The sequence below is a fragment of the Sorghum bicolor genome, chromosome 10 (assembly GCF_000003195.3).
Source record: "Sorghum bicolor cultivar BTx623 chromosome 10, Sorghum_bicolor_NCBIv3, whole genome shotgun sequence".
In the NCBI taxonomy this organism is placed as follows: domain Eukaryota; kingdom Viridiplantae; phylum Streptophyta; class Magnoliopsida; order Poales; family Poaceae; genus Sorghum; species Sorghum bicolor.
In genome coordinates, this window is record NC_012879.2 from 58818778 (window position 1) to 59096001 (window position 277224).

Here is a 277224-nt window from a genome sequence, read left to right on the forward strand (position 1 = left end):
ATCACCATCCACCGCAGCTGGCGCAAAGAAGTGTTCAACGACAAGATGCTGGTTGAGGCAGTGCTTAGTATCATTAAGACGCTAGAGATAAACTTTGATACATGGTCAAAGTCTTATGGAGATCCGACACAGTCATCTCTCCTCATGATGAACATACACTGGCACTTCTTCAAACACCTGAAGGGTACTAAGCTGGGTGAGCTGTTAGGCGATCCATGGCTCCGGGAGCATGAACAGTACAAGGATTACTACTCAACAATGTTTCTGAGGGAGAGCTGGGGAACACTTGCACCCCTGTTGAGCAGGGAGGGCATGATCATGTTCTCCAAGGGCCGTGCTACTGCAAGAGATTTAGTGAAACAGAGGCTCAAATCATTCAATGCTAGCTTTGATGAGATGTTTCAAAAGCAGTCTAAATGGGTGATATCGGATAGGGATTTGCAGCAGAAGACGTGCCACCTCGTGGTGCAGGCTGTAGTGCCTGTTTACAGGAGCTTCATGCAGAACTATGGGCCGCTTGTTGAGCAGGACGTTAGTGCGAGCAGGTATGTGAAGTACAGCGCCGACGATCTGGATAAGAAGCTCAACACACTCTTCCTGGCCAAGCCAGGCAGGCCAATGAGAGCTGGAAGTTTCCAAATCAAAAATTCAGATGACAAGATTACCAGCGCAATGACCGGACTGTATCGGAGTGCTTCTACTCTGAAGTAGCTTCAGTGGGAGTTTGGAAAGACTGAACGCACAATTTGTGCAATAAGCCAATAACTTGGTAGGCAAGGATGATTCGGGCCAGTAAGTCAAGATCCCCACTTATGTGGGGGTGTAATAATGGTCCCATGATTAGAAGAGCTGGAGCATATAAGAAGAACTGACATTGCGGGGGAGAAGATGACAGGAGTGTTTCCTCAGAGGGTCTCCTTCCTGTCGATCATCTTTTCACCTTCTATTGCATTCTTATCTGTAGCAAGTATACTCAATTCATTTTAGAAACTTGTGTGGGAGCAGAGGATGTGTAATCAGTTATCTGGTACATGTTAGTAGGTTGTATTATAGGAGGTGATAAGTTGTTTCATATGGTTATGGTATACTATGTTTTAGATCTTATGAACATGCAGTGAACTATATGGTATAACTGGTGGCGAATGGGAATTACAGCAGTTAATTATATGGAATAGTATACTGTTTTTTCCCTTTCCAAATTTCTATTGCCACACTGTTACATCTTTCTTCCTCCTTTATGGAATGGTTTACTTTTTGATCTGTTGTTTGACCTTTGATGTTGTGATGTACAGAAGCATGCAGCTGTATAGGAGTATAAGCTTACTACCCTTTCTACTCATGGATTGCTGACTATATGACACTGCCATTAAACTGATACTATCTACTGACAGAAAAAAATGGGATAAGCGAAATTCATACCTTTGGTGTCATTGATAATCATGTATTAATTTCTATATATGGTCTTGTGACACATATTCTTGCAAAAGGGGTTTTACCTTGAACTTGTGATCATGCTGTGCGCTGTGGTTTTAGATTGATATATTATATTATAAGTTCTGTTGATATGCAATATGTGCCTACTTGGTTAGTAAGTTAAGTTGTGATCAGATTAGAGGCTAAATAGAGAAAATAAAAAGGAACTTTAAACTTGCTACCTACATAGAACAAATATCACCATACCTTAGTATCTCTGATTATTTGGAATGATAATTCTTGTTTTCTTGCCAAGCAATAGGTTGCTGGTATGAATGCATTGCTTGATTCTGTATCAATGTCAATGTTACACTGATCCTAGAAATGCTGCCACAGATGCTTTACATTTTCCACCTTGTAGAAAGGAAATTGTTTGCACTTCGCAGAGCTGCATCAAAATCAAGCAGGCGTGGCGCTTTGTGAGTCCTGCCTCCTGCAGTCCTCATCCTCATCAACCATGCACCCAACCATCCAAGGTTGCCGCAGAATCCGTGGGCGCTTTGTGATTGTGAGTCCTGACTTCCTGTAGTCCTATGGCCGAGGTGGCATTTTCCTTGTGCCACATTTTTTTAGCAACATTTTCCTTGTGCCACATGGGCCTCACAGGGTGGCCTTTCTCTCTATTGGGCTGGGCCCGATTCTACGAGACCACGACAATGATAAGCCATGTTGGCCCACGAGAAAGACGAACAACAGTACAAGTAAAGAAAAAGTCCATTCTATCTGAGCTATGGTCGTAGTCTGATTTCCCTCATCGAATCTAAAATCAGACATCTTACCTTCTAAACTTCTAATACCATTTACTTCCCCACCATGGTTTATAGCGACTTTGAATGTGGGTTTAACCTCTTTTACAAAAAAACTGGTAAATACTTGATGAGGTTTTAAACCAGAGAATATATTCTCTAAGCTCTTAAAAATCCCCAAAAAATGACAAAAGATTTAGGTTGCTAACTGCTAAGCTAAAGTCTATATTTTTTGGGGGATTTTCAAGAGCTTAGAGAATATACATTAATGATGAGCTCTTAGTAGTATCAACTCTAAAAATGACAAAAGAAAACACCAACAAGATGTTTATGCAGTCAATTGTTTACCTAGTAGGGAAGAATCAGACCTTCGACCTCTTTACAAGCTAGGGAGTTGAAGCCTATGAGGATGTCGAATAACCTCATTTTAGCATGACCACAATTCTCCAAAATTCAAGAATTCCTGCATGTGTGTATGAAGGCCATTTGAGTGTGATAAAAACAAACCTAGAAGATATCTAGAGAGGCATCCTAATTAAAGCATGAGCTAGAGTCCTCCTTTTTGGTAATTGCATCACTTTCATGATCAAGAAAAAAGGAATATATAAACTCCAACAAAAAAACTCCAAGAACATGAACCATAAAGAGCACCTCTTTCTTCGACAACCTCCTCCAACTCTAGATATCTGATTCAAGTTAGGATTAGAAGGGTCTGGATTAGGGATAGTGTTGAGGAGAGAATATATGGCTATGGGATTTAATGGGGGATAATTTGGGTGTCAAAGAGACTGTCGGTAGCGAGTTCTATAGGTAGAATGATGGTGGAGGAGGATCTACCGTTGTTTTTACCGTCGAACGGAGGGGCAACGATGAAGGTGGAGGCGCGTCAATCTAGAAAGGGGTACGAACGAGGCGACAATGAAAGTGGGGAAGCGTCGATCTAGAACTGGGTATGATGGGGGTGAGGAAGAGGCCGGTCATGGCCAGATCTGGTGAGGAGAAGACCGACCACGCCCAGATCTTGTGAGGAGGAGGCTGGCCGCATCTAGATCCGGCAAGGAGGAGGTCAGTTGCGCACACATCTGGTGGGAAGGAGGTTAGTCGCGCACACATATGGCAAGAAGGAGGCTAGCCACACCCAGATCTAGTGGGAAGAAGGCTAGCCGTGCCCAGATCCGGCGAGGAGGAGGTTGACCGCGCACATATCCGGCAGGCCCTCCTCCGGCATGACTAGTGGCGCCCTGGCCCTGCTGCATATGTGACCAGACGCCCTGGCGACGGGGTGGCCGCAGTGAGGCCTCACACGTCCTATGGGCTCCCTTCTCCGACAACCAGCGTCTTGTGTCCTGCAGACCTGCTCTGACGAACGCGGTGGTGGCAGCACGCGGTGTGGCGCCATGGTCGAGGCAGTGGTAGGCTCGATTGGATTTGCTTGCATTGGCTTTTTGATTTGTCTAAATCATTTAACGGGGGATGGGTGGATCTGGTGGTATTCCTACCGTAGACGGAGGGGTGACGATGAAGGTGGGGGAGTGTCTATTTAGAAAGGGGTAGGGTCGGGGAGGAGAGGGAGGGGGAGCTAATTCCAGCAAGGTGGAGGTAGGTGGGGCTATCTCGGAATTGAGAGAGTAGAGGAAGTGGGGCAAGATGGGAGAGAGAGGAGGAAGGATATAAGATTTGGTAATAGTAGTGGTAGGGGCAGAGGTGTATAGTGTGGTGGTTATCCCTCGTTAGCATCATGGGGAGGGTGCTCTCAATGTAGTCGGCTCCTAAAAAATATGGGCTTATTTTATGGGTATATGGATGTTAAGGGTGGAAATAAAGTGCTAGAGAACTTCTAGCGATGACGAGATCTTGAAGTTTTACGAGACATCTCTATTCTATTCTAACAGAAAAAATTCTTATGGAAGGCCATTTAATTTTGTGTGGAGCCTAGTCCATCAATAATGATGGTGTGTACAACCTGCCAAAAAGAACAAAAAACATCATGTGGCAAGGCATATAAAAAGAGATGGAATAATAACTAGATGAACCATGAAATAGAAACAGTCTCAACATAGAGATGAAAACGTCACCATGGATCATAGCTCTAAGGACTCCGTGGCGTGACAAGATAAGAGGGCTTAATCTATGACAAATTGAACTCAAAAGTGGATGTAGTGTGTCAAGAACCCGTGATGCAATTTTCACAGGTGAGCACAAGGAAACTGTGGTTCAACAAAAGAGAGAGCTCAATCCATGACAAATCAGAAGTCAAGGATGGAAGTATGGTGTCAAGGATCTCACGGATTTATAGATCGTCTTAAAATGCTAGACTAGAATAATATAACACTAGTGGCAGATGCATAGAGTGCTCATTTCCTTGTTCATCAAATATTCACCTTATTTCCTCCCCCATTCTCTCTTGCCACAATGATGTTCATGCACGGTGTTACTATTCTATTCAATAAAGAGAAGGAAATACGTAATGGAAATCTCGGCATGTGGCGATGCACCATCATATATGACACAAAATTTTGACTTCAACAAAAATAAATAAAGAATCACACAAAGCACAAAAAAAAGAAGAACTCACATGAAGGTTGTAAGAAATTCTTAAGTGGATCAAGTAAAATAAATTGAAAGCCTCGTTGAACCTTAAACCTTGGAGCCAAAGGTGTCAATATTGAATCGAGAGATTGGGCAGGATTGACGATGATGGGCACCTGTTGTTCTTGATGAGGGAGAGGAGGTGGCAGCCTTGAGGTTGAGGGGAATTCGGCGCCGTCAGGACTCAGGATCGGTTGACGTGAGTCTCACAATTGTCTTGGGCCTCGCGGTTAGTAAGTAGTCCACGCCCTGTTAACTTGACTTGGGCTCCCCTCTTGACTTGGTCTAGGTAACAGAATAGGAGTTGGCCCATTATTATTCCAAACTGTTGGCCCGAGATCACTTTTTTTTTTTCAACACAATTCGTTCAATTTTTTTCTCTAGAGCTGCAAAGAAGTCTATTCTCAATTCGCAATCCATCTTATGCTTGTTTTTGTACAGTGTACTTCATTAATTAACTTGGGAAAAAAATCCTAGGATAACGCGAGGGATATATTATTCTCTACGTACTCTCTAGTAGCTAGCATATCCCAGCACAGACGTAGTACGTGACGGCGGCGCGTACGAGCGCTAGATACACAGCGTGGGTGCCCTCTTTCTCTCTGTTCTCTGTCGGCACGTACGCGCGCTTTCCTGCACGCATGCATCCACCTGGACCCGAAACCGCCGCTCTAGTATCGCTCCAAGCGGCGGCGAGTGGCGCCGCGCCGCCGACGCTGACGACAAGCGGCGCGGCGGCGGAAAGGTGGGGAGCATATATATGCATGCAGCATGGGAGCACTGCCCTACGACTACGAGCGAGAGAAGCTCACGCGGCGCGGCACCGAACTATCCGTGCAGTGTCCAGCTGGATGCATTGCATGCACGCATCCCAGTGTGTCTATCTAGTCTTGCATCTATCCAAAGTATCTTTCCATCTATCCATCTCTAATTGTGGTGCTAACTGCTAAGCTACATGCAGGCTGAAAGCTCCGTGTAGTGCACGTGTTACGTGTACACACCTTCTACTCTCTCTAGAAAAACAAAAGGTGAGGAGAATATGCGGCAGGGCTAAGGTTTTCAGAATTCAGACCGGCCATCAGGTTCTTTTTTTTCTTCAAGATCAAGATAAAGGAGAAAAAGAGAACAAGAACAAGAGGAAGAGGAGGACGGAAGAATTCAGACCGGCCGGGCCGGATAAAGAAGAGGATAACATGATCATCAGTCTATCTCCATCTGCATCTGCATCGGTCCTCCTCCCGGCCGGACCATCCACTTCTGTCGTCTGCATACAGAGAACCTCCATGTAGATAGATAGAGTACAGTACGTAGTTCCCGTGGATCCTTTCAGCCGAACAAGAGTGCGCGATGCAGCTAGCACTGTAATGCAACAGTAGATTCCTGTTCCAAAAAGGGTTGCGGCGCCGTCGCGCATCGGCATCGCATGTATGGCCCGACAGGACAGCTCCCTCCTCGCCAATTCCACATCATTTCCGCGTCCTTTTCATATACTCGGTTGCTTTGGATAAAGAAGAAGAAGCAGCAGCAGCAAAACTGTTGGTAGCTTTATTTGCCGTGGATCTTGGTTTATCACTTGTGTTATCAGCAGGTGGTGGCGTGATTGCAGAAGGCAGAAGGCAGAAGGTAGGGGGTGAGAAGATGGCGACGAGGTGACTGCGACTGCAGGGTATTCTACCTGCTGGAATGACCTTATCTGAATAGATGATGGGCTGACCTGATATCCTTCTTTTGACTTGTAATGCTTTGTCATATATATGAGGATCTTGGGATACATGATCTGTAATTAGAAGGTCGCTTTCTTGGATAATACATACATACACATACAGCAAAGTAGTTATGCAGTGCAAGAAACGGATGAGACAGACAGGGTTTGGTTAAACAACAAAGAGATGTCAGACCGAAGCGCGTTAAGTTTGAACGCGCAGTATATATATATACTTCAGTTCAGAATTCAGAGTCCTGAAAACTGCAAAGGCCACAGGGCAACTCTCCTATGCACTCTGGATTTTCTACTACTCTAAAAATACTAGTAGCTTGCAAGGCATGCAGCCTACATGGCTGGACTTTGTCACTGACTGACTTACCAAGAAGAAAAAGTCTTCACCCAGCAATTCTTTTACATGACTAAAGTGCAGGGAGTAGTCTATAATAAGCTCAAATCAACACTAATCTAATCTCTTCGCCGTCAGGATAAGGCCTTCTCGTTGATGGGATCTCATGAAAGATACGCAAGCGGTGCAAGAGAAAAGAGACCCGACTAGGATTATAGGTCGTAGGCGCATCTTACACAAAACTCTCGTCTTCTTACATACCAATATTCAATCTGGATTCTGGATCCTTCAATAGAAAAAGGAAAAAAAAAAGGAGACATTTAGTAGGATATACTCCGTAGGTGTTTGCAGGGGCGAGATGATCTTCCCTCGCAAAGTTCCAAGCTTCGTCCAACTCATGGTTCTTGGATGGACGCACACCCAGACAGTCAGTCAGAGACGTTAGCGATAACGTTTCAGGACGCCACGTACGTTCATATTAATTTTTCTGAAGTACAAGATGGTACGGGTAATACATACAGTACGTTGCTTAGTTGCTGCTTGGGAGCCTACTGACTGATGGACACATTTTTCTGCTAAAGAAAGATGAACTGGTCAAGTGATTAGCAAAGCCGAGTGATCAGCAACCGATTAAACTAAGCTACGATTGATGAATGAGACGATGACTCTGCAAATCACTTGATTTGTCTCCAGGATAGCATTTGAGGACACGCATGCATGTAGTCTGAACCACACAGAATTCAGGCTTCATCTACCAGAGGTTTACGTACACATTAACTTTTTTTTTTGACAACGAACAGCCGCCGTAAACATCCTACCTGGCAACACGTCGGCCGGCTAGCCGTGCCAGGGAAATCACTGAATATGGGCGTGTCACCTATCCACGAAGATTACGAAAACGACAGGAATAATTACCATCAGGGCAACTGGGCAAGCTGAGGTTGGATTCATGTGTCGGTAAAATCAGGGCGGACAATGAAGTTGGCTGGAAGATGAGGACACTCACTTGCAGTTGCAGATATACATCGTTACAGGAGGCACGAACAATTTGTGTTGATGAGCATAATTATCGCGAATGGCCAACATTCAGAAACAAGATAATTTCTTCTCTCCATACACATCTGTAAAGATGCATGTTGCTGACTTTTTCGAAAAGGAAGAGTGAGAATCAAATCAGGTTAAAGAAACGTATTACGTGATTACGTCTAGCTCATCTTGCCCTGATCAGAATCAAGCGTGACTTACTACCAAATCCGCATGAAATTCCCTGTCACCGAAAAGGAAGAAGCGTGGAAATTAGTGGTACGAGTAGAGACTAATGGAACACACCACAACGATCACAGGCAAGATGACAGTCACGCTATAATCTACTGTACATCAGAGCAAATTTCTTCTCTTCTTTTATTCATCAAGATATCTAGTGCAATTAATTTTTTTTTGACAAAACTAGAGGAGCTGAGACCCCTTCAGGGATTTATTGTATATAAAAAAAGGTTCAAAAGGAGTACAAAAGAAAGAAAGAAACAACAGAAAGAAGAAGAAGAATGTGCAATTAAAAATTAAAGCAAGATCTCCCATAGGGATATTTGTACATACATAAGAGGATCTGTAGATAACGATTCTGTTGGGAGCTGAAGTTTCACTACATACAGAGTTTATAGAAAAACATTTATTCTTTTTATATGTAAATTGTGCCAATAAAAACAGGGGAAGAGAATACTGGTTTATTTAAGAGTAGTACAAACAAAAATATTATTAATTATATACGTATGACCAAACAACGTACTACGCAGTCTCTATTATAGTTATAGCAGCAATTAATCTTGCGTCCGATAAGATGAGAGCATTATTGCGTGTACGTGATTATGATTGCCGTTGCATGCAGATAACACGATGAGGCTGATGATGCAGCAGGACCGCAGGGGGAGGGACCTCCGATCCGATCCGAGAAACAAATCCAAATAATAATCCTTAGCTAGGCTCGGCAAGGCAAAATTAATCCGCAAATGCAACTGCAATTTGCAACAAGAAATCGAAACGTGCCACTGCTGTGCGTGGTGTGCATGCGCGCGCGCGTTCCACGTCGTCCTGCTCCTGTCCGGTGCGGCCGTCGCCCTCGCGGCGCCCGCCACGTCTGACGTCTCCTCCGGCTCTCTTCTTGCCTCGCCTCGCTTCGTCTTGCTGCCTGCGACGCGAAGCTACCTACTCCTAGCTATCTATAAACACCCCCGCACCTCGCGCCTCATCTCCTTCCCCTCCTTCCCCCATCTCTCGTTCTCGCCATCGGCAGACACGGCGGCAGCAGCGTCTCTTCTCTCTCTCTCTGTCTATCTCGGGACAAGTTTGGGATATTTATATACAAATATTCGATCTTGCGTTGATCGGTGCGCGCGGTGGCCATGGCCGTCTGAGCCATTGATGAGAGCACCACCAGTACCGTTGGTTGCGGCGGCGGCGGCCGGACGCGATGTCCGTTGTGGCGGCCGTGGGGCCTGGCGCCGCCGCGGCGGCGGCGGCGGCGGCGGGGGCTTACGGGCACGGGCAGCCGCTGTGCGGTGGCGGCGGCGGCGGGGCGAGGAAGAGGAAGGACGTGGGCGTGGTCCAGGACCAGGAGGCGGGGTTGCGGGGTAGTCACGTCGGCGCCGCGGCGCCGCGGCGTGGCGCCGGGCTGTTCGTGCTGGAGACGGTGGAGGAGGAGGCGGAGGCGGAGAGGTTGTCGTCCATCGGCGCGGTGTCCGAGGACGAGGAAGAGGACGGGGAGGAGGTGAACAGCGGCGGGACGTCGTCGTCGACGACGAAGGGCGCCGCGCTCGCGTCCATGGACATGGACGCCCTCGACGACGCGCTCCCCATCAAGTAAGCACGCATCGCGTCGTCGTCGTCACCGATCGCGTTCGCGCGCGCACACACGCACGCATGCGCCTTCTTCTTCCTCCTCCGTCCACCGGTACGCGGTTCCATCGATCGAGATCGTACGTTCTGACGACACGGACGTGGTGTGCTGTGCAGGAGGGGCCTGTCCAACTTCTTCTCCGGCAAGTCGCGTTCGTTCGCGAACCTGCAGGACGCGGCGTCGGCGGTGACCAGCGCCCGGGACCTGGCCAAGCCGGAGAACCCGTTCAACAAGCGCCGGCGGGTGCTGCGGTGCTGCTCCATCCGGAGGGTCGCGTCCACCTCGCTCACCGAGCTGCCGCCCTTTTTCCTGCCGCCCACCACGGACCCCGGCAGCACCGGGGACGACGACGACGGCTGTGGCGCCGGCGGTCGTCGCCACAGTGGCTGATGAAGAACGGGCCGGACGCCGGGTATACAGTACAGACCAAGGAGGACTACTACTATATATACACTGCAAGCAGGACGGATGAAATATATGAAACGCGCGCGCCATGGATCCCTTGTCCTTTGTAGTAAATAGTTTGCATTGGGATCCATCGTCTCACCATTTCATCTTTCATCAGCATCAACCAAGCATGCATGATATACTATGGTAGGCGTTAATTTCTTCATTTAGCTAGCAATCAAACACTCCATCCATCATCGTAGATTGATGTGCATCGCATGCATTGACCTGAGTACCAGATCAAATACGCACTGTGATCCATGCATTCCCGGCCTAGCTAGCAGCTGCTCCTGGCTGGCCTCCTGCTGTGTGATGCCATTAGAAAGAGAGCTTGCTAGCTAGCGAGCTCAGGGGGCTCAGCCAACAACAAATTAATTAGAGGCAGCGAGCTAACCTTTTTTTTTTGAAGATCACAAGGCGTGCAGATGATGCACTAATTTATACATTGAGCAAGTTTCATCACACAATCTGTTCATTTATTTGATATACTCTTATGATAGGAGCATATATATATTCTACTAGTGCACTTTGGATATATATGCTCTGATGGCATGCATGGATTATGGAAAGTTTTATATACTCTACTCATCACTAGCTCTCGCCAACAAACCACACTTGGAAGCACCTTGCTGTATGCTGCGGTGCATGCAGTAGGTTGATCGATGATGCCTTTTGCCAAAGAGCAAAGATATCGATGAAGTGCATGCATGCAATTTGTACTTTAATGTCCTCCTTTTTGTTTACTTCTTTTTAAGAAACTCCTCCTTTTTAATTATTTTACTTATTAGTACTTACTTATCTGCTCTAGGCTATACTAACGGTTTCATTTACAACATTCTGTTCATTTGAGTTTATCTACTAAATTTATTGGCCATTTAATAATAATATTTCTTTTTTATAATAAATTAACTTTCACGATTTATCAGCTAAGTTAACATAGAAATAAACTAAAGCTGTAAATAAAATTTGTGTTTAATGTATACAAATACTAATCTTGTGCTGATAAAATAAATATAATAGTAATAACAAAATGCAATAATGCATGATTGTAGTACTACTACTCATGGATGCGTGCCAGCACGACCAAGATAAGGCTCCTCACTGCCTGTGCCTGGGCCCAGCTACTGCTAGCAGCGCTGACGTGTATCCTACGCCGAAAGCAAATCGTCGCCTGTCGCTGGCTCGCCCCGGCTGCCTCCTCGGTACAACCTGTGTTGCCTGCTGCCGCTGCTGCTCTAGGCTCTAGCTGCTGGAGGCCTGCTGCTCTAGGCTCTAGCTGCTGGAGGCCTGCTGCTCTGCCTAGCGCCTAGCATGGTGGTACTTAGGTCTACAGCCTAAGGTCTAGCAACATAATGGTTAATAGAAAAAAATCAGGTGTCTCGTACATGTTGTAATACTCCCATGTATTATGGCCTTGTTTAGTTCCCAGAAAATTTTGCAAAATTTTTTACATTCCCCGTCACATCGAATCTTTAGACATATGCATGAATTATTAAATATAGACAAAAATAAAAACTAATTGCACAGTTTAGTCGAAATTGACGAGACGAATCTTTTGAGTCTAGTTAGTTTATAATTGGATAATATTTGTCAAATACAAACAAAAGTGCTACAGTGTCGATTTCTCAAAATTTTTCCGAACTAAACAAGGCCTATGTAGGTGTTGGTTCTTATGCACTCTTACTCATGGACACACACCTATTAAGGCCTTGTTTAGTTTATGAGACAAAAAATTATTGTCCAATCATAAACTAATTAAGCTCAAAAGATTTATCTCGTAAATTACAGATAAAGTATATAATTAGTTTTTTATTTTATTTATATTCAATGTTTCATATGCCGTAAGATTCGATATGACAGAAAATTTTAAAATAAATCTCGCAAATTATAGACAAAGTATATAATTAGTTTTTTATTTTATTTATATTCAATGTTTCATATGCCGCAAGATTTGATATGACGGGAAATCTTAAAATAAATTAGATTTGAGAGTGAACTAAATAAGGCCCTAGATCTATTTTTTTATTTTGACACTATAGCACTTTTGTATTTAATAATTATTGTTCAACTATGGACTAACTAGGCTCAAAAGATTCATCTCGCAAATTATAGGTAACTGTGCACTTAGTTATTTTTTATCTATATTCAACGCTCCATGCATGTGTGTGAAGGGGAATCTTGAAAAAAATTTGGATTTTGGGATGAACTAAATAAGGCCTTACACTATCTTCAACAATCATCACCCAAAATACAAGACCTATTTGTCCTTTGGGTAGCGCTACAGGTAAAAGGTTCCATACCTATTTTTAATCTTCTCCAACAACAAGACCTAAAAGACAACACTCTCTGCAAATGGGTCTCGAGAAGAGAGGATACCTAAATTTGGGTTATGCCTCTCCTGATACCCAAAATGGGTCTTCTGTATGGGTACTCTGTTGGAGGCTATAGGTATTGTGTTGGAGACCCATTTTAGGTTTGGGTTCTCAAATGAGTCTCCCGTTGGAGACAGTCTTAGGCGTGGTTTAGATTCAAAGTTTTTAAATTTTAGTACTGTAGCACTTGGTTCAAAAAGTTTTGGACTAATTAGGCTCCAAAAATTCGTTTCACAAATTACAGACAAACTAGACAAGCTATATAATTAGTTATTCTTTTATCTATACAAATATTGTCTAATCATGGACTATTAGGCTCAAAAGATTCGTCTTATAAATTACAGACAAACTGTGCAAAATTATTATTTTAATCTATATTTAATGCTCTACATGTGTAACTTGTTCTTAAAGACTTTCTCTCTCCATACCCATAAAACAAGTCATTTTGGACAAGGTTTGAGTTAAATATTGGGAATATAAATTATAACTTTTAAGTCGTTGAGTTTGAAAATATGAAAACCATAGGAATAGATTTGTCTTGAAAAATATTTTTATACCACTTTTTGATAAATATTTTTTTATAAAAGTAACAAGTTAAAGGTAGACTTTGAAGACCGTGCCATTGTCTAAAACGACTTATTTTATAGGTATGAAGAGAGTATGTAATATTATATTTATATTTAATTATCACAGTTGCAATATAGTTCTTATATTATAGATAATCGAAGTTGATGTTTTAGTTTCGTATTTAAAGTTAGAGTTAACTATCTATCGTACGGGTTTTACCAGAGAAAGAGAGACAGGGACTGACGGACGGGCGTGCGATGTACTAGTGTGGTAGGATTAGGCCGGACTGGAGGAGGAAGCGGCCGTCTCCGTCTCCGCCCGGGTCACGTCGTCGAGGAGAGGTGGCCCCAGGCTGACGATGGACCACCACTGTCCCACCCACTGCGTCTGCATGTACGTCGCGTGTCGCGCTGCCCGATCTTATCCGCTTCGCCTGGGGCCCAGCCGTTTGCCACCGTATACCTGGGCCTCCGACCCACCCCCTGTCGCACTCGTCACTCGTGTGCCGGCCGGCGACGGCGATGGCGACTGGCCGATCGCTCGCCGCGGTATACTCCGCCAGAGCCTCCCGCACCGTGCCTTTCCGCGCCGGCGCACGGCCGGCCCGAGCCGTCGCCGCCGCCGCCGCGGCCGAGCACGTGCGGAGGCTCGTGGCGGAGTTCGACCCGGCGGTCCCGCTGGACTCCGCGATCACGCCGCCGAGCGGGTGGTACACCGACCCAGGCTTCCTCCAGCACGAGCTCGATCGTGTCTTCCACCGCGGATGGCAGGCTGTCGGTACGCTCGATTTCCCCCCGTCTCGATTTGAGCTGCGTTTGCACAATCCGTTTGCACGGAAGATGGGTCGTCTGTCAGGAGCTAGGAGTGACCTGTCAGTGAGTTTTGGAATCTTGGTAGGTGTGTTGATGGCCCATTCTCATCAGTGGATGGGAGTGAGAGCCTGAGAGGGTCGGATTTTGAACTCGATCCTTATGCTCCCATCGCTTTAGACACCATTTACTGAATTCCTGGTTTAGTACTGCAATGGCTGAGTAGGATTTGATTTTTATGATCGGTCCATAATTTATCATTGCATAATGTTTTGTCAGTAGATTGTTCACTACATGTTCACATGTTTCAGTTTCTGTCACCTTCCGTAGTTACTCTCTGAATGCTCATACCATGCCCCCTTTTAACTTTAATGATCTTTTCCAGGTCACATATGGCAAGTGAAGAACCCAAATGATTTCTTCACAGGAAGGTGCTTACATCTTGTTTTCATGCCTCAGTAGTTTCTATTAGTAGGAATTTTGCTATGCCTTCTGTTTTTTTTGAAGGTATAGAGATTTAGATCTAGTCATGTAGAATTTAAACTAAAAGTAAATAATGCTGAAAGAGTAGTTTTTCTAGGATATCATCGTAGTTGTTCAGTATTCGCTACTGGTAAACTGAATTTGTGTCTGAATAACTTGCGAAAAGTTTTCATGTATATGAATTGATGGCAGGATCTGCCACCCGGGAATTGTAGACTTGCAGTAGGAAGGGTTATTCATTCCTTTTCTTCTAGACACCACTTCTGCTAATACTTTTCATAGCCCAATATTTGGTTGTTGATAAATGGTCTGGGATATCAGTATGTTGGCTGGTGCGTAACACTAGATACTTCTTTTAAGGGCATAAATGCTCATGGTCCTTTCCTACATACATAACACATTAAAAAAAATTACAGTCTAGTTACCTAAAAAATGCTTGTAAATATGATAATTTATGTTGGAGACTGCTAACCTCAATCATCTAATAAGATGAAGCAACAGACTGGGAAATGTGGAATTTGTCATATGCCGGGATGCAGATGGAAAACTTCATGCTTTCCACAATGTGTGCCGACATCACGCGTCACTCCTTGCATGTGGAAGTGGTCAGAAGACTTGCTTCCAGTGCCCTTATCATGTGAGTTCCTGGATGAAAAACTTCTAGAGACGATGGTTCATCCTTTGGTTCTGTGCTTACATCATATAACTTTCTTCGTTGTCCTAAGATATCCATATTATTTTTTCCCTAGCTAGTTGTTTATATTTCAATCATCTTGTGTGAACCATGCAACTTTTTAGGGATGGACATATGGATTGGATGGCACTCTCCTGAAGGCTACAAGAATATCAGGAATAAGAAATTTCAATAAGAATGTATATCCCTAGTTTTTTCCTCAGCCTTTATGGTTAATTATCAACCCAACAACACTACCTAATGCTTCTCTTGGCAAACAGGATTTTGGTCTCATACCAATCAAGGTGGTTACTTGGGGACCTTTTGTGTTGGTCAGATTTGATGATGAGTCCACTGAAGATAATGTTTATGATGCAGTTGGAAATGAATGGTTGGGTAGTGCTTCAGATCTGTTGGGTACAAATGGAATTGACACTTCACTGCCGCATATTTGCAGGCGAGAATATATTATCAACTGTAACTGGAAGGTTCATTATTGATAAACTGTTCATGACTAATGATTTGTTCACGTGTCTCTCAGATGCAATGAGTTTCTCTTAAACATGTTGTAACTATTTATATTTCTTATGCAGGTCTTTTGTGACAATTACCTAGATGGTGGATATCATGTTCCATACGCACATGGGGCTCTTGCATCTGGTCTGCAGCTGCAATCCTATGAAACACTTGTATTGTCCGTAAATCCCTTTTCTGAAGGCATTTCATTGATAATATTCTTAAGTGACCTGTTGCAAATTGAGTAGCTTGACTCTGCTAATATTTAAATGAGTTGTTTGGATTTTTTGTCTACATTGTTGGATTGTGCTTTGTCAGAGGCACCCGTTTTTTCAGTTTGTCTTCCTTCTTCTATCCATGATCACAGTTCTAATCCTAGTACAGTAAAGTGCCATGCTATTTTTTCTCTTAGAGTTTCAGTTGCTGTTCTCTGTAAGGGTCGATAATTAAGTACCATCTATGAATTTCTTGCAGACATATGAAAGAGTTAGTGTTCAAAGATGTGAAAGTGCACCAGCAGAACCAGATGATTTTGATCGCTTAGGGACAAAAGCTCTCTATGCCTTTGTCTATCCAAACTTTATGATCAACAGGTAATCCACATTGAGAACCTATTATATTTACTTCTCTCACTTTATGTTATTTCTTAGTTGCTTACAAGATGCGTATAACCTCTGAATTTTCAGGTATGGTCCATGGATGGACACTAATCTAGCTGTCCCATTAGACTCAACCAGCTGCAAGGTGGTATTTGATTATTTTCTTGACAAGTCTCTTCTGGTAGAGTCCATTTTCTTAACCTTATTTACCAATTTATGATCCTGCAATGCATATCATGTGCGCTGCATATAATATCAATGTAACCATATGCTGTATTTTATTTTATTTTTTGAACGCAATATGCTGTATTTTATGAATATTGGGTGGTGACGTGGTGTGTCATGATAGTAGTTCAAATTGCCAAGACAAACATCTTTTTATTACAAATAAATCTTGCTTGTCCTTGATGAAATGAAACTGCTTTCTAAGAGCTTCATTCATTTTCATAGCAACTAGCAGCATCCTTTGACTCCGTGATTTAATAGGCTAGTTTTAAGTTGTTAACTAGTAAAAGTCAGTGTTTTGGTCAATTATTTGTCTACATAAACTTCATTACTTTGCCAGTGTATCCACATGGACTATCAAAGATTCCACCTAAAAATGTCTTCAGTTAATTTTACCATATTGAACTTGCAGGATGACGAGAGCTTTATCAAGAAAAGCCTAAAAGACAGTGAGCAAGTACAGGTAAGCAACCATAACACTAATGCTTGATAGTCCTATCGACATTTTCTTCTTCATATAGTGATATGCAGCTCTCCTGCATGTTCAAGAAAAAAGATAGTCCTATCAACATGGTTAACAACAATAGAAATATATACCTTGGTAGCAGTAGGCAATAGCATCATGCTTTTTTGAAAGGATGGCAAGAGCTTTGCTGCAACTTTTATTAGACGAATGAAAGAGAACAGAGAAAAATGGATAATTACAAAGCGACCCATTGACTCAACTATGAGGCAATAACATCATGTTCTCATATTGCTAATACTATGGTCCTACATATTTTTTTTTTAATGTAACATCCACCACACATGGATACATATCATGCAATGTGGGAAACAAACACAACCATGAAGTCGTTTCACATTGACATGCAGCAGCATGAGCAAGAGGTCTATGCGGTTGACATAGATGTGTTTGCAATAATCTTCACCAGTTGTACAGTGTGACGTTTCAATGTTGTTTTTATTAGGGAAAACATTTCAATGTTGTTGCTTGACATAATATGTTTCACCTGCAGATAGAAGACATTGCACTCTGTGAGGGGGTTCAGCGTGGCCTGGAATCGCCGGCTTACAGTGTTGGAAGATACGCTCCGTCTGTGGAGATGGCCATGCACCACTTCCACTGCCTCATACATGGTAACCTTAGTGGGTAGTTATTCTCATGGGCGCATCTTGCAAACTTGTACAGAACCAAACGCTCTTTTGTGCAGGACACTGCATGAACACTTCTCTTTATTGTAATCTTGTGATGTTTTTTGTGAAACCAACCACACCTCAATTACACAAAAACATGTTTGCTGGTTATTAAATTGAGTTCTCATAAATTTTCAGATGCATAAGATACTTTCTGAAATTGCTCTCTTCTGTGGACCCTGGCTTGGTGATTTTGCAATGACCTCAGTAACTAAAAATAAATTAGCATCAGGCCATGGTAATGGGTAGAAAAATATAACTGTTCATGGTAACTTGTACAAATTAACATGTCTGGTTGTAATAAAATGGAGATTATGTTTTACACCATCAGGTGCTGCTTGCTTATGTATGCACGCTGAAACATATGACCTGAAGAGGTTACCTTTCTGTGACCTGAAGAGGTTACCTTTCTGTGATCTTTAGTGTTTGTAGACTGCGGTTCTTACCGGACTTGCGTAGAAGAAGAAGCTATTGTCTGCTTTTACACTACTTCTGATTCTTCCAGTGCCAACTGATGGAATCATACAGGGAAATGCACTGAAGTGTTGATGTTTTACCATTCACCCGAATAGCAATTTGGTGATCTTCGTTGATCACCGAAAACGGTCTATGGGTTTGAGATGAGAACTCAGTTACAGGCCCATGAAAAAAAATGTGCTGCCTCTTTTTGCGATACTTCAGTCTCTGCTGTTTCTACCAGGAACACGTGAAAGTGTCACCACTTTGTGTTGTAACGAACTCAATTCGTTTCTTTTTATTAATACAAAGATACATAGCTCTCCTGCATATTCTCTAAAGAAAAAAAAACATGCGAAAGTGTCACTTGCAAAATGCCCATTCTGAAATTGTAGACTCACTCTTCTGCGACTTTTGAAGAGGATGTCTCAATGGCCTCGGTGACTTTAAATAGGATTAGCATTAGCATTAGCATCTAATTCCTCACTGCTGCACGCCATTTCAAGCCTGCATTTCAGGTATGTTTCTGGCACGCAGACCGGCTATTATCCCTGATTTTTTTTTTAAAAAAAATTATCCCTGAAGATCCATTAGAGTTGCAGGTCTCTGAATCGCATGATGGTTTTCAGGATTTCTACCTTGATCAGCCGCCCAGTAGCAGACATGTGGTCGTTGTTGGACATCAGAGAGGCACTTTGTTCACAAGAGCCTGAGGCACTCTCCAGCATCTATTGCTTAATTGTGTCTTTAGCAGGGAGACTTGGTTCAGGACCCTGAGAGCATTTGAGTTATAATCTCAAGACCGGCTTCCATCTTCAGAATCTTCCTGGCCAGACAGGTGGCTCTGAGTACTGTTCACACCAAAAACCAAAATGTTTTCAAGATTCCCCGTCACATCGAATCTTGTGGCACATGCATGAAGCACCAAATATAGACGAAAACAAAAAGTAATTAAACAGTTTGCCTGTAAATCGCGAGACGAATCTTTTAATCCTAATTAGTCCATGATTGAACAATATTTACCACAAACAAATGAAACTAAACAAGGCCTAAGAAAGACCATCCCCAAGCGTTGACGACGAATGTTTGATTCACTAGTCGTCCTAATCTCTTGAAAGATCTGGAAGGAGCGCAACGCTCGGGTAGCTGGCCAAAGATACTAAAGAGGAAGTAGGTCGTTGGTCGCAAGCCAAGTTGATCCTTTTGCCTCATATCATATATAGTGGCATTATTTTTTGAACACAATGGAAGGAGCTTTGTCTTTCAATTAAGATAGGAAAGATAGGAAAAGAGAGTTATATAGCGGTAGTTTTGAGTGTGGTTTGAACGCATTAGGAACGGTAGTCTTTTGAACGCAAATAGGAACGGTAGTTTAGAGTGTGGTTTGAGCCGTATGTGATGTGGCGGCTCAGATTTGTTCTTCTTTCCTTGTCTCCTCTCTCTTTGTTTTCTGTCTTCCTGCGTGCATGTCTTTTTTCTATTTATTTGTACTACACCTTTGTGGGTTGTTTCCTCTTCTCTTAATGAAACACGTGCATAGTACATTCTCCAAAAAAAAAGCATGACAGGATCCTAATTCAGGGGCAAACGAGCAAGTATCAAAATCCTGTACATTCAAGCTCAACTCCCAAAATTTCTAAAGCAACCCTTCCTACCCAAATGCTGGATCTGAGTACGGGCAATGGTAACTGGTAAGTAACAATCCACATATTTTTTGTACAACTTGAAGTGTTTAGGCATAGTAAAACGGAAATTATGCTTCAAATTTTCAGGCGAGGCCTGACTCAAGTTTGCTAAGCACGCTGTAATATGTGACCACCGAATGTTCTACTTATCAGGTGACTCTAGTGATGGACATCTTTCATAAAAACAGAGTATCCAAAGAAACACACGATTCATCCTCCATGTAGACAGACGGTGAATTCAGCCTCTGTAAATCTTCATTTACTGTGACTTCCACAATATCCTTGTGCAAAGTACAAAACAGAAACAATAGCTCATTCACTGCACCAAGATGACCTGCATCTACATATTGTTCCTTCTTCAAATGACGGGCATTGGCCTTTTTTGCAGACAACTTCCACTGAATCGTCAAGAACCAGATGAGCCACAGTTTATAGAGGCATACTTAATTGCACCAGGACCAAACTTCTTGGCAAGCCACGGCAGATAAAGCATGTTATTTACTGCAAAAAAAGATCAGCATTTATTAAGCTGTGTAAATAATACAAGTACTAAGGAGAAGAGACGAAACACAATCTCTAGAGCTACTAATAAGATTCGCAAATAGTTGCCTTTTGTATGATACTAGACATCTTCTCTTTTTCTAATTGATCTGTCTTGGTTTACATCTATTTTATTGCCTTATGACAACTATATGAGTTATTTCATATGGAACTTACCTGCTTGAGAATCAGAAGAGTCAAACTTATTGATGTTGGGTATGTGTTGAACAATGTGATTATCACTTCCCTGCAGTCTTATTATGAACTCATTTGACATATCTGTCAGAAACATCTCATGGAGTGTCCTGATGTACTTGATGCCCTCAGGTACAGCTTTTAGATTCCTTAAACCAGCAAGTAACAAAACATGTAGATTCATCATTGCTCCATCCTCTATCTCAATCCAATTCAGATGTTCCATGTCAGCTAATTGCAGAGATTTGAGATTGGGGAACCATCTAGTGCAAAACGTTAGCTGTTCCCCAGCATATGCTCCAGTGAGCAATAGATCAACAAGATTTGACATTTGAGAGAAAGAGCTGACAGGATCCTTCTTCAGACTAGACCAGTCCAATTTTAACTGCTTTAATTTCACAGAAAATATCAATGGGAGGACTCCTCCCTCCAACTTTCCTGACAGGTTGAACGTTGTCAAATTTGGCAATGGTTTTAGAGTTTTCAAGTTGAGAATCTCATTGACATCACATGTGGAAATAAATAGTCTATTCAGGTTAGGCATCTTTGTCAGCGAGTTCCATAGCTCTGCAATGTAGCTTTGCCGCACTTCCGCAATAGCCAAAGTTCTCATTAACTTCAAGTTTCCCAGCTGTGAAACAAAATCTTTATTGGCTGAAACAATCTGCAAAGCTTGGAGGTTCTTTAGATGACAAATGTTACCAGGAATTTTTGTAGCGCTGAGGCAGTTCAATGATCTTAGTAGAATATCATAGACTGCACACACCTGTAGCTGCCGTAAATTAGTTAGCATAGTTATTTCCAGTGGCAACTCCTCTACATAGGTGTCTCTGAGATCCAAAACTTGTAGGTTAACAAGTTTTCCAAATGATGCCGGAATCATCTTCACTTTTGTGTATGACAAATCTATATAACGCAAGTTATACAATTCTGTGACCACACCTGGCACTTGTTCAATATTGGCAAATCTTAGGCATAGGACCCTCAGTAGTCTGAAACGTGATAAAATATCATGTATCCAAGAACATGGTACTTCAGTGTCAAACAAAATGAATGAGCGGAGCTGTGAGCTACTTAAAGAATTCAAGGTCTGGGCACCTCTTTGGATGCATAGGCGGCGAGCTTCATGGGCAACTTGGGTTGTACTGGCACCACTATGTGCAATACTAAACTTCTCCTTTTTAGCAATGATTGAAGTTACCTCTCGCACAAGATCATGCATCAGAAATGTTCTAGCTCTTCCACATATTTTCCTTTCTGTGACCTGAAGAAGAGAGCGTTGAGTGAGCTCCATAAGATAACACTCAGCAACTTCCTCCATTGTTGTTCCGTCTCCTCTCTCTTCCACAAGACCTTCCGCTATCCATAGCTTGGAAATAAGTTTTCTTCTAATCTTGTAATCTTCAGGAAAGATGCTGCAATATAGGAAGCAGCTCCTAAGATAACTTGGTAGATCATTCAAGCTCAACTTCAAGACACTGGAAATCCAGTTGAGCTCTGGATTGTTGGCTAATTGCCAACTAAGTTGGTTGAAGAAAAATGCCCACTCCTGTTCCTTTAAGTCACGGTATGACAGAATACTGCCAATAGTTATAATGGCCAGTGGCAATCCTTGGCACTTTGCAACAATTTTATTTGCCCAATATCTTATATTTTCAGGACAAATGTTATCTTCTGAAGCATGAAACGCCTTTTTACAAAACAGTTCCCAAGATTCAGCATCTTTAAGGGTTTTAAGTTCAATGACATAGTTGTCAACTGCCAAAGACGACACATCTTTTCTCCTGGTTGTTATCAGCACTTTACTTCCACATCTGTTTCTGACAAATGCATAGTTCAAAAATAACCAAGCATCTTTGTCCCACACATCATCCAGGACAATGAAGTATTTTTTGTCCCGCAAATAGCTTTGTATTACCTCAACTAATCTCATGCGACACATGTTCATGAAACCACTTGGCATGCTTGCTCTCTCACCTATTATTAGCTGATTTATAAGTTCTCTTAGTAGTTCCTCCACTTGATAAGTCTGAGATACAATAACCCATGCGTGACAATCAAAAGATGTTATGATCTTTTGATTCTTGTAGACAGTGCTTGCGATAGCAGTTTTTCCTAAACCTCCCATACCAAGGATGGCAATTAGAGACCGGTCTTGTTTCTCCTCAAGTAGGCATTGTGTCAGTTTTCCAATTTCATCAACATTTCCTACTATCTCAGTGTTATCTATCAGGTAAGCAGAATCTGACAGACAAAACTGACTAGAGAGCCGAAAATTACTATTTCTATCTAGTTCACTGACTGAGAAACCATATCGACTCCTCATTTCTGATAGCCTCTGAATCCTTGCTTCTACTTGACTGATCTGGCTAGGGAACTTCTGCCATGCTGCAAAGTTCTTGATCTGGTGGAACTTTCTCTTGAAGAAGCTGCTTGTATCAACGGCTTGCACAGTAAGGTAAGCATACTCATCAATGATGTCTTCTACCTCATGGGCCACATCTCTAACTTGGTACAACCATGCATCAAATGCCTTGTCACTGACTCTCTGTGCACTAACTTGGTTAATAAAGGCCTGCAGAACTGAGAGTTCACCTTCAATTTGTTTCATGCTATGCTCAAAATCTGTCATGAGGGGTGCTGCTTCTACGACCTCTTTGGCAATCTTTTCTAGTGCTCCTTCTCCCAGGGAGAGAGCAACTTTTTTGAGAACAACGAAGAGGGCATCTGCCATATCTGCTCAACTTAACTGTCACCTTGTCAAATATATAATTGTAGTTCAACAAGATTTACACGCAGCTCTGTAACACCTGAAATGCAAAAACAGAATATTATTTATTTAAAAGTGAATAGGACTTGACTCAAAACATCGAATGGAATTTGTTCAAAATGGAAGTGATATCAGGTACTCGCTACTTTTTTCTTTCACATGGCATATTTTGTTTTGCTAGGACAAGTCTTTGACCAACTATTGCTCTAATAACAGTTTATTTGTATGACATAAAATATAATCATAAGCAAGTATTTACAAATAGGAAGACATCAATTTTGTGTCACAAAGATCATGCACTGCAGGAGTAATAGGTAGTCAAAGATTCTAACGAAATGATATAAGCCTGTAACCTCAAACAGAGGAAGCATGAAATGGCTGCACAATAATTAACTAGCAAGAAAGGTTCACGTACTCAAACTAACTACCGAATTGATAAGGGGACGAGGTTGGATTCCAATAACCAGGTATCCATGAGGACACTCATGGACCGAGCGCCCAGGATTTGGCCTTGTCCGGTGCCCTTAAGGTGTTCGACGGATTGCTCCAACAGCAGCGTGCAGTAAAAATTGGCTCTACTGTCTACTCTGCGGGTGAACAGAGCGAAAGGAACGAAGAGTCTAATCTCCACGGTTGGTGGCACCAGAGGATGGTAGAGGAGGAGGAAGAAAGCCTTCTGCCTACTTCAGGGAGCAGGTGAGGAGGAGCAAAGACGAAGAAGAAGCACACGAAGAATGCTCAGCACATGGACACCCATCCTGCTTACTAAACTTTGCTAGAGCCATCTAGGTTGTTAAAAAAAGTTGCAAGATCGAAATCAGAATTGGATTAACCCTTGACCTCAGTGTTTTTAAACCATGACATCAACTGTAGGTCCAAAAGATCAAGTGTTTTTTAAGTGGAGAGTAGGTTTCATCTTTTGATCTTTGACCGGGGCCGTACAGAACGAGGGCGCCCTTGCCGCACCCACACTTCCTCGAAATTTTGGTGGCTCTTGTTTCACAACTCACTAAATATTCAGTCCACGCTGCTTCCATTTGAAACATAGGAACGAATCAACTGCACACAATGTGTGCCTACACCAAATCCCATGTCCACAGTTTGTGCACACTGCTAGTGGCAAATCCTCTAGTCTAATAATGGAATTAGCATCTAATTCCACACTGCTGGTGAACTGGACGCATCTTCATGTATGTTTCCGGCACACGGGCCGGCTACAATCCCTGAAAATCAATTACAGTTGCAGGTCTCTTGAAGCATATGATGTTTTTCAGCCGCCCAGTAGTATGGCAAGATCATATCAAGGGGGCAGGGATCAAAACCGTTTACGACTAAGTTGAAGCTAAATTCTGAAAGATTCTAAAGCAAAGCTCCCTAGTTCCTAATCCTGAAAGTTCAGGCCACAAACAAGAAGGGATGACTCTGGTCTCTGGAGCTGAGTTCAGATTCACATTACATAACCTGTACAAATTGACTGTTTAGCTAAAAACGAAAGTTATGTTTCACCAAACTCAGGCATGGCCTACTCATGTGCACGCTCTAAACCTCTAATATTTAACCACTGAAATGTTGTACTTGTCTGATGACTCTTATGGAGGACATTTTTCACAAATACACTCTTCAACTAGAAAACACATGCTTCGTCCTCTACACAGGCAGATGGCGATTTCTGCCATTGTAGATCTTCATGGCAGCGGCTTACCATTTCAGTAGCTTCCATCGAAATCCTTGGAATAAGCACAGCAGAAATTAGCTCATTCAGTTACACCTAGATGAACTACATATTGCCCAATGACTAGCACTGAGCCAAAACTCGAACTATACGTATTTGGAAGACAACTCCCACTGAACTGTCAAGAGCCAGATGAGTCACATTTTGTAGAGGCATACTTAATTGCACCAGGGCCAAACTTCTTGGCAAGATATGGCAGATAAACGATGTTATTTACTGCAACATCAATAAAGCAGAATTTACCACACTGTGTAAATAATATACAAGTACTATGGTAAATAAGAAAGGAAGTCAAACAATATGTTCAGAGCTGCCTTACTGATGAGCTGTGCAAATATGCGCAGCTCTACTGCACGTTCAAGAAAAAAAAAACATGCAAATAGTTTCCATTTATATGACACCTTTTGTCCTATCTTTTCAAATTGATCTTTTCCAGCCTATATGTATGTTATTGGTATAACAACTTTGTTAGCTATTTCATCAAGTAATTTGCATAATAAGAATATGAGATTACCTGCTTGAGAATCAGAAGAGTCAAGATTATGGATGTTATGTATGTGCTGAACAATATGATTGTCACTTCCTTGCAGTCTTTCTATGAACCCACTTGACATATCTGTCAGAAGCATTTGGTCGAGTGTCCTAATGTACTTCATGCCCCAAGGTACAACCTTTAGATTCCTTAAACCAGCAAGTTCCAAAAGACATAGATTCTTCATTGTTCCATCCTTTATTTCAATACAATTAAGATGTTCCATGTCAGCTAAGTGCAGAGATTTGAGCTTGGGGAACCATCCTGTACAAAATGTTAGTTGTTCCCCAGCATATGCCCCGAAGAGCCACAGATTAACAAGATTTAACATGTGAGAGAATGAGCTAATAGGATCCTTTTTCAGACCAGACCAATCTAACTTTAACTGTATTAATTTCTCAGGAAAAATTTGTGGGAGCATGCCTCCCTCCAACTTTCCTGCCAGCCAGAAGAGATTCAGGTTTGGTAGTAGCTTTAGCGTGTTCAAGTTGAGGACCTCATTGATATCACACGTGGAAATATATAGTCGGCTAAGGTTCGGCATCTCTGTCAAGGAGTTCCATAACTCTTCAATGTAGCTTTGTTTCACTTCTAGCATACCCAAACTTCTCATCAGTGTCAAGTTCCTCAGCTCTGAAACCAAATTTATATTTACTGAAATGGTGTACAAAGCTTGCAGATTCTTGAGATGACAAATATTACCATAAAGTTTTGTAGCACAGAAGCAATTCAATGATCTTTCTTGAGGATCTTGGATTTTACAAACATGCAAATGCCGCAAATTAGTTAGCATCATTATTTCCAATGGCAGTTCCTCTACGCTGCTGAATTTGAGATCCAAAACTTGTAGGTTAACAAGTTTTCTGAAAGATGCCGGTATCTCCTTCACTTTTGTGTGTGAAATGTCCAGATAGCGCAAGTTGTATAATTCTGTAACCACGCCTGGCACTTGTTCAATATTAGCGAATCTTAGGCATAAGACCCTTAGCAGTCTGAAACGTGATACAATATCATATATCCAAGAAGGTTGGACTTCAGTGTCAAACAAAATAAAGGAGCGAAGTCGTGAAGTTGCTAAAGAACTCAACAGCTTGGCACCTCTTTGGATGCTTAAGCGGCGAGCTTCATGGACAACTTGGTTTGTAGTAGCATCGCCATAAGCAACACCAAACTTCTCCTGTTTAGCAATGGCCGAAGTTACCTCTCGCATAAGATCGTGCATCAGAAATGTTCTAGCCCTTCCAGATGTACTCCTTTCTGTGACCTGAAGAAGAGAGCGTTGACTGAGCTCCATAAGGTAACACTCAGCAAGTTCCTCCATTGTTGTTCCATCTCCTCTCTCTTCCACAAGGCCTTCTGCGATCCAAAGCTTGGAAATCTGTTTTCTTTTAATCTTATAATCTTCAGGATAGAGGCTACAGTATAGAAAGCAGCTCCTCAGATAACTTGGGAGATCACTCAAGCTCAAATTCAGGACACTGGAAATCCAATTGAGCTCCGGATTGTTAGCTAATTCCCAGCTAAGTTGATTGTAAAAGCATTTCCACACCTGTTCCTCTAATTCACGGTATGATAGAATGCTTCCAATGGTTACAATGGCCAATGGCAATCCTTGACACTTGGCAACAATTTCCTTTGCCCAAGATATAAGATTCTCTGGACATACATTCTCTTTTGATGCACGAAATGCCTTCTTACAAAATAGCTCCCAAGCTTCAGCATATTTAAGTGTTTTTAGTTCAATGACGTAGCTGCCAACTGCCAAAGAAGATACATCTTTTCGCCGGGTTGTTATCAGCACTTTACTTCCACAGTTGTTTCTGACAAGCGCATGGTTCAAAAATAACCAAGCATCCTTATCCCATATATCATCCAAGACAATCATATATTTTTTGTCCTGCAGATAGCTTTGTATCACCTCAACTAATCTCAAGCGATTCATTGTCATAAAACCATTTGCCATGATTGATCTCTGGTCTATTAGCTGATTTATGATTTCTCTGAGTAGTTCTTCAGCATGGTAAGTCTGAGATAGAGTAACCCAAGCATGGCAATCAAAAGTTCTTCTGATCATTTGATTCTTGTAGACACTGCTTGCAATAGTAGTTTTGCCTAAACCTCCCATGCCAAGGATGGCGACTAGAGTTCGATCTTGTTTCTCCTCAAGAAGCCACTGCGTCAATCTTGCAATTTCATCGACATTCCCCACTACCTCAGAGGTATCAGTCAGGTAAGCAGAATCTGACATAAAGAGCTGACTTGGTTGCTTCAAATTGTTACTCCTTTCTAGTTGACCTACCATGATACCATACCGATTCCTCATTTCTGATAGCCTCTGAATTCGAGCTTCTACTTGGCTGATTTGGGTTGGTAACTTCTGCCATGCTCCAATGTTCTTGATCTGATGGAACTTTCGCTTGAAGAAGCTGCTCGTATCTACAGCTTGTGCAGTAAGGTACGCATACTCATCGACGATGTCTTCCACCTCATGGACGACATCTCTAACCTGGTCCAACCAGGCACCAAATGCCTTGTCACCATCTCTGTGACTACTGTTCTGGCCAATAAAGGCATGCAAAATCGAAAGCTCGCCCTGGATTTGTTTCATGCTATGCTCAAAATCTGTCAGGATTGGTGCCACTTCGACCACCTCCGTGCCAATCCTCTCTAGGGCCCTTTCGCTCAGGGAAAGGGCAACTTTTCTGAGAACAACAAACAGGGCATCTGCCATATTTTCTCCGGTGCCTCAAATTATCACTTTTGTCAAAATCAGATACACATGTATTTCTGAGCAGTACTCTCACAGTTCTGCGATCATAGGAACATAAGTAAGTGGCAAGTTATTCAAAGCACATTTTTTTTGGTGCAAAATGAAACTTAAGAAGCGATTTATGCAGGAAGAGAAGTGTTGCTCAATCCGATTAGAAAGCAGGATGGAGTATAAAGCTAGGCAAGAGCGAGGAGCGAGTCCTGTAACCCTATCAACCATCCATGACAGACAGCCATGATTCCACTACCCAGAGGGTTTGCCCTGGCTGGCTGGCCCGATGCCCACAAGGTGTTCGGCGAATCGATCTTAAGAGCAGCGCGCAAGAAAATAAATGAAAAATCGTAGTTCTACTCCCACGGATCAGTAAGCGCAAGAAAGAAGCGCAGAGGAGGAGGAGCGGGAGCAAGGAGGCGTGCCTACCTCGGCGCCAGCGAGCAGACGATGGGATGTGGAAGACGAAGGAGAAGCCGGCGAAGACGTCAGCAAAGGACTGAAGAAGCAGAGGTGGCCGCCTCAGTCCTCCCCCGCGTTGTACTTCGTCAACGGGCAACGGCAGGAGGTCCAAAATGCCCCTCCCCACTCCCCACTGGCGCAAGGTCCGAGCACAGGCACTGGTGGTGTTTTTATTATTACTAGGAGGAGACGAGGAATCGAGGAAGCTAGACGAGGTGAGGATTGAAGGGGGAGCTCGGCATGGAGGCTGAGCTGCGTGGGTTGTCATTTCTGACCCATGTGTCAGTGACTCATATGATCCTATATGTCATTGACACATATAGGGTTGGCACATTTAAGAGTGGCAAATAAATAAAAAAATCCATCTCTGGATGAAGTAGTCAGTGGAAGAATGCAGGGTTCAACATACGTTTAATGGCAACCTATCATATGCAACTCAGTTTTTATCATTGTATTATTATTATTATTATTATTATTATTATTATTATTATTATTATTATTATTATTATTATTATTATTATTATTATTATTATTATTATTATTATTATTATTATTATTATTATTATTATTATTATTATTATTATTATTATTATTATTATTATTATTATTATTATTATTATTATTATTATTATTATTATTATTATTATTATTATTGTCTCAACCTTTGGTTATAAAATAGTATCTGCGCACCAACTCACAAGTCACAACACACCACGCCATAACACACTCATACCTCTAATGCGTAAACTAGCCTTGTTTAGTTCCGGAAAGATTTCGGATTTCGGCACTGTATCATTTTCGTTTTTATTTGACAAATATTATCTAATTATGGACTAACTAGGCTCAAAAGATTCATCTCGTGATTTACAGGCAAACTGTGCAATTAGTTTTTGTTTTCGTCTATATCTAATGCTTCATGCATGTGTTCCAAGATTCGATGTGACGGGGAATCTTGAAATTTTTTTTGTTTTTGAGGTAAACTAAACAAGGCCTAAACCTACAACTAAAGGAGTGTTTGGTTGAGGTTGTTAAAGTTTAATATGTACCTAGCATTTTTGTTTTATTTAGCAATTAGTGTCCAATCTTAGACTAATTAGGCTTAAAAAATTTGTCTCACAAATTACTAGCCATGTTTTTAGTTTCGTAAATAGTCTACATTTAGTACTTCATACATATGTCCAAACATTCGATGTGACAAACGTCAAACTTTAACATCCATAACCAAACATACCCTAAAGCTATAGTATGACTCAGAGGTATGACAAGCACCTGTAATTTATTACGTGGAAAACTCGGTGAAGAAACGTGTCGATTCGTGCCCGGCTGCTTGCACACAGCAAAAGCGAGCCACCGAGCTAGGGATCGAACCACCCGACTGATCGCACACTGCGAAAGCAAGCCAACCGAGCTTGCGCTCGTCCTCAGCACTAGTGGTGTTTTCAGTTCGGCACATGCAAGTGAATCGGTCATGTACTCATGTGGCCTTGTTCGTTTAAGCTACACAAATGCAGTCTGTTAACTTACACACGTTTGTTGTCAATTCTAAAATATTACAACAAAAGACATTTCACTAGTGAGGGCCGAAATCCATGAGTAACAAATGGCTAAAAAACGAATCTATTACAGACAAGATATATTAACCATCTTGTGACTTTTTGAACCAATACTTTGGTAAACTCACAATTTACATACATACAATCAGTACAAAGTACAAACTGTCCAAGTCTAGCGGTGGTACAATGAAAATTCCCCTACAGGCCATGCTATCATAAAATGTTCCAGGTTCCACGGAGCTCAGGAAGCCACTGCCACTCTCACATCTTAATCTGTGGCAGCCTGTTCAAGCATTTATTATTTTTGTGCTGGATATTTCAGCAAATACTCCCACCGTATAGGATTTAGATGTCGTTTTGAATAAGGTTTGGATCAAACATTGGAAATATAAATCATCAATAACTTTTAAATTATTGAGTTTGCAAATTTGAAAATTATATGAATAGATTTGTCTTGAAAAATACTTTCATAGAAGTATACATATATTATTTTTTCCTAAATATTTTTATAAAAATAAGAGGTTAAAGTTGTGTTTTGGAGATCGTGTTGCTGTCCTAAACGACATATAAATCCTATACGGTGGGAGTACAGAATTTGTCAACCAAAACTCATGCTTCAGCCTCCATGGAAACAGATGCCGAATATTTCCTGAATTCAACGTTGTTGATGGCTGCAAATTGTTTCAGTAGCTAGGTTAAAAAACCATATATGAGGCACAGTACAAACAATGAGCTCGTCTCAAGCTTCGGCACCAAGATGCATATTGCTCGGTTGGTTCATTAAAGAATTCTCACCGATTGTCAAATGCCAGATGAGCCCTGGTAAGTAGGGGCATACTTAGTTGCACCAGGGCCGAACTTCGTGGAGAGGTATGGCTCAAAGCAGAATTTATTTACTGCAATACCAACAAAAAAAATTATTCTGCTGTACAATATACAGGACCTTATGGTGAATAAGAAGAGACCGAACAAAATGCTTTATAGAGTAAACCAACAAGTTTTAGATACTATATATCTTGCTGCTAGTTAGTTTAACCTTTCCTAACATGAAATTTATTTTGAGAATGTCTCAACAACATTAGTTTTTTTGTCAAATAATTGGCATACCAAGAAAATGAAATTTACCTGCTTGAGAATTAGAGGATTCATAAACATGAATGTTGTGTATATGTTGAACAATGGGATTCTCGCATCCTTGCAGGCTTCCTAGAAACTCCTTTGACATATCTGTCAGATACAATGTGGTGGAGTGTCCTGATGTACATGATGCCACAGGGTCCAGCTTTTTTTTACCCAAAAGTACAGCAGGGGAAACCCCACTGTAGAGATTTTTATTAATTTTCAAAAAAGAGAAAAAAAAAGACTGTATACACAAAGAGGTACCAAACGAACAGCCACACAACCTATTCGCAAAAAAAAAAAAAAAAACACTAAGCCACACAGCCAGCAAGAGGGCAGGAGAACCTGCACTCCAGAGCAGCAGAAGGAACTAGGAGAGAGAGTCTAAACGGAGGAGAAAAGCATGTTGTTTTTCTTCACTAAGTCTAAAGGCTTGAAGTTTGGCTTCCTCGTAAAAAGAGGTTTTCCAAGAAATAAAGGAGGGGCGTCCTCTGTAGAAGATGAAGTTATTTCTCTGCATCCAAATATGCCAGGAGGCAATGATGAAGATCTCCATGAAGAATGAGTTTCAAAGCTGTTGCTTTGCTTGCATCATCGTTTGGAAAAAATCACTTGTAAGGTTCCAATAAATACCCAGAAATCTCCAGCAAGCCTGACTGAAAGAGCAGCTAAAGAACAAGTGGAAAGCTGTCTCTTCAACATTGTTTTTGCAATAGGACACAATTATAGTTGTTGCCTTAATTGTAGAACTTTGTTGATGCATAGTTGCTGCTTCTCCAAATACAATGCCAGGAATCTTTAGTATTTGGTTGCACTTGAAGTGTCTGAATGTAATCTTGAAGGGCTTAAAAAAATCAGCCCTCGAGTATTGGCTGCTTATTTAAGCAGTATTTTTTTTTTTTGAGGAACTTTAAGCAGCTATTTAAACCTATCTTTCTCGACAAGAGCAAATCATTGCAGTAGGCAGGATATATTGAAACCAGTACACGAGGCGCACCACATGCGCCAGCGCACACAATGATGACGAAGTGCATATTTCACTCTAGAAATAATTGTTCCTCAAAGAAATTACATATTTCCCACAGTAAGCTTACAATCAAGTGTCATGTGCCAGATGAGTCCCAGTATGTGGGGGCATGCTTGGCTGCACCAGGACCGTACTTCTTCACAAGCCATGGCACAAGATGGAGGTTATTTACTGCAATATCAAACTGAACAGTTTTACTTTGCTGTATAAATGATAGAAGGCATATTAACAGAATGTTTTGATCTGGCTCATCAATAAGCTTTTCAGACAGTTACTTTTATAGATACTACTTCTTGGTTACCTGTTTAAATTTGATCTTTCCTAGCCTAAGTTTATGACAATATCTTATGGCCACTAAACTACTTGTTTCATCAAGTAACTGGCAAAGAACATGAAAATTACCTGCTTGAGAATCAGAGGAGTAAAAAATATGAATGTTAGGTATATGTTGGACAATGTAATTGTCACTTCCTTGGAGTCTTTGTATGAATCCCTTCGACATATCTGTCAGAAACATTTGGTGGAGTGTCCTAAGGTACTGGATGCCCGCAGGTACTGCCATTACATTCCCTAGACCAACAAGTTCTAGATCATGTAGACCTATCATTGTCCCGTCCTCTATCTCAATCCAATCCAGATGTTCCATGTCACCTAATTCCAGACGAATAAGCTTAGGGAACCACCCTGCACAAAAGGTCAGTTGTTCCCCATCATATGCCCCATAGAGCCTCAAATCAACTAGGTTTAACATGTTAGAAAAGGAGATAATAGGATCCTTCTTAAGACCAGACCAGTCCACCTTTAACCATGCTAATTTCTCAAACTTGGAAAACATTGATGGAAGAACACCTGCATCCAACTTTCCAGCAAGCCAGAGAAACTTCAGATTGGGTAAGGGCTTGAGCATTTTCAAGTCAAGAATCTCATCCATATCAATTGCGAAAATAAGCAACCTGCTAAAGTTAGGCATCTTCGTCAGGGAGCTCCATAACTCTGCAATGTAGCTTTGACGCACTTTCATTATAGCCAAACTTCTCAACAGCATCAAGTTACCCAGTTGTGAAACTAAATCTTTACTGGCTGAAACAGTATGTAAAGCTTGCAGATTCTTCAGAAGGCAAATGTTACCAGGAATTTTTGTAGCACTAAAGCAATCCAATGATCTTTGTAGAAGATCATGCACTACGAACACCTGTAAATATCGTAAATTAGTTAACATAGTTATTTCCAGTGGCAACTCCTCCACGTATGTGAATCTGAGATCCAAAACTTGTAGGTTAACAAGTTTACCAAATGATGCTGGTATTATCTTCACTTTTGTGTATGAAAAATCAATATAGCGCAAGTTATACAATTCGGTGACCACGCCAGGCACTTGTTCAATATTTGCAAATCTTAGACATAGGACCCTCAGTAGTCTGAAACGTGATAAAATATCATCTATCCAAGAGCATGGTACTTCAGTGTCAAACAAAATAAATGAGCGGAGCCGTGAACTAGCTATAAAATTCAAGGTCTGGGCACCTCTTTGTATGCATAAGTGGCGGACTTCATGGGGAACTTGGGTTGTACTAGCATCGCCATATGCAATACCAAACTTCTCCCTTTTAGCAATAACAGAGGTTGCTTCTCGCACAAGATCATGCATAACAAATGTTCTAGGCCTTCCACATGCATTACTTTCTGTGACTCGAAGAAGACAACGCTGAGTGAGCTCCACAAGGTAATAATTGGCAACCTCCTCCATTGTTGTTCCATCGTCTCTATCTTCCACAAAACCTTCTGCAATCCAAAGCTTGGAAATCACGTTTCTTCTAATTTTGTAATCTTCAGGATAGAGACTGCAGTACAGGAAGCAGCTCCTCAGATAACATGGGAGATCATTCAAGCTCATATTCAGAACATTAGAAATCCAATTCAGTTCTGGATTGTTAGCTAATTGCCAGCTAAGTTGGCTGTAGAAAGATTCCCACCCCTGCTCCTCGAATTCACGATATGATAGAGTACTTCCAATGGTTACAATAGCCAGTGGCAATCCCTGACACCTGGCAACAATTTTCTCTGCAAAAAACCTAAGGTTTTCAGGACATTGGCTATCTTTTAATGCAACAAATGCCTTTTTACAGAAAAGCTCCCAGGATTCAGCATATTGAAGAGTTTTAAGTTCAATCCTATAGTGATCTACTGCCAAACAAGATACATCCTTTCTCCGAGTAGTTATCAGCACTTTGCTTCCACAGTTGTTTCTGACAAACGCATGGTTTAGAAATAACCATGCATCTTTATCCCATACATCATCCAAGACAATTAAATATTTTTTGTCTAGCAAATAGCTTTGTATTACCTCAACTAGCCTCATGTGGTTCATGGTCATGAAACCACTTGCCATGCTTGCTCTCTGATCAATTAGCTGATTTATGATTTCTCTTAGTAGTTCTTCAACTTGATAAGTCTGAGATACAGTAACCCATGCGTGACAGTTGAAAGTTCTTGTGATATTCTGATTCTTGTACACACTGCTTGCAATAGTAGTTTTTCCTAGACCTCCCATACCAAAGATGGCAATGAGAGTTCGCTCTTGTTTGTCCTCAAGTAACCATTGTGTCAATCTTCCAATTTCATCAACATACCCCACTATTTCAGAGCTATCAGTTAAGTAAGAAGAATCTGACATAAAGAGCTGATTGGGTTTCCTCAATTTGTTACTCCTGTCTATTTCACCTGCCAAGATGCCATATCGATTCCTAATTTCGCCTAGCCTCTGAATTCGAGCTTCTACTTGACTGATCTGGCTATGAAACTTCTGCCATGCTGCAAACTTTTTTATCTGACGGAACTTCCTCTTAAAGAAGCTGCCAGTATCCACGGCTTGAACCGCAAGGTAAGCATACTCATCAATGGTATCTTCTACCTCATGGGCAACATCTCTCACTTGGTCCAGCCAGGCATCGAATGCCTTATCACCGACCTTTGCCCCAGCCTGAGCAATAAAAGCCTGCAGAATCAATAGCTCGGCCTCGATTTGCTTCATGCTATGCTCATAATCTGTCGAAACTGGTGCTGCTTGAACCAGCTCTGTGCCAATCCTCTCTAGTGCCCGTTCTCCTAGGGAATCAGCAAGTTTCCTAAGAACTACAAATAGGGCATCTGCCATGTCTGAATTCCTTGTGATAATATAAATATATACCTGAACAAGATTCAAGTGCAGCTGTCATAATATGAAATTAATGAATGGCAGATTATCCAAAGCATCATATGGATTTGTTCCAAATAAAAGGAACATCAAATAGCTGAGACTTAAGAAAACAGTTGTGCTATGATCAGGTCAACAAGCAGAGATTTCAAGAATAAGGCTATGAACAGGGCTATATGTTAACACTTAAGACCAACCAGGGACCTCATTAAGAGTACAAGGTTTCATCCCCAGTGAATGAGCAACTTTCCTGAGGACAACAAGATATCTGCCATGTTTCTGAACAAGATTGGCAGGCAGGCCTGTAGTAATTTGAAGTAAATACATAGATTCGATTGGAGCATTGGACATACATGGCATGGATTTCCCAATTTACTAAAGATGTACTCAATCTATCCCAAATTATAAGACGTCTGACTTTTTTTGACACCAAGTTTGACCACTTGTCTTGTTCAAAAATTTTGTGCAAAATATCACTTCTTTTGTCGAGACTTGGTTTATTAATAAAAGTTCTTCAAAAATGACTTAAATTTGACTATGTTTGCATAAATTTTTTGAATAAGACGAGTGGTTAAACTTGGGTTAAAAAGTTAAACGTCTTATAATTTGGGATTAACATCAAATAGGATCAAACGGTTGTGAGATAAACTATATTACAAGGAAAGAGTTGCGCTGTCTGATTAATAAGAAAAGGCTGTAAAAACAATAAGGGGAAGAAAGAAAGAAAGAAATTGAGTTGGCGATGCCAACCAAGGAATCAAGAATATATGAGCACAGATTTTGATATTTGCGCAGAATGGGAAATTCCCCAAATAGTAATAGTAATGGAACGGGATTTGGTTCCCAGAACCCGGTATCCATGGGAAGATAGCCATGGATCAGCTACCCTACGCACGATTTGGATTTTGACTTAAGGTGTTTGATGAATCGCAAGTGACAGCAGCGTGCAAGAAATTAAAAAGCACCGTCCTGCTACGGATCGGCAGCAGTAGGGATAGGAATAGGATAACAGCAAGCGCAAGAAATACTCTAACTGTCTAATACTGTCTCCATGTCGTGAACTCGTGATGATTTAATCGAAGCCTGATGCAAGAAGTGAAGAAGGTCGATCCGCCTACCTTCGCCGCGAGCAAGACGGAGGAGTCGATGACTCGTCGCTGGTTGAGCCGCTGAGGTACTGGGCGTCCTGACTCCACGAGACAACCAAAGTCTGTGGCAGATTTTTCATTTCAAGAAGCCGTAAATGTCTTCCCTTCCCCAGAGCAAGATGACAAAAATGCCCATCTCTCTTGGGGATACTCAACTGCCCCAGACCACAAACGTCGTCGTCGGTCAATGTGGATTGCTGTGTCGATTCAACACGTCAAAATAAGTAGTCTGGTTCGCTAGGGTCTGGATTTGATCGAAGCAGAAAAGAACAGAAGTTTTTTTTTTCATTTAGATGCCCACTAACATCCCTATCCAAACGGCATCCAGATGGACCAGAAAGAAAAAAAAAAGCAAGAGTTGAACCGGGTCTATAAAGTGCACCAATCAAACAAATTAGGAACTGAATTGAACTAACCTTTTGGTCTTTGTTAATTGTTCAATACCTAGCACCAAGCAGCGTATTTTCTTTGTGATAGTCATAACTGATAAGCCAAGTGACAAATAGTAACTAGAAAACTAGAAACGACAAATTCCAACTCAATGTTTCCACTTATAGGTTTCAACAAACACAATTTTTAACCCTACAAACCTAGCGAGCTTCTCGGCTAGAAACCACCGCCACCTTACCCTAAATTGTCTCCGACGTATGATCTTCCATCATGTGGGCCCAATTGGATGAAGCGGATTTCGCCGAAAGTGGCTTCTTCTACTTCCCGTGACCTTTCCTCTCATCTTTCCTCTGGCTTCTCCGACTTGTCTAAATCTAGAAAACAAAATAAAAACCTAGTTGTTGCTTCTACTTCCGAACGATTCTCCTTCCCGATCCTGATGCCTTTCCTCCCGCGGACGTCGTATCCACCACGTCCGAGCCTCTCCCGGTTGCGCGTGGCATCTTCCTCGATGACGACTCATCTGACGGTACTGACCCCTTACTTTTAGCAGCTTGTACATACTATAAGTCTCATGTTTTTATTCTGTAATCATACCATGCACTATGAACACCTGTACCTAAAATAATGCTTATTCACCTCCTGTGCTATGTTGGTCTCTCAAGCCATTCTGCCACCTTCCGTTAGATTTCCAAAGTTTGACAGGCCTGACATGTGGACCCATCGATGACAATGTCCAAAATACCCTTCTGTCACAATCGTATCTTGTAGCTTCTTTGCCTCCGTTTGGTGGGGCCAAACTGTCGGTGCCCCGACACCTTCCTCCGCGAGAAAATCAGCAACGTGAGGGCTAGATGTCCTTGTTCGATGCCACACACCGAAACACCAGCTCTGCCACTACCTCAACACTCGCCATCATGGCGGCGCCCTCACCAAGCACCGGTGTGTCGACGACCTCCCTGAGCTCACCGACCTAGACCTTGGCCACCACCTAGTCCGCCAACGTCACGTCTCGCCGCTCCCTGCCCACGTCCATGTGCCCGAGCCCTTCTTCGTGAGACGTGAGCTGGAATGAGACGGCGGTGGAGGTGGTGCGAAACAACGAGAGCGTGCCGTTGGGGACGAAGTCGTAGACGAGGAAGAGTGCGTGTGGGTCAGCGCAGAAGCCTCGGAGGCGGACGAGCTAGGTGCGGGTGGCGGAGCATGGAGTCATGGTGATGATGAGCACCTCGTTGTAGAAGGACTTGGTGATGGTGGCAGAGGCAGTGGAGGTGGAGGTAGCTGGGGCAGTGGGAGAAGAGGCGGAGGTTGGCAAGGTGCTGCAGTGTCCTGAGATGCAGTCCATAGTGTGAGCTGCAGCTCCAATGGTGCGCGCGGGGATGAAGGCTTGCATTGGGGGAGGAGCGGATGGAGCCGGAGGGGGAGGTGACGGCAATCGTCGCCTCATCCCGGTGCGCAGCACCGAGCTTCGCGTCGCTGAGGCCTAGGACGGCGAGGACGAGCGTGCCAAGAGCTCCCTCAACGTTGAGGCGCTGGACGCCGGACCACCTCCAGACATGGGCCCAACGCGGCCAAGCACCGCTGGCTGCCAGAGCCGATCCCATCCCTGTCCAGCCGGAGCATCACCTCCCTTTCGCGCGTGCACAACCAGCCATGGCCGACAGGGCGAAGCTAGAGCAAATTAGAGAGGGGTGCCTTTCTCTTATAGTCGTAAAAATTGAATCTATAACCATGGTGAAAATTTGTTTTTAATAATGATTTTTCAAATTTTGATGGGTGCCTCGACACCCACAATCTTCAACGTAGCTCCGCCCCCGATGGTCGAAGGTCGAAGAAGGTCGCTTTGCAGTTTAGCCCTCCCCTTTCCATCTTATCAATTCACCGAGTCTTGTGAATCCTTGATAGCCCCACCAATCGAATTCAAATTGTAACCCACTGCACGCCGACCCCACTTTCATCTCCGCATGGCCCGCAACAAGCCAGTCAGCCACGTAGCCCAGGCTTGTAGCCGAAGCCTCACCAGGAGGAAATCGAAAACCCCTGCCGCATCCTCCTCCAACGGCTGTATTTCGCACGGCACCACTGACACGTGGGCCCCAACTCGCTTTCCGATAGTACAAAACAAAGGAAAGTCCCCCGAGAGGACCCCGAAGGGCCGATCCGAAACAACCCAAAGCTTCCTCCCGCTGCCCGCCGCACTCGCCGCGCCTGTCCCCGTAGGCGGCCGCCTCCACCGCCGCGCGCTGCTACCGGCTCCGCGCAAGCTTCCTCCCGCCGGCCGCCGCACTCGCCGCGCCTGTCCCAAGCGAGGCAAATCGTCGAACAAATGGAGGCCATGGCCGCGGAACCATCCTCCCCGGCGCCGGCTGCCGCTGGAAATCTCCCTACTCCGCCGTACCTCCACTGCCTAGCTCCATCTGATGAGGTAGCAACGCCGCCGCCGAAGCCGAAGCAATCAACCGCGGGGCCGGGGCTGAGGACCCCCTCGCCGGCGCCGTCGGTTCAGGTGTCCGCCGGGCACTCTCTGCACGACCTGCTGCTGCTGTCCCCGCCACCCCCGAGCTCTCGCCGCCACCGGTCGAGGACCCGTGGGGCCGCCGGGACGAGCGTGGACGAGAGCCTGGAGATTGTTGCGGTGGTGGGGACGCCCACGCCGCCAAGGCGGAGGCGGCGCGGGGCCGCGGAGCAGTGCGTGGCGCCCGCTCTGGCGTCCCCGAGGAACGCACGACGGGCGAGGCGGAGGCTGGAGAAGGACGTCGAGGCGGCGGAGGAGGACGCCGCCAGGAAGGCCCGCAGGAGGAAGTCCACAAGGGCTGCGCCCAAAGCTGCAGCGGCCGCGGACAAGGCAGCGGCGGTGCTGAACGACGACGATACAACCATGGCTTTGGTCCCGGCTTGTCCTGTTGCTACCTGCGGTGAGCAATGGTCTCTCGGCCTCTTCTATTTGCATACAGGATGGTCCTGCTGTCATGTCTATTGTTCTTACTAAATGTTCTCCTGCTGTTGATGGTTATTGTAGCCTTATAGTAGGATGTCTGCTTCAATTTTGCTAAGCGTTTCACCATGATTGTTCCTCTTTTGACACATAGGAACTGACTTCGTGGAACGATCTGAGTTGGAAGGTTTCTGGGAAAGGATCGTTGAGTTGGTGATGTGGAGGAACGTGGCTAAATCGGCACTCTGGTTCGGATCTGGATCTATGTTCTTCTCATGCTCATTTTCAAGAGACGTCACCTTCAGGCATGCGAATTTCGATATTCATTTACTTGAAAATTACTGATTTACATATGTTTCTTCGTTCTAATCTGGTACTTGGCTTTGGGTCATGATTTGCAGCCCAATCTCAGCTCTCTGTCACCTCGGCGTTATGATCTTAGGCTTGGCTTTCTTCAAGAATTCTGTTCCTCAGAGGTATCATTTGATCATATTTGGGTTTTTTTTTTGGGTCCATAATGGACGATTGAACCAGAGGTAATATGAGTTTGCAATTGGGCAGGCCGCAGGTGGAGAATAAGAGAAGCTTCCAGTTGACTGAAGAAGACGTGCTTCGTGCTTCTCAAGCTGTGCTTCCGATTGCAAATTCCATGATATCCATGGCACAAGTGATCTTCTCTGGTGAACCCTCAATGACTCTCAAAGTAAGCCTCAAATTTGGTTCATGATCTGGCAGTACTGCAAGAGACATTGCTTTCCTTAATAATTTTAGGAGCCTGTGTTTGCTGGAATTTCAGGTACTGCCTGTACTTTTGTTCGGTGCTAAATATGGGGGCCTTGTTACAGTGTGGAGGCTTGTAGCTGCAGGTATAATCGAATGCGCAAGGTACAAGCAGCAAGTCTTGGCATGACTGTTGTAATATAATGTTTTGTTTGCTGCAAACTGCAGGATTTTTCACCAGTTTTACAGTCCCAAAGCTATATAGCTGTTATTCAAGTCAAATTCATAGAAGAGGTGTGATTCACTTACCACTAGTGACACATTATTTGTTCTTTCTAGCAATCCTTCTCAGCATAAGACTGAATACTCTTTGTTCTGTTACCTCAGTTGAGATTTTGAGAGATCAGGCTCTAGAAGCATGGAAGTCTTGCCCACGCAAAAAACTTGTTGCAGCTATGGTAGTCACAATGTGCTGGAACATGTTTAGTGTGAAGACACGCGTCATGGCAGGTATCTCTAACTAATATGGCTGGCACGGTTGACATAATTTCTTCTGTTAATGTTATCAACCGATGCAGTTTCCAAGAAACATATCCTTTATTATTCACATGTTGTTAGGTGATACAATATTCAACTGTGCAATTATTGATTTATACCGTGTAAATCATGCAAAATATTAAAGTTTGCAACTTCGTAAGGCAAATGTGTGGGTATAAAAATGTTGATGCTTGAAATTGTGATAATTTGCCTGTTTCAAAAGGCATTTGAGCTACCCTTTAGTTATGATGATTAATGTTGATGGTCTATTTAGACCAGCTGCGTCAATATGTATACAACATTACAACAGTCCACTGTGGTTCGAAGTGGAAATAGGGAAGAAAGTGTCATTTCGGTATGTAGGAACCAGACTCGCAAATCAATTGTGATAAAAAAAATAAAGACTGATGACAGTAGGCCCTTGCCACTTCACTAGAACAGTTTGCTCAACATATGCACTGTGATGTCAAATTCAGCAGTCTGCCATTTTTTTTATTGTCAGTGTGTCATTTCAGAATTGCGCGATTGAAATGTTAATGATGTAGCACTGTTTATTATGGAAACACTATTGAACTTGACAACATGTGCAACTAAAATCTATTTCAATTCTTTGTGATTCCTAAATGATGTATGGTTTATTTTTTTAGTTGTTGCCATTCTGTTTTCCTGCACTCAAGGAAAAATAATCATTTGTAATATGCCCAGCAATTTAATGTATGCTTAGTTTGTTCTCTTTAGGGGTGTAAAAGGGTAACCTTTAGGAGAAGTAGTATAAATATTTTAGTTCAAATCAAACCTCTTTTAGTTCAAATATTTGTACTACTTCTTAATTTTTTTTGGAGAAGTAGTATAAATATTTGAACTAAAGAGGTTTAGAGGTGCACCTAATCATCACTCGTTTGCACCCCTAGTTCTCTTAATGATAAATTAACATGGACGTATATCTTTTGTGTCCAGCCTTTGTTTCACTTGTAATACTGCGCTACAATCAGAAGTACCACAAGGCGAACATAATGACAGAAGTTGGAAGTAGCCGAGATGAGCAAGGGCAGACAATGGAGATGGATGAGTAAAGTTTTCAGGATTATGCGGTCCCAAATGATGTAGGGTTCCCAGAGTGCAGCCAGCAGTGCTGCTGCTATTTCTGTGCAATAATATTCAGTTAGTTCCACGTCTAGTGGTCGTACTAGCTAAGATGTATTTTCTGCAAGCTGCATTGAGGGATCTTTCGTTGTTCCGACTTTATAAGCACTCGTGGAGAGGGGCCCATTGTATGCTGGTAAATAAAATGTAAAAGAGCTAGTCGTGTGCATTATAAATTTTGCATATCCCTATGAACTTGTGGCTGAATTTTAAAAACACCTCAAACTTGAATGCTAGAAAACCTACCCACCTTGGCTTTAAAAACCCAAGAAATACACTCACGTAAGGCCTTGTTTGGATCTATATGTATTCACCTCAATGTAAATGTGTTTAAGAGGATTGAAGTGGAACTTAAACTAATTTCCATTCCAATCTACTTCAACACATGTGGATTGATGTGGATCATATGCATCTAAGCAAGGCCTGAAATAGTTTACAGTGGCATGCGGGTTCCACAGGTCTTTGTTTTTTTAGTTATGCCATCTTTTATTGAATATTTGGGCTACTATATAATCTCAAATCAAAAAGAAAAATCCAACCAGAAAGTTTTAGACCTCTTTAAACACTACAAATTTCGTATAGAGTGTGTCTCCATATGAGGTTGTTTGAAAAATTGAAAAAAAATGAATTTTATAATTAGAGAATTCAAACGCTTTTTTTTAGAAAACCAGGAGGGGAAAACTCCTACTGAACTCATTTTATAGATACAAGTCTGTACAAAACTACAGCCTTGTTTAGTTCTGAAAAAAATTCGGATTTCGGAACCGTAGCATTTTCGTTTTTATTTGACAAATATTATCCAATCATAGACTAACTAGACTCAAAAGATTCATCTCGTGATTTACAGGCAAACTGTGCAATTAGTTTTTATTTTTGTTTATATCTAATGCTTCATGCATATGCTCCAAGATTTGATGTGACGGAAAATCTTGAAAAGTTTTTACTTTTCGGGATGAACTAAACAAGGCCTACAAAGAACTATACAACAAACTAAAAACAGAAAAGCCAGTCCCTAAGAAGAGATTTCTTAGGCCTTGTTTAGTTCACCCCAAAAATCAAAAACTTTTCAAGATTCCCCGTCACATAGAATCTTGCAGCACATGCATGGAGCACTAAATATAGACGAAAATAAAAACTAATTGCACAGTTTATCTGTAAATCGCGAGATGAATCTTTTAAGTCCTGGTTACTCCATGATTGGACATTTTTTGTCAAATAAAAACGAAAGTGCTACAGTACCGAAAACTAAAAAGTTTTCGAAACTAAACAATTAGTGGATCTACAAGGAGAATGCAAAGAGAGAGCTCCTCACAAAGACTAATCTTCCAACGCCCAAGAAAAGAAGACTTGCCATAAAAAATAATACTGTTTCTCATGGTCCAAATGCACCAGGCAGCCACAATGACGAGCTCTAGAAAAATCAGAGATCCAAAACAGGTTTAGCTAGAGCCAAAACGATCCAAAAGTGACACATTCTGAGGCCACTTTACATTCATCAAAGGCCAACAGCACTCCTGTACGGACATCCAAAGAATAAATGCTCCACCGTTTCTTCCACATTACCTTGACAAACAACACAGTTATAAGATGGCAAAGTGAAATGCTTTCTCTTCAGCAGGTTCCTTGTATTGATACTCTCCAGGAGGAGCCAAAAAAAAAAAAGAATTTATGCTTGCCCCTGCAACTGTTTTTCCAAAGCCAGGTAAATTGAACTTGCTTCGTCATGATACCCTGTATAGCTGAATAAGCTTGCTTGCAACTAAAAGTGGAACCCCACTGATATGTCCAGCCATCTGTACCATGACTAATGCCATGGATATTTAGGATCCTCCCAGCTAGCTCAGTTAACTGCATAGATGCTTCAGTTGATAATGGCAGGAGGAAATTATTTTCAATGTCCCTTGATAAGAATGTGGCCACTGAATTTTTTGTATCCTTGGCAAATGAAAAGAGCTGAGGAAATTCCAACTTGAGCAGCCCCATATCCCAAATATCTTCCCAGAAACTCACTGATGTACCGTCACCGAAACTACAAGAAACAAGTCCTCTGAAATCCACAGATAAGCTCATTACATCTCTCCACCAAAAAGATCCCACTGGCCTTTTAAAATGTGGAGGCACAGAAGAATTATAGAAGACCGACCAAGTTAGATTGTCTACCTTGTTCCGCAGATTTCAGAAGAAGAGCCTTATTCTGTTATCTCAAATCAATTTAAAATGCTGAGACCTTCCTCTTTGGTTCTACAAGCTTTTGTCCAGGCAACCAAGCTGATGCCCATTTATAAGTCAATGTACAATCTTTTTGCTTCCACATGTTTCGTTCTCCATGTCTGGGTGGTGGATTCTGCTCGAATAATTCATTATTGGCAGTAGGAAACCATTCAGTAGGAGGGCCAAAATCCATGAGTAGTGTATACTCAAAAGACACTCATCTAGAGTTTTGCACCAAGATGAACAAGTACATTTGATGATTTGCTCGCTGCTCAAGTGGTGGTTCTATAAATCAAAGGCATATTTACTGCTGAAACCTCCCGGTAATCTTCCAGGTTCCATATGATCCTCATTTTCTTGGGTCATACTTAGTTGCACCAGAGCCATACTTCTTGGCAAGATAAGGCCAAAATATGAAGTTATTTACTGAAATATCAACAAAGTAGTAGTCACAGTTCTGTACAAATTATAAATCTAAATATGAGTGCAGATTGCAATATCAGAAAACTTGTATTTACAATTCTGAAAAACACTAAAAAAATCTAAAGATGAGAACAGATCCATAAGAAAAAATAATAATCCACAAGGTATATTCCATCTGTAAAAATTCATTCAATACACGCAAACATAATTTGAACTACAAACTGGAAGGGACGTGGCATACCCAAAAAAGTACTAACTATGTTAACTTCATCCTCTAACAATAAATTAGTACACTTCATGTATGGACTCCTTTAGAAAACCATACTGTACACGGTAAGAGTTTGAATAGGAAAAATAAGGATGAACATTGCAAATACCTATTGGTAGATAAGGGAAGAGATGGGATAAATTGTTTGGATCTAATTCATTAATAAGCTTTGCAAATAGTTGCTTTTTTTAATACTAGTTCTTGCTTAGATTTTAAATTGATGATTCATAGTCTGTATTTGTTTTTAAATTATTAATTGGTTAAGAATGTGGAGATTACCTGCTTCAGAATCAGTGGAGTCAAAAATATGGATGTTAGGAACATGCTGAACAATGTGACTATCACTTCCTCGCAGGCTTTCAACCAACTCCTTTGGCATATCAGTCAGAAACATCTGACGGAGTGTTCTAATATACTTGATACCCTTAGGTACTACCCTCATATTCCTTAAACCAACAAGTTCCAGATGATGTAGACCCATCATTGTTCCATCCTCTATCTTAATTTGAGTCAGATGTTCCATATCAGCAATATGAAGAGTTTTGAGATTGGGGAACCATCCTGCACAAAAAGATAAATGTTCCCCATAATATGCCCCGAACAGCCACAGATCAACTAGAGTTAACATGTAAGAGAAGGAGCTTATAGGGTCCTTATTCAGACCAGACCAGTCCAATTTTAACCGTGTTAGCTTTTCAAACTTATTGAATATCAATGGGAGCATGCCTCCCATCATCTTTCCTGCCAGCCAGAAGAACTTAAGGTTAGGTAAGGGCCTCAGCATTCTCAAGTCAAGAATCTCATCCATATCAGACGCAAAAATAATCAGGACACTCAGGTTAGGCATTTTTGTCAGGGAGTTCCATAGCTCTGCAATGTAGCTTTGCCGCACACTCATTATAGTCAAGCTTCTCATAAGGGTCAACTTTCCTAGCTGTGAAACCAGATCATTATTAGCTGAAACCGTATGTAAAGATTGAAGATTCTTTAGACCACAAATATTGCCAGGAATTTTTGTAGCACTGAAGCAATTCAGTGATCTTTCTTGAAAATCACGAACTACAACAGCATGTAAATGACGTAAATTAGTTAGCATAGTTATTTCCAATGGCAACTCCTCCACATAGCTGAATCTGAGATCTAAAACTTGAAGGTGCACGAGTTTTCTGAATGATGCAGGTATCTGCTTGACTTTTGTGTACGAAATATCCAGATAACGCAAGTTATACAATTCTGTGACCATGCATGGCACTTGTTCAATATTGGTAAATCTTAAGCTTAAGACCCTCAGCAGTCTGAAATGTGATGAGACATCATATATCCAGGAAGATGGTACTAGACTGTCAAACAAAATGAATGACCGGAGATGTGAATTTCCTAAATAGTTTTGGGAATGTGCACTGTTTTGGATGCACAAGCGGCGGGCATTATGGGAAAGTTGGGTTGCACCAACATGGCCGTGTATAACCGCAAACTTTTCCTTTTCAGCAGTTATTGAGGTTACTTCCCGCACAAGATCATGCATAACAAATGTTCTTGGCCTTCCATTTGCATTCCTTTCTATGACCTGAAGAAGAGAACGGTGAGTTAGCTCTGCAAGGTAATGCTCAGCAACTTCCTCCATTGTTGTCCCATCCCCTCTCTCTTCCACAAAACCTTCCGCAATCCATAACTTGGCTATCTGTTTTCTTTTAATCCAGTGATCTTCAGGAAATAGGCTGCAGTATAGAAAGCAGCTCCTCAGATGACTTGGGAGATCATCCAAGCTCAGATTCAAGACAGTAGAGATCCAGCTTAGCTCTGAATTGTTAGCTAACTGCCAATTAAGTTGGTTGTAGAAAAATGCCCACTCCCATTCATCTAATGCATGGTATGATAGGATACTTCCGATGGCTATAATAGCCAATGGCAATCCTTGACACTTATCAGCAATTTTCTTTGCCAAAGATGTGAGATTCTTAGGACATATGTTGCCCTCCAATGCAAAAAACGCCTTTTTGCAGAATAGTTCCCATGATTCAGCATAGTTAAGAGTTTTAAGTTCAATTACACGATTGTGAACTGCCAAAGAAGACACATCTTTTCTCCGGGTTGTTATCAGCACTTTACTTCCGCAGTTGTTTTTGACAAATGCATAGTTCAGAAATGACCAAGCATCTTTCTCCCATACATCATCTAAGACAATGAAATATTTTTTGTCACGCAAATAGCTCTGTATTATCTCAACTAATTTCATGCGATTCATGGTCATGAAGCCACTTGCCAAACTTGATCTCTGCTCTGTTAACTGATTCATGATTTCTCTCAGAAGCTCTTCAACTTGGTAAGTCTGAGATACAGTAACCCACGCATGACAATCAAAATCTCTCCTGATCTTTTGGTTCTTGTAGACACTGCTTGCAACGGTAGTTTTACCTAGACCTCCCATACCGAAGATGGCTATTAGAGTTCGGTCTTGTTTCTCCTCAAGTAACCATTGTGTCAGTCTCCCAATTTCCTCGGCATGCCCTACTATTTCAGAGTCATCAGTTAAGTAAGCAGAATCTGACACAGAGAGTTGATTGGATTGCTGCAACTTGCTACTCCTGTCTTGCTCACCTACAGAAATCCCATAACGATTCCTCATTTCAGATAGCCTCTGAATCCGAGCTTCCACTTGACTGATCCGGACTGGTAACTTCTGCCATGCCGCAAAGTTCTTCACCTGATGGAACTTTCTCTTGAAGAAGCTGCTTGTATCCACGTCTTGCGCAGTAAGGTAAGCATACTCGTCAACGATATCTTCCACCTCATGGGAGACATCTCTAACCTGGTCCAACCATGCGTGAAATGCCTTGTCACCGGCTTTCTGCATTCGGACCTGCCCAATAAAGGCCTGCAGGATCAAGAGCTCACCCTCGATCTGTCTCATGCCATGCTCAAAATCTGTCAAGATCGGCGCTGCCTCAACCACATCCGTGCCAATCTTCACCAGTGCGCCTTCTCCCAGGGAAAGGGCAACTTTTCTGAGAACAACAAACAGCGCATCTGCCATATTTGACTTCTCCTTACTGCTGTATGGTATTATTTCTAAGCAAGATCAATTAACAGCCCTGCAACAGTTTGAAATTCGTAAACAGAAGATTAGATGAAACATCACATGGCTTTTTGCTCGAAACGGAAGTAAGATGAGATAAGATAACATGGAGTGGCTGTTAGATGGTAACTAACCAGAAAAACAGCCGCCGCGCTGTCCGATTAGCAAGAAGCGATTTCGGGTTTCAGTGTGCAAGGAAAAGAACGGGGTTCAATCGCTGAGACCAACAACCGAATTCATCGTGAGAACAACGACAGGGACGGTCATGGATCAACTGCCCCAGATTTGGCGTTGACCGATGCCCATAAGGTGTTCGACGAATTGCTCACTTGACAGACGGCAGCGTGCAAGAAGGCATAAGCTCCTGATGCTCCTACAAGCGCTAGAGAGGAAAGGGATAATCTATCTATCTGCCTCCATGGTTGGTACTTGGTAGCATTAGCATCGGGAGAATAGCTCGGGGGGTGGTTGGGGGAACGAGGGGGGATGGTTAGAGGAACGAGGAAAGAAAGCGTGCGTGCTTACTGCTTACCTCGTCAGCACTCAGCAGAGAGCCAAGGGAGGAGAAGCCGTCGAAAATGAGACCAAGGCAATAGGCAAGAAGGCCAAATACATGCACGTCCATGGGTGGTGCTACACACTTTGCTGATATAAATCACATGTTTCTTTTTCCATACTATTGATAAAGCAAATCATGCACGTCGATAGGTGCTACACACTTGGGGTAGTGGGGTGGGTGAAGGGGGGGTTCTGCACCCGGCCGGCCAGGCCTTAAGAGAAGTTCAGGCAACAAAACACAAGAAGCCTGTATCACATGAGAGAAGTTCAGGCAAAAAAACAAAGAACTTTAATATACAACCAACCAAACATACTCTTAGTTGTCATGGGAGAAATTCAGCCAAAAAAACAAAGAACTTTAATATACAACCAACCAAACATACTCTTAGTTGTCATGGCTTGTACAAACAGTGTTAAAAACATTTAGGACCTGTTCAGCAGAGCTCCAGGTCTAAATAACACCTAGATCTGCCATGGAGCAACTCTGTCGTAGACCCGATGTTCTACTAACCTATTTGGAGACCTCCAACACTAAGATGGAGTTATATGTAATTATAAATAATTATCTAGGGTCTAAAATAAAAAATACATGAACCTTCTCATCTCTCGCCGCGATGCGAGGACGGTGTGACCATGGTCGGATGACGGCGGCGAGGCTTAGGCACAGCCACTTAGTCATGACCAATACAACACTAGGACGTGGGCGCTCATCTGTGTGCTGATTTGACACGGAAAGAGAAAGAGAGTGGTAGTGGTGGGTAATTTTTTTTAACTCTACGGGTATCTGAGTTTGTTTACGAAGCACCCCTAAGATGCTTCACGAAAATCCTTGGATCTAAGACAGATCCATGGATCCGTGTGGATCTAAGAGTGTTTGGGTTGGAAAACTGGATCTGAAGTTGCTTTTTTTATCTAGAGTTGTTGCAGCTTTTCCAAACAGACCCTTATAGAATATGTTTGTTTCAGCTACTAAAAAGTATTTTTAGTGTCAGAAAGCAAAACGTTAATCATATGGATCGAACGGAAAACTGCTTTCGCTGCATATTTAAGCATCGATTTAAACCTGTCATTCTTGACACGAGAAAATCATTTCACAGGACTGAAACCGTATATGACGCACACAATACACACAGTGATGATGAACTGCATATTTCACTCTTGAAATAGTTGTTGCACAAAGAAATTACATGTTTCCTACTGCAAGCCGCCACTGAACTGTTATGTGCCAGATGAGCCCCAGTATGTAGGGGCATACTTAGCTGCACCAGGACCGTACTTCTTGGCAAGGAACGGCACAAGATGAAAGTTATTTACTGCAATATCCAACAAAATAGGATTACCCAACTGTATAAATAATAGAACACCTACTGAGAACAAGAAAGAGAATGTGTTGATCTGCTTTAAAATTGATCTTTCCTAGCCTAAATTTATGAAAATACCTTATGACAATTAAACTAGTTGTTTCATCAAGTAATTAGCACAGAACATGGAAATTACCTGCTTGAGAATCAGAGGAGTCAAAAATATGGATGTTAGGTATATGTTGGACAATGAAATTGTCAACTGATTCACTTTCTTCCAGTCTTTGTATGAATCCCTTTGACATATCTGTCAGAAACATTTGGTGGAGTGTCCTAAGGTACTTGATGCCTGTAGGTACTGCCTTTAGATTCCCTAAACCAACAAGTTCCAGATGATACAGACTTATCATTGTCCCGTCCTCGATCTCAATCCATTTCAGATGTTCCATGTCAACTAATTGCAGAGAATTGAGCTTAGGGAACCAACCTGCACAAAAAGTTAGCTGTTCCCCATGATATGTCCCATAGAGCCGCAAATCAACTAGGTTTAACATGTGAGAGAAGGAGATAATAGGATCCTTCTTCAGACCAGACCAGTCCATCTTTAAACACGCTAATTTCTCAAACTTAGAAAACATTGATGGAAGAACACCTGCATCCAACTTTCCAGCGAGCCAGAGGAACTTCAGATTGGGTAGGGGCTTGAGCATTTTCAAATCAAGAATCTCATCCATATCAAATGTGGAAATAAGCAACCTGCTCAAGTTAGGCATCTTTGTCAGAGCGCTCCACAACTCTGAAATGTAGCTTTGTCGTACTTTCATTATAGCCAAACTTCTCAACAGAGTCAAGTTTCCCAATTGTGAAACTAAATCTTTGCTGGCTGAGACAATATGTAAAGCTTGCAGATTCTTTAGACAGCAAATATTACCAGGAATTTTTGTACCACTAAAGCAATCCAATGATCTTTCTTGCAGATCATAGACTACAGACACATATAAATGTCGTAAATTAGTTAGCATAGTTATTTCCAATGGTAACTCCTCCACATAGCTGAATCTGAGATTTAAAACTTGTAGGTTCCTAAGTTTTCTGATTGATGCTGGTATCTTCTTCACTTTTGTGTGAGAAAAATCTAGATAACGCAAATTATACAGTTCTGTTACCATGCCTGGCACTTGTTCAATGTTGGCAAACCTTAAGCACAGGACCCTCAGCAGTCTGAAGTGTGATAAGACATCATGTATCCAAGAAGATGGCACTTCAGGGTCAAACAAAATAAATGAGCGGAGTCGGTGGCCTTTTAAAGAAAATAAGGACTGGGCACCTCTTTGAATGCTTAAGCGGCGAGCTTCACGGGAAACTTGATTTATACTAGCATTGTCATATGCAATACCGAAATTCTCCTTTTTAGCAATGATGGAGGTTACCTCTCGCACAAGATCATGCATAAGAAATGTTCTAGGCCTTCCACATGCATTGCTTTCTATGACTTGAAGAAGACAACGCTGAGTAAGCTCCGTAAGATAATAATTGGCAACATCCTCCATTGTTGTTCCATCGTCTCTATCTTCCACAAAACCTTCTGCAATCCAAAGCTTGGAAATCACGTTTCTTCTAATTTTGTAATCTTCAGGATAGAGACTGCAGTACAGGAAGCAGCTCCTCAGATAACTTGGGAGATCATTCAAGCTCATATTCAGAACATTAGAAATCCAATTCAGCTCTGGATTGTTAGCTAACTGCCAGCTAAGTTTGTTGTAGAAAAATGCCCACCGCTCCTCTTCCAATTCATGGTATGATAGAGTACTTCCAATGGTTACAATAGCCAGTGGCAATCCTTGACATTTATCAACAATTTTCTCTGCAAAAAACCTAAGGTTTTCCGGACATTGGTTATCTCTTGATGCACGAAACGCCTTTTTACAGAAAAGTTCCCAGGATTCAGCATATTGAAGAGTTTTAAGCTCAATGGCATAGTTATCAACAGCCAAAGAAGATATGTCCTTTCTCCTAGTAGTTATCAGCACTTTGCTTCCACAGTTGTTTCTGACAAATGCATAGTTCAGAAATAACCAAGCATCTTTATCCCACACATCATCCAAAACAATGAAATATTTTTTGTCTTGCAAATAGCTTTGTATTACCTCAACTAGTTTCATGCCGCTCATGCTCATGAAACCACTTGCCATGCTTGCTCTCTGATCTATTAGCTGATTTATGATTTCTCTTAGTAGTTCTTCAACATGATAAGTCTGAGATACAGTAACCCATGCGTGACAGTTAAAAGTTCTTGTGATCTTCTGATTCTTGTAGGCACTGCTTGCAATAGTAGTTTTTCCTAAACCTCCCATACCAAAGATCGCAATGACAATTCGATCTTGTCTGTCCTCGAGTAGCCATTGTGTCAATCTTCCAATTTCATCAACATTCCCCACTATTTCAGAGTTATCTGTTAAGTAAGAAGAATCCGACTTAAAGAGCTGATTGGGGCGTCTTACCTTGTTACTCCTGTCTATTTCACCTACTGAGATGCCGTACCGACTCCTGATTTCACCTAGCCTCTGAATTCGAGCTTCTACTTGACTGATCTGGCTAGCGAACCTCTGCCATGCTACTATGTTTTTTATCTGACGGAACTTCCTCTTAAAGAAGCTGCCAGTATCCACAGCTTGAGCAGCATGGTAAACATACTCATCCATAATGTCTTCTACCTCATGGGCAACACCTCTCACTTGGTCCAGCCAGGCATCGAATGCTTTGTCATCAACTTTCTGCGCCCCAACCTGACCAATAAAAGCCTGCAGAATCAAAAGCTCGGCCTCTATTTGTTTCATGCTATGTTCAAAATCTGTCAAAACTGGTGCAGCTTCAACCACCTCTGTGCCGATCCTCTCTAGTGCTCGTTCTCCTAGGGAAAGAGCAACTTTCCTGAGAACTACAAATAGGGTATCTGACATGTCTGAATTCACCTAATTTATACCTGAACAAGATTCACACAGAGCTCTGTCATAATTTGGAATTAGTAAATGGAATATTAGTCAGGTGAACATATCGATTTGTTCAAAATCAAAGGAACATCAAATCCAAATAGAATCAAACGGCCAAGATTTACCACAAAATAAGAACAGACGTATTTTCAGGTTAGCACGCAGAGAATCCAAAACATAAGGTAATGGACGAGGTTTATGTGCTGAGACCAATCAGGGAACTCATCAAGAGTATAAGATCCCCACAACCTATGTGGTTCTTCTCTAGTACCCCGAACAGCACATCTGTCATGTTTCCATTTGCTCAAAATGCACTTCCTCCAATCCCCAATATAAGTACATGCCTTCTCCCAAATACACCAAATATTAGTCAACTCCAGTGCACATTTTTGCTTCACTTTTCTCTGTCTACCCCTACTTAAACCCACACTAATCAATGTAATACACTTACAGGAGCAAGCATCGTCCTGCTATGGAAGTACGGATTGATAACAGTAGGGATATGATACAATAAGCGCAAGAAACACCCTACCACTGTCTCCAATGGCGATCGAACCCTAGCATGATGTAGTCATGTAGCAGGTAGGGGGAGCAGAGGAGCAAGAAGTGAACTTACCTCCGCCGCGATAAGACGACGGAGAGGGGAGTCGAGGAGATCGACGGCGAGTCTGAGGGCCTCGCTGGATGAGGTACTGAGCCTCCTGCCTCCTCGACGAGGCTCCGCGCCGGAGTTCATATGAAGTCTTCACCGTCCTCACCAAGCCGAGACCGCTGCACACCAGGGCTGGCACGTCAAGTCTCAGTCAACGGGGCTGCTCAGGTCACGAGGTCTTACCGTCTGACCTGTGCACAGCCCCTCCAGATTGACCGTGATAAAGCCACTGGAAAACTAGGGCCTTGTTTAGTTCTCATGAAAACCAAAAATTTTCAAGATTTCCCGTCACATCAAATCTTGTGACACATGCATGAAACATTAAATATAGACGAAAATAAAAACTAATTACACAGTTTAGCTGTAAATCACGAGACGAATCTTTTGATCCTAGTTGGTCCATAATTAGATAATATTTGTCACAAACAAACGAAATGCTACAGTACCAAAATTTTTTCACTTTTCGGAACTAAACAAGGCCTAGAGCAGAAATTTGTTGTTGAGTCAATGATACATAACGAGTCAATGATTTCGCTCATAGGTTTCAATATATACAAAAAAAACAAAAAGGAAATCCTTAAATGCACGATCTTCTAACTTTGCATAAGTTTCGTTCTCAACGCCTAGATATCTAAATATTACGCAAAAGACATTTCACCAGTAAGGGCCAAAATCTATGAGTAACACACACATTTTCTCAGTCCCAAAATAATTATCGTTCTCGCTTTCCAAGAAATAACTTTGATTAAATATATATTAAAAATATTAATATTTATATTACATAATTAGTATTATTGAAAAGATCTTTAAATCTAGTTTTTTTAATAAATTTATTTAGAGATACAAATATTATACGTATTTTCTACAAATCGAGTCAAACTTGTGACACGAAAACCAAAAACAACACTTAATTTAAGACAGAGGGAATACTACACAAAAGACACTCGTGTAGAGTTTTGGCAAGATGGACAAGATCATTTTGATGATCTGCAAAAGGCGCACTTGTAGGGTGATGTCATAGGTTAAACCCACTAAACGAGGGAGAGTTCTTCCTTGAGTCCTAGGACCGGTGTGTTTGCCACCACGGGTACTTTTCGTACATAAAACTCTTTTTTCTCTGTTTAATTGAGCAGCAGAGCTCCTGCCTTTACTTTTAATTTTGATGATTTACTCAATGCTCCGGTGGCTGTTTATTGTTGAAACCTCCCAGCAAAGTCCAGCTAGACGATAGGCGCATTCTAGGCGGTGACCCTCCACCTAACGCCTAGGCAGGAGTAATCGCGCCTAGGCGTTCTAGGCGTTTCCCTAGACGCCGTGAGGAACATGGGAGGGGAGAGGAAGTGGAGCAGGGGAGGAGCTACCGGCGGTGGAGGGGAGATGAGCAGGGGAGGAGTTGCCGGCGGGGTAGCAGCCGGTGGTGGAGCACGAGGACAGAGGAGGCGGCGGGGATTTCGCGTGATTTTCCACGGCCGAAGCCATCCACACACGTGCAAAAGGCCGCGTCGTCCGCCTCCGCGCCGCGCCATCAGCCTGCGGGGGCGAAATTTCATGGCTCGCCCAGCTCTGCGACCGCCTCGGCGCCGTGCAGCGCCCAGATGCCGCCTACCCCCCTAGGCGAGGCGGTTACCCCTCGCCCAGCGCCTAATCGCACCTAGGCGCCGCCTAGCGGAGCTATGCCTCCCAGTAATCTTGCACCAGAGCCATACTTCTTGGCAAGATGAGGGCAAAATATGAAGTTATTTACTGAAATGTCAACAAAGTAGCAGTTACAGAGAAGATAAATTTAAAGATGAGTGCAGATTGCAACATCAACAAACTTGTATTTAAAATTCAATAAAATAATAGAAAAAACTAAAGCACAAAAAACAGATCCATAAAAAAAATCCACCAGATATACTCCTTCAGTTAATTCATTCAACATACGCAGACAAATTTGGAACTACAAAGTGGAAGGGATCTGGCATGCCCAGAAAAGTACTATATGTTAAGTGCATTCCATTACATAACAACAAACGAGCACAGTTCATATACGACCCTTTCCCTTTTAAAAAGTCGGTACTCTGAGTTTGAATAGGAAGTAAGGATCAACATTGCAAATACCTATTGGTCGATAGGAAAAGAGAAGGGATAAATTGTTGGGATCGAGTTCATTGATAGGCTTTGCAAATAGTTGTTTTTTATATACTATTTCTTGCTTGGATTTTAAATTGAACATTATGTCTATTTTTGTTTTTAAAATATTAATTTGTATACTATGAATATGGAGATCGCCTGCTTCAAAATCAGAGGAATTAAAAATAGGGTTAATCGGATCTGTGCTATTATAAATTTTATCGTTTTTGAAGCACACCGTTATTAATCAAGAAATTATGTTATTGCCATTATAATTATAATTCTACATATGTTTGAGATACGCCATTATATACGTCTAGAGACGATTTGGACCCACTGCCGGAGGGTACCGTATATCCATATGGATTAGACTGCCATCTTCCTCTTCCCTCTCGCACTCATTGACACATAGAACCCACGCGTCAGCCTTCTTCTCCATAGCCTCCTTTCCTCTCTCTCTCTCTCTTCTCTATCTCTGGCGTTGAGTAAGCGAGTTCAAGTGTGGGGGGAGGGCAGCCGCGCTGAGCCACCCGCTCCATCACTAGGCAAACACGTGGGTGGGGCAGCCTGGCCGTGCCGCCGCCATACAAGCGAGCGACCGCGTCGAGCAAGCCGTGCCGCCGCCGGACGAGCGCATCACGTCACAAGTTTGCAGAGGACCACGGTTAAGATGGCCAAATTCTCGTCTTTGAAATACGCCATTGTGTACACCTCAAGATGTATGAAAATACGTTAGCCTTAAGACATGTGAAACTGGGCCCTCCTCGCCAACAGCTGCAGAGGACCAAGGTAAGAAGGCCAAATTCCCATATTTCCTATAAAATCATAACATCACAAGTTTCTTTTCATATTTTTTACGTGACAAAAACAAAATCATGCACGTCAATGAGTGCAACACACTTTGGCTACAGTATCACCGCTCAGGTCATAAGGTGTGGTCAGCAGTCAGCACATAGGCCAGGATAGAAAACTTTGCTAATACGTACAAGTTGCGAGTTGACAAGAGTTTGACCTTATTGCTCGTAAACTGTTCAACAGCCAGTACCAAGTCTTCGTTCTGACAAGAGTCATGGATTGCAGAAAAATGTTCAAGAGAAATTGCACATTGCAGAAGGTGGTGAAGTACATATCGCTCAGTACAACTACTACACCCAGGTTCCAAACAGAGGCCTATATTTATTCAGCTCGAATCAGCAATCGGAAATTAAAAAAATGTTTGTAAATGAATATTACAGCATTGTGTCAAAAAAAAGTTGGCTAACAACTGTAGTAACAGCAGTGCATTCACGGAGTATATGGTTCGACAGGAGCAAGAGCAAATATTGAAGTTCCAGCCATTCAAGTTACAACAAAATCTAACAGACTACAGGGTGACCCAAAAATTGGTTTACTTGTACGTAACCTTCCATCTCTGTCTTCATAAGAGAAGGCAACCCGATTCTCCAATGGGAGCACGGAGGAAACTTTACGAACCTACAAGCTTCTGTAGTCAAGGACAGTAACTTCCTCATCAGGGGCATCGAGGTCGTTATAACTGCAACCAAAGTCAGGTATGAGTCACATGCCATTACTAAAAATCTCACTAAAAAGTACAGTGCCATTTTTTAAGTTCGTAACAAAAGAAATAGTTAGCCTTGACAGCAACAAAATAGCGATATGAACATCAGAGCAAACAAACATGAGGAAAAAAGAGATTCTGGAGTTGGGGGTAAACCTTCTCAGACGACGAGGGTCATGGCGGAAATTTGGAGGCATAGCTATAATCGGTGCTGGGCCACCCATCATTGGTCCAAGCATTCCTGTGTTGCCATGTGGTGGGCCATTTGGTTCAAACGGAGGAGGTGGCCCTTGCTCTCTCAGCATATGCATCGCTATCTCTGGAGGTGCAGGAACAAATGGTCCCAAGGGACTGAAAACAATAGTGATCACAGTAGTTAGCACTTAGCAGTCCATAATTGCAATCAAAATATACTGAAATGCATGCCTTTTCACTTACCCAGCACCAGGTACTGGCATCAATATCGGTGGAGGGGGGAACTCAGCAACAAAAGGACCATTAGAGGACCGTCCACGGAAACCATCAAACATCTGATCATCAGGCCCATCACGGCTTGGAGACTGATCACCTCTACCATATCTGCCTCCATCTCTCTCAGATTTATCATGTTCTCTGTTACTGCCACGGTCAAATTTCAGACGATTGTCCATGCTAGGTCTCCGTCTTCCTCTGTCCTGAAAATAAGAAGTTGGATCATGTATTAAGATGTCGGCCCAATTCACACTTCAATAAGCATCAAATTTGGCAGCAGTCTCCTGTATTTGATACATTTTGTTAGCAGCACACCTACTAAACATACAAAATTATAATGATCCTAATTTGAATTCCCTGTGTTTTTAGCAGAAGATCCAAAAAAGGCAGACTGTTGACAGAACTCATTAATTGACTATTCAGCTACTTTATTTTGTGAGTCCCCGGGCTGCTAAAGGCTAAGCCATCCTTTACTCCTCACCCAAGCAAGTAAGCAGTCAGCCATTCATTCACAATCCACAACATGCACACGCATTAGCTACATCCCTAAGGACATAACATTTCGCCCTCAAAAATTGGCAATGTGCACTGGAGCTCTGGTCCAATGGGTCGGTATAACAAAAAGGCACAAACAATACAATGTTCATCACCAAAAGAAAATAAAAGAAAAAAAAAGCTCCTAACGTAAGTTGCATGAAAGCAAAATGGCACATAAAATGATTATATGTGAAGCAGAAAAATAGATTTTCAGAACGTCCCCCAGAGAAGAAGTGTGTCAACAATGACACAAACAACCTACTCTAATTGAAGTTTTGATCATTATGATCAGACACATATGATATGTCAGAATAATGCTATACTTGGTAGATTAGAAATTTTATTACAGCAAGAATGTGGGGTATTTTATTCTTACTGGTGCAGACTGTTGCATCACTGGGGTTCCACCTGGTGCATTAGGATCACTGTTTAAAAAATGAAAGGACTAGATAAGTATCACCTCCTAAACTTCAATGATAATGTTCTCTAGCTGTACATAGAGCATCACATATACATACTTCATGTAGTTTTGGAAATAAAGATCCTCTCGAACTTTTGATGTTGACTCCAATACAAGGTCTGGATGCTTGAGCCTCAAATGCTTGTGAACAAACTCAGGAGCATGAAAAAGTTTTGTACAGCCCTTGGCTCCACAGCCATATTTCCATCCATACTTTTCATCCCTGATTTTCCTGACAAGAGGTTCTAAAACTTCAGCAGCTGCTGCATCAATTTTGTCCTTGGCGGTAAGTATGACCAACGGGTCCTGACCATTCAGTCTTTCCTGCCAGAAAGTATCCAGCTTCTTCTCCCAATCAGCAGCACTGACATCAGATGTGCTAGAAGTCTTACTGTCTACTCTCACATGACGAAGGCCCTTGGCCTCATGCGACTCTGACGTGCCATAGTAATCAACGCCATGAATACGCCATAAATAGGTAAGAATAGTGTCTAGGAGCTCAACGCCTTCCAGGCCTTTGACAGTCGTTAAACCTCTGATTATAATTATAGGCCCCATAGATCCTATGTGCGATTTGTCTACATCTGACTTGTCATGATCACAACTTGACAGTACATTGCCCTCAATGGCCTTCTCAGCGTCAAGCTTACGTACGAGAGCTAGAGTTTGCTCTATGTCAGCTTGGACTCGACGTGATTCAGAACTAACTGGATGAGCCTTGGGGGCACCAGAAAGAGAATCAGTTGCTTTTGAGGAATCTTTGCCATGCTTTCTTCTCTTGTCATTGTCCATATCATCCTCAGAATTTCCATCACTACCACCAGGTTTACTTGCGGCACCCGCAGTTATTCCAGGGCCTCTGTTCAGCAGGATATCAAGATATAAACAGCTCATCCATAAAAAGGCATCATGACATAAGCAATGCGGAAATAAACTCACAGGTCCAGAGTTCCATTCTGCAAATCAAGAAAGAAATCCTTTGCTATAACCTTGCAACGTTCATTCCTCCTGCATAAACCGACAATAAATCGTTAAGATGAGCTGGAAGGATACCATTGAATGGATACGAACATATCATGTCCTAGATATTACAATGCCAAAGTCCACACAGAATGCAACTCCACCTTTCAATAACAGATAATAAGTTAGTTGGGTGGTACTTGTCTTTCAACCTGCAAGTGTAAGCAAACACAAAAGACAAATAAGTGAGTGGACCATATGTAACTCCTGCATACCTAAAGAGCACAATTAGTGTCTGAAATAAAATCTCTTGGAACGTACCAATCTTCATTCTTGTGGAGATCAAAATAAGCACGTTTCTGAGTAGTGATATACTCAGTTCTATATTCTTGGTATCTGGGTAACAAAGCACAAAAGTTGTTCAGAAACACGATGGGGCACATGTATTATATTTCTCAAAGTGTTCTTTTGTTATTGGCTTACCTGCGTTCAGCTTCACTTGGTGAAATATCATCCTCAAGAACTTGCATGAACTGTTTGTACGTCATCAAACCTTCCCTGGAAAGATTCATAACTAATAAGATCACAAAAACATGTTGCCACAAACTCAAATTATGTTCTAATACTTTTGTAATGTTAGAATGGATAGCTCCAGAAACTTAAACAAATAGGAAGATTACAGAAAAATGTGTGCTCATAAATATTCATAAAATGTATGGATAAGAATTTGGTATGCAACTGTAATCTTCAGTAAGAATCATTGATTTGTTTCATTTGGATTAGCTCAGACATCTCATCAAATGAATACCTCCTGGCCTCCCTGAGGGGTAAGCTGTAAGCCTGTCCAAACCCAAGAGTATCATAATAAGAAAGCTTTCATTTGTTTCAGTGTTGTTCACTTGTCAAGTTGGCATGCTTCCACTTGCAATGGAGTTCATATGAGGTCTTCAAACCAGAGTGTTTTTATGAGAACTTTGAGAGAGAATTGTTTAGAGTGATAAGGATCCCAATCAAAATTTACATGATTCTATAGGTCCCTAATTCCAACGGTAGACACTAAGTTTTATTGAACACAGGCACGCAATGGTATTCTGTATCTTATTTATTTACTTATTGTAGTGGAAAAGAATACTCCTTATTTTCCATTTGATGTTAAGAATTTCAAGGAGATGAGTAAAATGGCATCATCCCATTTTGCATATGATTCATTGGTGGATAAAATTAAAGATGAGTGAAATAGGGGGGAAATGGAATTACATAGGTGGCAGGATACAACAAATTTAATCATGGGGAGTAGTGATCTGTGATTTTCCTTTAAGTTAGCTCAAGCATGAACATACAAAACATTAAATAAGAAAGAGCAGAGTAAATCAACTCTCAACAGCATGCAAAATTGTTAGGCAGCCCATTTTTAAGAGAACAACGACCTGCAATGTTCCATGCTATACTAGGCAATAAGAATCATTCATGTCCCTCTTCTAAAGAGGTGTCATCAATTATTAGGAGCTTCATTGCAGTAATACAGGAACCAATATTGTTCAGAAGTATACATTCATGTCCCTCTTCTAAAGAGGTGTCATCAATTATTAGGAGCTTCACTGCAGTAATACAGGAACCAATATTGTTCAGAAGTATACATTTCTGAAGTGTTTTGAATTGTGAACCTAGTAATTGCCAATATAAATGTATGCATAATGAAATATGCTGGGGGAAAAAATGTGAATGGTCTCATATTACATCGTGAAGGCCGTGAAGGAAAAAACACTTGTGAGTTCCAAACGAAACCTCTGCCAATTGGTTGTTAACGGATAGAGAATGTTCTCATCAGATTCTCCATTTGACTGCATCCAAAACATATACGGCTTCTACTTTTGAGTATATAGCTGCATCTCAATATATACATACACTAGTGGTATACTGGAGGAAGCTATTTGTTGTAGTAGTACAAACTGCAAAGGGTGAAGGCTTGCTGGTGGTGGGTAATAAGAGTAGTTAGGTTATAAAGTAGACAGAAACTTTGGCCAGATAAACTATCCACATCCTTTGCTTCCAAACATCAAATATGGGGAATTTTCTGAGAAGATTCTCTATCCGTTAACAATGCATAGAGCATTTGACAGTATGAGGCTTGATTTGAATTCTCCACGAGCAGCGATGAGTTCTGATGACTCTTACACAGTGATAGCAACCAATACCCCACAAGGACAAAATTTAAGTGGCTCATAATGAGGAGTCAAAAAAACAAACAAAAAAATGTCTCTGAGTCATTAGTTACAGCATCAGTACCTTTGGGTGACCCCTGGACCATCATTGGCTGCCCCATACCCTGAATCAGGCCAATCTGGGTACAGAAGTTGCATGTCAAGTGATAGTCATCATAAATCATAAAGCAAATAACAAGAAGTCATTCGTCACAAGTTATTTGTCACAAGCCATGAAAGCTAAAAGCAGCCATTTTATATAGAAGCAGAGAACATATAACTACTTAAGTTGAGAAGGTTCATGTGATCAACATTGTACTGTAAAGTCACACCAAGAAGAAACAAACTAATAACTAGTACACAGAGATCTCCATCTTTTTCAATTTAAAAATTTATATTCACATTTGTTACACTAAATCTTCTATTACCACGATTATTAATATATTCCTACAACTGAACTTTGCATCAGGAGAATAGTCCTCACCTGGAGCACGGTTCAGATATCTGCCATGGTTCCTGTCATCTTCATACCCACCTCTGCCTCCACCTCTCTCATGGTCATAACCTCGCCTGAACAACCCACACGGTAAGCACACAGTACCCACCTGCAAACACTTGCCGCGCAAAGAAACTCCCCCGACGGACGATTGAGCCAGAGCCCCTCACCTCCTATCATCGTACCCGTAACGCGGCGGGCTCCTGCGGCCCCCGCGGCGGTCGTACCCGTCGTCCCTCCGCGACCGCTTGAACGGCGGCGACGGGGACCTCCTGGGCGGCGAGTGGCGTCGGCTGCCCCGGTACGGCGGAGGGCTGGGGCTGCTCCCGCCCCGCCCGCCGCCGCCTCCGCGGTGGTCCCGGTACCTCTGGGGCCGCGACGAGCCGAGCGGAGGCGGCGGCGGCGGCGGCGGGGAGCGGCTTCGCTTCCGGCTCGCCGCCGGGGGCCCGCCGGGCGGAGGCGGGGGTAGCTGCGGCGAGGGGTCCTCCGGGCTGTCCGGGGGAGGCGGCGGCGGTCGGCGCGCGCGCGGCGCGTCGGAGGCGGGGTCAAGCACGTCGGCCATTCGCGCGGTGGGGGCTAGGGTTTGGAGCCGAGTCCAGTCGAGCAGTTGGCCTGGGGACGGAAAGCAGGCGCAGAGGAAGGGTCTAGAAATCTGGCGTTAGGAACGATGGAGATTGACGGATGGACACGTGTACGGTTCTAGATCATTCGCTGTTTTAGGACAGCTTCCCTGTCTTTTGTCCTTGAACGAACCCGTCCCTATTAAAAAAATAAAAAATAAAAAAACAATACCGAGCCCGTCACAAGGAAATTTTGACGTGGAGAGGAGAGGGGATGTAGATAAAAATGTCTCTTATTTTGCAAAGCAGCTTAGTCACCATGTGACTCAGGGCTGTTTGGTCCCCTCGATAATAAAGTTTAATTAGTTAAACTTTAGTCAATTTAGTAACTAAATTTTTAAACACACTGACTAAAAATGAACTAAAATAGTTTAATTCCACTAGTCACTCAAGAGTAGCTAAAATAGTTTGTAGCTAGCTAAAATTCAGAAAAAAAAAACCCAAATAGGCCCTCAGATACAGAATACTAGCACTTTTTGTATATTTGAGTTTCAAAATATAAGATGTTTATCTTTTGTAGATACATAGTAAAATTAGTATATCGAAAAGACAAAACATATTATGATTTGGAATAGAAGAAGTGTAAAGGAGTATTATTGTACTCTTTTGTTCTAAATACATACTCTCTTCATATCTATAAAGAAAGTTGTTTTAGACAAGATTTGAGTCAAACATTGAGAATATAAAATCATGAATATTTTTTAAGTTGTCGAATTTGGAAATGTGAAAACTATATGAATAGTTTTGTCTTCAAAAATACTTTCATAAAAGTATACATATACCACATTTTGATAAATATTTTTATAAAAACAATGATTTAAAGTTAGGCTTCGGAGACCGTGTGGTTATCTTAAATATTTTTATAAAAACAATGATTCAAAGTTAGGCTTCGGAGACCGTGTGGTTATCCTAAATGACTTCTTTATGGGTATAGAGGGAGTATTTATCCTAGTACATCATAGTAACCAAGTGATCCCTATATTTTGGTATGAGAATCTTCGTCACTATGCTATTTTTGTTGGACTTAATTGGACTTGAGCTTGACTCAACATTATGTGGTTCATTAAATCAAAAAAGTTAAAGTACCTAATAAATATTAAGTGCAATAACTTTACCAATCTTTGCAGTCTTCTCGTGTCATAAGATAGAGAAAAAAATGGAAGGGCAGTCACCAGCCTAAGGGGATGTTGAACCGCCCTGTGCCAAGTCCACGAGTCTAGCTGGTCATGTGGTTGCCGGTACATCGCCTTATTCAGTGCCGCCACATTTTGCTGAGAAAGAAGGTGCTCTAGGATGCTGTCTGTGAAATATGTCATGCCGAAGATGAGTATCCTGACCACATAATCAATGGCTGCATACTGGGAAAACTGTTTTGGAAAAAAAATCAATATGAGCCATGTCTTTCAGACTACTTGCACACACTAACCCCACCAGATGGTGTTCCCAAGGAAGAGTTTTTTACGTTCATTGTCCTTTCATGTTCGCAGATGTGGAAGGCAATAAATGCAAGGATTTTCAGGAATGGAACGCACAATTTCACAAGTTTTTGGAGCCTACAAAGCTGCAGCATAACAATGGCGATACAAGTTTTCAAATAGGAAGAAGCACATCATTGATCAAATAGTGCCAAATTATTGAAATGGCTAGACATAGCCTAGTACTAACAAATTATGTTTTCTGTAACAAAACATCACCGAGTGATGATGTAAGCCTAGTCATATGTAAGACCGCTGTAAACTTTCGTTATCTGATGGACCATTTTAGGGCTGACACAAATAAAGAAAAATCGGGTGAGGAACGCCTCCCCCTCCCCCCCCTACGCGTTGACCTTCAAAAAAAAGTCATGATGTGACAAAGCTCTGTCTCATATGACTAGGCTATGACATAAGATTGACCACAATATGTGTATTAATGTCCAAAATCGAAAATAGAAACTCAACATCAGTAGAGATAAGCTGCAATGGGCAAGCATCGTGTAAGACCCACTAAACAATAAAAAGCAACAACTTTAGGCAGCTCTTCCTCTCTCTTGTGCAGCTCTTCCTCTCTCATGTATATGCACGTTGCCAGACTTAGCACCGAAACAGCGCATTCCCGGATGCCAACAAATTTTCTTCACACATCGCTACCCGCGGTATGTAAATCGATGCTCCAATATTCTCTTTCATATTTTCCGCATTGTAGAAAACATATGTTGTCGCCGGTCTAGGTAGCTTGACATCGGTGGTAGTTTGTCATTCCAAGTTGTAACCAGTGTTAAAAAACGATGAAAACTACTTCTACTTGAACTGAGTGATGTGATAAAGGGGCCCAAGATCAAGAGACACAAGAAATGGGATAGAAGCAACGGTCTAAAAACTTGTCATTCATAACAGTAAAAAAAAGTCGAAGTGAGGGGCAACGCGGTAAGAGAAAATGGAGCGAAGTGAGCGTGACATGAACCAAAGAAATTAATGTGCTTCAGTATTATATATATGTGGTTCCACTAAAAAAAGATAAGCATACCTTCCCTAGGATTTGAAAATTTTGATAGAAATCATAATGAACTGAACCTAATTCCTCCAGAATCTATTAGAACTATTCATTTGCACATTAAAATACCTAGGAAAACATAACCATGCAGCACATCGAATCAAAATTCTCAAAAACCAATTTTTTTTTCAAAATTCCCTGTCACATTGAATCTTGCGGCACATGCATGAAGCACTAAATATAGACGAAAATAAAAACTAATTGGACAGTCTACTTGTAAATCGCGAAATGAATCTTTTAAACCTAGTTACTCTATGATTGGACAATGTTTATCAAATAAAAACGAAAATGCTACGGTCCCAAATACCAAAAAGTTTTCGAAACTAAACAAGGCCTAACAAAACACCCCCAAACAGTCATAGCCTTGCATCTTTGAAGTGCCACAAAGTTGCCTTTGGTAAGGATATAGGTTATCTTCAAAACGTTTGAGATATGGATTCTCTCAACATATTTCATATGATGAATCAGAGTCGTTTCATGAGATTGTTTAGCTAATAAGCTAGATATAATTTTTTGATAATAATAATAGTAAGATATATTTTTTAAAAAAACCATATAAATAAAATATGTTTTAAAAACATTTTTTTAACCAAGAACAACTTAAAACTTAAATACAACTCATTTTAACTTATCGCAATAAAAAAATATTATACAACTAGAATATACAATTGTTATGTTAGTTTGTAAGTATGGCAAAGAAACGGAGACGATTTGTATGCTAAGCCAACCTTTTGCCGATTCGATGACACGGTACAAAAATGAGAATCATCCCAGACCGATTATAGCTGACAAAAACGAGACTCATCCAAGGCCGATTATAGTTGAAAGGTTTCGGTGGCTTAGCTGTTTGGCACGGAATCTTTGGTTTCAAGGCCAGAATCCAAAACGTTTCGGTGTGGCGAAAGATCCATAGGTACTGAGATATTGATAGGCGTTGCTGCACGGTTAAAACATCTGAGATCTATGTATAACTACATGCACGTACGGAACGAACTTCATCGGTTCTTAACGGTCACAACTCAAGACAAGAAACAAATTCGCTATAGCCGCAACGGCAGCAAACATGATTACACGGGATAAAACACTGTCGCAGCTCTTAAAACCTACAGAACGCAAGATAAATAAAAGGATTCCATATCTAAGCAGACTCCAACTCAAAGTTATAGTACAACAACTGACCGCCTACCGCAGAGATCACTCCGGGATGATGCTCGTGCCTTTGCCCCATCGCTGGATTAAACACCACTACTTGATGACTCGTGGCCATTGGTCATGGCAGCTGCAGCATTCTCTAGCTCAGAGCCAGGCGCAGACATGACATTTCCATTCTGCTGAAAAAAGTAGACAGCAATTAAGTTTCAACCAGTTAATTATTCAGAATACAAAGGCATACAGTTTATCGAAATAAACAAGGAAGACAGGAGAAAGTAATGGAAGCTGTGAAAGAGAAATTGGAAGAGGTTGATAAGATAATCCATCTTATACCGTCCCTAAAATACTATGATTTTCTCGAACCAAGAAAATTCCTTATTTGACATCCAAAAAATTTGTTTTCCACAATTTAGCATTCAAACTTCAAATCTTAGCTGGCACCGTTTGAAATTTTTGTCCCCAAACTGACACTACTGTGAGTTGAGGCACTTAACGGTGTTAGGTTGCACTGTGAGAGGACATTTTTGCGCTTCTAAGTGTTCCAGCTTTTTTTTTGGCAAATAGTTTTCTGAGCAATTGAACAGCGTGCATGACTGTTCAAGTGCTCAGGAAAAAAAAATCGAAAAAAAAGGAATACTTGGAGGGGCAAAAATTGTCCTCTCACAATGCAACTTAATACCGTTGAGTGCCTCTGCTCACAGTAGTGTCAGTTTGGGAACCAAAATTTCAAAGGGTGCCAGATAAGGAAGATTTAATGTTTGGGTGCTAAATTAGAACAGCAAGTTTTTTGGGTGTCAAATAAGGAATTTTCTCGAACCCTATCACTTTGTGCTAGTCTCAAGTGCAAGCAAAGATATAACAATTCACCAGAAGTAATGGAAAGAGATTAACAATAACTCTTGTTTAGTGGAGGAATAAAAATATTTTTTCAGTTTAAGTTTTAAGTCTAAGAGAGAAAAGGATAGATGGAAAAGGCATGCAACTACTGTACTTGACAATGTTAAAAAGATCTCAGATCCATTTGTTAGAATTGGATACCAAAACTAGGACAGAGATCATGTAAGGTGCATTGCTAGACAAATAATTAGATAAGGAATCAACTAATCTGAGCCAAAGATTTTTCACTTACAACTTATAGGATAAGTCTAAAGCAAACAGGATCCCCATGAAGCTTTAGGTAGAAACATATGCAAAGAACAGAGAAAAGAAAAACTTACACCACCATCTAGAAGTGGAGCTGATTGCATAACTTGAAGTGGTACAGGAGATTTTGATAGGTCCCTCAGGAGACCCTATAAAGACGTGAATAGACGATCAACCCTAGATTTACTTGCGGTTACATAATACTTCGTCAAAATTTACGTGAACAGACTAATAAAACAAACATAAGTTCCTTAGTCTTAAAGGAGTAGATGGGATAAAAACAATAAGGTTCCACATTGCAAGGTATTTTCTCTAATGCAATCATAATGAAAAACAGAAAAGATAAAACAGAAGCAGACAGAAGAAAGAGTGCAGCTCCACCAGAAGAGTGCATGAGTACAGATTACAGACTACAGTGGTACAATATAAACAAAGATAGATGTGTAGTGTTCTGTAAATTACAGGGTCAGCTAAATTCTGTGTATCGTGATTGTCATGTAAGCACCCAAGGCAAAGGACGAAGCAAGTTTTTTTTTTTGTGTGTGTGGAAGAAATCTAATACTAAGACAGTGGTTACATGTTATGTTGGGTCCATTTTATAGTTTACGAAAACAGCAACTGCCTTCCCAAGCATGTTGGGGCAATCTAAAAGGGAGGCCAATAGCCTGGGTCAAGGTTCTGGCACATGAATTTCTTATTCACACGTGCCTCTTGGTCCATTACATATTCTAAGATATAACTAAATAAGTTTAAAGTTTCAATGAGTACTAAAATCTAGAGTCATAATTGTACTACTAAGTGCTAAGCAATCGCAAATACCTTATTTGCCCACATGAGGCCGCAGGCATTGCATAGTGTTCTTGGTCCATCAGGTCCACGACGCATCATTGGCGTAGCTGTTGCATTAGTACCACAATGATGACATCTGAAAGAATTGGACGTCGGAACAATTCAGAAATGATATTTTTATTACTTCCAAAACATTTAAAAGGAACTCCAACACATGCAACATGAAAACGTAATATCAACAAAACAAGAACCTTTCGAAAGAAGCATGTGTCAATGCATGCTAGGTGCCAACAAATGTTTCTTTCTTTTAGCAAACTTGTTTGTAATGTTGCACAACAGTTTGAAGTTTGACTAACCAAATCATGCCTAAACCAGAATGAAGCTAATCTTAAACCATCCATAGTCTGTGCGGTAGAGGCCCATCTAACCACCAGAACCAGCAAACCTGGAGAATCATGACTGTTGTGCATGGTAATCTAGGAAGCAAAACAAAAAAGATTTGAACAGCTACTAACACCACAATATTTGATTGCTAAGATTTTAGAGGCATATCATGTGACTAACAAATGAACATTCTATGTGCTGCTAGATGAGAAGTATAGAGGTACTATCATACTATGGCGTCAACCAGCAAGATGTATAGTCACAGCAGAGTTTATGAATTTTTTATATTATATCTCAGATCTGTACGTCTTTCCGGTAATTGTTCCAGAGAACAAACAAAGATCTAAAGTTCATGGCATCTACAATGAAATAATAAGAAAATCTGCAATAGCATCTTTTAAGCATCTCAAAACATTGCTGCCTAAGTCAAACACCTTGAAACCACAAGCAAACTGGAAACACTTCTGTAACTTACTCGGCAGCAGATGGAGGTCGGCCTTCAACTAACGCCCAATTCGGGGAGCCATCTACAGCTGCCATTTCTGATGCTGCTATTTCATCAGGCTTTGGTTTTGAAGATGTAAACTGACCTCTATTCCGCTGCATCCTGCAAATATAATAACCTTCTATGAAGAGGACTGTATAGCAGGATTCAATTGCAATTTGCAACATCCAACATAACACATAACCTTAAATATATAGACCAAGAAACACCACAGCAATATCCACAACCATTGAAAGAGCATAAATGGACAAACCTGCTACGCAACCAAAAACTACTTGACAGACTGATTAAGAAATGATGAAAACTAGTTAATCAGCTGTATGATATACATGATAACTGGTGAAACTAAAACATACAACCACTCATGATTCGACCTAATGACTACCAAACAATATGCACTACTAAAAAATAATACATAAAAAACAGAACTGACAAAAAACCGATGTATTCCAATCAGAATAACTTGGAAAATGCCATGGAGTTAGGACGTGCATCTTCCCACTAGGGACTACTTACAGTTGAACAAATGTGCACAAGAGATGTACTCGGTTTCAAGGGGAATAGGATGTCATACAAAAGGACAAATCCTTTGTTTCCCTCACAATCATGTTTATCGAGTACCGACAAAACAAAATTAATGGCACTTCAGATAGTACTCATAGAGTACCCAGCCAAAGTTAAACAGCGATCACCAACCTAAGCGCAACTTCCTTCCGAACAGTGTACCGGATCTTCTTATCAAAGTTCCGCTCCTTCCGTTTTTCCCTAAATCTCATTAGTGACGCCACCCGATGTGGAAAATTCAACCTCTGCAAGGAGAAGAGCAAATACATGCATGTGAACCATCCATTCCAGCGGACATAACTCATAGGCATTATACATAAGATTCAACATCACTTTATCCTAACCTTACTATAAGGTGCAGAGGATGACGCTCCGCCCAGGCTGCTCAGCTCCCTCCCTCCAAGCAGCAAAAGCACGGCTTGGACCTACAGACAAAACCAACAACTCTCATCAGTCCAGCGAATTGCATTGACTACAGGCAGAGAGAAAACAAGTTCACATCTATATAAAGCAACCAGGAGAGGTACCTTATCAGGGGAGACGGAGTCGAACACATAGACCTCGCCCTGGAACGACAGGGTGAGCTGGTTGGTCGCCATGGGTGGCACGGTCCCAGGCACCATCGCCGAGTGCGGGTCCATCTGCGCGCCGGCGGCCGCAGCCGCCGCGGCAGCAGCATCCGCGTCCATGGGAACGTGCTCCCCACCGATGCCACCGTGCTGGCCTTCCTGCTCGTCCTCCTCCTCCTCCATCTCGTCTTCCTCCTCGTCCTCCTCTTCTTCCTCCCCAACCTCCTGCTCGTGCACCTGTGGTTCCACGGCGAAGCGGTTCAACGCCTCCGCCTCGGCGGCGGCCGCCACGAGGTGCTCCACCGACGGGCCAACGGCGGCGGGAGGCGGGGCGGCCATCCCGTCCGCCGGCTGCGGGTGCCGCTCGGGCCCCCGGCGCGGCTGGTACGGCTTGCTTCCGTCGTGGTGGGACATGGATGGGGGCGGTGAGGGATCGGATCGGATCGGACGATGGGGATGGGGGTGGAGGGTAACCCTAGCCCCTAGGATTGCGATCTGTTTTCGGTTTGGAGGGTGGAAATGGCTCCGCGGCCGAGAAAGACGATGTTGGAGGCGGCCGTGTGGGTCCGGGTTTTGTGGACAGATCGCAGCCGTCGGATCCACTAATTTTGCTGTACAGCGTCCCAATCCCTAGCAATAAATTAATTTTTGCACCCTCTTATATAAGACCAAGTAAAAGATAAAATACGTGTTTTTTCCTTATTTGCTAAGTGTTTTTTTTTTGCCAAGAGAGTTGCTATTTCTAATTTTGAGTCAGATTTATACTTTTTGAGGTATAAAATGTGCACCTACAGATATTCTATTTGAAATTCTAAAATACCTAGTCTTGTATTCCGTCAATTCCGCTAGCTAGAAAAAGCGAGCGGCGCCCGCTCGCCATCACGCTGTGTGCCGATATGTCCAGCAATAAGCCAATGAGCGTGCAGGCCTCAGGGTCATGCATGTGTGCGTGCGGTGGAGGAAGGTGGGGTCTGTGATGACGTGGCAGGTTATACAAAATAGAGAAGGGAAAATTATAAAGACTGTTGCATTGCACTACTTTTTTGAAGATTATTTTATTTTAGACAATGGCTAAATCATTAATTTTAGAATATAATTTTAGACAATCTCTTGGAGTTGCTCTAATTACTATGTATTCTGTTAGTTTTACTATGATCAGGTTTGGACTGACAATTATATATCATTATTATGCCATTTATGTGACGCAAAATCTAAGTACTATGCATTTATATTATACAAATGACAAGTCTAAACATCATTTTGTTTCAAAAGTAACAAATATACCTTGTAATTTTAAACTGGGGGTACAGCTATTGAAAAAAAAAAACAGCTCTTTATTTGACAGAAAATGGAAAGAACGCTAGACAGCTTGCAGTCAGAGAATAACCTTGCAGTCAGAGAATAACCTGATGTAATAATGGTTGGTAGACAAGGGAACAAATTGTCAGTTTCACAAGAACTTCTAAAATAATGCTCAGCAACCCTAATTAGGGAATTGACATATCAGTATTGTCATGTTGTCTGTTTTCGGATCTTAGCATACCCATATTGCCAAGAATAATTCAGCGAACCTACAAAACTGGACTGTACTTGTTTATAAATATTGAACATGGAACAGATGATACAGGCTGGAAGCTATCTTAGGTCTCTGGCCTTGACAGGTAAACATTGTGTTCTGAATCATCTGTTGTGAACAATTTATATTATATCATATAGTAACCCGAAAACATTGCTCCCAAGACAGGAGACCGATTGCCAGCTCCACAAGAACGTACAAAACAGTTCAGTGACCGGAACCAGGGTTAGCATATCAACATTGAACCAAATGTGAAATCTAAATTGGTCCATGGCAGATCATACTTCAATAATCAATCGACCTACAAAATGGAGGACTCTCGGCGACAAACATTATACACATGACATATACAGGAAGTAGTCTTAGGTTCCTGGTCTTCAGAAGTATACACTGTGATCAGAATCATCTGTGCTGTGTCTCCAGAGAACCTGTTCATCAATTTTGGAAAGCTTTTCATCATCTAGCAGCTTCCAAGTCTGGATTGATTCAACTTCCATCCACGATCTCTGCCCTTTCTTGAGCTCGCTGTAAATTATCCGAGCTCTCCTTGGCCAATGGGGTCTTCCATAGGCATGATAACCAAAGCCACCACCATAACAGAACCAAATCCCATTGAGGTTGCCACAAAAATCATTCAGATGGTCGTGACCAAGAAAGACAGCTTTTACATCTCCCATGGAGACAAGGGTCCCAAGGACACCAGAATTTACAGATGAGCATGCGACTCCCTCCTGATACTGACCCTTGAAGCCTGAGTACCAGAGTCCTCGGACCTCTGGGATTGGGATGTGGAAGAAGGCTAATGCAGGGGCATGTGTTTTTTTCTGTCAAACATAGATAAATTTCAGGTACTACACATAAGCACAAAACTACACGCCTTTGCCATTATTAAAAAAAAATAATCTTACATAACCTGTAATTTGTATCCAAACTGCCCACCTATGTCATTATGAAAATTAATCTAAAGTAACCCATAAATTTGCATTCAAGTTATCCACCTATGCCATTATTAAAAATAACCCAGAGTAACCCTTAAATCTATATCTAAATCATCTACATAACATTATTTGAAAAGAAAGTATTCCAAAGCACTCCTATATATGATTCTGAAATTGCCCACTTATGTCATTTTAACATAGAACATAGAACCTAAACCAAATCATATATGCATTATGTGTGTCATCACGACTACCAAGTATACATGTACAGATTTCCACAATGAACACATAGCACAAGGTAAGGTTTCAACTAAACACATGGAGGTGAGATGCAAAGAGGAAAAACTTGTGGATTGAAGAGCATATAGAGTAATTAGTAACTAAGGTTTACTACAATCGTATAAAGATTACAGACTATATATTCAAGGATTGTGTAATAAACAACTTCAGATGTTGTGATTTGGTTATCAATAATAGTCAGAAGTACCTGAAGTTCCAGTGAAGTAGCACGAAGCCAGGTGAGTTGAGATTCTTTGATCCATCCATATGTTTTAACTCCATTCACCACTTCACGATCACCGCTATCCAGGAAGTAAAGGTTAAGCAGGCTAGTATTGACCAACTCGGATCCAAATGACCCATGGATGCCAATGTGATAATTCCCAAACCCATGTACCAAAAAACCAGGTGGGTTTACTTGAGATACCGAGTAATCCATCAGAGACATGAAGGTCATCAGCTCCTCCCGCGTCATTGTTGACTCTTGGTCATGATTACCTAAAATGGCAGCCCATGGCACCTTGTATTCGATAGCAGGGCTGATTGCTCTGAGTAGTGATTCCGCTGCATCAGTTGCACTGCCCCCAAATATGTTGTCTCCTGATCCAATTAAACCAACGTGAGCATTAAAAGTAAACTGTAATGTTCCCTTTTGCTTATAAAGGAAGAAATGGGTAACAACTGTGTAGTATAGGAACTCAAAAGGGTAAGTCGTTCACTGCATTACAAAATAAGATGTTGCCAGATTTTACTAACAAACTTGGATGATAGAGTTTTACTAACAAACATGCTTAGGATGCACTATATATGGAGGAGTTTATTGCTAGTGACTATAGTCTAAAACTTCCCTACCTGGACAGATAATGGCAATAGCTGTTAGTTTTGAAAAGTCTTAAGCATGTGTCCACATTGATTTGTAAATGGATCTCCACCGCGTCACACAAAAGCAAGCAACAAACTGCTAGCTGAAAACTGGCAAACTGTATGCAAACATGCAATAAATAAGACTGCAACAGGAGTCAAGAGAGCACTGCATAAGATGAAACCATTGACAAACCCAGCTAACAAATTCCACTATACGGAGCATTCCCTTACTTAAATACCACTTAATCGTCCAGCTTTACAGGTAAAATTAACTATCTAAAAACAGTGGCAAGTATCTCAAAGCCACTATGCTCAGCAGGAGGTTTGCAGTTTGCACACAGCACATTACGAGCAAGGGACAGTTTCTCGCCTTGCCCGGCAAGGATACTAGTTTGGTAACGCAAAGAATTTTGCTTTGCCCAGGAGAACCAAATTTGGCACTCGTGCGCCGGCAAGGTTGGGCTGCCAGCGCTGGCGTCTCGCAGCCGAGCGCAAGGCTGCCGAAATCAAGCCCGGCGACGGCCAAATCGGGCTCCCCTGCTGGCCTGCTCACAGTCGAGCTCAGCGCGAGGCCAGCGACAGCCAAATCGAGTTTCCCCGGCCACGATACGCTCGGCGACGGTCGAGCTGCTGCAGCTCTATGTAGAAAGAGAGGAGAGAAGCGCACCTGTGAAGGCGATGAGGTCGGGCTTCTCGGCCTCGATGACCCGGCGCAGGAACCGCGTGGTGTTGAGGTCCGAACACAACGCGCCGCCGCCGTCGGGGCCCACGTCCCGGCAGCGCGTGGCGGCGCCGTTGCCGAAGTGCATGTCCGCCACCTAGCAGCAGCAGCGACAGAGAGCGAGATCAGCACTCATAAAGTCATAAGCTTCCGAGACGAACGCGCGGGGAGCGGACAGGAGGGCTGGGACGCTGGGCGAGCGAGCGAGCGGCACGCACCTGGAGGATCTTGAAGGCGCCGTCATGGCGGAAGCGGAGGGGGAGGGGCGCGGCCGCCTTGACGCGGGGCACCGCGGCGTCGGAGTCCGGGTCCAGCACGGCGGCGAGGCGGAGCAGCAGCAGCGCGAGGAGGCAGGGGAGCAGCAGGGAGACGAGAGCTGCCAGGTGGGACAAGGCCATCATCGGGCTCGGTCTCTCTCGGTCTCGCCGCCGGAGCGCAGCCGCAGCGCACCGGGGTTCTGAAGAGTCAAACGTACCAGCTCCAGCTCAGCTGCCTCCATGACGCTGCTCGCTACCGAACCGAACCCACCAGTATTACCCTTACCTAGGCCTTGTTTAGTTCACCCCAAAAAGCAAAAAGTTTTCAAGATTCCCCGTCACATCGAATCTTACGGCAAATGCATGAAGCATTAAATATAGACGAAAGCAAAAACTAATTACACAGTTTAACTGGAAATCACGAGACGAATCTTTTGATCTTAGTTAGTCCATAATTGAATAATATTTGTCACAAACAAACGAAAGTGCTACAGTACCGAAATCCGAAATCTTTTCGGAACTAAACAAGGCCTAGGGCTTTAGTTCACCCAAAAAGTAAAAAGTTTTGAAGATTCTCCGTTACATCGAATCTTGCGACACATGCATGAAACATTAAATATAGAATGAAAATAAAAACTAATTGCACAGTTTAGCTGTAAATCGTGAGACGAATCTTTTGATCCTAGTTAGTCCATAATTGAATAATATTTGTCACAAACAAACGAAAGTGCTACAGTACCGAAATCCGAAATCTTTTCGGAACTAAACAAGGCCCTAACCTGGCTATCCAAACCAACGCGTGCTACGGTTCGTGTTCGTTGCCGTTGCGACGCAGGTGCAGCTCACCCCGTTTGTCCGTTCGGGCTCAGGCTTCGTCAGGCTTGGATTGGTTTCTTCAGAGATCAGAGCACACAGCACAGCCAGCATGACAGCATCTCTCTCGTCCCCTGACGCAGCTTCAATGGCGCAACGGCTGCCATTGCCAGCCAGCCGCGCGTGCGACCAGGACATTGCCGTGAGCTCCCTGCTGTTTGCAAGTTGCAACGTCGAATCGGTGACATTTTGCTGCCACTTCATGTTAACAAAATATAGCGTCGTACTGTAAATGGGACTAGGCAGTGCCGCCGGCCAGCCAGCCATGGTGATGTCCTTGATGGTTGCTCTTGCATACAGCAGAGGCAACAACGACTAGGAAACAGATCCGTCCACACACACACACATAGAAAGCACTTTCGTCCACCAGCTGCTTTAAAAAATACCAACTTTTTTCCCGATTAAAATAGGTTCATGTCACAGTCCATATATCCGCGACTGTAACATGGCCGCAACGTTTACTGCTAAGTGGAATTCCAAGTCAGAAAAAATGCAAAAAAGAAGTCCATCCGTTGTAGTTGTAGGGATTGAGACATGGTTCTACCTCTTCTGTAGGTAACCAGCGACATAAAAAATGGTCTACCGTCAATCTAATGTTTACTACTAGTACTATGTTGCCTTGCCTTGTGACTTTGTGAGTCACAGATTGATGACCGGGGTCTAAAATAAGGCGCCGATGATCACGGGTTGGCGACCTCATGCTACCAGGTCTTGGCCGTCCACGTAAACAAAGGCATCATGGTTGAATTTTGTGGCCATGCATACGGTGCCTTGAGATTTGTCTAGCTAGACTCCATTTGAGTGCTGGTCCGCCGGTCGCACTCAAATACAACATACGTACTCCCTCATTACTTAAAAAAAATATAGTTGTTTTGTAAAAGACTCTGTCAAATATTGCGAATATAAACTATTAATAACTTTTAAGTTGTTTGGTTTAAAAACGTAAAAATTATATGAATAAATTTGTCTTAAAAAATATTTATATAAAACTATCCGTATATCACTTTTTAATAAATATTTTTTTTAAAAAAAAAAGATATTAAAATTATACTTTAGAACCGTGTCACTATCCATTTGTTTTTTAGTAGAGGAAGTATAGTGGACAGATCCAGTTTCTAAAAAAAACTTATCTTTTTTCAGTTGCTAGTGTTTTCACGCTTTTTTATTTAAGAAAAGACCGAGAAACGTTTATTTATGGATTATTTATCAGTTGCACATTGGGGCAGGCAAAATCACCTGAGATCTCAACTACCGTGGTGGCCATGGGAGATGATCACCGTACCAGAGGTCGATCACCATCACGGTGACCAAGCGTACGTCCCTTGGGCGTACGGCAGTCGGCACCGGCAGGCAGCATGAAACCAGGAGAGACCAGCAGGGGTCAAAAGCCCTTGCAAGCATGCCAGAGCAGAATGCCATCAGGCCACACGTACACCTGGAGGGTGTACGTGTCGTCGGAGACTCGGACGTCGTCTATATAGTACAGTATCTTTCTTCCTTCATTTCCCAGCCGAATTCTTGGAGACGGCCGGCCACAGCCAGTCAGCCACAGCCACAGCCCACAGTGGGTCTGAGCCGGTATGGACTTCACCAGGGAAGTCGTCGTCCCGGCGGCGCTGTCCGAGATCCTCGGCCGGATCTTCGCCTTCCTCTTCGACAGCATCCCCCGGCCCCCCTCGCCGGGCGCAAGGGAGCTGCACCGGCAGCGGCTGGAGCGGCTGCTGGGCAACATCGGCAGCATGGTCGAGGAGGCCGAGGGCCGCCACATCACCAACCAGCAGCTGCTCTCCCACCTCCAGGCGCTCACCGCGGGGATGTACCGCGGCCGCTTCGCGCTCGAGGTGACCGACCTCGACGACGCCACCCGGAACGCCGTCGACGACGACGACGACGCTACGACTGATCCCGCCGCCAGTAACGCGGGCAAGAGGTCGTTCGCGCTCTGCCCGTCGTTCGACAGGGCGAAGCGTTCTCGTGTGACGAGCCTGATCTTGGGCGGCAACAACAACGGCGGCGGTGGCACCGAGAGGCTGGCCGCCGCCGTCGAGGAGCTGGAAGCCCTGACGCGCGACTACATGCGCGAGTTCATCCTGCTGGTGCAAGGGTACCCGCGGAAGGTGCACCGGCCGGTGCGCACCACGCTGTACATGGACCGGTGCGTGTTCGGCCGGCACGTGGAGAAGGAGCGCGTGGTGGACTTCCTGCTGCAGCGCGCGCCCAGCCCCAGCGGGCGGGCGCCGTACCTGAGCGTGCTCGCCGTGGTGGGCGCCAAGAAGGTGGGCAAGACGACGCTGGTGAAGCACGCGTGCGACGACGAGCGGGTGCGCGGCCACTTCGCGCGCATCGAGTGGTTCGAGACGCCCGACGTGGTGCGCGCGGGCGGCCACCCCGGGCAGTACATGTGGGAGAGCGGCGGGCCGGAGTACCTCGCCGGCGTGCGCCGCATCCTCGCCGAGCCGCGGTTCGCGGCGTCGCCGTCGCCGTCGCTGCTCGTGTTCGAGGACGCGTGGCCCATGGACGAGTCGGCGTGGGCCGCGCTGGCGTCGTCCCCGACCCTGGCCCCGCTCGGCGACGGGAGCAAGCTCCTGCTCACGTGCCGCGACGCCGACCTCGCCCGGCTCGGCACGGCGGACCCCGTGGTGCTGCGCACGCTGCAGCAGGAGGAGTACTGGTACTACTTCAAGGCGTTCGCGTTCGGCGGCGCCGACCCGCGGGACCACCCGCGGGTGGCGGCGGTGGCGCGGGAGATCTCGGAGCACCTGGAGCGCACGTTCCTGGACGCGCGGGTGCTCGGCACGCTGCTCAGGGCCAACTTCGACGCCCGGTTCTGGCGGAAGGTGCTCGCCGCCATCGTCAGCTGCGAGCGCCGCCCCTTGCACGTCGGCGTGCTGCTCGAGCTCCTGCCCGTGCGCGGCAGGCTGCAGTCGTACGGCTACTGCCGGAGCCCGCCCAAGTTCACCGTGCAGGACGTGCTCAGCAGCGCGCGACCGAGTGGCTCAGGCTCGGGCTCGGAGGAAGGCTTCACCGTCCATCTCTGCAGGGAGACGCTGTACATGGATCACTGGTACAGCATCACCTTCAAGAACGATGATCGGGCGGCGCCGCCGCCGCCGCCCGTAGTGACGACCTAGTTTGACTATTGGGTGCGACGAGTTTGTACTAGCTAGCTTTTTCTCGTATTTTTGTGTGTGTCGGACACGGCGGTGGTTGTGTTTTGCGTTACATGCTTCTTAAACTTTTAAGTTGCCTTCATATTTTGACATTTGACTGTATCAAATTTGAGTTTAGGCAGCACTCACTACTGTCCAAAAATCAAGAAATCACTCTACAATTTTACTCCACATCTTCTCGCATCCACACCAGCTAAAAAGAAAAAAAGCAACATCTCAGTTGCAAAAGTACTCCCTCCGTATAGAATTTAAAAGTCATTTTAGACAAGGTTTTGATCAAACACTGGAAATGTATTAAGTTTGCAGATGTAGAAAATTATGAATACATTTGAAGAACACATCATGCAAAACTTGCCAGGAACAAATTTATTGTCAGACAATAATCCATCTGTGTGACAGCCTCAAGACCAGTTAACTAGCCAAATCTAGGGCATAAATATATTTCATAAAACATCAACACCAGTAATTGCTAGTAACCTGAAAACTTCGATGAATTGATCACGACGTTAAGACAAGGAATCAAGATGAGATGTGGAGGCATGACGACAGTCAAAAGCAACCACACAACAAGATATCACGTGAATATATATATATATATGACAAAGGAAGAAAGTACTCAGTCTCGGCAGCTCTCCGACGCGGAGCGGGAAACTGCACGGTGAGCTCATCAAGCAAGCCGTTCTCGGCTTGGCGTCGTTGTGCCGAACCATGGCGCGGCAACGTGCAAGAACAAGGCAGCTCAGGGAGGGGGACGCCTGCACCCGCTACTTCCACCTCCAAGCTTGCCAGCGCCGTCGCAAGAATTACCTCTCTTCGCCATCAACCATAATGGCCAGACGTTCACGGAACAAGAGGCAAGGCAAACATTGTCTATTCCTACTATAACGACATTAGGCAATGCTTTCCCTGTGCCCGCCACACTGATCTGACCCAGCTAGGCCTACCTCGGCTCAACCTTGAGGACTAGGCTGCTCCCTTCTCCGCATTGAGGTGTTGTTTAGTTCACCCAAAAAACTAAAATTTTTTCAAGATTTCCCGTCACATCGAATCTTGAGGCACATACATGAAGCATTAGACATAGACGAAAACAAAAACTAATTATACAGTTTGCCTGTAAATTACGAGATAAATCTTTTGAGCCTAGTTAGTCTATGATTAGATAATGTTTGTCAAATAAAAACAAAAAATGCTACAATACTAAAATTTAAAATCTTTTCAAAACTAAACAACGCCTGAAGTCGCCTCAGCGGTCAGAGAATATCCATCCAACGGCTGACGAACTATCCACATTCTTCTACAAAACCACGTGGGCGATCGTTGGACGCGACGTCATGGGCATGTTCCAGGCGCTTTGGGGCCTGAATTTCAGGAGCTTTAATCACCTTAATGGCCCAGTCATGGTGCTGCTCCACAAGACTCAATCACCGGCAGGGCTAAAAGACTATGGGCCCATAAGCCTAATACACTCGGTGGGAAAAGCTATTCTCAAGATCAACCAATCGCTGTCGAATTTGTCAGCATTCAGAAGTGTTTTTCTCTCATAATAAATCAGCGAACAGTACTTTCCGCCATAGCTTATCAATCAAGCAAACAGAGTATCGCCTAATGGGATCAACAGACACTCGTGTCCTCATTCCTGCTCGCCCCGATCTCGACGTTTTTTTTGTTAATTCCTTGTTCGCACTTCGCAAGATTCGAACCCTGCCGCGATGGTGAGTGCGTGGGGCGGGCGCGCGCATTTGAATTCTCCTCTGCGTGGGTGTAGGGTGTGTTGAAGCCTTGCATCAATTTTTTTCGTCGGCCATTAGATTTAGTCTTGATGTTATATTAGCTTTTGATTTTAATGGAGATGAATTTTATGTGTATTTTTCTTGGTACATAATAATTGCATACTTTCAACAGGAGATGTTTTTTCTGGGAGGGACCTAGTGTAATTTTGATTGGTCCACGGTGGATCGTGATGTCACGGGAACACGAGTATCATCAAGTCAAGGACCAAGAAGTATGGGCCGTGGGCCTAGCAATGAGAAGTTGAAACCAGCCTAATGAAGGGCCGCTTTCTAGAGAAATGGGCCAACCTGAGATGCCTAAGCGACGCCATCCAAAAAAAAAAAGAAAATCCAAACAAACCTGTAAAGATGATGGTACCCCTACTCTGTGACGATCCAACATGACCTTCAGAAGAGTTCAGATCAGTATATGTGACCAAGTCCTAAGAGCCTGCACGAAATGTAAGGATGTACTGGAAGCATGAAAAAAACAAAGAGGCCCCTGCTGCTCGGAGGCTTGGAGCCACTCGATCCATCATGGCATCATGCACGCATCCACGTTGGTAGATATCAGGAGCAAACTTGCAAGCATGGTAAAGGCAGCTCGATCAGCTCCAGGTCGGCGGCGAAGGGAAAATTTTCACCCTTTGTTTCCTTTGAACGAGAAAAAAAAGTGTGTGGTACGTACAGAGAAAAAAAGGAAACCCGTTGCTTACTGCAAATGCAAAGGGATCGACCGGATCTTAACGCAAGAAACGGCAGGCGGCAGGCGCCTGCTCTGCATGCTCATCGGATGATCATGATGACGACGTGACGATGGCGACCGACGGACGAAGATATCACATGCATGCACGCATGGCCCGGAGACGGAGAACCCCTGGTACGGTGAATCTGTGACGGGCAGCGCAGGCAAACCCTACCAGATTTCAGGGAATCCAAGTAGCAAAAGCGACAAGCCACCCCCTAACCGTAGGCGAACGTGCGTGCTCGTGGGCGGCGGCCGATGACGCACGCGCTTTTCCACGCGATGGCGACGACGCTTCCATTCAGGCCTCTGTTGTACTCCTAGTACCCTTCGTCCGTCCTACCCTCCTCCTCCTCCCCCCATGGATAAGTGGAGACGTACGATCGACGAGCCGTGCTTTCGTACTCCTCCCTAAAATGAGAAGGATCCGAGCAGCTGGCACGTGTGGATCGCGCGCGACGTACGGACGGAGCGAGCCGGCCGCCGGCCGATCGAGCAGGGGGTGGGGCGGACGGACGGGGGATCGAGCAGGGGATGCGTGCGTGCGTGCGAGTGATGATAATGTATGTAACCGCAGCGGAAAGCAGGCGGCTCACATGACATGCCCGATGATGATGCGGGAGCCTGCCTGGGGCAAGGGCAACAACAACAACAACAACGCACTCGCTCGCTTTTGCCTCTTGGGCGACGATTCCGCGAAGTGGAGTGGCTGCGTGCGTTCCCGAAAGTGAAAGGAAGCAGCCGTTGTTGTGCTTGTGCTATTGCCGTTCCGTGCAGCCGTGGGGACGGACGGCCGAGAGCGACGCCCGCCGACCGCCCCGCGCGCGCACCGGATGCCACTGCCGGTGCGGTGCTCGGCTCCGCTCCGTTTGCTCGCTGGCGAATAGCCGCCCCCGTGCCCGCGCGTGCGCTCGCCTCGGCTCTGCCGCCGTCTCCTCCCACTCCCCGTCTCCCTCCCCCCCACCCGCACCGCACCCCCGGGTCTCCGCAATAAAAATAGCAAAGCCACGACGCCACTGCTCTCGGGCCTCGTCTCTCTCGTGTCTCGCCCGCTAGCTCCCCCCACCCCGCCTGCCTGCCCCAACCTGCCCCCTCTCCGCTCCGCTCCCCGCGCGGCGCCAGATCTGCGGCGGCGGCCGGTTGGACGCCACGCCGCGCGTGCCGGTGCGTGTGGCGCGCTCAACTCCCCAGTCCCCGCGTTCGAATTCCCACCGCAGCTCACGCTCACGACCCCGTCCTTGTCTTGCGCGTGCAGTGAGGCGGATCCTGCCCGGCCGTGCCAGCCAGGTGATGAGAGCGTAGGCGGGCGGCGGACGAACGCGCGCGCCCCCTGGCCCCCCCTCCGAGGTACCTCCCACCTGCGCCGGTGTTCCTCTGCGTTGCGTGCGTTCGGTTCTCGGCCGATCCGCTCCTGCTCTCGACTCTGCATGCTGCCAAGAGCACGCGACGAGCGGTGGCGGACGGGTGGGGATCGGAGCTTCCACTCTCCTCCATTTTTTTTTCTCTTTCTTTCTTTCTGTCGTTCTTCCTGCTCCGCCTCCGCCCTCATCGGACGATCTTTAGCTCGGGGAGTCGCGTCCGGTTGTGCTGGAGTCCAATCGAGGCTGCCATGGGAATTGGCGCTCCAGCGACGTTGGGAATGGATCAGGGGCGCGTCTGCTGTGGTCAAATGCATGCTCCCTCCCACATGCACGATGCACCCTCGCCAAACAAAAACCGATTTAGACATAAGACAGATTGTTGCCTCTGTTTCCTCTAGTCTTCTAGAGAAATTGGGGGGTTAAAAATATGTTATCAAAATGAGACCTTGTCTTGGCCTAGGAAGTATGATTTTCAAAAAGTCCAACGAGTCAACTAAAAAAAAACACAGCAATAATTTTTCGTCCAAAATTATTCGTTGCATCAATTGCAAAGATCATAGTTCTTTTTTCTTTTGCGATGAGCAGAGGTCACACCAACAAAAATAAGAAATTTGCACTACTTCACTCGGTTAATCGGTTTGTAGGACCTGACTGGGTGTGCACTGTGTATAGTATTAGGAAAGTTACTGGAACTCGTCTTTTGGTTTCTTATCATTTTATTATCTCCCACTAAGTCACTGGCCTGTGCTCCTTTGCAGAAAATGGCGATGATGGTGGATCCCCCCAATGGCATGGCGAGTCAAGGAAAGCATTACTATACTATGTGGCAGACACTATTTGAGATCGACACCAAGTATGTGCCAATCAAGCCCATTGGAAGAGGAGCTTACGGGATCGTTTGCTCATCTGTTAACCGTGAGACTAATGAAAAAGTAGCAATAAAAAAGATAAACAACGTCTTTGACAACCGTGTGGATGCGCTGAGGACACTGAGGGAACTGAAACTTCTTCGGCACCTAAGGCATGAGAATGTTATTGCTCTCAAGGATATAATGATGCCAGCGCATAGAAGGAGCTTCAAGGACGTTTACTTGGTTTATGAGCTCATGGACACTGATCTGCATCAAATAATTAAGTCATCTCAACCACTTTCCAATGATCACTGCCAGTATTTCCTTTTTCAGGTAAGTTTTGCGAGGGTCCTGTTTTCAGATAGTTATGTCCTTGCTCTTGTTGCTTTATTGATGACTGCAGCATAAACAGAAACACAAAAATATTTTGCCACCTTAACATAGGACATTTGTCGTAAAAGGTAGCCACTAAGGTAACCCAATACTTGCACTTGTTTGTCTGCGCCTTATGCTCTATCTTGATGCCATGCTTACGAATTGATGGCATATCCTATTGAAATATGAGATGCTTGTCCTTGTGCAGATCAGAAAATAGGGTCGAGAATTTGCAGTCTTGTCATAAGCTATGCTAGCCATAAATGGTATACATAATCTGCCAGTGGTGTGCTTGGCTAGATACTGTTTAATTTAATTATTCTGTTTGGCTAGTTTACCAGAAGTACATATGTGGTGGTGCTGTATTGGTTTCGTTAGTCTGATTCGGGTCTGCAACAATTTAATGGATCAAACATCTTTTCCATCAATGTACTTTGGCTGATATGAGAAGGACAGGCACCTGACACATTGGCAGAGTCTCTCCGCTTGTGGCCTGGAGGTCCTGGGTTTGAACCAGCATTTTTGCAAAATTAAGCAAGGGTTAAGGTTGTCTAGAAATTTCCTTCTGATCCCACCTTCTGATGGAGCTTTTAGCACTAGGTATGCCCTTATCAGTTATCACTTTGGCTGATATGAGATTATTCTTGCTGAGTTCAACTCGTTGGGTTGGCATATCTGGATAGTGGATAAACCTAATATGGGCATGGGAATCTGTTCCATTCACCATTTTTCTTTCTGGTTAAGGTGGGAATGAGTCATGCTGGCTTTTCAGCACTATGATTTTATGGTCATTGGAAAGGTACCAAGATACTGAAATTGGTACCTCCCTAGTTATAATTGGTGCTTGGTGGCATCTCTTGGTACTTCTCCAAGGCGGATTCAAAAGCTCTTTCAACTCAGTCAGTAGTCATTTGGCTGGTTAGCTTTCCTGGTTCAGACAAAGGCACAAGTGGACCAATATCCATTCGAAGTGGAGCTTTTAGAACTTTTGACTTTTGAGATATCATAACCTGTTGCCTTGTTAATACATCAGCCATGCTCTAATTTCATACTGTCTTCCAGAGTTCTATTATTTCTTAGTAGCTTGTCTTATGCGAAAAACTGCACAACATTTATAATTCTGGACTGACAACTGAGTGTGGTTACATTTTCTGAAAATCTGAAGTGAACATCTATTACATTTCCAAAACATTAACTATCTCAGAAGTTTGGCCCAAATTAGACATGACAGCATTTGAAACTGCTGTCTTTCTTTCTCGAATACGATGGAGAGCTGAAGATCATTTCGTTAAGCAGGGAAAAGAACCAAGTAGGCAAGTACAACCCCAACACCACACACTAAAACAGCATTTGAAACTACCATCTGAAGCTGAGCTATTGGAAAATGATACTATATGGTCCTAACATGAGAGATCCTATGAGGAAATGTAGGCAGGCTTCAAACTTGGACCACAGATCTTAAGGGAGTGAAGATATGATTTCTTAGTAACCCAGAGACGTTATTATTTGGGGACAAGGATAAACTTGGACCACATATCACTAGAGGCTAGGAAATAATATTATTTAGTTGGTCTTGATTGGGATGTGCTTGACAGGTTCTTGTTTTTCCTCTGAAGTAGCATATTTGTTATTTGGAAAGTAAACCTTAGCATGGCAAGTGGAAGCTTATATTTTTCTTAGGAGTTGGAAACATCTCAATGTGGCAAATAGATTTGCACATGCTTATACCTCGAGCTACTTGATGTGAATTGTTTACGGAAAACTTCAATAGGTGAATTGTAACTTAGGCATCTGATAGTGGACCAAAAACTTAGTATTCACTGTGTTTCCAGTTTCTTTTATTTTGTTGCTGTCAGGTCTTGAGATTCCTTTTGCTGAAGTAGTATTTTTTGTGCCAGTCAGATAATATCTAAGCTGCCACTTTTCTTCTTGATTGTAGCTGCTCCGAGGCCTCAAGTACCTTCATTCAGCTGGAATACTCCATAGAGACCTAAAGCCAGGGAATCTCCTGGTTAATGCAAATTGTGATTTGAAGATATGTGATTTTGGGCTTGCCCGCACAAACAACACCAAAGGTCAGTTTATGACAGAATATGTTGTCACCCGCTGGTACAGGGCCCCTGAGCTGCTGCTATGCTGTGACAACTACGGTACCTCCATAGATGTCTGGTCAGTTGGCTGCATATTTGCAGAGCTACTTGGCCGCAAGCCGATTTTTCCAGGAACTGAGTGCCTCAATCAACTCAAGCTCATTGTCAATGTTCTTGGCACCATGAGCGAGGCTGACCTTGAGTTCATTGACAACCCAAAAGCCCGCAAGTATATCAAGTCTCTTCCATACACCCCAGGCATTCCCCTCACCAGCATGTACCCACAAGCACACCCTCTTGCCATCGATCTGTTGCAGAAGATGCTTGTCTTTGATCCCTCCAAAAGAATTAGTGTCACCGAGGCTCTAGAGCACCCGTACATGTCTCCGCTCTATGATCCAAGTGCAAACCCTCCTGCTCAGGTGCCAATTGATCTTGACATAGATGAAAATCTCGGCGTAGACATGATCCGGGAAATGATGTGGCAGGAGATGATCCACTACCATCCCGAGGTCCTCACAAGAATGACCATGTGACAGGCAGCGATGAACATGTGGCAGAGGTCTGCTGTACCAGGATTATAACATGTTCGCCTTTTTTATGAGCTTACTGTGATTACGGCAGAGAGTCAAGTTATCACTATATGTATCAGACTGTCAGGTGATCTCTTTTGTAAATATGCGCTCAATAAGATGTGTGGCAATCTCTTGTTTTTGTAGTACATGGACTACGTTGTTGTATGAGTATGTGAAGTGGAACTCGGTACTTAAGACTTGTAATTTTAGACCCTAATCTGTTGTATGGAAATCTCAAGGCCTTGATTCCATGTTTTGGTTTCTGAGATACGTGTCAATGCAATTTGCAGTTACATCTGTTTCCATTTACAATTTTTTTAGGGCTGTAGAATTGCATCATGGATATTGTTTGTCCCTCTCCAATCAATTTGCGCTAACAATGACGTGCTGTGAAAATGGGTGCTTCTGCAAAGTTGGTTTCAAGTTCTCAGATGCCATCACAAAACAGCTGATTGTACTGAAAAATGAAGTTCAATGACATTTGAAATCAGGTACATGCTATCGCTGCTTTCAGTTGAAACATTGAAATATTAAAACTCATAAACTAGTGGTGTCTCGTACTCAAGCGGAATTTCCATGGGCGACGGCGGTGGTGCAGGTGATACACATGATCAACGTTTATTGATGTACTGATGGTATGTATTGGCGGACCGAGCTGGTCGTTTGGACGCAGCAACCAATCGTCTCCAGTCCTGCTGGAGTTGTCTCAGAATGTGGATCCGTTGAAGCCAAAGTTGGATCTCTATAGCACAGATAAAGGTTAAGTGTTAGCTATACAGAATTAATCCTTATTAAGACATGTAAATGTCATGGTGAGCAATGGATGCTAGATCTTGAGGCAGTGCAAGCCGCGTAAGGCAAAGTAGTGTCATGGCTGAAGGCTGAAGCCATCAAACATAAAAGCACGCTAAACTGCAGGAAACTAAGCTCAGGAGAGCACTGGACGCTGGATCTTGAGTTCTTGACAGCCACACATGTCAGGTGAGCTGAGCTGAAGGCTGAGGCCTCGTTTAGTTGGCAAATTTTTTTGTTTTTGGGTACTGTAGCATTTCGTTTTTATTTGACAAATATTGTCCAATCACGGAGTAACTAAGCTCAAAATATTCATCTCACAAATTACAGTTAAAGGTAAACTGTGTAGTTAGTTTTTATTTTTTTATATATTTAATGCTCCATGCATGCGACCAAAGATTCGATGTGACGAGGAATTTTGAAATTTTTTGAGAACTAAACAAGGCCTGAAAAAGCCTGAAGCACATGGTAAGGTGGTTGTGGGTAGGAGTACCTGCACGTCATCGAATTTGATGTAGAATCTGGACCTGCTGACGGAGAGCTTGGTCTCGAGGACCTCAGCGACGGCGGCGCTCAGCTTCCCATTGACGCCGGGGCCGATGCCACCGATGGACACGAGCTCGCCGTACGCCGCCGGCTCTTCGCTGCCCGCGAACGACATCGGCACCGACCCGTTGATCGACACCATGACGTACTGCATTGCGGCACGGCGGGGAAAACGTCACATTCACCAGAATACCGAACCAAACTGCCCGTGGCGCTCCAGTCCAGCGACCAGGAGAAGAACTGGCGGCCGAGGCAATGCGCCGAACGGGTGGAGTGCGTGACGAGACGTACGGATTCGGGCTTGCCGATGATCCTGGCGACGGCCTTGGAGCAGTCCTTGAGGATGTCGGCGGCTACCACCGCGTCCACCGGCACGTTGGTGCGCAGGTTCAGCGTCGGCATCCTGCTGCCGCTGGCGCTGCCGCTGCGGTTCGCCTCGCTCCGCTCTGCGGTGGCTCGCTCGTGGATAGCGGAAAGGGCGAGCGGGTGGAGGAGGAGGAGGCCAGAGGATGGGGTGGTGGCCCATAGGATCCTTCGGGCGGGGTTACCGGGCCCTGCCGGGCCTGAGAATGGAGGTCGATGACGCAACGTCAGCCCATAACTCCATGGGCCCCCTAACCCAACTCATCATGCAGCCCGTAATCAGGCTCGATTCCTGAATCCCCATCACAGTACCATACCAGGCACAAAAGTTGCTCAAAATTCTCTCAAAAAAATGCTAAAAAAAAGGCACAAAAGAGAAGGAACATGCGCAGATTATATGCACCATTACGTTCTAGTATCACTCATTAAGATGATGAACAAAACTTGGCCATAATCCCTTGCACGACTAGTCAGCAAAAGAGCATGGACAGGCAGCGTTTGACATGAAGGGAAGACCCAGATTTCAGAGCAGTCTCTTCCATTCCATATGTTGTCTGAACTTGTTCAAAGCGCAACTACAGATCGACTTGGTCAGTTGGTTTTGTGATCTCTTTGCTTCATGTTACAAAATCTCTTGCTGCACATACAGCACAGTACTCTTACTAACTAAGGGTTTGTTTAGATGCACTCGCATATCTATCAATCCATGCATGTCGGAATGAATCCACATGGATTGAGGTTGATATAGGTACATAAATAAAATAATTAGAAAAATAAAAAAAAAAGAACTTAAGAAGTGTGCAATGCTGAGTTCATCGGCATCCTCCTCTAATTCACCATAATGGCAGAAGGCTGGTCTCTAAATTAAGGTTAATAATGAATTGCATACAGGCAAGTTTTATTTTTCAGGATAGTGAAATTCATAGCACAATTTCATGGGAAAACGTTTAGGGTTCAAAATGAACTTGAACGGGACAAATTCCGTACCGACTGATATCGTTTTATATTATTTCTGATCGTTATGGAATTTAGAAAATATAAAACTTGTCATTTTCAACTGGTTTCACAACTCTTTTCGTAGCTCCTGAGATTATGAATATCTGAAAGAGATTATGGACATTTGAAGCAATCGATATGTTTACCTCTGTATTTAGGCTTCTCTTGAACATATGAAACAATTTCTGGCATGCAATCCATATGAAACAAACCTTTTGTTCAAAAGGTTGGACCAAAGAAGAAAATGACACATGCACACCAAAAAGTTGCATCACTATGTTCAAAAGATCCACACTGAGTCACTAACATAGGAGGAATGAAAAAATATCCACATGAAACAAACCTTTTGTTCAAAAGGTTGGACCAAAGAAGAAAAGGACACATGCACACCAAAAAGTTGCATCACTATGTTCAAAATATCCACACTAACATAAGATGAATGAAACAAAAATGCCAGTGTACTAGTATTTTTTTACAACTTATTAGTGAACTTACAAATACATAAGTTAATGTTTTTGGAGGGTGAAGGCAACTATACAACAGGGCGTGGTAGTATGTTACATGCATGGTTTTACCTTGCCATTCTGTATCCCGAAAATCCATACATTCCGATGCCTGCAAAATGATGAGAGGTGCTAGGCAGATCCTTGAATTGAGAGAAACTGGAAAAGTTATTCTCTATCCTGATGGGTTCCACCCCTTTTGAAGGGCGAGGACCCAAAGTAGTTAGATCTACTATGGAGCCATAAGCCTTACACGCCTCCAGTACAGTGTCATATGACTTTGCAGGAAGCTGAAGACCTTGGCTGCAAGCCTTCATGTACATCTCATAAGCAAGTCTTGGTTTGCCATCTTGCACAAGAGCTTCAATTAACATCTGGTATGTAATTTCATTCGGCTCAATGCCCCGTATCTTCATCCTGTGAAACCACTCAAAGGCATTTCCACCTGAGTTACTCCTCACACATGCACTGATTATTGCGTTGAAGGTGACAACGGTTGGCTCGATCTGTTTCGACACCATGTCATGAAGAACAGCATCCACCATAGCATGGTTGCCCTTGCCGATGTAAATCGAAACCAATATCGTGTATGCGTAGAGGTTCGGTTTGATCCCAACTTTGCACATGTGTTCCCAGACCCTCAAGGCCTCATCATAAAGCTTGCCTTTCTCAAGTGCACTCAGCAATGCACCATAGGAAACCACATCTGGCTTCAACCCTTCATCTACCATCTTCTTGAAGATATCCACCGCTGCCGATGCTTCGGAAGCCCTTGAACATGAGAGGAGAACAGCATTCCACTCCTTGCTTCCAGGCTTCAATCCCTTCTCCTGCATCTTGTTGAGCAGCCTCACACCCCACCTCCAAATTCCCCTTCTCTTGGCAGCATCAAGAAGAATCTTGAAGTGTGACATGATCAGCTCATGAGACAGATTGTTCGGCTTCGGGCCTTTGTCCAACAAATCCTCATAGATCTCGAGAGCCGCCCACCATTTCTTCGCCTTGCCCATCAGCCAGATCAGGTGGTTGCAGACGGACAGGCTGATCTCGCCCCCATCACCACCCTCACGAATCCTCTGGTACAGCTCCTTGCCAATGGCGTAATGCTCCTCCCCCGTGCACGCCCAGACGAGCCGCTCGTAGTCGCTCCTCTCCGGACGAACACCTGCCTCATCCATGGCGAGGAGGACCTTCAGCACCTCGCCGACCGGATTCTTCCCCCCGACGAGCGACCGCCGCATCGACATGTAGCAAGCCCGGACGGTCAGCTTCTCGAACTTGACGAACTCCTGCTCCCAGTCACCACGGTTCCCCACCACCAGCTCCCCGTTCCTGTACCTGCCGCTGAGCATGGCGAAGAACTCGATGGCCGCGAACGCGTCACCCGCCTTCTTGTAGGCGCACATCACCGTGGAGTAGGTCGCGGCGGTGGGCACGAGCCCGCGCTCCTGCACGTCGGCGTACACCCTGAGGACGTCCTCGACCCTGCCCTGGTGCACGTAGATGGACATCAGCGTGTTGTAGGTGACGATGTTCGGGGACACCCCCTGCGCCTCCATGTCGTCGAGGACGGCCTGGATCCGGCCGAACTCGCCGCAGCTCTTGACGGCGCCGAGGAGGCAGTTGTACACGAACTGGTTCAGCACGGCTCCTCTCCGCTTGAGGTGCTCCACGACGGCGAACGCGGCGTCCGGGCGGTTGTCCTTGCCGAGCCCCCGGATGACGCACGTGTACACCTGGAGGGGCAGGAGGTGAGCCTCGCCGGCGGCGGCGGCGTTGTCGTGGTTCAAGAAGGCATTCACCACGGACTCCACGTCGTCGGCCGTTCTGGCGTCGCGCAGCGCCGCGCCGACCGCGGCGACGTCGATGCCCAGGCCTCGCCTCGCCCTGCCGCTGCCGCTGCCGCCGCCGGTGGCCGTGCCCCCAGCGCCGCCGGTCGCGAACTGCGAGGTTCTAGAACGGGACGCGTCACAACACTCCGAATTAAAAGTAAAGTAAAGGTTGTTTTTTTTGGTAGTGGTGCACGCGCGTACAGAATGCAAACGTGCGTACCTCGGCGGCGACCCAACGGGAGCGGCGGCGGAGTGGCAGGCGGAGGACGGAGGAGGCGCGCGCGAGGGCGGTGGTCCTCTGACGTCGAGGGTGTGGGAGGTGGCTGGCGGCGGCGGAGTGGAGGGCGGCGAGGGAGGGAGCCATGGCGGCGAGGCCGGGGCGCGAGCGTCCAGGTCCAGGCACTGGTGGCCTCTGAAAATGAAAGAGACGAAAGGCTATCTGTTTGTGGCGTTGATTGCTGAGGAGCTGCCACGGCCCACGACCACGAGCGAGACCAGCAACTTGTGGCTGCCGGCATCCGTCCCTCCGTGGCACTCTTGACTGCTTAAACAGCCTTAGTTCTATTTTTTTTATAGACACGATAATATTTTCGTTTGTATTTAATAAAATATTATCTAATTATAATATTACATACTAATTAGGTTTAAAAGAGTCGTCTCGCAAATTTCAGATAAATTATATAATTAATTATTTTTTAATTTAAATTTAATATTTCAGGCATGTGCCGCAAGATTCGATGCGATGGGAATCTGAAAAATTTTGTAAATTTTTTTAACTAAATAAGGCCTTGTTAAGAACGTGAGCATTCGAAGAAAAAAACTTAAAGCTGAGGTCTTTTGCGGAAAAAACAGACTTCATTCTAATTAAACATGAGGCCTGCCCCCACGCTGCTGCCTGCTACCAGCTGCTCGCTAGGGCCTCTTTGGAAGTCCATAACCCCGCCGCGATCTGTGAGTTTCCAAGGTGAGAAACCCGCCAGTCAATTTATCTCAGGGCAATTTCCTGCTATGTTTGGAAGACCACAGAGACACAAATATCAGCTTCATTCCCCAAGTTTTTCATGGGGCAGAAATCCGTGACATAGAAGGCCAAAAAGTGCTTCCCCGGACCTCTCGCGTGAGTCGCGATGATGCCTCGGCCATTGCTCTACACGGAGCCGCTGCCACTTTCTTCTCCGCAGACTGCAGGTTAGTTCGCTTCCTACCCAAAACTGTGATGTCATCGTCGTCCGATTTGCCGGCCAATGGGATGGCCGGACGTCGACCAACTCCTCCTCCATCTAACCTACCGCTGGCCCAGGCCACAGTAGGTTCTGTAAGGACCTCCGATGGCAAGAGTGGACCAGTCCGTTGGTCTACCTGCTACCTCTGAGAGATGAAGGGCATTGCAGCTCGCCACCGTCGCTGCTACCACGACACAAACATGAAGGCCATCGAGAACGACGAGGAGTGCTGGTAGAACCTCTTGTCTCTCTGCCGCAAGTCCGACTCTAGCCGCCGTGACCGTCACAACACTGACTAGTGAGCCCGTCGCGGCAGTCCCCCACAGGAGCTGCTCTCGTCGTCCTCCTCACATTCCATCTAGCAGGGTGGCAGCCAGCCCACTGAATCCCCCCTTCAGGCTCTGTCACGGTGGCCTCTCTCACCTTCACCGGCAACACCATCTCGCAAGTCCGCAACCGCATCGTGGACCGCCGAAGATGCTAACTTAAACAGCAAGGTCACCCATCATACTGTGATTCTGATATCTATTGAGGTGCTCATTTTAGAACTTGTACGAGACATATTGCTGAACTATGATGGGATTCATGTCTTTCCAATGGCTTCCTATAGATTTTCTTCTCCATTGTAGCCTAATGAGCTGAGCTATATAGTTTTTTAATGCAAAGCATCCTAATGCGGATGAGCTCCTTAAGTCCTGCTTGCCTGTCGAAGAACAACACCTGCATCTGAGTCCAGCGCCGTCGTGCCCTCCACATCGCGTCGCATGAGCACCTTCGCCACCTCTAGTTCCTTCTTTGCTCAGAGAGCATCTATTCTGGATTTTGTGCGATGGGATTACTAGGATATCAATTGGGATGTGTTGGCAAGATCACGACATCGGTAAGCCGCCGAGGTCGTTGTCTGTGGTCGCGTCCACGTCGGAAAAGTCACCAAGCCACCGCGTGTGCAGTGAGCCAATGACACTGTCCTCCGAGATGCCAATTACGTGTTCAACAAAATTCATCAAAGGAGGTAAATTTACCCATTTGAAGAAGAGGTGACCGTATTAAAACAAACTAGTCAACCAAACACGTTGTGAGCCTAGCTAGGCTAAGACCCTACACACAACCAAACAAACCCATGTTGACTTGCTAGAACAAGGTTTTACCTAACCAGGCTACAATCCTAGCCAGGCTACAACTAAGCCATGAACCAAACACATCCTAACTGTTTGATGCACAGCAAACACTCTATGACTAAAATGGTTGTGATTCATGTCCATTTAGTAGAAATATGAATATTACGCCAGTCAATGTGCATAGATGAAGTGAGGATTGCTAAGTATTCTGTCGGGTAAACTCTTTGAAGGACAATTTATGTGATTTTTTTATAGCTGCAGTTCACTTGGTCTGTAGTATTCTTAATGGGAATCATGAAGTATCGTCTGGAACTCTGGATGTCTGGTGCTGTTGAACTTGATCTGGTCGAGTATTTAGCCGACTTGATGGAGCTTTGATGAATCAGCACCATCAGGCATGTTGTGTAATGGTCTGCGTGATTTATCCTTGTCCTAGGAATGATGATGTATAGCATGCTGTCTAAACCAGGAGAAACTAATAATTTTGATTACACTGCTCAGAAAAGATTGCGCGCCCAAGTTGGCATGCCAGCAATTTAGTCATGACATATAGACCATGATTTTAGCATCTCGTGCTATGGTTTAGGTAGGCTTCTGTTTTAGCGAAGGATTGAATTTTTTGTCCTTTTATGCAGTTCCATAATTGTTCAATATCTCAGCGTGGCATTATGAATTTTGCTTGCTTCTTACAGATCTATAATAATTTCAACGATAACTCTGCCAAACTTTTCACTGAAAATATTCCAGGAGGGATATAAACCACATTGCATAATCACCGCAAATCTAAATGTTGGAGGTTCTCTAGATCAAAAAGCAAGCAACGGGAACACCGGAATATTGATTAATGGGCGAGAGATTACAAAATCTGAACTTCAAATGCTTAAGGTTTGTAACCATATATTCATATATTCTTCTTTTAGATAATGGAGAAAAATCTGGCTTCATCCCTCTACCTGTTCTTGACTTATATGTTGCTGTCTATATTTTTAGTAAAAAAATAAAAGGAAACATTTGATTTCAGTTGGCAGGAGTCCAATGTTCTGGGAAATCTCACCCTCATTTTTGGGTGAATGCTGATGGGACTTACCATGAGGAAGGCTAAAAAACTATTAAAGGAAAGATGTGGAATAAGGTAACCCTGAGATTCTTCTTGTGTAGATGGTGTTGTAATTTTTAGGATGGTAACTAACCAGCTTTGAATTTGTCTGCATTTCTCACCAACCTTTAGGCCAGTCTCAATGCATGTTTCATGAGAGTGTCATGCACATTAAATAGGTTGCCACATAAGCAAAATTGCTGACTTGGCAGGGTCATTAAATGAAGGAGTTTCATCAGATGAGAGAGGAGTTTCATCCCCATGAAACTCCTGTGGCTCGGTTACCTAGTTTATAGTCTTGGTAACTGTGTCATGAAACTATGCATTGAGACTGGCCTTAGTGAAGCTTCTTAGTCGTGTTCTTTCATTGCCAACACCCAACAAAGCAGCTAATCAATCTGGCGAAGATGCTGTTAATGTAGTAAATCGAGCCATCCCTGATTACCTGGAACAAAGAACAACCCAGTAACTGTAGTCTTTATTACAGTTGGTTGATATGTGTCAGCTATCTTGTTGCAGTGCAGTGGGTCAATTTGGGGATTTTGAGGACACAACTATGTTGGGTGAATCAAATAATGTGAGTGCCTTCTAATTCTGTTCATTGCATTTGCCTAAATCTGATGTGATCCACTCAGTATAAATGCTTAGGCCTTGTTTAGTTGTGAAAAGTTTTTTGTTTTTGACACTGTAGCACTTTCGTTTGTATTTGATAAATATTGTCCAACTATAAACTAACTAGGCTCAAAAAGATCCATCTCGTGAATTAAAGACAAACTGTACAATTATTTTTTGTTTTCGTCTATATCTAGTGTTCCATGCATGTGCCACAAGATTTAATGTGATGGAGAATCTTGAACTTTTTTTTTGAATTTTAAGGTGAACTAAACAAGACCATAGTTATATGACTCAATATTGATAGGTATACATAGAGCTTCATGACAGAAGTAGCAATTAAGTATCATTTAGAAATGCTATTGTACCTAAAAGTACATATATTTCTGGACTATCCCGTGACTTCTAAAGTTCTGATCCCGTGATTTCCCATGGTGTCGACATGGCGCATTATATGTCTAGTTCTTACAATTTGCTAAATGTTTTAGGTGCACGTACAATTTGCTAAATGTTTTAGGTGCACGTACTATTTGCTAAATGTTATTTGCAATGTTACTTTTTAAGCATATTTGTTATAGACAATATGATGATAACTCATTGAAAATTTCTGTCACGACTTTTAATATATCTCACTATTTACTTCCTTTTTTAAGAAACATAATCTTGTTTTTACCATAGCATTAGCACAAGCACCATTTGAGTAATGCAGCGGCTCAGTTGGACCTGTACCCGATCAGTACCTGGACCTGTACATGGACCTGGACTTGGATGAGCTTAGTAAGGCTGTTCATTTCTTATCAAAACCAAAGGAATTGAGGGGGTTTAAGGGGGATTTTGACTTGTAGAGAATTTAGTCCCCCTCAATCCCTCCCAATCCCTCTTAGTTTTGGGATCAAAGGAATAGGCTCTAAATGGTTAAACTATGGCGCAATGTACTGAAATGATATGATATTTATGGCCTTGAAGATGATAACGATTTGTTTGGTTATGAAACTAGTAGGATTGGGCTCTGTCAGTACGGGACCCACAAGGCATCTCACCAGCAGGACTAGCCCACGATTTCAGAAGGAAGCGTATTGAAGCGTGACTCCGACTCGGAGTAAAATAAGATTGACTTGATGGATTTGTATAGAAAGTACCTTACCAAACAGTGTCTATAAATCCGTCTAAGATAATAAGCAGCCTCTTAGCCGTCTCTATTAATATAAAAAGAGAACGAGAGCACCTCTTGTAAGAATGAACAATACAATACAATTAATACTCCTTCTAGGAGTGATTAATTAGGGGGTATTGCACTATACGTGAGAGAGTTCTGTGGTTGATGAGATGCAAAACCTGACATTTTGCATGGCACTATTCCCTGGCGCGCGTTTAGCAGTATTATTGGCGCGCTGGCAGTGTTTGTTTCCTTCGCTTGCTTGTTTATTTCATTTGAAATTTATTGGCGCTATTTTTTTTTCTATTGCGCGCGCGTGCTTTGCAGCACTGACGACGCTTGGAGTGCTTCGTCCAGTAGCGCAGCAGGTAAATGATCATCCATTTGATTGTTTCAATACAATAAAGATTCTAAGTGAGTAGGAAGGGAGGTGTGTGCTGTAGAGAGGACGATGGAATGCGCGGCGCGTGCTGCAGCCTTTACTCGCGATCGCGCAAGAGCTGGACGCTGACGAGTACCGAAGCATCGAGTTATTAATGCCGAGAGCGGAACGGACGTGAAGCTAAGGGCAAACTCGTCCGAATACAGCCACGCGAGCTTGGAACGTCCGGTTTTCTGATTTTGCGTTAGTAGCACAGGACGTCAAGTTTTTTTAATAGATGGAACGTATCACAAACATAACTTTCTAATGACATCACAAGAACACACATCAATAGCTAATCTATAACAGATTTAAACATAAATTGATGATGATACCTCTCATTTAAAGATAGTAGTTCATTAATTCAACGAAGACCCATCGAACAAGAAAAAGTGTCCAAATTAAAGACCAAAATCCAACATTCCAAGACCTCTCAGTCCCCTTTGGCTTCTCCGTAGCCACACCCACGCCCATGGCTAGCGCCCACCTCCCCACAAAATTCACATGTATCATAGATTTAGAGCAACATGCATACTACATGAGTGCTAGAGCAGCGAGCAGGTGTCACACAGACACAGCTCGGAGCTAGTCGGGCGAGGCGGTTGTAATGAGCAGCGAGTGCGCTAGCATGCTGCGGCCATGGAGGGATCGTCAATGAACTACGAACGGGAGGAGTCACGAGCAGGATTAGGGGTTTGGGGCCACTTTCACTTGGGCTGGCTAGGATTATTGGGCCTATTTTTCTTCCCTACTCAAATTTTTTGGTGCCTCGCTACTGTTCACATCGCGATGTGCTATCTGGTTTTGGAAAATTGAAAGTTGGCTATCCCTTAATTTTTAATGGCTAGCTTTCTGATTTTATAGAATAGCAAGGCTATTGTAGACCTCTTCTTTTTAAAATTTTTTTATATTTTATAAAATAGCTAAACAATAAAATTTAGCTACTAATTTTAGCCAAACACTCAGAGTTGCTATAATGGTGCTACTCTGGTGGTAGGTGGGGCAGCTGCCCCACCATGCCTAATGGAGAGCTCCGCCTATGGAGGGAGTACAACGCGCAAAGGCTAACGCCGACTAGACGTAAAGGTTGTTACTCGAGATTGAACTCGAGGGCGATAAATCAACTGTCCCTTACGTTAACCGTCGAGTTCTAGCATACGCCGAAACCTAAACAACTGTTCTAGCTACCCTCGAGACAGGCTATCGCTGGTTAAATATCGGCAGACTCACTCATCAACACACCTTCTCAGTTCTCACTGAGGCTACTTATTGTCTGCAACCTTATTTGCTGTGAGGTGCACGCTATACGACTTGAACAGGATGGAATACTGTCCGAAAGGATGGTGCACAAAGTCCCACCGCTCAGCATCAGGGAACCCAAAGGATGGTGATCAAATTAATGTCCCACCTCTAGCTCCAGTGCTTTGAAAGTATGTGCTCTCGATCGTTCTCTGGTAGAAGAACGAGGGCGCATGCCCTTAATTAAAGGGAAAAAAACTGCCTCTGAAGTCTGAAGAAACATCATGAGCCAGATTTGCTGCACGTCACCGCATGGAAAAAACTGTTGTCCTCCATGACACGGTATTCGGAGCTGTTACAGATCTCCCTCGACGCAAGGGCCGCGTCTCGCGCCGCCCGCTCAGCCGCAGCGGCCGCATCCAGTGCCGCGCGAGCTGCCTAATTGTTGAGACAGATGCAAAAATGGCGGTTCAAGCAATCACAACTGACAACTTTAATGATGCTGTGGCGGGTCTTTTGATAGCTACTAATTAAGATAAACACACTAGTGCCTTCTTTGTTTTATTAGTTTTGAGTGTTTGTTTAAAGGCCGAGATTGTAACCAAGCCACTCATGAGTTGACTGCGTTGGGTCATTTGTATGTTCAGTGAGAGGAGCAATTCACAAGCTCCATCCCTGACAGCGTATGTGTAATCGCACTAACGATTTGTTAGCTTGAGTACTGAGATTACAACCAGTTTTTTTTTAAAAGGACCATGGATGATTGAGGAAATCCAATCGGTCAAAATAAAACAATTTATCATTTTTACCTTTCAAGCCCTAATCTGTTGCAATCTCGATTGAAGGTGCTCAAGTTGGCATGCTAGCATAGAGCTACAGCAAACCTAGAGTGAGCTTGTACCGATAAGGTCTCTCATGGGCGAGTGTTCCTTGTGCCTTGTTTAGTTCCTCAACGAAAAAATTTCGTAATACTGTAGTATTTTCGTTTGTTTGTGGTAATTATTGTCTAATTATAGACTAACTAGGCTCAAAAGATTCGTCTCGTCAATTCTGACCAAACTGTACAATTAGTTTTTATTTTCGTCTATATCTAATACTCCATGCATGTATCAAAGATTCGATGTGATGGGAAATCTTGAAAAATTTTGGGTTTTTTGGTGGAAGTAAACAAGGCCCAGTCTACCCCGACGATTGCAATGTAAATGGCCTGACCGGCTTGTGCAGGGTGCTGCATAGAGTGCATTTGCATGTTAACACATGTCCTGTTAAGGTATTTGGCGCATGCACCTACGTGCCAATACACAAATTGGTGTTTAAGTAATTATGTTGCCTGCATCAATAAATTTTGCGAAACAGTTTGTTATCATGTCAAATCTTGAAGCTCGCCGCGTCGCCTCTGAGTAGAGTCCAGGGACATGATGTGCGTGACCAGCTTGTCAATGGCGATACACGACGACCCACCCTTCTCGATGCACTCCGCCGCCGCCTTCCCCAGCTCGCCGGCCCTGGCCCTCATCTCGGCGCCGTCCGTACCGGTCATGAGCCGGCGGATGGCCGCCTCGACGGTGTCCCTCTCGAGCTCGCCGCCGTCCTCGAAGCCCACCCGCCACACGTGCTCCACGTACCTCGCGTTCCCCGTCTGGTCGCCGAAGTAGGGGCGGCACAGCATCGGCACCCCCTCGCAGACGCTCTCCATCGTGGAGTTCCAGCCGTTGTGCGTCCAGAACCCGCCGACGGCGCGGTGCCGGAGCACCTCCTCCTGCGGCGCCCACGCCACCACCATGCCGCGTCCGCGCGTCGCGGCCTCGAACCCCTCCGGGAGCTGCTGCTCCTGGTGCTGGCTCTGGCCTCCCGCTCCGCGGACGAGGCCCGGCCGGACCACCCAGAGGAACGGCACGCCGCTGCCGGCGATGCCCCACGCCGTCTCCGCCAGGTCCCGCGGGGTCATGCAGGCCAGACTGCTACAGCACGGACTCCCGCGGCCGCGCGTCCAGCCACTCCAGGCACGCCCGGTCCTGCCGCAGCAGGCTGCTGTCGTCGCCGCCGCCGGCGGGGGAGAGCTTGTGGAGCGGGCCGACGTCGAACACCGGCACACCCGCGGCGAGGCTCCGCCGGATGCCCGCCAGCTCGTCGCGTTCCAGCGCGTCGAACGTGTTGAGGATGAGCCCCGACGAGGCTTCCACCGCCTCCACGGCGCGCGCCAGCAGCTCCCGTATCAGCTCGTGGCCGTGGCCGCCCTTGCCCAGCTGCATCAGGTCCCGCACCCGGTACGGCGGCAGCTCCGGCACCGGCATCATGTCGAGCTGCGAATCTGCATCGCATCGACGAAACAGACGCGAGCAATCTTAGCTTGTTGGTCGTCCAAGAACTCGGACGAAAATGAACGCATCCATCCATCATAGCAAAAACATCTAAGAACTAGCTAGAGAAAAATGACAGGAGATCGATCGACGACGTGCCTTGCACAGGGAGGTAGCCTCTGTCGCAGAGCATCGGGTAAGCGTAGGAGGCGGCGCTGCCGGTGCGCAGGGCGAGCGCGGGCACGCCCAGTCTCTTGGCCACCTGGAACACGGGCAGCAGGTGCGCGTCGGCGACGAGGCACGCGACGGCGCCGTCCCCGGAGTAGTCGTCTTCCTCCTCCAGGACGGCGGCGAGGCGGTCCCGGAAGTGGGGCTCGCACGCGGCGCCGAGCGCGACGATGCGCGCCACGACGTCCTCGATGGCGACGGGTGGTGTCCCCGTGCCGGGCGGAATGCCGTCGGGCACGGGCACGAAGCGGTACCGCGGGTGCCGGCGCGCCGGGTCCGGCGCGTTGAAGTGGGTGTGGAAGACGGTGATGGCGAACCCGCGGGCGTGGAGCACGCCGGCGAGCCGGAACATCGGGTTGATGTGGCCCTGGTACGGCAGCGGGAACAGTAGCACGTGGCGGCGGCGGTGTTGTTGTTGTGGTCCTGCTGGGTGGACGGCAGCGGCGGCGGCGGCACCGTTGGTGTTGCTCTTCGCGGCCATGGGTGGCGGCGGCGCCATGGCTGTGTACGGACTGCAACACTCTCAGTAACAGTCACAGTCTCACTCACCTGTTGTCGTTGTGTGTTCTGTCGGAAAGCGGTCCGTGGCACAGAAGTTGATCCTACGTGACGTGACGTGATACTCTTTTTTTTTTTGAAAAATGATATTTTAATAGACAAATTACAAAGATAACAGAAATCTATCAGCCCTACACTTACCCACCACCTAAATTTTGTACAGTCCACGTCACTCCAGCGGCTGATATTTTCAGCCCGAGCATTTTTTTTTCATCTCTGATTTTCACTCCATCTACTTCCGTGGTGGCAAAGAGTAGTGAGTAGAGAGTGACACGCGGGGAGGGAGAAGAGAGGGTCGTGCAAGACAGGAGGAGCAGTCCACCGGCAGCTCGATCGGGCTCACTGTCACTACACCGCGCTGTGGCTCTGTCCTGCATCGTTTCGTTAACTTAATATAAGGCTGTGAGCATGGTTTTTCTAACGATGTATAATATTTAGTGATGTAGGTTTAATGGGTAATGACATATGTATTTTGTATTGTAAACTAGATGTAGGATTAGTAGGGATTTTGCAAATTGATATTTTAATACCACTTATAGTAATGATGGTTTATAATAAGAAAATATAGTACTGAAATTGAAAAATGTAGTATTAAAAATTTAGTTAGCTAGAAATTTAGGTATCTAGCACGAGAGCTACATGAGGATAGTAACATAAACAAGTGAAAAAAAATATTATGTCGATGGCATTTACAGCGGAGATATGATTGGCAGCGCTTGTCAAGCTCCTCTCACTAGGGCCTTGTTTAGTTCACCCTGAAAACCAAAAAATTTTCAAGATTCCCCGTCACATCGAATCTTGTGGCATATGCATGAAACATTAAATATAGACGAAAACAAAAACCAATTACACAGTTTAGCTGTAAATCACGAGACGAATCTTTTGATCCTAGTTAGTCCATGATTGGATAATATTTGTCACAAACAAACAAAAGTGCTACAGTACCGAAAACTTTTCACTTTTCGGAACTAAACAAAGCCTAGTTGGCAGCACTTTTGGGAGAAGTCAATGGTATGGGGGATCTATACCAAACTCCATTCATTCCAAATTTTTAGGAACTGAGCGAGTAAAATTTAAGGTGGGGCCAGAGTTAGGGGGAAGGTTGAAGTGTAATGCTAGGTGATTGTATTATCTTAGAACACACCGGAAGTGAAACACCTAAATAATTTGTATTGCATTCACAAAAATAAGGACATGTTGTCATTTTGCTAGACTTCATTTTTTTTATTTGACATACCATACGATGATCATACTTCCCTAGCATCCATATATTCTCTTGCAATAGATCAGAACTGAATTTTTTATTCTTCAAACCATGCCACATAAGTAATCCAGTCAAAGGGCTCTTTACAAGGATTTTCTAAGCATATACTCTTAAAAAAAGATTATCTAAGCATATCTTGGTACACCGTACGCGTCGTGGTTGTTCTTGAGCCTTACTTCTTCGGGAATGTAACGTTTGGCTGATAAGTCATGGCAGAAAGTACCGTTGGTTGATTTGTTGTGAGAGCTGTCATAAGGTCAAAGGAACATGCTACTCTTGACTGGGCCTAATTTTCCTTCACGTCCAAATTATCCACGGTACAACGGCCCAATCTTCAGACTACAGGCCCATCAGCTTCAGCTCACACCCCTCCCTTCCAAAAGCTCCAGCTGGGCCTAGTGCCGCCGGGCTGCCGGAGGTTGGGAGACCTCGGAACTTCCGAGCAGGGGGAGGGGGTCTGGCCGGTGGCGACGTCACCTCAAGACACACTGCATCTTCTACTGGAAGGGGGATGATGGTTGAGATGCTTCCTCCAACTCCAACCGCGGCTGCCGAAGTGCTCTCCATCCTCCGCGGAGCTGACGCCGCCCGCCTCCTCCCCGCATCCGGCATCACCCCGACGCCCGAGCTGCTCCAGCACCTCCGCCCGGCGCTCCCGACCCTCCCGGACTCCGCGATCCCGGCACTCGCCCGCTGGGCCGGCGCCGCCACCGCCGTCTCCCTCCTCGCCTCCCGCCGCCTCTTCGCCGCCGCCTGGCGCTTCCTCCTGCTCCCGCCCGCCGCATCCTCCCCGCCGCCGCCGCCGCTCGCCGCGTTCGCGCCGCTCCTCCGCCGCTACGCCCGCCTCGGCCGCACCGACTCCGCGGCCCGCGCGTTCCGTTTCCTCCAACGCCACCCGGGCTGCTACGCCGTCGAAAGCGACGACGGTGCGCCAGCTGCCGAGGCGGCGGTCTCCCCGTTGATCCTGACCGTCGATGCGCTCTGCAAGGAGGGCCACCCTCGCGCCGCCGCGCGGCTCGTCGCGCAGGTCCGGCGCGAGGACGGCGGGTGGGCGCCCGACGTGCGGGTCTACAACATCCTGCTCAACGGGTGGTCCCGCGCGCGCCGTCTCGACAAGGTGGAGAAGCTCTGGGCGGCGATGCGCGATGAGGGCGTGCGGCCGACGGTGGTCACCTACGGGACCTTCATCGACGCGTACTGCGTCATGCGCAGGCCTGACCAGGCGATGACGCTCCTTGATCAGATGCGGGAGGAGGGGATCCAGGCCAATCTGCTGACCTGCAACCCCATCGTGTATGCCCTTGCACAGGCAGGCCGTTTCGGGGACGCACACAAGGTGCTCGAGAAATTTCCCCTCTACGGCGTGTCACCGAATATCTCGACATTCAACTCCCTTGTCTTCGGCTACTGCAAGCACGGAGACCTTGCTGGAGCTAGTGGAGTACTCAAGGCCATGCTGGGTCGGGGCATTTCGCCAACCGCAAGGACGTACAACTACTTTTTCATGGTCTTTTCCAGGAATCGTAGCATTGAGCTGGGAATGAATCTCTACGTGAAGATGGTCAGCAATGGCTATGCGCCAGACCAGTTCACTTACCACCTTCTGATCAAGATGTTGTGTGAGGCGAACCGGCTTGAATTAACGCTGCAAATGCTTCAGGAGATGAGAAATAATGGTTTTGAGCCAGATCAAGCAACCAGCACCATGCTGATACATTTGCTTTGTCGACGCCATCACTTTGAGGAGGCTTTTGCAGAGTTTGAGCAGATGTTTGAGAGAGGGATTGTGCCCCAGTATATCACTTACCGGATGCTTATGAAAGAGCTAAAGCGGCTTGGTTTAGTCAAATTAGTACAGAAGTTGGCAGATCTAATGCGTTCAGTTCCACATTCCACAAAGTTACCTGGCAGTTACAGGGATAAGGAAGGAGATGATGCTATAGAGAAGAAGAAATCAATATTACTGAAAGCCCAGGCCGTTTCAGATGTTTTGAAGGATTGTAAAGATCCCAAGAAACTGGAGAAGCTCAAAGATCCTGAAGAAACGGATGTCCAAGTTGCAGACAGGATTGTAGCCAACATTAGGAGAAGAGTATATGGAGATGTCTTAAGGATAGTGCCATCCGTTTCTTGAACATCGATTTGCATTGTGTATATATATCAATATTAATTGCATGACTATGGTTTTAGCAGTCGAATTATTCATCTCAAAATATGACCACCTATGCTATTCTTCTTACATGATATAGCAGTGAGTTTCAGATGTTCTGCTTTGCTTTCTCTGTCGCTGGAATCATCAATGATTCGGCGTCGCCCTCCCCTTCCTCATCCTGGCGGAGTTGGCAGTTACCATGGTTTGTTCTTAAGTTGGTTGATGACTCTCCTGTTGCAGAGGAGAAGGGGCTGGATCAACCAAATGTGAGCTTTGCAAGAACTCTTGCGTCACTGCAACACAGTGTGGAAACAATTTCTAGCACACTAATAATGCATGCTTAATTGCTTATGGATGGGCCCAGAGAGCAGCTTATGCTTCTGTCCAATTTGATCCTATTGTAATAGTAGTGTTGATTCTGATGATTGTTCAGACTGACAGAGCGTCGGCACTAGATGAGGCAGTTGAGTACTTGAAGTCCCTCCAAATGCAATTTCATGTCTGAAATGGCACTTCCCAGTTTATCTGCATATATGCAACATTGTATCCTTGTTGATTGATTTTGTAGCCTCAGCTTGGAAACTGATCTGTTACCTGTGCTTAGCTCACCAGCTCGTGCCTGCAATGACCATGGTGTTCGATTCAGCATGTATTGCCAACTGTGGCGCAGTTCCGATCAGATGCAAAGAGTACCACCCTTCATGAACAACCTGTTGCTAAATCAGATGCCTTGGATCTCATCTCCAGCTACCAATGCAATCAATGTAACAAATCAAGTTCAAAGCAATCACATAGCCTAGCTGAGGAATCGCTTTCTTCATCCTAATGATGCATTGACGATACCACCTCAGGTTATTGTCAGAATCCACGGCCTTCTTTGTATTCAGAACTTCACCAAGCTTAGCTCATGTCATTTGGCTATGGACTGCATTTGACACAATCACACAAGTGAACAAGATTTAGAAGTTGCTGCACTGTAGCTCCATCTTTGGGGCTGGGCCACCATTTTTCTCTGATGGAATTGGAGCATAATAACACCAGTCTAGTAAGATCTTTTATAGGTTGTGCAAAGTTTTTGCAACACAAATGGATTTGCATACGATCTTCAACATAATACACTATCACAGGTGCTTGCTTAATTGCATAGAATAAAATTAGTATTCACTATATTACTTAAAAATATTCTGAATTGGTTGCAAATATCTTTCTTTTCCTGCAAAGTACTTGAGCCTCTCTGTTCGTTCTCTTTCTTAACCAGCAGTTTTCATGTCATGCTAATATTTTCTCTCTCTTTAAGATCAAATCGACCAACAATAAGCATGAGCCATTCGGTGTTGGAAAATGAGGAACTATCTAAGTGTGCATGACCTCCACATTACATACTCTAGATGTATCTTTCAGTTGCCAAATAATTTTGACATTGGTTAGTGCATGTGTTGGCCAATCTTTGTCTTCAGAGAAATTAGGCTGCACATTGATTTAGATATACCGGTGAATTTCAATAGCTCCTATCCTTTTGAGATCTAGCTATGGTTCATGTTTTGTTTTTTTCCTTCGCAGACAAGCATGCCACTAGGTTCCTCTCTGTAGTATCATTTTTCTATGTGAAGACTTGTGTGTTCTGCAGAAAGAATTTCACTACAATACAATCTGTCTATGTCTCAATGGCTGATCATATTGTTTTATATCTATAGTTCTTTTATTCATCGTAATTACTTCTGCATCAAGGTTTTACCATATTAAGCAAACAATGGTTCATCGCATCACCTTCCATTTTTTGGGTAAGCTATTAGGTTCAGCTAACAATATTTGTTTTTATCAATCTATCCAATATTCTCAATGTCAATGATGTATTTGGCATTGTTTGGACCTGTTTTCACTAATAACTAATAAGGTTATGTTTTTTTCCCAATCACTTGTATATTTTGTACTCAATAAAGCTTTAAGTCTTTATGTCTTACCATTCGCTAACTGTATTTGTCACTGAAATTCCTATGTCCTGGCAGATTTCCAACATGGGATGCAAAACCCACATTTACTGGTACCAAGGTTGCAATGACCAAACTTGCAGGTACACATCATTTTCAATTGCAAGCTCTCACAATATGAGGTGGCTGTTTCCACTCTCTGGTCTATGTAAATTGTAAAGTACAATCCAAATTAGAATAAACCTAGAATTGTTGGAAATCAAGTTGTACTTTGCAAATTGTAACTTGCTCTTTGGAAAATTTCATTGACAAAGGAAAAGTAATAATCAATCCGAGTCACGAAGAGTTGAGGCATCACTAACATATTAGAATTCAAAACTGACCATTATCAGAGAGAGAAAAAAGGTTAGTTGGCTAAAGTTTTTGAAATACATAGGTGTAGAGAACCTCCGATTACTTGGTTGTACATCTGCTCTGATGGTTAGGATTGATTACATGGAAGAAAACACTATATTAGGGTATGCTGGAAGCAGAATTCAAAATTTTTATTGTGCTACGATGGCTAGCTCTAAGTGCAGTTTAGTAATTGCTCAGTTTTATCTGTACCATTAGAAATTATTTTAGTATGTCTGATTCAAGTTTGGCAAGATTGTTGTGTTCACTGCTGTACTGGGTGCTGATTATTAAATCAGTTGGTGTGTGGATGCATAAGCCATCACAAGTATTGTTTTTCTGCCTGATCTGAAAATATGTGGCCATATTCTGTATAATAGGTGAGTTTCAAACATTCTGCCTTGTTTTTTAATTTTAATAATTATAGGCTTCGTCTTCATTGATTAAGTTATTAACTCCACAGTGCTGTTTTCCTTTCTGTCCAAGTCCAATAAAACACTGCCCTCGTATGCTTGACAGAAATATATTTTATTAACTGTTCATGTGCTCCAAACATCTGAATTGGATACCATAACTTTTCTGTGCTTATTCCAGTTAGAAGCAGTGGTTGAGCGGCCCATATGACCAGGAATGCTTAGCAGTTAGCACCGTGGCGAGCCAAGCTAGGCTTCTTAATTTATTATGCAAACCCCAAATGCAAAACTGTTGGAGATGCTTAGATTTTGAACTCTGCCCATGTATTTGTAATCGGATCCTGCAGTCGTTCTAACTTTCTTTTTAATGTTTTTCTTCTCCTTTTCAACATTTTCCATCCTCTGCGCATAACAAGTGGAATACAACATTTCTGTGTGTAAACAAGCAGAGTATATCAGTACAACATCAGTTTTGGAAATATGTAAGATAGCTTGCTTTACATTGTTAATTTGAGATTTAAACACGGTCTTGGAACCAATAAAGCTCAGCCATAAAAAATTATGGAGGCATGTAACAACTCTATGCTAACGAGTCAAGTAGGGCCTGACCTAGGCGACCGTTGTGAAATAACTGAATGTGCAGTGTCCCGGCAGTTAGAGAAGAAATCAAATCAGTTGTATTACTAAAAGCCCAGGCCGTTTCAGACGTTTCTGAAGGAGTGTACAGATAAAAGAAACTGCACAAGCTCAAAAATCCTGAAGAAACTGATGCCATACTGTCGAAGTCACAGACACGATTGCAGCCGACAGTAAGAGAAGAGTATGTGGAGACGCCTCAAGGATAGTGCCATCAAGGGAGCTCCTAATTCTTCGTACACATGCCAATTTTTGTGCTTCAATAGCATCTAGCGATAATTTTGTTAGGTCAAACCAAGTTGGATATTCCTTCGCCAATTGGAAGTCACTTCAAGATGAAACCGCAAGCAGAGAATTTAGAGTCAAAGACTACAGAAGGTTGCCGTGGCAAGAAGATACCAGGAGAGGCAATTCATGGGCAAAGTACACGAGAAGCAATAATAAAGAGAGACACCGGAGTTAGACTATGATCTGCGTCGCTATTTCCAAATTCATACTCTCTTTGTAATAATCGCAACCCGTCTTGAAATATGTTATGTTTACAGACAGGAAAAAAAACTGACAAATGGCAACCAGCATGTGTTTCTTGCCTGTGGACAAGCCTTGGCCAAAAACAAAAGAACATTCTTTCTCAGTCAGAGCAGTTGGCACCACAAAAAAATATGCCATAAAATACACAGGAAAAAGAACAAAGAAAGAAAGAAATGCACTAATCAGGATTGACGAAGACAAAGATAATGTATCACTGGAGTGAAAGATAATGTATCATTGGAAGGCCATGTTATGTATTTCTGCAAAATGAAACACTGACAAATATAGGAATGAAAACATTACTTCTCTGTTGTCTGCTTTCTACATCACAACCAAGATGATGCATCACAGTTCCCTCTACCACCAACATCTGTTCGTTATTTTCTCAACTACAAAGATCCGAAACAAAAAGGGCCATTCCATATGAGCTCGTTACATCAAACTAAGAAGTTTTACGGCTGGCCACATTTGGTGACCGGTACCCAGCTTTGGTGGGCTTTCCCCAAGGAGAAACTGAAGGCCTGCCTCCTTTGGTACGCCCCTCGCCTCCACCATGGGGATGATCCACAGGATTCATCGCAACACCACGGACAACAGGGCGTCTGCCCAACCACCGGCTATGCCCTGCTTTCCTTAGCTTGCGTGTTCCATGGCTTGGATTGGAGACTATACCAATTGTAGCACGGCATTTTGAATCGACAATCTTCTCAGCACCTGAAGGAAGACGCAGAACACACTGTACACCTGGCTCCTGGACTACTTTAGCATATGTACCAGCTGCTCGTACCATCTTCCCACCCTGACCAGGACGACATTCAATGTCGTGCACCCATGTTCCAATTCGTGCATTGGCTAGTGGTATACAATTTCCAACCTTTGAGTTGAGATCAATTATATCAAACTGATTAGCTGAGGAATATGGTGAAGAGGATGTACTCTTAGAGGGTTTCGAGGAGTCATAGTTCATCACTGTACTGCCTGGCATGCATTGGTGACTGGCCAGTATATAAGATACCGGTACACAATCAGCCTTTCCCTTTGACCCTTTACTCATACCAATAGACTTTGCTGCCGAGCTACTGAAGCGGTTAGCCTGTGTCTGGAGCAAAGGTTTCTTCTTGAGATCATTCTGCCAAGAGAGAGCAGCTTGACGCTTCATCCTCTGTGTCCAAAGCGCATCATCTGCTGCCCATTTTTGAATTCCAGAAAGAGAGAATGTCTGTTTTTCTTCAATTCCTCTGACTTGAGCATAGAAAGTGGGCTTTGCACCAGCTAATGCTATCCTAGGCAAGCTGGCACCAGATTTAAGAGATGCAATATCTCCACTGCCCAAAGAAGAGTACAGCGCAGCAGCTTCCTTTTCCTTGTGCACTCTACCAGACAGCGGAGCAAGGGAAAACCGAGCAGAGACATCAGCAGTGGCAGATTCGAGGACCGGTGGCTTGGCGCTGGGCTCTTGCAGAGTCTTGGGGCGGCGGAAATGCACCCCTTGGACCCATCGCACCAGAGCAACGCTAGAGGAGCGATTCGGGTCGTACTCGATCCGCTCCACAATGCCCAGGGAAGAGGTGTCCCGCTTCACATCGACTTTCCTCTGCAGCCTCTTGGCCCCTCCGCCACGGTGGTAAGAGGTGATGCGCCCGGACGAGTTCCGCCCCGCCGTCTTGGATGAGCCCAGGGTCAGACGCTTCAGTGCTCCCACCTTCGCCTGGTCTCTCGCGAGCGAGAGCGCCGACTGACGTGCCATCTTGTTCACAGGGATGGAGATGGGATGGTTGTGGCAGGGAGGAGCGCAGACTCTCCAAAAATATGTGACAACCCTCTAGGCTCTGCAACATTCAAAAAATCAGATATGAATTACTGATGTGTTTAGATACCTACACTCCTACCTGTTATGACTAGCTCAATTCGGCAGAATGTACTCTTATATCAACAAAATCCATTTCCACTTGAACTACAGTTGCGCTGGAAACTCCCAAACATGAAAAAGGGCAATGCAAACAATCCCTAAAGTCACTAAAGCCAGAGCCACCGAGGAGTTTCCAGGCGACATCAGGCGAGCAAAACCTAAGCCCCCATTCCCGCCGCCCCCAAAAGCCCTAGCGGAGCCAGTGCCAGACCCAGGATGAACCGAGTACTTCCCATACCCGTCGGTCACCGGACTATCCCAACAACAACAACTAAAAAGAAAAAAAAACTTGGAACAAGGGCAGTGTAGTCCAAGAACTGCAGGTACGCGCACCCCGGCTTGGGAATCTGCTGTGCATCTGACCTGAAATCCCAATCTTCTCACACGATCTCGAGCTGTATCTGATGTGCCTACGGATTAGCTCCCGCGGATTCGTCGGGCCTACCCTACCCTACCCTAGCCTAGTGATGTACGTAAACGAGGAGGATCGAAGACGGAGGAGTGGAGTACTAACCAGGCAGCGTCGGAGACCCCAGGTGGCGTCTCTGTTCCTGTTGCGGTCCTGAGTGGAGAGGATCCGAGGAGCCTGTGGCGCGCGCAGCAGTGGGGAGGAGGAGGAGGAGGAGGAAGAGGAGGAGGTCAGTCGGCTCGCCGGCGGCGGCTGCGAGCGGTGTGTGGAGCGATGGAGGCCGGCACGGCGCGTGGGTGGGAGCGGTGGCGGCTCACGCAGTGGTGGGCGGTGGGGGTGGAGTCGGGCTTGATCGATGCCGTGATGGGCCTACGGATGGGCTTTCCACGGCAGCAAAGAGAAAGGCCCGCAACCGGATGGCATTATTCATTTCTGCCAGTGGCCGCATCACGGACGGGACGCGCGGGTGCGTCGTCAGCGTACGACAACTGGCCACTGGCCAGAAAAGAAAAGAAAACTGCTCGACCGGACCGGGGGGGAGCACGGCGTCAATTGCTTGCCGTCGTCGACGACGAGGGTTAGTCAGCGTTAGGCCTTGTTTAGGCCTTGTTTAGTTCCAAAAAATTTTGGGAAATCGACACTGTAGCACTTTCGTTTGTATTTGACAAATATTGTCCAATCATGGAGTAACTAGGCTCAAAAGATTCGTCTCGTCAATTCCGTCCAAACTGTGTAATTAGTTTTTATTTTCGTTTATGTTTAATACTCCATGCATGCGTCTAAAGATTCGATGTGACGGGGAATCCGAAAAATTTTGCAAATTTTTTTGAGAACTAAACAAGGCCTTAGTTCACACCAAAATACAAAAAGTTTTCAAAATTTCCTGTCATATCGAATCTTGCAGTACATGTATGAAGCATTAAATATAGACATCGCGAGACGAATCTTTTGAACCTAATTAATCTATGATTGGACAATATTTACCGCAAACAAACAAAAGTGTTACAATAACGAAATCTAAAATTTTTTCACATCTAAACAAGACCTTAGTGGGACTGGGAGGTGGACGAAGAGGACGGAGCCAAGTAGCCAACGAACCGCTGGCCTCCATTACTCTTCTTAGGCCTTGTTTAGTTTCCATCAAATTTTGTAAAATTTTTTAGATTTTCCGTCATATCGAATCATTAGACACATAGATTGAATATTAAATATAGATAAAAATAAAAACTAATTGCACAGTTTGGTTAGAATTGACGAGACGAATCTTTTGAGTCTAGTTAGTCTATGATTAGACAATATTTGTCAAATATAAACGAGAGTGCTACAGTGTCGATTTTCTAAAAAAATTTAGAACTAAACAAGGCCTTAGGCCTTGTTCACTTCGCGAAAATTTTTGGCTTTGGCTACTGTAACACTTTCGTTCGTATGTGACAATTATTGTCTAATTACGAACTAACTAAGTTCAAAAAATTCGTCTCACAAATTATAGACAAACATTGTAATTAGTTTTTGTTTTCATCTATATTTAATGCTTTATGTATATGTATAATGATTCGATATGACGATTAATCTTTAAAAATTTTGAAAACTAAACAAGGCCTTAATCTAATCTAATAGTACTAATCGGGAGGAAATCGCCGTCACGGGCAGAGACGAACTGAGGAAAACGAGTTCGGCAACGAAAGCGACGACTTTTTTTTTTGCTTAACAAACCACCTTCTTCTTCTTTTTTTTGCTATACGGTCATACTGAGTAGGCATGGGTTCTAGGAAGATCCAGCGTGATGCAGTATGCTGTACTGATGCAGTAATGGTGGACGGAGCAGAGTGTAGTAGTAGCAGACTACTAGCAGCAGCTATTCCACGAGACCAGTTGCTGACAGCAGCCTAGCTAGGGCCACCGTCAAAGCTAGAGTAGCATACCTGTCCCTCTCCCTCCCTTCCTCTCCGCGCGCGCGGGTGGGTCACACGTGAGTTGGACCGGTAGGGCGGAGTCACGCGCGCTGGGTCGTCGTCGTGCTCTGCTCACGGTCACGCACCCTCCCACACGTGTACCTCGAGCAGGACGTTTGCAGCCATGGCGAGCTCCTCCGCTCCCGTCAAGCCACGCACGAGTACTCGAGGAGGCACGCTCTACCTGCTGTCTCACCGGCGAGAGAAAACAATGCGATGCGGGAAAGTGGGATGGGAGGTACCGTACCATGCGGGGCCCACCCACCGGAAGGCCGATGAGTGAGGTGGATGACAGTGACAAGCTGAAAGCGCAGTTCGTCTCTTCCGCTGGGCGCTGGCCGCCGGGCGCGGCCCTGTTCTGTTCGCTCCTCCTCTGGGAAAAAAAAACGAACCTTTTCCGGGGTCCTCTTCCTCTCGCCCCTTCGCTAATGGTGTGTATTGGTGTACGTACAGCGGTAATAAAGTGCTAATACTAGAGGATTCCTCAATCAAGTCAAAGCCTCTTCCTCCCTCGTCATCTCTGACGAATCCAAGCGCTAGGATCTCGCTGCTTGCTTCCTCTCGGATCCGAAGGCGGGGGGGCGGCTCTGTTTCCTCCGCCCGATCGACCCTCCAGTTCCACTCCACTCCAACCACGCCTCCGCTGTCCGTCCCTGCTGGCCTCTGCTGCTGCCCCTCTTCTCCGTCCGGAACTGCCACGCACGACCTCGCCACCTCCCGAAGCTCGAACGCTCGTTTACTTTTGCCTCCAACCCGCCCTTGTTCCAGGTTGGTGCGGCGCTGGTGGCTGGTGCTGAGTGCTGACGCCGCCGCCGCTTTGATTAACAACAAGCCACCACACCTGCGGTTCCTTCTCCGCTTTGATTAATCCTTTGATTAATCGCCTCTTTTTCTTTCTCGGTGATCGCCTTTTCCCGAGATTGCATTTTTATTTGTCGGCGGCACCCGGCACCGCGCTTTGGCTCCGTCTCCGAGGCCGGCCGCCCGGCCCAGGCAGGCGGCAGGCGGCAGATGCAGCACAAGCTGGTGGTGGCGTTGTGAACAAGAAATTCCTCGGGTTCCACGCGCCTCCCGTCGCTTTGGCGTTTTGGCCCCTCTTTCCTTTTCTTCCTTTCCGCTGGTTTTCTGCTGGCAGGCGGCGGGGGGTTTTTGCGCTGGTTCGGGTTGGGTTTAGGACGGCACCGGCACAGCCGCACGGCACCACCTGATTTCCCTTCCCTTCCCCACCAAGCTCCCTCTTGCGCTTCCGCTTCCGCCTCCGCCCGTGACCTCCGAGATCGCGGGCTCCTTCCCGATTTGGTCCGCCCCGCCCAGCTGGGAAACGGAAATCTCTGATGGGTTTTGCAAGGAAAAAACTCGCGATTTGTGGGTGAGGTTTTCCGTTTCCTTCCATTGCTGGATCGACTTGACTGACTGACTGACTGACTGATCGATCGGCGGCGGCCGCCGCCATGGCGTCGTCGTGCATCCCGGCCGGCGGCATCCGGCTGCCGGACCTGGAGATGGTCAAGGCCGCGCCGCCTCCGGCGCCGCCCAGGCCGGCGCACTCCGCCGCGGCGTCCTCCACGCTCTCCGAGGCGTCGTCCAACGCGTCCGCGGCTTCCTCGTCGGCCACCTCGTCGTCGGTGGCGGCGTCGCTGTCGCTCAAGCGCCCCCGCACGCCAAGGAAGCGGCCCAGCCAGACGTACAACGAGGCGGCGGCGCTGCTCGCGTCCATGTACCCGTCCGTCTTCCCCGTCGCCAAAGGCTTTGGGGGCCTCGAGGCGCCGCCGCCGCCGCGCCTCCTCGGCCTCGCTTCCGCGCTCGCCGACGACCCGTCCTGCTCCGACCTCCTCCCGCCGTTCCCCGTCCCCGGCGGCCAGGCCGCCTTCCTCCTCCGCGACCTGCCGCCGCCGCCGCCGCCGCGGCCTCTGACGCCGCGGAGCCCCGCCGCCAGGGGCTGCCCTTCGCCGTCGGCCGTCAGCAGCGTCTTCAGCGAGTTCCGCGACCCGGCGCCGTCCCCTGCAACACCTGACGATGCTGCGGCGGCGCCTGACGAGCCCGGGGAGCTCGACTTCGACGATGACGACGGTTTCGACGCCGACTCTATTCTGTGCGGCGTCGACGAGGGCGCGGCCGAGGGCATCGATGGCATCATGGGGAAGCTCTCCATGGAAAACAACGTGACGTCCGTGTCAAGCGGCGACTCCAACCTGCCCAGATCCAAGATGATGCACCCTTGCCTCAGGAACCTTATGGTGCTCGGGCTCAGCTTCCGGCACGATCAGAGTATCATCAATCAAGCCCTCAAGCGGCATAGCGTCGATCCTGAATGGTGGATGTGCCCTGCCATACCTGTGAAAGACATTACACCGGTGCCGCCTTCAGTGGCAATGGCAAAAGTGACAGACAAGAAGAAGACTAAGAAGAAGTCACTCGGGACAATATATGAGGAGGGGACTCCTGAGTTTGCCAATGGAGACACTGGAGCTTTGGCACTGCCAGAGACAGGATTGGGGCTGAGCTTGAACACTGACGGGGTGCTCAAGGCATGGCGTGGCAGAGGCTCTGTGTTCGCTAATGGCAATGGGCCTGACTTGCCATTGTCCTCTGCTCATGTAGTAGTAAGTATCTCCAGCTTATTTAGATATAAAAGGTTTTCCATTCCTGTTAAAGATTTAAAATGGCTACAGTTCTTAGAACCCTGAATTGTACTTGTTATTAGTTCATATCATCTGATAAAGAGAATTTGTTTCATTTGAGTAGAAGCACAGAACACCTGTTGTTTTATTATATCAGCAGCAATCAGAAAATCTGGCCTGCATTACTTCATTTCTATCCCTTTATCCCTTTACATTTCTTGTCTGTGGCAAGTTTCTTCCAGAAGAAAATTTGTGTCTGAAATTCGCTGATATGACAAAGTACAATATGCTCTTTTTTTTACCTCTGTCAATACTTGACTTTACTGGCTGAATGGGCCAAGCAGAAGGAAATTCCAAATTGTGATTTTTCTTCGAGTTAAATCATTATAATAAACTTAGCCCTCATTATATCTTATTTGCAATTCTTGAGTTCAATTGAAGTAGAAGAAAATCTCTTACTTTGGTCTTATTGCTTTGTGAAAAAAAAATCAAACCGAATCATTCAAACCATTGTAATTCACAGGTTCACTACTTCATTCTAGGCCTCATAGAGTAGTACCTCAACCAGTGATATGAAATTGTGAAGTAAATGCTTATTTGCATATTTCTGGATTCTCAAGCTCATATGCAGAAACAGAAAACCATCTAAAGTATGATTAAAACAATAATGATCAGGAAAAGGAAAAACCAGAGTGAAGAAGTCCGTATCGCTTCTTTAGCATGAAAACCTAAGAAACACACCTTCGTGCTGAAAAATGCTCATCCAATAGCTAATTTTAAGATTTTTATGCATTATTTGTGGAAGTTTCCTTATTTAACAAGTAAACTTATGTGACTGAGCTTTCCTTACAGTTGCCAGTTATCCTAACCATTTTAATGGAACATAGATAGCCAGTACCACTTTTGCATCAAAAGACATGTAGGTACCCTAAGGCATGTATGCAAGCTCAGTTTCATTGTTGTTAGAGTGGTTGGGCTCAAATTGGTGGTACAAAAAGCTAGTGCAACGAACTCTAGCCAACTTGGCCTTTCTGCAAATGGCCCTATTTAGCAAAAAAATTGGAGCTGTTATGCTTTTGGGGAAAAAACATTAGTTCAGGATTTGTTGAGTTTCCTCATGTAGACATGTCAATGATCATTGCTCTGTGTTTTCGTAAAACTGTCTAATTGTACTGCAACTGGTATATGGCTTAAGCCTACCCCAACTTGCTGTTGTACATGCCTATATGGTATATGAACCTAATATTCTTCCATATAAATTTATTGATGTTAATAATTAATAATGTGCATCACATCAACATGCTGAAAGACCACATACAATACAACCCTGCAACCATTCCATTCATCCCTTATGTTCACTTTTACCTGAAGAAACATGCTTCTTACTGGCAAGTGTGGAATTTTCATCGCAGGTTAAACATGAAGACAGTGATCTCTTCCCAAAGAATGGTACCAGCGCTGTTATCAGGGAAGGCAACATTCTAAAGATGCAGCACAAGCAGAAGCCGTGCACTCCCCTCCCCTCTAATAAGCAGAGTCGGTACTACCGGCCTCGGGTCAAGGTAAGCACCATAACTAACTCTTGAGGTGATGTTTTCCGCAGCTGCAAAACCAGCATATATCTCATCTTTTGCAGAGTCTCAGAAGCTGTCTGTGTTTTCTCTTTCACAGGGGAGGTTTGTCAGCAAGGCTTATTTTCTCCAGCAACAGCAAGCATTAGAGAAGGAGAGCTAAAGAGGATGGATCTTGCTCCAAGGGGCATTTCTGGGGCTTTTCACTCTTGCTCTCTAGGAGAAGCAGCAGAGCTTCTCAATTTTCATTTCTGCAGCGTTATAGCGAGGCAGATGTAGAGATGCCTGTAGAGTGGCATGTAGTAAGTTGTAACCATGGGGATCTGATTGTGGTTTCCTTGCAACTTCTCCAGCTCCAGATGCTGTGATGTAAAGAAGGCCGTGAAGTGATATCCCAACCAGTTAATGGAACCGTGTTATTATCACTCTGTTTCTGCAATTATGTTGTTTGTTTGCCGGGCTAAATTTTTCCTGAGCTGTGATGTGAGTGAAGTCTGGAAAAAGTAATAAGAATTGTACCAGAAAACTGAGAAGAGTTGACCAGTACTCCTAAGTTTTTATATTGGTCTAATGATCCAAGATGTGGAGGGGTTGGTGAGTTTGAAAGCCCATGGCAACAAACCAGAGATCTGTTGCTGCATGTACAAGCTATTAGGAGCAGGTTGGAAGTTAAACACCAACCCAAAATCCTCAATTTGGTTGATGGTGACAGCAGCACCACTGCTGGTCCGGTTCATACTCAGGCTAGAGACTTTCGGTCAAATAAACTTTCTTAATACGGAGTACTTGAAAAGCAGCACTGTTGTTTTAATTGTCGTTAGTCTCAAAAGAAAAAAAAAATCACTTAATTCAGGCTCAAAAGATCGACATTTTTTATTTAATTTTTTTTGCAAGTTTAATCTTTTCTCTATGTACTTTGCACTTTACCTCTACGGTATCAGTTCAAGTATTGTATATTCTGCAATAATATACATTATTTTTTTTGGAGTAAGCACTATGATAATTAGGACATATTTATTTCCTCTTGCTAAATTTTAGTAAGTTAAATTTTAGTCACTTTAGTAATTAAATTTTTAAACACGCAGACTAACAAAAGCTAAAATAGTTTAGTTAATTAGTCTAGTTTAGTCAACTAGAGTAGATAAAATAGTTTTAGCTGACTAAAATTTAGTAAAAAAACCAAGCCTTAATTAAAATTATCCTAAAACTATAGATTTTATTGCCTTTCGTGTCCATAAGTACTCGTAGTGGTTTTGGAGAATCTATTGTTTTTCTAATTTTATGAAATTTGCAGTACTGTTTTTTCTATGCGGAGCTGGGACTTGGGAATAGTGACCATCGTGATCGCCTCCTCGTGGCTGCGGTGTGGTCGCCGGCGTGCGCGGTTGGTGGTGGTGGAGGAGTTGGAGACGGCGACGGCAGTGGCACACCCGCCGAGACGATGAGGAAGACGGCGGCAGAAAAGCGTACTACTCCGATTTGACCATTAAAAAAACTGATGAAGCGCGCTCCAGAGTCCAGACGAACCACGGCCCCAGAAAAAAAAGAGGCGCCTTTCCTTTTCCTTTCTCTCTTTCTTCCACCCACCCGGATCCTGCGCGCGCGCCGCCAGGCCCGCCGCGATGGCCGCACTCCGCCTCCCCGCCCAGCCGGCGGCGAGGTTGTCCCACCTTCCAACCCCAGTGTCCGCCTCCGCCGCCGCGCGTCGGGTCTCGCCCCCTCGCCATCTCGTGGTGCGGCGGGCCAAGGGGGAGGACACGCCGGAGCCGCCGGTGAGGACGCTGCTGATCGACAACTACGACAGCTACACCTACAACATCTTCCAGGAGCTGTCGGTCGTCAACGGCGGTGAGTATGAAAGCATCTCTCCCTTCTTCGTGCCTGCCGCTGCGTCGCCTGAGCGGCGGCGGCGTGCTCATTGCGCCTTCTCGGGCGGGCGGTCGAAACTGACGGAAGCTCGTCGCAGTGCCGCCGGTGGTCGTGCGCAACGACGAGTGGACGTGGAGGGACGTCTTCAACCGGGTGTACAAGGACCGGGCCTTCGACAACATCGTCATCTCGCCTGGCCCTGGATCTCCGGCTTGCCCCGCCGACATAGGTGTGTGTGTGCAACTGTGCAAACTTCGTCTTCAGCTTTTGGCCTCTTCTATTTCAACTTTACTTATGTGGTGCATGTTTTGTTTTCAGGTGTATGTCTACGCATACTTTTGGAGTGTGGAGATGTACCCATATTGGGTGTCTGCCTTGGACATCAGGTGATATTCATATCCACCTTTCTTTTTCAGTGTTGTCCTTGTGAATTTATTTTGGATCACAAAGAAATTGGCATGGATCACGTGGCTGTAGCTTTATCTGAAGTGGCCGTTTTGTTGTTGTTGTCTACTTGTCTTTGACCATTGCAGGCCCTGGGATTTGTACATGGTGCTAAGATTGTTCATGCTCCAGAAGCTATACACGGGCGACTCAGGCAAGGCCTTGAAAATTCATATTAATAAAATTCACTGAGCACTGCTGCTGAATTCTTGCTATTCTCACAGTTTATGCATGATTTAACACTACTCTTTGTTGTATCAGTGAAATTGAGCATGATGGATCCTACCTCTTTAATTGTGTCCCGTCAGGTAGAAATTCTGGCTTCAAGGTTAGTGTACTACTAGTATTACTAGTCCCATCCCTTGCCATTTGTGTTTCATTTCAGTCTTCATTTTCCGTGTGAACTGCTAAATGCCTTGAACTTGCTTGTGCCTATTTTCAGGTAGTGAGGTATCATTCACTTGTAATAGAATCTGGTTCTCTGCCTGATGATCTTTCATCTATAGCGTGGACTGCTTCTCGAAATTTGCTTTCTTACCTTGAAAGTGATCGAAGCAATGTTGGTACCTTCTTGGGATCATTGGACAACAACTTCATCACAAACCCTCTAGAGTACAATAACAATAGTGGGGAACTATCCAATATAGGACATGCTAGTGAGTCAGATGATGGCAGAGTTATCATGGGCATCAGGCACTCTAGCAGGCCTCATTTTGGAGTGCAGGTATCCTAATTTATCCTGCATGGTGATTTCTCTATGTTGCAGTAAGCTGTTCTTACACATGATTGCCCTTTAACCCAGTTTCACCCAGAGAGCGTTGCTACTCATCATGGAAGACAGATTTTCCGAAACTTTAAGAAGATGACAGGAGATTTTGGATTGTGCTCGTCATGGCTCCAGGAAAGAAAGGTTCACAGTATTGGTAAACTGGAAAAATCTCAAGTACTGTCTATGATGAAGTAGTTGACTCACTTTACCTTTACACGCCATTTTAGTAGAGACTCCTGTTGTTCTGCAGGTCAATTCTGCAAGACATCGTGATTCTATCCCTAAGGACTTGTTGCGTACTAAAAGAATGGAGCTTTCAGAGCCTGTTGGGTCTTGTGTACTTGGAAAGAGAGGCACTGGGAAAAAGTGTTTACGATTACGATGGAAGAAGATTGAAAATTTCCTCTGTCCCACAGTTGGCTCTGAAGACATATTTGCGGTGCTTTTTGGCCATCAAAGTGGTGAAGACACGTTTTGGTTGGATAGCTCATCAGTCGACCAGGTATGCAGTCAGCTTACTCTTAACTAATCACCAAAATCAAATGAAAAAAAAGGATACTATTTTCTCTTCTATTCATGATCTACATGAAAGCTGCAATCACTTTCTCGTTTAGTGATAAAGCTGGAAGTTTGCTGAAACTTATTTGGATTGCGACTTCTTTTCTTTCCTCATGGAGATAGTGTATTCACTTTTGTGTGTTACATGATCTTCTCTGTCTTTGTTGTGATCAATTTCTGCTTGCAGAATAGAGCACGTTTTTCATTCATGGGTGGCAAAGGTGGGTCCCTGTGGAAGCAAATGACATTCCACTTATCTGGTCAAAGGTAAGAAGGAATCATGCTTTAGTGCATTAAGCATTATGTCTGTCAGTGTGGTAGATACCTTCATGTTATTCTGCATTTCACAAATTCTTTTCTAGAGCCAATTGTGGAGGAACGCTTATTACCCAAGATGCTTATGGATATACTGCTAAAAACTTCATCAAAGAGGGCTTCTTGGAGTTCCTTAACAAGGTATTATGTTTAAAGATTATTGATGCTTCTGATAACTATTCTAATCTTATTAATTTTGTGTGATCATAACCTAGTTGCCATTTGCCAATATCTATGTCTTGTAGTCTCATAGTTTGAATAGTTTACTCAAGTAGAAATGACTTCGTGTTCATTAATACGTACAAGGAGCCCAACTGTTTTGGTATTTTTTTTAATGTACAAGAGCCCCACTGTTTTGTTTAGATTAAATAATTAAATGGGGTATACAGGGTTTAACATAGATCACCTACCACTATTGGAACTTTCTCAGCTCCTACAGTAGAGAGGAACAAAATAATTGTGTTACTAGGTTATGTAGTCAATTGGTAGCAAGCCAGGGTTTTTGACTGGTTTTAGCCATGTCAAAAAACAAAATGTGCTGGTCTGAGGTATCTCAGCATGAAGTATTTGTGATTACTGACATACTATTTGTATTATGCATGTAAACACAATCATCCATACCTTAGGTTTATGAGTAAAGTGTAATATGCAGTAGATTGCCACGCATTTGTCTAGGTTTTGATTCTCACTGTTTCACACTTTGCAGGAGATCGAGTCCATTCAATACAACGAGAAGGATTATGAAGGGCTGCCCTTTGAATTCCATGGTGGCTTCGTTGGATATCTGGGGTATGTTAATTTCTTGTCATGAATTGACATTTTTTTAACTTAAATTATACACTTGTGGCAGTAAATTAGATATTATGCATCAATTTTGCCTGCACTTGATTAGTTTCCTGCTACAAACAGATCTTCCATGCTACAGACAATTGTTTTCAATCTTTGACTTCACCATTCCTGTAATTGTCTTGTGTGGGAGCCTTCTGTACATCTTTTAATTCTCTTTGTATTATCTATTTCTTTTGGATTTCTTTAAGATGCTTTTGAACATCTTTAGTTTTCATTGGGTACCAGGTATGGTCTTAAAGTGGAGTGTGATGCATCATCCAACAATGCCAAATCAAGTACTCCTGATGCATGCTTCGTCTTTGCTGATAACACTGTGGTGGTTGATCACAGTAATGGTGATGTGTATATTTTGTCACTGCATGATGAATTTTATTCTAGTAATGGAGATGGGATATGCAAAAATTCAACACATACTTCATGGTTAGTTGAGACTGAGAAGAAGCTTCTCAGGTTGGGTGGTATGCCCCCAGGATCACCAATTAATGGGAAGGCATATGCTAGATCATCCAGTGTGCATAAGCAGAGTTTTGTTGTCGAGAAATCAAAGGATCAGTATATTAGAGAGGTTCAGAGTTGCTTGGACTATATCAGGGATGGAGAAAGCTATGAGTTGTGCTTAACTACTCAGATGAAGAGAAGAGTAGACTATATAAATGCGCTCCAACTCTACCTTAAACTGAGAAAACAAAATCCAGCGCCTTATGCAGCCTGGCTTAACTTCTCCTCAGAAAACTTGAGCATATGTTGCTCTTCTCCAGAAAGGTTTCTACGACTAGACCGAGGCGGAGTTCTAGAAGCAAAACCAATCAAAGGTACTATAGCACGTGGCAGAACACCAGAGGAAGATGAATGCTTACGTTTGCAGTTGAAATACAGGCAAGTACACTATATTGTTTTCTAGATATATCTTGGCTCTCCCACTCTTTATTCAGGAAATATTGAGCTTGGGATGCTGTTTCTTTGCTTTCCCTGATTTATTTTATTTGCTATTCTAAGTATTTTAAATTAAATTTCTTCACAAATGGTCTTATGGAAGAAGTTGGTAAAAATAACTGGATATGTTTATTAAGGAATTAAAAAAATTATTGACATTGATGTTTAAGATTGGTTCAATAGTCTGTTGAAGCAATATTGACTGCTGAACTAATTCAGTTTTCGGTTGACAGATCTATGATAGAAAATTGCATGGTTGTATAACATTTACAGTAAGCACAAGAGACCGAGTTTTTTGTTGTGTATCATTGGAGGTTACTACAGTCACAGCTATTTCTTGTCAAATGCTAACCCTGTAGGATTATGGATTTGTTTATCACAGTGCTCATGCTACTACTATATTTTTCTTTTTTTTTTGCATGTGCTCGACTTCAACAGTGAAAAGGATCAGGCTGAGAACTTGATGATTGTTGATCTCCTAAGAAATGATCTTGGAAAGGTTTGTGAACCAGGGAGTGTGCATGTCCCTTGTCTCATGGATGTAGAATCATATAAAACTGTCCACACCATGGTGAGTACCGTCCGTGGAACAAAGAAGTCAAATCTAAGCCCTGTTGATTGTGTGAAAGCAGCCTTTCCAGGTGGTTCAATGACTGGGGCCCCGAAAGTTAGATCAATGGAGATCCTTGATTCACTTGAAACTAGTCCAAGAGGTGTGTACTCAGGATCCATTGGGTTCTTTTCGTATAACCACACATTCGATCTGAACATTGTGATTCGAACGGTTGTCCTGCATGATGGAGAAGCCTCGGTAGGGGCAGGTGGGGCGATCGTAGCACTGTCAAACCCAGAAGCAGAATACAACGAAATGTTGCTTAAAGCAAAAGCACCAACAAAGGTGGTTGAGGATTTCATTCAAACAGTTTACAGCTCAGATCGATCAGATTCGATGCAGACAACCTTAAGCTAGATCAGATAGGCAAAGGCTCATTGTTTATTGAAACACAGAAGGCATTACAATGGACTTCAGCAAACAACCATGTATATGAGATTTGATCTGAGTGATTGGTGCATGCTAATGAACATTGGCAGTGGGGTGAGGGCATATCTTGGCAAACACATGAACATTCAAAATTCCAATCCCTTTGCCAAAAGGAAATAAAAGAGATGTGAAGAGGATGTTGAAGTCAGTCGGATTCATGGTGTTGGCATATACAGTTTGGTGACATGGTGTCATCTATACACTAATGAAGCTACAAAAGGAAACCATACCAGCTTACGTATACAGCAGTCTGTGTGTGGCATAAGTTACCCCTGAAGAATGCACACATGTTTTTTTTTTCCATGATGCATTTCCCCTTTCCCGGGAGTTGCATTCTGTAACTAAATCTACGAAAACAACAGTTTGTGTGTGGCAGAAGTGAAAGAAATTGATACAGTTGTGTTGTACGGTTGTACCAATTATTCCTGAAATATTCTTTGACGTTATAAGTGTATCCTTGTTGAGGGCGAATTTCACGTTTCATCCGCCATTCCCTGAGTGCAGCTTTAAAGCTTCTCAGACCCCATTGTACTGAATATTCTGTAGACAGGGGGTTTCTGTTATTAAGGATTCCGAGCTGTGGCTCAAATCTGTTTGTTGTCGTTGCTTCTGAGAGTGACGTCCATGGAGTCCTGAGATGCATTTCTTTTGTTTAGTTTTGCATGTCTTTTTGGATTTATTGCTAGTGAACCAAAAAATGTTTTCATTGCCAGAGGCGGCACTCGGTTGGCTTATTAGAGTGAGCAGATGACCTGAGCAAAGCAAACAACTGTACCCCATTTGGGGCTTGCTGAGCGGCGGTGGCAACCAGCGAAGACCACGTCAAAAAGATGGCGTCTTGCAGCCGCGGCCAGTCGCCGGCCGGCAGGGACCCCGTCCTTCTGTTCTGATTGATTCGGTTGCATGGTTGATGGTATCTGATTGATTAGGGGTGCATCGTTAACGGAACAGCCGCGCACGTCGCGCCATTTCTGAGTTCGTAGTTGGAATTTTAAAAAGGAGGATCTGGCCACGCGCGGGCCACAACCTTCGTCGACGGCGACGACTTAGCGCGCGCGTGAGCCGTGAGGCACCCAGCAGGGAGAGACGCGAGCGAGAAGAGGCAGACGGCCGCCGCGCCGCGCGTCGTCGCCGGCGCCACCAATGGGCACGGTGTCGGTGCGGAAGCGGTGGCGGAAGGCGTGCGGCGCCATCAAGGACTCCGCCACCGTGGGGATCGCCAAGGTGAACAGCGGCGGCGGCGGCCGCGAGCGCAAGGACCTCGACGTCGCCGTGGTCAAGGCCACCACCCACGTCGAGCGGCCGCCCAAGGAGCGCCACGTCGCCGGTGAGACTGACTACTCGTCTCTTTCCTCTCTCGTGAATCGTGATCGACCTCTCCGGTGAAATCTCTAACCAAACTGGTCGGATTCTCCCGCTGTCGCTGCAGCGATCTTCGCCGCCACGTCCGCCTCCCGCCCGCTCACCGACGTCTCCTACTGCGTCCACGCGCTCGCCAGGCGCCTCTCCAAGACGCACAACTGGGTGGTACGCCGTACGCCCATTGCCAGCCATGGCTTCTTCCCTGATCGATCTGTGAGTCTGTGACTGTGAGCCGGAGGAGACACGCCTGCCTCTGACGCATGCTTATGGAAACCGAGCAGGTCGCTCTGAAGACGCTGATCGTGGTCCACAGGACGCTGCGCGAAGGCGACGCGGCGTTCAGGGAGGAGCTGCTCGGCTACCGGCGCCACGGCCACGCCCTGCGGATGTCCAACTTCAAGGACGATTCCAGCCCACTAGGTTACATCGCAATTGCCTATCCATTCCAAACTGAATGCAATTGACCTGAACCTGACTCTCGTCTGCACTGTCTCTTGCAGCATGGGACTGCTCTGCGTGGGTGCGCACGTACGCGCTGTATCTCGAGGAGCGGCTCGAGTGCTTCAGAGTCCTCAGATACGACATCGAGTCGGAGCGACTGAGACCTGCAGAGGGAGACCCCAAGGTTTGTGACTTTGTGCAGTTGCAACTGGTTTGAGTTTCAGTGACACAGTTTCTTCTTTCTTTACTACTGGCATGGCATCCGCTTGACTTTCAGGGGCAGAGCAGAACAAGGACCTTAGGCCAGGACGATCTCTTGGAGCAGCTTCCTGCGCTGCAGCAGCTGCTCTTCCGGCTTGTCGGCTGTCAGGTAGACGACCACACACAGCTACCTTCTCCTCCTTTGTCAAGTACTGATCGTGACTACTAAACTAGACTAATCTTGCAATGCATTGGTGATTATTGCAGCCTGAAGGGGCAGCTTTTGGAAACTACCTCATACAGTATGCTTTGGCTCTGGTATGTATGTGTAACCTTAGTGCTGATTAGCATTGTCTAGCTAGCATCACTGGTCGAGATGACAACGAATGATGAACTGATCAGGTGTTGAAGGAAAGCTTCAAGATCTATTGTGCACTCAATGACGGGATCATTAACCTTGTGGATTTGGTACTTCAACGAACTTCCTTCCTCTCCTATGAGATGGCAGTTTACATCTTGGTTTTTGTGATGGTGTTGATTCTGATGTTTTTGCAGTTCTTTGACATGACAAAACTTGATGCTGTCAAAGCTCTGGACATCTATAGAAGGACAGGGAATCTGGTGTGTATAACTGCAGCATGGCTTGATAGTATCATCAAGTGGAATTTTACAGGGTCTATATGAAATAATGTTCATCTGAATAACAGGCGAAGTCTCTTTCAGACTTCTACGAGCTCTGCAGAAGTCTGGAACTAGCCAGACACTTCCAGTTTCCGATTCTGAGAGAGGTCCTCCACCGTTCATCTATTACAGTTACAGTTCTTATTACAGTAGGAAGTTCTGATGCCAAACACTTGCTGTTTTCTGAATTATCTTCAGCCACCACCATCATTTCTTGGAACAATGGAGGAGTACGTCAGAGAAGCCCCTAGAACTGCACCTCTTCCAAATGAGACCATAGTGAGTTTAACTCATTTTATTTTCCTTCGTGTCATTCAGCTAATCTAAACTATATACATATTCAGTGAGCCTGTTTTCTGCCTTCAAACTCTAAAACTACTCCTGTATCAACAGGAGTACCAGCAGCTAGATTTCGTAATTCGTTACCAGGAAGAACAAACCCCTGAACTGAAGTTCCAGGCGTTTGAAGAACCTGTTGCAGAGGAAGCTCCTCCTGAGCATGAAGAACCTGCTCAGTTTGCAGATGATGACAGCGACGATGAGCCTGAAACTCTGACGACTGCCGATTTGCTGGTAACTCTTGCTAGTGTGAATAGTACTTCAGCAACTACTATTTATCTGCAAAATAACAATAACAATAATGGTGACCATATCCGTTGGGTGGGTGATAATCAGGGCCTGAATGAAGTAAACCCTGCTGCTGCTGCACTTGAAGAGAGCAACGCACTGGCTCTTGCCATAGTACCACCAGGCAAGCTTCGAGCAGCCGAGCTAGCTAACCCTCCACCAGTTTCCGCTCCTGATTGCTGTCTCATGAATTCAACAGCCAATTAGCTTGACATCAAATTCACACAAAATTGTATTCATCTCCGATGTATGTGCAGGTGGTTCCAACAACACGTCTGCTATCGGCTTCGGTGAGATAACAGGATCGTCAGGCTGGGAGCTAGCTCTGGTCACAGCACAGACCAGCAGCAGCAGCAGCAGCAGCCAGCTGGCAGAGAGCAAGCTGGTAAAGAACATTGCAGCAGCATCCCCTCTCTTCTTTCTTGCCAGCATCCCAATCCTCTGAGCATCCACTGCCTCCCTTCTCCGCATTCACATCGGTGCCTCTTTGTAATCTTGTAGGCTGGGGGATTCGACAGGCTGTTGCTGGATAGCTTGTACGAGGACGCCGCAAGGAGGCAGCAGGCAACCATAGATGCCGCCGCCTATGGAAATGGGCACGCTTTTGATCGGCAGAACGATCCGTTCGCCATGTCCAACGGCGTCGCGCCGCCGACTGGCGTGCAGATGTCCATGATGGCGCAGCAGCAGCAAGTCATGTTTGGGATGCCGCAGCAGTTTGAGCCTCAGTATGGCGCCGCTGCCTCTCAGTTGAACCCTTTCGGCGACGCCTACTCTGTTGCACTGGCATCCCAGGGGCAGGGTGGCACTCTCCATGCAAGTGTCGGCAGCTTGATCTGATGATTTGAATTAATCCAGTTCAGTTTGCATTGATGTCTCTACGTCTCCTCGCAGCAGGTGATCTTTTTTTTAGATAATACATAGCTGATGAACTGTATGCTGATTAGAGTTGTATTTTTTTAGATAAAGGATATTTTATATCCGGCTTCATCTATCGACTGATAGAATCAGACCAATTATTACAAAGTTTAGTCCACCGGCCAACATGCCGCTAAAAAATATCGAACTTAAAATAAAAACAATTGGAATAGAACTGACTAAGAAGAGACAATAGATCTAGTTGACATCCATCCATTGGAATGGAAGAAGTTCAAAGCTGACATCTCAAGATACCGTCGCGTTGAAATCAGCTCATTCCGTAGATCCTCACACCACTGCAATTATGCCCACCGTCGAAACCAATGAGTTCCCCTAAAAAGAACCTGCAAAAAAGATTTTGGTCTACTTTTATCAAAAATCACCTCGTTTCTTGTTAGAACGAACCTCTGCAATTTCAAAGAACTGGATCTGTATGTACTGTACCAGTTTATAGAATAAATCCATATAAAAACAGGGAATTACCATCGGAAGGAAATAGATAGCCTGAAGTGGCTTGGTGCCGCCTATAGAAACGGGCACGCGTCTGTTCAAGCAGAACGAAGATCCGTTCGCCATGTCCAACGGTTTGATGATGGCGCGGCAGCAGCAGCTGGAAGCCATGTGTGGGATGCCGCGACAGTTTCAGCCTCAGTATGGCGACAGTTAACTCACAGAGATATCGACTGCTGAAAGACTCTCAGTGGATAAAATGGATATGGAAATTAATGTTGGTTGAAATGGATGTAAGATGTAACCACTAAATTTAGCAGAAACAACCCCATCAGATACAAAAATAATCAGGCTGTCATGGCAACAGACCATATACACGACGTGGCACTGGGAGGCCGACACCTGGACATATGTATAAAGTATTAAATATAAATAAAGAAATAACTAATTGCAAAGTTTGTGTGTATTTTACGAGATGAATTTTTAAGTCTAATTAGTCTACGGTTAGATACTAATTGTTATAGTTATAAATGTGCTTTTTAAGTACATAAAAAACTTTTCTTTTGAACTAAACAAAGCCTTACTGTGGAAAATCTGAAGGATCAAATACAGAAAGAAGACAAATCAAAAGAGGCGGCTAAGGTTCAGGTTCCGTTGTGTTTAGCTGGATGATCCATGTAACCAGAACCTTTCGTTATGGGCTGGGCCGTCCATGGGCCATCGCTCTTTGCCGGGCCATGCCCAAACTGGACCTGGAAGTGTCCTTTTTTGCCGTTTCAATCACATCAGGCTGTAGTTCAAATCGCGTGCACTGTGCAAGTGCAACACCCAAAAGCCGCAGGCGCTCCAGTACGCATGCAGAGCAGAGCAGCACTGCTGCTGGTCGCCGGAGAAGCCGCGACCGCACGAGCCGCCCAGACTGAGCAGCATGTACTCCACTCGTAATTGTGCGCGGTAGCCGGCCGCCGGCCGTTTGGATGTCGGTCCGGGCGTCCGGCCGATCAAAAAAACCGAGGCACTTTTTTTTTTCATTTTATTTAATAATTAGTATCTAATAAAAAATTAATTAAATTTAAAAGATTCGCCTCGTAGTGCAATTTGGATAGAAACTAAGGCCCTGTTTAGTATCAATTTTTTTTTGCAAAATAAACACTATATTATTTTTATTTGTATTTGACAAATATTGTCTAATCATATACTAACTAGGATAAAAAAAAATCGTCTCTCAAATTATAGACAAACTGTATAATTAATTACTATTTTTATTTATATTTAACGACTCATACGTACATCGTAAGATTCGATATAACAGAGAATTTAAATTTTTTTTTTTACATTCTTTTTTGAAAACAAAGCCCAAAGTCTACCTGACACACGCAACGTCTCTCCGTACTCCCGCATCTCTCGTGACCTGAAATCAGAGCTGATCACGGCAGGCAGGGCATCCTGCTGCTCACGTGCGACGTGCCCCCCTCGTTCTCTCCATCACCGTGGGCAACTGCCAGGGTGTGAGCTGGAGTGGAGCCTCGTCGGCGGCGCGGCGCGGCGCGGCACTGCCCGGCGGGAGCGGAGCTGCGGTTGAACGGAGGGCCCATCCGACCGACACGACACTTGTCCCGAGCCAGACAGCCAGCGGGGCCCAGCGGCCCCCAGAAACCGAGGCGCAGGCGCCGCTCCTCCGCCCCCGTCTCCTGGACGCGGACCATGGGTGCTGGAGAGCCCGCTCCACGCTGGGGCCCCACGGCCCCGGCTGCCCCTGCCTGCGTGGGCCCGGTCAGTCAGTCACGCGCGCACACGAGGAGAGCACCCCGAGCGACCTGGTGCTACCGAAGAAGACCGGGTCCATGAGCCAAAATCCACTGACAGGTGGGACTTCTCCTAGCTAATCCACCAAGGCCCGGGTGCACGCATCCCGAACCGGTAATTGCTCTCCGCGTGCCCAACTGTCCTCCCCCATGCGGCCATGCCCGGAGGACGCGTCGCCGTCGGTTTTTATATTATTAAAAAAAATCCCTCCGTACGCCGCATAACTGTCCCACTGACACCTCGGGCCAGCCTATCTACGTGGCAACTGCAGGAGCAGCGAGTGGGGCCAAAAGCAAAAATAAATAAAGGATTTGAGATGCTTGGCTTGGCTTGCCTTGCCTCTCCCTCCATTAAAGACAAGGGAGGCAGCCAAAAGGCGACGCACCATTAGCCAAGGCCAGCAACAGCGCAAGCACGCAGCTTTGCCTCCCTTCCCTTCCCTTCCACTCCCCGCCTCCACTCCTCACTCACTGCGCGCGGCCACTCCACTGCATGCCCCGCCTCCCCAAACCCTAGTAACTCCCAACCCTCCGAGCGGAGCGATACCCTGGTCTGTGGTCTCGCCAGTGCCGCGCTGCACCCGGGCATGCCGCCGCCATTGGGTGGCGCGGTCGAGGCCCACTGATCCGTCCGCCGGGGAGCCGCCGCCGCCGCCGCTGTTCCTCCCTCGGTGTCCACTGGGGAGGAGTGGAGATCCCGCCGGAAGCGGAGGGAGGAACCACCTCTGCTGTCGCAAGTGAGTGATCTTCGTCTGCTTTGGCTGCATTGATTACCGCACGAGTATTTCCTTGTCGGAGACAAGAGAAAAAAAGAAGAAGAAAGATTCCGTTTTGTTCTTGCCCTTCGGTAACAGGTCAATGGAAATGCTTCTTTCTCTTTATTCCTCCAACTACTAAAAGCGGCAACATTTTACTACTACCTCAGTACCTCATCATCATGTAAAGATCAATCTCTTCTCATGACGGGGGGAAAACGCGATGCATCCAAGGCGGTAGCCGTTCTCTCGTCATTTAATTTGCGCCATTTAATATCACTGTCCACCCTGATTTAAGAGGTTCCGTAAATGCGCTTCCCCACCACTCCATGGGGAGCCCCGGGAGGTGGGCATGCTCTGGCACCGCGGGCACGTACTGGCTGGACCAGTGTGGTGCCGCACCTTTGATATGACTGTGTGGTTTATACTGAAGGCAGCACCGCGCGCGGCAGTCAGTGCTGAATGGCCTGGGGGGTGTCACAAAGTTTTTGACTGACTGCAGATGGGTGTTTTTGTCTGTGCTGAATACTTGCGTGACCTCATGCTTTCGCGCTCTCATTATTTGGAAGGTTCTGCGGTGCTGACATTGGTGAAAGATGAGGATCAAGCTTGCCTGTTTGCTTCTCATCTTTGTGCAAGTGCAACGAGTGGTCCTTGGAACGCATGATGTGTACATTGTCACCATGGAAGGGGATCCGGTTGTGAGCTACCGAGGCGGCGTTGATGGATTTCCAGCAACTGCTGTGGATTTGGACGAGGAAATGGATGTTACCAGGTAACTATCTACTCTTGCAGCAGATGCTTTGTTTTCTTTGCCATGGCTCTCAAGCCTGAAAGAATGTTGGACTTATTGTTGTTGCTGTTGAATTTCGATTCTGAAGCTTTGTTGCTGTTTGAACTAGCCTGCTGTTATTTTTCCTATAGGATCCTCGATGTCAAACCTGAAAGTTCCTGAAAGTTCCTGATTATATTTTGTATTGCAGTCTGCTTTTGCTTAGGAGTAATGTTCCAAACACCATAGTTTTGTCTTCATTCCAAGTTTACTGATTTGCAGTGAGGCTGTCACATCGTACGCCCTCCACCTCCGAGGGCACCATGATAAGCTCCTAGACTCGCTTTTAGTAGAAGGAACTTACGAGAAGCTTTATAGCTACCACCATCTTATCAATGGCTTCGCAGTTCACATGTCGTCCCTGCAGGTATTTGGCGTACCAATTTTGCTTAGAGGCACATGTCATTTTCTCCATTTCAGTTCTTGGTTGTTATCTTGTTTGAACCTTGTTGTTTTGCTGTGCCAGGCTGAGTTCTTGAGGAAAGCCCCAGGAGTTAAGCATGTTGAGAGAGACATGAAGGTACAGAAATTGACTACACACACGCCTCAGTTTCTAGGATTGCCAACTGGGGTGTGGCCAACAGGAGGTGGACTTGATAGAGCTGGTGAAGATGTTGTGATCGGTTTCGTGGATTCTGGAATTTACCCTGAACATCCAAGCTTCGCTGCGCACAAGACTGATCCTTATGGGCCTATTCCTCATTATAAAGGGAAATGTGAGATGGATCCAGTAACACAAAGAAGTTTCTGTAATGGGAAGATAGTTGGAGCCCAGCATTTTGCAAAAGCTGCAATGGCTGCTGGCGCGTTCAATCCCGATGTTGAATTTGCATCTCCATTAGATGGTGATGGTCATGGAAGGTTATGATCCTAACGATTCTTTTATCTTTTATGTTTGTTGCTCTGATTGGTCACTAGGATAACCAAATATGAAAGTTCAAAATATTTCTGCTTGCAACATCCAAAACTGTCCTGTTGATATCATGGTGCCTGGCCTGCAAAATTATTCTGCCTGTTTCTTTTGTTTTCTGGGAAAATGACAAGATTTATCGATGCATGTGTGGTCTTTTCCTTCAACAGTCACACAGCTGCAATTGCTGCTGGAAACAATGGGATTCCGGTGCGAATGCATGGTCATGAATTTGGCAAAGCAAGTGGTATGGCCCCACGTGCTAGGTAAGCTATGATTTCTTCAGCTTTTTCTGAAGGGACATGCATTTTTGGGTGAATGTTATAGCCGCACTCATGTACAATCAATGTCTACTTTGTGAGTTTGAGAAAGTCATTTTTCTTTTGCTTACTTGCCAATGTCTCACTTCTTTAGTTTTTGCTTGTTAGGGTAGCTGTCTACAAGGTTCTTTACAGGCTTTTTGGTGGTTACGTAGCTGATGTTGTGGCAGCTATTGATCAGGTATGATATGTGAATGATATATCTTTGGATGCTGTGATATGTTAAAAAGAGAATTTATAACATAGCTATTTGAGATGCATGTGTTGTAGATGTGTTTGCTGAGTGCTGTTGGCTGCCTTTCTACAATAACATTGCCTAAAAGCACTCGTCAATATCTGTTGAAAGTTTACTGGTAGAAAATAACATAAAAGGCATGGTTGTTTAAACAAGAAAATCAAATTTGTAGTTCATGTAGCTTCCAATTTACGTCTTTACGACCAGAGCCTCAACCTTCCTTTCTTCTAAACAGTTGTGGGAATTAGTATCTTTTATTTCCGCTAGATTTGGGTATAACCGTATAATAATCATTGCACATAGAACAAACATGAAGTTGAATGCAACTTCATTTTCTAGCTAGTTTTTTTGAAGCATCCAATGTGTGGGAATATAATGCAATAATGCATGAATGTCTGTTTGCAGGCTGTTCAGGATGGTGTAGACATTCTCAACCTTTCTGTTGGACCCAATAGCCCACCAACAGCTACAAGGACTACTTTCTTGAACCCTTTTGACGCTGCACTTCTTTCTGCTGTGAAAGCTGGGGTATTTGTTGCCCAAGCTGCAGGAAATGGTGGACCATTTCCAAAAACACTGGTGTCTTTCAGCCCATGGATAACCACTGTTGCTGCTGGAGTTGATGACCGCAGATACAAGAATCATTTAACACTAGGAAATGGAAAACTTATTTCTGGGCTTGGAGTATCACGTAAGTCCTTTTCTACATACTCCCTCCGTCCCATTGAAAGTGTCGTTTTTTACTTCTTGTTTGACCGTTTCTCTCATTCAATTTTATTATGCAAATAATAAAATAAATAAATCATTATTAAAGTATCTCTAATGATAAAATAAGTCATAACAAAAATAAATAATATTTATACAAAATTTTTGAATAAGATGAACAATCAAACAAGAAGTTTAAAAGTAAAAAAACGACACTTTTAATGGGACGGAGGGAGTACACATCAGCAATGTCAATACTGTGTGCAGCGTATTGAATTATGCTTTGTAGAATTGTGCAAAACGAACTAATGAAATACAGCAAACTTCTATGCAGAGCCCCTAGTTCTATTATTTCACCCCAACAGGTTAACCAATTTTTTTTGGCACATAGGGCATACCAAACAGAGGTAAAAATAACATGACAGTATATACTGAAATTGAACTAGAAGGTCGAGTTGTATTGAGTGAATATGTGGATAAACTTCATGTTACTACATCCTAACTTTTATTTCAATGTGATGATGCTTAGCTTGGACAACCATTTTATGTTTTTCTTCCTATGTAGTTCCATTCAGACACTTTACTAGAGTCCTTTTGAGTATTTAACTGTCATCTGATAGTACTTTAAAGGTCATATGAGATATTTGAGCAGTCCTGGTATTCTATCAAAGTATCAATAACTCCTATGTTCCTGCCTGTGGTTATTGACAATTTTCTCATACAATACAGCTGCAACACATGGGAATATGTCATTCAGCCTGATTTCTGCAGCTGATGCTTTACTGGGTTCATCTTCAACCAAGTACAGTGCATTAGACTGTCAGAGGCCAGAACTATTGAATAAGAGGAAAGTTCAGGGGAAAATTCTTTTGTGTGGCTATTCATTCAATTACATTTCTGGGACAGCTTCAATAAAGAAAGTGTCTCAGACGGCCAGGAATCTCGGGGCAGCTGGCTTTATTGTTGCTGTGGAGAATAGTTACCCAGGAACAAAATTTGACCCTGTACCAGTCAGCATCCCTGGAATTCTCATCACAGATGTCAGCAAAACAGAGGTATTATACTTCTAGCAGAGCCTTATTGCATATTTGCTCATTATTGCCACACATAGACAACATAAGACATAGAAACATGGGGAAAATAAGGCTATATTCATGAAGAGATCAACAAATATACAATTTAATTCTCGAAATGACATGAATTGGCTGCAAAAACAATACACAAAGAGGTGCAACTACTAGAATAGCAGCATGAATTCTATATGGCTGCTGCTACTGCTATTATAGGATGACAGGGCAGAAAGCTAAAGTACATATGCATGTTTGGTCCTTGTATGGAATTTTCTATTATATTATAGTTAGATGGTTCTCGCGTTGAAACCATGAACTAGTCTATCAATCTCCTTTTCATATTATTACTATTACTAATATCCCTTACTTTTCATATCTTCTTTTCTGCTGTTTTACCGAGATGACATTAACTTTGGTTCTGTAGGATCTTATAGACTACTACAATTCTTCCACCATAAGAGATTGGGCTGGAAGGGCTACAGCCTTTAAAGCAACCGCAGGTATTGCAGATGGTTTGGCACCAACACTATACAATTCAGCTCCTCAGGTTGCGCTGTTCTCTTCTCGAGGACCTGATGTTAAAGATTTTAGTTTTCAAGACGCTGATGTTCTTAAACCAGACATACTTGCACCTGGCAATCTTATATGGGCTGCATGGGCACCTAATGGAACAGATGAATCAAATTATGCTGGTAAGCTTTGTATGTAGATCTCTTTTCTTCAAGGAAGCACCCATGATTATCATCAGTATTTTAGTCTTGCGCTTTTGACTTCCTTGTGCATGTCTTGTGGATTAGTGATTCGTGAGATATTTTTCTGTGCTTGAACCAACTCAAAATTGATGTGGTAATGTTTCTCAGGTGAAGGATTTGCAATGATTTCTGGAACTAGCATGGCTGCACCGCATATTGCTGGCATTGCAGCACTGATAAAACAGAAGAACCCAAAATGGAGCCCCTCAGCAATAAAATCTGCCCTGATGACAACGGCCAATACACTGGACAAAGGGAGCCATCCTCTTAGAGCGCAGCAGTACACTGCATCAGAAATGATGACACTCTCACGGGCCACACCATTTGATTGTGGTAGTGGCGCAGTTAACCCAAAAGCTGCCCTTGATCCTGGTCTTGTTCTAGATGCAAGTAAGCTCAATTACTGTCAATTTTTTTGTGAGATAACTGGTCAAAGTTATTGAAATGTCAGTCTCTGGTTGAAGTTATTCAGATGGCAGTGTAACAACCCTTGTCTAATTTTGCTTTATTCATGCTTGCAGCCCATGAAGACTACATCACATTTTTGTGCTCGATCCCTGACGTCAATCAGAGCGAAGTATCAAACATAGCGGGTTCAGCTTGCAACTCCAACTCCAAGGGACAACGCCCTTTTGACCTCAACATCCCCTCAATTGCCATCTCTCAGCTTCGAGGCACGGTGACAGTGAAGCGGACCGTCACAAGCGTGTCTGACGAAACTGAGACCTACACCATGATGACAAGAATGCCGCCAGAGGTTGCCCTGGAGGTGACGCCTCCGGCGGTGACCGTGCTCCCTGGAGCATCAAGAGAGATAACTGTGACCCTGACAGCTAGGTCTGTTACGGGCACCTACAGTTTCGGTGAGATTGCCATGAAAGGTGACCGTGGTCACCTCGTCAGAATCCCAGTGGTAGCTATGGGATTCAAGTAGATAGAAGATGCTGTGACAGGCGCTAGAGAGTAGAGAATAGGAGAGCGAGTTGTGGCTCTGAAATCCGAGGCCTTGAGCTGCAGAGGAATGCTGTAATTTTTTCATAGCCTGTAGAGAATAAGAGTTAGCACAGTGCTGTACCTGTACGTGTTATGCATGCCCTCCAGGTTGTAAAATATATATTTGGGTGTTTAAGCCTATGTGACATGATGACCAGAGTCCAGAGAGGGCATCCCTCCTCTAATGCATGGAAATTTGAATCTCATCTGGATTATTTCTGTGTGTTCCATTCAGAGTTTTTCTTACATTAGGCTGGAACCTTAACCATAAAACTCCCCAAATCTAAGCAACGAAAATAAAATGTGTGAAATTTATTTTCAAGATGGCACAAATTCTGGGATGTGGGGAGGATGCAATAACCCTTTTTTTTAGGGGAGGATGCAAAAAAGAAAAAACTCTATTTTTCCTCTCCCAAATTTCACGAAAGTCTGCTTTTCCTTCCTCAATTTCAAAACCAGGCAAACCACCTCTCTCAACTTTTCAAACCGTGCATTTTACCTCTCTAAAGCGGTTTTGCTATAGTGACGGTGATTTTGTCTTTTTTAATTATTCCGACTAAAATCTTTGAAAAATCATAGTAAATCACAGAAAAATCATAAAATAGAAATCTAATTTTTTGAACTCCACATAAGTAGATCTACATAATGAACATATAATATAGTATGCTTTAGTACAAAGTTTTTTTATAAAGGTTTTGTCTTTTTCTTTTTTATTTATTTCGACTAAATATTTGAAAAATCATAGTAAATTACAGAAAAATCATAAAATATAAAATCTAATTTTGTAGCCTCCACATGAGCATATCTACACAGTAAATATGTAATATGGTATGCTTTAGTATAATTTTTTTATTGTAGCTTTTGATCTACGTTTTTCTGTAATTAATTGAAATAATTCATAGCTGCAACTTCTATAATTATTTTGTCAGACTAAAGCAAACGTATATTATATGTTCATTGTGTATATATACTCATGTGGAGTCTAAGAAAATTAGATTTTCTACTTTATGATTTTTCTATGATTTACTATGATTTTTCAAAGATTTAGCCAAATAAATAAAAAAAGAAAAGGTCAAAACCTTTATAGCAAAAACTTTGTACTAAAGCATGTCATATCATATGTTTACTATGTAAAATCTACTTACGTGGAGTCTAAAAAAATTGGATTTTCTATTTTATGATTTTTTGTGATTCACTATAATTTTTTAAAAATTGAGCCAAAATAATTTTTTTTAAAAAAAAGACAAAACCATCGTTACTATAGCAAAACCACCAATCACGGTAGCAAAACCGCCTTCGAAACTGTTCTAGGAAGGTAAAATAGACGGGCTGAAAAGTTAAGGGAGGTGATTCGTATGGTTTTAGAGTTGAGGGAGGAAAAACGAACATTCGTAAAAGTTAGAGGAGGAAAAATAGACTTTTTCCATGCAAAAATGATGTAAACAATGAACAACCACAGAATATCTGATGGCAAAAAAAAACGACAGAATATCAGCAAGCCCATTTGAAACTAGTAACAGGGCCCGTTAAACGGCCTTCAACTCTGGACCCACGTTCTCGTTGCGAATTTGAGCCCATCGCGAACTCCTTGAGCTCCTAGCTTCCTAAAGTCGTTCGCGTCGGATCGCCCGCTGCTTCCTAAAGCCGCTGCGCGCTGCGCCGCGACGCCGCCATGACCCATGAGCGCCACCGTGTTGCGCACCGGCGGTGCCATCCTCCACGCTCTCTCCACTGCCTCCGCCGCCCACCTACACGCTCACGCCCTGAAGCTGGGCGTGCTACCCTCCTGTCTCCACCTCTGCTCGGCCTTGCTCAAGTGCTATGCTGCTTCCGGCCGCATCGCCGCCGCGCGCCAGTTATTCGACGAAATACCTCTGCGGGACGTCCCGCTATGGAACGCCCTGGTATCGGCCTACGCGCGCTCCGGCCACCCGCGCAACGCGCTGGCCGCTGCGTCCGCCATGGCGCGCGACGTCGCGGGGTGCCGGCCGAACAACGTCTCCGTCACCAGCCTCCTGTCCGTGTGCACGCAGCTGAGGAGCTCGGTGCTCGGGAGGGAGCTCCACGGGTATGCGATCAGGAACGTCCCCGTTCTTGACCTTCCCGTGCTCAATGCGCTGGTGAACATGTACGGCAAGTGCGGCTGGCTGAGAGACGCGAGGATGGTGTTCACCGGCATGGGGGTTGGCATGAGGAGTGCTGTCTCTTGGACGTCAATGATCAATGCTTGCTGCCAGAATGGACACCCAGCTGAGGCATTGGAAGTGTTTGAGGAGATGAGGATTGCTCGTGTCAAGGTCGATGAGGTCACCCTGCTGGCCGTCATCTCAGCATGCACAAAGCTGGACTGCACGCCGGGTTTAGGAGACTGGGTGGAGGAGTGTGCAGTCGAGAATGGGTTCTTGCAGAACACCCATGTCGCCAATGCGCTCATACACATGCATGGTAAGATGGGGAGGGTGAAGAGGTCGTGTGAGATATTTGACTCGATGGGTGCTGTGAAGACAGTGGTTTCATGGACGGCCATGATACAAGCACTGGCTATGAATGGGCATGGGGTGGCTGCCCTTGTCCGGTTCACGCAGATGCTCAGAGAAGGGTTCCTGCCTGACGAGGTTATCTTCTTGTGCGTGATCAATGCCTGTGGCCACTCAAGGCTTGTGAGCGAGGGGCACCGACTGTTCAAGTCCATGATCGAAGAGTACCACATCACACCATGGATGGAGCACTATGGTAGCATGGTGGACCTGCTGTGCAGAGCTGGGTGGTTGGACGAGGCATTTGAGTTTGTCCTGGCCATGCCTGTTACGCCCGATCCTGTAATATGGCGTGTTTTGGCTGGTGCTTGTCGGGACCATGGGAATGCCAGTTTAGCCAGGAGGGTGATGGATCATGTGATTGGCATGGAGCCTGACCATGAAGGGAATTACGTCCTGGCGTCAAACTTGTGTGCTGCAGATGAGGATTGGAGACGTGTTGTAGATGTTAGGTTGGACATGGGAGTGAGGAAAGGGACTTCAAGGGCTGCTGCTGCTGCCGTGTCTTCTGTTGAAGTCAATGGTGAATAAGACGCAGAAAAGCTTGTCTTCTTTTACACATCACCGGTAACTTTTCCATCCTCGCTACTTCGAGATGCACACAGCCACGCTACAATGAATCTGCTCACCTTCCTACCACATCAGGCCTGTGTATTTATGTGTTTATATTTGTACCTGTCTAGAAAAACCTGGCAAGAGAACCGAGTTGCATGCCTCGATTCTTTTGCAAAAAAATACGGTAAATGCAGTTTGGTCAGGAAAATTGATGTCTCGGGTTTCAGAAAATCATTATAGGACATCCATGCAGTCTTTTGCAAGTATTTTGTCCTAGCATCTTAGTTAACTCTTTCCATTCAGTTAACTGTCAGCGTATGTGCCGTGTGAACACTTCTTCAAACAAAAGGTTCCATTTATATATATATATATATATATATATATATATATATATCTCATACAGCTGGTCAGTATTTGGTGATCTAACTGATGCTTGTGTTATCTTAACCTAATGTTGGACGGAACTGCAATTCGACAGTTGTTATATGTGGACTTCTTATGTGACCGCTAGTTACATGTACCCATTTTTCTAGCACACAAATTAAAAATTGGTATCAGTTACTGTTTTCATGGCATTGTTGATGCAAATCACTCCCAGATAAAATGGTGTGAATATGCAAGAAAAATGGGGACGCCATCTGGTATGCCTGTCAGTTGAAAAAGTTGTTGCTTCTAGTTCCATTTATGAAAAAAAAGTAAAATTGAATCTTGGATTCTGTTCTCTGAGAAGATGTTTGGAGACGTTGAGTGCTGGCAGAAGTGGCTCTATCAGCGATTCAGCGAGGTGTCAAAGCAATGTGCCAGCTCAAAACAGTTATGAAAGTATCATACATATTTGTACTGTTTGGATTTCTTAGCGATGAACATGCGTGCATTGACATGTTGATGTTATTGTGCAGTGCTAGCATCATGGTTTAAGTACAAGCAAATGAGTATTCGTTTGTACATACGTGGACTTTTATCTGCTAATACTGGTTACGTGACCTCATTCTCCTTGCTCACAAGTGAAGAATTCCCACGAGTTCAGTATTGTTTTTGTATGTATGTGGACTTCATCTGTAAATACTGGTTACATACATGATACATGGCCTCATTTTTCCTTGCAGAAAAATTAAGAATTGCTACAAGTTGGTTAGGTGATGCAAATCCCTTTCCCATAAGGCCGTAACATGAAAAGGAGTCAAAACACTCCATCATCACCACTTGCCTGAAAAGTCCTAAAATTCGTTTTTGTTTAACCTTGTGTCCAATTTGTTGACTGACATGTTAAACCAGACGCGGACACGCGGTAGTAAACCCCAAAGTCAAAAGATTTGGCGTCCAAAGCCAGAGAATGTTTAGCATTGGGCCCAGCGAGATTTAGGCCTTGTTTACTTCCAAAAAAATTTTGCAAAATAGGAATAGTAGCATTTTCGTTTGTATTTGACAAATATTATCTAATTATGGACTAACTAGGCTCAAAAGATTCGTCTCGTCAATTCCGACCAAACCGTGCAATTAGTTTTAATTTTCATCTATATTTAATACTCCATGCATACGTCTAAAGATTCGATGTGACGGGGAATCTGAAAAATTTTTCAGGAACTAAACAAGGCCTAATTTATTTATTTATTTGGAAAACTGACATGGTGCTGGGTAAAGAACTGGTGGCACTGACAAAGTGATGCAGCGGGTCCAAATGGCAGATGGATGTTTTGCCCACAGATCATTTGCCCAAAACTAGGCTAAAAGTGCTAGACAAAAGTATTCACTCATACCGAAAAAGAATGCAATGCAATTATTTCTATTTGAAGACTTAAAAATATTTATTAAACTAAATTTATATAAAAAAACTAACATTTATGATATAAAATAAGTATCATAAGATTAACCTTTGAATATATTTTCATAGTAAATCTATCCAGAGATGTTATTTTCTATCAACTTAGTATTTTTTTTTAAATGACCTTATTCAAATGACACTGGTGCCGTATGATTAAAGAAGAAGATTATCACCCAGTAGTAGGCCACTAGTTAGCCTTGTTCAGTTCACCCAAAAACCTAAAAATTTTTCAAGATTCTCTGTCACATCAAATCTTACGGCACATGCATGAAGCATTAAATATAGATAAAAATAAAAGCTAATTACACAGTTTGTCTGTAAACCCGAGATGAATCTTTTGAGTCTAGTTATTCCATGATTAGGCAATATTTGTCAAATAAAAACGAAAGTGCTACAGTACTCCAAACCAAAAGTTTTTGTGAACTAAACAAGGCCAATCTTAATGTATACAAGTTGTTGCAGGTGTTTGAATTGGTACGAGCAACCGGTGGACTACCGAGTCTGATGGTGCTAGGCAAAAAGGCCGGACGCAACTGAAATCTGACAATGATGCAGCATGGTCCAAATGGCAATGAATGCTCTGTCAAGCTTGACAAAGACCTGTAGTAAGTATTCCTCTGTCCTAAAATGCAATTACCTGATCAATTCCGGCCTTGTTTAGTTCACTCTAAAAACCAAAAGTTTTCAAGATTCCCATCACATCGAATTTTGTAGCACATGTATGAAAACTGATTACATAGTTTACCCGTAAATCGCGAGATGAATCTTTTGATCCTAGTTAGTCTATGATTGGAAAATATTTGCCACAAACAAACAAAAGTGCTACAGTAGCGAAATCCAAAAAATTTTGACATCTAAACAAGGCCCAAGTGTAAAAATTAAATTAGGCTAAATTTATTAAAAAAAGTGCTAAACATTTATGATAAAGAATAAATATCATTAGATTAACCTCATCATATATTTTTATAGTAAATCTACTTGAAGATATAAATGATGATATTATTTTCTATTAACTTAATCATTTTTTTAAAAAAAAAACTTTGGCCCTGTTCCTTTAGCTAAAATTGGCTTATGCTGACACTTATGCTAATTTATTATGAGAAAAAAATCACTATTTATTTGATAGAAAATACCGCTAAAGTGGTGCTAAAGAATAGACGAGCCTAGAATTACATTTATTTTCTTTTAAGACGGAAGAGTATAAAGTGTTAATTGGCACTGGTGCCGTATAATTAAAGAAGAAGATTACCACCTACTACCAGGCCACTAATAATGTACACAAGTTGGTGGTGGTGTTTGAAAGATTCAAAGGTTGGCTAGGTTCAAGTCTGCAACTGCAACCGGCCGGTGGCCAAATCAAAGGTTAACCCTTGTTTAGATCCATTTTTTTTATTTAAATACTGTAGCACTTTCGTTTATATTTAATAATTATTATCTAACTATAAACTAACTAGGCTTAAAAAGTTATCTCACAAATTATAGACAAACTACGTAATTAGTTATTTTTTAATCAATACATTTAATGCACCTAGAATCTAAAAACTTTTTAAGATTTCTCATCACATCAAAAACTTGTGACACATGTACAGAACATTAAATATAGATAAAAAATAACTAATTATACAGTTTATTTATAAATTATGAGACAATATTTTTAAACTTAATTAGTTTATAATTAGAAAATAATTATAAGATACAAACAAAAGTTGTACGGTACTTAAAAAAAACTATTCGAAACCAGTAGTACAGGAGTACGTAGAGGACAGGAGAGAGATGTGCCTGCAGCCTTGCACTGAAAGAGAGGCGCTACCCACCTGTGGGCGGGCAGGGGAAGGAAACAGCGGCGGCCGCTGATGCCGCAGGCTGCAGCTAGCTGACGGAGCTGACTGAAAGAGACCATTAACCATCCGACCTGCATCGGATGATGATTTGGCGCTCAGGCCTTGTTTAGTTCACCCCAAAAACTAAAAACTTTTCAAGATTCCCTATCTCATCAAATTTTGCGGCACATGCATGAGACACTAAATATAGATGAAAATAAAAACTAAATACACAGTTTAACTGTAAATGACAAGATGAATCTTTTAAACCTAGTTACTCCGTAATTGGACAATGTTTGTCACAAACAAACGAAAGTGCTACAGTTCCGAAAACCAAAAAATTTTCGAAACTAAACAAGGCCTCACTATCTTTTTCTCAAGCCAAATATATACTCCTACTGCTCTCTTATTTTCTTTCATTACATGTTGCATTAGTTTTGTTCTAGTCAACATTTGAACTTTACCATCAGTCTCAACAAAATCTACGTAGTTTTACAACATACAAATCATAAAATTATGGAAGTTTTCAAATACCAAATAAAAAACATAAATATTGTGGTGTTATCTTATATGTATTTCAAAAAAAAATATTAAAAACTATTTTATTTATAATAGAGATACGTAGCAGTCACCGACGCGGGGTGGCCCTAGGAATCTTGGCGTGCCGGTCGCTGCTTTCACACCGCCCCGTCGTTCGTGTGCCGTATCCGTCAGGGAGAAGAGACCAACTACAGAGAATGCTGACCGGGACGGGACCATAGGATACTGCAAGCACAAGCATGGTAAAATAACTATATGGTCAGTGCAATTCATAAAAACTTTATTAAAATCTTACTTCAAAGTTTTTTTAAAAAAATTAAACTATGTACAACAATAGTACATCTATAAATGTACATTGTCATAAAATTTGAGATTCAAACTTATTTTGCACAAATTTATATGAAAATAACAAATTTCATTTAGAATTTTGTCCTCTAGTGCATATGCAAATAAGTTTTGTTATTTTCATATGATTTTTTTCAAAATGAGTTTGAATCTTAAAATTTGTGACAATGCATATCTTTAGATGCACTATTGTTGTGCATATTTTCAAAACATTTGAAAACTCTTAATTATAGTTTTGCAAAGAGTTTTCATGATTGCACCGAAGATATAATTTGCTTTTGTCGTTGTATATATATACGTACTTGCTTTGGTGTATATAGATACTTTAAGAACTCTTTGCTAGTTGACCAACTCTCACATGCTAAAATAAACAGCTAGCTATATACATTAGGCCTTGTTCAGTTCGCAAAAAACTCCAAAATTTTTCAAGATTCCTCGTCACATCAAATCTTGCGGCACATGCATGGAGCATTAAATATAGTGAAAAAAACTAATTACACAGTTTGTCTGTAAACCGCGAGATAAATCTTTTGAGTCTAGTTACTCCATGATTCGACAATATTTGTCAAATAGAAACGAAAGTGCTACAGTACTCCAAACCAAAAGTTTTCGCGAACTAAACAAGGCGTTAGACGAGGACGCAGAAGCTAAGATATTAATATAAATTTTTTTAGGGAAAACTACGGAGAGCGGAGTTTAGTTAACACTAGTTTTAAATTTTTTACTCTTCACCGGGTCCTACTTCTAGACTAGGGCTTTGTTTACTTCCACCTCAAAACTCAAAAATTTTTAAGATTATCCATCACATCGAATCTTTACACGTATACATAGAGTATTAAACATAGATAAAAATAAAAACTAATTGAACAGTTTGGTCGGAATTTAACAGACGAATCTTTTGAGTCTAGTTAGTCCATAGTTGAACAATAATTACCATAAACAAACGAAAGTACTACAGTATCGTGAAATTTTTTCTTTCAGACACTAAACACAACGAGATAACGAAAACGAGAGCCGTTTGGTAGGCGTGTCCAACGAGGTTTGGATGGCCCAATGCAAATGTGTCAATTTGTAGTGTATATGTACCTGTACGTATTTTGGTTGAGGTAGCATGAGTCTTGCCCGCGGAGACGTGGACGCACTTGCGCAGTGCCTGTACGAAACAGATGAACAACAAACAGAGGAAAAACAGCGATGAGATTGAGGTCAGGCCGCGTCTGGATTTGTTGGTTTGCTTGCATGTCGTTGCAACCTGCTGCGTACTTCTATGAAAATGACAGCTAACATATACGTACATGTAAAAATATCAAGGACGCATGTATGCTCTCTCCGAATAAAAAGAGGAAGAATACAATTTTATATTTAAAAATAAGCCAATTTTTTTTCTTTTGTTTGACTAGGTTTTATAAAAAAACAGTATGTTCTGAAACAGATTTTTATATGAAAATATGTGTCACGGGTTAATCTTATTATATGAAACAGTATTAGTATGTTTATATAGAATGTACTCAAAAATAAAAAAAATAGATAATGGAACAAAGTTGTAGCCTCTATCATCCGGAAATAGCACACAACTGAGATTTATACTCAAATTGAAAATTTTGTTTACTAAAAAGCAAAACTGTCGGTCGCCCAAGAAAACAAAAAATGTATTTAGGCCTTGTTTAGTTCCAAAAAATTCTGCAAAATCGACACTGTAGCATTTTCGTTTGTATTTGACAAATATTGTCCAATCATGGACTAATTAGACTCAAAAGATTCGTCTCGTCAATTTCGACCAAACTGTGTAATTAGTTTTTATTTTCGTCTATATTTAGTACTCCATGCATGCGTCTAAAGATTCGATGTGATGAAGAATCTGAAAAATTTTGCAAAATTTTCTGGGAACTAAACAAGGCCTTATTTATTTTGACGGAGCTCTCAGCTGGGCAGAAATGTCAACAAATCTGGGTTCCATTTGGCCCACCGCGAGTTGAAGTGAAGCAGAGTAGCGGACACAGACTTTGAGTGCGCGTGACGGATGGAGACATGGCGGTCAGACGTTAGAGGTAGGTGCCACCGCCGAGTCATCAGTGTAAATCCACTCGCTGGCTGGCCGGCCTGGAGCTGGAAGAAATCAAGAAACCATGGGCCTTGTCTACTTCAAAAAAGTTTGCAAAATAAAAATAATAGTACTTTTATTTATATTTGATAAATATTATCTAATCATAAACTAACTAGGCTTAAAAAATTTGTCTCACAAATTACATATAAATTGTGTAAATAGTTATTATTTATTATCTAATCATAGAATAAGTAAGCTTAAAAAATTCATTTTATAAATTATAGGTAAACTATACAAATAATTATTATTTTTATTTATATTTAATGTTACATGTGCCAAAGGCCTTGTTTAGTTTCTTAAAAATTTTGCAAAATTTTTCAGATTCCCCGTCACATCGAATCTTTAGACGTACGCATGGAGTATTAATTATAAATGAAAATAAAAACTAATTGCATAGTTTGGTCGGAATTGACGATACGAATCTTTTAAACCTAGTTAGTCTATAATTAGACAATATTTGCCAAATACAAACGAAAATGCTACTATTCTTATTTTGCAAAAAAATTTGGAAGTAAACAAGGCCTTTGCAAATTTTTTGGAACTATAAACAACAAGCCCAAAGCCCCGTGCCCGCCACCAGCATCCACCGGAGCGGAAAGTGGAGTGCATCCTCCGTCCGTGGACCGGATGGTCCCAGTCGCGAGTCCTCGTCATCTCGACGCAAGAGCAAAGACCTGCCGACTCTGTGCTGCATGCTCGACCACGATCATCAGTCTCTGACGACAGATCAGATAAACTACAAGCGAGCGATGCAGAGAGGAGATCGAGCGTATGACAATACAATACAATACGACCGCTGAATCTAATACCACTAGCAACAAGAACTACACTCATCATCACATCATCATTCATAGGCAAATACAATTTGGCACTGTGCTATGGATCTTTACAATTCTTCTACTACAAACATGATGAAACAAAACCAGAGCCATCTGTATACACTGCTGTAGTATGTAGAAGGGAGAGAGATTAATTAAAGAGACAGAGAGGAAATCAGAAAAAGAGAGAGCAAATCTAGCTAAAGGAGGGAAAAGGGGGACTGAGAGGGATGTGACGGCCGGCATCAGGCCTCGCTGCGGCTGGACGCGCTGCGCATGGAGGAGCGGCCGATGGACTCGTCGATTCGGTCGAGTCGGGGCCTCCACGGCGCCGCCCGCCCGGCCTGATCCTTCTCCTTGGACGCCGCAGGCACAGCCACAGCCACAGGATGGTGTTGGCGACTGCCTCCGCCGCCGGCGGCGGCGGCGTCGAAGAGCGCGTCGAGCGGGCTGGGCTTGGGCGCGGCGGTGGCGCAGCCCTTGCGCGCGAGCGCGGTGAGGCGGTTCATGAGGCAGGCGAGGTCGACGGCGGAGGACTCGGCCTGGAACACCGACTGCGGGAGCAGGAAGTAGACGGTGCCCGGCTGCAGCGCGTCGTCGGGCCGGAACGGCCCGCGCCCTGGCTGCAGAAGGTGCGCCGCCGAGCACAGCACGTACCCCTTGCTGCCGTTGCTGTCGCCGTTGCCGTCGGCGGCGGGGTCGGAGGAGAGGCAGCCCGTGACGGTCGCCACGGTCACCACGCCGGGACCCTCGAAGTCCTCCACGTACCCGTTGGTGTGGATGACCCGTACCCCGGAACACGGCCGTAGCGCGCCCGCTGAGCCCGCCGACGAGAAGGCGCACCCCATCCTGCGGACTCGACTCCGGAGACGACCGATCGATCGGGGGTGGTGGCCGGTGCTCTGTCTGATGGAGGCTGGAGCTGGAGCTTGACAGTGGACGGAGCGGAGACGAGGCGAGGACGGCAAGGCGGAGGCGGAGGAGAGGACGGGGCCGGGGTGGGGTGGGGGTGCTTTTTATTGATTTCCGCGGGTAGTTGATGGTTGAAGGACTTGAAGCGTTGAATGCTTCGGACGGAGCCGTCGGCCGTCCAGGTCTCCGACGCTGCTGACGAGTGGGCCCATGGTGGGTTAACCCCCCGATGATGGCGTGCCGTGTGGAGTGAGATATATATATATATAGATGGGTATAGATAGGAACAGGAAAGGATAAAAGGGGTGGATGATTAGGCGTGTGCCCACTCGCCGCCTTCGGCTAATCAGATTTCTCGATTGAATTTATTTATCGAATCTGGTAATCATTTTATTCGCAACAAAAAAAGAATCTAGTAATCATTTAGTAATATTTTTATAATAATTAGCGAATAGTATTGTCAGCTATAATTTTTTAATAAGCAAACAGATTTATTATTATAAAATCTACATTACATTACATAAAAAAGGTACCGAAGGGGTTAATCTTAATCTTTATCCGATCGTTGACTTGGCGGATGGATTAGAGATTACTATTTTTTTATACAAAATTAAAGTAGGAGTACAAAGCGTGCGAAACCGGATAATGATGCCTTCGGTTCGTAGCAAATGGAGTGAGTGGATAAGAGTCCTCCTCTCTAGAAAAAAATAATATATCTATTCAACACCTATATATAATGTTAAAATAAGTAGGAATATATTTAGATTTATTATGAGGTATATTCTCACACTATTGTACGTTTGTTTTGTTATAGATACATATAGGCTATTGTTTTCTTTAATATACATAAGGTCAACCATTATAAGTTTGGCTAAGGACCACAGTAGAATTATATTTTCTTTTGAAAACGGATCTCTATGGTAGACTGGATTTCCACAGCGGTAAGTTCAGGTGCCTTGAATGGCATTTTTGGTGGCGAGGGGCCGGCCTTCATTTGATAGAATTGTTGAATTGAAAAGTTGCGTTTCCAAAGCCCAAATGGAGGAGGTCTACATCAAATCCGTATGTCACGAAAATGGGTCTCGCCTTTGCTCTCTCTTTTTTTAATTCTACAAATATATAAGAGTATTGTGTATCATTATATTAAAAAAAGAAGCTTTATATATGTTACAACAGTGCTGTTGCCGCGGCCGCTGAGTTTCTCGGATAGGCTACGTCTTGCAGCCCTAGGCACGCTTACATGATCCATAAGTAAACTATTTGTAGTTTAAAATATATTTTTATGCTTGTATATCTTGTATTTTAGGATGTAGATAGTAGCATCGAGGATGATGCTTCACACAACTAATATACCCTTCCCGCCGTGGTCAACCAGGCAAGGTTCAAGTTTTAAGGATGATGATTTTCTAACTAACGTACATGTCCAAGAGAAAGAACTGATGATATACAAGATGCTTGTATGTACAATACAAATGTACGGATCCATTTATTGCTCAAGGCTGAACACTAAACACCAGTTGAGGAAAACACAACAGTACAACAAATATAGAATAATAAACTATTAGGGTCTTGTTTAGTTTAAACTTAAAAACCAAAAACTTTTGAAGCATTAAGTATAGTTGAAAACAAAAACTAATTACACAGTTGCTTATAAAATCGTGAGATGAATCTTTTGAGAGTCTAGTTAGTTTATAATTGGACAATAATTACCAAATAAAAATGAAAGTGTCACAGTACTCAAAACAAAAAAAAAAATTGGAAACGACACAACGCCTAGTTTGGAATGAGTGAGATTTGCGACATATATACGCACCAAACTGCAGCGGTGAAATCAAAGCAAAGCAACCAGGGCCCTGTTAAAACTGAAACGGTGAAATCAAAGCAACGTCCAAGGGGCTTCAAGTTACAAGTAGATATTGCCAAGCACATAAAATAAAACTGCGAAAATATACAGTAATAAATAAAAATCTCTGTTAACTGCAGCGTGTATTTTTTAGGGTGTGGTGGGGCCGGTGTGCTTGACACCGGAGTTAGGGCGTGATGCTTTTGCTCTTAGTAGTAAAAAAACAAAAAAATAGTAGTAATACGTAGTACCACCATCCGTCAAATACCCAAGAAAGAATTGACAATACGAGGTGTATTCAGAGGTGACATAAGGTCAATTCATTGCTGAAGGTGGACACCAAACACCATTTGAGGAAACAAAACTGTGTCATGACTCGTGATTTGTGGAGGATGCCGCTGCCCGCTGCTCACGTTCCGTTCCGTCCGGCTCACACACTAGTGCAACAACAGTGACAAGAGAGGCAGAGGAACCTAATTAAAGGTATACCAGTACATAATCCTATGTACTAACTATGTGATCGTACTATTTTTTATTAATTAACGTCACCCCTGGCTGACTGTGGACTATTATGGAAACATATAATCTTGAGGACGAGAGTACTAATTACCAAACAACGTAAAAATCTTTGCATGGCTATGCTTCAAAAGACAGGCTCGGCAGCAGGACCATCTTGGAGGCCGGAAAAACATTCTGCGCAACAACAATTGTCAACGATGCAACGTTGCTGCTGAAGACCGCCGACATTTCTTTACCCTACGATCAATTGCTTCAAAATTCAGAGATAGGAATGGATTGGTGAAAAAGCAAATCATTCAAATAATCATGCCATGGCTAAGACTTGGAGTCACTTCGGGGATTGAAATTGCCACCTAGAGTGAAGGTTTTTTTTTTTTTGAGAATAGCTCACAACTTAATTCCAAAACAGAGAAGAAGGTCCGGCCCGTTCTCAGCGAAAAATGAGTGATTAATGGCTAATGACTAGAGTGGTAAGTTTCAAGGGGCTAGGCCAGCTAGCTATGACTATTGTTTGTAATGGTCTTAGAGCAAGGCTAATAATAAAACTGGCAGGCCAGCTATAAAGATATTTATAGCTTTCTCTCAGTCTATCCATATAGTAGTTATCTCTTTATTATTAATATATGGCTTACTTGTTTCTCTCACAAAGTTTATCGATTCTTGTGGTTAAATTGGTTATAAGCTTATAACTCGTTTCTCTTGTCTCTCCTTTCCTGTCTTCTCCACTTCAGCGCTTACAACCTGCTATTATACTTGCTATATATTATACGTGTTTGAGATCAAAACTACACTGGAAGCGCTGGCTTGTAACGTTGCCTTAAGCATTTGTTCATGCGTAATGTGCGCAGATTTTTACTGCGTTGCTTTAGCCCACCTACCACGCTCCCCGCAGCAGTTACACGTGCCTCAGTGAGACGGGGACTACAGCGGCCGGCCCGGCGCACGCTTTCACTCGCCTTTTCCGTCATGTTGGCATCGCGATGCCACCGTAGCGTCAGCATACCATCATCCTTCAGCAGCCGACATATATACATTTCAGCTACACAAGGGTCAAAAACAATTGAACACCACCACATCACTTCAGATCCGGTAAAATATGGCAAAACCTGGCGCTTCAGATCGTGACTCACTCAACCAAGTTACTACTTGGGACCTCGCTCCTCAAAACTAATCTTTGAGTTGAGACCTACTGAAAACTCAACCTTAAGCATTGAGACCTACTCAAAACCCAACTTTAAAACCTTTCCTAGACCTGAGCAAAACTTTCTCTAATTTGAGACCTACTCAATCAAAAACTCTTGACTTTGAGTATACTTGTATAGACATTTATTTAAATATCTAGGCAATGAACTCTTTCATCAGAGCTTAAGACGCCGCCGCTGCCGGCTTCTGCTTCTTGGGCATTCTGTAGCCACCGATGACGCAGGCGTGGTCGCGCTCGAAGGGCTCCAGGGTCACCTGCTCGGCCGGCTTGAACTGCTCTGCCTTGAGCTTCTCCACTTCGCTGGCAAACACAGCCTCCGCAGCCATTGTGCAGTCGATGCAGTTAGCCTGAGTGAACAAACACTAATTCGTCAGGGCCATCGATTGCGGCTTCAAACTAATGCTTTGTATGTATCTAAGGCATCTGGTGCTTTGTTTCCAGCTTTCTGTTTTGGTTGAAAAAAGTTCATTGTGATGTGGTAACAAGTAGTCGTAATAATAATACCTTGATCGAGATCACAAAGTGGCCGCCACTCTTCAGGAAATGAGGCGTTGAGGGCTAAGATCCTAGCCTGCATTGAGGATGGAGAGTCCAATAGGAAAGTTTAACAGGCTGCTTGTAAGTCACATTCACAACCTACACAGGGCATCATCGTACTGTATACTGCAACTATACAATGAGGCGTTGAGGGCTTAAGATCCTAGCCTGCAACTATGCAGGCAGGACGAACTAATTAGCAACAGTTCAAAAAACAAACATTATAGTGCAAAATTTGTGTGATTGATCAAAAAGTACAGTAGTACCAACAGTACAGCATTGGAAACACACAGATATGGTAAAAAAAAACTCCCAGTCAAAGTTATGATCTAAGCACTCGTAACTATCTTTCAGTATCAGACACGCGTCAAATTAAACTACTACTGGTAAATCAAAGCATCAAAGGACCCACTGTAGATATTTTTATGTGCAAAAATTGGCAAACGAAGGAAGCCTTGGTTAATTTTATTCCGAGCCTTACGCAACACATCCCCTCACAAAAATGGAATGATGCAGACAGCAGACCAGATAGAACTGAACAATCAATAAGTCTAGAGAACGTAAAGAAAATAAATCTTGTAAATGTTGTTGCCACCCAGCATGTACCAATTACTTCCTTCATTCCAAATTATAGGTCATTTCAAAAATCTTGGTGAATCAAAGCATTTTCAAGTTTGACCAAAATTATAGAGACATACTAAAATTTGTAACATAAAATGGGTATACTATGAAAATATAATTAAGGAAGAATCTAATGATACTTAGTTGGCATCATAATTGTTATTATATTATCACATATAAATTTGGTCAAACTTTAGATGCTTTGACTCTCCAAGATTCTTGAAATGATTCATAATTTGGGATGGAGGGAGTAGTTAGGTTAAAGCATTGGAGTAAGAATTAAAAGGTTGCATCCCCGCTAATTTGATTATAAAATGCATAAAGCAAAACAGAAACTGCAAAATATTGGCATTAATCGGGCATAAGGCCATAAGCACATTCAAAACCTAACACAGAGCATCATCGTACTGTATATGACTGTACAATACGGACTCATTTACTGTGCGAGCTGGACAAATATTATACCAACAGTTGAAAAAGGCAAACATTATCGTCTGCAATTTGTGTGATTGGACCATCTGTCCCACTTTGGGTCAGGCTTGTAATTAAAATAAAGCATGCAATAGTATAGTACAACATTGAAAACACACATACCATAAAAAAACTTCAGTCAAAGTTATGATGTAAGCAATCACAGCTGTTTTAGGTACCAGACACGCATCAAATTAATTAAACCACAACTGGTAAATCAAAGCATCAAAGGTCCAACACTCCAACCTGTAGATATTTTTATGTAGAAATTGCCAAACAAAGCTTTATGCTATGCATTCACTCACAAGTAAACGACATTATAGAAATGGATTGATGCAGACAGCAGACTAAATAGAACTAAAACTGAAGAGTCTACAAGAAGGTAAAGAAAAATAATCTTGTAAATGTCGTTGCCATACAGCATGTACCAATTAGATAGGCTTAAAAAAACATGGGGTACATTGAAGTAAGAGTTAAAACGTGGCATCCCCTCCAATATGATGATAAAATGCAGAGGGCAAAAAGAAAACTTGAAAACATTTGCATTAATCGGGCATTAGGCCATAAGCGCATCAGAAGCTCGGATTTCTATCATCCATTGTGATGTACTAAAGGGGAATCCGAGTGTGTTCATCATCTGCTGAGGCCCAATATCGCCACAGAAAGACATCAAACATAGGCACATAGCACATAGGCCAGCACCAACATTGCATACTAGTGCAACAATCAGAGATTTCAGATCTTATTCATTATTCATAAAGCAAGTAATAATAATTAAGAAAAGCACTGATAATTACAAAGAATTAGTGAGATGAGTATACCTGGTCTGGCTGAGCAACATCAGAAAAGATGACATCAACCATGCCAACCAACATCCGGTACCTTGCCGGGTGCCTGGCATCCTCAATAATGGGAATGACATTTGTCCTCTTCTTGGCCATATTGACAAGGTCCCTTCCACTCCTGTGAGAGAACTCAACAGCATAGACCAACCCTTCCTGCAAAGTACCAAAATTCATTTATAACAACAGTAAATGAAGCCACTGATCAATATCTGAAACATAGGTGACAGAGTGATCCCTCACCGGTCCAACAATATCAGACACATGAGACACAGTTGTTCCTGAGGCAGCACCAAGGTAAAGCACACGCTGGCCAGGAGCCTAAATTGTAAACATATTAGGACAGCAACAGGAAAGCCTTTTTTTTCTTACTGAAAGGGCAAGATAATAGATAACTAACTAATGTGTGTTCAGACTGAGTAATTAAACAGGCTTACAATCCAGATGTTGTCAACACCGCCAAGCACAGCAGCAGCCAGCTTGGATCGGAAGGGGTTCCACACCCTGTACTCTACCTTTGTCCCATCCTCTTTCTGAAAAATGCATGCCAAAAACAACAAAAGATGACCATACATGATGGGACAGCTGGTGCTAGATTGCTAGAACAATGCTAGTGAAATAAACCTTCAGTTTTGACTTTTGAAATATACATATATGGATCTATAAAACACCATTGTTGACAAAGAGGTAAACTAATTTAACCACCTTTATTAGATTCCACCCACATTTGCACAAGAAATTTGTGAAAAAAAAAATAGAGAGATGACACAACTGCATAAGCAACAACTAGAATGAAGCACGGCCACTGCAAGGACGGACCTGGACGGAGACGCGCTTCTCGCCGTAGACGGACTCGCCGGGGTTCATGTTCCTGGTGCAGAGCGCGTCCTCCTTGGCCCTAGCGACGAAGACGCCCTTGTGCTTGTGCGGATCCACCACCACATTGCTCCCGCCCCTCATGCCGCCGCCGCCCCTACGGCTGCCGGCTGGCGCCCTGCCACGAGGCGGCCTACACATGACGCCATTGCCCCCTGCTCTCCGCGGGCCGTCAAACACTCAAACCTCCGTCCGCCGCTGTCTCCGCCATCGCCTCTCCCCCATGCCCTCCGGCCGCGGCCTCTGCCTGATCCTCTCCTCCCGCCGGACCCTACGGGAAGCGAAACATTAGGTCACAGTTTGTTGCACCGATCGAGCAATATCCCAATTGAGCGGTAACCGTTAATGGCTTTGGCTGCTCGCTTGCCTCGTAGCGGTGGCCTCATGGTGGTGACGTGACGTGAGTCGTCGACGATCACCTCGTACCCGCCGCCGCCGCCGCGGCAAGACAGAGAGAGGGTTTAAAGTTTTTTTTTGAAAACTTTTTACCCTTTTTCTTGGACGAGGGTTTAGGGTTTTCGCCATATTCTAGGGTTAATTGGTATATATACACAAATAAAAATAAACAAGCATGCTGAACAAAAATAACGCCAGCATAATTTTCATTCCAAATGTCGCTCTGGGGCTCTGGCTCTGGGCCATAAGCCCATGCCTGCGCTTGTGGGCCCTTTCTCCGGCGATTTCCCTCGCGTTAAATTTCCGGCCAATTTCAACATCCATATAAAAAAACAGCTGAAGCTATTATTAATTATTACTACATACTTTTAAATTAATCACAATTCAGCAGCAGCATCAACAACAACAGAAGTTCATACATTTCATTCACACCAACCTAGCCAATGTTTACACCAGCAAAAACTTGCCGTTGCTGGCAAATAACCTAACTCAGCCATCATCAGCAATCTACTAGAGCGTGACACGAGTGCGGCAGCAGGTGGCGTGATCTGAATTCTGGTCTGAGAGAATTGAGTGCTCTGCGTAACTGTGTTCCTGCCTCCTTCAGCTTCAGCTACTGGATTCCATCAGCAAGTAGACGGCCCTACACTACTCACCTGTTACAATGGTGGCGCTGTTGCTGATGCAACAGCGCTCAAGAGGGGGAAAGAAAATGAGAGCTGGCGCCTCTGATCCACTGCTCAGATGATGGTGAAGTTCGAGAATATGTTCATCAGGTTGTCAAGTGCCTCAGGGTAGAACTTGCGCGCGAACAGGTAGCAGGGCCGCTTCATGCCATTCCACATGCACGGCCTCCTCTGTGCTACATGCTGCGCAAGGACGACAATGGCACGTTAGAGCTTCCAGGGAACAAGGAATACCTCATTCGTTTAGGCTGGCAGTGATTGGGAATAGGCCAAGCAAAGCGAAGGACAGAATTACTCTTACCTTTGCATTGCTGCTTACGTGGACGCTCTCGTCAATGGACTGCGGGCATTTGTGAAATCGTTAGATAAATGCCAAAGGTAATGAATTGTTTGCCCCTGAAGGCTCGAAGCTTACCGAGATGTTCTTGAGCAACTCGAAGCTTGTATCCACAGCCCTATAGACTTTAGGATGCCATTTCCCTTCAGACCAATCTACATGCGTCACTGACCAATTTGCAATTCCCGTTGGATCAACCATCTGCAGCCACAAATACAGATGCAATACTGTTCAGTAGTTTTTCTCAATAAAATGTCGTTGGCTGGTCAAAGAGAACAAAAGGCCGTCATCTACAAGCTTCTGAACACTTACATTAAAGAGAGTTGGCAAGTAGTGCTCGTCTGAATAGCAGTTATGCCATTCATTTCCTGGCTGTAAAGTTGCAATCACAACATCAGCAACAACATAAATATCAGGAAAAGGGGGACAATTTATGGCATGTACTACTCCTGTGCACCCTAAATAGCAGTATGTGTTATGGTTTGATATTATCTAGGCAGAAAGATACAGATTAACAAACACAATTGTTTTCGTCTTTTTCCCCAGAAATCCTCTACCTATTGTCTGAGCATATTCGAAAGTCTGCTTGTTACACATGAAAAATAACTTGACAGTGCTTTTAATAAGACAATGTATCTTAGAAAGTCTTCTTTTTTTTTGGTGTGGGGAGCAAGGGACCACCTTACAGTAACGCTTGAACTTCCCATAGTAAAGGGTGTCAGCGAGAATAAGAATTGCGTGCTGCCGTTTTACTGTAAACCACTGTAAGAGAAGAACACACAAGAGCATTCGAGTTAAATATGAGAAGCCATAACAGCTGTTATAAGTAATAGATTTTGGATTGAGTTTGGAAGATAGAGGATTATTGGAAGAGAGAAAAAAAGTCACTGTACAAAAAAAATGAAGCAACAACCATAAAGTTCCGCTTTCTAGGGCGATCAGTCATATGAAACTATCACCTGTGCACCCTTTCTCCAATCTTTCTTCACAAATTCAGGTAGCATATGGTCAGAATATCTACCTGCTCCATGTGGACCAGGATCATCAAAACTGAGAAAAAGATAATTTGTCATGTCAATAGCAAAATTCTTATTCAAAAAACATAATTTCAAGGAAAGCATATCTTAAATCAAATATCTTTTCAACTCTGATTACGGGAAAAGTCAATGTGTTGCTTTTATGTAAGTATGTTCAGTTGTTCACTTACCAGTCAACAAAACTGACGTTTGTCTCCATGAGATAACTGTATATATAATCAAAGTTATGAAGTGGCACACAGCTGCAATTAGAATGGAGTGTTAGGATACAGGCCTATCACTGAAATTTAGATGGGAACAGAACAAATGAAAATGATTAACCTCTCAGAAAGCAAGACAAAATGCTGGTTTTCAGGATCTTGTAGAGCATGAGCCAAGAGCCTCTTTTCAGCATCAACCATAGAAATCGTGCCCCAGATCACCTGGCAAGGAAATTGAAAAATTAGATCCTACAACAACTATAACTAAAACTTTGACATCAAAATAATCTTGGACACAACTGCTGTAGGCAAGTACTACTGGCCATGATAGGTACAGGTGATGTTTCAACAACATTAATAAATCCTGGGTCATACTCTACAAAATACATCCATCCATTTAAAAAATGGAGTTCTACAATCATTAGAGATAGCACTCTGAGAGAAAACATAACATTTTTTTTTCAAAATCAATATGTATTATATTGAAAGTTAGCAAACATTTTCTGCATAAATCAATGAGGACAGTACAGGTTTAAGCCAATTCTAGTTAGATACCTTTTCACTTCGAATATCCCTGCCAGCGAATATTGGACTTGAATGAATTGGTCTATCTCTTGATGCATGCACGTATATGGTGTATCTGTCTTCATGACCCTGAAAGTACACCCAAGTGTTTAGACTTGGTACTCATACACACCCAGCTCCCAGCTACACAGCTACTGGTACCCTAAAAATTGAGTTTGTTTACATAGCAGCTAAACAATTTATTCTACTAATAGGAGAGAATATTAGTGTTACACGCTGAGAGCCTGAGACACAATCATTTATCAATTCTGCTAAGACTCCTTTACTACCTAGACATGTATTCACTGCAATTAGCAAATACTGCAAAAATCGTACCATGAAGAATTTTTCCCATAGCTTCTCAAATGGCAACGAACTGGGTGTCAAGAACATGAAAGCAATTTTTGGATTCTTTGACTGCACTGGCCGTGCCCGAATGATGTCTCTCATGATAGCACGAGCAGCAATCTCATCATCAGTGTATACCCTAGCAGGTTCTGGAGGCGGCCGAGAATTGCAGGCTTCTGATGGTACCAGATAACAGGCTGTGTAATGCCGTGGAGTATAAAGATAGGCTCCAAGGGCTACTGCACAAACAAAAGCGACCAAGACAATGATCCAGAGAGGCCTTCTAGATGAAGCCCTACTGCGTGGTGCCATGATGTATCTCTACAAACAGGAAAGCAGGGCCTAGCAAGCTACAGCCATGCAATCATCCATAAGCACTCCTCTGATAGAACTGATCAAACTCCAAAACCTGTACAACATAGGGAAAAGGAAAATTTTGGTTTAATGCCTTCAGGCTTTCAGCCAAAAGTACTAATTTCTGTGTCTTGAACAACAATCCATATTGTATAACTAGAAGACATGTATATATAGAAGATGAAACCATTTAAAAAACACAACAGTTCAGAAACTGCTTGATATTGCACTAGATTTGAATCAAAAGTTTAAAACTATATGTGTGAACTAAAGAACAGATTATTGGAACATATACTAAATAAAATAAATACTGATGAAGTGCTTATAGATAAAAAAAAATTTGGGGGAAAACTATATATATATACTTGTTAACCCAAAATGAAAAACAGATATACATTTTCATCAAACCAATGCTCTAGTTTACAAGTAGGAGATTCTAGAAGTTGTTCTATGCTACAAAATAAAGCAGGACAGTTGACGTTTCCACATGGAACTTGCCAGTTTGTATCCACAAATGAACTTCAAGTTATCTATATATCCTATAAAGACAAACCCCACTAAGCTAATTCTCTTGCACCTCCTTGCGCCTCATCATCATCCACTTCTTCTGCTGCTGCATGCAATTAAGTGCCCACTCACAAATGGTTTCAATAGTGGATGCAGCTACCTACACATGACTATGTATGCATACTGCTAGCAATTATTCTCTCACGTGATCTCCTCTCTTCCTCTTTTGAAACTGACTACTAAAACTATATATAGATGACTTAATAAACTACAGTGAGGTCATATTTACATACCCGCAGCAACGCGCGGGGAATCCTCCTAGTTAGGGGTAATCACAAGCTCTCTGAGCATTTATCCTGCCTTAGCTCTTTTTTTCGGATCCTTGTTGCTTGTTGGTTCGTATGGCCTGTACCGATTTTAAGCTAAATTCTCTTCACTGTCTATTTTCAAGTACTTACATAGTTACATGTCCACACGGCCACTCTCAATTTTTCAACAGCACATCACAAAAACCCTCCCTAAACCTCGCCAACCAATTGTCAGGGAACGAGCTCCAAAATGGCATGGCCGCAACTTGGCTTGAGGCACTGAAAACCCTAGGCAAGATTCTAGATGGATTCTCGACTCGATAACAAGGAGACCACGCAGCACAAAAACCCACAGGTAACCGAGCAAGAAAATTTCGAACCTGAACGCTCGCAGACGGGAGAGAAAGGTCCCCAAGGACAAGGCGAGCTCCAACCTCCAACAGAGGCAAGGCAAAGCTCGAGTCGCTTACCCGAGAGAGGAGCGGTCGATCCGAGTCAGTCCGGATAGATGGAGCTCCACTGACGACTCCACGCCGCACCAATCCAGTCCAGCACCAGGGAGCCAGCAGCTGGCAGTGCAGAGGAGCGGGGAGGCGAGGTCGACGGCGACGAACGAACCACCGGCAGCTCGCGGCGGCCGCGGAGGACGACAGGAAAGCAAGAGCACGCGCGCGATTCGTCCGGATTACGGTGGAGTTGGGGGAGATCTAGACGGTGTGGAGGAGGGGGGCAAAGTACGGAAGAATCTTGGGAGCAAGCAAGACTGAGGTGGAAAGGTTGGCTGGAGAACACACAGCACAGGCACACTGAGGTTTTTGCATCTTGGGCACTTGAACACTCCATAATATGCTCTGATTTGTTAATTATGTTCGGTGCAGTATGGATGTTCCCGAGTTTTTTTTTCAGTGTCTGGGTGCTTTTTGAAAAAAAAAATGATTCTGTATAATTTTTGTTGGAGCGTGATCAAAACTATCACTTTTTTTTTATAAATATAACCTATTAATTACAAACCCGTTAAAGTGACAGTTAAAGCATAAATTTTAAAACACACTCAAACATATATGGATCTGACAAATCTGTCAACTGATAATTAGCGAAAGTCTTTTTTATTCCAAAAAAGCTTTTGTATTTTTAAATTTATATTTATGTCTGAAATATACTGCAACGGAAACGCCTCCGATCCAAACTAAAGTAGTATAGTAGCCTAGTAGGTGGGTTCCTCATAAAAACTCGTAGATAAATTTTGCATCATATTTGTTGGGTTGAGATGTCGGACTATGTGTGACGGCACGTATGAGCTTGGAAAAAGACGTCCGTTTTTTTTGTTATGTATGGTTAGGTGTTTATTTAAATCTAAGATGTAAAGTTTTAGAATGTCATAGTGGCTATCATCTTGAGGTGTTATATGAGAGTGTTTGGATAGTGATAATAAAATAAATTATAAAAGTCTTTAGTATTTCGTGAGACGAATTTATTTGGCTTAATTAATCCATCATTAGCGCGTATTTACTGTAGCTTTCACACTATCAAATTATAGACTGATTAGGTTTAAAAGATTCGTCTTATAAAATAATTGTAGTATGTATAATTAGTTATTTTTTAGCCTATATATATTTAATATTTATGTATATGTCCAAACATCTAGTATGATAGGAAGTAAATTTTAGGGGAGAAACTAAACAAGGAGTGATAAGTCCATTAGTTGCATGGTTGTCCCAGCGGACAAGGACATTTCAATATAGTACTGTACTTAGTTGCCTGTCGCTAGCATGATAGCATCCAAGTAGATCTGACTTTCCACGTAAATGACTCTGACGATGGAAATGCAGAATTGGATTTCTGTAGTGTTGCGCAAAACCCTAGAAAATCCCAGACCCTTTTGTAAAACACAGGAAAGGTTCCTACGTCCATTGATTTTTTTTTTAACATACTCCCTCCATTCTGGTTTGTTAGGCATATTAACAAAATCTCAGATACCAAGGAGAGTAATAAACACATACGTTAATACATGCAGCACAGAGTACGGTGATTACAGGGATTAAATGCATAAAGCTACCATGCAGCCGGAGAAGCTGAACCGATCCATCTTCCTCGAGCGCGCGTGTATAGCCGGAGTAGTTTCGTATTTTTTTCCGAATCGCGCGGCAAGAGTGGCGCATTTTTTTTGGCGCTGTGGCAAAACATGCGAGCCATCCCTTTTAAAGAAGAGTGCAATACGTACAAATAGCACCACCGCACGTCTCTTGGAGTCGCCTGCATGCAAATGCTTCGTATTCTCACTCAGCGCCATGAAAGTCTATTTACTGCACGAGTATTTCAAAGTATTGACGCCTAACATAGTAGACTAACTCCAAAACGTAAGAACGCCTAAAAAACCAGAATGGAGGGAGTACGTCCATTGATTTCACCGGAAATAAAACACAACCATGTTTCGCGGAAGACCCAGGCAGTTAGGGGAAAGAACGGCACTGCACTACTCACGACCATTGGATCAGCCTAATAATTAAGGACCTATGGTTGGCATGACATGTTTTCTCCCGTGAAAGATGGTATTAAAAAATGGCGTGTAAACTCTTGACGTTAGAATTCCCATGAAAGACGTATTTCCCACGAAAGATGGCATGACAGTATTCTTATTTCTATATATTTCAAACATCTGCTCCCTCCGTCTCTTTTTATCTGTTGTTCTGGGTTCCATAAAAACAAACGTACTCAACTTTAACTAAATTTATAAAAAATTTAGAAATATCTATGATACATGATTAATATCATAATAGATCATTGAATCTATTTGTATAATAAATTTATTTGAAGATACAAACGTTACTAAAATTTTCTACAAATTTAATAGACTTAAGAAAGTTTGACCAACATGTAAACCATAGCGACAAATATTTAGTGACCGAGGTAGTATTTTTGTAACTCCTTTATGTTTTCGTTTCCTCCATTTTACTAATACATCCATACCCTATCCATAACTTATTCATATATTGTTTCTCATTCCCCCTTTTTTATCCTATTTCTCTGTTTTCATTTTCTCTATTCCAAACAAGCCCCCTTTCATATCCTAAGGGCCCTTTTAGAAGAACCTAACTTTTAAGGCCCTTTTAGAACACAGTAATTTCTTAGCCACAATCACATAAGTCAATTTATTTGAAAAGAGAAACGTTGGAAATAGAAAAACAAAATATCTCATTTAAAAAAGGGGCTAAATGGATAGTTTCTGAATATTAGTGTTGGCCCTGGCCGGCACCAGTTATATTCTTCGTTTGTGACAGTCTCCATTGCAGCACCAATACTCAAGAGTTGTCACACAGAAGTTGCAAACAGAGAAGCAGTGCAGGAAAACCAAGCAGAGCCCTCCCTTTCAGACCCCTGCTTGGTCAAAATCCTACTTTTTTTTTTCTTTAGCAAATCTATATAGTAAGTATATATAGTAACTAGAATATACTAGATCAAACACCCTGCACCGCCGATCTTAGTCTATCTTACGCCGGCGAGTCATGCTCATATGTGCACACCCTTCTTCCCCGGTGGAATTCCCACCATACTAGGCTACTACTCTACCACGATCTCAGGCAGCTTCAGCATGGTGTGGCTGTGGCCGCAGCAGCTGCTCCTCGTCACCGTCGCCGTCGTCTTGGGGCACTTCACGTAGCTCCTGCAGCACGGGCTGGTCTCCTTGGCACACGCAGCCTGCGAGCTCGAGCAGGTGTCTCCACCTTTGACGCTGCAGCAGTTCTTGCTCGCAGCGCAGTCAGTGGGAGCAGGAACACCGCAGTCTTTCGCCTTCCCGCAGTGCTCCCCCTTGTGTTCTTCGCTGTGGTGGTGGCCTTCATCTTTGGGAAGGGCAGCAATTGAAATCGTGACCTCTTCAACTGGCTCAGCTGGAGTCTTGTCCTTGTCATGAGGCTCATGGCAGCAGTGGTGGCTGTGGTCATGGCAGTCCTTTTCTGGCTCCTCAATCTCCCCATGGTCATGCTTGTGCTGTCCATGCTCATGGTCATGGCAGTGGTGTGTTTCCGCAGTGTGCACAGTTTGCTGCTCAGCATGGCACTGATGCTCGCAAGCATGCTCAACAGTAGAGTGTTCATGGCAGCCAAGCTCACCTGTAGCATGTGAGTGGCTGTCCCCTTCGCAGTGCCTATGTTCATGTCCATGGTCATGGCCATGGCCATGGCAAGCACCTTCACTGTCAGCACGCGGAGTCTTGGGTTCTTTGCAGTGGCTGTGCTCATGGCCATGGCAATCCTGCTTGCCGGTGTGTTCATGGCTATGGCCATGGTCACGATCATGGCAACCATGGCCCTCCACAAGCAGCAACTGGTTGCCTGCCTCCTTGCAGTGGTTATGGGTGTTTCCATGGTCATGGCAAACATGCTTTTCCGTGACCACATGGCTGCTGGGCTCTTTGCAGTGGTTATGGCTGTGGCCGTGATCATGACAAGCGTGCTTTTCTGTAGGGTGCTGGCTGCTCGGCTCTTTGCAGTGGGTGTGGGCATGGCCATGATCATGACAACCATGTTTACCAGCAGACGACTCTTTGGAACAGCCTGTCGACTTGCACGGTCCATCTGAGCAGTGGCGGGAAACACAGTGCTTCTTTGCGTGTGACCCATGCTGTGAAGAGGCACAACATTTCTTCGCCTTCCGACCGCCCTTTGATCTCAATAGCAACATGCTGTACATGATCACCAGCATGCATGTGCCAACATCTGCGAGGACGGCTGCCCAGATAAGCGGATGTCCAGAGAGTGCAAGTCCAACGATTGCAAGCTTGGTGATCACCGAGAAGATGATGTTCACGATGATAGTCCGGTGAGTCCTCCGTGCCAGCTGGATAGCCTTTGGGATCCTGCGGATGTCGTTCGACATCAAAGTTATGTGGCTCGTCTCCATTGCAACAGCGGAACCAGATACACCCATCGAGACTCCAACGTCAGCCTTGGCCAGAGCTGGGGCATCATTCATGCCATCACCAATCATCAGAGTAGGGCCATGTTTTGCCTTGAGTTCATCAACAATTCTCACTTTGTCCTCTGGAAGAAGTTCAGGGTGAACCTCATCAAGTATGTTCCCAAGCTGCCAGAAGACAGAAGCATTAACATTATAAGTTGCTATATTGTATAGAAATGGTAAAAGTGCACAATAGCAACAGTGCCATGTCTTTTTTACCTGGTTCTGTGCATATGAAGCTGCTGCAGAACTATCCCCAGTAAGCATCACTGACTTGATGCCCAGTGACCTCAGCTCCCTGATGGCCTCAGCTGATCCAGTTCGGCAGGAATCCGAGAGGGTAAATACTCCGATCAATTGCCCTTTGCAGGCAACATATCCGATGGTAACTCCTTTCATATCTTTCATGTCAGGAACTAGAGCAAAGAAAGGGGCATGGAGTTATTCAAAGGTTAAATATGAAAGTGGCAGTATTTACTACAAAAAAAAAGTTCAATAGAAACTGTGCTTTGTTTTATTACAAGAAACTGTGCTTTGTTTTATTACACAATCAAGACACAGAAATCCTTATTTTTAGTTAAAAATAAGTAATGCAACGATGAAGTATGTTCCAGTCAGACAACAATATGGGTGAAGGACAAATAGACATTTTTCGAGTTGATAATTGTTAATTAATATCCCTGAAACAAAAAACTTGCTATGTGCTGTGGAACAGTGGAAGTGGCTTCATGCATGGTATATTAGTATCACTACTTCACTAAGTCTATTAACTTATTTAACACAAAATCTATTAACTTTTTTCGGAATACCGAGTTCATGTGTTAACCAACCTGTTTCACATGAAGCCCTTGACAGAATTCTTTTGTTCCCAATATATACACCTTCCCCGTCGATTTCACCATAAATCCCCTCTCCAGGGTAGATTTGGAACTCAGTAACATTATCAGATTTTGGTTCGACTGACTTTGACAGGGCATAGTCAACTAGCACAGATGCCATTGGGTGGCTTGATCTGCTTTCAATGCTTGATACCCTGCAATAGCCATGGAATTGAGTTTATATATATATATATATTGAAAACTGTAGCAGGAGCTCTGCCTTTCAATTAAGATAGGGGAGAAAAAAGTTTATGTACAAGCAGGTAGAGGGAATGAATTGAGTTAAGGCCTTGTTTAGTTCTTGAAGGAAAAAATTTTGTGACACTGTAGCACTTTTATTTGTTTGTGGTAATTATTGTCCAATTATGGACTAACTAGGCTCAAAAGATTGTCTCGTCAATTCCGACCAAACTGTGCAATTAGTTTTTATTTTTATCTATATTTAATACTCCATACATGCGTCTAAAGATTCGATGCGACGGGGAATCTTGAAAATTTTTGGGTTTTTGGGTGGAAGTAAACAAGGCTTATATACAAAAGGACACAACACTCACCAGTAAAGAAGTTGTTGCATTGGGATACGTTCGCCAACTGCCTGGAATTCCTCAACACAGAACTCTCCTCTAGTGATTGTACCCGTTTTATCAAAAGCAGCAATTTTGATCCTTGCCAAGGTTTCAAGGACATCCCCTCCTTTGATAAGGAGCCCTGTCCTCGCAGCCGTCAGAAGAGCACAGAAGGTAGCAACCGGCGTCGACAGCACTAAAGCACATGGGCAAGCACTCACTAGAAGGACCAGGGCCAATTGGAACCAGTGTTTGAGGTGGTGTGCTCTGATCGCCACAGGAATCACTGCTACCCCCGCAGCCATGACAACAACAGCTGCAGGTACAAGCCAAGATAACATAAGAAAAAAAAGATCTTGTATAACTTATTTTTTTCTCCTAGTAACTATTTGCAGTAATAAGCATCTAGAAAGGCAAAACTATAGCAAGAGTAGTCTCTTATATATGGCTTACCGGGCGTATAGTACTTGGCACATGTATCAATCAGCCTCTGAGTTTTGGACCTACTGTTTTGTGCTTCTTCAACTAGCCTTGCCATTTTAGCCACTGCGGAGTTGTCAGCCATTGCAGTGGTCCTGACAGCAATATAGCCTGCGACAGCACCAATACAGAACCACCACAAGATCAGTAGCTTATTCTAGCCACTTAATACATGTCAGTTCAAGCTGCAATTCAATACTATGTATTACCATCTATGTTGAGCGTGCCGGCCCAGACCTGGGAGTCTGGCTGCTTCGCAACTGGGAAGGACTCCCCAGTTAGGGTACTTTCATCAACCTCACTCCGTCCATCCACAACCACACCATCAATTGGAACGACTTCCCCAGCTTTGACAGCTATTACTGTATTCACCTTGACATCCTGAGCTGAAACCACTTCCCCAGTCTCTGCTAGAACAGCCTTCTGTGGTGTCATGCTCATCAGTGATGACATCCCAGCAGTCGCCTACATGTCAAACAATCGTTTAATTAGATCTTCTGAGAGAAAATGCAAATATTGCCTCACATATTTTACAAACGTATGAGCATATATGCATGCAACTACTATCTGCTTTTCTTACAACTTTTTTTTTGTGAAAACATATTTCTTACGACATGTTGCTTTTGGTTGTTGGTTATAAGCTTTCCTAATCTGCTTTACATATGTATGAGTGTATGTGCATGTTTGAGTCCACTACATATAAAGTTTTTTTGTCTTGACTTAGAGTTTTCAGGTGGGCATCAACACCATGCTCTCATCAGCATCTTAAAATGGTGGTACAATCAGCAATGTGGACCTGACTCTGGTCCAAGCCATGCCCCAATGGCAGACCGAGATCTGTTCATCAGTCCATCAGTGGGGATAGTGCGCATCCAATCAGCGTACTGCATCAGTATGAACATGCACTCACAAACGTGACTGGCCAAGAAGAATTAGATCCTCAGAGATCTTGCATCTACCATTATTATTTCTTATATGCAAAATAAACTGCTGACAGGAGATGGAAAAACCTTGTGGCTTGCCCTGGTCTCAAGCCATTCAGCTGTAGTGAACAGGAAAACAATGAACCCAGCCTCAGAGTAGTCCTTCAGAGCTATCGCCCCAGAAACTGCAAATAGATCAAATAAGACATTAAAGCTCTACAATTTAGCATTCCATCCATCTACCAAAAAACGAGGCATTCATGTGATGGCAGAACCTAAAAAACAAGTGTCATAAATACAATAACAAGGAACAGTTTCTATGTGATGGCAAGATAGCATGGACCATCCTAGGTAAGAGGGTAGTTCCAGCAAGGAAATATGGTGGTGACTATACATACAGACCGCAAGCTGTTGTGGCGATTCCTTTGATACGTGTCATATGCATATATCGGGATAGAGCGATATCAATACCACAAACAAAACCGATCCAGAACGTTCGATTCAAACGGTATGTGGCTTCATCCTAAAGGAATACAATTCCCTGTTAAGGTCACATCAAATCACCACACTGAAGAAAAGCATACACTCTGTTCATGTAGCATATACATTAGCACCACATCACAATATCCCTTTAGTGCAGTGGAGAGCTTGGAGGTCCCTCCAGAACCTTACGAAGAGAGAAAAAAAAGGTTAAGTGAGACAAACTTTTTTGGGTGCCGGATCGGTTCGGCTCTACCTCCCACTATGGAGCCACCATATTGGTCCAGGGAAAAACAACTTGCATGGCCCCTCTTCTTTTGCACAACCCCATCCCTCACATGGACAGATATGTTAAGTGCAGAATTATTAGCCCCAAAGTGCGGGTATCTGTCGGGGTTTACATTACATTCATGAGCAACGGATGATTATGACATGATGAAAATGAGTTATTTATTATAACTACTAGGCTCAGCGCCGTTATATGATGCAATCATGCAACTGAAGAATAACTCTCGGTGTAAAATGAAGAGCAATTCAAGCAGAGGGCAAAACATCCCTGTCAATCTGTGATGAAGGCATGAAGCAGAGGGAAGGGAGGGGAGGGGAGGGGGGTTGTTTACCTGCAATCAGCATGAGTATGTTGACATCGAGGGTGAGCCTCCGGGCAGCTGCAAAGCTCCTCAGAACGATCGGCGGCAGGCCGGCCGCCGCCGCCACCAGCGCAAACCATTTCAGGGGAGGCCAGAAGTGCTCGAAGAGCGAGACGACCAGGAAAACCCCGCAGAAAAGAACGTAGGGACTCGGCCATTTGTTGGCTACCTTCTCCTCGGAGCCACTGCCGTAGGCTCGAACAGACGCCTCCAGCCTCGCCTGGTTCAACGCCTTGACTGAAAAAGGGAAAAAAAAAGAAGCAAAAGGTCAACCAAGGTTCAGAAATTGGCAGGCACTGTTGTAAAATAAATAAATAATAAATAAATAAATAAAAATAAAATAGGCCGCAACTCCATATATAGAACATGCAGTTGTTATTTAGTGCATCTGAGAGATGGTGTGTTAATTTTTCTTTTAAATAAATGTAATAAATATTAGGGACGATGGGGTAAATTCAGAGTGAAATTTCCACACGAGCAGCGCGTGGTGCAGAGACCAGGGTCTTGGCGATTTCAACTCTCGGTTTCGCTTGAGACCGAGAGAGACTTTTCTTTTCTTCACGGCGGCCGCGGCCTTTGACATCAGGTGGGCAATCTGTTGCCACTTGCGCTATCGCATCCCCGTGACAACAACCACCGATATCTGTACGATCTCTGCATACTCATGTCTCAAATTCACCACCGACATTTTTTTTTCATGTTTGTTTTCGTACCGACGATGCAGGGCTCCAATTCGTCAACACTCTGATGATTATTGATGATGAAGAACTACTGTACTAGACTGCTCGCAGCCACTGCATGGTACGAACAAAATCGTGCATGGAGCAAGCAGTAGCAGCCATGTTATGATTGCTGCTACGGTCACGTCAAAGATTGCCGCACCCCCACCAAAAAAACCAAAAAAAAAAAACTAGTGGTCCCTGGGATGGATGAATCAAATGAAACTGATGAATCGAAGCAGAGAAATTGCAGCAGATTCGTCGTCCAAAAGAAGAAGGGGAAAAAAAGACGAGCTTTGCGTGTTGCATAATTGCTTTGCAAAGAAACGAACTTTGCGTGATCCCTCCCTGCATTGCCAAACATATTCCCCGGGTGCGTAAGCATGAACAAAGAGTCCGATCCGATCCTTTATTTTATTTTATTTTATTAGGAGAAGTGGGGGGAAAGAAACGCGCAAGATTGCGTGTCGGGATTGGCGGCGGCGGCGGGCCGGCGGCGTGCATGATTGATTGATTTAATGACGTCGTATCTGCAGGTGGAGTCGGGTGGACGGCGTCGGACTCCGGTCAGGGAATAGTAGTCCAAGTCCGGTCGCGGTCCCGTCTGGTCTCGCCTCGTCTCCGGCCGGTCATCTCGAGCGGGAAGCTTGGCGATGAATGGACGGACGGTCGGCGGTGGGAGAAGACGACAAAAGAATAGTATAGTAAATAAAAGGGAAAGGGCACGCGTACCGATTTGTGCTGGCGACGTGGCGGCGGCGTCGTGGAGGACGATGACGGTGCGGGAGGGGACGATGACGGTGACGGTGTGGACGCCGGGCAGCGGGCGCAGCAGCTTCTCGACGAGGGGTACCTCGGAGGGGCAGCAGATCCCCAGCACGTCGAAGTAGCTCTTCTGCAGGGTCCCCGCCGGCACGGCGGCGTCCCCCATGGCTAGGTGCGTACTCGATCCGCTGTCCCTCCGGCCGGCTGCTGTGCCTCTCAGGTGCGGCCAAACCTGCAGGCGGCACGAGGAGGAGAAAGCCGAGTGGTGTGAGCGGATGCCAGTGGGGCGGGGCGGGCAATCTTGGCGTGCGCGGCCGTGCCGGGGGTTTTCTTTCTTTCGGTGCGCGTGCCGGATTGTATGGATAAAGAAAGAAGAAAGGCCGGCGGCGATCGACTTACTTACCCCACCCCCGCAGGCGGCGGCCGGCGATCGAGTCCGAGACGGATCGGGGCGGCGGCGGTGGTGGTGTTGGTGTTGGTGGCGACTGGCGAGGCGGTTGCGTTGGGCGTTGGCTGAGTGCGCGTCTGAGCGAGCGAGCACCCACCACCACCCCTGGCAGTGGCAGAGCCGCAGAGGCCAGAGGGGAAAGGAGGGAGCGGGAGGTGGACGGGAGGAGGGGTGTGGGCCGGTATTTATGGACCTGACCGACTGACGCTGGGCCGCGCCCGCGCGCGCTCCGTCACGGTGACTGGTGCACGACTAGTGGGTGCCGACGCGCGAGGCAAGTACAGCACAGTCGGTGCAGTGCAACAGCGCGGCACGCATCGCACCGCCCGGAAAAGCCGCCGGGCCGGGGGCGGTTGCTTTGCCGGGGGCGCGAGACGTGTGAGACGACGACCGACGAGGCGATGGTACGGTTGCGGGCGCATGCGTTGCGGAAGGCCGGCCGGGAGAGACGGACGCGTGTCGCCGGCCGGCGTGCGTGCGTGCATTGGCATGCATGGCAGGCGACGCGCGCGGCCGGAGCATCGATCGATCCATCTGTTACAAAGTAGTATCTTCTTTCCTATCTGAACCTGATCTACATATATATATCTTTATTATTACTGAACGACGCGCCGGGCGGCGTACGTGCCGTGCCGTGGCGTGCCAGTCGTAGCCCAAAAAAGGGCTGCAGATGGAAGGAAAAAGATAGATAGAGGAGGGAGTAGTCCGGACGGAGAGATATGACTCGTCCATGCATCCGTCGGCGTCGTCATCATCGACAGGACCAATGGTGCGTCGTCGTTGGTCCCGTCACGCTGCTGGCTTCTTCTTCTTCTTTCTCTCCGTCGACCCATATCGTCGTGTGCCCGCTCTCCGGCCGGTCTGGTCGTCCGATACGCGCCTTGTTATTACAGGTGTCAAGCGTGCACGCGCGCGATCGATAGTAGATCGATGCACCTACGACGTACATGCCGCCAGCGCAGTTACGTACGTACACTCTCGCGCGCCTTCACATGCACCACGTACGTACACGTAACACGTTACGTACGTACGTACACTGCACGCGCCACCACTGTAGGTACATTATACTCTCATACATATGCATGTTGCATGGTGATGGTTGACTATATATATATATATATATATATATATATATATATATATATATATATATATATATATATATATATATATATATATATATATATATATATATATATATATATATATATATATATATATATATATATATATATATATATAAGTGCTATTCTACACCCTAGGTGTAGAATACTATTCTACACCGAACTGTTATACTGAGCAAAATTCAGTATCGTTCAGTATTCATATTTCAGTATTGTTCAGTATATCATGATCCTGGGTGTTGGACGGGATGATACTGAAGATTCTCTAGTATTGCTCAGTATTTTTTTACTCAGTTTTGACTTACGGTGTAGAATAATATTCTACACCTAAGATGTAGAATAGCGCTTATATATATATATATATATATATATATATATATATATGCGTTTTATTTACAGAGTAACTACTCCGAGTCTTTATTATACGCATCCGAGGGTCGAGCCATCTTGCAGACGTAGCTAACGGGTGGCGTCGGGGGGTGCGGCCCATTACCGAACTAACGGGTTCGAAGCACGAGTATGAGGATCGCTGGCATGTATCCAACAAGATCTACGCGATGTATACAGGATGTACGCGAATATAATTATTATTTAATAAATGATTAGGGGAGCTCCTAGCCGGATAAGTATTAGAAAAAAACGTTCAATTGTTCACAAACGTTCTTTTCTGCAAAGTATGAACGCATACTTTAATAAGAAAATTGACTATACTCGAGTATGAACATATACTTTAATAAGAAAAATTGAGTATACTTTAATAGAGTATGGACCTTAGCAGCCAAGTTCCCGGAACATAGGGTACGTGGTACGGGAACGTGGTACGCGGTACGACATTCTCATAAACTATGGAACGTAGGGGGTATATAGCTTCGTCTCGTTCCTTTAAGTTGCGGAACGCGTTCCACTTTCTAAAGGAACGTGTTTGTGACGTAGTGGTTGGCTCAGGTAGTTTTACGTGTTGCTTTGAACCAAATGAGTTCGATTCCTAGCGTGATATAATTTACTATTGTATTTTTGTTTCATTTAGGGCTGTCCAACTCCAACCTTAAGGCTCATTGCAGGTCTAGGCAATGAGTCAATCACCATCTAGATTTTTCACCGACCGCTCACGGACGGGCACGGCGCAGTATGCACACACACCACGAAGTTCCATAGTCGCTTGGGACTGACGTTCCTATGATTGCTCTTATATATGATTCATGTTCCACCGCATTTGGGAACGATGTTCCATGATGTTCCCGTTCCACGTTTCGGGACGAAGTTCCCGGAACGGGGAACGTGCCCATGTTCCCGTACCCCCGCTGCTAAGCTCCAACCTTAAGGCTCATTGCAGGTCTAGGCCAATGAGTCAATCACCATCTAGATTTTTCACCGACCGCTCACGGACGGGCACGGCGCAGTATGCACACACACCACGAAGTTCCATAGTCGCTTGGGACTGACGTTCCTATGATTGCTCTTATATATGATTCGTGTTCCACCGCATTTGGGAACGATGTTCCATGATGTTCCCGTTCCACGTTTCGGGACGAAGTTCCCGGAACGGGGAACGTGCCCATGTTCCCGTACCCCGACTGCTAAGGTATGGACGCATACTTGTATTTCGAGTATGTCCATATACTCAGAGGATTACTTTAGTGTTTATCTTATAGAGTATGTATTTTCACCGATATTTTTTCGAGGATAAACATTGGTACATTTGTGGGAAACTTTTTTTGGTAGAGTAAAAAAAGTTCCCCACAAACGTACCAATTTTTGTCTCGAAAAAAATATTAATAAAAATACATACTCTATAAGATAAATACTAAAGTAATTCTCTGAGTATATAGACATACTCGAAATACAAGTATGCGTCCATACTCTATTAAAGTATACTCAATTTTTCTTATTAAATAGTATGCGTTCATACTCGAGTATACTCAATTTTTTTATTAAAGTATGCGTTCATACTTTACTTGCAGAAAAGAACGTCTGTGAACAATTGAACGTCTGGCTAGGCGCTCCCCTAATCATTTATTAAATAATAATAATAATAATCGTGTACATCCTGTACACATGCATGTGCCGGCTAGTTCGCGTAGATCTTGGATACATGCGAGCGATCCGCATACTCGTGCTTCAAACCCGTTAGCTCGGAAATGGGCCGCACGCCCCGACGCCACCCGTTAGCTATGTCTGCGGGATGCGAGAGGGAAGAATTCACGCGTGTAGCTACGTCGGAGTAGATACTCGTGCGTGTAGAAAGGAATTTCTATATATATATATATATATATATAATTCTGCGGTGTGGATTGCCAATTGATCATGCATGGGCCATGGTCATCTTCCGTTACGGGGTTTGCATTGGCCGGGCAGCTTGAGCCTTCGCGATATCCGGCCACGTGTACAGTGCCCACTGCCCAGGCTACATTTGTGAGCCATGCACACATCGAACGCTGCCCTAACGCTCCGTCGGTCGCTTGCCCCATACTCCCGACCGGTCCCACCCGGCCCGCGCCCAGCGTTTCCGATTGCATTGCAACATTTAGGTCTTGTTTATGCAAAATGTTTTTGGATTTTGACACTGTTGCATTTTGTTTTTATTTGACAAATATTGTTCAATTATAGAGTAACTAGGTTTGAAAGATTCGTCTTGTGATTTACTGGTAAACTGTGCAATTAGTTATTCTTTTTATCTATATTTAATACTCCATGCATGTGCCACGAGATTTGATGTGACGAGGAATTTTGTAAAGTTTTAGGTTTTTAGGTGTATCTAAACAAGGCCTTAGTCCCTCACTCCGCTTTTTAAGTGTCATATCTATACCTATATGGCTATATCATATATCAATATATATACTCTTAACAGTCTCTTGTAATCCTAAATTCGACTAACCATATATTCCATCTCGATATATACGAACAACTCCCGGCCCTCAGCAATCCACTATGACATATATTTAATTATTATCATTAGTATGTCTCACCATCCACTACCATTAATTTATAATATCTATATCTATATAATCTGTATCTATATATGTCTTCTAATCCTAATACTCCAGTACTAGCTAGTCATTTTATCTCGTCATGCAAACGCTCCACCTCAACAATCCACTATCTCATGCATTTAATTGTTGTCATTAGTATGCAACGCCATCCACTACCATTAATTCATAATAGTTTTTTCTTTCATATAAATAATTTAATATTATTTTAGTTTAATTTATGTATCCATAATTCTTGCAGCAAACCGTGTGTGGGTATGCTTTTAGTATCAATTTATTGAGACGTCGAACGTACTCAGCTCAATTTAACCAAGTGTATATAGAAGAGATTACTACTCTTTTTATTCAAATTAGAGATGCTTTGACTCTTTTATAAATAATTATTTTTTACTATATATCTAGATATAGTGTATATAAAAAAAACTATATATCTAAAAAAATTCAAAATGTCTTATAATCTAGAATATATGGTGGATAATATTTATGGTGCATAATAAGTATTACTAGATTAATCATTGAATGTATTTTTATAATATATTTATTTAGATATATACAAAATTCTAGTTTGAACTAATTATTAATGTTTTTAAGTTTGACTAATACAAAATTCAAGACGGTGTACTTGAAAAGAGAAGGGACGATGGGGGAAAATGTAAGTAGGCTGGTAGTTTAAACTAGGCTCATGAGGCCCCCCGTTTACAACAAAGGATGTACCAAACACATAAATAGGATCGAAAAGACCATGCAAATGATCAAAGTAAAGTTTATGAAAAGATGGTGACTTTGGAAGCAATGTAGTGGAAAAAAAATAGGAAACAAAACAACCAGAGCTCACATATTTAGTTTTCACAGGAATTCCTTTAGAACGGCTAAACCCATATAAACTTCAAAGGAATAGTTCAGAATCATTCCTCAGTCTTTTTATGAAGGGAAGAGAGTATATTATATTGAAACTCAGCACAGTCTCTAAATTACACATGAAAAGAAATGAAATAAATAAGGCACAATATTATATATAAATTCATCCAACATCTTCTTCCCTTGTGGCTTTCCTCGATGAAGTCGAACAATGAAGTCAGTACATCCTTTGTCCTCTGGAGCTTTAGGCCAGAGGAGGCCAATGCGTGCGCATGGCCGCATGGAGCTCTTACATTAAATCAGGCAATAATAATTTTAGCCATGACTTTTTAGACCAGCGAAGACCGAGCGTTATAGCGGGCCTTTTCTGTTTTTATTGATGCAGGCGGACACTATTACCGTCTCTATAATTTTTCATTAACACAGGAAAAATGACGGAGGCAAACACTAAACTCGCTTCTAGAAATGATTTTGGCCACATGTAAAGTTCTATTATGTGCTAGTGTATCTTCTACAAGAAGCTGTTTTATCAAATATTTTATTAAAACAACTTCAGTTTTACTAGCGAAGCTGTTTTAAAGAACCGAAGAAAACTATTTCATGAATGAAGTGAGTTGTACCAAACATGCCCCAACAACTAGTTGAGCTAGGATAAAGTAAAGTTAGTCAATTTTTAGTTTATCTGTTTAGATATACTAGGAATAATAAACTTTGTGCAGCTAAAGTTTATTAGTCATGTGATGCAAATACTTCTCCATTCAAAAATAAATACACATCTTATTATACTTCAAGGAGTCGGCGATACTAAATTTGACAAAATATATACAAAGAAGTATTAAGTTTTATGATACAAAATACATTTCTATATTTTTTTATTGTAAACTTAATTAGATATGCAAATGTTAACACCATTTTTTTATAAATTTAGTTAAACTTGGGATGAGTGGAATGGTGTGGACTTATTTTGGGACTAATGAAGTAGATCTTTAGCTAGTACTCTCTCCATATAGGGTTTAGGAGTTGTTTAGGACAGCAACATGGTATCCAAAACACAACTTTGATCTCTTATTTTTATAAAGATATTTAGAAAAAAATAATATATGTATACTTGAAAATATTTTTTAAGACAAATCTATTTATATAAATTTTATATTTGTAAACTTAACAATTTAAAAGTTACTGATGATTTATATTCTTAATGTTTTACCTAAACCTTATCAAAACGAGTTCGTTATACGGAGGGAGTAGGTCCAAAAGCATCCATTATGATACAATAATGGCAAGCAAGGTTGAAAAACATAAAAGAGACATAAATAGACGATGCAAAAAAAAAAGGTTGATCTCACATGAAGGTATCTCCTGTCCATCAAATAAAGAATATTAATAATGGGATTCAAAATTATTTAAATGGCTTTGTGTAAATGAATATCCAACATCAGGTGTATGTCGTGATGAACTAATCATGAGGGATAAAACTAAATGAAGAACCTCTTCTGTTTCGCTGCTCGTAAAGCTAGGCTTTTAGCGTTGTCGCCACCGCTAAGCAACTCCAACACTATCCTAAACTTCACTTGGCAAATCTTGGATTTTGCCAAGTGTAAAGCTCAAATGTCAAGTGAAAAAAAAGAGGCTTCTCCAACAGTTAGCTATTTTTTTGGCAAATTTAGACTATCTTGTGATTCCTGAAAAATCAGAGGGACTTTTATGCAAAAGTTGCAATCTATTTAAGGCATGCGTGCATGCTGAATGTGTGGGTCCCACCGCGTAGGCAGGATGCCAAGCGCTCCTAAATTTGAGCCAGTTGGCCCTCTTTTTGCCAAGCATCCTATTTTGCCAAGTGCATATAGGGTAGTGTTGGAGGAGCTTTTTCCATGTTTTGCCAAAAATTAGTATTTGCCAAGTGCATATAGGGTAGTGTTGGAGTTACTATACCTCTCACACACAACCACAATGCAGAAACAGCTGCCGCTGCTGGCTTCATAAGCAAGGGCCGTGATTGTGCATTACAAGGACTCGATGGTTGGCATATATAATTATATATATACCTCTCATCGCACAACCACAGTGTAGAAACAGCAAACGCTGCTGGCTTAACAAGCAAGGGATTGTGCATTACTAGGGAAATGTTTGTCGTCCAAACAAAACAGTATGAAGATGATGATGCATAATATATGTCACGCCGGCCACCACGCAGGAGATGGCTGCATCGATCTTTTATAAACCAGACTCTCCGTCACATCGAATCTTGCGACACATACATGAAGTATTAAATAAATATAGACAAAAACAAAAATTAATTATACAGTTTGTCTGTAAATCGCACGACGAATCTTTTGACCCTAGTTAATCTATGATTGGATAATATTTGCCACAAACAAACGAAAATGTTACAGTAGTAAAATCTAAAAAAAATTCCACATCTAAACAAGACCTAAGTCGAAAATCAGACAATCAAAATGCTGTTATATATTATTCGCCCTACGCCAATCGATCTGCATGCCTTTTATTTCATCCGTCGGAATTGCGGGTACGCACGTTGTCACTAGCGATCTGATGGGTGGATCGGAGACAGCATTGTGCGAGTCATGTCTGCATGCATAATGCAGTGTGTACTAAATGCACGCCACCTCCTGATGTTTTAATTAGTTGCTGGATGAAAAGTTTTTAGGTTTGATAATTATTATCTAATCATGGATCAATTAGGTTTAAAAGATTCAATGTGATGGAAAATCTTAAAAAGTTTTGTTTATCTATATTTAGGCTTCGTTTAGTTCACCCCGAAATCTAAAAACTTTTCAAGATTATCTGTTACATAGAATATTGCGGCATATGTATTAAGGATTGTTTACTTCCCCAAATATTTTGCAAAATGTTTCAGATTCTCAGTCACATCGAATCTTGCGGCACATGCATTGAACATTACATATATATAAAAAAAGATAACTAATTACACAGTTTGCATGTAATTTGCGAGACACATCTTTTGAGCTTAGTTAGCCTATGATTGGACAATATTTGTCAAATACAAATAAAAGTGCTATTGTTCACATTTTGGTAAATTTTTTTGCAAGCAAACAAGGCCTAAGGATGTGATGAGAAATCTAGAAAAGTTTTTTTTTCTATATTATTTAGGCCTGGGTTTAGTTCACCTCAAAATCTAAAAACTTTTCAAGATTTCCCGTCACATTGAATCTTGCGGCATATGTATTAAGTATTAAATATAGATAAAAATAACTAATTATATTGCAAGATGAATCTTTTGAGCCTACATTTTGCAAATCAATTGGCCTACGAGTATTGTACTTCATGGATATGTGGGTAAATTGTGTATAATATTCCATGCAGTGTTGCAGGTACGGGTATAAGACGTTACCCATGGATAGAGGTGGGATATGTCACTTGTCGCCTTGTCTGGAAAGCAATAGCTAAAAGTATTATTCACTGATTTATTATTAGAGAAAAATATTGTTGACTAACATAAAAAATATGGCTTAATAAGATAAATGAACAGATGTTAAGCGACATATATACATTGCTCACAGGTACAAAATGTTATTACTCACAGGTGCAGGTAGTCACGGTTATCATACTCAGACGACAGATACTACACACTTATTAAGGGTACAAAATGTTATTACTCGATTAATTAGACAATCGGTCGTGATGGGAATATTTTTACCCCCAACAACATCTTAGCTGACCCATTGCTGCTAGTACCAAATTAAACAACGCTACTACATTATTTTTTTGAGAGAACAACGCTCCTACATTATTGATGGACTGATATGATCCACGTGGACCCACAAGAAAGCTACGCTAGTACACGGAAGAAAATCAGTTAATCACACGTTATGATCCACCGTCCATGATTCTCCTTCTTCACAACTGATAAATTAATGAGTGAACAGCAAACTAACTGAATCAGGTAGTAGCGTGCCGTGCCATGGCGGTTAACCAAAGACGATGGCGACCATATATGCATGTTTGTTATCATTAATTAATTTGCATGCATGCCCGGCCGGTTCAGCAAAGACGTAAGACAGGCCTTGTTTAGTTCGCAAAAATTTTCAAGATTTCCCGTCACATCGAATTTTTGGACGCATGCATGGAGTATTAAATATAGACGAAAATAAAAACTAACTGCACAGTTTATCTGTAATTTGTGAGATGAATCTTTTGAGCCTAGTTACTTCGTGATTCTTTTGAGCCTAGTGTACAACGTGGGAGTCGCAGTGTTTGAGCCATCGTGTCGACCACGACAGCTGGGACATCGTCGACTCGTCATCGATCGATCGTGCAGTGTCAGCGACGACAAAGCCGACAAGGATATCGATCATGGATGATCGAGTAGACGACACGTCCGATCCAGTGGCCGGCCATGCATGCAGCAGCAGCCTCAGCCAGAGTGACGAATCCGGGGCCGCAGCTAGCTCCGGCCCGATTCCCAAATAATAATGGTGCGCACGTACGTGGAGAGCAACAGCTTATGATCTACAGTACTACCGTATATTAGGCCTTGTTTACTTTAAAAAAATTTACAAAATATGAACAGTATCATTTCCATTTATATTTGATAAATATTGTCCAATTATAGACTAATTAGATTTAAAAGATTCGTCTCGCAAATGTAATTAGTTATTTCTTTTATTTATATTTAGTGCTCTATGCGCGTGTCTTAAAATTCGATATAATAGGAAATATGAAAAGGTTTGTAAAATATTTTGGGAACTAAACAAGGCTTTAGCTCTCACGTCACGTCCTGTCCAAACTTTATTAGCTTCTTTGAGATCGAGAGAATCGATTTTTTTCAAAGATGAAAGAAAGGTCGATCATGCCGATGAAGCAAGCTAGCAGCCTGATGGACGGACGATGAGATGGAAATAAAGGTGTAAATACAAATTGTACAACTACTTCATTGGCTTTTAATTTTATTGGCCTTCGATCTGTTAGCTGGAAGCTGACCCGGGAGAAGAAATTGGTCATTCACAAATTAAAGATGGAACGTACTGTCATCAAGTTAAGTGTTCGACAAAGTATATATGCTAGCTAGGCATTGGCCTTACGTTTAATACTCCTTATCAAATCATAATATAACGACGATTGAATACGTAGCTCCAACCGATGCACATACGTAAATGCAGGTTCATTTGCACACACGGCGTTTACGTCGTCGTCGAAATTAAAGTACCAGAGGAGATCGATGGAGATGGAGATGCCGATCGATAAGGCGTTCTTTTTCTGACACCCACGCAATAGTAGTGCACGTCGCAAGGAGATCGACGTGCATGTGCATGGTCGTCATCGCGTGCTCGTGCGTGTCGGACTTGGTCAAACAACGACCACTCCTTGTCCTACTAGCAGCAGGTACTAGGTCGTCGTTTAATTTGTCGTCAAGAACACTCTCACTATTACATACTACTAGTCTCTAAATAAATCAGCTTCTGTAATCATCCTAAATAATTCTTTTCAATTTGATCAATTTTACCCAAGCAATAACACTTTAGGTTTTATTTAACTATGGTCTTGTTTAGTTCTCTTGCGAAAAGTTTTCGGGCTATTGTAGCATTTTCATTTATATGTGACAATTATTGTTCAATCATAGACTAACTAGACTCAAAAGATTCGTCTCGCAAATTACAGGTAAACTATACAATTAGTTATTTATTTTATATATATTTAATGCTCCATGTATATGCCGCAAGGTCTATATCAGTCTTTTCTCAAGCAACTTTTTTTAGAAAAAAAACTGTTTTTGAACAAATTTAGGGAGAGTATATCTCTCCATTTTTTTCTTGAGGCCAGTGTCATGTGTCGTCAGTGGCGGACCCAACACTAGGGCTATGACTCTAGTCCTTAGCTCCTAATTTCAGTGAATAAACTATCATTTTTTTATAACCAAGCACAATTAGCACTGATGTTTAATGCAATTGGCCTTAGTCTTTTGCCAATCCTGAGTCCGCCCCTGTTGCCGCCCTTAGTTAACTACGTTTTATTGAATCATACATATATGGATAACCCTTGATCTAGATACTAAAAGCAAGATTAATAATATAGTCGGCTGCCAGCTCTATGAATTTTTGCAGTTTACCTCAGCTCACCCGTATAGTAGTTTTATATTCACTATTAAGCACCTTGCTCACTATTAAAATATGGCCTCTTCTCTCTCCTTTCCACTCTTTCACTTCACCATTCAACCTGTTTGCAGCTCCATATTATATTTGCTCTAAGTTATTAGATTACTGGTTAGAAATGAACAACACTAATAATAAAATATTAAAAGACAAGAATCATGTTATTAATTATTACTATTTCCCAGCCCCCAGATAAATGCAAATTCTCGATTTGCCCTCTGAAGCAAACCATTCATTTAACTTTGATCAAATTTGTAAAAAAAAAGTGTAGCAACATTTGTAACTCTTGTAACACCCAAAATTTTGATTTCAACTAATAGGAATTAATGTGAAGTAATTAAGTATTTTTTGTGAGCATTTAACGTAGTAAATAAATAAATTTTGTTGAAAATAAAAAAAAATTATCATAAGTTTAGAAACATGGCTGTGCATTCATGCTGGATGCATAATAATTTTTGTGCTGATTTTATTTTATTTTATTTACTTTATGCTCAAAAGCTCTTTTAGAAAATGCTTTGAAAAGAAATAGAATAAAGAAAAGAAAAAAAAGGAAGAACTTGATATTTTCTTCTACACTATATCCTATTCATCTTCACCTTGTTGCTTATGTTAAAGACTTGTTCTCATCCCCACTCCTTGTTTTGAATATGCTTTTAGAACTTTTCTTGCCACCTTCTAATGTCATTGAAATAGGAGTTATAGGATCTTTACCCGTAATAGGAAGAGAACGTTAGTACCGCAAGTTGAGTCAATGCTTGAAGTGTGAATCTTTGATGCTTGGTTTGGTTTGTTATTATGCTTATGCTTGATTTGGATCTTTGTAATGATTGTAATGATCTTGTGGACTTTCTCTACAATTTCATTTAGTTTATAGGCCTAAGATATAAGGATTAATGAATTAAATAGTTGGGTTTGGGTAAAATTCTGTTTCTGTCCTTTGCTGTTTTCTGGAGCAATCTGCAAAGAATCTGGTACATCTCAATATCTGATCGTGCAAAGTTTACCAAATTTTTCTGAGAACAACTAGACTTCAAGATCTTTCTCAGACCACAAGAATCACCCAAATAGATGTTATGGTTTGAAAGTTACAAAAATCACAAGATGATACAGATGTGCTGTCAAGAATCTGGACCAGTTTTGGTTGCTTGATGTGTAAGATAAATATAACTATAGAATTTGGAAAAGTGTTCTATAGAAACATTGTAGACCATTTTATAATCTTTCCAACAGTATAAGCTGGGCCTTATTTGGATAAGTAGAACCTGAGATATGATATTTTCAATTGGATGTTTCTGTTCTGTTTTAAAATCTGGACAGATCTGGCATTTCCTATTTTCAGCCAAGTTAAAGACAGAATCTGGGAAAACATGTTATACGAAAGTTGCAGAGAATTTCCTAAGATTTTGAAAAATGTAAGGATCATCACCAGATGTGTTAAATAGCTCGAGATATGATTTCTGGAAGTTATTGCACCTTTGCTGAGACATTTTCAGGATGGATATTAAGTTTGGTTGTTTTACCTAAGCTTAAAGACAGAATCTAAGGAGGTCTTCTACAGGAAAGTTGTGGTGAATTTCATAAGTTTTCTAACGGTATAAGTTACAACTCTATTGGATTAATAGAATAAGAGTTATACCTATTTTACTACGCTGGTGTTTTCATATCACAAGAAAATTTCAGGAATCTTGTTGGTTCTCTTGCCCAAAAGTTTTTTTGGATGTCAGATGTTTTAAATGCTAGTTAACTTGTCTGGAAGACATGCAAGCTACCTTTCTTGGTCCCCTAGTTGACTTTTCCTAAGGGGGGTAGCCTAATTAAAGAACTACAAGGAGAAGAAGTGGTTAATGACTGGAACATCGATAAGGACATCAAGTGTTTGGTTTGTTCAATATATCATCCCACTTAGAGAATATTAGTAGAGATATATGTCATTGATGATACTCATGGATTAAGAGTTGTGTACGAAGACCAGATGACACCAAAGGTTACGAAGTTATATGTACAGTATGAGAGTGAAACAACTTAACCGTGATAAAGGTACCGATAATTGGAACTTAGTGATGAAAGTAACCTTGGATCAAGAGACTCGGTACAACGAATGTAAAAGACTATGATGTGTAGCGTCCAAAAAGGATAGGAGAACTAGTCCGTAGTGTTCCCCAATAAATCTCATTTTAAGGGGGTAGTACCCTGATATCACAGGATGGTGCATTTTGATGTGATAATTGTCTTCTGAGATATTCTATGGTTACGATCAACAATTTATGTGGAGTTACTGACATTGGTCACTTGACGACAGGGAGTATAGTGTCCCATGGATTAGGAGCATAATATGACACCTCCCATGGATATGTGGGAAGATTATGATCGTCTTGCTTTTGAAGGAAGATGTTATGTGTAATAGATATTCTACGGAAAATTTTGTTCATGAGATATGACTATAAGACATAAGTGTTTACTTTGGAGTGCAAGTTGTGAAGTTGAAAGAGTTTTCAAGATCATTATCCTGTGTTCTCTCAGAGGATCTGTGTCTCTCTCGAATCTCGAGGACGAGATTCTTTTAAGGGGGGTAGAGTTTGTAACACCCAAAATTTTGATTTCAACTAATAGGAATTAATGTGAAGTAATTAAGTATTTTTTGTGAGCATTTAACGTAGTAAATAAATAAATTTTGTTGAAAATAAAAAAAATTATCATAAGTTTAGAAACATGGCTGTGCATTCATGCTGGATGCATAATAATTTTTGTGCTGATTTTATTTTATTTTATTTTATTTACTTTATGCTCAAAAGCTCTTTTAGAAAATGCTTTGAAAAGAAAAAGAATAAAGAAAAGAAAAAAAAGGAAGAACTCACCTCAGAACCACCCAAGACGCCACCTTGGCCCAGCTGCGCACCGACCCTCCCCTCCCTCTCCTTCTTTGACCGACAATCAGGCCCCACATGTCAGCGCGCCTTCCTTCTACCTCCGGTCGTCTTCGAACGGGACTCAGCCAGAAACTCCACGCCGAAACGGATTCGATCCCGGGATTCGCGATTCCTTGCCAAACGTGAAAAACTGACCCGTATTTAACCCCAGCATCACCCCGCGCGTTGTTTTCCACCCTCGCCGCGGAAACCAAGCCCTAGACGCCAGCCCACGCGCGGTTTTGGATCTTCCCGAAAGCTAAATCCGCCACCGCACGCCGCGCGCCTCTCTCGCTACTCCTCGGCCCCAGCAAAACACTCCAGCGAGTCCGTGGTGAGCTCCTTGTTCCGATGGTGTTTTCCTTTCGCGAAACGGTGCTCGGAATCGAGAAGCCCGTCGTCGCCGGCGAGCTCGCTTTCTGCTATTTACAAAATTGCCACTGATTTTGTTTTGCTCATAAAATATTCATTATAACTCCGTTTTTGTCCATTCAAATTTCGTTAGATTCGTATTTCCGAGCTCTACAAGTTAGAATTATTAGTTTACTGTTTTGAAACTTTTTATTTCTGCAGTAGCATTCAATTAATTATTTCTCTATAGGAAATCTTGGAAAATTCATATCTTCACCGTTTTAATTCCGATTTTCGTGAACTTTACGTTTCTGTGATCGTAGCGCTGCGTAGAATATTTTGATAAACTTTTATCTTTGTTTTACCACTGCTTGGTGTAATGTTCTAATTATATCTTGTTTGCTTCGTGTATGATTGTCTACATTGGATTGCGTGTTGTTGATTGATGATTGGGATTAGACGGTGAGCCGTACGTTGGTGATCAAGACCAAGCTTTTGAAGACCAGCAGGCTCAGGAGAGCTTTGAGCAAGGCAAGTATAACTTGGGATCATCCTTGATACCTATACACAATTAATACAATATTTATCATATGCATGTGTCCACCTTGATGACCTTAGCAAAATCATAGATGATTGTTATCCTGAATTCCTTGTTACCTATTTGGATATGCATTTGGTAGTTCTTGCTAGTGCTTGATTAATAATCCATGATCTTGTAACATGAATGTTTGGATATACAATAAACAATAAAATAAGCTTTCTATCAACTTGAATATAAAGGGTGGAAAGAACTCTGGCTTTGCTGGATTGATCTTGACCCTCCATAAGGACTTATCCCTTGGCAAAAGCTAGGACAACTCGTACAACCATGAGGGCTATATGGCTCTGGTTTTAGCTCAGTATGAGGACCTTTTTCTAGCTTGTTAGCGGTTACCTTAAATGGCGTAAGAATGGCTAGACACGTTGGGTATAGTGTGGCCTCTGTCCATGTGTATAGGCTGCGAGTTATGTGCCATGGAAGGGGGGGCTCTATATCTGCCTGCCGAGTGAATCTAATGGCCCTAACTTGTTAGACGAAACCTTTGAAAGGCTTCATAGTGATCCCTGCCGACCTCCCTTGGAAGGGGTTAAGAGACTTGCAACCTCGGGCGAAAGAGTAAATCACGACTCATGGGTAAAGATGTACAACCTCTGCAGAGTGTTAAATCTGGTATACTAGCCGTGCCCACGGATACGGGCGGCCCGGAAAACTGACGGAATAGAAGGACACTGATGAACGTGAATAGTGATAATAATTGATGGTTTATTATGTTGTTTATATATGTTATTCTTAATTCTTGTATACATTGATCATGTGGTTATGGGATTATTTATGCTACCTTGATATTTGCTATCCAATGATTAAGCATGTTATCCACTATTAAAAGCTAAATGCAGTCAAACCAGTGTCAGCTATTTGAGCCTCATGAACCCCTGGTTATACTTGTTGAGTACGATATGTGCTCACTCTTGCAATTTCCCAACACCCCAGGTTATGCAAAAGAAGATGACTGGAATGAGGATTACCGTTATGAGTACTAGGTTTGGAGTCAACCAGTCAACAGTGTCCCTGTGTGGAGCTTCCGTCGAGAGCGTTGTTTACTTTATGCTATCATTTATGTATGAGACTATGTGATATATTATGTTCCGCTATGTAATAAACACTGCAATGGTACATTTGAGATTTGTCTACTTATGTGTGCGACTATTCCTGGGGCACATATGAGTCTTTTATGCATCCTATTTTGTCCTTAAAATATGGGTGTGATAACTCTAAATATATATACTACAGAATATATTCTATGATTAATCTAATTATAGTTATTTTAAATATTATAAATAGTGATAGTCTTTTTTCATAAATTCAGCTAGATTTAACGTTATTCCACCTAGGACTATTCTAGACTTGTATTCTTTTGGGATGGATGAAGTGTTGGCGACTCATTTCAAAACAAAGATAGTTAATCTCCATGAGACAGAAAAACATAAATCCGGAAAAAATATAGAAATAGAAACATCTAGATTTTTTTTGGCAAACTCTCCACATGAAAAAAAATCACCTAAGTGGATAACTTGGATGCAATCTTTCATCTCAGGTGAAAATCTGGTGATTAATGTTAACAGTGATGGGTATATTTTTAAATAAAAAAAGGCCTTTGACAAGGAGATCTCCATTATTTTTTCGGTTAACGCTTAACATTATGGCTGATATGTTAGACGCATTAATTAACAAAGCCAAAGCGGATTGTGGGGGTGGTGCCACATCTGGTAGAGGGTGGCTCTCCATTCTACATTATGTGGATTGTACAATTTTTTCATGGATCATGACTTGGAAAAGACATGCAACATGAAGTTGTTGCTTTATGCTTTCGAACATTTTCACGTCTAAAGATCAACTTTCATAATAGTTTTTTTTTTGCTTTGGTGAAGCTCGGGGCCGGTGTACAAACACAATATACTAAACTCTTTGGCTGCAAATTGGGTGATCTACCACTAAAATATCGAGGAATCCCTATACATTACAGAATGTTATGAAATAGAGATTGGATAAATGTTGAGGAACCGTTTGAGAAACGGTTAGCAGCTGGAAAGGAAATCACCTCTCCATAGGTGGCAGCTCACATTGAGTACTCAATCCTATGTTGTTTTTCTCCATTCCTATAGGAGGCAAAGTGATGGACATAAAAGAAACTATTGACTCAAAAAAAGGAACATTTTATACCGTGCTAGAGACTAATTAATTAAGGTGGTCTAGGAATACGTACAGGACTTGAAAACTAAATATGATGCTTTCCTTAGTAAATGACTTTTTAAACTACTCGCGGCAAACGGGATTTGGCAACAGCTGATTCGAAATAAAATACATAGGAACTAATAAAGTCTCTTGCGCAAATTGAGAAGAAATCTGGGAGCTCATACTTTTGGGCTAGTCTTATAAATAGAAAGAAAGAAACAGCTATGGTCAAGGAAGTTTTACTCGGACACACATGAGTGGCGATCTAATCTTCGGATCGATAGTCATTAGAGTGTTGATATCTGTCGAGATCGAAAGTGGTATCAAGGTGGTTGGCATATGTTGATTTACTAAAATACTTCCTCAACAAAAAAAAAAACTTGCTCACACATCGCCTCATTCCATAAAACTCCTGTGAAACCACCATCGATCAAGCAAAACCAGCAGTGTCGTCGTTGCCTGATGAAATGATGGACAGAGACTACTCACCACTATCTATATCATGACTAATAACTAACTAATCCAATTGCATACCACTGATATATATGTGTCAGCGGGCACGTATCTTTAGTTGTTATATTCATATATCATCTCTAACAGAGAGTAACTAATTAACTCAATCACATCCCGCTTCTCAGACTTGTGGTCAATGCAAAAAATTATATCATGACTTAGCCGGTTGCTGATGATCCATGAATAATCATCAAAAGGAGAAGAGAGAGCAGATCGAATTCAGCTACACAATTTGAGCTGGCCGGAGCATAAAGGCTCGCCGGTGGTGGAAGTCTGACAAGCATGGACAGAGATGTGCAGACAAGAGCTAGTGAGTGGGGTGCGTGTTGGAATGAATTTGAATAGCTTTACTAGCATGTAGCATAGTCGTCTTGCATCATAGGCCAGCTATAGCTCAATCAGCAACCGACAATCCCCACTGTTAAATTGTTGGAGAAAGGCCATATGCATGGCCCATATAAACGTATAGGAACTCCACCACCTATGATCAGAAATCAAAGCTTCCAATAAATATGCTACAGATTGAGTGACAAAATCGCAGCGTCGTAACCACGTACTACTCTATGAGTTTTTGGAATATAGCTAGATATCTATGCTGTCTGAACAAGTCATTTTTCTGTTTGGTTAGATGGATTAAAGTACATGAGATGAGAATACTTAACTAATTATATTTATATTATTTAATAACAACTTGTTATACATGAATAAAGAGAAATATAAACTAACACTAATTTTGTCAAGACAATCGCTAGTTATAGATAAAATATCTCAATTAGCACCACTATTATCCTAATTGGCATACAAAAGATGTACTAATTAATAGATTAACACTTATCATAAGCAATCATGTAACATATTAACAATCCTTAAATATTTACTAATGATAAAGATTAAAAAACATAGATGAGCTCTACAGACAGCTTTTTTGGTGGCAGTGGTATCTAGCATCTGAGCGAATATTCCCCAATCAAGGGCATCCATGTCTAACTCGCTCACGAACCAAACGTTATTTATCCATGGACCGCCATATCTTCTAGCTGTGTAGAGATATCCATCAAACCAAACGTGCAGTATACGTTTACATTCTCCTCATCTAGCTTGCAATTCCAGAACAATCTAAGGCCTTTGTTAGTTCCACCCAAAATTCAAATTTTTTTTAAAGATTTTCTATCATATTAAATCTTACGGCGCATGCATTGAACATTAATATATTAAAAAATAAATTATTGCACATTTTATCTGTAATTTACGAGACGAATCTTTGAGTCTACTTAGTCCATATTTAGACAATAATTACCAAATAGAAACGAAAATGCTACAGTAACAAAATCTAAAAAAAAACTAAACAAGACCTAAACTAGCTGTCCATTGAAAACGTGTTTGGAATTGAAGTGGACAAATCAGCTCGCTCGGGCTAGCAAGCTAGCAAGCTTTCCCTCGCCTACGTCAGCCAATAAGTTATGATATGTCACTCGATCAGTAGTGACATATCTATAGACGGCCACTTCACTTGCAACCAAATTTGCAAGATCAAAAACAGGTCGATAAGTTGTCCACTCAAACATTACATAGGAATGCACACACACGACAATTGATAAGTCGGTCGGTGTAGCTTTTTTTCATGGAACGAAAGATCGATAATCCTTCTAACCACTGCCACTTGTGCAAGCAAGCAGGTGACGTCGTTTCTGCTTTATTTCATGCGCGATTTCAGCACTCTTTGGGCAAGATCAGATCAAATATGATTACTAAATAAACTTTGACATGCATGTCATTGAGAAAGGTGTCTACACATATTTATGTAGGGATGATAGCATTGTTAAAAGAATGCGTTCAAAAAAAAAATTTTGCGTTCAAAAATAGCATTGTTAAAAGAAGGAACAAAAGGACTGGACGACGGTGATTCCCTAGCTAGTTGTATATCGATCAAACACCACCACCGCATGCTAGCTTGTACGCGTGTTTGGTATGAACACGAGGGCACGGATTTTCCACAATATTTCTATGTGTTTCATATGGTTTCATACGTGCAGGGCTACATCATGGATCATCGATCGATAATGTAAACGTAGATGTAGTAGTAGCAAAAGGTATATATATATATATATATATATATATATATATATATATATATATATATATATATATATATATATATATATATATATATATATATCATGCAGGCTGGGGATAACGTAAGTTGACTATGGGGCGAAAAAGACAAAACAAAGCTTCTCTGTTATTGTTGCATATCAAAACAAACTAAGATCCCAGCTTGGTACGTATATAGGTTCCTGCTTCAACTAAACGACTGTCAAGAGCACAGCGCGGAAAGGAAATTTAGAAGGAGGAATGACCATCGAGGGCGTACGTTCACACCCTTCACCTAATTAACTGACGATGCACGGTTAGGTTTGATTGTACGTGTTTGTAGAAAATATTAATAATTTAATTTTGTATCTCTAAATAAGTTTATGATGAAAAATATATACACGACCCACGATTCATCTAATAATATTAACTATATATGCACCATAAATATTAATATTCTCTTATATATCTAGTCAAATGGTCTTCTTTTTTTTGTCTCACAAAATTTGTTGGAGTTTGTGTATAGGCTACTTGCAAACTTATATAGCCCACCTCTCTTCTATTTTTTATCTCAACATGAAGTTTACTCGTAGCCTGTTATTATACCTGGTCTAACGTCGTCGTCACTGTCAAGTTTCAACGTAGTAGAAGCAACTGATAATACATACATCAGCTGCCGGCCAGTGCAAATGGAAAAACAAAGCGCAGTAGTATTCAGAGCCGTTATTGTCAGTTTCAACTTAGTATAGAAGCAACTGCTGCCAATGCAAATGGAAAACAAACCGCATATAGTATTCAGAACCGTTATTGCACCATCTTTGGTATATAATAAACAAAAAGATGCAAACGTACAGGCGCGGCGTGATGAGAAGAGAGCACGCAACAAGCAGATGAGACATCTGAATGAGACTACAATAATACAATAACGTTGTAGCTAGCACTACTGACTGCATGCTTAAGGTCTGACGAGCGAGCGAGCTAGAGATTCATTCTCTCATCAACATACTCTCTCTCAGCCGTTCAATTCTGTGCCCTGATTTATTGTACTACTATACTTCAGCAGTATTTTTCAGTGAATAAATAGTATTTTTCTCTTGCGTATAAGCTAGTAGGTACGTAGATGCATGGCGGACTTTTTTTCAACAATAGATGGGGTTGAAGATAAGATATGCTGAACAGAAGACAAGGTGACGCAAGGGCCTTTTTTTCCCCAGCAGCAACAAGCAGTACTACGACTGAACAAGCAGGAGTGTACGCGTTGCGCCAAAAGATTGGGCGACGTATTAGGGGCTTGTTTAGTTCAAAAAAATTTGCAAAATTTTTTAGATTCTCCATCACATCGAATCTTTAGACGCATGCATTGAGTATTAAATATAGATAAAAATTAAAACTAATTGCACAGTTTGGTCGGAATTGACGAGACGAATCTTTTGAGCCTAGTTAGTCAATGATTAGATAATATTTGTCAAATACAAACGAAAGTGCTACAGTATCGATTTTCTAAAAATTTTTGGAACTAAACAAGGCCTAGGCCTTGTTTAGTTTCAAACTTTTTTTTAGTTTTAGGTACTATAATATTTTTGTTTTTATTTGGTATTCTATTATAGACTAACTAAGTTTAAAGATTCATCTTGTGATTTAGAGACAAACTATATAATTAGTTTTTATTTTTATTTTTATTTAATACTCTATGCATGTGCCGCAAGATTCGATATGATAGAGAATTTTGAAAAGTTTTTTGATTTTTGAATTTGAATGAAATAAACAAGGGCCTTGTTTAGTTCACTCTGAAAACCAAAAAGTTTTCAAGATTCCCCGTCACATCGAATCTTGTGGCACATGCATGAAACATTAAATATAGACGAAAACAAAAACTAATTACACAGTTTAGCTGTAAATCACAAGACAAATCTTTTCATCCTAGTTAGTCCATGATTGAATAATATTTGTCACAAACAAACGAAAGTGCTACCGTACCGAAAACTTTTCATTTTTCTGAACTAAACAAGACCAAGGCCTAAAGATATACTGTAGTACACAGAAGAAGAGCAGAAACGTCGTCTGAAAATGATCGACACGGACTGTACGTACATACGTTGCGCATGCAGAACCGGCCGGCTGGGATCTTACGTGGGCGGTGGAGCTAGCTAGACTGCTAGAGAAGATTCCGTTCAGCTTGGGCCTTGTTTAATTCCAAAAAAATTTGCAAAATTTTTCAGATTCTCCGTCACATCGAATCTTTAGACACATGCATGAAGTACTAAATATAGATAAAAATAAAAACTAATTGCACAGTTTAGTCGAAATTGATGAGACAAATCTTTTGAGTCTAGTTAGTCCATGATTGGACAATATTTGTCAAATACAAACGAAAAAGCTACAGTGTCAATTTTGTAAAATATTTTCGAACTAAACAAGGCCCACGTGTTTGCCCTATGTCAAGTCTCCTTTTGAAAATGATTAATGAAGGCTCGATCGGATCGATGTACACATCGCCATCATCATGGACCAGATGGAGATCATCAGATCCAGACTAAGGCCTTGTTTAGTTTCGGTAGCACTTTCGTTTTTATTTAATAAATATTGTCTAATTATAGAGTAACTAAATTTAAAAGATTTATCTCACGATTTACAGGTAAACTGTGTAATTAGTTTTTATTTTTGTCTAAATTTAGTGCTCTATATATGTGTCGTAAGATTTGATATGACGAAAAATCTTGAAAAGTTTTTAGTTTTCAGGATGAACTAAACAAAGCCTAAAGAGAAGAGATATTTGTTTGGTTGAAGTTGTTAAAGTTTAACAGACATTATAGTATTTTTGTTTTATTTAATAATTAGTGTTCAATTATGAACTAATTAAACTCAAAAAAATTATCTTATAAATATTTTGTAACTATATTTTTTAATTTTGTAAATAATTTATATCTATATTCTATATATATGTCCAAATATTTGATACGATAAATGATACATTTTAACATAGCTAACCAAACGGCCGTGGTGAGCAGGGAGGGCGAGCCGGCGAGAGACAGACACAGACCGTGCCGTACGCACCGATATAATGCGATGCCCTGCATGCATGCCACGGTTTCTAGTGTGTGTCTATATATATATATATATATATATATATATATATATATATATATATACACGAAACTGATGCGCGCGTCAAAGTCTATACAGTTTTTTTATTGATTATTTTATTTTATATATATCATGCATGGCTTCCCCCGCTAGCTACTACTGTACGTACTACTGCATTGTGCAACTCGCTGGCTAGTCTGGTGTCGTCGTTCGTCCCTGTCTGTTCTGTCTTGTCGATCTCTTGCGTGTTGCCAAATGCCAACAACACAACCACGCCTGCCTCTCTGGTCTCTGCTAGGAAGGAGAGAGAGAGACATACCAAAAAAAACAAGAAGAAGCCCATGTGTGTCGCACGCACGGCCCAACAATGCCTGCTAGGCTGTATGTCAGTGTGTGCTACAGACCACCATTGGATCCGCGGCCCAGCCTTGCACTCTCTTTTTTTTTTCTTTTTCTTCTTCTGTCGCTAATCTTTCCCGAATACTTAATTGCAAAAATTTCAGTCTGCCCAAACTTTCTGTCCGTTCTCCCTCTTTCCGCTCGCAATACGAGTCCGTCCGTAATTGGCCTTGTGAAAGACGAAAAAAAGAATCTTTAAGAATAAGGAAAGCCTGGAGCCCTGGAGCACGACGAATCCGGTTGCCGACTTGCCGCATGCTGGGAAGATGCGGCCACCCGCCACCCGCCGCCCACCGGGAAGCTGCAGCAGGGAAGCCGCAGGACCGCACGCCGGATCCAGTTGCGAAAATTTCAGTCCCTATAGAATTCTTTAGAAGGGAAAAACAAAATGGCCAAATATAAAAACTCAGAATCGAAAAAGAACTATAAATAAATAAATTGATTAGAAACACACAACAAATTGTGTGGACTATAGCAGGAAAGATTTAGATTCGATTCCTCAGAGATCCCAGCATAAAAAGATTTCAGAAACAGAACGCACGATCCATTGAAGCAAGCAAAAAAAAGATTCCTTGGTCCTTACCAGATGGAGATGGAGAAGAAACCGATCCAAACCCCAGACGGATCCCCTCGCCGCGTCGATCCACTCCCATGGAGGAGGCGAAGACCAAAGACGAAAGGACGAGACGAAGACGCCTGCGAGAGAGGAATCGCTTCGATTGTTGGTGGCCAGGCGTTGTGTTCCGCTCTAGCGGAAGGAGCGGAAGCACCCTCGGCCAGGGAGGCTGTTCGAGGGGAGGGGGCGAGCGAGCTGAGGAGGGGAGGATAGAGCGCGCGTTCTTTCTCGCTGCTGCGACGCCGTGGGGGAGGGGATAGGGGTTGATAGGGCGGTCGAAGAGGACTTCGTTGGGTACAGGCGTAGCAGGCCGAGTCCTGCGGTGGGCTAGCGAAGGGGGCGCCGAGGTCACCTTGCCTTTGAATCCAAGCGCGTGGAGTGGGGAAGGAAGTGGAGCGGATGCCGGTACAGCTCCTGTCGCCGACGAGGCTTCTACCAAGGTACGTTTAAATAAAGCAAATCTGCTCCTCCGCAGATCGGTCTCCCCCTCCTCCTCTTCCATCTCGCCATCCCCTCGCCAACCCCTAGATCTGTGCTCGGCCTCTCCCTTCTCCTCTTCCACCTCGCCTTCCCCGCGCAACCCCCCGATCTGTGCTTCTCCGACCCGTCCCACTTCCGCTTTCTCCTCTTCTATGCAGCCATCGCACACGCAGATCCAGACAGCTCTTCTTGTGGTGTTGATGCGTCGACGTCGCCTCCACCGGGGTCCAGACTTGGAGCTCCATCTTCTTCCCCAAGCGACGACATCAACCTCATTCTTCGGTCGCCTGGTGCAAGCTTCATCACCGGCTCCGTCGCCCCACCCTCAACCGACGCTTAGCGCGGCCTTCCACCTGGGTGTATGCGTCTTCGACGCCTCTACGGCCCTCCACCGGCGAATCCGTCGTCGTCAACGCCTTCGTTGTAGCTGCCGTGCTTATCCGGTCTTTGGACCCAGATGTAATTTGGTCTTTCTTGGAGGACCTTTCTGTAATATGGCTGCTTAATATATAATATATGCAGTTGTCAAAAAAAAAATCCATACGCGTGCAGTTGGGAGGAGCGGATGCCGTTTGTGTTGGAGCAAGAGGCCAAGAGGCGACGGGATATATGCAGTATAAAGATGTGGAGCAGGAGGTGCCACGTACGTATTTTCTCCTCTTGATTTTCCTGAGTTAATCTCCTCTTGCTTCGGCTTATGAATCTCTCCTCTTGATTCAACTTAGAAGTAACGATTTCTTATTCTTTCTATATGGTGTCATTACGTGTGGCGTGTTTAATTTTAGCAACAAACTAATAGTCCATGCCTATAATTCCGAAAAATTTTCCCGTTCAATTTTCTCTATTATGAAACCGTCCGTTGTTCCGTGGAAGTTTTCTCTACGTATCCTTTTCTGATTATTGTACCAACATATGTATATTAAGAAATTAAAAGTTTGATATGTTTACAAGTAAATATTTCTAATTGGAGAAAATATATCAAAAAATATTTTAAATTTGGTATTGGATTAAGAGGACAATATCATATTATTGTCAACATTAACTTATATTGTAGATGCAGTACTCATCTTAAAATAAACTATAACTTTAAAATTTGTGCAACATAAATAGATATATATCATTTCAATCACTACTTTTCATAAACATTTGATGATTTTTTTTCCGTTGCAACGCACGGACATGTTTACTAGTAATTATAATTATTACTGCTATAAAATATAGAGAGCGAGCCCGTAGCATGCATTTTTTTCAATGTATCGTCATGAGTGACTGCACTGGCGGAGCCACCGCCCGGCCACCCTGGGCGGCCGGCCGGGCTCCTGGCCAAAATGCAAAAAAAAAATCTTCTTTATATTTATATAAAATTCTGTGATTTTATAGTTAAATATTTTTGCTTAATGAAAATTGACCGAGCTCCTGAAATCTTCTGGCTTGGCCACTGAGTGACTGGTAGTGTACGTTAGGTCAGATGAGCCATCGATCGTGTCGACCCTCATGTCAGCTGGGACATCGTCACTCGTCGTCGTCGTCGTGGTGCAGTGTCAGCAACAGCCGGCCGACGACAGTATATATACAACAGTGCAAGCGGCCCAACAGTGAGCCTAAACGACACGTCCGGGGGCGGCCATATGTAACTTTTTTTTGCAGCTTAAAACAACACAGTGATACAGTGCAAGCGGATCGAGACGAAACTACCGCTGGTAATGCTGCAAATAATTAAGCTGCTATCGTTATGAGTTAGGCCCTGTTTTTGGTTGGCGCTAGTAAAATTTAACTCCAATTATATTGAATATTTAGACATATGCATAGAATACTAAATATATAGACTATTAACGGAATTAAAAACATAGATGCTTTCCTTCCATCTATCGACGCAGGCTAACGCCTTCCCGATCCCATTCCTACTCCCACCCCCTCGAGAAGCCTCGTCCTGTTCAGCAAAAAATTGTTCTCCTTCAACGAAAGATCGCTTCCATCCGGTGTTTACGGGTGAGTCTACGCCAACATCAACTTCTTCGGTCAGGTCTCATCGGTTTTGGATGTGTTCTCCTTCTTTGGCTTCACGTCGTTCTTTGGTGCGCGACGCGATTCGTGGATCCGGCGGTCGACTCTCATGTCTTCTGCAACGATAGTTGCTCCCCTCCCATTTAGTACCAATCATATTATAGTTTTTTAGCCTTTCTACCAATTCCCAAACTTGGTGTGGATGAAGTTGTTTAGTTCTTCTTGCATTGTATTTACCCAATCAACATTAATAAAAAGCATCTCTATCTTGGTTGGCTCAAATGGTGATACAAATGAATAATGCTCATAAAATAAAGTCAACCTTGATCTAGTTTGCACACCACTTTTAATGTTACCAGCTATTTGATCCAAAGGATGATCTCTTGCAATATCGATTGATTGAAGTATTTGGACTTGATCATTGCGTGATTTACTTGAGATGAACTAGTCACTTGTTGATTTTGCACTTTTGTTTAACTTGCTCTTTGTCACGAGTACCACTTGTACTAGCTTCATTTGCATTGACTTGCACAATTGGAGTGGATAGCACTTGATCTTTGTCATCTTAAACATCAACAACCTCTCTGGTTGAATATAACTAATGTCCATATTCTTCATTACATTAATCAATTGAGTGCCTCTCATATCATCTAGATTAACGTTATCATGTTGAGAGCCCTTGGTTTCAATAAACACAACATCATGCTCTTCTTCAACTGTGATATCTCTCAAATTCCATACTCTATATGTTTTGCTTGTAGTGAACTAAGTAAGAAACCTTCATCATATTTCTTTTCAAATTTCTGAACATCTTTTCATCACATTGCTTGTAGTGTTTTTTTTTGCATGTCTTATGTTGTTTTTTCTCTTCTTTTTATATGCGTAAAAAATGCAATATTTTGTGTCTTTAAATCCCGAACTCTCTCCTAATAAATATTCTCACTACTAAATTGTTATGTAATTTTGATTAAAATTTGAACTTATTTTTATTAGAATCTGGATGAGCCAATAGCCCCCTGAACGGTCTAACTATCAAACTGTAAATTAAAATCTTAAGCTGGTCTAATCTAGTCTAAATAAATATCTCAACACACGAGCATTCGTATAAACAGGGGGAAAACCCAATAACCTCACTGGTCATTTTTCATTTAACCGTGTGATATTTTTGTCAAATACATGTGTGCCGAGAAAAGAATATCATCATATTTTATTTTAATCTATTTTTCGTTTGTTGTAACGTAGGGATATTTTTATTATTTTCTCCATTTCAAATTATAAGTAATTCTAAAAATATTAAAGAATCAAACCACCTCAAATTTGACTAAATTAATATCATAAGATAATAACATTTATAATAAAAGCTAAGTATCATTAGGTTTTTCATTAATTATTTTTTCATAATATATTTATTTAATGTTAGAAATCTTTGTAGCATGACTTAAGTATAATTTGGGATGGAGAGGGTATTATCTATAATTATTTTTTCTTTTTTTCTTCTTTCACTTAGGCCTTGTTTAGTTCACCCTAAAAACTAAAAACTTTTAAGAGTCATTGTTATATCGAATCTTGTGATACATGTATTAAGCATTAAATCCTACTACTAAATTGTGAAAATTTCGGTCTGTCCATGCCGTCGGTACCGGACCGCAGTCGGCCAGGCGTCTGTACGAATCGTACACGAGTCGGCTCAGGCGTCCTTATTCAATAGCTTCAAACGTCAAGTTTTTCTAAGGTTCCCAATGTAAAATCTCTTTTATACATTACAGATATTTAGAATAAAGAAATTATAGAGGCTTAGATGCAAAGTGTTTATCCTATTAGTTTATTTTTCTTTTATTATTTAAATCAATTAATAAATATATAGTAATTCATAGAAAAATCTAAAAATTACAAAACAAATTTTGTTCAGCTCCACATATGTAGATCCATGCAGTAAACAAAGGATATCACAAATTTTATTATATTTTCTTTGCTGGAGATGTTTGCCTATGCTTTTTAGTGTAAAATTGATCAGCTGGAAATTTAAATCATAGAAAAATCTAAAAATTACAAAACAAATTTTGTTCAGCTTCATATATGTAGATCCATGCACTAAACAAAAAATATCACAAATTGTAGTATATTTATTTTATACTGAAGATGCATGTCTATGTTTTTAATGTAAAATTAAAATTGTAGTTATCTTACTCCAATTATTATAAAAATTTTATAGTAGTATATTTAATGTGATGCTTGATTTGTGGTAAAAGCTTTGGCACCATTCGTGCATATCCTACTAATCTACTAATTTATCTAAAGGTTTATCCTATTAGTTTACTTTTCTTTTATTATTTAAATCGATTGATAAATACATAGTAATACATAGAAAAATCTAAAATTACAAAAAAAAAATTGTTCAGCTCCACATATGTAGATCTATGCAGTAAACAAAAAATATCATAAAATTTATTATATTTCCTTTGTTGGAGATGTTGGTATATACTTTATAGTGTAAAATTGATCAGCTGAAAATTGATAAATAAATCATAAAAAAATCTAAAAATTACAAAATATTTTTTTTTCATTTCCATATATGTAGATCCATGCACTAAACAAAAATATATCATAAATTTTAGTATATTTATTTTTTGTTGAAGATGCTTGCCTATGCTTAGTGTAAAATTGAAATTGTAGTTATCTTGCTCCAATTATTATGAAAATTTTATGGTAGTCTATTTAATGTGATGCTTGATTTGTGATAAAAGTTTTAGCACCATTTCTGCATATCTCACTATTTTACTAATTTATCTAAATGTATGCTTGAGGATGCTTACACTACCTTTGCACGATGTGTTGTTATGTTATATGAACACTTGATAAGCCCATATATTCATAATTACATACGTTTAACTGATATATCATATTTCATAGGTATTCTAACCTAAATAAAAAAAAGCTACCAACAAACTTATCATATTTTAATATAATACTAAGGTATATTAAGAGGTAATATTAGAGTAAGATAAGGTTTGACTAATCATCACTTCTCATATTATTATTATTAAATAAATATGTCTCCAAGCTATATATTATTGTAAATACTAACTATCTAATACCACAGATGTCATGGTTATCAATAAAATAAATTACGGACTTTAATGTTATAAAAAAGATAAATATAAATAGATATGTAACATTATATCATCATTTTCTATGATCATTTAATGTTTTTCTCCCGTTGCAACGCACGGACATATTTACTAGTATAAATAAAAACAAAAACTAATTATACAGTTTGCCAAATCGCGAGATGAATCTTTTAAACCTGATTCATGATTAGACAATACTTATCAAATAAAAATAAAAGTATTCTTATGCCGAAAATCAAAAAACAAGGCCTTATTTTATTCTTTCCCTTCGCCCGTCGCTCTGGGGAGACCGGCCGGGTATCCCGCGGCGCACCACGAACTCTTCTTTCTTCGCCGTCGCCCCACCGCTACCGCTCGGACTACCACCACCGCTCCACACCTCCCGTCGCGCCGCCGAGCGACGGCGGCATCCGCCTCCTCCGGTCCGTCCCGCCACCCGCGCCGTCTCGCCTCTGCCCTGCCTCCCTCCGTCGTTCCTGGCCGCCGGGCTTCTTCTCCGTCGTCGGCGACGCGCGTGAGAAGGAAGGAGGAGCCGCAGCACGTGGATCCAGGGCAGCGGCGTCCGTCCCGCGTGAGAAGAGAGAAGGAACCGGTGAGATCTACTTTTTCAGCTCCTCCATCTCTCGCAGCTCTCTCTCTCAGCGCTTTTTGCGGAGATTCGTCGGTAGCGAGTTAGCGACGGCGTCAGCGGATCCCCCTCCCGCCTCTCGCCAGTCGCCTCGCCAAGGCTGGAGCCAGCAGCCTCTGCTCCACCAAGGGGGTCGCCCCGCTTCGGGAGCGCTTATGCCCCAAAGCGAAGCGTTACCTGTCCACTTAGCGCTTTAGCGCGCTGAATTGTGCGCTTAGTTCCACTTTTTGGAACCCTGGGAGGGTGGGTTAACTGTGAGTCTTTCTTAGCTACAGTTTTGTTTTGGGATCTCTTGAATGTGTAGTAAATTTGCAGAGAGCAATAATTTAAATCTAGCATTACAAGGTACTTAAAGATTAAGCAATCACTGTCCACACTAACGCAAAATCTGAAGGCACCTGAATCAAAACTACATTAACTGAGATCGCCAGTGTATAACACAAATGTTTCCTGAATAAAATTACTTGCAGTAAATTCTGCAAACTACAGACCACCTGTAAAATGCATTTTGTTTAGCTGAATTAGAAGAGCACAACGTTACTCATCAGAAACCAGAAACTATGACCAGTCACCTAGCCGAACTTCATGGCAAAACTCACAAATTTGTATAGAAAAGAAGTTGGTCTTGTTTTGCAAATATTAATTTATCTAAGGCCTAAAACAAACTTGAATCCAACAGATCTAAAAGCCAAGCATTCAGTCAATTTTGCAAACCCATCAGTGATTGACTTGCCTAGACACTTTATCATCCTTGCCTTTACTTAAAGATGCTAGCTTGCCTGTTTTGTATGTAACCGTTTGTTCCTCTGTGTGTGTGTGCGCGTGCGCTAGTGCTACATAACACTTTTAGAGTTATACTGCTATATTTGCTTTGAGGCTTTTGTTCCAGCTGAGATAATTCCTCCTATTCTTTGTTCTGGATTGGATCTCCTGTCTTAGTGTTGCATTCACTTGCTAAACCAACCAAATTGCTCACTACACCCAAAAGGGGAGAAAAAGGAAATATGCATTGGAAAATGCCTAGATAACCAGGTGCCCAGGTTGTGCAGGTGTCATGGTTTGTTGGGCCACCTTGATAACTTTGGGTAAATTAGGGCGTGTCAGATCTGTTGCCAGCTGCTCGCCTTGCCCAGGTTTGGTAGTCACTCGCCTTGCCTGTTTGCCTGTCAAACTTGCCTGCCTGATTGCCTGGGCAAGCAAATCCTTGCCAATGTAGGTGAGCCAAATTTTCTCTCCTGCGTGGGCACGGTTTGCTCATGTGCTCTCATGGCCAGCCGAGCTGTCGCTGAAGTGACCACTCCACTGCTGTTGCTAGATCATGGTTTTGCTGTCGCTGAATTGACTACCATCACTGGACCGAGGTTCACCAGCACGGCAGCACTGAATCGATCTCTGCTGCCATCAGATTGAGGTTCCCAGGCACTGAATTGACCCACACTGCTGCTGAATCGAGCTCTGCCGTTGTTGGGTCAAGCTACGGTTTGTGGCAAGGTGAGCGGTGGCAAGGGAAGAAAACACCTTTGGAAGATTGCCTGCTTTTCCTAGCAAAGAGAGATGAGGCGAGGAGGCTAGGCTAAGCGAGCAGTAGCAAAGGATCCAAACACCTTTAGTTGCTAGATGAAATTCATCAACCTGTGAGTAAATACAGGGTACTGTTTGTATATGTAAATAATTAGCGGTGAATTTGTTCTGCTACTCAATGATTCACTGTCATTCTTGTTTTTGTTCCCCAAGATTCGTTCTTGGTTTACATGCTTCAAGAGGTATTTCTAGGGGTGTTTGGATGGGAACCACGGTTTGCCACGCTATACCTGCTGCAAGCCACACCACCATAGGGTGCCATTTGTTTCATTGCCAAACATTTACATGCCAAAGAAAGTTTGTTAGCACCGGTATTCTTTAGACCAAATCAATAACGAGCAATTTGTCTGGCAAACCTCATGTGTGATGCCATGCGTGAAAAGCATAGCAATGCCCCGCTTTCACTGCTCACCGTTCTGAGTAAAAATGCGGTGTACTTATGGTGTGAAGGATGAATTATTGTAGACACATCTGCATGAACCAATGAATCACCATTGTTGACTTCACACTTGGTCAGCAGTGGACTGCGCTTCCGCCTTCTGAAGCCACGACCTCTTCATGTTGCTTGAGTGAGCCATCACCTTGCCCTGGCCTCTGCAGCAAGCCAGCGCTCCCAAATTGGCTGCTTCATTCCCTCACCCATGTACCCATGTAGGATACCATCTGGTACAGATGGAAATAGTCTGGGCCTCTAGGACCATCTTGGGAGCTCATGGGAGATAAGAATTGGAGTGGATACTTGAAAAGGGAGGCAGTGAGGCACTAGAAGTGACCAGCAATGACTAAACTGCATAAACCAGCGAAGGTAAGGAATTGAAGCAAGATGAGAAAAAAGCGACGGTTGGAATTGTTAAAGTGGGAAATTGAATGTTAAGATACGGATGACTAAGCCTTATTGAGGATAATAATGGGAATTGAAATCAACAATTAAAGGAGCAGAAACGATTACAAATAAAATACAAATTGATTATGCAATTGCCTCATCATAAATATCAGTAATGGTTATTGACTGTTTATGAAAAATACAAGTTCCTGCTAACATATATAACATGGATATAACACCAATTGATAAAGGGAGGTGATTGTATTGAAGCTTGGCTTGAAACCAAGCAGTTGCCACATGTTTTTGCTGAACTTTTGGCAAGTTTTGCGGCTTCAATTAAAACAATAGCCTTACTAAATTTGCCACAACTTAGGCTAGTCATGGCAACCAATGAACCAACCAAGCACCCTTGCCACACGCCTAAGCTTAACCTTAGTTGTGAAAAGATCTGTCTGCCAGCCAAATAGGCACAGTTAGTCAATTAGCACAAAATAAACTACTCCCTCCATTCCAAATTGTAAGTCATTCCAAGAATCTTGGAGAGTCAAAGCATTTTCATGTTTGACCAAAATTATAGAGAAAAATACTAAGATTTGTAACGTAAAGTGAATATACTATGAAAATATAATTAAGGAAGAATCTAATGATACTTAGTTAGTATCATAATAATAATTATTTTATCATATAAATTTGGTCAAACTTAGAAAAGTTTGACTCTCCAAGATTCTTGGAATGACTTACAATTTGGGATGGAGGGAGTACATAATAGAGATGCAAATGTGGAATCGCTTTGCCAACAGGGATTTTTTTTCTACTCACTGAAAAATGCAAGTTCTGCACGCTGATCTTTGATATCTGATTGTGTTTTTTCTCTTTTTCGGAGCAGAAAGATGATTAATCTTTTCAAAATAAAGGGTCAAAAGAAAGAAGAGGCAGCAAGTGCTGCTGGAAAGGCCCCGGTTAAGAAACAGTCTGCTGGGGAGCTCCGTCTTCATAAAGGTTTGTTGAATTATAGGTGAATTCTTTCTTGTATCAATCTGCTCTTTGTTTTCCATACACAATCTTTATTTATATAATCCAAAACAACTGAAAAGATGCTCTTATCTGTTTCATAAAATAGCGAACTGTTTGACACTGCTTGTTCCAATATGTAAGGTCCCACATATGCCAATAAACCAAGGTAGCGTTTAATGAGCTCAGTGCTTACTACTAGGGGTAGACATTTATGACTTCCTTTACTCTTGCCCTAATATGGGCTGATATATTACATATGCCTTTTAGATGTTTTAAAAAATATCAGTTTATCCTACCCTCTCCTTTTAACTTCGATCTTCCCACCTCTCACACTCTCTTCTTTCCCATACTTACCTTGGTCCAAATCTCACTGCTCACATTCTGTCCCCAATGAGTTACCCTAGGTGGCTGGAGCAGCCGCACCACAAGATGGTTCATGAGTGGACCCCCTCAGTGAGTACATAAGGAGCCACTGCCCATTACCGATGGCAGATACTTAGTTGGTTCATATCTTTTTCCTTTCAGATATTTTTCACATATTCCTTTTCTCTCCTGTATTCGTTCCACTGTTTTGAAGGCCAATTTTGATTTTGCCCCTGATTTTTAAAAACCAAAGGCCGAATTTGCCTCTATTCTGGTAAGAGGACTTAACAATGTTGATTCAGCTATAGACTGACTAGTTTGCCCATGCAGATTTTCCTGTGCTTTGAGTACTTTGTGTTTTCCCCCTGTTTTGGGAGGAGCATGAGGCCATGTGCACCTGCAGCCTGGCCCACGTGCCACCCACGGTGCCATTGATTTATGCCGTCTCTAGGATTTTTCTATCTAACAGTAGCTTCAATCCAAAAAGGTGGCTGCAAAATCAGAATTGATAAAAGAGAAGCAAAAAAACACCATCGAACCCCTAAATAGGGGCCAAATCACCTATTCACCTGACCTTTGTCCCTTTAATTTTTTTAATGTTGTCAAGTATCATGTTTGAAGGACTTACATCTAAAGCACGTCCTTTCAGTGTTTTCTTTATTTGTCCACGTTGTGTTTCTATGTTTGAAGGTATTGCTTCTTTTCACATGGTTGCACTTGATTTCCATGGATTGCATTCGGTAAGTTGCATCTTCTAGGTTCCCAATGATTGCATTGTTATGTGGGTTGCATTTATTTTCATGGGTTGATTCGCATGCAAATGGGAGAGCTATATGTTGCATTTCAGCTAGCTCCACTAACGGAAATATGGTTGCATTGTCAGTGGTGGTGTTTCTTTTTTTTTTTTTCATTTGAGGGTGTTATTTTTTCCATGATGTAACTTGCTTACTGTGCAGATTGTATTGTGTTCTCCAACCTTCCTGGTGATGCCATTTAATGAGCAGAGTTACCCACTAAAACCTCTGTTAACTCTTGTGTGAAATTGGTTCCACTCATGTAAACATAATAATATGCTCTGAATACAATTGTTTGATGAACTGGACATGCATTTGAATTTACCAGAAGTAATCATTGTGGGCACTGTCTGATTTGTATCTGTTTTCCGTATATAAATGGTAACTGTTTCTTTATGTGCACCAGACCAGTTCCTTATCTAATATTTCTGAATTCTAATAGAATAAGCTGAGATCCTAATTTAAGCTATTGGGGCATATGATGCTTTAATCCATAAACAAGATGCCAGCTTGCAACTTATTGATGTATCTGACTGATATTTGGGTTCTCTGATGGTCTTGAATGTGTGATGAATTATTTATGTGGTTAATTCTTTTTAAACCTTGCAGATATTAGTGAGCTCAACCTGCCGAAGACCACATCAATTTCTTTTCCCAATGGCAAGGATGATCTTATGAATTTTGAGATCATCATCCGACCTGATGAAGGATACTACATGTAAGTGCCACTCTTGAGGGTAGTTGCTATGTTGCATGAAGCATAATTAAGGGAGCCTTTTCCACCTGCAATAGTATGTATGTTGTGGCTGTAGTGAGAGGTTATCAATTTAGTGTACCCAAAAATAGTTTAGAAGTCATTGCTATCATCAGATGCCGGCTTTGTGAATTTTCTGAGCCTTCTCCAATTTAATATACTGTCTTTTCCTAGGGGAGGCACTTTTGTTTTCACCTTTCAAGTGTCCCCATCTTATCCTCATGATCCTCCAAAGGTCAAATGCAAGACCAAGGTATAAGACAGTATCCTTTACATCTATGGTTCTTTCTCATTATCCACTAAATTACATTTTCTCTAAAGCGATTAAATACTTTGATGTTATATAAACATGCATTCAGGTGTACCATCCAAATATTGATTTGGAAGGCAATGTCTGTCTGAACATTCTGCGCGAAGATTGGAAGCCTGTTCTCAACATCAACACTGTTATTTATGGCCTGAATCTTCTTTTTACGGTATTTCAGCTATCTTGATTCCCCAATTATTATTGAAATAATACATTTAGAAGTTGGGAAGACAAAATAGTAGTGTTTGCAATTGTGCGTGCATTGTTGTCATCCTATTACTACATTTCATGGACTATGCTGTTCGAGAGTTGCTGTTTTAAAAAGTATAATCACTATTGTGCTCGCAATGATGTTATCTTCGAAACAGATACCTATCTGAGCAAGACTTTAGTAGTTCATTGGTTCTGTTACTAGTAAAACTGAATTTAATCCTTAAATATTATCATGAAAGATGAGTTGAAGGGTGCTTCTAACTATGTTAATGAATATTTTTGCTATTTAGGTCTTGATTGAATAACATAGTATACTGTATTAAGAAACCATGAAATTGGTAAGCTGAAGTTTTAGAACCCATAGACGTGCAAAACCTTGGTTTAGAAAAAAAAAGGTATAGAGTGGAGTTTTTTAAACTCCAAATAGGCTACAGATTTAGCTATACTATGGTTTTCAAAAGTGCAAAGTTTGTTGCATCCCATGTTTTATTATCATTGACCAGTCTACTGTTTTGTCCACGTGTATAAGCAAAACTATTTGGAACTTGTATTCGTGACAGTTAAAATTGTAAGTTTGGTTCAGAACCTTAGTTTTCGAGAACAGCATATTTAATACTATGGTTTGGTTGGAAAAGCATCTCAAGACAATCAACCTTATCTAATGTTTATCGTTGTTTGCGGGTTATCTAATGTTTACATTGTTATTACTTGCAGCAACCAAACGACGAGGATCCTTTGAACCATGAAGCTGCAGTTGTCCTTCGTGACAACCCAAAGATGTTTGAGGCAAATGTGAAAAGAGCCATGGCTGGAGGCTACGTAGGCCAACACTATTTCCAAAGATGTGCTTGACTTGATGTGATGGCTTCAAAACGATTTCAGTGGCGCCTTATGCCATCGGGCCCCTGTATCAGCACCAGGGCGCCCAGCTTTGCTGGATTTGTGTGGTTTTAGTGCGCGGAAAAGTGCTTCTGGAAGCAAAGTCCAAATAGTTCATGGTGTGATACTGTGACGTATCTGTTTGCCCGTCTTTGTGATGTGTTTAAAACCGGTAAAGTAAATTTGGTGATATGGTAGTGGCACATATGACAAGCAAATGCTTCTCAAAACTGTATCACTCGATAAATCCTAAACGGGGAATGGGAAGTGGATTATATAAAGAAGAATTGCTTCTTTTCCAGACGAACAAAACGATTGATGAGGTGGTATCTTTGATTTTTGTACTCTGCGGTCTTTATTGTCTGATCTTCCAGGTCGACATTGACATGTACGGAGCATGTCTAATTCTCTAGCTTTTCGGATGTCATTATTCATTTTTTTCCGCTACATTTAACTGACCACATGCCTCTTGCAACTGATCTGCTCCAGTAGCAAGTTTTTCCTGGCTACTGCAGGTGAGCCAAATCAGCTCGCTCGGGCTAGCTAGCAATAAGCTTTTCGTTGCTCATGCCAGGAAATATAGGACGTGCTTGGTTGTGGACAAGCGCGCTACGTGCCAGGCTAGGAGAGCCAATTTGGCTCACCTCAATCCGCAAGGGAAAATGTTGCCTGCACGGAATTCTAGCTTACACAGCCAAATACCTTGCCAACTTCAGTTTCTAGCTTGACTGGGTTATACAGTGCTACGACTAGGTTATGCAGTGGCAAAGAATCCAAGCATACCCTAAAGGCGAGACAAACCTGTCCAGGGAAGCAAGCATTCAGATATGAGCGATCTATGATCTATCAACTGCCAATTTCTTTTTTTTCTTTTTTCTGATATGCTGTAAGACATAATCTGCTGCCTCCTCTCTCTCTTCTTCCACAAAGGACAGTAGTTGGATCAGCTCATGGCTGTCCAAGTCTTAGGTCCTGTAGAGTATATGGCAATAGGCCATACTATGTACTAGTAGAGGTACACCAGCAGTATGGTTGGTACTAGAGTAGTTGTTGGCTGATTTCAGCCTTGTACCTTAGGAGTATGTAGTAGGTAGTTTTGTACCTTAGAAGGTACATGTATTGGTGTATATAAACCAGCCCAATGCAATGGAAGAAGGTAGTTCAATTGCCACTCATTCAGTCCCTGTTTCAGTCTGAAACCGTGAGTGCTGTGTGTGTGCTGTGGGAGCTCAGGGCTCTTCTTCTACCTTGGAGCAGGGGAGAGGGAGAGGGGAGGAGAGCAGGTGCTGCTCACCTCGGTGCAGGGTCTCTGTGCCAACAATTGGTATCGGAGTCGTACAAGCCGTAGCTAGGTCCACTGACCAGCAATGGCGGAGAGTGCGGGCCGGAATGGTGGCAGGGAAGGTGGTGAGCGACAGCTCCAGCCGGCGCCACCGCAGGTGGAGGTGCGCGTGGTGAAGGAGTTCGGTGGCAGCGGCTCCTGGCCCATGCTCACTCGCACCAACTACGGTGAATGGGCGACGCAGATGAAGTGGAAGCTTCGCGCGCGCAAGTGGTGGCGGGCGATTGAAGAGGATGACCGCACCGAGGACGCCCAGGTGGGAGTCATGGAGGCGCTCATGGCCTCGACGCCGGCGGAGTACCATGAGGCGCTGGGCGCAAAGGACACTGCGAAGCAGGCCTGGGAGATGCTGGAGTCCCTGCGCATTGGCTCGGATCGAGCTAAGAGGGCAAGGATTCAGCAGCTGCGCAGGGAGCTGAACGACATCAAGTTCAAGCCCGGGGAGTCGGTGGAGGACTTCACTCTTCGCCTCCAGTCCCTGGCCACCCACCTGGCCACCTACGGCAAGAAGGTGGACGACGAGGACCTCGTCACCAAGTTGCTGTGCACCGTGCCGGCAAGATACTCGCAGCTCGCCATGTCCATCGAGACCATGCTGGACATCTCCACGCTGTCTCTGGAGGACGTGGCCGGGCGGCTGCGGGTAGCAGAAAGCCGCACCACGCCGGCGCCGGAGAAGGAGAAGCCCAAGCTCCTGCTGACCGAGGAGGAGTGGTCAGCACGCATGAAGGAGAAGAGGCGGTCCGGGGAAGGCTCCAGCCGTGGTGGCGGCGATCGCGGCGGCGGCAAGCAGCAGAACAAGGGGCCGGCGGACAAGAGGAAGGGCAAGAAGAAGTTCTCCGACCCAAACGCCTGTCGCAAGTGCGGCAAGGTTGGGCACCGGGCGCGGGAGTGCCCAGAGCGCAAGGAGAAGAAGGATGAGGCGCACCTGGCTCAGGACGACAGTGACGGTGATCACGCACTCCTGATGGGTGTATACTGCGCAGGGGCGTGCGGTGAGGCAGAGCTGGAGGTGGTGGAGCAGAGGAGTGCCCCGCCGGTCATCCATCAGCTCGAGGAGCCCCGCGTGCAGGGGCAGGCTCATCTGGGAGTCGCCGGGGAAGAGTCGGAGCAGCGGTGGTACCTGGACTCCGGCGCCAGCAACCACATGACTGGTCTTCGGGCGGCCTTCTCCGAGCTGGACGAAGGACACACAGGGAGTGTCAAGTTCGGCGACGGCTCGCGGGTTCAGATTCGTGGGCGCGGCACGGTGCTGTTCCGGTGCAAGGACAGCGAACACCGCGCGCTCACGGACGTGTACTTCATCCCGGAGCTACGTTCGAGCATCATCAGCCTTGGGCAGATGGACGAGCATGGAGCGGAGGTCATCATCCGCAACGGCGTGCTCAGGATCAAGGACCAGGATGGCCGACTCCTGGCGAAGGTACAGAGAACGCGTAATCGTCTCTATCTCCTTGATCTGAAGGTTGAGCAGCCAGTGTGTCTGGCGGCGGCGTGCGCGGAGGAGCCCTGGTTGTGGCATGGCCGGCTCGGCCACCTCAACTTTGACGCACTGGGGCGGCTCGGGAAGATGGTGACCGGCATGCCAAGCATCAAGCACGCCGGGGAGCTATGTGATAGCTGCCTCGCCGGGAAGCAGAGGAGGATAGCGTTCCCCAAGGCGGCCAAGTATCGCGCGGCGGAACGGCTCGAGCTGGTTCACGGGGACCTTTGCGGGCCCATTACGCCGGCGACGCACGGAGGCCGGCGCTACTTCCTGCTGCTCGTGGACGACAGCAGCAGGTACATGTGGCTCCGGTTGCTGTCAAGCAAGGACGAGGCAGCGGACGCCATCAAGGCCGTCAAGGAAGGCGCAGAGGCGGAGTCTGGGAGGAAGCTTCGGGTGCTGCGTACCGATCGCGGCGGCGAGTTCACGGCGGTGCAGTTCGCCGAGTATTGCGCAGGCGAGGGAGTTGAACGCCATCTTACTGTGCCATACTCGCCGCAACAGAACGGTGTGGTGGAGCGGCGGAATCAAACGATTGTGGGCATGGCCCGATCGATGATGAAGGCCAAGAGCATGCCGCCAGAGTTCTGGGGGGAGGCAGTCACCACGGCCGTGTTCATCCTGAACCGGTCACCAACGAAGGCGCTGAAGGGAGTGACACCGTACGAGGCATGGCATGGGCGCAAGCCTAATGTCTCGTACCTGAAGACGTTCGGCTGCATCGGGCACGTCAAGAAGGTGAAGCCTGGACTGGCTAAACTCGATGACAGGAGCGTCAAGGCGGTGTTTCTCGGCTATGAGTCGGGGACGAAGGCTTACCGGCTCTATGACCCGGTTCGGGGTAAGGTGCTGGTATCCAGGGACGTCGTCTTCGACGAAGCTGCAGCCTGGAGATGGGAGGAGGCCGAGGCCGGAGGTGGACGAGGCGACGGAGGGATCCGGGACTCTTTCACCGTGAAGCACCTGGTGATCCATGGCCACGGCGAGACAGCAAGGCAGCCGGTGACCGGGGAAGCGCCCAACGGGGCGGCAAGCGCTGAGCCGCCAGCTGCGGTCGAAGCAGAGGAGCCTCCTAGCCTGGGCGGGGCTGGGAGCGTGGGCGTGCCAGGATCGATGGGGGATGAATCCCCTGTCTCGCCTGCGCAGAGGACGCCGACGACGGCCACGGTTGAGTATGCCTCGCCGCCGTCCGATGTCTCTGAGTTCGTGGACGCCTTCCACGAAGGGGAGGAGGTACGGTTCCGCAGGATCGACAACGTCATCGGGGAAGCAGAGGTGCCGGGCCTGGCGGCTCGTGGGCTCGGCAGCGACGCTCTGCTCCTCATGAGTGCGGAGGAGCCAACCACGTTTGCCGTTGCGGAGCGCGACGCGGCGTGGCGCAAGGTGATGCTAGAAGAGATGGAGGCCATCGAGCAGAATGGGACCTGGGACTTGGTCGATCCGCCGGCAGGCTGTCGGCCGATCAGGCTCAAGTGGGTCTTCAAAGTGAAGCGGGACGAGCGCGGCGCAGTGGTGAAACACAAGGCGCGACTCGTGGCCCGTGGATTCGTGCAACGCGAGGGGATTGATTTTGAAGAAGTGTTCGCCCCTGTCGCGCGCATGGAGTCTGTGCGGCTGTTGCTCACGCTCTCCGGGGCCAAGGACTGGCAAGTTCACCATCTGGACGTGAAGTCGGCGTTCCTCAACGGGGACCTGGCTGAGACCGTCTACGTCAAGCAAGCGCCGGGGTTCATCGTCAAGGGAGCGGAGCGGAAGGTTCTGCGCCTGCGGAAGGCCCTCTACGGGCTGCGTCAGGCGCCACGAGCCTGGAACGCCAAGCTCGACGCCACCATGGCGGAGCTCGGGTTTCAGCGGTGCGCCACGGAGCACGCCCTGTACACCCGCCAACGGGGGAAGGAGCATCTCATCGTCGGGGTGTACGTGGACGATCTCATCGTCACCGGAGCGCGCGCAGCAGACATCGTCAAGTTCAAGGAACAGATGGCGGCGCGCTTTCGGATGAGTGACCTGGGTCCTCTGTCCTACTACCTCGGCATCGAGGTGAAGCAAGGAGAGGACACCATCAAGCTTGGACAGCGGGCTTATGCACTGAAGCTGATCGAGCGAGCAGGGATGGCAGGCAGCAAGGCGGTGGCCACGCCCATGGAGGAGCGCATCAAGCTTTCGAAGCAGAGCACCGCGGCGAGGGTGGATGCCACACTCTACCGGAGTGTCGTCGGTGGTTTGCGCTGGCTGACTCACACACGGCCGGACATCGCCTTTGCGGTGGGTTATGTGAGCCGTTTCATGGAGGATCCACGGGAGGATCATTGGGCGGCGGTCAAACGACTACTGCGCTATGTTCAAGGCACGGCGGAGTGGGGACTTGTCTTCCCCAAGCGCGGCGGGCTTCAGCTGAGGGTGTTCAGTGAAGCACCGCCCGAGACCAAGGAAGGTGCGCCGGGACTCACGGTCTTCAGCGATGCGGATATGGCAGGAGATGTTGACGGGCGGCGGAGCACTTCCGGCGTACTCGTCTTCCTCGGCGGTGCGCCAATCGCCTGGCAATCGTTGAAGCAGAAGATGGTGGCCTTGTCCACATGTGAGGCGGAGTACGTGGCGGCAGCCACGGCGGCGTGCCAGGTGGTCTGGATGAGACGGCTGCTGACAGAGCTCACCGGAGTTCAAGCGCAGCCGCCGGCACTCAAGGTGGACAACCAGCCAGCCATTGCGCTGGCCAAAAACCCAGTCCTCCACGACAGGAGCAAGCACATCGACGTGAAGTTTCACTTCCTTCGTGACTGCGTCGAGGAAGGACAGGTGGTCATCGAGTTCGTCGACACCAAGCGACAGCTTGCTGACATTCTCATCAAGTCACTCGGGCGCCTCAGGTTCATGGAGCTTCGAGGCATGATTGGCACGGCTGAGGTCAAATGAGGGCAGCAAAAATTAGGGGAAGATTTGTAAGACATAATCTGCTGCCCCCTCTCTCTCTTCTTCCTGTCCAGGACAAAGGACAGTAGTTGGATCAGCTCATGGCTGTCCAAGTCTTAGGTCCTGTAGAGTATATGGCAATAGGCCATACTATGTACTAGTAGAGGTACACCAGCAGTATGGTTGGTACTAGAGTAGTTGTTGGCTGATTTCAGCCTTATACCTTAGGAGTATGTAGTAGATAGTTTTGTACCTTAGAAGGTACATGTATTGGTGTATATAAACCAGCCCAATGCAATGGAAGAAGGTAGTTCAATTGCCACTCATTCAGTCTCTGTTTCAGTCTGAAACCGTGAGTGCTGTGTGTGTGCTGTGGGAGCTCAGGGCTCTTCTTCTACCTTGGAGCAGGGGAGAGGGAGAGGGGAGGAGAGCAGGTGCTGCTCACCTCGGCCAACATATGCCACTCGATCAGTAGTGACATACTATCTATAGACGACCGCTTCACTTGCAAAGCAAATTTGCAACATCAAATTAAAAGCGGCTCGATAAGTTGTCCACTCAAACATTACATAGGAATGCACACGTACACGACAATTGATAAGTCGGTCGGTCGTCCTAAATGAACTTTGGCATGCATGCATGTAGCTGAGAAAGGTGTCTACATATTATATATTGGTCGGGAATAAACATAACAGCATTGTTAAAAGAAGGAACAAAAGGACTGGACGATGATTCCACCACTGTGCGCGGCATTCAAAGAATCTTGAAAAGTTAAAGTATTTTAAATTTGACGAAAGCATTTTAACTAAGGTTCCTACTTAGTAAACGTGTAGATTTAGTAAAAGGTAGCATCAGGCCGCTGGGATAAGTTTTGTTAACAGTGGGGTAGAAAGGACAAAACCAAGATTCTATTGTTTATATGGTGCATATCAAAACTAATTAAGGTTCCAGCTTGGTAGTTACTCCCACCATCCCTAAATAATTGTTGTTTCTGTGCCGTAAGTTTGATTACATTTACAGAAAATAATTATATCTTTGGTATCTCTAAAAGAATTCAACGATCTATTTAATAATATTAATTTTGTACCATAAATGTTAATATATATATTTTTATATACATTTAGTTAGAGTTTTTTTCTTGGGAAGCGAAAACGATAGTTATTTAGGAGCAGAGGGAGTAGTTTCCTCCTTCAACTAGTGCCATGATGCTTATTTTAACAGATGGGGTTACATTACAAAATTTGGTATCATAGTTTTGGACTTTTGGGTTTTCCAATTTGGTTGCTTGAAGTGCAGCCAACCATGCAAAAAGGCAAAGATGGAGAAGCACGCACTGCAAAGACCATTAGAAACTAAGAAATTGCAGAAGACGGGTTATTAGCTGCAATCAGATTTGACTATTAGCTATATTTAACTAATCAGACTGTGGCGTACATACCAACGACGACATTACAGCAGTTCGACTGGCGAGCGAGCTAGAGATTCTCTTCCGATGGTTCAACTCTCTGTTTCTTTAATTCGTCGACACTAGCTAGCAGCTCTTGTGTCTGGTTGATCATGTATACTTCCTCCATCCATAAAAGATGCAACTATGAAATCTGTGGAAGTCAAACTAGTTTAATATTCTATTTTATTTTTTTACGGAAAATTGCATCCTTTTGTGTGCCAACGAAGAAAGTAGTACTAGTACGGTGTAAAATGTGTAATATATACGCATGGTTTCATTTGTGTATAAACTAGCAGATCGATGGGGTTGAAGATAAGATATGCTGAGCACATTATACAGGGTGACGCGAGCTATGCTTTTTTTTTTCACAGCAGCAACAAGCACTCATGAACAGACAAAAAGCATTAGTGTACGCTTCGTTGCGCGAAAAGACTGGGCGACAAAAATACATAGATCAAGAGCTTTCAGTCGAATATGTCAACCATTCAGCAGTATTTTTCTCTCATAACAAATCAGTCAACGGTATTTTCTGTCATAGCTTATCAGCCAAACAAACAACGTGTGCACGCATCATGGAGCATGGAGATCGATCGAGGCTAGAAAGCAGAGGCACTAGTGACGACGACAAGGGGTCTGAAATTGGTGGCACACTGCTGCACGCAACTCTACAGAAAGCAAGGAAAGCCCCGATAAGCTACCACGGCCCAACAACGCCTTGCTAGGCAGGCTGCTACAAACCACCAGTGGATCTCGTGCTTGTTTGTGTGCGCTTCCACTCGTGTTTTATTTGATTGGTGTCAATTAGGGTCGGTTTATTTGATTGGTAGCAATTAGGGTCGGTTCTGTTTGACCGGTGTCAAATTAGGATTTGCTCATTTCAGCGCTTTGCTGGTTTCTGTGCTTGTCATCATAAGCTACAAGCTGAAATGAACTGACAGATCGAAGCCAAAAACCAGCTTTTCTGAGCTAAAAGACCAAAAAGCTGCAGCTTAAAGATTGTTCTTTCTATCCGAGAAAATCTCCTACATGATAATTTCAGAAAGGAAACTAAATCCAACTCCCCTCGTTGGCTAACGAATTTGATAAATTCAAGCGAACAAGACAGGGAGCAAACAAAAGGACTATTACAAAACGCCAGTGCCACATCTTGCGTAGTAGTACCACTTCGAAATACATTACCGTAGGCCGTGCACCAACAGTTGACAAGCTCAACCGAGTAAAAAGGTTTTACTCAGAGCAGCAAAAACAAGTGCTGCAAACACATGGAACGATACATCTGGTTGCAGCAGAATAAGAGTCAAGGATGACACAAATAAATACCATCATTCGGTCATACATAGTTTTAAACAAAGTACTAATAAAGAGAAAAACACTCCAGCGCCAGCAGCGTCTTCCTCTTGATACTAATGAACCCCCACAGCAGCACATACCACAAGGCCTAGGCAGCTACAAAAATTCCCAAAACATGGCATAAAGAAAAACCACAAATTGTCCATGACCACGACTTTAACATAGAAACCCCACCGACCATATCACTTCCTCCCCCGCGATATTTCGACAAAACCAAGCCTTATCAGTTCCCCTCGCCTCCCTTTTTTTTGTTCAGTTTTTCTTCAAAATGATCACAGAAGGTCAGCAACATTGGCAGGCAGCTCCTCAATCACCACATTGTAGAACTTCTGGATGTCAAACAGCATCCGCTCGTCGTCGCGGGTCACAAAGTTGATGGCAACACCCTTCCTACCGAAACGACCACTACGACCAATGCGATGCAGGTAGTTCTCTGGCTGGGTGGGAAGATCATAGTTGATGACCAGGGACACTTGCTGAACATCAATACCACGAGCAAGCAGGTCGGTGGTGATGAGCACACGCGAGGAACCAGACCGGAACTCCCTCATGATGATGTCTCTAGTGTTCTGGTCCATGTCACCGTGAGTGGCAGAGACAGTGTGGTCCCTGCTCCTCATCTTGTCAGTGAGCCAGTCCACCTTGCGGCGGGTGTTGACGAAGATGACACTCTGGGTGATGGCCAGGGTCTCGTACAGGTCACACAGTGTGTCCAGCTTCCAGTCTTCCTTCTCCACATTCACATAGAACTGCTTGATACCCTCAAGAGTCAGCTCATCTCTCTTCACAAGGATTCTGACAGGCTTGTTCATGAACTTGCGGGTGATCTCAAGGGCCTCAGGGGGCATGGTAGCAGAGAAGACTCCAACCTGAATCTTGGCTGGAAGAAGTTGGAAGATGTCGTAAATCTGCATTTTCACCAAAGAAAGGAAGTCAGCAGGGGCATCAATCGATCAGAGAAACATAATAAATAGATAGTGCATTATCGAATTGCTTTTAAGGTCGCTGCTACAAAAAATAATAGAATTACACGACTGGTTTGGCACAAAATTTCGTGACTGAAGCATATCAATGGTTAAAGCTAAACACAAGGAAACTAGCGAAGGTTAAAGCTAAACAAAAGGAAACTAACAAATGAAATCAAATCTAGCAAAGTCCATTTAAACTTCATCTCTGCAATTTACTAGCAAATAGTACAGGTACCATAGTTCCGCTAGGCGGCACCTAGGTGCGATTAGGCGCTGGGCGAGGGGTAACCGCCTCGGTTAGAGGGGTAGGCGGCATCTAGGCACTGGGCAAGCCACGAAATTTCACCCCCGCAGGCTGATGGCGCAGCGCGGCGCGGAGGCGGACGAAGCGGCCTTTCGCACGCGCGCAGATGGCTTCGGCTGTGGGAAATCACGCAAAATCCTCCGTCCTCCTGCTCCACCGCCGGCTGCTACCCCGCCCCAAGGTCAGTCCCCTCCCCTGCTCATCTTCTCTCCCACCGCCGGCAACTCCTCCCCTGCTCATCTCCCCTCCGCCACCGGTAGCTCCTCCTCCCCTGCTCCACTTCCTCTCCCCTCCCCTGTTCCTCCCAGCGCCTAGGGAAACGCCAAGAACGCCTAGGCGCGATTACTCCTGCCTAGGCGCTAGGCGGAGGATTACCACCTAGAATCCACCTAGCGCCTAGCTGAACTTTGACAGGTACAATGATCAAGAATAGAGAAAGTAGAAATCATATAGAAGAGTTTACCTGATCCTTGAAACCACGAGAAAGCATTTCATCAGCTTCATCAAGCACAAACATCTTGATGTTATCAGGGCGGAGGGACTGCCTACGCAGCATGTCAAAAACACGACCAGGTGTACCAACAACAACATGCACACCACTGGCAAGAATCCTTTGATCCTCACGGACAGATGTTCCTCCCACACATGCATGGACCTTAACACCCAGGTAGTCACCAAGTGCGCGCATGACTTTCTCAATTTGCTGTGCAAGCTCACGGGTGGGAGCAAGGACCAAGGCCTGGCATTCCACCAGGCCATAATCAAGCTGCTGCAAGATCCCAGAACAGAAAGTTGCTGTTTTTCCTGTACCAGATTGTGCTTGCTGAATGACATCAAGCCCCTTGCAGAAGGGAACAATTCCTCTCTGCTGAATTGCAGAAGGCTTCTCAAAACCTACACAGCAAAGAATGGGTGGTAAGAGAAATACAATGTAAAATAAAAGGCAACACACTAAAACAAAAGACTCCCAGCCTACCATAAGCATAAATGCCTCTCAGAAGATTCTCTTGGAGACCCATGTCATCAAAACTCTCAAAAACTTCATCATATGAAGTGAAGAACTCCTCAGTCTCACCAGTGCTCCTGTATTACATGAACACATATAGGCAAAGGTTATTAGACATCACTTGGCTCTTAAAGTAAAATATGACAAAAACAAGTAGGTAAGTTTTTTTTTAAAAAAAGAATGATTTATATTACTTACAGCAGCTCCTGCATTTTAGAATCATAGTGCTTAGCATCGAACTGAGAACCCTCAGGTGCCATTCCTGCCATGACTGTAGCAAACAAAACAACATGTTAAGACAACAATATCACAAGCAACAAAAAAAAGGTTTAATCAGGAACCTACATCAAAAGGATGTATACAAAATAATGAACAGAGGCACAATTTAATCTTATAACAGAAATTGCCTAAAGACTACTACAACAAAGGTGCTCGTGTACCAAAGAAATTTGTTCAGGTAGAAGACAAACAACATGCTAGAAGACAAATGATAACCAAGTACACAGTAATTCACAACAAAATAGACTGGGAATCAGTTGTACTCTACAAATGATTATCCAAGCTCTACAATTTATACAAAATGCATGTTCAATTCATCCTTCAGGTTATAAAGAATATAAACAAAACCATACCAAGGCAATTGATGCTATAGAATCACTGATACAACTACTCAAAATAAATCAGATGGTTCTTTACAGTTCACCCAATATCGAACAATATGAACAGTACCGTGGCGCACGACAGTCTTTTAACCTATCCTGTAACAAATCCTTATGCCATTTCATAATCACTTTCACAAAAAGTTGCCTCACCACGTCAGAATAATACAGTATCATCAAGCAGGCGTCATCCCATAGCTCAAACAGCTTGAATCCAATACTCAAAGCATAGCACACAGCAATACATGACAAAATATAAAGCTACAGACAAGCTACAAAGAGCTGCCTAGCACAGTTTTATGACCAAAACTAGCAATTTTGATTATTAGCACCGGAAACCCATTATATATGCACACAAAATCAATCAAAATCCTACGTAAGAAATCATGTGTAGAGCTGAAAGCCGCACAGCAGACAAAAAGGGAAAGCTTATATTTCTGCGCGCAAACCGGTGCCTCAATCCAGAACCGTCAAAATCACTAATATCCCCACCGAATCGGCGCAGATCCACACGGCTAGTACCACCAGATCGACCGAGACCCGCTGCCGCGGCAGATCGGACACCAAAAAAAAAGCAAAAAAACAACAAGCGAAACAGTAAGAGATCTGGCGGAGGCGACCACCTGAAGCGACGGAGATGAGAGCGCGGATCGGGCCGGGGGACAGTCGGTGGGGGTGCTCTGTGCGCTGCGGTGAACCCGAGATCGGAGTCTCGGATTCGGCGGCGGAGGTGAGGCTGAGGGACGGCGCAGCGCAGGAGAGAGAAAAACGAGGGTTTGCGGGCGGCGGCGAGAGGCGGCTTTTAAGGGGGAGGCGCGCTGTGCCTGCGGTGTGGAGTGGACGAGTCGCGGATGCCACCACCACTCCCCACGAAGGGTAGGGTTTCTCTCCCCCGTGGGCCGTTCCTGGGCTCTCAGGGCCTGGGCCCATGTTTGCCTCCATGTATCTATTCCTGTTTATTAAGTGTGCTTTTATTATTTATTCTATATTTTTGGAAATCTTGTTGGTATCCTCTGAACAGGCTGGAGTCCAACTGGTGTGTGTGTGATCTGATCTTGTTTTAGGAACAGGCTGTCGGAAGAGAAAGACGATTCTGTTTCCTCCCGTCTGGATTGGATGTGAACTCAAATTATGCCATTATTACATGCATCCATAACTCAAAAAGGAAATTGATTTAGTTGACGGTGACATATGTTCATGGCTACTTTTATTACCAAAATTGTACACGAGAAATTGTGATGTCCTCTGAGGGGTTTTTTTAGAAACAGAGCTTCATTCATTCATCGTGAACATGGTTACAATCGTTGTCCACAATACCCGACGGAGCCAGTGGTGATACAAGCCACTACTCCATCGATCTATCACGGGATTGCTAATTTGGCACATTCATGTCCTAGCTTATTACAAGTACTACTAGAAAACACAAACGAAAAACACAATAAAACCCCCCGCTTACAACATCGATTTGCTGTAGCAGCGGCCCAACTTCACAGCTATATGGTGTGAGGGATGCTTCCACAAATTTACGAGCACCTGGCTGTTACACCCTAAAACTCTTGATTTTAGGTTGTGCATAGAAAACGCTTAGTAAGTCGTTTATCTTTTATCCTGCATGTCTCCACCTTTTTCATGAAACCAAATTCCTGGCTGTCACATCAGCTTATGATGCAGAACCGTGGTGGAGCGTATCAGAAGATCGTGCTGAACCAGAGTTAGACTCTATGCCACTTCACGAAAAAGGTTGTGTTCAAAGTATGGACTTGACAGCAAACAAGTTGGTCGAGTAAGGTAGTTTGGGTGACAATGTGCTGTTTCTTGGGCTCAACCAATCACTCTGTCTATGCGCCAAAGAATATCCAGAATTAAAGGGGAATTATATCTACTTTACTGATGATTATGAGTGTATGGCTTTTGCAAAGCATGAAAAACGTAGTATGGGAGTTTTTAACTTGGATAATCTGACCAGCGAGAAAATTGTTTCTCCTCGGATTTGGTCCAACTGGCCACCCCCCATATGGATGGATAGTACCAAATCCTAGAAAGATGAATCCGGCATTGCTCTGTTAGGTGTGAGATCATGTCCTATATAAAAAGGTAATCTTTTACCCTTGCTTCTAGTATTATCCTGTAACTTGCAACTGTGCTTTATTGTGAAAAGGATAGGAGTGCTTTGTTTGTTGCTTGGTGCAAATGGCTTTGTTTATACAGTGGTAGTTCACGTTTAATATATGGATCTAGTTCTTCAGGAGGAACATTGTTGGATCTGTGACTGGAAAAATCTGTAGTGAACGTGGGTATTTTTTGGATGCTTGTTCCTTGCACGAATAAAGAAGGAATCATGTGTATGGAAATGTTATTTTCCATGAAGCTGCATTTCTGGTTATATATCATATCAGAGAAGATAGATATTTCTGTCCTTTTGTGCGTCTGAATGAACTTTTTTGCAAACATTTGTGCCAGTCGTACAAAGATTCAGATAACTCTGTTCATATTGTACCTTCACTTGAAAATTATCCATAAGGAAATTGGTATTTAGTGTACGTGGTCCTAAAGCTACATGTGGTGCCGTGTTTGAGCCAATGCACCACGTCTCCTTATCACAGTAAAAGAGTTTCCGCATCTAAATACTTGCTTGGCAGGCGTGTCTGCTCTTGCTTGTTGGTCTTCAATAATTGCTGTAATAGCAAGCAAATAAACGCTCTATTTCTTACTGGTACACTCTGCAATTTAACTCTTATTTTTGACTTTTCATACCTGCAATTTAACATCATTAGAGTCAAATCTGACGGAAGTGATGTAGATGGTAAAAAAGTTTGTAGCAGTGGCATCTATAAGAGCTCAACTTTTTAAATAATTTATAAGTAATTATCAACTTTTATAATAAGATACATATAAGCCTCTCGTTGCTTTCGTTCATGGGCTCACGGCACGTCGGCATCTCGTTAGTCGCCTCAGCGGTCTGCACTCACTTATCACCACTCACCACAATTCCTTTCAACGGCCATTGAAAGCGGCAAAAGTGATTTTTTTAAAAGGAAAAAGTAATCGCTAAAAGGGTCGCAAAGACTCTTGTCGACACAGGCACACAGCCATTAGGTGCAGAAGGCTCGCCAGTTGCTCTCCTTTTTCCCATGAAATAATCAAGATTTGCGAATGCTGCAGCACTCCATGGTTTATGTGACAAAGAAAAAGGATGCGATATGTAGTATAACACTAATCACGTACTGCCACACTTGCTTGATTCAGTGCCAAGTTTTATAAAATTCAATATTGTAACATAAACATCAGACACCAAATAAATAATCAACTCTGATTACACAGAAGGGGAGAAAAAAGATTGGCTATGAACGAGGGTACTAATACTATACAAGTACAGATATACATAAAGAATGTTGAGTGATTGGTGAAGCACTTTGCTCCTTATTATACTCGGGAAGGAGAATAACAGTTTCAGCGCCTCCCCGAATCTGGGAGGCAATCCAGATGTGAACTATTTCCAGTTGGTAGGAAGCTACTGGTCAATCAAGCAAATCAAGAATGCTTTGTTTCATGCACTCAAGCTATGCTTTCCTGGTTCCGTGTAGTTCACCTCTAGCTGCTCAATCTTCTCCAACTTAAATCCACGGATCCTTATCTCTTCCTTCTCCGAGGTGTCCTTGTAGTCGACGTGCTGGATAATCCAGCCTTTATTTTGTACATGACTGGTAAGTTTAACCTGCAAACAGAGATGAATGCATGGTATGAACCGCCGGAGTATGAACAAAATATTTCTTTGCTAAGGTACATAACCAAACTACTGAGGTATCTGTATATGCCAAGACTCTGGGTAAATGTTGCTTAAAATTATGTATTACCTCTGCTTCATCGATAGCATTGACAATGAGAGTGCCGTCCAACGAGAGGCCTTCAAGGAAGACGTTCTGACCATTGATGACCAAAGCTGACCTCTGAGAAACTGAAGAGTTGTCATGCACTTTCTCCTTGACACTCTTGAAGTTGAGACCCCAACGTGGACTCCAGGTTATGCGTGGCCAAACCTCTACCTCTTGTCCGTTGAAGGTATCAACAACAGGGTCAGCTATCTGTGCACCAGCCTGGAAAGAGGGAGGGAAAGGAGTATGTTGAGCTGGAACACAAAAAAATTGAGAACTTGGTCAGCGTGCCTCTCACCAAAGTAATATGCTAGTGGAATCACCTTTCTCAAAATAAGGCTGTTTGCCCTGTAAATTGCCATCTCTCCCGAGGTTGCACTATGATAAGGATTGCCCTTTGGAACCTGCAAGAAGGCATATCAAATCTTATGATTATATAAACACCGCATTCAAGCAAAACTATGAAAAAAGCCAGGTGCTTTAAAGTAACAGAAGCGTGACCAAGGCTGATGCATAATCTCTGTAACATAACCTTTACTTGCGCAAACAAATATAGATAGTGTTGTTAGAGAGGTGAATGCAGGAACTATAGTAAAATCGAACCTTTACTACAGGAAAAGGCCCAACCTAAGTACCTAACAATTAACAGACCTATCAACTAAGATTGTTTCCCTTTAGCAAAAGTGCTTCACAATCAATGGTAAAATCTAACTAAGTAAAAAAAGAAAATCATCTTGAAGTGAGTTGGAACTTGGAACCATACTTTAGCTGCGTCTTCAGGATTATTCTTCACAGGAGCATAAGCAAGCCATGTATCCATCACCTAGCATTTAAGTAAACCAAGCCATCAAGGCATGATAAGAATACAATAATTACGGGATGAATCATGAAAAATTATTTGCAGCAAAAAAATCTAAATATAATAGTTAATAACATGAATGTCTTATGAGTAAGAAATAACACATCTACTGAACATCATGTACGGTATTCAATCTAGCGCTGTTCTGCCTAAAGAAGCAAGAGCAACATTTTATTACACCCAAGCTCCTGTGATTGTGGTGTTTTCCCCTTTTCTCTAAAAGGCAGAGCAGCACTTAGAATTCCTAACAGAATACTAAAAACAGATTGCCTTTTTAAGAAAGTATATCATGTGAGGATAAGTGGATAACCACTCTTCAATACAAGTTCTCATTTCCTGATAGTGCCCATTAATTATAAATTGGAGTGTAGGCACTGCAAAGAATCTATAGACTTCCTAATGCTGTCTTATAGCTACCTCATAGACAAGATAACATATTGGTAAAATACCAAGATTGGGAGACCCACAGGCTATTGAGTAGAAGAAAACTGAAAGCAGGAAAATAGGGCACTCTTTCAGGGTACTGATCCAAATGGTACAACTGATAAAGTGGGTTATCTGATGCATGTTTAAGATTAAATGGATGATCAACTGCCTCTTACCGTGAATCCAACTTTTGCTGAGGGAGGCAACGTCTTTGGATAGTCTTGCATCATGCACTCTAGACGAGTGGAGGATTTAAATGCTGTCTTGGTCGAATCAGTATACCTAAATTGAAAAAAAAATGATCAGAGGCTGGGGTTAAACAAAGGACATAACTTAATGTAAGTTGTGCGCAAAAGATAAACAAAAAACTAATATCATAATATCAATCACTATAAATAGAAGTACTTAACATAGTGGTTAGAAAAAATTACTTGGGATTTACAAATTCAGAAATGGCACCATGTGTTTTCTTCAGCTCCTCAATGTACGGTCCAAGCTCCAGTATCAACTACAAAAGCTTAGTGCTTTTCTTAGTACAACAAAATATGCAGCTTCAATGTAACATCATATAACAAAATTGACAGAGTTCTGCCCAGTTTTAAAAGCAATGGACAAAATGAACATGAAAGTTTATAACACATATAATGTAACATTGAAGGTAACAACATCCACAAAACTCATATTGGTGTTACCAACACCTCCAGATCATAAGAGCAGGACAATCATTAATAGATGGTTCACCCTCGTCCGAAGGGCAAAATTAATAAGACATGTTGGCGAACCAAGAGTCCGCGGATCTCTTAACATGTGGTAAATTCTTCCTTTGGAACATATAGTTTACCTGGTTTATATTTCCAGGATATGGAGAATAGCCTGTCTCACAATTTGCATCTCCATCAGGATGTCCAGTTGCACGAAGGAGTGGATCAAGCTGATTGTACTCTACATTGATGACCATTGTTCTACCTGTGCACAAAATGGAGTTATGACAAATTTGACAAAACAGCCCTACCGTCAGTGGTTAAAAGAAGTGAAATGCATTATTTTGTGCATTGTTCAATTAGACGGACTAACTGATTAGAATACCAGTATGGAACAGTCGAGAAATGCATATAAGGATAGTTTTCTTGATTTTCATAATACATACCCACAAAGAGATTGAAGCCTTGATTGAATAATTTTTTGCTAAAAATATCACAATGATCTCATTTTTTTTGTTTAAAACTTGATAGTCATGAAAAACTCATAGCAAATGGGATAAATGATAGTAAAACCTACCATCAACATGAGTAAGTTTGGTAATTCCTCCAATTGCTTCCTTAGCCTTCCTAGGAACCGCAAGAGAATTTACATTGTAACCCTTGGTGGCACTGACACCTAATGCCGATGGTATTGCCTACAAAATAATCAAGAAAGTCAAGTTGGTTCTCTGTAACCAAAGGTCCCAAGCTCAAGGAAGCAGTTCGCTACAAATATATAAGGGCCCTTAGAAAGATACCAGCACAATTTACGACTAGGGAGGTACCCATTTTGGTACCCACTACAACTTACCCTAGGCACCAGATTTCATGTTATAATTTTGGTACCTCCTGGTACATTTTCAAGAATGGTTAAAAAGACACCATCTTTTAACAGTAAAATTATAACACAGTAGGGAAGCCAGTGTACAAACATTGAAAAGCAATCCATTTGTATCCTGGAAGAAGAGAACCCACTTCCGCCCTTCACTCTTCCTAACAAAAGAATACACAGTATAGTTTCATTAAATTACTTCATGATGTATAGCTGCTAATTTTCTTCAAATGGAAGAAACCAACCCCAGTGGTGAATTTTTGAATCAATGAACATACCACTGCTCAAGCAAGCCACTTGAATAAAGAAGAGAATGAACATCTCCATGCCCATGTGGCTTTGTCTGCCAAGTCACAAAACTGGTAGTAAGAAAGGTGGACAGAAACTCAGAGTGTGTGGAAACGATATGGTGGCATGGTGCTATATTAACATCCAATGTTACTGATCCTTGAATGAATGGAAAGTTCCAACCTGAATTTTGTACTTGTCACTTGGGTCTAATGCAAGCCTTGCATCATTGTCAGCTAGACATGCTACTTTTTCCTGAAAATGGAAGAGAATGTACAGTCAACACCAAAGGTAACTGCTGTGCTTTGCATATATAAAAACATTTCTTTCTCCTAACTAGCACATGAAAAGAACAAAGCAACAGAGGAACCTGCTTTAGTAATTTCACTTGAGATGGTTCCATTCCAAAGTAAGAGTTTGACTCCAAAAGCTTGATAGTTAGTGCATTTGTATCATCAGAAGTCATAATGACAAATGGAATCTTTGTTTGGCACCCATCTGCATGGCAGATGAATATCATCAATCAGAATAAAGCAACGCCTGAACATCTAAGGTCCAGCATGTATTATGTGTAAAGAATGAAACTGACAACTAATCAAGCAATTGTCAGATACCGAAGGGACATAAAGTAAAATAAAATGAAATCAAGATCTGATTGTAAAGATCGAAATTCATTTTTAAGAACTAAAACAATGGTAGGCTCCATAGAGAGTATTTTTGTCATGTGGGGCTGTGCGTATGCAAGACGCAGGCGCGCCAGGGACGTGCGGCGCGCGGCAGAGCGCGGTGACCACGCGCAGATCCAGGGGGATCAGGCCCAGCGTGGCTGAGTTATCTCTTAGGATTAGTTGCTGTTTTATTTACCTTAATCTTAGGAGGTTTGTTGGGCCTGAGGCCAATATATTGTACTCGGTGAACAATCAGATGGATTAAGCAGAAAGTTATCCCTAAACCTATCTCTCTCTCTAAATATCGTAAGCCTGCGGCGGAGGAGTAAACCTCGCCGGAGAAGACGGATCGCGGCTACGAACTACGTAGCCGAGGTCCTGCTACCCAGGGGTTTGAGGCCCTTGACAACCTGGTATCACGATCCAGGCGTTCCTCGCCATCCCGGTCTTCCTCTACCTCCTCCACCGCCCGCCCACCATCGTCGCCGCCAGCCATCCCCGGAACTCCACCATCAGCCGCTGCATCTACCTCCGCATCCGCCCCTGCCATGGGTGACGCCGACTCTGATCCGATCAAGAAGCTCACCGACGCCATCCGCGAGTTGCAGACCACTGTCGCGGCCAACGCCCAGGCCATAGCCGCCATCACGGCCGACCGCTCCTCGCACTCCGACTCCAAGCAGTTCCCGTACGAGCATCACAATGACCGCCCGCCGAGGTTCTAGAAGATGGACTTCCCCAAGTATGATGGCACCAAGGACCCCCTCATCTTCCTCAATCGTTGCGAGTCGTACTTCCACCAGCAGAGGATCATGGAGGAGAAGGTGTGGATGGCCTCGTACAACCTTGACGACGAGGCGCAACTTTGGTACATGCAGGTGCAGACGGATGAGGGCACACCATCCTGGCGCCGCTTCTCCGAGCTCCTCAATCTGCGGTTCGGGCCACCCCTGCGGTCTGCCCCCCTCTTCGAGCTCACCGACTGCCGCCGCACGAGCACCGTCGCTGAATACTAGGGCCGGTTTCAGGCGCTTCTACCCCGCGCCGGCACCCTGGATGAACTGCAACGCGTGCAGCTGTTCACTGGGGGGCTGCTACCGCCGCTCAGCCTCGCGGTGCAGGTCCACAACTCCCAGTCCTTGGCGGCAGCCATGAGTCTGGCACGACAGATGGAACTCATGGAGCAGTACACGGCGGCGCCCCCCGACCAGCGGTTCGCGGTCTCCTCCCGGCACCAGCACCGCGCCTCGCCCTTCCTACTCCCAAAGCACCGGCGCTCAATGTCACCGTCGAAGGCCGTCCCGTGAAGCGCCTCAATCAGACCGAGCAGGATGAACGCCGCCGCCTGGGCTTGTGCTTTAACTGTGATGAAAAGTACAGTCGGGGCCACAATAAGGTTTGCAAACGTTTGTTCCTGCTGGACAGCTTGATCGAGGACGACGACGACGCACCCAGCGAGGAGCCAGCCGATGCCGAGGCCCCGGTGTTCTCCCTCCACGCGGTGGCTGGCGTCCCCAGCAATAATACGCTGCTGCTCCGCGTGGCCCTGGGTGCAGCCTCCCTCGTCGCGCTCGTCGACACCGGGTCCAGCCACAACTTCATCGGCGAGGCGGCGGCGTCACGCATAGGGCTACCCATCCAGCCGCGCCCTCGCCTTACGGCCACGGTGGCAAATGGCGAGAGGGTGCCCTGCCCCGGCGTTCTCCGGCAGGCGGCCATCTCCATCGAGGGCATGGCGTTCCACGTCGACTTGTACGTCATGCCCTTGGCGGGGTACGACATGGTCTTGGGCACCCAGTGGATGGCCACCCTGGGGCGGATCGCCTGGGACTTTGCTGCGGGGACCATGGCGTTCCACCAGCAGGGTCGGGACATTTGCTGGCACAGCGTGGAGTCGCGTTCGGCACCAGCAGCAGCGAGCATCACGGCCGCCAGACCGGCCAGACCAGGGGGTGCCACCCCGTCGGACGCCACGGCTGCTACGTCACCTGGGGATCGCCCTCTGCTCGACGACGTCCTCGCCTCCTTCGCCGATGTGTTCGCGGAACCCTCTGGCCTGCCTCCCCAGCGCGGCCGCGCCCACTCCATCCACCTGCTTCCTGGGGCAGCACCGGTGGCCGTTCGTCCGTACCGCTACCCGGTAGCCCACAAGGACGAGTTAGAGCGGCAGTGCGCCGCCATGATGGAACAAGGCCTCGTCCGCCGCAGCACGTCGGCGTTCTCGTCCCCGGTCCTCCTCGTCAAGAAGGCCGACGGGTCGTGGCGGTTCTGCGTCGACTATAGAGCACTCAACGCCATCACCGTCAAGGACGCGTACCCGATTCCGGTGGTCGATGAGCTGCTCGACGAGCTGCACTGCGCCAAATTCTTCACCAAGCTAGACCTTCGCTCGGGCTACCACCAAGTCCGCATGCACCCCGACGACATCGACAAAACTGCGTTCCGCACCCACGACGGCCTCTACGAGTTCCTGGTGATGCCGTTCGGACTGTGCAACGCCCCCGCGACATTCCAGGCGCTCATGAACGACATCCTGCGCGTCTTCCTCCACCGGTTTGTCCTTGTATTTTTCGATGATATACTCATCTACAGCGCCACGTGGGCAGATCACTTGCGTCACCTCCGAGCGGTCCTCCTCGTACTGCGACAACATCGGCTCTTCGTCAAGCGCTCCAAGTGCGCGTTCGGCGTGCTCTCCATCGCCTACTTGGGGCACATCATCAGCGCCGCGGGCGTTGCTATGGACCCGTCGAAGGTACAGGCGGTCCTGGACTGGCCGCAACCGCGATCGGCGCGCGCCGTGCGAGGTTTCCTCGGCCTTGCGGGCTATTACCGCAAATTCGTCCACGACTACGGCACCATCGCCGCGCCCCTCACGGCGCTCACCAAGAAGGACGGATTCAGCTGGTCCGAGGAGGCCGCGCCTGCGTTCCAGGCGCTCAAGCACGCGGTCACGTCCGCGCCCGTTCTCGCTCTGCCGGACTTCGCGCAGCCCTTCGTCGTCGAGTGTGACGCCTCCACATATGGGTTCGGCGCGGTGCTCCTGCAGGACAAGCACCCACTGGCCTTCTTCAGCCGACCAGTGGCGCCTCGCCACCGCGCCCTCGCCGCATACGAGCGGGAGCTGATCGGCCTCGTCCTCGCCATTCACCATTGGAGACCGTACCTCTGGGGGCGCCAGTTCGTGGTACGCACTGACCACTTCAGTCTGAAGTATCTCCTCGACCAGCGCCTGGCGACCATCCCCCAACACCACTGGGTGGGGAAGCTGCTTGGGTTCGATTTCCACGTTGAGTACAAGCAGGGCGCCTCCAACGTGGTGGCAGACGCACTTTCGCGCCGCGACACGGAGGAAGGCGGGGTGCTGGCGATCTCGGCCCCCCGCTTCGACTACCTTGCCCGCTTGCGTGCGGCCCAGGCCACGGACCCCGCCCTCGTCGCCATTCGTGACGCGGTCCTGGCAGGCTCCCGTGGCGCACCCTGGGGGCTGCACGACGGCATGGTGACCTTCGGCGCCCGCCTCTACATTCCGCCCACCTCTCCGTTGCTCCAGGAGGTGCTCGCCGCCGTACACGAGGACGGCCACGAAGGGGTGCAGCGCACGCTGCATCGGCTCCGCCGCGACTTCCACTTCCCCGACATGCGCCGCGTCGTGCAGAACTTCGTGCGAGCATGTGATACGTGCCAGCGGTACAAGTCCGAACACCTACACCCGGCCGGTCTGCTACTGCCGCTGCCGGTACCGTCAGGCGTCTGGAGCGACCTCGGTTTGGACTTCGTGGAAGCTCTTCCTCGCGTCGGGGGGAAATCAGTGATTTTGACGGTGGTCGATCGTTTCAGCAAGTATTGCCATTTTATCCCGTTGGCTCACCCCTACACTGCAGAATCGGTGGCCCAGGCGTTCTTTGCCGATATCGTGCGTCTTCATGGCGTGCCGCAGTCCTTGGTGTCTGACCGGGACGTCGTGTTCACGTCGACATTTTGGCGGGAGCTGATGCGGCTCATGGGCACCAAGCTGCACATGACGACTGCGTTCCATCCACAGTCTGACGGACAGACCGGAGCGGGTAACAGAGTCATCGTCATGTATCTGCGTTGCTTCACCGGCGACCGCCCTCGCCAGTGGGTTCGCTGGTTACCATGGGCCGAGTATGTCTACAACACTGCCTACCAGACGTCCCTGCGCGACACACCGTTTCGGGTGGTCTACGACCGCGACCCCCCTACCATTCGGTCTTACGAGCCGGGTGAGACACGGGTGGCGGCTGTCGCACGCACCATGGCGGACAGGGAGGAGTTCCTGGCGGATGTGCGCTATCGCCTCGAGCAAGCACAGGCCGTCCACAAGAAGCACTACGACAAGCTCCACCGCCCTGTCACCTATGAGGTGGGCGATCTGGTGCTTCTTCGTCTCCGCCACCGCGCCCCAGCGTCACTGCCTCAGGTCAGCAAGGGCAAGCTGAAGCCCCGCTTTTACGGCCCCTACCGCGTCGTCGAGGTCATTAACCCCGTCGCTGTTCGTCTGGAGCTCCCACCTCGAGCCAAGCTGCACGATGTTTTCCACGTCGGGCTGCTGAAGAAGTTCGTCGGCCCTGTGCCCGCTGCTCCACCTGCTCTGCCAGACACTCATCACGGCGCTGTTCAGCCTGAGCCGGACCGGGTGGTGCGCTCTCGACTTGCTCGCAGTGTACAGCAGGTGCTGGTTCACTGGAAGGGGGAGACGGCAGCGTCCGCGACATGGGAGGACATCGACGTCTTTCGCGAGCGCTACCCTGCCTTCCAGCTCGAGGACGAGCTGGCCCTCGAGGGGGGGAGAGATGTCATGTGGGGCCGTGCGTATGCAAGACGCAGGCGCGCCAGGGACGTGCGGCGTGCGGCAGAGCGCGGTGACCGCGCGCAGATCCAGGGGGATCAGGCCCAGCGTGGCTGAGTTATCTCTTAGGATTAGTTGCTGTTTTATTTACCTTAATCTTAGGAGGTTTGTTGGGCCTGAGGCCAATATATTGTACTCGGTGAACAATCAGATGGATTAAGCAGAAAGTTATCCCTAAACCTATCTCTCTCTCTAAATATCGTAAGCCTGCGGCGGAGGAGTAAACCTCGCCGGAGAAGACGGATCGCGGCTACGAACTACGTAGCCGAGGTCCTGCTACCCAGGGGTTTGAGGCCCTTGACAATTTTTAAGTTACTAATCCACTAAGATACGAAGAGTACATACCATCAACCATTTTGCAGCTGGCCTCTTGTAAAGCCAGGATAGACTCTATATAATGTTGAAGGAAACATTTTCCAGTAGTTGTTTCCCGGGGAAGTGCTACCTGAATAAAGGAAGTAACAAAATCACCAGTGAGAAATTACAGAAACATGGTTGGATTATCTCAAAACTTCCAAGGCCACAAGCTAATGATGCTCAGATACTATTAACCCTGTTTTAGAGTCATACATTTAGTGCTTTAAACTAGGAAATAATTTACTTTACCGCCTGTAAGGGGGTGTTTGGTTGGGGTTGGTAAAGTTAACAGGTACTGTAGCATTTTCGTCTTATTTGAAAATTATTGTCCAATCATAGACTAATTAGGCTTAAAAGATTCGTCTCGCAAATTACTCTCTAGTTGTGTTTTTAGTTTCGTAAATAGTCTATATTTAGTACTCCATGCATGTGTCCAAACATTAGATGTGACGGGCAGTAAAGTTTACCAGACTTTACCGGAGGAAACCAAACACCCCCAAATCATTAAGCTTTTTTACAACCAAGTCCCAAATGATGTTTTTATTTTCTGTGCAGGATGATATGCAATATCAGCATTCAGCAAGAGAAAAACTTTGACCTAAGAGAAAAAGATAACCAAATAATACTAGCAAAATCAGAGCTACGAGACACCATACCAGTACAGCAACTACAGCATCTAGTTGAGTTCCAGTTAAGTGTGCCTAGCTACTGTACTACCTCATGACACAAGCTTAGATACTACTAAGCTATTAGCAGTTCAGCACATACCTTAATTCCTTTGTAACCAAGCCTTTCACCAAGCCCTCCGGCTACAAGAACAAAAGCAGCATTGCGGGCTTCTTTTATCCCAGCTGCTTCCAGTGAAACAAAATTGTCATCACCAAAGTTCAAAACCTCCCCTGAAGGCACCTGTAAGTAAGGTAGGGCAAAGTTTATTAGCTGTTGTTAAAGATATGAAGACTTCTATATTAGGGCTTTATGGCCCAGTCAGCTCCAGTACTCTAAATATAGGCTCTCTAGCCTCTATATAATTAGAGCTCTACCTCTGGAATAGTTATGCTCTCACATCCCAAGGTTAGTAACATGGTACCAGAGCCATGGATTAGGGTTAGGTTTAGCCTCCTCTAAATCACCCACGATCCATTTTTTTCTTACTTGGGATTCTTCCGCTGTTCTTCGTTGCGGCCGTTGCCGCCCATTCATCCCGTGGCCCGTCGCCACTTCATCTTCGCGTGGCCCGTCGCCGCACCATCCCTCCGTGCGGCCCATCACCGCGCCCTTCTCCGTCCGCCGTCCGCCTGTGATCCGCGCGTCGGGATTCCAGTGGATCGTCCTCGTTCCGCATCCGCGTGTGGCCCGTCGACCGACCGCGCGCCGCGCCGTTCCCGTCCGCTACTTCACCCGCGGGCGGTTCGTCACGCGTCGATCGGTCTACACGCGCGCCTGCGGGTCTTCACGCGCGGAACATCACGCGCCACTTCTTCCTCCGCGGGAGTCAACTCCCAGCCGCCGGTCCTCTGTTCCCAGCCGCCGGTCCTCTGTTCCTGCTCCTGCTCGGGTCTGCCTGCTTCTGCTGCTGGTCATTCTCCTCTGTCAGGAAACAGAGGAAACAGAGGATACTTGTGGTGCTACGGGACTGCAAATCTTCATCAATCCTCTGTGCTGGTGGTAACTCTTCTTTTTAACATCAACAATGTCTCAGTCTGAGAAGATTAATGCAATTGTCATCAATATTACTCTTGATGGTCCGAATTATTTGGAATGGTCCTTTTGTGTTGAAACTGCATTGAGAGGTGTTGGTCTTCATTCTCACTTAACTGATGATCCACCAACTCTCAAGTCTGATGGTAGTAATGCTGCTGCAGTCAAAAGCTGGGAAATCAGTGATGGTAAAGTCATGGCTGCTATGGTTAACAGCGTTAAACCCACCATGATCATGAGTCTGCGTAAGTTTAGACAGGCTAAACCCATGTGGTCTTATTTGAAGGGACGCTATGTTAGTGGTGCTCTTCAGCACACTCTTATGCAGCAACTTCATGTCATTGAACAGAGGGACATGTCTATTGATGACTATTATTCTGCCTTTGATCGGTTGATGGGTTCTTTGATCTCCATGGTACCTCAATGTACAGCTGGTCAGACTTGTACAACACTTTCTTTTATTGAGCAGTTTCTCACTTACAGATTTGTCATGGGACTTAGGGCAGAGTTCGATTCTATCCGTACAAGGCTGCTTCATACTTCTACTCTGACTATGGCACAAGCATTGTCAGAATTACTTGCTGAAGAGACACGTCTACAGTCCCTGTCCTCTTCTGTGTCTCAGCCTCACAGTGTCTTGGCCACTTCTCATAGGAAGACCAGTACCACCAGAGAACCCTGTCAGCATTGTGGCAAGAACACTCATAGTTCAGATGCTTGTTTTGCTAAGTATCCAGAGAAATTGGCTGAATTTCGTGCCCGCCGTGCTGCTCGTGGTCGTGGTACCTCTTCCACTCCTCGAGGTTCAGGAGGTTCAGGATCTGTTGGATCAGTTTCTGTTGCTGCTACATCATCTACTACAGCTCCTTCGTCGTCTTGGGTGCTTGATTCAGGTGCATCTTTTCATGTGACATCTGATTCTTCTAGCTTGGTTTCTTGCAAACCCGTCACAGATGGTGCTTGTGTTCAGACAGCTGATGGTACATCTTGTCCTATCACTCACAAAGGGTCACTTTGCAATACTCATTTTGCTGTACCCAATGTTTCTTATGTGCCACAATTGTCTATGAATCTCCTTTCGGTTGGTCAGGTTACCGACCAAAATTGTTTTGTTGGTTTTGATGACTCATCTTGTTTTATTCAGGACCGTCGCAGCGGACAAGTGATTGGGACTGGCCATCGCCGTAAAGGTGCTTCTAGCCTCTACGTTTTGGACACCTTGCGCCTATCTTCCTTCGCTAAATGGCATCATCGTCTTGGTCATCTCTGTGGATCACGTTTGTCTTCATTAATAAATCAAGGGTGTTTAGGTCCTACATCTATTGAGTCTAGCTTTCACTATAAGGGATGTAAACTTGGAAAACAAATACAACTTCCATATTTATCTAGTGCTTCTTCTTCTGCTAGACCTTTTGATCTTATTCATTCTGATGTATGGGGTCCTGCACCTTTTGCTTCAAAAGGTGGTCATAAATATTATGTTATTTTTATTGATGATCATTCTCGTTATACGTGGGTCTACTTTATGAAACATCGTTCCCAGTTGTGTTCCATTTACCAATCTTTTGTTCGCATGGTTCACACACAATTTTCTACTCCTATAAAAGTTTTTCGTTCAGACTCTGGTGGTGAGTATTTATCTGATGCTTTTCGCCAGTTTTTGTCTTCTGAAGGTACTCTTCCTCAGCTTTCTTGTCCTGGCGCTCATGCTCAGAACGGTGTTGCTGAACGTAAACACCGTCATCTTATAGAGACAGCTCGCACACTATTGATTTCATCCTTTGTTCCTTCTCATTTTTGGGGTGAAGCTGTTTCTACTGCAGTCTATCTCATCAATAGACAACCATCTTCCAAACTGTGTGGCAAATGTCCTGGTGAGGTACTTTTTGGTACACCTCCCCGCTATGATCATCTTCGAGTTTTTGGGTGCACATGCTATGTTTTACTTGCACCTCGTGAGCGTACTAAGTTGACTGCACAGTCTGTTGAGTGTGTTTTTCTGGGGTATAGTCTTGAGCATAAAGGTTATCGGTGTTATGATCCATCTTCTCGTCGCATACGTATATCTCGTGATGTGACCTTTGTTGAGGATCGTCCTTTCTTTTACAACCCCTCTACTCAACCATCATATTCACCTACAGAGTCCACATCCTTTTTGGGTCTTCCTCCTATTTCTATAGATGATAACATCCCCACGCCTTCTCCTACTGTTACACCCATTCCTACTCCGCCGCCTCCACCATCTCATTCTTTTTCCAAACCACCTATCACACAAGTCTTCCGCCGTCGTCCAAAAGACCCAAATACTCTTCCACCTACTTCTCCCACTTTGGCCGGTCCTGATGACCTCCCTGTTGATGATTCGAATAATACTAATGATGAGTCACCTATTATTTCTAATGAGTTACAGGTTGGTCCGCGATATAATCTTCGTGATCGCAGCACTATCCATCCTGAAGAAAAGTATGGTTTTCCTCAGGTGAATGCTACTGTTGTTGAGCCATCCACTTATCAAGAAGCATGTGGTATTCCAGAATGGCAGTTGGCTATGTCTGAGGAGCTTGCTGCCCTTGATCGTCAAGGAACATGGGATCTTGTTCCATTACCGTCTCATGCTGTGCCTATCACATCTAAATGGGTATACAAGGTTAAGACCAAGTCAGATGGCTCTATAGAGAGATATAAAGCTCGTCTTGTTGCTAGAGGTTTTCAGCAGACCCAAGGTATAGATTATGATGAGACATTTGCACCTGTTGCTCATATGACAACGGTTCGCACTTTACTTGCAGTGGCTGCTTCTTCCTCTTGGTCCATCTCTCAAATGGATGTTAAGAATGCTTTTCTTAATGGTGATTTGACTGAAGAAGTATATATGCAACCACCCTCCGGTGTTGTTGCTCCTCCCGGATATGTCTGTCGTCTTCGTCGTGCTCTATATGGCCTTAAACAGGCTCCTCGTGCTTGGCATGAGCGTTTTGTGTCTGTGATACGGGCTGCTGGCTTTTCACCTAGTGATCATGATCCGGCCTTATTTGTACATTTGTCACCGCGTGGTCGTACCTTGCTTCTCCTATATGTTGATGATATGCTGATTACGGGTGATGATAAGGATCACATTTCTCATGTGAAGCAACAACTCAGTGCTGAATTTCAGATGTCTGATTTGGGGTCCTCTCAGTTATTTCTTAGGCATTGAGGTCAAGCAATCTAGTGAGGGATACTATATTTCTCAGTCTAAGTACATACACAGCCTCATCGCTCGTTCAGGCATCACTGATAATCGAACTGCTGCCACACCCATGGATCTTCACTTGCAGCTTCGTCCCACTGATGGAGTACCTCTTAAGGATCCCTCTCGATATCGACATATTGTTGGCAGCCTTGTTTACCTCACTGTCACCAGGCCCGATATTGCACATGCAGTTCATGTTTTGAGCCAGTTTGTTTGTGCCCCAACTTCTGTTCATTTTGGACATTTACTTCGTGTTCTACGCTACTTACGGGGGACATCATCTCAAAGTTTATTCTATTCGCATAATAGTCCGCTTCAGCTTCATGCTTACTCAGACTCCACCTGGGCGAGTGACCCGACAGATCGTCAGTCCATAACAGGGTATTGTATTCTTCTTGGTTCTTCCCCTATTGCTTGGAAGTCCAAGAAACAGGCTGCAGTGTCTCGTTCTAGTGCAGAAGCCGAGCTTCGAGCTCTTGCCACTACTACTGCAGAAATTATATGGCTTCGATGGTTGTTGGCTGATTTTGGGATTTCTTGTGATGTCGCCACACCCCTCTGTGTGATAGCACTGGAGCCACACAGATTGCTCATGATCCTGTGAAGCATGAACTTACAAAGCATATCGGTGTAGATGCTTTCTTTACTCGGTCTCACTGTAATCAGAAAACTATAGCTCTCAAGTATGTGCCATCAGAGTTGCAATTGGCTGACTTCTTCACTAAACCACAAACTCGAGAGCAGCATCGGCTTCACTTACTCAAACTCAATGCTTCCAATCCTCCGCTTCCACCTTGAGTTTGAAGGGGGGTGTTAAAGATATGAAGACTTCTATATTAGGCCTTTATGGCCCAGTCTCCTGGAGCTCCAGTACTCTAAATATAGGCTCTCTAGCCTCTATATAATTAGAGCTCTACCTCTGGAATAGTTATGCTCTCACATCCCAAGGTTAGTAACAGCTGTGTCATCAAGAGAAGTGGAGAAGTAAAGAAAGTACAGAATTACCCAAACTATCATAAAGAACATCCATTTTAAAGTATCAGTTTATCTCGAGATTTTTTTTTCAGGTTGTGGTGTATTAAACTATTCATAGAACAATTCCCATCTAAAGGATAGATATATAAAAAAGACTTACAGAAGGGGTGAAACCATCATATGGATTTTTGCCTGCCTTTGAATCTGCAAGAAGTTTTTTGGCATTCTGGATGTAAGATAGCAGACCTCCAGGATAGCTTGAATTAAGTCGGCGAACCTAAGATAATGACAAATTGACAAAATTAGAATAAAAGGAAAAAAAAAACTCTATACATTTGTGCTTATGACTTCCTTGCATAGATTATAATGCAACTCCAGTCAGATATGTCTTGGACATTGGCACAGCCTTCAAAACATAGTTCTACTAATACTTTTTGTTGCAAAATATTTGTACAAAATAGAAAATATATACTTCTATGAAACTACATCGCACTATATGTTCTGAGTTTGAATACACACCTGATCAAAGAAGCCTCTTTTCTTGTCATCATCGACGCCTGGTTCAGGCCAGTGTTCAAACAGGTGAATCTGGCCCTCATTCAACAGCATTTTTGCTAGCTCAACCTAGAATCACCAGGCAATAAGAGCATTGTAGCAGGAGAAAACAGAAACAGGTGTTTTAATCCATCAATTGAATAAACTTAACACTGTCTGCCACAACACAGCGACTAATACATATAGATACACTTTGTTCTGAAATAATGGTGAGCAATCATTCAGCCAAACCCAGGGCCAATAGGTACTTTCGTGATTCGTGATGGGGGGCCAAGTTAGACGTAAATCAGTTGAGGACCACCTTTCTGAACATGTGAAAAAGTGCAGTAGAACTTAAATTGTTTACCCAAAGGACCACACTGCTTATTATACTAACAAAGAACACTGTTCACAACTGAGAAAAGAGGAATGTACAGATGTACCAAAATGTTCATACTCGTAATAACATTTCTACACAGGAAATTAATGCTCGAGCACAAGTATATGATTTTTACAGTATCCAAATGAGTATGAGCACCATGATCCCTAGTCCCACTGTGGACCTGTGGCAGGAGCAGAGGGTGGTTAAACTTAAACACACTAGTACGACGCTAGCACTATTTTAGGAACCAGCAGTCACCATCATTAAAATCACAGAATTAAACTCCATTTCTTCTAAGAATTGTTGTGTCAGGAAGGAGGAAGTCCTAAATGTAGCGGTGGATGCGGGTCCACTTCGCCCCCACCGGCTGCGGCCGGGCACCGTCGCCACGTGAGGGGATTCCAAAGAATGGCAGTCGAGGCAGTTGGCCGTACTGTCCAGCCATTCAATCATCAGGCGCTACACCTAAACTCCTCCAGTCTAATCAGTAATAATCACCTACGCGGGATGCGAACGTAACTACCCAAGTACTGCTAAGTCAAATCGAACGGCAGAGCCTCCGCACAACCCGGCGGCGGAGCATCGCATCACGGCCGACGAAGCGAGAGAATTCGAGAATCCCCAGCGAGTGGAATGAGGCGTGAGATCGGCGCGGTTCGAGGTTGGAGAGCCGCATCTAGCACGGGGGGCAAGCAGTGGACAACAGAACGGCCAGTACGACGGCGCGACCTCTCCTTGAGTCCATAAGTATGTATAACAGACTAGTAGCAGGCGGCGCTCACCTCGTCGGGCGCGAGCAGCTGTAGGTTCCGCCGCAGCGGCGGGCACGCCGCCGCCCACTCGCCGTCGCCGGAGATCCCCAGCGCCGCCGCGGCGTCGGCGCCCGAAGCCATCGTGGGCGAGGAAGGCTGGACTGGAGGGCGGAGGAGACGACCCGCGTCGCGTCGGTGACTGTCAGTTGCGTGACTGCGTCGTCGTCCTTCCGCGGAGGCGGAGGCGGAGGCGGAGGTGGGCACGCTTCACGGGGCGTGCAGTGGCAAACCGTTTCGTCGCTGGCTCTCTCTCTCTCTTCTCTCTCTCTCTCTCTCCTCTGCGCTGCGGTTCGTCGGCTTCGAAGGCTTTGGTTTTGGAAGGATCGCGGCCGCGGCTGCGGCTACAAGAGACACGGGTAGGATTGGTCATAGCTGTGGGCCTGTGGGTCCGTGGGCGCATGGGCGGTGGGGTAACGATGGCAACCGCTAGCATTTATCGCTGACTTGGGGCTCGGGGACAAGGCCCGATCGCGAGGAGCCTGCAGGCGTACAGGCCCGGCTCGTCTCTCACGTCATGGGCCGCGTCGAAATTAAGCCCAAAATACAAAATTAAAAAGTTTTGTGTGGGCAAAAAAAATATGAGAAGGAAACATCCATCCTTTTAGCAGGGATTTTATTGTGCTTCTCCACCAGCTCAATAAAAAATTACTACCAAATGAACGTCCATAAGATAGTATGAGGTTATCTTGGTCCATCTATCTATTGTATATATAAAGAGCACTATAGCCCCCCCCCCCGATTAATAAGGAGCAAGTGATCCCTCTTCATTATTTTTCCGTTCCACATTTCCACTATTGCACCTTTGCTCTTTGCTCCACCCTTGGAGCTCAGCAACCAACCGCCCAAGACTTCCGCCGAGGCTATCATGAAAAAAGAAAACAGAGACATGTGCTTAATAAAGATGTTTTAATAAAAAAATAAAGGAAATGAATAAACGAAACAGAGACATGTGATTACCATGTTAGTACATGCCACGGAATATGCCAAAAGGCCGTATCAAGTGTCAAGCACAAGCACCGACTAAGGGCCCAAGAATATATTTCGTGGCCTTTTATTTTATTTTATTTTATTTTATTTTATTTTTATACCACTCCCTTCTTTTATTCGGAGCACACATTAGAGTGCCATCTTTTGGTCGGTCAAGAAGCCACACAAACAGCCAGCCTTCTAAAAAAATGTCATACAATACAGCAAGGAGCTGAAGTGCACGTTCAAAAACATCATGTGCATTTCTTGTACTGGCCACTGAAAGGAACATTCCCGGTACTCAGCTTGTAGAGCGTGCCGATTTATCCCCCACAAAGTCTGTAATTTCACTATACCAGGTTACCATTTTCTTTAACCGTACACATTACACAGTAGAATTTGCTGAAGCAAACAGTCCTCAGAATTTTACATGCCACGTCAAAATCAAAGTGGCACGCATCTATATGTATACTAATACTCCAGAGTATATACTCTACCACGAAAATTTCTGTAGTGACCCCCACCCCACCCACCTATTTGCTATATCTTGTTTGTTGTTTCACACAAAGTCATCAGACCAAACTGGCAAGTTGCGTCATCGTCATCTCAGTTGCTCGGGCGGCGTCAGGTTGAGCAGCATGTCAGGCCCCTTCTCGCCGGTGGCCGAGTACTCATCAGGCACAGGCAGGCCCAGCTCTTCGAGGACGAGCCGGATGACGCCACGCGTGACACTCCCCAGCGCCAGCTTGTTCACCATCACCGCGATGGCGAAGTTGTTCTCCACGTCGCAGAACCCGGTCGACCCGCCCATCCCAGAGTGCCCAAAGCACCTCAGCTTGCCGCTGCTGGCGTCATAGTACCTCCTGAACCCGAGCCCAAACTTGCCGTCCTGTTGCACCATGCCCTCGTACTCGCCGACGCCCATGAATGCGTCAAGGATCTTGTCGCTGCTGAACATCCTGCTGCCTCCACTTCCCAAAGCTGCTGCTGCCACTTCGCTGTCAGCGTCGCTGGTGCGTAGCTGGCTGTACCCGTTCTTGTCAGCACCGCTGACATCCTGAAAGTTTCCTGTGGAGCCACTGCCGCCCTTCTTCTTTCCGGTGCACTTCTTCTTCTTGAGTGGCGCGGTTGGGAACTTGGGGGTATGCACATGGCTGCCGAGTGGCGGCTTGGAGTCGGAAGAGTGCGGCGGAGGAACAGAACCGCCGGTCGCTAGCGCTGCGTAGTATCGGGCAAGCGCACGAGCAGAGCAGTGGCCGTTGGCGGCAGGGATGATGGCCCGCCGGACATTTAGCGTGTTGAAAAGAGCTGGTAGGCCAGACGCCATCTGCGCGATGTTGTTCAGCAAAGCTGGTGGCACATCTGCACCTGCCCTGATTCCTGACAGCTTCTGGAGCTCCTCAGTGTCAACTGTCAGCGCTGCCAGCCGAGATTCAACACCTGAGAATGCCACAGACGGCAGACAAAAGGGTATTATAACAAGATAGTATGCATATCGGTAGAGTAGATATCCCATCGAGGAGCTTGAAACTTTAAGATAAAGATTTACTACCTCTTATATGAACTAACAAAATAAGCACTAAACATTGAGAAATCATACAGAAAGGGTGACTACCTGAAATTTACTATTGCAACATGAAATGCTAAAACTGTGGCGCTGAAGCCTTAAACTTCATTAGTAAAAATTTCAAAAATCATTAACCCGATGCAGTACCCTACAGATGCATATGTAGTTTCTCCCACTCATTGCTTGGCTGACAAATATCTGCCCTCCATTGAACACACGCCCCATTCCCTCCTAGGTAGGAAAATCTTAGATTCGAGATATCAAATTAACTTTTCTTGTTGCCGAGGACAACCAGAAATAGATCTCGAAGCAAATGGATTTCTTATCATAAAATAAGCTACAGATTAAGTGCACAGTGTTAAATAAAAAATCTAATATTTGTAAACAATCTAAGCCCTGATTCATATGAGATCTGCAACATACCTGGTGGAATGCCAACATATAGCTCCCCCTCAATGTTAAGAGGACGAACAATAGCCTCTTCTAGAACCTCTTGAAACTTCTTCCCAGATGCATGCTATTTTTGCCAAATACCCAAGTTATGATTCATGAAATTGAGTTACAACATTACATAACTTGATGGGGTTTTTGGTCTAAATTTAGCTACCCATTAACCTTACAAATTAGTATGACCTACACAACAATCTATTAACATAATTAACAAAGTTTAACTCTCATTATTTCGTTAAAAAAACCGTCATTACAAAAAAGCTCAATTTACATGATGGCAGGAAGAAACATACCTCTATGAGTCCTCCACACAGCCAACCAAAGGAGAGGTAATGGTAAATTTGTGTGGAACCAGGTTCGGTCTCAGGTGTACACTTCGTAATCTGGTTTAGTGTCTCCTCCCAGTCACATACCAACAAAGGATCATTCTTCACCACATCACCCAGTGCATTGTGCAAACCGGATGTGTGATTTAGAAGATGATGGACCTTTATTAGGTTTAGGAAGTAGCCAATGAGAGAGTCTATTAGCCAAGAAATGTCATGTTGCATCAAACAACAGACGCGGCAAAGTTTTATATGTACCTTTATTAACTCCTTTCCGTTAGTTCCAAAATTTGGCCATATGTTGGCAACTGTTTCGTCATACTTCAGCTTCCTGAAAGATTGGATTATGATGTCACACAATAGCTGGTGCAACTTCAACTTGTCGAAAAAATGTCAAAATGCACAGTTGAAGTTCTTAACATCTATTTTGGCAACTCTACATTATACTCACAACAACAGACAGGTTAAAAATGGTTGTTTGACTGTTTTTCTTAAAATAGTCCTAGGTGAACCATTAAGTGAGCAATTTTCCATCTAAGCATATAAAGAAGGAATATCCTTGTTTTGTAGGCAAACCAGTTGGGATATTATAAAGGAGTGGAATGCCACAATGTTACAGTTCACACCACCCAAAAAAATATTTGCATGACAATGGGTAAAGATGAGAAACAATTTATATGCACACCTAATTCTGTAATATAGTGTAAACTAATATCATGCAGACAGATTTCAACTGGCAAGGTTAAAAGAAACTAGGCACTGAATTAATACTCACCCTTTCTCCACAAGCCAATGTACCATCCCAGCAGTGATACCCTTAGTCACTGAGAAAACAGGAAAGAGAGAATCAGGTTGAACAGGTCGCGGATCATACTTCCCCAACATACCAGCAGCAGTATCTATTATGACCTTTCCATCTTTATATGCGCAGACCTAGGGAAGACACAAATGTAAGTGCTACGCAGACAGATACTAAATTTTGTACAGAATTTCTGCAGGTGTAGTTGAATCATATATTCATAGGAGAGTCCTACTTGTATCCCTAAAATTTTGTCGCTTCCCAAGTCAAGCAGATAATTTCTCAGTTTAGACTCCACATCAGAGTTAGCAGGTGAGTCAAAAATCCACTGACTGTTAGGTATTTGTCCATGTGTCAAACTCCTGAACAAAGTGAAGACATAAAAATCAGCAATGAAAAAAATGAGTGAGGTGATGTTTTTACTATAAAGATGGCGCAACCATTGGCATGACAATGTCAAGTAAATAGCATCTCACCCTAACAAAGTTGATTCAGCAAATGGCCTCATGATGTCCAGATAAACTATCCTAACATTTAGTGAAGCTGAAAGACCTGCATTTTTTTTTTGAAAAAATAAATGTCATTAAGATACTGGATACCTTAGAGGAACGAGTAAGCCCAAACCAAAAACATACTGTACCTCTGAGGAGATTCAAGACCCTCATAAATATTATGGCATCCCCAGGGAAAGCATCAACCTAAAGGCACGAAAATGTCCATGTGACATCCCATTTATTGGCTGTGAAAACTGGAAAGTGGAAAGTAGCAAGCTGGGCATTCCAACTCACAGGATTAAAGCGCTGAACCTCCTTCTTGTTCAATTTCATCTTTTCTTGAAGAGCCTTTTTATTCCTCTCTCTCTGGTCATTTAGTGCCTTTATGTTCTCCTAATAAGTATGAATAACCACAGATAAATTGTTACTCCAAATATCCAAAATTACTAAAATGGAGACAAGATGACGAACATTGGATCTAGTAGAATTCAGCCTACCTTTGCTTCACTTGCTGTGGTTGACTGGCGAAAGAATACTGTGGCAATATCCATAGCCTGCTGAGGCATGTCAACCCGCAGTTTAAGCCCCATCTCTGAAAATGCTGACAGCAGTGCCACATGATCTCCCTACAGATCAACATGTTACATCTCAGATGGTAAATTACAGGCAATAAATTAAAGTATGATAAGCTGGAAACTACATGGCAAGCTATTTTGTAAACTTGGGTATGAAATGTCAAAATTTCCAAAAACAAGTCAAGTGACTCCAGGTCCAGGGAGAGACATCCCTTTGACTTCGTCTTAACTCTTCAGGGAGGTATATGACCTTCAAGCACTTAGGTTTAAGCCTGGGTGTCCTCCCTCTCAGCTGGAGGCTCTACCAGGCGAGCTATGGCTCAGTTCTCAACTTATCGCTTATAGCTTAGGAATATGTTGCTATTGTAGCTTGGGGACATATTTCCCAAGACTGCTTGATTTCACTTATTCGGGATATGGGCATCTTAACTACCAGTCTTATCACATCATAAACAAGTAATACCAAAAGACAAATGATATTGTTAAAAGAAAAGACAAGAAAGTAAACAAGCATGCTTGGGTTTGGGTCTACGTATGACTCTTTTTTCTTCTATTAATACAATAATACGCAGCTCTCCTGCACGTTCGAGAGAAAAAAAAATACTAGCAAGGTACTATCTACAGTAAGGAAAGAATGGAATGTGCATTGTTTAGAAGATCAAGGTTCACAAACCTCTGCGCATGACAAAAACATTTTTGCTAGTGCCTGCGTCATAGATTTAGATATGCGCTTAGTGAGTCCAAAGTCAAGGAGAATCGGTTTATGCGGAGGTTCCTTGCTCACAAGAAAATTGCCTACAGAAGAGAAAAATGCATGTGACTATGAATTAAAGTGTAACCAATGCAGAGCAGGAAAGGTGAAAGAAACCTTCCCAAAATGAATATAATCTAAAAAATACCAGGGTGAGGGTCGCCGTTAAAGAAGCCATCAATGTATATTTGATGAGCATATGCACGTGTTATCTCTTCGACCAGTTTTTGCTTGTCAACACCATATGCTTCCAATGAATCATTATCATTTAAGCGAATCCCATCCATATATTCCAAAATTAGAACCTTATCAGTTGACTGACACACAAAAGAGCAGTCTATCAGATGACGGTAGCTTGATTTTTGAAAATTAATATGACAAACAGTACAGAAACTGACAGATAGACCTGAATAACTTCTGGAATAAGTACATCAACAGCACTGGAAACACTGCCACTCCCACAGTCAGTTTCGCGACTAAGATTCCTGGAGACGGCCCTAGTATTCTCTAAAATTGAAGAATTTATACCATACATTATCAAGACAAACTCTTCATGAGCCACTAGGCTTTTATTCTTATTTTAAACAGAGGGACAGAACAAGGAAAATCGTGCAGAGAAAGCATATGGCAATATTAGTAAGAACCTGAGCAAGGAAAATACCTGCTTCATGGTTGAAATCAAGTTCCTTTGGAGCCTCCTTGCACCATTCATCAATCATTGGATTAAAATCATACTGAGGCTCTGCCCACGCTATCCATTCAACCAATGATTTTGCATTCTTCAGATCCTGACCACAAATACAAAAATGTAATAGAGTCCAACTGTGCTAGACAGCATACTTGCAGGTTAGAGATAAACCTCTAATATGATCTCCTTGACACCATCATGCTGAATTTTGACAACTACTTCTCTGCCATCTGCCAGAGTTGCACGATGAACTTGCGCTATCTGTTACCAAATGTTCATTGGAAGGCTCAAATGAAATGAGCACACTATGATTTATATCAGATAACTAAAGTAGTAAAGTTAACTTTGATAACACAGTACTTACTGATGCGGTTGCGAGAGGGTCCTCGACAAAATCAGCAAATAGATCACTCATGGGTTCTCCAAGTTCTTTCTCTATTGTTCCACGAACCTGCACAGCAGAGACAAGAAATAGGATAAGTAATTGCTTAAGTAACCTGCATGACAATACTATATCAGGACCAGACAAGAATTATCAATCTTTGATTCTTCCATTCATTCAAGGACAAGCATGCATACCTCTTCAAAAGGGCGTGGAGGAAGTGAATCCTGCAACTGCTTGAGGACATTTATGTAGGGTTCAGGAAGTACATCTGCTCTTGTGGATAAATATTGGCCCATTTTCACCCATAAACCTTCTAACTCTATCATCAGATTGAGGACACGACGAGCATTTCGCTCATGTGTTTTCTTCCATATAGAACTCTTTTTACCAGTGCTAACCCATTGAACTCTCTTTTGAACAGCCTGCTTGTGCATCAAGAAGATGTTAATCTGTTTCGAGAGAATGGAAGAGGCTATGGACAAACATCATTGAGAACAGGAATAGAACTGCACCTTATAGTCAAAGTAGATAAACAGCGCCATAGAGAAAACCTTGAGGCGCCTGGTAATGGTGTTTCCCCATCCCATTGTAGGTTGGCAAGTCAGGACAAGCAGTGGCAAAAATTCTGGCACACTCTAGGCTCCTAGTAAACCAGTTAGTTTTCTGCAGTGTCACAAGTTCAATAAATAAGATCCAAATTAGTATATTTATCAGAACTCGGAACTACTGATTCATTCTCAGGATAGTTAAGACAAGGACTTGACACTATCAAATATATATGACAGGTTCCATTTCTGTTAAATCAACTAAGGATGGAGTAATAAACAAACAGCAAAAGAAAGGATTCCCGCATATGAGTGTCGCTCGCTGTCAGGGCAATTATTCAGAGATAATGACTTGACATGATAATCAGATTAACATGACAGCTACTATTTATGTGAGCTAAACCGAGGATGGAGAAAGAAGAAAACTACAAAACCATAACTGAAGAGGATTTGAGCATTCCACGCGGCCACACATTAAGTGACATGCCAATGAGATGAGCAAGTAGTTTCCAAGACAATACACGCCCAGAAATGCAACAGGAAAATGTGAGCATTACACATGGACACATGACAGCTTGAAAACCTTGACCTTGTCCTCATTCCCCGCAGGGTTTTCCACGTGTTGCAACTTTTCTCCTTCGCAAATACGCCAAGACTTTTCCCATCATAATTCAAGAAACCATCACAACAACTCGCAAAATCGCTGGCCTGCCAAATTTGATTTACCGGGGCCGCTGGAAGTCGCTGAACGGCTCAAGGACATACACAAACAAACAAAAAGACCACGGGAACGGCGTCTGCATCATCAAGCACGCTGCTTGTACAACCAACAACACAAGAGAAGTACAGAAGCACACTCCCAAATTCCAAGCCGCTGAATTTCACATGGACAACAAGATTCGAGCAATCCTAGTTGTTGAGCTAAGCAGCACTACAAGCCCCGGAAGCCGGTTGGGGGAACCAAAATCTTTCGCATGATTCCAACACCACGGGGATGGTATTTTAACTGCTTTACTTGATCAAGGCTCCATGCACTCAAAATCAATCTCCACTAGCGCTTTACTTGATCATCAGAGGCTCTAGTGCGCGAGAAACAAAAGGAGATTTATATAAATAATACCATCCGTCAAGCATAAAGACGCATTTTTTTTCAGTATGATCGCACGAGTCATTATCCTCACCAACCCCAACCCCTCCGGCAGGCACCCGTAATCCCAACGCAAAATCGAGGCAAGAACCAGATGTAACGCCCTCTCATCTCACCCAACCCAAAAGGAGAGGGGAGATTACACCGGAACCGGCCGCGAAACCGCAAAGGGCAGCAAAACCCACTCAGGCAATCGCAAGCGGGGATTTCCAAGAACACCGCGACCCCCCAAGAAACGGGAGGGAAGGAAGAGACTGTTACCTCCAAAATCGCTGAGCTCCGCGAGGCGAGGAGGAGGAAATTTGGTGGTTTCGGACGGGCGCCTGCCGCCTGGGCCGCGCGAGTCGAAACTGAACCGGCCGGACGGATTCGCGAACGAAAGAGGGAAAAAAGAAAAGAAAAAGAGAGAGCCAGAGAGGACAGAAATTTCTGGTCCTGGCTCCTGTGGGGAGGAGGAGGAGCTTGTGCGGAAGCAGAGAGCGTGTGAGAGAGAGGACAGAGGAGTATTTTATTCCGGAGGAGGCCGTGACGAGGCGAGGCTGCTGCTTTGCATCCGACGGTTCGTCGCTATTGTGGCTGTGGATTCCGCTCCGCCACGACGACGAGTCAGTTTCGGAATCCCGTTCGTCTTCGTCTAGTCGTCGTCGTCCCCTGCATCTGCATGCGGTTTCTTCTTCCTCACTCACCTTCCTTCCTCCTCGTGCGGTGCAGGAGCAGGGACAGCGGCAGCGGCGGCGACATCGAGACTATTCACAGCGTGCTTTTCATTGAGAACGCGTCAGTCAATGGGGGAAAAAACTTCGCCGTGTGGGTTTTGACCTTTTTGTGGTGTGGATGAGATGGGTGCTGACGATTCCAAGTTCTAGACGGAATCAGTGTGGGGGGATCGTAGAGACGGCGACGCCGCTGCTTCGGTTTTAACGAAACAGAAAATGGGGGTGGGATGTGGTGGGATGTTATGCGTTCTAAATCTAGAGCTGTTTACGAAATTCGACTTGTTTCAGTTAAAATAAATCATCGACCCGGCCAATTCGCTCGCCGGCACTATGCGTGGCTCGGCTGCACCATGCGTCGCTAAGCTCTCGGGCCGTATTTTTCATAGGCTCTCGCTCCAAGGCTGCCAGGCTGCTTGCGACCACTAGGCTTTGTTTAGATGCGAAAAGATTTTAGAATTCGCTACTGTAGTATTTTCGTTTATTTATGACAAATATTGTCCAATTATGGACTAACTAGGATCAAAAGATTCGTCTCGTGTTTTACAGGTAAACTATTACTTTATGCATGTGCCGAAAGATTCAATGTAACGAGAAATCTTAAAAACTTTTTGGTTTTCGGAGTAAACTAAACAAGGCCCTAGAATAGGGAGAGAGAAGGAGAGCAGTCAAACATGTCTGCCTGTAATACTTTGAAAGAGCAGCCTAAGCACCAAGAAATGTATTTAAAAAAGATTGTTCAATCATAAACTAAGTAGGTTTAAAAAATTCATCTCATAAGTTACAAATAGATTGTTCTATTAGTTATTTCTTTCATCTTACAAATTATAGCTAAACTGTACAATTAGTTTTTATTTTTGTCTATATTTAATGCTTCATCATACAACCAAAAATTCAATGTGACGGAAAATCTTGAAAATTTTTACGAACTAAACAAGACCTAAACAAGATCATACAGAAATGTGAGATAGGGCATGCCAGCCATGGAGTGGACAGCGGTAAGCCATGCAGGCTATGCATGCGGGTCAGCATGTGCCTAGGCTAGGCCTAGGGACTAGGGAGTGGAGTGGATACTGCATATAGGGAGTGCAATAAAAATATGGTCTTGTTTAGATGCGAAAAGATTTTGGATTTCACTACTGTAGCACTTTCGTTTGTTTGTGGTTTTTTTTTTTTAAAGAGAAAACTCTGCTTTTAAAAAGCACCATGTTTGGATACAAACTGGGGACGCCAGTATCTCGATAAACCATCGATAAACCAAGGAAAACTAAACAGAGTCTATTACAAAGCCACAGATTAAACCAACTATCAAAGCTCAAACACATCCGTGGACATCACTACGCTTGGTTTAAAACTTCGCATCCAGCAGATCAGACCGTCCTTCGCTTGCAGCACCTTCCATCTATCACTTTCCTTCAAGAGCATCGACCATCTCTGTAACAGTGATAAGGCATCAAACATAACATCAGATGGCGCGTTAGGGAAATGTTTCTCAATCGCCATTTTGTTCCTTGTGACCCATAGGGTCCAGGCAAAAACTGCGAAAAGGAACATAAGCAACCGCGTAGATAAGGGACCATTGCCCCACAACCATCCCTCTGACAGTTCTTGTAAGGAATGGGGAACATCCTCCAGACAGAAAACCTCCTTTATGATTGCCCAGATGAATTTAGCAAAAACACATTCAAAAAGAATATGATTAATAGTTTCTATAACCCCACAAAGACAACATTTGCCATCTCCTCTCCAACCCCTTCTTAAGAGAGACAAGCCCACCGGCAGTTTGTTATTAAAAGTTTGCCAAAGAAAAAACTTTATTTTTAGAGGTATTTTACACTTCCAAATAATTCCAGCCACCCTACTCGGCATGCCACTATTTGATAAGAATCTGTATAGGGATTTAGTTGTAAACATCTTAGTCTTATCAAGAACCCATAACACTTTATCAGGACTATTTTCTTCTATGGAAAAATGTTGAAGTTCATCATAAAGCATAGTCCATCTCTGGAATTCTTCACTTGAAAGAGCTCTACGAAACTGGACAACCCAATCCTGATCAACCCAGCAGTCTCTAACAACACAGTCAGGATGACTTACCATTCTATACAAATCCTCATAATAGATTTTTAAAGGAACATCATGCAACCAGCAATCATGCCAGAAGGAACAGTTATTGCCCCTACCCACTGTAAAATTAGCCCCCCACTTAAAGAGATGTTTAACCTTTTGAAGCCCTTGCCAAAACTGAGACCCCCCTTTGGATTTGGCAGAGAAGAAATTAATATCCTTCATATACTTAGATTTCAGCAGTTTGAACCATAACTCATCAGGTTCCTGCAAGATCTTCCAGATCCATTTGACCAGCAGGCAATCATTCATCAACCTGGTGTTAATGATGCCTAGACCCCCTTGGTCCTTTGGTCTGGAAACCATTTCCCATTTGGCCATATGATATCTAAATTTGTCCTCGGTCCCTTGCCATAAGAAATTAGCCCTAATACTATCCATTTTTTTGTGCACCCCATCTTGTAACCAATAAAACCCCATGCAGTATAGGGGGATGCTGCTCAGGCAAGTATTAGAAAGAATTTGTCTCCCTCCTGAAGTTAAGTGTTTCCCTTTCCAAGGATCAAGTCTCTTGTACAATTTTTGAGGGAGGAAGGAGAAAGCACTGGTATTAAGATGTTTATTACTAATTGGAATACCCAAATATTTCATCGGCATCTCCCCCAGAACACAGTTTAACATATTGGCCATCCTTTCTCTTTCTACTTGAGGGGCTCCAAACACATAAACTTCACTCTTATGATAGTTAATTCTCAGCCCAGACAACCATTCAAAACAGTACAGGATCAATTTAAGATTTCTAATGGACTGATCTGACCCATCAATCAGAATAACAGTATCATCAGCATATTGAATATGTGAAATACCCCCAGGAATAAGGTTACTCAGCACCCCTCTCAAGTGACCTTTACTAATTGCCTTATCCAGGAGAATACCCAACACATCAGCCACTACATTGAAGAGGATGGGGGATAAGGGATCACCTTGTCTTAAACCCCGAGAGGTCTTAAAATATGGGCTTCTCTCCCCATTTACATTAATGCAGATCTTACCTCCCCTTACAGTGTTCATCACCCATTGAATCCATTTTTGAGGGAAGTTTTTCTTTTCCATAACTTGCTCAAGAAAACTCCAGCTAACTCTATCATACGCTTTTTCAAAATCAATTTTAAGAATAAGCCCTTTCTTGTGGGAAGAGTGTAACTCATGTAGGACTTCATGCAGCACCACTATGCCATCTAAAATATTTCTCCCTCTGATAAAGCCAGACTGATTTTTCCCCACCACCCGTTGCGCAATCGGGACCAATCTATTTGTCAAAACCTTAGTAAAGCACTTGAAATCCACATTTAGAAGACAAATAGGTCTATATTGTTTTATACTGTTAGCCTCCTTGACTTTTGGAACTAAAGTAATAACCCCAAAATTTAACCTTTTGATATCTAACTCCCCTTCCCAGAAGTCCTGGAACATGGCCATAACCTCCCCTTTAATAGTCTCCCAGAATCTTTGAAAGAAAATTGGGTTAAACCCATTAGGTCCAGGAGCCGAGTTCACCTTCATATCCATAATGGCACCCTTAATCTCCTCTATCTCAAAAAGTTTTACAAGGTCCATCTTCTCCTCCTCCCTTAGCTTCCTCTCTAAAGGCCAGAAATCATTATTTAACGTGATAGAGCACTCACCACTTGGACCAAAGAGATTTTTATAGAAGAGAACTATATGTTCAATGATCTCCTTTTGCCCCCTTATTTCCCCATGATCAGATTCCAAAAAAGAAATCATATTTTTCCTCCTTCTTCCATTAGCACATTGGTGGAAAAAAAGGGTATTGGCATCCCCTTCCAATAACCATTTATTTCCAGCCTTTTGCTTCCAATAAAGTTCCTCACTCCTATGGACCCTTTCCAGAGAGTTTTCCACCTCAATCCTTTCCTCCCATTCCTGAATGGTTAATAACCTCGATTCCGCTATCTTATCTAATTCTTGAATTCTTTGTGTCATATTAGCTTTCTCTCTTTTTTGTTCCCCAATAAGCTGTAAATTCCACCCTCTCAAATACTTTCTCAAGGATTGAAGACACCCTTGCCATCTATCCAGAGAGTAGTTATGGTCTTCTTTAAAGAACAACCATCTATCCTGAATCATTTTAGAAAAGCCCTCTCTTTTAATCCACTGTTCGTCAAAGAAAAAATAACGAGGCCTTTTCTCCCCTTCTTCTCCAGTGTTAAGAACTAGAGGACAATGATCAGAGCCTACTCTAGGTTTCACCCAAGCAAAACAAGTAGGATAGTGTAATTCCCAACTTGTGGAAGCAAGAATTCTATCTAGTTTTACTAAAATAGGATTTTTCTGTTTATTGGACCAGGTAAACCGACTGCCATTACAAAAAATTTCCCTTAGTTGAAAAGATCCAATGAATTCATTAAACAGATCCATAAGCTTTTGATCCCCTACTCCCTGATTCCTTTCATTATTGTTCCTAATTAAATTGAAATCTCCCCCCATCAACACAGGTAAGCTGAGAGTAGAGCAAAAAGAAGAAAGATCCTGAAGAAAACTACTAGAGTAGTTATGCTGAGCAGGCCCATACACATTAATGATCCAGAATCTATGATTAGTAACTCTGTTTCTAACCAGAACGCCCATAAAATAAGCCTCATAAATGTGATCTTCCACTTCTAAAGAGTCAGATCTAATACCTATCATCATGCCCCCTGAATGTCCTTTGGAAGGTGACCAGCACCAGGAAAAACTCTGGTTGCCAGCAAGTTCCCTAAGCTCCCAATCCTCAAAGTTTTGCTTAATGGTCTCCTGAAGAGCCACAACTTCCAAATTATCTGAAATAATGTGATTCCTGACTAAAGATCTTCTACTCCCTCTACCAAGCCCTCTTACATTCCAAAACATGACTTTCATTTTGGATTATCTACAGGTTGACCATCTTTTAATTTACTGAGTTTCAATCCATTATCCCTCCCCCCAAGGGAGTCTGGGTTGAACTCTCTTTGGATGTTGGAAATCACTCCCATAGTGAATTCCTGTTCCTCATCCACTGATTTAGGAGCAGTTTTCTGTTTCTCCTTTTCTAAAAAACTATTATATTTTGCTTCTGCTATTTTGGCTCTTGCTATCTCCTCAGCCTTAAAAGCATCTAAGCATTCATCAACATTTTCTATCTCTAAATCCAAATCAGATATGACATTTTGCAAAACAGAATTTGGGCAATTATTCAAAATAGTAAAGGAGTTACTGCTGGTACCTGTAATTGTGTTTCTCTCCATAGCCCTTTGCGTCGCTTTTGCAGCAATTGGAATCCCATCCCTTGGAATCCTAGAGCTTGTCCTTGTCGCCATTACCACCTTCTTGGGCTTCTTAACTTTTCTGGGTCTAGGAGCTTGCCACTCAGAATCATCCCCTTCAATGTTCTTCTCAAAGAATACTTCATTGTCCATTAGATCCTCTGCACACAGATTCCCTTTAGCACTTATCTCCAGCCTAGACTGACTTTCAGGCATATTCATATTTGGAACATGTGAAATAATGGATTCCTCTTGGGTAAGACTTTCCATCTCTTCATTTGCTTGAAACTCCTTCTCATTTGGCAGGTTCAACTTAGGCCACTTACACTTATCCATCACATAATTCCCATCTTTTCCATGAACCAAGATTTGGGTATCAGAATGCTTTAAGACACTTGAAGCCTCTGTCATATCATGACTTTTACCACTGGTGTTCTCAGGGCAGTTTTTAACTGCATTGCAGTCCAAAACCATATCTGGACTCATGATCATAGGCATATCAGGTGTTTTCCCTCCCTTAGACTGAGTCTCATCTTCCTGTAGATCTACCAGCCCAACTCCTGGGCAAAACACAGCCAGTGGGGTCGCCATGGATTCAACAAATCCCCCATCTGTCCCATAAGAACCACTCATCCCCTCCATTTCTTCCTCCATAGAATCATCCCGATTGGTATCCATCTCTTTATCAATTTGACCCATTCTGTCAAATTTGCTCAGACTTTTCTTAGCATGACCTTCCTTGTAGTGTTTGTCCCTATCCTTATCATTTTTATCCTCAGGCCTGTCTGCCCCTGAAGGATCTCCTTTTCCCCCTTTCCTGGACCCCTGACTACTGCCTTCCACTTCAAACTTGATAAGCCTGCCAATGCCATTGAAAAATATTTCTACTGCTCCTTTGATAGCTCCTGGATTTCTGCATCTCCCCTGCACCCTGATGGTGTCCTCTTTGATAATGCTCAGTTCATCCACTACTAATGGTTCAATCACCAGGCTGGCAATCTCCTTGATGGATTCCACATCTCTAGCCAACTCTGGAACTCCATGGATCTTCACCCAAACTACTTGCAGGATAGAAGAAGTATCATGTTCCCTTGCAGTTTTTTCCAATTTACCTTTGAGGCCAAATACTGACATTTGGAACTCAGATAGCTTAGAAAAAGTTTCCAAGGATAGCTTGTCTGGGAACACCACTAGATATTCTTGAATATGAATCTGTTTGACCTTGAAATCCCATTCCTCTTTCACCAGGTTTTTCAGTTCCCTGTCAACCTTTTCCTCAGTAGCATCCCCAGCCAGTATGGTAAGTAGTCCAGTATTCTGGTGAGTTTTGATCCTATCCTCAGGGAAGTTCATAGTGTAAAACCCCTGTCCTGGTACCCCAAAACCAAACATCTTGATTTTCTTGAATTCAAACTTCTTGCAATCCATCGCCATGTGCCCCACTTCTTTACATTTGTAGCAGACTGGATCATTTGTACAGTCCACTTGAAAATGCCCAGAACCCAAACACCGAAAACACTTGATATCCTGATTAGGAGCTCGATTACCTTTGTTGTTGCCACGTTCCAGATCTCCATCCTTGCCCACTCCATGTCCAGCCCGCTGATCCACATGAATTTCACCCCCTTTACCACCCACACGCACCCCAGTATTCTGATTCCGACTACCTTGCTGGGTAACCCCTTGAGACCAGCCACTCTGCAGTCCCTGTTTTTGACTCTGGAATCTGCCCCCTTGCTGACCCTGACCATGGTAGCCTTCACCCCTGCCACCCACAAAGATTTTGCCACGAGCCACCCTGTCTTGATCAAGATTACTAGGGATTAGGGCCCTCGAATAAGTACCTTCTTGCTTCCTCCCCTTGTTGTCTCCTGGATTCCTCGAATCCCTCATCAGTTGGCGTCTCAGATCTTGTTCGTATCTGAAATCTTCCTGCAACAAATCATCCTCCTCCATCCACTCCTCATTCCTCCAGTCTTCCTGCCTCCTCTTTGGTGGACGATTCGCCATCCCAGTCTCCACTATGCTCGAGAAGGAATGTGAGAGCGGCGCTGGTGGTGGGAGACGCCGAACCTTCCTGGCTAGGTATCCATAGCGTCTGACTTCGTGTCTATGGGCCGGGAAGTAGGAATCCATCACCAAGTTCCCTTTTGGAATCCAGAACCATCCTGGCCCAGGTTCCGGCCCACTAGGAACCCAGGAATGGTTAAACCGAACATCAAATCCATTCTCTTGCACTTTTAACTCCTTCGCTCCTGGTGTCATCTGATCAGATTTCGCGCTACCCCATTGCACATTCGACATTCTCCCCATGGAAGATTCCAAATGTCTCCAAGCATTATCCAACTCTTCCAACTCCGTTTTTGTTGAGGATGCAAATAATTGTTGTCGAATCTCTTTTTCAATTTGTTTTTTAACTCTCTGCTTCCCCCCAGATGTAACCATGGAATATCCCGATTGATCCTTTAGAGGTACTGGCACAATCTTCAGACTCTTCTTCACATTCTCATTCACCGAGATAGAACCAAGTTGAGGCCAAGCCTTTTCCCAATCAGGATCAGGCGAATTAACAGGCAACTCACTATTACCAGGACCACTCCTGTTGTGGTATCGGTTGGATGGATCCCCTATCCTCCCCACCGACACCCCAGTATGATCCATGATAATCCTGCAGTTAGTTTTGTCTTGATGTGCCCCATTCGAAGCCAAAACACCAACCTCACGCCCTCTATCTCTCTCTGTTTCATGCCGATCAGAAGAAGCACCTGAATTTGCTGAACCAGACCCGACACTTCTAGATGGAGATTTTCTCAGAACATAAATCAGATCAGGGCTAGAACAGGCATCCCCTACATCCCCTGTATCAGCCCTGGAAATCATCCGCCCCTCTGATCCGCGATGAGACATACTCTGCGTATGCACTCGACGATGCTTTCTAGCCAGGAAATTAGCCTCGTGAACTTGCTTGTCGCAATCATCACATAAGAACGCATCATCCGCCGAACAGAAATACGACGCCGGATCATCACAAATGTCGCAGAGAAACAGACCCTCAGGCATGACGAACCCTAACTCCCCCGAAATCCTCAAGGGAAGGAAAACTCACCGGTCACAGGAATCAGCGTCGATCCCTGAGGACGCTGATCGCCGTTTCGCGAGATCCTCACCGGAGGGACGCCGGAGAGTTGCCCGGAGATGGACCCGTCTTCCCGCCTCAGAGTCGCCTCAGAGTCCGCCTCAGAGTTGGCGTGATTCTGCCATTGGTTTTTTCTTCGTTTGTTTGTGGTAAATATTATTTAATCATGGACTAACTAGAATTAAAAGATTTATCTCGCGATTTACAGTTAAACTATGTAATTAGTTTTTATTTTCGTCTATATTTAATGCTTCATGCATATGTCGAAAGATTCGATGTGACAGAGAATCTTAAAAACTTTTTAATTTTTGGATGAACTAAACAAGGCCTATGATTAGAATACAAAAGCGTGCAATTTGGCTTTCTGAATTTTTTTGGATTTCGTTACTTTAATATTTTCATTTTTATTTAAAAATATTATCCAATCATGGACTAACTGCGCTCAAAAGATTCATCTCATGATTTACAGGTAAATTGTGTAATTAGTTTTTGCTTTTATCTATATTTAATGCTCGATGTATTGTCCCGTTAAATTTTATGTGACGAATAATCTTGAAAAGTTTTTTGGTTTTTATGGTAAACTAACTTGTTTAGATCCAAAAAGTTTTTGAATTTCGATACGGTAGCATTTTCATTTTTATTTAACAAATATTGTCTAATCATAAAATAATTAGGTTTAAAAGACCATATATGTGCCGATTCAATGTGATAGAAAATTTTGAAAAGTTTTTAATTTTTGGGTGAACTAAATAAGACCTAAATAAGGCCTAGGCCTTGTCCCTCGTGGATGGCATCGCTGGAAGAGGACGAGGAGCACAACACGGAGCAGGAGGGAAGCATAGCAGTGTCACTGGGGAAGTGAAGGGAGCGGCAAGCCCAACGCCTAGAGAGCACAGCAGGGATAGCACTCGAGTAGATGAGAGACTTTGATGAGATTTGCAGAGAGGCAGGATTGGTGGAATTTTTTACTTCGACCATGGTCGTCTCATCAGTCACCTCAGAATTAATGCAGTTCTAATTCTTTTCATTATCTCTATCTGTTAGGCCAAATAAACTCACCTCCATTATAAAAATAATAATATACAATAATAATCAAAGCAAAAATTCCTGCCAGTTTTGAGTTGATTATTCAATTTGAGGCCTTGTTTAGTTCGTGGAAAATTTTGGCTTTGGCTACTGTAGCACTTTCTTTTGTATTCGTTTGTTTATGGGTGGATCTTGCAATGGAACTAGGCTGGTGGTTCGAGGGTTCCAAAGAAATACCATAGATGCAGAAATTATGGTCGACATCATGCCGGAAAAAGAATCTTCTTACCACGGATTCCGTTATGCCCCTCGGATGATGAGATTTTCCCGTTCCAATTTAAGAGGAAGCAGTTTCCTATTAGACTCAGCTTTGCCATGACAATTAACAAGGCGCAAGGGCAAACTATCCCTAATATTGGTGTGTATTTGCCTGAATCAGTATTCTCCTATGGTCAGTTGTATGTTGCGCTATCTAGAGCCACTACTAGATCGAACATTAAGATCCTTACCATCCCACCCATTGATAAGAAGAATACGAAAAGGGAGACAAAAATAAATGGTAAATACACGAGAAATATTGTCTACAAGGAGGTTCTCACTTCATGACAAGTTATTTGTCTTCTGTTTTGCAGAGCTGTTATATTCTTATATTTATGTCCTTAGATACTGACCTATTGTATACATCTGAATTTTAGGTAATAATAGAGAAAGTCAGAAAGAAATGAGAGACAAGTAGCTATAACTTACTGATGTGTTATTGATATTTCAGTTTCGCAATCAAATTTAGAGTTATATTTTAGTTATCTATCTTTCTTGAAGATTTATGTGATATGATTGGTATCAACATTGTAAAACACTCTCATATATATGTTATTGTAGTATTTAGTATTCCCGTTGCAACGCACGAACACTTAACTAGTCAGTTTATACATTGCAGAAGTGTCTGTATATTGTAATGATTTTTTCTTTGTGGGTCAGATTGATAGGACTCCCAAACCACTATGCCCTTGTTTAGTTTTAAATTTTATTTTGAATTTAGCTATTTATATTTTCATTTTATTTGATAATTTGTGTTTAATATAGACTAATTAGATTTAAAAAAAATCTTCTCAGTGCCTTCCATCATTCGGCGCTGGCAAATGGCAATGGCCACGACCACCCACCATGGATGAAACTGGTTACACCAGTTATCCCTTCGTTCCAAATTAGTATAAGTTATTTTAGAAATCTTAGGGAGTTAAAGTATCCCAAATTTAATAAAAATTATAAAAAATATATATATAAAAATATATGACAGCAAATAAGTACTATCAACCTCAAAATTTTTAGAATAACTTATAATTTGGGATTGAGGGAGTAGTATATAAGGGGGAAATAAAGCTTAGTGAAATTGATGCATCCAACTTTGATTTTTGTTCTCTTGTAGTTCATTCACCATGACTAGAATCTTCCAATGTTTTGTTTTGACTTTTTAGTTATGTTTATGGTCAACATCTAGGGTTTATGATTGAAATTTCGATCTTCAATATAATTGAAATTTGTTTATGAGATTCTGGCAATACTGTTTTGGCAACCCTTATTTCACCATATTATCATCTCTCATTTCACATAAGAAAGCTCTGTCACACAAATTAGCAGTATAAAGTTCACTACAGGTGGATTTCTATTCCGGATCCGTTGTTGATTCCCTTAACTATCTATAATATATCTGCTGATGTGGATCATTTTTATATCCATAATAAGCTAGAAAGTAGCCAAATAAAAATCTTAACTTACGAGTTGACATGGTAGGCACTCTCTCTATTTTAAATTGCAAAACTTTTTGGTTCATTGGTTTTAGGCCTTGTTTAGATCCGACATTTTTTTTAGATTTTGACACTATAACATTTTCGTTTGTATTTGACAAACATTGTTCAATCATGTACTAAGTTTAAAAGATTCGTCTCGCGATTTACTGGTAAATTGTACACTTAATAATTTTTTTATCTAAGTGCATTACAAAAACTTTTTTTAGAAGAAAAAACAAAACGTGTAACAATTTAGAATGAAAGGAATATTAAGCGATATTAGTATTTTTCTATGTCGTGAATCCCAAGTTGTCTAGAACCTGTCGTCCTCTTTGGACCATGTGTGCAGTCCATATCTGCGTGCCTTGTGCGTGCTTCGGATCGGATGCACGCAGGGAACGCACGAAGGTTTATTATTTGTCAAAATGCAATTGGCTAAGTGGTCCATCTTCTTGTTGTCAAAAGTTCAAAGCCATACAGCTAGAAATAATATGACGTTGAAAATCATATACTCCCTACATTTCAAATTATAAGTTATTGTAAGAATTAAAGCATTTTTAAGTTTGACCAAAAATATAGAAAGAAATATAAAAATTTATGTCATAAAATAGTTACACTATGAAAATATAACTAACAAAGAATCTAACGATACTTGGTTGGTACCAAAAATATTATTATTTTACTATATAAATTTGGTCAAGCTTGAAAAACTTTGACTCTCCAAGATTCTTGAAATGACTTATAATTTGGGACGGAGGGAGTACTAGTTATTGGTATGAAATGCGTACATACGACTAATATATACTCCCTTCCTTCTAAACTAAGATACATAATTTTTATTACAATGGGTATATATATTTAGATACATAGCAAAAATTATATATATCTTATAAAATACTAAAACATGGGAGTATATAAAGTGAAACTGCGTGCATGGTTCTTGCAGAAATTTTAACATGCAAAATTAAACGATAGACACTCAAATCTCGTTGCGGCACTCCATACCTTAGAGCTTGATCGGTTAACCGACAGGCATCAGATGTCATTGCTCGTTTGGCGCGTTCGGTCATATTGTCTGTGGAGTGGCCAGGGGTGTGTGGGCCGGAAATGGTAGGCCGTTCACGGGCCATGCTTGGCTGGCCACGACATGTCAAACGTTTGCTGGACTGGATGCCGGGGGCCGGTGCTCCGCCTGCTACACATGACGTTTCTTGTCTCTTAAAAAGTTCACGTTACCTTTCTCAACTTCCACAAAAATCTGTTTTTTCTCTCCATTCACGACGCCGAGGTGCCGCACGCCATGGCAGCATAGTTCCAACTTCAAAGCTAGCTCTCCCTCCACCCTGGCCACGCGGTTGCTTCAAGCACTGACTGACTGACTGACCCACCATGAGCCTTTCTGAACTTGCTTATGCTGAGTTTGAGATGTTTTCTCTTTCTTAATTATTTAAAATAAAGAATTTGAGATGTTTCGTTTTCAGCTTTGTATTATGCTTTGGTTCCCTTGCTAAACGATCTTGCAGCATTTCTGAGGCGATGGTTCAACAACATACTGAGTCTGTAGCATTTGTTTGTAGCACAAGTACCAAATGAGTAGTAGATCTGAAGCTAACCAGTTTTGAACTTGATGAGAAAAACCACTTGATGTGATTGTATTCCATGATACTCTGTCGAGCTGATGCTATTGGTAGTCCCAGACTCCCAGTAGAGTAGCCCCTGTAATGTACAAGGGGTTAGTTGTCATGTCTTCTGGTATATACAAATCATGGATGCATCATCTTTTTTTTTTTTATTTTTTTAAACCACCATGGCTGCATCATCACAACTGATTGATAATTCTATATTCAGTTTTCCCTTTACCTTGTTCTTCTATCATTCTAGTTTGCTTTTCTTAGCCTTGTGCCCTTGTGCCCATGGAAGTTCATCCGATTCATACGAAGGATCAGGCTTATATTATTTACATGGTAACCAATTGTGAAGGTTTTTACCAGTGCAGGACTTAATAAGTCTGGATTAAAGTTAGTGAGGATGCCACAACAACCAGTATTTAGCTTCACAATACAAGGTGTCTTAACCTCCCTTCCCCTCCTTAGCCATTAGTTTTCAGTCTGCTGCCTTTTTTTGTACTGCACTTTTCTTTAATGACCTAATATATATATTCCAGTACGGGCAAGGAGCCCCTCATGTTCTTAAAAAAAAGTACAATAAATGAGTTCGTCTACATCTTCGTGCATTCCAAGGCCAAGGATCATGGAAAGGCACAGTTGCCACCTGCATCCTAAATATAGTCTCTTGATCTCCTTAAGCATGATGTCTGGTGTTTGATTATTCAGAGCAAAGAGATTGTGTTTGTATGCCTGGGGCGGAGCTAGCCTTTACCACTGGGGTCAAGCGACCCCGATAAATTTCTACAAACGCTATAGAAAACTACTATTAATCACTGCTCACTACTATTATCCACCCCACTGTGTAGCACATGAGACCCCGATAGCAATGATGGTTGGCTTCGCCCAATAGTCTCAAGTGAGCAGTGAGCTAGTTGGTAGAGCTGCAGCTTTGCCAAACCAGCTCTAAAGCTGCGGCTCTACCACAGATCAGCTCTACCACGGAGCTGGACTCCAGTCAAACGTTTGGTAGAGCTCCTGCTCCATTATTCCTCTCATTTGTCTCACTTCCATCCAGGACCCACACGTCAGTTTCTGCCTTCTCTTTCATCCCCTTCCTCCCATCAACACCTGCGCGGTCCGCGCTGGTGCCGAGCGCCGCCGTCCACACGGGGGGCGGACCTGCACGGGTAGGGCTAGGGCGGAGCCCCGCCGTCAACCGCGTGTGGCCGAGCGCTGCAGTCGCGGGTTAGGGAGAGGTTGCAGCCGGCCAGGCACGGCGCGGCGGGCAGAGAGGGTAGCATGGTGGCCAGCCTCTGGGGCGGCTGGTCTCGGGGGGGGGGGGGGGCAACCTTGGGGGCGCTACGGGATGAAACAAAGAATAGAATGAACCGGTCAATTTCCACTTACCAGTGGCAGTGGTGGGTAATTTCTCCCAACTCCACAAAATTTGGTTTTCGTAGAGTACCCCCTAAGGCGCTCCATGGAGCTAGGGTAGATCCACCTTTTTCATGGGTAGATCTACGGTGGAGTTGCTGGAGCTAAGGCCGTTTGACAAAAAAAATATGGAATAGAGCTATTATCTAGAGCTGTGGGGAGCTATACCAAAGAAGCTCTTAGTTATTGCTCTTGATGCTTTGTGCTCAGAGTTGTAGCCTGCAGGTTCATGTTATTCTTCAGTGGCCTCTGCTAGGCGCGATAGCTGGGAGCACAGCTGATATGCCCAAGAGGCCAAAGAGCCCAAGACCTCCGGGTCGGGTGTCCTGTGCAAGCCCAACGTCGAAGCCATGGCAACCACCCCAAAGCCTGCAAGTTTCAGAGTCCTGATAGCCGAACACAGCTGCATTCATTATTTCTGCTTGACCATGTTGTGGAGAAAGTCTTTTTACTTGATTTCCCTGACATTTTCTTGAGCGACATTATTGTAATGTTGGTATAGTGTATATAAAAGTTCTCTAGACTTTTTGGTCAAAAACCAACAGGTGCATTTGCACAATACCAGATGCTCCGTTCGCTTATTTTATAGGCCGTTTTTTTTCTTTTGCCAACTAATAATATTTTTCTCTCAAAATAAATTATAAATCAGTGAATAATACTTTCACCTATGATTTTTCACGGCACCAGAGAACGGCCTTATACGTAGACCAGAAGTGCTTGATTACTACCGGTGGAGTGAAAGGCACGGAACACACTAGCATATAGCATCATCAAAGAGGTTGTACTGCCGGAGATGCGGACAACAAGAGGACGTGCTCGTCGCCATCTGAATTCTGAGACATCACCTCACCGTGTAAACAGCCGGATTCCTCCCGTGCATCGACAGCCACTCCTTCCTGAGATGGGAACTTGCAACTATCTATCACACACTAAAGACGAAGCCAAGGCCAGCGATCTCACGGTGTGATCTTGGCATTGGCCAGACCAGCAGTCTTTTCGGACAACAGTATGTATGTGCAATTGTGCAGCAGCATGTAGGGTCTGTTTTGTTTGGATGGACGCCGGCCAGGCATGTTTGCTTAGGAAGATAGCAAACACGCCCCTTAGAAACTTAATACAGTCCTAACTCCTAATATATGCATACATTGTCAATCCTTTGATTATAAGTCATTACCAGTACAAAGTATGAAAAAAGAAAATGGAGTTGACTTGTATTTAAGCTTGCTTGCACCTAAAGGTTTTTGCATGAAGCGTTTCAGAATTTTACATATAAGACAGGGGATTCCTTTGGATGGTAAAAAAAGGGCAGATTAGTAGTATAGCTGGAGTTTAATTCGGTGGTACAAAAAAAGGGAAAAACAGTCCTTATGTTAAATCTGCACTGAAAACAGAAATTGACATTTACTTGGACATCAGGACCATATGACCATCCAAAGGAATCCTTATGTCACACCATATGAAGTAAGGGATTAATTTAGGGTCACTAACAGTTTTTTGAAACAGAATCATTATTTTGTGTGCCTGTCCAAATGCATGGACCATTAACTATACACAAATGAACCGTTGAGACACAGCCATCGAATGATATGATGATAATGACTGCATCTGCTGAAACTTGGTGACCACTGATATACAGGCAATTATTAACATAGAGGTAAAAGCTTTCTCTTTCAGAATATAAAGAAAATGCATGGTTGCATTAAGTATGTTAGAGTTTTGCATGGAACTATGGACGAAAACTTGAAAAAGCGAAAAAGGGCAGGGTAGGGTCTTGTTTACTTCCAAAAAATTTTGCAAAATAGGAATAGTAGTACTTTCGTTTGTATTTGACAAATATTGTCCAATTATATACTAACTAGGCTCAAAAGATTCGTCTCGTCAATTCCGATCAAACTGTGTAATTAGTTTTTATTTTCATCTATATTTAATACTCCATGCACACGTCTAAAGATTCGATGTGACGGGGAATCTGAAAAATTTTGCAAAATTTTTGGGGAACTAAATAAGGCTTAGGTAGATGTCAAATAATTAGAAATGGAAACCCAGTACAGCGCAACAACCAGGAGTTATGTAGGCCACCAAACTATAGTAGGGCCCTGATGATGTTTGAAACCATGAAGAAAATTTAGAGACGAACCTAAACTTGCAGTAATGAGTAGAACAGTGATAAGTAGATTGATAAGAAAGAACAATTTTCTTTTTCATGTTCCTGATTTGAATTTATGGAGTTTTGCAGAGCTAGAGTTGATCCAACTCAAGAACAGAGTACTTGCAGAGCAGAAAGTGGAAAGGAACATGAACAAGAACACTGGGAACATCTTCAGATGAATCCCCAACCCACATGGGCAATTCAATTTCAATCATACACAAATCACCAAGAGCAGAACAGAAGAAGAAACCACTTCTCCACTTTATTATTCATTCACAGATGAGAAATTCATTGATGTTTTTGAATCAGGTAATAATCCATGACCACAATCAGTTTAACAGTCACCATATGCACATAGACACAAGCAATTAACAGAGCAGTAGTAGTATATACACATACACACCACCGACAGAGGATGGGCGAGTCTTATTCGCAATTTGGCATTGAATTCCCAAATCGAAATCGACGAGATTCCAATTCCCAATTCGACGAGATGGGATTCAGATTGTGGGTCAGATTCAGACCTCCTCCACCACGATCCAGTCCTCCTCGCCGTCGGAGAACTCCACCGCGATGGTGATGCCGACCATGCAGAACCCCATGTCTTCTTCTTCCTTCTCATCCCCATCTTCCTTGCCATCATCGCCGTCCAGCAGCAGCCCCGGCTCTCCAATTGCTTGAATCTCTCCTACATCATCTAAATCAGTATCACGCGCCGCCGGATCAGGATCGGCTTCGGCTTCGGCGTCGGCGCGGCGGCCGACGAAGAGGTCGTAGAGGTCAGAGAGCCCGGCTTCGGGCGCTCCGATCCCGCCTTCGCTGGTGTCGTCGTCGTCCTCGTGCCAGCTGTTCCCACTTCCGCCGGCCAGGTAGGCCAGCAGGGAGGATGCGGACTTGCCCCTGTACTCGGGGACGCCGCTACCCTGGTCGTCGACGACGCGCCAGGACACGAGGCGGTGGTTGAGCGCGACGTCGCAGGCGCGGAGCTTGTGCGCGCCCTTGGCCTTGTCCCGCGCCTTGGTGACGGGGTGCGCGTGGCACCCCGCGCACCGGGGACGACGGCACTTGCCCGTGCTCCTCGACGCGTTCGTCGGCTTCCCCGCCGCCGCCTTCTTCTCCGTCGCCGCCAGCGCGAACGCCACCGCTGCTGCCGACTCGGCGTCGGCGTCGGCGTCGGCGGTGGTCTTGAGCACCTTGCTGCGGCTGATCCGGACGGTGCCGTGCTGCCGGCCTTCCCTCTTCATCGTCCGACGTCGGTCGCGGGTGGTTTCTTGGGTGTTGGTTGGAGAAACGGCAAGAAAGAGGGGCCGAGGAAGGAGGTGGTTGGCAATGGCAACTATACAAGCAAGGGGAAGGGGAAGGGGAGAGGGGAGAGGGGGAGGACCACGCGCATGTGCATGTGTGGTTGGGCAAGTGTGTGGGAGTCGCCAAGGGGAAGGAGGAGGAGGAGGAGGAGGAGGACCATGGCTTGGCCGGTGCGGTGCCGGCGGGTGGTTGGGGACTTCTTGGGGTACAAGTAGAGGTTGAAGTGGTGGGCAAGCAAGATTCACTTGCACTTGCAGCCTGCCTGAGCCTGCCGCGGCATCCATCAGGCATCTACTGCTACTGCATGCTCCGTCCGTGTGGACCGGATCAGGCAGGATCGTGGGGGTCAGGAAAGCCAAATTAATGGGAGGTCAAGGAAGCTAATTCTATTCTGCGATGCACTAATACAAAAAGGAACTAATATAAAAAGGAAAATAATTAATTGTATTTTAGTAGCAAGGATATGGATACCTACGCGGTTGCTTGCTTCGGGAATGGATGATCCAACCTGCAAAGGAATATTATCTGCGACGAATAATACACTTTCTTTTTTATTTATTTAAAGGAAATGATACGCTTTCTTTATTTCGTTTTTGTTGTTTTTTTTTTTCGATCGAAAGGCATGCTGCATGGAGCCCTTGTGATTTTAGGGAGGAAAAGGGCCTACAGAGATGGCAATTGTATTTCCTCCCTAGTAATTAATTAATATAGTACTGTAGTATGTAATGGAGATTGCAACGGGTTCATAGTTCACACAGGGATATTCACAACGCACCTTTTGCAGAGATGCTGAGATGCCAATGTTGCCTCGCAGTCGCCATCACGTGCCTATATAAAGGCAAAACTTGCGTAGTCTATGTTCGATAAAGAAAAAAAAAAGCCACCCTAACTCATTAAGCACTGACGTTTTAAAGATTCCACCACTACATATAATATACTTCAAGTTCCAGGAGATGATTTTTTGTTAAATAAAAAAGAAAAGAAAAAGAAAAGGAGGTTCAGGTTTCGTAACAATTGAAAACAGGGTTACAAACAGCACAAACCAGCGACGAAGCCAGCAGTGGGGCTAGGGGGGCTTCAGCCCCCCTACCACTGCTGGCCCAGTAGAATTTATAGTGCTCTTCTTTTAATTTTAGACACAAATCTATAAGGTAGGGTGGACTGAGAACTTTATTTTTTAGATATATTTTGTGAATTTCATCATTAATTTATATTTACGAGAGGTAATAGTAGAGCTAAGTTGATGTAGAACTTTTGTTCAGCCCTCTAATTTTTTTCCCGGCTTCGTCCGTGGCACAAACACAATTCTGGAGCCCGTCTTAAACTGACACAGACAGTAGATTGAAACTCCTTACAAGCAAGACAAGCAAGGTTCTGACAATTAATGGACAACCACAAGGTTGTGAGTTTTGACACGATCTGCCTTGGAAGAATTCAGCCTCCTCAGCAGGAATCCCGTGCCGCAAGGCAATTCCCTTGTGGAATTCGAGCATGCCTCTGACGGACCTCTGTGTTTGTGAATCAGCAGAGGAGAGCTCCTTCCGTTACCAGCGGCCCCTATATATCGCTGACTTGCCTTTGCCTATGCAGTACGTCCGCCGGTCCGGTATGATCTACTCCCTCCATTCCAAATTGTCAAAGCATTTTCATGTTTGACTAAAATTATAGAGAGAAATACTAAGATTTGTAACGTAAAGTGAAAATGAAGAATCTAATGATATTTAGTTGGTATCATAATAATTATTATTTTATCATATAAATTTGGTCAAACTTAGAAAAGTTTGACTCTCCAAGATTTTTTGGAATGACCTACAATTTGGGATGGAGGGAGTATATCTGAACCCATGCGTCATGCCACAAGTGGAATGCTTCTTGTCTGCAGCCCAGGGTGTCGGTGTTAATACATTGAGATGCAGTGGCTTCGATAACGTGTGGATTGGAACTGCCGTGCTCTTTCAGTACGTAGTTGCTCGCTTAGCAAGCCAGTGACCGCTGCAAATTTGTCAAGGATGATCTTCAAGTTCAGAACGTCTTGGAACTCACCTTGGATGACGACAGAGTGTGGAGTGGAAGGAGTTGCTGCGACCCACTGTCTCCGATCCACAACGTGTCAAATCCTCTGGCTTCTAGAATCTTTATACTACCACAGAGCAGAAAATTCCTGATCGCCAAAAACCGTCAGGAAAGGGCTAAAAACCGTCAGGAAATATATTCCTGACGGCCAGCCGACAGGGAAGAGCCGACAGGAACGTCTCGACAAGAAAGATCGTCTTTCCCTGTCGGATGGCCGTCAGGAATCTTTTCCTGACGGCATTTCCTGACGGCCACTCTGAGTCTGGTCATGGGCTGAAACGTTGGCCATTTTCTGACGGTATAACTGTCAGGAAACCAATTGCCGAAGGTTAAAAAAAATTAGACTCGTCTTTAATTGCAAATCAGATGCATCCTCAAATCAATTCGTATGATACAGTTCAGGTTAATCCATCAAGTTATTGGCATTAGAATGAAAAATGAATAGTACACAGAAGTCTTACAAATGAATGACACCTCAACATGGCTTCTATTTAACTACACTAAAGGTTAACTAAGTTCGCTTGAATTTGAACTGAAGTAATGCAAAAGGATGAGTTTGTAAGGTGCCCACCGCTACGAATTTGCTGCAATAAAATAAAATAAATTTTATTGGATCAGATATCAGATATATGCATATACATATATTGGTTATGAATCTACAAGGTGCCCAAAATATGACAAAGGCAAGGCAAAGCATAAATACTACAGATTTGTTAACAAATTGAAGGTGTCAGCATGTACCCTGAATCTAATATTGAATTTGCATTGTGCTTCAGCACTAAACCACAAGTGTTTCCACGCTCCTATCTCATAATCTACATCTACCCGATAACAATGACTGATTGTAGAAAAACTGATACACTATTAATAGTACAAAAGAGATGACAACTATCATAAAATTTGTATTTGATAAGAACAGATTAATTGGAAAGCTGCTCATTTTAAATAACAGATTGGGACTAGTTGCCTTCTAGTAGGATCAGTGCCAAAAAAAATGTAAGAACAACAAAAAAACATGATTTGTATTAGATATATGGATGATAACAGTCTCTACTGGCATACCAGACAGATTAATTGGAACAAGCCACTGGTTCAAGATAATTAGCATTGTTTCTTGGAGACCGTCAGTGTTGTGCATTCACATTTTACTCTGAAGGTTCCTAGTTATTGAAACTAACCTTCAGAAATAGGAATTCCACAAACTGAATTCCCAATTAATAATAGAGTGGCTGAATTTATGTGCTTCCTAATAAGTTAAACACCTGCAATCTGCCAATGGGCCAATATAAGATTCTCTGTTAGGAAAACAAAAGGAATACATTGGTAATAACAATTCAAGAAAGAAGACCTTTTGGGATTCACCACCAGTACGACAGATAGCTAATTACACATAATGAAATGCTACTAGCTAAAAGAACTCTTCAGTCTCTAATATTTATCTTGGTATACAAGGCAGCACACAAACATTTGATTCGTCACATATAATAAGAGTCACTGAAGACATTCTTAAAAATATGCACGCCATTAGAAAAACATACTTTTGTCTTTGCATCATGCTCAGAATACTTGAGAATGCAGTATGTACGAACACCTGGGAATTCCATCAAACACCTGTGAAGCATCCTGTATGAACCTTCCTTCCTTGGAATAGATCCCGTGTAGGCAAGAAAATAGGAACGGATCTGAGAGAATAGACGTAGATCCCCTGCAAGTAAGAAAATAGGAATAGATCTGAGAGGTTAGGGAGATAGTGAACCTTCCAGTGGCAGCAGCATGGGTGCCGGAGAGGCCCCTACGACGCTGGCGTCAGGAGGGCCATGGGTTGGCGGCACGGGCGTCGAGGAGGGGCCGACAGGACACTTGAGGCTGCACGGGTGACAGGGAGGACCTTGGGGGCGGCGGCGTGGTTGGCCGGGAGGACCCTGGGGGCCGGCAACGCGGTCGACGGGGAGCCCCTGGGGGCCGGCAGCGTGGTCACTGGGGAAGCCCCTGAGGGCGCCGACACGGGCATTGAGGAGGCCCCTGTGGGTGGCGGCGCGGGCGTCGAGAAGACCTCTGAGGTGGCGGCGGTGAAGTGATAGCCGGAGGGCTGGATCCGGTGGAGGATGTCTTGTGGCGGCGCGTGGGGGAGAAGTTTGGGCCTCTCGGGGCGTAACTGGGTTAGGGTTTGGAGTGGCCGGGTATTGTCCACGAGTGAGAAAATTTTGCCGTGTCACCCACAAAACAGTGCCAAGGAGCCGAAGGAAGGCCTTCAGAAAGCAACTCCTGTCGGTTATCACCGACCGTCAGGAGCGATTTAGGCCTTGTTTAGTTGGCAAAAACTTTGGTTTTTGGCTACTGTAGCACTTTCGTTTTTATTTGACAAACATTGTCCAATCATGGAGTAACTAGGCTCAAAAGATTCATCTCACAAATTACAGGTAAAATGTGCAATTAGTTTTTATTTTTATCTATATTTAATGCTTCATGCATGCGACCAAAGATTCGATGTGACGGGGAATCTTGAAAATTTTTGCGAACTAAACAAGGCCTTATGATTCCTGACGGTATTGATAAATTCCTGTGGGTCCAGCAGAACCGTCAGGAATAATCAGGGTTATTCCTCTCGGTTTTCCTAGACCGTCAGGAGTAATGGTAATTCCTGTCGGTTTTTAATAAACCGTCAGGAGTTACCCAAGCCGACAGGAATTTTCCTTTTTCTGGTAGTGTTAGTAGAACGTCCCCAATTCACTGTGTGGAAGGCTATTAGCAAAGTCCACCTTAATGGTGAGCGACAGTCGATCTTTTAGGCTTGTGGTTTGTGGCAGTGCTGTGTGCAGTTCCACCGCGTGAACAAAGCTCTCGACAATATATAGACCTTCCCTTCCCTTCCCTGGAGGAAGCCTGTGTTTGACGAGTGTCGATGAGCTTGGCAACCATATATATAAATTTTTCTGCAGCCGGAGTGTCAACACCTTTGCTATAATCTTTAATGAGCAGTTCTGAAGACAGATTGGGCGGAACGCGTCCACGGCAACTGCACCTGCGTTCTTAGGGATCACTCGTACAGAGGCATACTATATAGGCGGCTGGTAGAAATGGACCAATTTTATAGACGGGTAACTAAGAACCGTATGTAGAAATTCATTTCTAATCTTTTTATATAAAATACAAAATTGACTTTTAAAAATAGATAAAAAAAGATTTTAATTACGCAGCTAGTATAAGATTTGAATTTGAGACCTTGCTCTCGCACATAACCTCCTCTAACACTCCACCTATCGCTCAAATATATCTATATTAGAGTTTAGTTTCCCATATATTATCCTATACTAAACATATATTGATTATTTGAGACTCTAAATAGATTCAAATAGAAAAGTTATCAACTATACACATGCACGTCACACGGAGGCATGTCACATGGATGCATGGTCGTTGGTCGATCTCGTTTTAGAGAGAAGCTGCGTATCAGCGTATGTATAGTTGTATATACACAATACCGGCATAAATAGAGGCATATAAACAGGAGGGGCCACGGCCCCCCCTAATGTCTGCCGCAAAAGATACGAAGTGTATACGTAACTAGCCCATGGTGCTAGCATTTTTGTCGTTATAGTGTTATGTAATTGATCACAATCTCGTGAGAGTATTGTAAGAGTGTGGGGCGTAATTTTTGGTAATATCTAGATTACCGTAATTTGATCTTAATTGTAACAAAACTATTTTATTCTGCTTCATAAAATACGTGTTATAGCATGTTCTCGAAAAAAAAATACGTCTATACAATTCTATCGAGCAAAGGCCAAAATGCCACAATACATGATCTAGTAACGTGGTAAATCTTGAAAAGTTCAAGACCGACAGAGATCACCCACATAATCACGGATAACACAGCTGCCGGCCAAGTATGTTCATTTTTAATTCATTTAGTAGTCGATAGATTATTTTATTTGAAGCAAACCAAGCAATAAGATATTATTAGGATCAATCGTGGGAGTTATAGAAACCAGAGAATTAACGCCTGAACCTGAACGTCTTGTCTTGCATGCTGAGAAGAAGAGGACACTCAGTACATTATAGACATGCTGCATGTACAATTAATGGTGATTTTAGTGATATATACACACATAATGTATGGTTAATCCCTACATATATATTTTAAGATTCATATTATATTGTATGTATTTTTGGTAGCACGGCTCCCTCTACATAAAATTTTTGGCTCCATCACTACATATATATGCATGAATGCATGGCCAATCTCGTTTTAGAGAGAGAGAGAGTTGTGTATGTATGCACAATACCGGCATACGCATCAATGCATGGTCGATCTCCACTAGTGGAGAAAAGCACTTTTCAGACGGTTGTCAACGCTTTTTAGAGATGGGTAGACCATGCGTCTGAAAATTTGCGTCTCTGATGTGCCAGATCTAGATATTGACCGTCTCAAATAATTAGTCATCACAGACGGATATACTATGGACGACTAAATCAGCGATGATTTACTTATTTTAACCGTCGCAAAACTTTTTTTTTATAACGGGTCGTAATAGCCGTCTCTAAAGCACTCGTCATCTTTATACATATCTGTATCAGTGCTCGTTCAGGTACACCTGCTGCGTGCTTCAGTTCCGATCGATCCACATCATCGACTCCATCGTATCCCTGCAGCCAGCTAGCTACAAATACACGATACAAGATGGCCGTTGCATGCATACATATATGTACACTTTGGCTTGCTAGGTAGTTCGATCGATTAATTATTCGATCAGATCAGAGCGAAGGTGGTGACACGCTCGCGGTGGCACCACATACTGTATATGGGGTGCATGGTGACAACTAGCTAGGATGACTTGGGCCTTGTTTAGTTAAAAAAAAATTTGCAAAATTTTTCAGATTCTCTGTCACATCAAATCTTTAGATGCATGCATGAAGTATTAAATATAGACGAAAATAAAAACTAATTGCACAGTTTGGTCGAAATTGACGAGACGAATCTTTTGAGTCTAGTTAGTACATAATTGGATAATATTTGTCAAATACAAACGAAAGTGTTACTATTCCTATTTTGCAAATTTTTTTGAACTAAACTTGGATCAACCGCGCCACTCTAAAAGTAACACATATTATAACTAGCAGCAACGTGCTGCGGCAAATGTATAGAGCATCAAATATAAATAAAAAATAATTAAATACATAATTTACCTATAAATTGCAAAAAACAAATTTTAAGCCTAGTTAGTTTATGATTGGATAATGTTTGTCAAAATACAAACTTATGTATTACAGTATCAAAATAAAAAACATCGGATCTAAACACACCCAGTGTCGCAAAAAAAGCCTGTTGTGCGAGGCAACGACGCGCGCAAGAAGGTGTGGACCGAATTATTTGAGGGTTTTTCCTTGTTTAGTTCCCAAAATTTTCCGTTTTTGGGTATTGTAGCACTTTCGTTTTTATTTGAGAAATATTATCCAATCATAAACTAACTAAGGTCAAAAGATTCATCTCGCTATTTTATTGTCAAAGTATGCAATAAGTTTTTGTTTTCATCTATATTTAATACTCCATGCATATGCCGCAAGATTTGATGTGATGAAGAATCTTGAAATTTTTTGAAAACTAAACAAGGCCTTTGTTCATTCATCACAGACATATATTTTGGTCCCTAAAAACTTTTAAACTATTCAAATTAACCCCCACCCCCACCCCCTCTCCCTAATTCAGGATGGTTTTGAAGACGGTATTATCCTTTTTTTTAATTTTATCAGAAAATTGGTAAATACTTGATAATGGTTTTAAATCACGCAAAAATATCTCTAAGCCTCTAAAATAAAATCCTATTGGTAGATTGAGACACGAAAATGAACAAAAAATGTTTAAAGAGCAAGAAATATTTCTAGATGCTTAAAAGAATTATGTTTACCTCTAGAAAAATGAAAAGGTGTATATAAAAAGACAAGAAATTTTCCTAAACATTAATATGTAAACGTACTATGAAAAAAGGTGAGATAGATTGACAATATAATGGACTAAGCACAACCCGATTGTGTAGATCGTGTGTGAGCCATCGGCCCGGCCTATGTGGCCATCTATAGGCTACAAGCCCATAGGTATATATGGACACATGCAAGAAGCCCTTTATATGAAAAAGAATATACACCTTTTGTCGAGTGCCCCTCTTTATCGAGTGCCAGACAGTCAGCAAAAAGATCTTTGCCGAGTGTGAGATCTAGCACTCGCTAAGCTTTGCCACTCAGCAAAGGCTGCGGCATTCAGCAAAAGCCTACGTTTCTGGTAGTGGTTATGAGCTATGTATGCATTTTCAGCTGTGTGGTTGCCTGCACCAAAATCTGAAGTCTATTCCGTAGGATGCAAAGGAGCTCAGTCTGGCTCCTAGTAAACGAGTTTCATTTTCATTCCCCGTGGGCCTAGCTCGATCGCTCGATGCGAGGTGGCTACCAGTTGACGATATGATTAGCATGTAATTAGTGATATTAGTGTTTTGAGAGCTAATTAAGCCTTAATAAGGGAAAAATAAGACTATTAAAACATACTTATACAATAAATATAATTATTACTACTACCATTGTCACTTCATCGTTTTTTTTGGATCCTTATTTACACACCTTTACCTCATCATGCGATATGTACGTTCTCATACAGATAATCAATTAAACACTGTAGCTGATAAGGCAACAAGATGGACAAATATATGAGCAACCAGTCTTATTACGAATTACGATAGAAGGGAGACCTGGAGTAGAGCCAGATCAGAGATCTAGAGAGAGAGAGAGAGAGTCTTCCTTGGAGAAGAATATACAACGTATGCATGCCAAAACCAAACTTACCTGGGAGGAAAAATCAAGATGGCAAGCTAAACTTTACTCTCGATATCTCGCTTATTACTGCTTCCGCATCAAAATGAAAGCGAGATACCGAGAGGGACACTAAGAAGATCATGTCGTGATTATTGCGGCGGAAAGAAACCAAATCAAATGAGGCCGTGTTTAGTTGATGAAGTAAAAAATTTCACGACACTGTAACA

General features: G+C 43.5%; 34 protein-coding genes, 1 long non-coding RNA gene and 1 pseudogene across 55 annotated transcripts in view; 13 read left to right on the plus strand and 23 right to left on the minus strand.

The window, feature by feature from the left end:
- LOC8065554 (exocyst complex component EXO70A1) overlaps nt 1-1189 on the plus strand; it is a 2991-nt gene extending 1802 nt beyond the window's left edge. The window contains exon 1 of the mRNA XM_002437478.2: nt 1-1189. This exon is cut by the window's left edge and continues 1802 nt beyond it. Within this exon, the coding sequence (XP_002437523.1) occupies nt 1-711 (711 nt within the window). The 3' untranslated portion in view covers nt 712-1189.
- Nucleotides 9020-11661, plus strand: LOC8063818. 2 transcript variants are annotated; one of them, XM_021449318.1, is made up of 3 exons: nt 9020-9715; nt 9869-10164; nt 11252-11661. In XM_021449318.1, the coding sequence occupies exons 1-2, from the start codon at nt 9327-9329 to the stop codon at nt 10140-10142; spliced, it is 663 nt and encodes a 220-aa protein (XP_021304993.1). In that variant the 5' UTR covers nt 9020-9326; the 3' UTR covers nt 10143-10164; nt 11252-11661. The 2 variants fall into 2 exon arrangements, with proteins under 2 accessions (XP_021304993.1, XP_002437524.1); XM_002437479.2 differs by lacking the exon at nt 11252-11661 and having other exon boundaries at nt 9024-9715; nt 9869-10974.
- On the plus strand, nt 12568-17780 carry LOC8063819 (choline monooxygenase, chloroplastic). Of its 2 annotated transcripts, none has more exons than XM_021449317.1 (10): nt 12568-13915; nt 14333-14378; nt 14932-15067; nt 15229-15303; nt 15385-15591; nt 15697-15792; nt 16094-16212; nt 16306-16363; nt 16856-16906; nt 17460-17780. In XM_021449317.1, the coding sequence occupies exons 1-10, from the start codon at nt 13660-13662 to the stop codon at nt 17595-17597; spliced, it is 1182 nt and encodes a 393-aa protein (XP_021304992.1). In that variant the 5' UTR covers nt 12568-13659; the 3' UTR covers nt 17598-17780. The 2 variants fall into 2 exon arrangements, with proteins under 2 accessions (XP_021304992.1, XP_002437525.1); XM_002437480.2 differs by having other exon boundaries at nt 12572-13915; nt 16306-16399.
- LOC110430924 (disease resistance protein RPM1-like) lies at nt 19926-23383 on the minus strand. The gene is made up of 2 exons (XM_021449149.1): nt 20496-23383; nt 19926-20279 (listed from the first exon to the last, which is right to left on the minus strand). The coding sequence occupies exons 1-2, from the start codon at nt 23245-23247 to the stop codon at nt 20185-20187; spliced, it is 2847 nt and encodes a 948-aa protein (XP_021304824.1). The 5' UTR covers nt 23248-23383; the 3' UTR covers nt 19926-20184.
- Nucleotides 24514-28932, minus strand: LOC110430973 (disease resistance protein RPM1-like). 2 transcript variants are annotated; one of them, XM_021449296.1, is made up of 4 exons: nt 28738-28932; nt 26250-28355; nt 25530-26180; nt 24514-25231 (listed from the first exon to the last, which is right to left on the minus strand). In XM_021449296.1, the coding sequence occupies exons 2-4, from the start codon at nt 28276-28278 to the stop codon at nt 25137-25139; spliced, it is 2775 nt and encodes a 924-aa protein (XP_021304971.1). In that variant the 5' UTR covers nt 28279-28355; nt 28738-28932; the 3' UTR covers nt 24514-25136. The 2 variants fall into 2 exon arrangements, with proteins under 2 accessions (XP_021304971.1, XP_021304970.1); XM_021449295.1 differs by having other exon boundaries at nt 25530-28355; nt 28738-28931.
- Nucleotides 30229-31717, minus strand: LOC110430974. Its single transcript, XR_002448412.1, has 3 exons — nt 31449-31717; nt 31119-31219; nt 30229-30994 (listed from the first exon to the last, which is right to left on the minus strand). It is a non-coding gene; the product is annotated as an uncharacterized LOC110430974 (long non-coding RNA).
- LOC110430972 (disease resistance protein RPM1-like) lies at nt 32478-37088 on the minus strand. Of its 2 annotated transcripts, none has more exons than XM_021449292.1 (3): nt 36781-37070; nt 32872-35656; nt 32478-32640 (listed from the first exon to the last, which is right to left on the minus strand). In XM_021449292.1, exons 2-3 carry the CDS (start codon nt 35621-35623, stop codon nt 32546-32548), a joined length of 2847 nt encoding a protein of 948 aa, XP_021304967.1. In that variant the 5' UTR covers nt 35624-35656; nt 36781-37070; the 3' UTR covers nt 32478-32545. The 2 variants fall into 2 exon arrangements, with proteins under 2 accessions (XP_021304967.1, XP_021304969.1); XM_021449294.1 differs by lacking the exon at nt 32478-32640 and having other exon boundaries at nt 33509-33661; nt 33760-35656; nt 36781-37088.
- LOC8063820 (reticulon-like protein B17) lies at nt 39343-42730 on the plus strand. Its single transcript, XM_002437481.2, has 8 exons — nt 39343-40115; nt 40290-40440; nt 40537-40611; nt 40697-40838; nt 40932-41001; nt 41084-41149; nt 41243-41365; nt 42350-42730. The coding sequence occupies exons 1-8, from the start codon at nt 39527-39529 to the stop codon at nt 42463-42465; spliced, it is 1332 nt and encodes a 443-aa protein (XP_002437526.1). The 5' UTR covers nt 39343-39526; the 3' UTR covers nt 42466-42730.
- On the minus strand, nt 43889-49237 carry LOC8063821 (disease resistance protein RPM1). 2 transcript variants are annotated; one of them, XR_002448531.1, is made up of 4 exons: nt 48648-49237; nt 45717-48529; nt 44696-45172; nt 43889-44582 (listed from the first exon to the last, which is right to left on the minus strand). XR_002448531.1 is itself a non-coding variant. In XM_002438898.2 (3 exons), exons 2-3 carry the CDS (start codon nt 48469-48471, stop codon nt 45096-45098), a joined length of 2832 nt encoding a protein of 943 aa, XP_002438943.2. In that variant the 5' UTR covers nt 48472-48529; nt 48648-49237; the 3' UTR covers nt 43889-45095. The 2 variants fall into 2 exon arrangements, 1 of the variants encoding a protein (XP_002438943.2); XM_002438898.2 differs by having other exon boundaries at nt 43889-45172.
- On the minus strand, nt 50104-54180 carry LOC8065555 (disease resistance protein RPM1). The gene is made up of 3 exons (XM_002438899.2): nt 53979-54180; nt 50569-53355; nt 50104-50384 (listed from the first exon to the last, which is right to left on the minus strand). Exons 2-3 carry the CDS (start codon nt 53330-53332, stop codon nt 50290-50292), a joined length of 2859 nt encoding a protein of 952 aa, XP_002438944.2. The 5' UTR covers nt 53333-53355; nt 53979-54180; the 3' UTR covers nt 50104-50289.
- On the minus strand, nt 57212-63428 carry LOC8065556 (serrate RNA effector molecule). Its single transcript, XM_021449094.1, has 12 exons — nt 62980-63428; nt 62798-62883; nt 62399-62453; nt 60596-60670; nt 60434-60508; nt 60277-60324; nt 60092-60160; nt 59211-60011; nt 59069-59117; nt 58123-58358; nt 57841-58035; nt 57212-57683 (listed from the first exon to the last, which is right to left on the minus strand). The coding sequence occupies exons 1-12, from the start codon at nt 63369-63371 to the stop codon at nt 57482-57484; spliced, it is 2283 nt and encodes a 760-aa protein (XP_021304769.1). The 5' UTR covers nt 63372-63428; the 3' UTR covers nt 57212-57481.
- On the minus strand, nt 66907-71592 carry LOC110430900 (GATA transcription factor 20-like). Of its 2 annotated transcripts, none has more exons than XM_021449093.1 (7): nt 71026-71592; nt 70843-70923; nt 70631-70743; nt 69905-70036; nt 69076-69181; nt 68331-68405; nt 66907-67289 (listed from the first exon to the last, which is right to left on the minus strand). In XM_021449093.1, exons 1-7 carry the CDS (start codon nt 71479-71481, stop codon nt 67197-67199), a joined length of 1056 nt encoding a protein of 351 aa, XP_021304768.1. In that variant the 5' UTR covers nt 71482-71592; the 3' UTR covers nt 66907-67196. The 2 variants fall into 2 exon arrangements, with proteins under 2 accessions (XP_021304768.1, XP_021304766.1); XM_021449091.1 differs by having other exon boundaries at nt 66907-67292.
- LOC8065557 (probable inactive purple acid phosphatase 28) lies at nt 72736-75955 on the minus strand. The gene is made up of 4 exons (XM_002438901.2): nt 75664-75955; nt 75392-75542; nt 74069-74460; nt 72736-73467 (listed from the first exon to the last, which is right to left on the minus strand). Exons 1-4 carry the CDS (start codon nt 75844-75846, stop codon nt 73021-73023), a joined length of 1173 nt encoding a protein of 390 aa, XP_002438946.1. The 5' UTR covers nt 75847-75955; the 3' UTR covers nt 72736-73020.
- LOC8065558 (disease resistance protein RGA2) lies at nt 78096-79852 on the plus strand. The gene has a single exon (XM_002437482.2). The coding sequence runs from the start codon at nt 78156-78158 to the stop codon at nt 79704-79706; it is 1551 nt and encodes a 516-aa protein (XP_002437527.1). The 5' UTR covers nt 78096-78155; the 3' UTR covers nt 79707-79852.
- LOC8063822 (mitogen-activated protein kinase 4) lies at nt 83247-87774 on the plus strand. Its single transcript, XM_021448675.1, has 4 exons — nt 83247-83423; nt 83515-83606; nt 84379-84804; nt 86786-87774. The coding sequence occupies exons 3-4, from the start codon at nt 84382-84384 to the stop codon at nt 87470-87472; spliced, it is 1110 nt and encodes a 369-aa protein (XP_021304350.1). The 5' UTR covers nt 83247-83423; nt 83515-83606; nt 84379-84381; the 3' UTR covers nt 87473-87774.
- On the minus strand, nt 87915-89383 carry LOC8063823 (macrophage migration inhibitory factor homolog). Of its 2 annotated transcripts, none has more exons than XM_002438902.2 (3): nt 89141-89383; nt 88797-88997; nt 87915-88253 (listed from the first exon to the last, which is right to left on the minus strand). In XM_002438902.2, the coding sequence occupies exons 1-3, from the start codon at nt 89249-89251 to the stop codon at nt 88218-88220; spliced, it is 348 nt and encodes a 115-aa protein (XP_002438947.1). In that variant the 5' UTR covers nt 89252-89383; the 3' UTR covers nt 87915-88217. The 2 variants fall into 2 exon arrangements, with proteins under 2 accessions (XP_002438947.1, XP_021304351.1); XM_021448676.1 differs by lacking the exon at nt 87915-88253 and adding an exon at nt 88302-88509 and having other exon boundaries at nt 88750-88997; nt 89141-89345.
- On the minus strand, nt 90580-93000 carry LOC8065559 (pentatricopeptide repeat-containing protein At3g46610). Its single transcript, XM_021448674.1, is given in 3 exon segments — nt 90580-92664; nt 92764-92778; nt 92780-93000. Coding segments are annotated over 3 exon segments (2028 nt in total). The 5' UTR covers nt 92908-93000; the 3' UTR covers nt 90580-90779.
- On the minus strand, nt 100539-102526 carry LOC8063824 (annotated as a pseudogene).
- On the plus strand, nt 103824-109838 carry LOC8065561 (pentatricopeptide repeat-containing protein At5g11310, mitochondrial). Of its 5 annotated transcripts, none has more exons than XM_021448795.1 (3): nt 103824-107037; nt 107917-107981; nt 108826-109838. In XM_021448795.1, the coding sequence occupies exon 1, from the start codon at nt 104270-104272 to the stop codon at nt 105890-105892; it is 1623 nt and encodes a 540-aa protein (XP_021304470.1). In that variant the 5' UTR covers nt 103824-104269; the 3' UTR covers nt 105893-107037; nt 107917-107981; nt 108826-109838. The 5 variants fall into 5 exon arrangements, with proteins under 5 accessions (XP_021304470.1, XP_021304471.1, XP_021304468.1 ...); XM_021448796.1 differs by having other exon boundaries at nt 103824-106761; XM_021448793.1 differs by having other exon boundaries at nt 103824-107981.
- LOC8063825 (60S ribosomal protein L2, mitochondrial) lies at nt 109991-112469 on the minus strand. The gene is made up of 2 exons (XM_002438905.2): nt 112235-112469; nt 109991-111640 (listed from the first exon to the last, which is right to left on the minus strand). The coding sequence occupies exon 2, from the start codon at nt 111556-111558 to the stop codon at nt 110254-110256; it is 1305 nt and encodes a 434-aa protein (XP_002438950.1). The 5' UTR covers nt 111559-111640; nt 112235-112469; the 3' UTR covers nt 109991-110253.
- Nucleotides 114376-118738, plus strand: LOC8065562 (protein CHLOROPLAST IMPORT APPARATUS 2). The gene is made up of 3 exons (XM_021448797.1): nt 114376-116684; nt 118115-118264; nt 118374-118738. The coding sequence occupies exons 1-3, from the start codon at nt 115533-115535 to the stop codon at nt 118434-118436; spliced, it is 1365 nt and encodes a 454-aa protein (XP_021304472.1). The 5' UTR covers nt 114376-115532; the 3' UTR covers nt 118437-118738.
- On the plus strand, nt 119659-125535 carry LOC8063826 (probable aminodeoxychorismate synthase, chloroplastic). Of its 5 annotated transcripts, none has more exons than XM_021449578.1 (13): nt 119659-120121; nt 120240-120371; nt 120461-120528; nt 120676-120740; nt 120848-120914; nt 121029-121310; nt 121389-121529; nt 121606-121857; nt 122101-122180; nt 122276-122369; nt 122935-123017; nt 123303-123953; nt 124449-125535. In XM_021449578.1, the coding sequence occupies exons 1-13, from the start codon at nt 119896-119898 to the stop codon at nt 124978-124980; spliced, it is 2673 nt and encodes an 890-aa protein (XP_021305253.1). In that variant the 5' UTR covers nt 119659-119895; the 3' UTR covers nt 124981-125535. The 5 variants fall into 5 exon arrangements, with proteins under 5 accessions (XP_021305253.1, XP_021305252.1, XP_021305254.1 ...); XM_021449577.1 differs by having other exon boundaries at nt 121389-121509; nt 121583-121857; XM_021449579.1 differs by having other exon boundaries at nt 121389-121509; nt 121586-121857.
- LOC8063827 (putative clathrin assembly protein At4g25940) lies at nt 125667-129931 on the plus strand. 2 transcript variants are annotated; one of them, XM_021449583.1, is made up of 14 exons: nt 125667-126379; nt 126482-126579; nt 126696-126834; nt 126915-127039; nt 127133-127225; nt 127324-127374; nt 127459-127524; nt 127612-127677; nt 127764-127844; nt 127936-128016; nt 128143-128310; nt 128413-128488; nt 128622-128749; nt 128866-129931. In XM_021449583.1, exons 1-14 carry the CDS (start codon nt 126196-126198, stop codon nt 129202-129204), a joined length of 1695 nt encoding a protein of 564 aa, XP_021305258.1. In that variant the 5' UTR covers nt 125667-126195; the 3' UTR covers nt 129205-129931. The 2 variants fall into 2 exon arrangements, with proteins under 2 accessions (XP_021305258.1, XP_021305257.1); XM_021449582.1 differs by having other exon boundaries at nt 128131-128310; nt 128866-129927.
- On the plus strand, nt 131890-138324 carry LOC8063828 (subtilisin-like protease SBT2.5). 2 transcript variants are annotated; one of them, XM_002437489.2, is made up of 11 exons: nt 131890-132274; nt 132862-133067; nt 133347-133491; nt 133591-133985; nt 134205-134300; nt 134463-134535; nt 134995-135280; nt 136024-136349; nt 136789-137056; nt 137225-137506; nt 137638-138250. In XM_002437489.2, the coding sequence occupies exons 2-11, from the start codon at nt 132889-132891 to the stop codon at nt 138048-138050; spliced, it is 2463 nt and encodes an 820-aa protein (XP_002437534.1). In that variant the 5' UTR covers nt 131890-132274; nt 132862-132888; the 3' UTR covers nt 138051-138250. The 2 variants fall into 2 exon arrangements, with proteins under 2 accessions (XP_002437534.1, XP_021305869.1); XM_021450194.1 differs by lacking the exon at nt 131890-132274 and having other exon boundaries at nt 132889-133067; nt 137638-138324.
- On the plus strand, nt 139613-141560 carry LOC8063829 (pentatricopeptide repeat-containing protein At4g14820). The gene has a single exon (XM_021449050.1). The coding sequence runs from the start codon at nt 139789-139791 to the stop codon at nt 141175-141177; it is 1389 nt and encodes a 462-aa protein (XP_021304725.1). The 5' UTR covers nt 139613-139788; the 3' UTR covers nt 141178-141560.
- Nucleotides 148611-149766, minus strand: LOC8063830. The gene has a single exon (XM_002438906.2). It carries the CDS (start codon nt 149496-149498, stop codon nt 148896-148898), a length of 603 nt encoding a protein of 200 aa, XP_002438951.1. The 5' UTR covers nt 149499-149766; the 3' UTR covers nt 148611-148895.
- On the minus strand, nt 152940-156768 carry LOC8065563 (probable mediator of RNA polymerase II transcription subunit 36b). The gene is given in 7 exon segments (XM_002438907.2): nt 152940-153475; nt 153633-153672; nt 153674-153699; nt 155579-155755; nt 155843-155920; nt 156037-156132; nt 156419-156768. Coding segments are annotated over 7 exon segments (801 nt in total). The 5' UTR covers nt 156617-156768; the 3' UTR covers nt 152940-153289.
- LOC110431385 lies at nt 157197-162029 on the minus strand. 2 transcript variants are annotated; one of them, XM_021450468.1, is made up of 11 exons: nt 161683-162029; nt 160032-160452; nt 159687-159785; nt 159253-159353; nt 159102-159173; nt 158854-158944; nt 158576-158656; nt 158207-158266; nt 157973-158095; nt 157859-157897; nt 157197-157740 (listed from the first exon to the last, which is right to left on the minus strand). In XM_021450468.1, exons 2-11 carry the CDS (start codon nt 160353-160355, stop codon nt 157612-157614), a joined length of 1119 nt encoding a protein of 372 aa, XP_021306143.1. In that variant the 5' UTR covers nt 160356-160452; nt 161683-162029; the 3' UTR covers nt 157197-157611. The 2 variants fall into 2 exon arrangements, with proteins under 2 accessions (XP_021306143.1, XP_021306144.1); XM_021450469.1 differs by having other exon boundaries at nt 161593-162029.
- On the minus strand, nt 164408-172234 carry LOC8065564 (cadmium/zinc-transporting ATPase HMA3). 3 transcript variants are annotated; one of them, XM_002438908.2, is made up of 10 exons: nt 172033-172234; nt 171597-171861; nt 170116-170382; nt 169103-169200; nt 168302-168557; nt 168066-168203; nt 167601-167928; nt 166999-167201; nt 166388-166584; nt 164408-166294 (listed from the first exon to the last, which is right to left on the minus strand). In XM_002438908.2, exons 2-10 carry the CDS (start codon nt 171793-171795, stop codon nt 164771-164773), a joined length of 3210 nt encoding a protein of 1069 aa, XP_002438953.1. In that variant the 5' UTR covers nt 171796-171861; nt 172033-172234; the 3' UTR covers nt 164408-164770. The 3 variants fall into 3 exon arrangements, with proteins under 3 accessions (XP_002438953.1, XP_021305044.1, XP_021305045.1); XM_021449369.1 differs by having other exon boundaries at nt 172029-172234; XM_021449370.1 differs by lacking the exons at nt 169103-169200; nt 170116-170382; nt 171597-171861; nt 172033-172234 and adding an exon at nt 168889-169058.
- Nucleotides 201768-209222, plus strand: LOC8065565 (NEDD8-conjugating enzyme Ubc12). The gene is made up of 6 exons (XM_002437491.2): nt 201768-202114; nt 205441-205553; nt 207335-207443; nt 207654-207732; nt 207839-207955; nt 208714-209222. The coding sequence occupies exons 2-6, from the start codon at nt 205445-205447 to the stop codon at nt 208849-208851; spliced, it is 552 nt and encodes a 183-aa protein (XP_002437536.1). The 5' UTR covers nt 201768-202114; nt 205441-205444; the 3' UTR covers nt 208852-209222.
- LOC8063831 (eukaryotic initiation factor 4A-3) lies at nt 217324-221195 on the minus strand. Its single transcript, XM_002438909.2, has 5 exons — nt 220977-221195; nt 219893-219965; nt 219665-219771; nt 219152-219582; nt 217324-218324 (listed from the first exon to the last, which is right to left on the minus strand). The coding sequence occupies exons 2-5, from the start codon at nt 219961-219963 to the stop codon at nt 217689-217691; spliced, it is 1245 nt and encodes a 414-aa protein (XP_002438954.1). The 5' UTR covers nt 219964-219965; nt 220977-221195; the 3' UTR covers nt 217324-217688.
- LOC8065566 (UDP-sugar pyrophosphorylase) lies at nt 223557-241217 on the minus strand. Its single transcript, XM_021449324.1, has 17 exons — nt 240875-241217; nt 239696-239800; nt 239337-239453; nt 234037-234177; nt 233257-233356; nt 227741-227868; nt 227554-227625; nt 227361-227425; nt 227183-227243; nt 226789-226906; nt 226352-226476; nt 225942-226018; nt 225687-225792; nt 224989-225048; nt 224549-224629; nt 224208-224447; nt 223557-224068 (listed from the first exon to the last, which is right to left on the minus strand). The coding sequence occupies exons 1-17, from the start codon at nt 240983-240985 to the stop codon at nt 223901-223903; spliced, it is 1875 nt and encodes a 624-aa protein (XP_021304999.1). The 5' UTR covers nt 240986-241217; the 3' UTR covers nt 223557-223900.
- LOC8065567 lies at nt 242109-250345 on the minus strand. Its single transcript, XM_021449487.1, has 19 exons — nt 249859-250345; nt 248418-248568; nt 248100-248327; nt 247885-247971; nt 247692-247781; nt 247494-247620; nt 247239-247339; nt 246981-247149; nt 246755-246876; nt 246004-246132; nt 245801-245899; nt 245653-245710; nt 245489-245564; nt 245248-245374; nt 244989-245146; nt 244472-244544; nt 244181-244375; nt 243861-243954; nt 242109-243310 (listed from the first exon to the last, which is right to left on the minus strand). Exons 2-19 carry the CDS (start codon nt 248490-248492, stop codon nt 242472-242474), a joined length of 2847 nt encoding a protein of 948 aa, XP_021305162.1. The 5' UTR covers nt 248493-248568; nt 249859-250345; the 3' UTR covers nt 242109-242471.
- Nucleotides 253936-258559, minus strand: LOC8065568. Its single transcript, XM_002438912.2, has one exon. The coding sequence runs from the start codon at nt 258557-258559 to the stop codon at nt 255293-255295; it is 3267 nt and encodes a 1088-aa protein (XP_002438957.2). The 3' UTR covers nt 253936-255292.
- LOC8063832 lies at nt 267049-268352 on the minus strand. Its single transcript, XM_002438913.2, has one exon. It carries the CDS (start codon nt 268060-268062, stop codon nt 267337-267339), a length of 726 nt encoding a protein of 241 aa, XP_002438958.1. The 5' UTR covers nt 268063-268352; the 3' UTR covers nt 267049-267336.
- The window catches only part of LOC110431197, an 8385-nt gene continuing 1688 nt past the window's right edge, over nt 270528-277224 (minus strand). Inside the window, exons 2-4 of the mRNA XM_021449928.1 lie at nt 272085-272445; nt 271735-271901; nt 270528-270780 (exon numbers count right to left, since the gene is read on the minus strand). Of these exons, the coding sequence (XP_021305603.1) occupies nt 270697-270780; nt 271735-271901; nt 272085-272445 (612 nt within the window). The 3' untranslated portion in view covers nt 270528-270696. The remainder of the gene's footprint in view (nt 270781-271734; nt 271902-272084; nt 272446-277224) is intronic.

Bases quoted from the DNA above. Each gene is read 5' to 3' on its own strand.
- LOC8063818 (XM_021449318.1), top strand. From the start codon at position 9,327: ATGTCCGTTGTGGCGGCCGTGGGGCCTGGCGCCGCCGCGGCGGCGGCG. The intron at 9,716-9,868 runs GTAAGCACGCAT...TGTGCTGTGCAG, and splicing joins GACGACGCGCTCCCCATCAA to GAGGGGCCTGTCCAACTTCT.
- LOC8063819 (XM_002437480.2), top strand. From the start codon at position 13,660: ATGGCGACTGGCCGATCGCTCGCCGCGGTATACTCCGCCAGAGCCTCC. The intron at 15,304-15,384 runs GTATATCCCTAG...CTTGGCAAACAG, and splicing joins TAAGAAATTTCAATAAGAAT to GATTTTGGTCTCATACCAAT. The intron at 15,592-15,696 runs GTTCATTATTGA...TTTCTTATGCAG, and splicing joins TTATCAACTGTAACTGGAAG to GTCTTTTGTGACAATTACCT.
- LOC110430924 (XM_021449149.1), bottom strand. From the start codon at position 23,247: ATGGCAGATGCCCTCTTCGTTGTTCTCAAAAAAGTTGCTCTCTCCCTG. The intron at 20,280-20,495 runs GTAAGTTCCATA...CTTTTTTTGCAG, and splicing joins CTCTTCTGATTCTCAAGCAG to TAAATAACATGCTTTATCTG.
- LOC110430973 (XM_021449295.1), bottom strand. From the start codon at position 28,278: ATGGCAGATGCCCTGTTTGTTGTTCTCAGAAAAGTTGCCCTTTCCCTG. The intron at 25,232-25,529 runs GTAATCTCATAT...TTGATGTTGCAG, and splicing joins CTCTTCTGATTCTCAAGCAG to TAAATAACATCGTTTATCTG.
- LOC110430972 (XM_021449292.1), bottom strand. From the start codon at position 35,623: ATGGCAGATGCCCTATTTGTAGTTCTTAGGAAACTTGCTGATTCCCTA. The intron at 32,641-32,871 runs GTAATTTTCATG...TTGATATTGCAG, and splicing joins CTCCTCTGATTCTCAAGCAG to TAAATAACCTCCATCTTGTG.
- LOC8063820 (XM_002437481.2), top strand. From the start codon at position 39,527: ATGGAGGCCATGGCCGCGGAACCATCCTCCCCGGCGCCGGCTGCCGCT. The intron at 40,116-40,289 runs GTGAGCAATGGT...TTTGACACATAG, and splicing joins TTGTCCTGTTGCTACCTGCG to GAACTGACTTCGTGGAACGA. The intron at 40,612-40,696 runs GTATCATTTGAT...GCAATTGGGCAG, and splicing joins AAGAATTCTGTTCCTCAGAG to GCCGCAGGTGGAGAATAAGA.
- LOC8063821 (XM_002438898.2), bottom strand. From the start codon at position 48,471: ATGGCAGATGCGCTGTTTGTTGTTCTCAGAAAAGTTGCCCTTTCCCTG. The intron at 45,173-45,716 runs GTAATCTCCACA...TTGATATTTCAG, and splicing joins CTCCACTGATTCTGAAGCAG to TAAATAACTTCATATTTTGG.
- LOC8065555 (XM_002438899.2), bottom strand. From the start codon at position 53,332: ATGTCAGATACCCTATTTGTAGTTCTCAGGAAAGTTGCTCTTTCCCTA. The intron at 50,385-50,568 runs GTAATTTCCATG...TGGATATTGCAG, and splicing joins CTCCTCTGATTCTCAAGCAG to TAAATAACTTTCATCTTGTG.
- LOC8065556 (XM_021449094.1), bottom strand. From the start codon at position 63,371: ATGGCCGACGTGCTTGACCCCGCCTCCGACGCGCCGCGCGCGCGCCGA. The intron at 62,884-62,979 runs GTGAGGGGCTCT...TGGGTTGTTCAG, and splicing joins TACGGGTACGATGATAGGAG to GCGAGGTTATGACCATGAGA. The intron at 58,036-58,122 runs GTAAGTGAAAAG...TATTGTTTTCAG, and splicing joins ATGCCAGTACCTGGTGCTGG to TCCCTTGGGACCATTTGTTC.
- LOC110430900 (XM_021449091.1), bottom strand. From the start codon at position 71,481: ATGTCCCACCACGACGGAAGCAAGCCGTACCAGCCGCGCCGGGGGCCC. The intron at 70,924-71,025 runs GTACCTCTCCTG...TTTTGTCTGTAG, and splicing joins ACTCCGTCTCCCCTGATAAG to GTCCAAGCCGTGCTTTTGCT. The intron at 69,182-69,904 runs GTAAGTTACAGA...CAATTCTTTCAG, and splicing joins CGACCTCCATCTGCTGCCGA to ATGTCATCATTGTGGTACTA.
- LOC8065557 (XM_002438901.2), bottom strand. From the start codon at position 75,846: ATGATGGCCTTGTCCCACCTGGCAGCTCTCGTCTCCCTGCTGCTCCCC. The intron at 74,461-75,391 runs GTGCGCTTCTCT...TAATTGGATCAG, and splicing joins CGACCTCATCGCCTTCACAG to GAGACAACATATTTGGGGGC. The intron at 73,468-74,068 runs GTACTTCTGACT...TATGTTTGACAG, and splicing joins CTACTTCACTGGAACTTCAG to AAAAAAACACATGCCCCTGC.
- LOC8065558 (XM_002437482.2), top strand. From the start codon at position 78,156: ATGGACTTCACCAGGGAAGTCGTCGTCCCGGCGGCGCTGTCCGAGATC.
- LOC8063822 (XM_021448675.1), top strand. From the start codon at position 84,382: ATGGCGATGATGGTGGATCCCCCCAATGGCATGGCGAGTCAAGGAAAG. The intron at 84,805-86,785 runs GTAAGTTTTGCG...TCTTGATTGTAG, and splicing joins GCCAGTATTTCCTTTTTCAG to CTGCTCCGAGGCCTCAAGTA.
- LOC8063823 (XM_021448676.1), bottom strand. From the start codon at position 89,251: ATGCCGACGCTGAACCTGCGCACCAACGTGCCGGTGGACGCGGTGGTA. The intron at 88,998-89,140 runs GTACGTCTCGTC...GCCGCAATGCAG, and splicing joins TCATCGGCAAGCCCGAATCC to TACGTCATGGTGTCGATCAA. The intron at 88,510-88,749 runs GCCTTGTTTAGT...ACGAGGCCTCAG, and splicing joins TGTGCTTCAGGCTTTTTCAG to CCTTCAGCTCAGCTCACCTG.
- LOC8065561 (XM_021448793.1), top strand. From the start codon at position 104,270: ATGATGGTTGAGATGCTTCCTCCAACTCCAACCGCGGCTGCCGAAGTG.
- LOC8063825 (XM_002438905.2), bottom strand. From the start codon at position 111,558: ATGGCACGTCAGTCGGCGCTCTCGCTCGCGAGAGACCAGGCGAAGGTG.
- LOC8065562 (XM_021448797.1), top strand. From the start codon at position 115,533: ATGGCGTCGTCGTGCATCCCGGCCGGCGGCATCCGGCTGCCGGACCTG. The intron at 116,685-118,114 runs GTAAGTATCTCC...TTTTCATCGCAG, and splicing joins TGTCCTCTGCTCATGTAGTA to GTTAAACATGAAGACAGTGA. The intron at 118,265-118,373 runs GTAAGCACCATA...TCTCTTTCACAG, and splicing joins ACTACCGGCCTCGGGTCAAG to GGGAGGTTTGTCAGCAAGGC.
- LOC8063826 (XM_021449577.1), top strand. From the start codon at position 119,896: ATGGCCGCACTCCGCCTCCCCGCCCAGCCGGCGGCGAGGTTGTCCCAC. The intron at 120,372-120,460 runs GTGTGTGTGTGC...TTTTGTTTTCAG, and splicing joins GGCTTGCCCCGCCGACATAG to GTGTATGTCTACGCATACTT. The intron at 120,915-121,028 runs GTTAGTGTACTA...GCCTATTTTCAG, and splicing joins GTAGAAATTCTGGCTTCAAG to GTAGTGAGGTATCATTCACT.
- LOC8063827 (XM_021449582.1), top strand. From the start codon at position 126,196: ATGGGCACGGTGTCGGTGCGGAAGCGGTGGCGGAAGGCGTGCGGCGCC. The intron at 127,040-127,132 runs GTTTGTGACTTT...CTTGACTTTCAG, and splicing joins CTGCAGAGGGAGACCCCAAG to GGGCAGAGCAGAACAAGGAC. The intron at 128,489-128,621 runs GCAAGCTTCGAG...ATGTATGTGCAG, and splicing joins TCTTGCCATAGTACCACCAG to GTGGTTCCAACAACACGTCT.
- LOC8063828 (XM_002437489.2), top strand. From the start codon at position 132,889: ATGAGGATCAAGCTTGCCTGTTTGCTTCTCATCTTTGTGCAAGTGCAA. The intron at 133,068-133,346 runs GTAACTATCTAC...ACTGATTTGCAG, and splicing joins GAGGAAATGGATGTTACCAG to TGAGGCTGTCACATCGTACG. The intron at 137,507-137,637 runs GTAAGCTCAATT...TCATGCTTGCAG, and splicing joins TGGTCTTGTTCTAGATGCAA to CCCATGAAGACTACATCACA.
- LOC8063829 (XM_021449050.1), top strand. From the start codon at position 139,789: ATGAGCGCCACCGTGTTGCGCACCGGCGGTGCCATCCTCCACGCTCTC.
- LOC8063830 (XM_002438906.2), bottom strand. From the start codon at position 149,498: ATGGGGTGCGCCTTCTCGTCGGCGGGCTCAGCGGGCGCGCTACGGCCG.
- LOC110431385 (XM_021450468.1), bottom strand. From the start codon at position 160,355: ATGGCACCACGCAGTAGGGCTTCATCTAGAAGGCCTCTCTGGATCATT. The intron at 159,174-159,252 runs GTTAATCATTTT...TTCTAATTGCAG, and splicing joins TTTGTCTTGCTTTCTGAGAG to CTGTGTGCCACTTCATAACT. The intron at 158,657-158,853 runs GTGATAGTTTCA...CTTCTCTTACAG, and splicing joins ATTGGAGAAAGGGTGCACAG to TGGTTTACAGTAAAACGGCA.
- LOC8065564 (XM_002438908.2), bottom strand. From the start codon at position 171,795: ATGGGGGACGCCGCCGTGCCGGCGGGGACCCTGCAGAAGAGCTACTTC. The intron at 168,558-169,102 runs GTTTTTCCATCT...TTTGACATGTAG, and splicing joins AGACCAGGGCAAGCCACAAG to GCGACTGCTGGGATGTCATC. The intron at 167,929-168,065 runs GTAAGCCATATA...TTGTACCTGCAG, and splicing joins TGCCAAGTACTATACGCCCG to CTGTTGTTGTCATGGCTGCG.
- LOC8065565 (XM_002437491.2), top strand. From the start codon at position 205,445: ATGATTAATCTTTTCAAAATAAAGGGTCAAAAGAAAGAAGAGGCAGCA. The intron at 205,554-207,334 runs GTTTGTTGAATT...TAAACCTTGCAG, and splicing joins GGAGCTCCGTCTTCATAAAG to ATATTAGTGAGCTCAACCTG. The intron at 207,733-207,838 runs GTATAAGACAGT...ACATGCATTCAG, and splicing joins AGGTCAAATGCAAGACCAAG to GTGTACCATCCAAATATTGA.
- LOC8063831 (XM_002438909.2), bottom strand. From the start codon at position 219,963: ATGGCAGGAATGGCACCTGAGGGTTCTCAGTTCGATGCTAAGCACTAT. The intron at 219,772-219,892 runs GTAAGTAATATA...CATGTAATACAG, and splicing joins TCTAAAATGCAGGAGCTGCT to GAGCACTGGTGAGACTGAGG. The intron at 218,325-219,151 runs GTAAACTCTTCT...GTGAAAATGCAG, and splicing joins CTCGTGGTTTCAAGGATCAG to ATTTACGACATCTTCCAACT.
- LOC8065566 (XM_021449324.1), bottom strand. From the start codon at position 240,985: ATGGCTTCGGGCGCCGACGCCGCGGCGGCGCTGGGGATCTCCGGCGAC. The intron at 234,178-239,336 runs GTAAGTCTTTTT...CCTTACTTACAG, and splicing joins ATGATGGTTTCACCCCTTCT to GTGCCTTCAGGGGAGGTTTT. The intron at 225,793-225,941 runs GTAATTTTTTCT...TTTTCAATTTAG, and splicing joins TCTGAATTTGTAAATCCCAA to GTATACTGATTCGACCAAGA.
- LOC8065567 (XM_021449487.1), bottom strand. From the start codon at position 248,492: ATGGGATGGGGAAACACCATTACCAGGCGCCTCAAGGTTTTCTCTATG. The intron at 246,133-246,754 runs GTTTGTGAACCT...GTTGATCTGTAG, and splicing joins TGTTTTTGTCATGCGCAGAG to GGAGATCATGTGGCACTGCT. The intron at 245,147-245,247 runs GTAGGACTCTCC...TGTCTTCCCTAG, and splicing joins ACAAAATTTTAGGGATACAA to GTCTGCGCATATAAAGATGG.
- LOC8065568 (XM_002438912.2), bottom strand. From the start codon at position 258,559: ATGATTTCCAGGGCTGATACAGGGGATGTAGGGGATGCCTGTTCTAGC.
- LOC8063832 (XM_002438913.2), bottom strand. From the start codon at position 268,062: ATGAAGAGGGAAGGCCGGCAGCACGGCACCGTCCGGATCAGCCGCAGC.